Consider the following 219,036-nt stretch of genomic DNA (forward strand, 5'->3'; position numbering starts at 1 on the left):
ACTGTAATCACAGATGGATCAGAAATGTGCTGCACGTTACATAACCCAGACATCGACAACTAATTAATGAGATGCCACAGTAATGGGAAGTTAGAAAAGTTGTCTGTTGTCTTACACACTGACACGCAGACACTTTCACAGAGGAGTCCTTACTTTGGGAAGTGTTGCTGGAGGCTGGGAGCAGGTTGGGAGCGGGCAGCAGAGTTCTGGGCGTCGGGCCATGGATCTGCCTGGTAACACTGCAGCTCCCCACAGATGTAACTGTAACTACAGGCAGCCCTTACAGCATTGATCTAACAGAACAGTAACCTCTGCGGTCTCATAGATGTGGACTTTTATTAGTGTTGATCAAAGTGTTTGGATACTTTATTCTACCACAGCATTTTTTTTAATGTTTATTATTTTAGCAGGAACAATCCTTTATATTTGTATTTTTTATTTTTGTAAGTGCATACTGACATAATTCAGCAAAAAGTTGCAAAGGCCACAAATAATACAACATTACAGCTGATTTTTGGAGATGTTTGTCCAAGATGTTTGGAACTGGAGGCAAAGTTGCACTTAAGGTCCATTTACGCTGCAACTTTGGGCTGTTGAAGAGGACATTTGATATTCTTGAGATGAGTTTGGTGAAATCTTTAGTCATCACTGTAACACCAAACAAACTCCGAAGGTATTACTGTTGTTGAAGGACATCCATTGTGGGTAAATCACCAGCAAGACTCAGCAAAACTGCATCTACTCCTGTTCAGTTTGTCTTGCAGTAAAGGAACGGACCAAACACTGCCACCTACTGGTGAGAGCAATACATGCGTGACTCTGAGGTAAAGAGGTAAATGATGAAATATCACACTAAACAAAGGTCAAGTTGTAAGAATTGTAGTACAAGTGTAAGTATTTGTTTTTGAATATCTATTTTTTTACAGTTTTCAAATCACCCTTATAACACACTGTGAGATCAGAGATGATGTAAGCTTAAGTGTCGACAAGAGGCATTACAAGTATATCAGTCTCAGAATTAAAATACCAAAGCCCCTCAATGTGGTTGTTGTTATACACTTCCCTCGTTTACAAACGAACCAAACAGAATATGACATGAAATGATGCAGAATACACTAATAGCAACAAAAAGCCTCACACGATCAGCTATTGAGTTTTTTTTTATTGCGTATATGTGCAAGCTCCTAGGCCAATTATTTATTTATTTTGCTAAGTTTCCAGATCACGAGACCTACAGGATGACGCACGTTTGTGACATGTCTCAGCTTGCTTTTATTTTCCTTTCCATTGATCTGGCACAGTGTGACGAGCAATGTGCAGAATCCATAGACGCCCTTCTTCCGGACGCAGGCACATTAATTTGGTTTAATGTGTGATACTTTTTGAATGATCATCTAAAACATGTATCAAGTTCTACTGTAAGCTGGCATGAATATTCATCATTTTGTTGCCTTTTGAAACCGTATTATTTCAAATGTCATTGCATCTTTAATGCTATTTCTAGTGTTTGTGATTCAACTCAGGTTTAGAGCGTTTAATTTGTAATTCATGTCTCTCACCAAGCTTGCCATAAAGCACATTGAGTCAAGTATCTTTGTGTTGGCATTCATCACAAGTACAGTGCGTCTCCGAGGACTTCACAGGGATTGAAGACTCCAATTAATCACACAACAGCATTGTATAAGCACCGTTTCCAATGTTATCACATGGGTTGTGTAAAACAGAAATGTAGCAAAACAAAACCAGCAGGAAAACACAAGACACACATTTGCATTAAAAAAACACGTACAAAATACATGACAAGTGAGCAAAACAGGAATCATTCTTCGGCTGGACCATGTTTAATGCATCAAAGCCTGTTCTTGCACAGTGTAAGACAAATGCACAACGTTTACCTGCTAAACCTAGAGTCCTGCATGCTGGCAGAGTTTTCGGCAGCACGACATATTTCAGATGGAAAAATGGCCAATATCTCACAGTATGTTTGGCGTTGAGGTGATTCATACTTTTTTTTAATCTGTCTGGGATAAACTTGCTGGTACTTTTTGCAATGTTGTTCTGTTATTCTACTATAAGCAGAATACTTACTTTTGAAATAGTGTAGAAGACATACAAATGATGAAGTACAAAGACCAAACACAGTGGTTTATCTCTTTTAGTAACCCAGTAGCTGTGAGGCTGAAGTGCAAAGTATAAAGGGCATTAACATGGAGAAGCTGTTTCACTTTAAAGGTGACCTATCATGCAAATTGCACTTTTGTACGTCTTTTATACATGAACATGTGTCCCCGGTGTTCCAGGGAACTCACCAAGTGTCAGAAAACACAACCCTCTCTATTTTCCTCCATACCCAAATCTCTTAAAAAGGGGCTGCAACGGATCTGATACAGACTGATCCAGATTTGAACACTTCTGTGACGTCACAGAAGTGGCGCTACTTTTATTGGGCCAACTCCACCAATCAGGAGGAGACAGCCACGGACATTGCCTTTCCAAAGCGCTGGAGACGCTGTAGTACATATGCCAGGCCTGTAGATGGTGCTGTTCTCACAGAATCAGCCCATGCAAAGACAGTGTTAAATTGAGCGAAATGAGGAATGGCTAAAATGCATGATCTGTTTGGTATTTTGAAAAATAAAAAGTATAAATATGCCTTATATAGGTATGGTCCTACACTATATTATTCAAATATAGCATGATAGGTCCACTTTAAATTGTACATGCAGATAATTTGGGGATCTGAATAGGAAGCTTTGCTCCTTTCTCACGCATCAACCTTTTTAATTCAAACAGACCGCTTCCACTGTTTTAATGAATTTAAATGTGATAATAAAGCTACTCGGCCTCGAGAAGATAAATAATAATAAACCTTGGCTGAATTCACTTCTGACACTCAGGTCTGGCCTGTTAAACAGTCAAAACCTCAGCAAGGGTCGCGGTAAATCATTGATGAGCATCCTTGCAAACAAATAGCCTACAAATTATATTTTTTATAACAGATTTTAAGATATTAAACCACTGACTGAAGATTAAAGAGGCCATTTTATTCTGTTTTGAGTTCTGTCTTTCCTGTAGTGTGTTATATAGTTTTCTGTGCATGTTAATGGTCTGCAAAAGCTAAACTCTCAAGTTCCCCCAGAGGGAGTTTCTCACACTTCTCTCCCCCCCCCCCCCCCCCCCCTGCCTGAAACACCTCAACTATAGTCCTTTGTTTACTCCTGTAACATTGTGACATCAATTTGTAACACTCACACTTCTATTGGCTAGCACATTGTACATGACAGCAAGGGGTGGGACATCTCTAAACAGTTGACCAATCCAAACAGAGCCTGCCAGCTAACCAATCAGAGCAGACTGGGCTCTGGTTTCAGACAGAGGGTGAAAAGAGGTGCTGAAGCACAGGCAGTATGAGAAAAAATAATAATTAAATATGAAACCTGAAAATAAGCCTTATAGGGCCCCTTTGAAGTAATGGCTTTATCTTTATTTCTCATTGCATAGAGAATTTTTTGTACGCTTATGAGAATATTGAAAATGTAGAGCTTAGCCAGGTACTGCTTAGCTTAGCTTAGCCTAAAGAGAGGGTAACAGCAAGCTCTGCATGCTTACAGACTTCCAATTTTATTTTTAAATGAATTGTCACTTCTGCCCTCAGAGATGTGCTTTTCTTATTTCTCTCCTTTATTCCTTGCCTTCGTTTATCTAGGATGAGAATTTTGCCTGCCATACATTGTGTGAATGTAATCCAATTCAGAGGAATGTTTGCAGCTGCAGCCAAGAGTCATTGTTATACATTGAGACACCCTATCTGGAAAAAGCCACCAAACCGCCTTTACAATCACAGCGCGAGGGATAAGTCATGTTTGGTTTTAATCCTCAGAAGCAGCTGCAGTCAGAACACTACAATGCGTTTTACAGCAGAAGGGCCTTTATCATGTGGGAGAAAACGCTGCCTAAGATGAACCCAGGAAAATATTTACAGATGAAAATGTTGTTTATTCAACAGGATTATCAATGGCCAGTTAGAGAAAAGAGCCTTTGAGGTTATATTAACAAAATATACTCCGATTAAGCTACTGTCAGAATGTAAATGTATGTGCTTTTGTGTAGCATTTGCATGCAGCACCCTATAATCATGCAGCGATGTACCCTCATGGACACAAAGATTTTTTTTAAATACCGTTATAGCATGGTCTGAACATTCAAAAAAAGTACATTGAGCTTTCAAGCTTATCTTAATTGCTTTTGCTTGTTATATTCCTCCCCAGTCCATCAAAAGTAAACCGCATTTACAGTTGCAGTTTGGAGGATAACTCAGTTTGTGTTCTTGCCACAGCTGCTCCTGTGAGGATTAAAAACAGCTCAAATGTATTTGGTATACACCAGATAAAACTGCAAACTGTGTGAGACAGTAACCGTAAACCTTGTAATATGTATTCACCTTATATTCATAATAGCAGATACAAACTGAAAAAAATTTGCTTTGGCTTTTGCTGGTCCCCAAAAGGGACTTAAAGAGAGCCTGAGCTCATTGAAGGTAAGCCACATGTGTGTCCTTGAATGTTGCAAAAATAATAAATATATATACAATTATATAAAACCCCAAAATGTTATTCAGCCACAGCTAGTGTGTGTTAGAATCAGAATTAAATATAAAAACAGTATGTAATTTAAAATGGGTTTCTTTATAGAAATCAAAGTGATATGTTTTGGAAATTATTTTTAGTTTAACGTTATTCATTTGCAACGTCTTTACAAATGAATGCCATTATACCCTTCCTCTTTTTCTGATAAAATATCAAACAGTCGATTGCTACTCAAGTCTCTCTCAGATCAGCATATGCCTTGATATTCAGATACATTATTTATTTTGTGTGTTTTGTTTTTGGCTATTGTGTGTTTTCAATCTCTAATTACCCCAGCTGTTCTTTTATCCAGTCTAAATAGAAGCTGGGATATTATGTTCACCAGCTTGTGTTCGGCAATATGCATTGATGGTTAAAAGAAAAAGGTTTCTAATCCAGCCTTAATGCAAGCTCATTAAAAGACGACATCAATGTATGATGCTTCCAGGACAAATTTCCAAACATGCATTTGTAAAAATATCATAACTTTAACAAGTTGTCATCTACCCGAGCATAAGACTGTCCAATATCCTCATTCCTTTTCCTTTGCTATGTGCAGCTTTCTAATACGCACAGTAAAAATACTGTGAAAGACCTGCTTTTTTTTCAATGGATTGAACAATACCACTTTCTTCTCAAATGACTGGAAGCGTTGATGTTTTAAATCTTTGTTTCAATTTCAATTTTGATATATCAAAGTTTAGCTGAGTGGCTGCTAGCTGTAGCTTCATTCTGTATGTACTGTGCAAACATGAGAGTGGTAACAATCTTCTGATCTTCATTGCAAACTATTCCTTTTAAACATACTCTGTGTCATCGTTCCTGAAATGTGAACACTCTGCTAAAAAACACAAAGTTATTTACAGGCTCATAAATGTTTAAAGTCACCCCAGTGAAGCAAACTAATGGTAAATCCAGTAGGTAAAACTAGTGCAATCTGTTTTTTATATCCTCCAAACATACTCTATTTTGAACTTCATTAAATATCATTTCTATGGTAATTGTCTGTTTGTTGTTACTTTCCAAATACATGTTCTGCTGGGAGGAAAAAAAGACTTAAGCTATTTGTTTTGTTGTTCTAATGAGGCGTGTGGCACAGTGGTTAGTGCGTTGCACAGGTTCAAACCCCACTGCAGTCAGCATGTCGTTGTGTCCTTGGGCAAGACACTTCAGCCCAAATTGCTCCTGTAGGGATTGGCCACAGTATTGAGTATGTCGCTTTGAACAAAAGCGTTTAACAAGTCACATGTAATGTAATGAAAGTCATTACGAAGTCCAACTAATTCCAAGACATCTGGAAGGCACAGACAGACACTGAAATCCTAATGAATACCTTAAACTGAGAACTTTGAAACTACATGTAACTTTTGAACCGATGTTGGTTGGAAAGTTCATATGCATATTCCCCCTTTTTTTCTGTTGATGAAGCAAAACAAGCCACACAGGCTAGGACCTGAGAAGGATGGTTTCGTTATTTTGCGGGCTGTACGGTCTTGAATGGAGATTGGGATGGAGTAAACAATGGCAGGGCCGTCTTTCCCATTGACCGAAACCCTCCCTTAATTACTTCCTTGTCTCTCCTTCCCTCTATTCTCATTTGTTACATCTTCTGTGACCTTTATATTGGATGTGGTAGCAGTCAAACGTCAATGTGTGAGGATATCATTGATAGAAGAATGGAGGTCATTACCAGCACTTCTCCTGGAGAGGGCTGTAATCCCGCAGAAAGCTGAGGCCAGTGCGGGGCCGCTGGAGTCGGCTTAATTACTGACCGCGCCTAATTGGCTCCTTGTATGGGCCGAGATGAAAGCGGGATGTGACACTTAAGGCTAGACTTCCTATGCCGTCTGCCCTTTGTGTCAGTCCCATTAACCTTTCTCTTTCACCTTCTCCTCTGCCTTTTTATGTTCAATTAAAGGCACTATGTAAATGAGCTGGAGTAGCAAGACTAAGAGCTTTGTCACGGACCATGTAATAAGCAATAATTGAACCCTAAATTACTTTAAAAGGTGGACTTCGCATCTGAGAAGTAAACATCTTTGCTGCTGATAATTATATGTGGTTGTTTTATGTAAGGTTTAAGCTAATGTGTGGACATGAATAATTTATGTCTCAAATATGTGTGTTTGCTTGTTACCACGTACATGGATAGAGACTTAATTAGTTGCTGTGTGGAAGCATTATGGAAAAAACCTCCCTTAATAACACTGTGCATTCAAAGTGAACAACAATTCAAAAGAAAGCTAAAATCTGCAAAGTAAAGCCACGCTCGGTGTTTGCCCTTTGGGATATTGTAAGCTTTGGCATGTATTGTCAGTACTGTGTAATTAATCATACCACCTAACTGCATTCACAGGGTCCCCTTTGGTTAATTGGACAGCAGCTGCAGAATGGACTAAGCGATGATTTATTCAGCAGGCAGGTGGAAGAACGCTGCCCCCCCCTCCCCTTCCAGGTACCAAGGATGAATGACTCACTCCTGCACTCCTCCATCCCTCAGGCCAATCGACTCTGAGGGCACATTTACAAGACGGGCCTCAGGGTGACAAAATGAGAGGAGGAAAGGTACAGTGGAAGCTATTTCCCTTACTTTTTACTCAAGACTTTTACCGGTACGAGCAGATGGAGCAGAGAAAGATATTGGGAATCCTTTGAAAGTTTGCCAAGTAAACTTCTTCACAGTGCCTTTTTGCAAGTGTAAACAAACACCTGAGTAGACCAAAGGTAAAGCCTCTTAGACATTTGCTGCCACTTCACAGGTCTCTGTTTTATTTACGTGTCGCGCTGTGAGGCAGGCCGGTGGTAACTATATCAATTCAGTCTTGTTGGCACACCGAGCCTCCGTGCCAAGCATTGTTACTCGGTTTTATCTGAGGGCAGGAGTCTTTGGTCCACACCGAGTGTAAAGTAAAGTCTGTGTTACGACTGAGGCGCCCTTTATATGTGGTGTAACCAACTGTGCAGAGACCTAATTGAATCGTTTAGTAAACTAAAAGCAGTAGCCAAACCACTTGACATTACGTTTTAAACACGTTTTAAAGGGATTATATTAGAATAAACTGTGAAATGATTGCTTCTAAAATGCCAGGCATTTATCATAGAATAAATGTTAAAATGACCATGCAATATTTTACATGCTAGATTACATTGTTAGTATGTATTCCCCTGTTCAAGCATATAGCTTTTCACAGATAATCCATCAGTTTGGAAAATAGATCATCTACGGAAGAGGAGCCCATGCATCAACATTAGGATTACACGTGCTCTTGCTGTAGCTTGTTTCAGTGCTGCTGGCGTACCATTACCCTGAGATAACCACACTTAAATAGTTAATGCAGCGGTGGGGCCCCCCCTGCATTACACATGGGGCTATCCGTCTCTCCCAGACCCCCCGAGGAAGGCAGCGCCACAGTCCATCTTCAGCAACTCTAATCATTCATCAATAGGCAGCTATCTGACACCTGCTTCCACAGGACACCCAACACTGCGATGTGGTCAGCGCCAGAGACGGACGTCCTGGTGTCAGAGAGAGGACCTGTCAACTGATATTACTCCAGACACCACTGTGTGGCTCCTCAACTCCAAAAGCTGGACTGCAGGCTCCACATTCAATCTGCTTGTCTAGACATCTGAAAAAGCACAAACTAAATGGTGCGTTTACCGGATAAATGCACAATACGATGTAAGGGGAAATGTATTGATTTCTACATTAAGATGTGTTGACATGTCTTAGGAAGACCTCCTGCATTTGTGAAAAAGATATATATATGTATGTGTGGCCCAGTCGGAGCTGCTGAAAGTCTGATAATTTGACACAGCAGGGGTTGGTGTGGAATACAAGTTTGAAAAGGACAAAGTCTGCAGGTTTGGAGGAAAAAGTTAGTGAACAAGACTTTTGTAACTTTCTCTGCTGCCTCAATTTTGACCATAACTTATTTTAATCAGTCTCTTATGATTCCATAAAAACATTTGAAACACGAGTGAAATACTGAATTGCTAAAGGTAACTATTGTGTAGATTGTATAGACACTGAGGTAAAGTATTCCATTCCACAATGTTTTTGGAGATATTCTCAAGATGTCACTTTCTAGCCGCTGTTTGTTTGAAGATGTTCTGTTTACTCTGGTGGAGAAGCCACAGTGCCCCCTTCTCCAATTTGTCTGACCGGGGAATGTCAGTCTAAATGCAATCGATAAGACTAATGAAGAAGTGAACAACTCTGCAGCTGAGCCTGGCTCATGTTTCTTAGAGTTTGTAAACCTTTTATCCCCCACTGTAAAGCTGGCTCTTATTTGTTGTTGTGGTCATCACATCAGTACCCAGTTCCCATTGGAAATACAAAAAAACAGTGATAAAGCGGAGCCCAGATCCCCTCTCTAACAGCACAGATGCAGCCCGGGCAAGTTGCTTTCTCCCGGGACTGCAGCTGCCAGGCGGGGATTTGACAGGCCCCAAAATGGGCAGGCGGGCCCTTCCCTTTTGATCAATCAGGTAAGACAGAGAAGGGAGAGTGTGAATGTTAAAACTCCAGATGCACCATCACCAAGGTGACTCTCGTCTATTACTCCTCCCGACCGCTCCGAACACATGCTCATCTATCAGGGAGACAGCTCCTTTGCTTTCTCTACTTTAGTTGGATTTAAACCTGATGAGGGTCAGTTGAATTAAGCGGTAACCCAATTCAGCTGCCTGATTGTCATCTATGTAGAGCAGGCTTTAAATCACATTGCAGAATGTGGATAACTTAAGGAAATGGGGGGTTGTTACCTGCTGAAAATAAAACTGTGATCCATGAAAAAGCCTTAATTGTGTAAACCTTTTTAAAGGGTCCTTCTTTAATGTTAAAGTAGGGGAATATATTGTTTTGAGTGGATGGATTGTCTTGAAACCATATTGTCACTGTGCTTTCTGGACAACTGCGTCATTGATTCATGTTACCGCATTGTGTTTATTTTTCAGTGTTGGCAAACCTGATACACCTCAGACTCAGGTGAGGATTCTCAGAGTAAGACTACCCTCTGCTGGACATAGTCATCTGCCAAGAGGAGCTGAGGCTAACCATGTGGAGGGATATAAACATTGTCACACAACAATATTTTACAGGATATGTATGTCTCCAGAGAAAATCCGTACATAGAGGTGAAAGGAGGAGAGGAGGTGCTAATTCCTCTTCTTCTAAAACATATAAATACGCAGTAAGAAACGTTTTAAAGGGAAAGGGGTAACATGTCTCCCACTCAACATGCAATTACTGTTCATGATCAAGTATCGCCACAAGATGGTGGTATTACTCTGAAATGGTGTTGGCTTCAGTGTTATTTAGCAAATGTAATCTCTGTCTGCCACCTATTGGTAAAGACAGCAGACTGCCCTGTATTAAGCAGGATTACAGATATTTACTACAAACCATAATAGTTCATCTTTAGGGCATGAAGACTGCAAAAATAAATAGTGATTGTAATATCTTTACGCTTTATGTTTTAAAAGCTGTTGTAGTAATACAAAATTGTGGTCACACAATTGCTGTCAGCTTGAGAGATGGTGCACTGACGCTGACCCTGACCTCTGACCTCCCTTTAGAGGCACCAAGCAAAGAGAGTTGGCCTTCAGGGATTAATAGATTGTATGGCATTAATGCTAAACAAAGGAGTGACGTGTTATTTCGATATATTGCAAAAGCAATATAATATACATAATATACATATACAATAATATACATTGATTGATTAGACTGTATGTAATGATATAACTGAATTAAAAGAGAAAATTAAGAGAATAACAAAAGTATGTATTTAAAAAAACTCAGAGACTTTGATTGTGATACAATAATAAATACATTAAAAAAAGGTTGGCATGTTAAGGCTGCTGTTCCCAAAGAAAGGTTCAAATATGGGACTGTTTTAACCCGTATAAATTTCACAAGCTTGAGTCACAGTATGACTGATGCACCGCTGGATCTCAGTCCAAATATCTCCGGATGTGGATATGAAAGTATTTGAAAGAGAGAGTGCGTTGACTCAGCGACCGACAGACGGACAGACGGAGGTGAAATTAGGTAGTGTGAGAGCTCCTATTATCCCCCTCCTATAGGAGTATCATATAAATACAGTGCTGTGTTCACTAAACAAGCAGCACGCGCTACTTCCTGTGTTTGTGTGAGTCAGATAGGCCTACTACTCATCAGCCAGGCCCCATCCCCCGCCCTCTAACCTCCATCCGCCCCCTCGCTGAAGTATAAAAGACACCCACACACATATTCCCATCTCCGCCCACCTTGCCTTACAACTGCTCCCACACTTTTCCTCTCCCCTCCCAACAGATTTTCTCTCTCCCTCTCTTGCTCCTTTTTTTCTCTTCATCCCCTCCTACTTTAGAGGGAGGATGTGTGTGTAGTTTGTGTGTGTGTGTGTGTGTGTGTGTGTGTGTGTGTGTGTGTGTGTGTGTGTGTGTGTGTGTGTGTGTGTGTGTGTGTGTGTGTGTGTGTGTGTGTGTGTGTGTGTGTGTGTGTGTGTGTGTGTGTGTGTGTGTGTGTGTGTGTGTGTGTGTGTGTGTGTGTGAGTCATGTTCAGGCTCATCCAGGGCCAACAGCAGCACATGCAGGGGGAAACCCAGGCTCAGGAAGGAATAAGATGTTTTGTCCACATCTGTTAGTTGGTTTGGCTGCACACTCATGTGGTTTACACAGCACCTAAAAATGGATTGTTAGAATGAGCTGGAGAGCGTGGTGGATGTGAAGACGGATGAACATATAGCAGGGGAGGGGGGAACAAAAAGGTCAGGAAGATATAGGTGGGGGGAGGGGTGAGCATGCCAACGTGGGCTAAGACCCCCCTGATGGTTATTAGGATTCTGTCTGCCCTGAGCCGCCCGCTGCAGAGTTCACGAGCCAGGAGACGGCTCTGAAGAGGCCGTCTGATGTGGAAGTGTTTGTCTCTTGGAATTGATTAGCATTTAAATTCAAACTGACTGCCCGGTGTGTTTTGTGGTTTTCTTCAGCCACAGGTTCAAATCTGGTCACCCGGATCTTTGATAATAGGTTGATTTAATGTAACCACAGTTCAAATGCCCTACTATTCGGTGAATAGTAAATCTATTTGATTATCCTGTTGTAAAAAATCTGATTCCTCACAATCCAAGAGCCAAATCTACTGCAGCGAGGAATTGATCAAAACGGTATTTCATGAAAATTCAATTTTAATGTTACCAAAGTCGTGACCCGATATAACACATTTTAGACAGGAGGACCATTATCTAGGACGCTGAATTCCTTCATTCTGTCCTTGAGAGTGACAGACAACAGCGTATTGTATTCAAATTGCTGACATGTCCTTTATCTCCACAGTGATAATACACAGTTATTTGCAGCGTTTGCTTGAGGATAATAAAAAAACAATACACGCAATAAATAGAGCTGCTGCAGGAGGGCATTAGAAAACATGAATTTGCAAAAATTACACTCTCTGGTTTAAAGACCATCCTCTTGATATAGTATAAAACACAGTTAGGCTCTGTTCTCATGTTCAAGTGTGTTTTGATTTTGGAATTTTTAAATGCCAACATTTGTTATGCATCATCTCCAATCCAGTCCAATATTCATCCAGTCCCCGCTTTGGTCTCCAGGTGGTGCCAGTGGTTGAAAAGGACAACATTCCTCACACCAACACTCACACACACACACACACACACACACACACACACACACACACACACACACACACACACACACACACACACACACACACACACACACACACACACACACACACACACACACACACACACACACACACACACACACACACACACACACACACACACACACACACACACACACACACTGGACCTATTTCCCTGTCTCCATCCACAGTGAGGGGGCTGGGTATGGCAGAGATGTGTGAGGGTGTGGGGGATGGGGCTGAAGTAGTTGTGGAAGATAGAGAGAGGAAGGAAGTGAATAGAGTGAGAAATGAGGAGGGAAGGGGGTGGCATGCAAGGCAAGCACATGCTGAGCAGAACATTGGACTCATTGAGAAAAACGCTCGCTCCATTCATTCCCTATCCAATCCCCTTTTCAGCAAAAACTCCCTGTCTTCTTCTCATCAACATACAGTATATTGATATCAGTCTGAGGACAAAAGTTTGTGTCTGACATAATAATTAAAAGTTTTTGTTGCATTATTTTTCTTTTTTTTATAAGTCCTGAGACCACAGATGAAATACTCACAGATAAAGGCAAATTCTCTAATATAACCACTTATTCTCAGTATCTGCTTTCAATTGCATAGTAGAGGAGACATCAGATCCAGATGGGCAGTTCATTTGCATCAGACACCCTTGTGTGAAAGTATCAGTAGTTGGTTAGATAAGAGCACCGTTTGGAGTTTCTCTATAAAATGTTACCGTCTCCTCTTTATCCACCACACCCATGCAATAGACATCCAAAGTTTATCCCTTTCAAATGTAAAATGGCCACATCAACACAGACTGGGAACAACATGAAAGGTTCACCTGTATGAATTAATTAGGTAAGTTGTCAATTTATTGTAGTTATTGGCTTTTTTTATACCCAGAAAATATTCTTTTTAGTCACATCTAGTGTGGGGTAACTAAGTTGAACTGTTTCAACTTAGTTGAACTGTTTGCCATTTAGTTTTTATTTGTTTTATTTATACTGCCTGTAAAGTAACAAGAGTTGTGTTTGAGCAAAGTACATTACAATCTAACCAAGTCATTAAAAAGTGAAACAAATGAAATGTTACTGCTTGTTTTTCAGAGGCATCAGAAATAATGAAAGAAATGTGCAGCCAATTGGATATAACATCTAGCAAAGAAAAGCAGAATGACCTCGGGATTCTAAAATGATCCTTTTTTTCTTTACATTTCATTGCGTAAGGTGTGGCTGATTACTGTTTGAGTTATCCTTTTTATTACTAGTTGATTTGGCTCTTTTTAATGACAGTCAAGGGCAATATAGTTATGCAAAAAAAGCTAAGAGCAAAAATGGGCCACAAATCAGAATCGGAATCGGAATATTGTGCTGTTTATTTGAGTTGTGGCTACCTGTTACTTAACAAATTAAGATAAAACATTACATCACATGATGCTTAGCAGATTACATTATTACCTGATAGAATATGAAGCAGGTTCACCGTGGTCACTACACAATTAAATCAAATGTAATTTAGTGTAACAAATCCATGGCCCATTTTTTCTGCATTCAGTAAACTCACTTTTGATACTTTGATTTACATTTTACAAATAAATAAATTGTTGACAGATTTATGTTGAGGTTTTGCTGTACTTTTACTCACATTAAGGATCTGTCTTTCTGTAGAGGATGATGCTAGGTGGAACTAACGTGAAATTATGCCTCTGTTCTTAAACCGGTTTGTGTTTGCATTGGGGGAGGTCATAGTTCAATCACCATCATTGTTAAGACTGTGGTATGTAGGTTACTATTGACCACATGCATATGATACAGTTATGATACAGTTTATTTATATTTCTTACATTGATAATTTTTTCGGCAACTTTTACACATGCTTTTTGGTGTTTTGATATGAACCCAGGTGAATAAGAGGGATAAAGGGGGGGCGGGGGATCGTCTATTACTGTTGGTGGCCCATTTATTGTCTCCGCCTTCCCATGAGGGCGGCTCTTTAAATTGCTTCAAAACTCCTCCTGCTGGCGCCTTTTTCCCTTATCTGCAGGAGACAAGACACACGTGCTATTTTTAGTAAGTCGAAGGAATAAACTTCTCAACCTGCTGGTAAGAATTTAAAGTCTTATTTCTTGTCTAAATCCTGTTCCTTTCTCATTCATAGCTGGGGTTTTAGTCAACGCTGCATGCTGGGATTTGAAAGGGGCGGGCTGTGTGCTGTCTGACGAATAAAAGCTGTAGCCTATAGATCTGTGCAAGGCTTTTTAACCGGGTACAACCAGCCAGGCTTAAAGGGAACATTTGGGTTAAATTCAGTAAAAGACTATAGCCAACGATAAAGGTGAGTGCAGGAAACGCGACGTTGAAACTTTGCCTGTTTAATCAAACAGAACCATATATTTATGCATTTTAAAAAGCAGGAGCTCCGGCGAGGAGAGACGGCATGCTCGAAATGTGAAGCCGTCTTTTGTTGCTCTATCCGGGATATCGCCTCCGCAAGCGAACCCAACTCAACCTGCATTTCGTATGCGGTTTATTAAAGGGTCCATGCAAGCTCTGTTGAACCTGCACAACACCACAGAGGACACAGCAGCCATTGTGTGTCGGTTAGTATCTCCATGGCACGATACATGCTGTGAGATAGTCCCATGTGCAGGCCCGAATATTGGCCACAACAACTAAGTACAGCACAGGGCCGCCGAACATGGTCGGTACGAGGACGGAGCGTTGGGTTCATGGGACTTTTTCAGATTTATGCCGCTACCGACCGCCTATAATCCCAGCAATACCATGCGAGATGTTTATAGTTAAAAATGTGTTTGTAAGGCACAGTCAGGTGGGTAATAGAGCACGGATGATCCCGAAATAGACCTGGAAATAAGCGCGGATTAATTGAGTTAAACGTGTTACCGGTGTGTGGTCTGCAGGGTTTTTTTTTTGTTGCGGTCGGTGAGTTTCGTAGCCCCTGTATTTACTGTGTTGCATATGCATGTGCATGTGTGAACTTGATGCCTTGTCTTACAGCAAGCCTGAGCGGTGTGGTTTATTTCCTAGGTCCGAAAAGATAAGAAAACATGAGCGACAAGGAGACAGTCTCACCGAAAGAGGAGGCAACAGAGAAGAGGGGGCGTGGAAGACCCCGCAAGCAGCCCAAGGAAAAGACCACTGACGTGAGTAGTGACACTTATTTATGTTTATCCGATTATCATGTGATCATATCCGGGTTGTATTCAATCCTATCACCATCCTAAAACACAACAAAGCGCATGTGCATTAAGAAAAGGAAGTACAGAAACAAGACAAGCGCTTAGAACACATCTGTTGATGCCCAGGTAGATATTACTGTAGATAAGGTGCTCATGCATATCAATAACATACGCCCCTGCTATTCTACTGAGCCTTTAGGTCAATCAAGATATGGCTGCAGCAAGCCACTGACCATTCGCTCACCCCTTATTGATGTAAATGTAGAAGTCTAAAAACTTCCTGTGTGTCTCACCGGTTTGTAAGCAACCTGTAACTCTACACCTTCAAACCAGTATTGACCCACCCATGCTGTCATGTAATGGATGACATAGCTGGGTGGTAGCACAGAATGGCTCGTATAGCTGTCACTCAGTGCTGTGTGTTTTAGTATTGAATTGCTTGGTTGCTATGAGCCATGGTTTACACACACTCGTAATGCAACAGGAGATGGGACCGCAACGACATGTCTTACAACCATAAATTATCACGAGAACAAGATACTGAATTCACCTTGCACTTGAGTTGATGGTACTCGAGCCCCTTCAATGTAAATTATTTCTCATACCACAGTGCCGCTGCTTTCATTCAAGGGTCTTATTAGATGTTTTGTCAGAACTATTTTAAAACAAATGCGTCATTTTGAACATTCCATAAAGAGTTTTTAAGCGAGGCCATGGCAACCTGTGGCTTCGAGCACCTCTCTGTCTTAAAGTTGTTTCCGGTCACATTGACCCTGAAAGGGGAACACTGTATATTTGAGTCTTGCGTGTAGAACATTATTCATTCCTGTATAATACGCCAAATACATGCCGCTCCATCTTTATATACAAAGTGTAAAATGTTATATATTGTGCAAACCATCTTTTGACTTTTGCTTTTTCAGGAAGCAAGTGGGTCTCCTGCTCCAAAGAGGTCCAGAGGACGGCCCAAGGGCAGCACAAACAAGACTGTCATCAAGGCCAAAGTAAGTCAATGCTCTCTGCAAGCAACAAGTCCTGATTTCAGCAACAGCTTGCATGCACCAACCGCCTGGCCTGGTACACATTCATTTAAAAGAAGACAGGCACAGATTCACGACGGAGCGGAACATGGTGTTCACCCACTTCTCTAGCAATCATTTCCTTTTCTAATCCCCGAATTTGGTTGAACGCTTAACGGTAGCTAACCCCATCCTCTTACAAGGACATCCTGCTGTTACTTGTGATATATTTGTTGGCCGCAATTTAGCTTCTCCCCCCCCCCCCCGCCCCCCCCCCCCCCTGGTGTCAGAAATAGCCTGGCGTTGGGTTCCCATTGTAAAGACCTTGGTTTACTGCCTTACATTTTCTTTTTGTTGAGAGATGCTCGCTGTACTTCCTGTCCTCCAGCTTCCTGCAGCTTGTCATGCACAGTGCGGTGCAGGTGCAGAGGCCGCAAGACTGTTTCCAAGCTGACACTAAGCACCCCCCGCCCCCACCCAGTACACAGCCCTAGTTCTTCTCTGCCTGTCGTCTCCATAGCAACAACTGATTTTCTCCCTCGCCCCAACCCTCCAGCTCCCCCGTGTGCTCTGTCTTCACTGCTATGTATGGGAAAGGGAGGAAGAGTAGAATGCACATACATGTATGATGAAGGTTTAGCAGCGAGGGCCGAGCTGCAGAGGGTTTGTGTCCGCTCAGTCCCACCAGCTGTCTCTGAGCCTCAGACCAGGTGGCCAGCGAACTGGAGTGCCCTGTGTGCAGTTCCTGTCGGCCTTCCAGATAATAGCCAATGAACCCAATGCCCCTTTCCATTTGTATCATTACACAGTTAATACTGCCATCTGCAGGCAGCTAGAAGCGGAGCTTTGTGGAGATTTGTATTGTTTATACCCGTTTTTGTTTTCACCAGAAAGACTTGTCTTTTACTGAGCAGGGCAGCAGGTCTCTGAGCCAGAAAATAACGAAATGCATCGCCCCGCCCATAGCTCTGCTAACCTTGTTCTGTTTTCCCTCGCTCACAGAAGGCAGTGGCTGCCGCAGCGGCTGCCGCGGCTGCCCCAGCTACAGGGGCAAAACGCAGGGGAAGACCTAAGAAGGAGGTAAGAGTCCCTTGATAAACCGTGTAACAGTACTCACGTGTGTTTAAACCATTCCTCCCCAAATTGAATTATGATTTGTATGACTGTCTGCAGGGCGCAATTGCATTTTCCTAATTCCCCTGCCTGCCTCCTTCCTCTCGAATTAGTCATTTTTTACTCATCACAGCTATTCATGTCATGCACAGTGTTCATTTAGAGAAGCTTCTTCAGATGCACAAAACTGTTAAAAGGCAACTCTGAACCTGTGTAGCAATTCTCTTAAGGTGTTCCTAATCCACATGTTGAGTAACCGGCAGTTAAACGAGTTATCAGAGCATGCAAAGCGGGTCAAAAATGCATGTTAAATCTAGGGGAAAATTGCGGTCTTATAGTAACATTCTGTCATGTGCATGAGTGGTTAGGGCGTACTCTAGAAAGAAGTCTGGTTTGAATTAGTCACAGAAAGGAATGACCCAACGTTACCCTTCTAACCAGACCTCGTTTTTATGAATGAAAATCTTGGGCAGTAGTGAGTGAGGGGAGGAAAAGAAGTATGCCTCATTGTGACTCACCACTCTTATGAATCACTTCACTACAGATGGCTCACCCTTCCCCTGGGTGTTCTTCATGCCACAGTGATTTATCAAAGACATTTATTATTACATTTTTGTGTAATGTTGGTGTTTGAGCTTATTAGAAGTAGAAACAGTCACGTTGAGACATGAATCACAGGCAGCCAAAAGTTGATGACATTTTCCCTGTGGGTGTAGTCGAGGCTTGACTGGATTTCATTCCCCCTTTCTGTCACAGGAAAAGGAAGAAAAGGAATCATCTGAGGAGGAGGAGGAGGAGGAGGAAGAAGAAGAAGAAAACGACCAGTAATTCACAACGCATGCTACCTCACTCAACATACTGACATACTGTTAACTAGAACTGGGCTGTATCTCCAACACCAGTGCCACCACATGACCACTGTTCACGACAAAGCCCCCCTTTGCCAAAAGGAGGCTTAACACAGTTCAAATATCATGCAACAGCACTGGATAGAACGATGGACCTTGCTCAAGCATAGATCTAAGAATTACATGAAGGGTAACAGCCCTTTTCTTTACACGTCATGTTATCACAAGTCTTTTATACTGGACAAGTGTGCTCTGAGGAGCCTGGATTCCCCTAAAGATGGTTTGTAAGACTCTCCTCCGCTTAATGTTACTTATGTGTTGTACCCGCATCTGAGATGGTAGGGCATATAGATTTTTCTTCATGTTTTGTACTGGACAAAGGTGAATTTTACCTGTACTTACTGGGTTTATTTTTTTCGTTTGTGTGAAGTGGTTAACCTATCCCTTGCAACATATTATAGACGGAGTTGAGCTTTAGTATTTAGGATGAGAATAGGTAAAAGATGGTAGAAGTGTGTTTTTTTTTTTTTTTTTCATTTCTGCAGAACTGATTTTTCCCTTCCCCACCAGTAGAGCAGAATCATCCTTCACCGGTCCTTTAGGAAAGTTTAGATAAGGGTTATGCTTTACAAACTTTGTCGCCGGTCTTTGGCGTGCAGTGGGGAGATGTACTGTTTTGTTCCTTCGGGTTACATACATTTATAAAAAAAACATGAGTGTGCTGCTTTTCATGATATAATACAACTTGTTTTGGTATAATGTGTGTTTTTAAGAATAGGGTTGGCATAGTTCTAGGCAGAGGGCATCAGTGTCATTTCTTCAGGGAGCTTTTACAAATGCTGTTTTCGTTGGCGTCTTTGTCTTCACACGGTCCTCAGTTACTAAGCGCTCACCCAATCACTCAAGGCAAACTGCAATCGGTCAAACGAGGAGTTTGTAATGGAGGATAGTTGGTGGCACTGCTATCCAACAGGGCTGTACATTGTTCATTCCATCTAGCTCTCACTGCTTCGCCTAGCCTGGTCCTTCTGTCATCACTTAGTACAGTAATACACTTTCTTAGTCTTTTGAAGATGTGTGTTGTAATGTTTGTATTTCTAAGTGTCAGGGAACCCGCAGTCACAGTACACTTACCTGGGTTTTTTCCACCTACCTAAGCTGCTACAACCTCAGTTAAAAACCCCGGAAAAACTGCATACAGGTGATACAAGGCCTGGATTTCATACCTCAATCAACAGCTTGCTTAACCATAGAATTGAACTGGTTTCTGTTTTTAAATGTAACCTCTGGCATGAATTGGAAAATGTATTTTTGTTTTTCTTACAAATGGACTGTAATGCGGTATCTTAAGATGTCAAGTTTGTGATTGTGTGCACACACGCAGCACGTCTTGGCTCGTTCATAACCGGAGCTTGCAGACAGGTTGTTTATATTTGTGAAGCAAGTCAGGGAGACCTGTCAGCTTGACAACTGTGTTCGCTGACTGTGGTAGATTAGCAGGTGTGTTTTTATTCTTCTGGTGCACTAAAATGTTGGTTCAAATTTTCATGGACAAATATTTGTGTGTTAGACTAGGCGCTCTTTTCACTTAACCATTCTGTAGGCCAATGTGTGTTTGTCACTAACACACATTGCCACCATCAATAGTACAATGGTCATTACATGTTTTTTTTTTTTTTTTCAAACATCCATCAACTACTTGGGACAATATGGGTATCATTTTACGTACCGACATCTTGCAACTGTTCATTTACATACTGTTAATGCGTTAGGATGGAATTATTCTTTTTAATGTACACCGTATATAAATGTACAATGTCTATATTTCTATGGTGCCCTACAACAATTTGTATCAGAAATGGTCAATAAAGAGAATTTTCTTTGTCACTTTGTTGTCACCTTGTTATGTGTGCACACTGGTTTTCCACCTTAACACTTAACATGCATTTCAATTTCCTTGACACTAAATGTACTGGTAGGCAAATCATAAAAAGACAAATACCACCAATACAAAGTTATATTACTTTATTTCTTAATTCATAGCTTCAATGAATTCACTCAAAACAAACTGGTCCAACAGTCTGAAGATCTAACGGTGTTGTCAAATTCACATTTGGATTTCAGTAGTTCTTTATCATGTGCAACTTACAATCAGAGCCTTCCATTAAAAGTTGACATGGGTTTTACCAGTGCAAATCATAATCGGATATTTATACAGTTTCCTTTGTGATTACCTACCTTTCCACAAATGAGAAACTAATGCATAGAAAGTCAACAGTATTATGAGCAGAGGGGCATGCTCTTGGGTAAAGAAGTCTTAGGGCCTGAAATGACACATTAACATCTATACAAAAGTCTTATTCCAGAGTACCTCAATATTTAGTCGTACCTGTTATCGAGTCCAGACATTATCTTCCCAATACACTTTACTTTATCCACAATGAATGCATGTGCCTCTTTACCGTTCTATTTTACGTATTTTACATCACAAATGAAAGGTCAGGTAAGGTTACAATTCAAGAAAAAAAGACTTCCTGAGTGCTTGATACAGTCAGACCTATGGCATTCATCTTCAGCTGGAGGTACATTTTGTTGGTGCCATGCCTTGTAGAACGGACATATTTAGGGCACTAGTCACCACTCATTTTGGGGATGAGAGGAGGCTGATTTGATTCACTTCCATTTCATGCCATTGATAAGAGTCATAGGAAGGGGCTAAACCACAGAGAGATCTGGGGCAGCTAGTTCTGAGAGATTTAAAACCAACTTTTGACACAAAATGAAACTGAAATGAATGCCACCCAACCTAATTTGAACAGCAAATCTATTTTATAAATCTCTTAGCTATATGAAAATAATTGTTAAAACTGAATTTAAGTCACATTGGAGTGTTTCATGTCAACACATGTAACTAAAAGCCATTATTTAAAGAAGCACTGCAAACAACCTCTTCACAATAACCTAACCAGACAGTGATCTTAAACCCTCTCATATTAATAAATATCTTTATCTGATGCATACTCCTACCACACTGTGAACACTGCCCCTAATCAAATGCCTACTGCAAACCACAGGAACAAAACCACTTGTTGCACAAAACAACATAATTAATGTAAACAACAAAGCAAACCTACAGAAACTTTTTTTCTTAATCTTGTGAGAGGTACCACCTTTCTCAACCATGAATAATGTCAGTGAAAAAAGGTTTTGAATAAATAATTTCAAATAAATAAATGTACGGTACTGCATCTATTAGGCACAAAGGATTGGCATCAGAACAGTCAATCTATATGGACTTTAACAGGGAGATAACGGCAAATGGTAGCAAAGACAAGTAAAACCAAAAGGAAGTCTTGTGCGTGACTTCAAACTGATGACTGATGTGGCTGAAGGTTGTCTCCACACTGATGTCCTATGCCATGGCTCACTATCATCATGCATTGACGTCTTTGGTCAGAAGAGGGCGTCGCTGTTGATAGCTCTTGGCCCAGCCTTGTACAATCTGAGGACATAAAATGCAAAGTGCAAAAACAGTTCGGTTACACACTGTAGTTTTTAAAGGCATAAGTTAAGGAAAATAATGTTTCTGATGAAGATATGTTAAATTGTTGTGAGGGTCAGCTCATTCAAAGCACAGAAAGAACACAGAAAACAGCAAGGTCTCATTTAAACCCATGTTGTTATCAAGCTATAATGAAAAGCAAACAAGGGAGGGGAATGATGTTTCATTTGTACATAAACACATTTTGGAAATTGAAAAGTAACATAATTTTAACAACAGGTCCTGGTTACAGCGGTTACTCTAAAGACACAAGGTCAACAAATATGAGCATTAGTAACAGGGATATTGTTTCTGGTGAAACATTCTGAGTTCTGAACAACACAAATTCAACGTGTATCGGATTACCATCAGCATTTTCCGGGATGGACATAAAACACTAAAAATAATCCTGTGGGAGTGAGTAACAAATGTTGTTTGGATATTTAGGTGAACTTCACCTTTAATCACTTAATATTAGTCTATTTGACAACTACAGAACTTGATTTTATGATTTGGTTTTTCCCAATTTATAGGTTGAGTGGAGTAAGACATGCCTTTTCCCATGGTCAATACTGCCACCTAGTGTTTGTCATGGCTCAGTGCTAAACTGTTCACTGGATTCAACCAGGCCAATAGTTTAATTTCGGTAATTTGTTTCCATCTATTTCTATTTCATCAATTTCTAAACTACAGTACGTTACCACCAGGAGTGTCAAATTAAACTTCATAGAAAGTCATGTTTTGGTTTTCACTTTGAATAACATGAGCCACATGTACACTACAATAGATCTGGTTTGAGGAACTCCCTGTTTTTTTGTTTTTTTTCCCTTGCTTTTGTGAAACATTGGAGGTTTTTAAATAAAACAAGTAGTGCAACTGTTCTACGTTTGAAAACCACCACTACTATGACTGTAGTTTCATGCTTGCATCGTTGTTCTATGAGGGGAAGGAAGTCACTAACGAATTGAGGAACTGCTGTGGTTTAGAGTAAATTGCGCAACCACACAGTTAAAAAGATACAGCAAGAGAAGTCAACAGCAGGCATGTTTTTGTGAAAAATAATTCTGTTGTATTAGAGCTATATTAAACCTCTACATGGAGAAATAATGTATACATTTCTTAATGCAGGATTTGCGGTGAAATCATTTTTTACATATTCATTTCGCTTATAAAAATCTACATAGGTTTTCATCTGATTTCAGAATGACTAGTACCACTTGTAGTTAAAAATGTCCCAGAGAAAATAAAAGTTTGCAAAGCAATGGTGCATCATACCCTTGTGTCCTCTTCTCTCCACAACATGTCTTGCTCAGCTTCATTAAGCTCCTCTGATGGATCATATGTGTAAACTGGTAACAGCTGATGACGAAGTCTGTCAATTCTGAAGCACACACAAAACAGAAAGAAATCAAACTGATATAATGACTAACACCGAAACACAGAAGTGAAGCGATCAATGTTATCACAGTAGCATTGTGCCATTCAATCAATCAGGGTAGATTAAAAACCTACCGCCTTTTCTTACGAATATACATGACCTGAAACAGACAAATGGAAGAGTATCACATGTACTGTGTATATGTAATCAGTCTAAATTCTGAGCTATCGCAATGCCTTTTTAACAGAGTACAACACTTAATTCCCCCTTGTGGGATTAATAAAGTGGCTTCTTATTTTAACGAATGTTTATATATCTACTGAACTTTGCAGCTTGAACACACTATATGTTTTTAGTAAGTAAGTAAGTAAGTAAGTACAACTTTATTTATATAGCACCCTTCTCAACACAAATGTACGAAGTGCTTTACAGTACAGTACACAATTCAAAGTACAACTATAAAATGTAGAATAAAAGGCATAAAACAAAAGTGGGTAACACATAGGATAAAACATAGGCAGTTCAACTTTGTGTATATTGTCTTATGCAGACCCGCCCAACTTACCACAGCTGCAGCAATTCCAATAATAGTGATGAGGAAGAATGGCACCAACACATAGCTGACTGCCACATCCCCATCTATGATGGCAGGGGGCTCAGTAGTGCTGTTCATTGCATATGTTCAGGAGAGAGGGACACAGGGGGCTGCTTGTGCAGGGTGTTTACAAGCAGCAAACCCCCTCCCTATGACACAGTGTGCAGCGGATCTCTCCTCAAGCTGCCCTCTTGTTGTTTACACCTCATCCTTGTCGTTCATGTGACTTCCACATGGTATCACTGCCCTTCCTAATCAGCGAAAAAATCTGCTGGAAAACGGAATGAAAATAATTCGCGCATTGTTATAAGTACATCCAGGAAGTAGTAAGGTCACAAAAGGGCAAAAAGGTTAATTGGTTGGATATCTTCCCCTTACATTTGCAAAAGGCTATGAGGATTTATATGGGCCAACTCAATACATTATAAACATAATATGTCTTGTTAGCAAGTGCCGGAAAAGCCACGTTTTGCTCAGCTGGTTCCTGCTATTTGCTTATGTGTAATAACGGCATGTAGCTGAGTAAAATATAACAGCAGCTGTCAATCAACGTTGCTACGCACAGAGATAACGGCTATTAATGGCTAGCCTGCGTTACTAGCTACATAAACAGCCCTTTACCGTTAGCTGCTCCGGTAGATGACGAGGTGCACCGACAAGTTGTTTTATCTCACAAACAAGCTGAAACAAGCCCTCCACATCACGGCAAGGTTGGTTTATAACCTGCTAGAATAAACCTGTCTAACTTTAATTATAAGTAAATGCTAACTCACTGTGCGATGTGGAAAGCCTCTCTTTTGACTAACGTTTATGTTGTGGTTTCAGGCAGTTGGTCTTCCGTTGACACTTCCTGTGTGAAACTTTCAGAATAAAACAAAAACGAAACAAAACTGCGCTTATTATATTTCAGGTTCTGCCTTCCATGTACTTATTTTGTATGTATATATGTGTGTTGGTTATGCATACACTCCGATTTAGTCCCACTCGTGTGGTATGTTTGATGTTATGTTAGCGTGTTAGCATCTGAAGCTAGCATCACAAAATAACATTATCTGTTAGCATCACAAAATCCCACATTATTTTGTTGACATTGCTTATTATTAATTATTTATATAAGTGTACATGTTATTACATATTATGGCACATTGCAACCACCTGTGTTACTGATTGCCTGTCTGCCCTCTGCAATTTGATTGGATATTTTTGAATGACGCTGCCGCTGACATTAGTTGCTCATAGATGGCAGAAGTTCAGTAGCTGCGGATGAGCTGCGGTCCCGATAAACGAGGTTTAGCAACCATTTGAAAGTACGCTTTATGAGAAAAACTAGAATATCTTGGTGCCCACCAGCCATATGGTCTTGTTATTAACGAAACCTCCTCTCCAAACCATATTTAACCTGGAGTGGTTTAGCCTTGTTTTGCTACAGGTGTAAGCAGCAGGGCAACGCAGTAGGGCAGTAGGGTAGTAGGGTAACATTGGACAAGCTTAGCTACTAGGCTTCCCGAATTTATAATAAAAAAACATACACACAGGGAGGTTAGCATTATAACCTCGCATTGACTAGAACAGGTGTGTGTGCCCAGTCGAATGTCGTGTCAAACTTTGTGAGACATTTGAAAAAGCACATTTAACCATTTTTAAATTGTGTAATTTCAGACAATAGCAGTTGATCCAGCTGATTTTATCTCAAAAATAATGAGAAAGCAGGAGTTTAAGGGCAAACCAGGACCGGAGAGAGAACAACTGAGGTTATAAAACCAGGAACCACTGACTGATGAAAGTGGATTTGCTTTTCCTGACAGAGAGATTTGCAGCAGCAGCACATGGTAAGAAGCACTGACACAACAATTGTACAACAAACATCTGCCTTTAAGAATGTATTGATCAAAGTGAATTTGCTGGTTTGCAAACCTTGTTGAAGGGCAATTCACAAGAGACTGTATTTGAAAGTTAGGTACTAGTTAAGGACTCGGATCTGGTACTTAACCCTCCGGTATCATTCGATTGGACTACGCAAATTAGTCATTCGAGACAAAAATGTCCACTGCAAAATACTTTGATAAAAACATTATATTAAAAGTTTTTTTTCACAACTGTTTTGGGTTCAATCTTTAAAGCAACTTCCGCCTTATTAGAAAATACCAAAAATGTAATAATTTTCAGGATTTTAACCCTTTAAATGCCATTTTGAAAACATGAAACCGCTGTTTTATTTCATGATGAAAACAGAGAAAATTACTTATTTCCCAAAAAATATATATCTGGTTAGTTTTTTCGCACAAAATGAGATTGCACAAAAAAGTTACATATTATTCATTCGGGGCAAAAATGTCCACTTACAAAAACTGCTCTAAAATGACAACAGATTAATATTTTTTAAAACTTTTTGGGGTTAAATCTTTCAATCAACTTCAGTCCTGATCAAAAATACCAAATGTTAAATTATGTTCAGGATTTTAACCCTTGAACTGCCAGTTTGAAAACATGAATTTGCGTTTTCTATGAAAAACATGCAAAAAAAGGCAGTTATTTTCCATATAATGAATGTTGGGTGGGGTCAGCTTTTCTTTTTTTTTTTTTATCACAGTCTTGGATATGTCAAAGATTAGCAACAACATTTATTTTGGTAGATTATTAGTTTTTGCACAGAGTCAGATTAAACAAAAAACTCACACATTAGCTACTCGTGTCCCATCCACTCACATTATAACCACGTCTTTTGATCTCTCTGTCATACCGGTTTAAAATCATGCATTTTGTAATGTCAGGGTTTTATATTGGAGGAAAATAGTTCAATTTGTCCTTTTTATTCTATATCACCAGATGTGACATTTTACCATTGAATTACATGCTTGTCATTTCTTGGTTTCTTTGCCTGTTGTATAAAGGGGCCCTGACAGCCATTGGAATACATGTATGAAACTAATATGATGTAGGTGTGTTGGTATGGATGCGGAAGAGTGGTATCAGCTGAGAAATGTTTGTGTGTGTAGCTAGTTTGAATTCCACATTAAATAAATTGAGTATTTACCGCTGAATTGTAGTAGAAACAAAAACTGAAATCTGAACAAGTATCTCAAACTTAAGTATTATATTTGAGTACATGTACTCAGTTACTTTACACCACTGATGACACAAACAATTACATCATTTTTCAGACCTCGACCAAGAAGCAATTTGTTATGTGTGACTGTAGTATTAAATGTATCTTCTTCTCTCTTTGCATATTTGACAGCTACTTTCAACTACCTGTGAGCTTCCAGGGAGACAATTGAGAACATAAGCTACTGGTTGATGACTCTGTTATTGGGTAATCACGAGAAATACGAGGCCTCAAACTACATTTGAATAGATAAGATTCAACGTTATTGTCATTGCACAGAGTACAAGTGATAAGACAAAGAAAATGTGATGTCTAGTATAATATAAATATACATCTCAACGATACAAACTGAAGTATTTACACTATGAACAGAATAAAGGGGTATACACATTATAAACAGTCGTTTAAAAAATGAATACACTAGATGGTTAATATATTGACAGTATTAATACAGACAGAATAAATATGAATATCCTATAGACTGTTATTGAAATTATTTGAAGTAAATTAAGTATTTATCAAATTTCAGGATAATGATACCATATTCTTAACATTTTGCTAAAACAGGACTTTAAAGCTGCAGCCATAGTATCAGCCCTGTGAATATCAATACTTTTTAAAGCACCAGAAAACAAAATGGTTGGAATAATAGAATGGGGACAGACATAAAAATCTATTTCCAAAATAATTGTCACTACTTTATAATGGTCATTTGACCATAAATGCACCACGAATTGGAATATGAACTGCTGGAAAAATCTAAAACTGAAATGACAGTGTGGCATTCCCCTAAATTTGGCTTGAGAGTTTATCTGTCAGAAAGACCAGCTCTTAGTAAATCACAGTAGAAAGTCTTTATAGACACAAAACAATTTACCAACCGAAATGTATTTCAGTCCTATCTTAAGACTGAAAATGTCCAACCAATAGACATATTTGTAATTTGTGAAACATTTATTGTAAAAAACGGGAGAAAACCGTAGGTCCCGGAGAAAACCCATGCAGACACGGCTCCTGCTCCTCACAGGAAGTGCCGTGCTGCCCATAGAAGTAACTGTGAAGTTTTGCACTGAATCTCCGGAGAGCTTGAAGGAGTTTTAAACAACCAGGTCAGAGTTAAGGGAAATGAAGCTGCTGATGTTGAACTGACTGAGTGAGTTTCATTGGAAAACCTTCAAAGACTACTTCACTCCTCACCCTGCCCAGGCACACAGAAGCAGGAGAAGAAATGTCTCCTCATCCTGGAGAAGAATCCTCTGATTCCCTTCTTCTTTTTCTTCCTGGGCTCGCTGACCACTGAAAATTAAAATTCTAATTAGTTTTTTAATCAAAATACGACAATTCAGAAAATGGTGAGGTAAATATTTCCTACCAGGTGCGGGCAAAGTCTCTTCGCTGCTGGACTTGGGAGCTTCGGAATGGCCTTTTCCAATAACCGATACGATGCTTATTTCCCAATCTTCATCAGTGATTGAATCCAATTTAATTTCATATGCAATTTCAGCCTTCACTGAGCTGGGGGTATCTCCCTGCACAGTCTGGGTCCTACACAAACACACAAACACTTACAGGGTCATTGTTGGTTCATACAAGATCAAAAGGTCTAGATTATATTGAAACTGACATTGTCATATTAAGGGCAACGGTGCATCTTATGTCACCTGCTTCGATTGCATTAACTTTGAACATTATGATCCTTTTATCTCTCCTAACTTTAATGTGTTTTTCTTCTACTCTCAGCTGAGGGATTAGTGGCCTTACCTGATGACACTGCTCTCTTTGGTGGCTTCTTCAACCAGTACGGTCCTCTCATCGGTCTGAACCTCGATGACCCCAGCTGGCAGCTCTTTGAGACTACAGGAGTGTTCAGAGAATCTAAAGGTAAGCAAAGATGCACACGTTTAACAAGTGGTGTTCCCTTAAAATATGTTGTTCGGGTGCATTTAGGAACATTCGGAAGCATGCTGAGTTCAGAGCAAATAAGGATAATTCATTACATTTTTATTAGAGCGCTTTTCCAGGTGAAATGTTTCAAACTGATAGAAAAGTATTATTTCCATTCTACCACAAAACCAAAAGAAACAAATCATTATTTACCCGTCAAGTTGTATCTGTTCTGTTCCTGGCCTCTCGTTGGAACTGTCAGCTTCTACAGTTTCAGTGCTACAAAAGGATAATCACGTTTACAATCATGTTCAAATTGCGTACGGTACACATTACAAAAGCCATTTAAAGTAACCTAAAATGCCTACTGTTGTCAAACAGACGTACTTACCCATACAGACAGTTCTTGCTCAGATTGAGGTAGCTCCTGGTTATGAATGGATGGGCCAGGATTTGTTTTGGAGTAATCCTTTTCTTTTGGTCCATCTGGAGCATGTCCTGCAAAAGCTCCACACAAGCCTTCCTGTCTTCTGCCTGGAAGCTGGTTTTGTTGTGTGTGCTTGACTAAATAAAAAAATATATTGACAAATGAATTGACACGCAGGCAAAAAGATTTCCTGATATTTGGCTATGTTGTTACTGCCTCTACAGGCAGCACCTTCTTGAGAACTTACTGTTTTCAGCTCCTCCAGAGAGGAAAACTTGTATTCCCTGTCATCACTCGTCTTCAGCTTTGTTTCCAGCCGAAACTCCAAGGGTGTCTGGAAGAAGACAAAATATTGTATTGCTTTTTATGCTCATGATCTAATGGAGGATAATGAATGTTTGGCAAAGAAGGTTGTGGTGCTATACCTTGAATTTCCAAACCGTCCGCCTACAGAATCTGCTTTTTCCCTTAAAGAATGACTCTGTGAATAATCCACTATTCAAGAGTTTCCTTGGTGGTTCACCCAGGAGATCGATGATGAAACGGAGCTAGAGACAAAACACAGCAAAATGTCATTTTGACTAATCTATGCATGTTCTCATAGCCATGTATTAAACATGCCTGACCGTAAAGTATTAGTACATATCAAAACAATATTACAAACATTAGGACAAATGTAGAAATGAACCATCAATGTTACTCACCACATCATACACATTATTTCCTGGGAAAAGCGGAACACCAAGGAGCATTACGGCCAATATGGTGCCAAGAGACCAAACATCGATGGCCGCATTGAATGGCTGGCCAAGAATAACTTCAGGGGCTCTGAGTGTGGAAGAACAGCACAATATACAAGGTCATTTTTAAAGAAATAAAAATACAACTCATTCATTTTCTTTAGGCATACTGCTCTTCTCCAAATATTCAATAAGAGACAGCCAGATGGCAGTGAACTTCCTACATCGATTGCGTATCCATGATAAAGGTCTAAAGGTCTTACCTATGCCAGACAGGCTGCACTACAAGTCCTTTCCAGACTTCGGAGGTCTTCACAACTAGGCCAAAGTCGATGAGCTTCACCCTGAACGGCTGTACCTGGTGATCCACTAGCATGACGTTGTCCAACTTCAAGTCTGTATGGATCAGTCCAATACTCTTTAGGGTATCAAATGCTGTGGCCAACTGCAAGTGAAGTCATTTACGTAATGTTTATATGATGAGAATGATTTCCCAAACTGGGATCAATAAAAGTATATCTTATCTAACGGGTGGAAAACTAATAGTTGTTAATTATTTTCTATCTGGCATCCTTACGTCTTTGATCACCCTTCTTATGCCATTGAGAGGTGCAGGCCGCCATCCTCTCTTGTTCATGTAGTCATGGAGGCTCATATCCAGCATTTCAAAAACCATGAAAGTCCGGTTCATCCGTTGAAAGCATTCATGGCATCTGACGATGCTGGACTTATCAGAGTCAAAACATCTGAGCTTTTCCAGCATGCGCATCTGAGGATACATAAAACAGTGAGGTTGTGTACGAGCAAATATTTATTAAGACTCAGGCAATTTCCAATAATGGATCTTTGATTTGTGATCATCCAAAGCTAGCTCACCTCTCTCATGTTGAGTTCATCTGCGTTACTGTTTCTCAAAACCTTGACAGCCACAGTCTCTGCAGTGTCCAGTTTCAAACATTTCAGCACCTGTCCAAAGGAACCCACTCCCAGAACTATTAAAATCTCGTAATTGTCTGAGATTGTGTTGACCAGGGGTTGAGATTCCAAAACTGACGGCATAACTGAAAGCAAAGTTAACAAAGTATTGGTATGTTATTCCAATTTCCACAATTGAATGATTTTCTGCCTTGATTAATGTTTATAACTGTTTTTAAAAGCCCCACAATAATGAGTTATCAAAAGGTCTTAGTGATATAGCCCTACCACCAAAGATTATTTAGATTTAAGATTTACAAGTAAATAATTTAGAAATGATAGAGGAAATGTACAAGTGGCAACCTGCTGTCAGCCACCTCACCCCACAACAATTTACTAATAGAAAAGCAGTACAAATAAATAAACTGTATAAACTCCTCTAAGAAACTAATTTGGTATATTTCACAGTTTTTCTTTGAATAAATGTACAGGTTAACCTAAAAACTAAGCAGTAACTACCTGTATTTGTTACAGAATGCTTCACGTTCAAATACTGTGTGTTTTTGTGCTGTTTGGGTAAAAACTATTGGGGATTTTCAGAGGTTGCTTCTCGTCCGGTCGCCAAAAGTAAATGACCGAATGATCCCACACAGCTCAACCTACACCTGACTTTAGAATGTTCGTGATGTCACAAAGCCCTTTAAGATTTCCAAATGTGTTGTCATAGGAACCACAGAATGTCAAAGTTCTGTATGTTTTGTCTTTGTTTTTTTCTTCTTTACATTTGAACCTTTCTTTTTTCTTTTGTTACTTTGGTGATATTGAAATAATTTAAAGTTCCGTAAGCTTGTTTCTACTACACCCCTTTAATATATGTGCGTGCCTCCCTTTGTGTACAGCTAGTAGGAGAGAAACATTTCTCCAATGCAGTGAAAATGTTGATTTTAAAGGATAAACTGCCACATAAATCTATTAAAGTGGAACAATTGTCGGATAAAAACATGATGTGAATTTTTTTAATTATTACAACAATTCATTAAACCTTGTGTAATATTCTTTTTCTTGATCATCTGAATCAGAACAAATCCTGTGAAGCAATGACTGTATTTTGATTCTACAAATAATACCATACCAATAATTGTATTATACCATAATATTTATTCTCTATTATTCAGAAATATTATATAAATATTCCCAAACACGTTAATATGAGAAAAATGCATCTCAGTCTTATAGCAGGGGTTTCACTAGCAGCCTGCTGCCACTAGAAGTCACTAAACGCCTTTGAGTTAACAACGTGGGGGCAGATGAGGGTACATTTGTGTTTTTCCTATGACTTGGGATATTGGGTGTTCAGTTGAATGTGATTTATAGTTTAAGCCATTGTGGTATAATGTAAACTGATGTTATCCGTCAGATAAATGGGTAAAGTAAAGAGTAGATTGAAATAAACCAGACACAGTGGATCCAAATGGGATCACAATCTAAAGCTCAAAAGTGGAAAAGTACTTTATACTTAAAAGCTACATCAAAATCCTTGTTGCAAGTTAAAGTACTGCATTGAAGTCTTACTTCAGTCAAATTACAAAAGTATTGGCAAACATTGTATTTAAGTACTGTACGTGTGTAAATGTACTTACCGGTAGTCACTTTTCACCACTAATGACACCATCAATAACATAACTTATCAGACCACGACATTTTGAAAACAAGTCATTGACTATGTATGACTTAATTTTATATATACATATATATAATATAATATTTAAAAAAAGAACATTGACAATATTCAATTAATTAAGCTACTGTATACGATCAGGATGCCATTCATGCATCTGGAAAGTATTCATACCCCTTCACTTTTTCCAAATGTTATGTTACAGCCTTATTCCTAAATGGATTCAATTCTTTTTTTCTAAACATTCTGCACACAATAACCCATAATGACAAAGTGAAAAAAGCTTTTTTTAAATGTTTCAGAATTTATGAAAAATATCACACTCAAATATCACATACATTTTCACACCCTTTACTTAAAGGTCTCATGTCATGGCCATTTCTAGTGATCATAATTCCATTGTTGAGGTATACTAGAATAGATTTCTATTGTGCAATTTTCCAAACTCACATTGGTTTCTCATACAGCATCTCTGTATAGTAACTCTCTGTCCTAAACGGCTTGTTGGAGCTCTTGCCCCCCCCTCCCCCTCCCTCTGAGCTCACTGTGCTCTGATTGGTCAGCTCGCCCACTCTGTTCTGATGAGTCCACCACCGTTACAGCAAAACATCAGTTATTATGTGTTACAATGGCGTTGGCAACCCGAAAATGACACCAGCAATGACAAACAGATGAGAATGCTGCGTGGGGTCTGGGTGCCGTGTTTGCGGGACGTTGCAGGGCTCGCTGCTGGAGCGGACAGTGAGCTGGCCAAAGCCGCGGGAAGTAGGGGTGCTGGGGGTGCTGCAGAATCTGGAGAATCACAGAACGACTGGGCCGTTGACTGCCGGCTCGGTTCGCTCAGGGCCGGCACCGCCCTTAATGTGTTTTTTAAACGGCATCATTGAAGCTGCGCTGACAGGCGACAGAGGTCCGCCGTGTCCCCGCAGCGAGGCTACCCCCCCCCCACCCCCACCCCCGTTGACAATTCGCCGCACCCCCTAAGTAAAATTACTTCCCGTGGCTATGGAGCTGGCTTACTGGTGTTGTTTCCTGGTTGCTGCTTGGGGTCTGCAAGACAGCGAGACACAGCGAAATCCAGCCCGAGCAAACACACACCCCCGCAGCCTGGCTGTGAGTCTGTCTGTGTGCTCAGGCCGAGCCTCGTCGCGTCCCGCCGTCTCAGGCTGAGAAATCCGGAGCTGCAGCTGAGAAAAGATTCAGTGTGTGTGTGTGAGGCTAGGCTTTCTGTGTTAGAGTTTTACTCGCTACAGGATGTACTTTGAGGGTTTGTGACTCTCCAGACTGTTTACATGCATAAAAAGCTACATAACACACAAGGGGACGGGTAATAACTGGAAAAGCATGACATGGGACTTTTAAGACTTTGTTGAATCACCTTTGGAATTAACAGCCTCAATTCTTCTTGAGTATGATGCTACAAGCTTGGGACACCTATTTTTGGGCAGTTTCTCCTATTCTTCTTTGCGGATCGTCTCGTGCTCCATCAGGTTAGATGGGGAGCGTTGGTAGTAGCCATTTTCAGATCTCTCCAGAGATGTTCAATCGTGTTTGGGCCTGGGCCCTGGCTCGGTCACTCAAGGACATTCACAGACTTGTCTCGAGGCCACTCCTTTGTTATCTTGGCTGTGTGCTTTGGGTCGTTGTCCTGTTCGAAGTTGAACTTTTGAGTCCTACATCGGGTCGGGTACCCCGCAAAAAAAGTGATTAACGAGTGTTATTTTTTCAAACGCTTTTTTCCGGGTTCGGTTCTGGGTAAAACAAAGATGATGCGGGTCGGGTTGCGGCTGTTGCATAATAAATATATTAAAATAATAATTTAGTTTAATGTTTAAATCCTCAGACCTCTCCCCCGCGGGACCACGCATTATCGTAATCTGCTGCTGAGCCTGCCACTTTCGAAATGGCTGAGGTGAAGGCGGAGCTCGGAGAATACAGCATTTTCAATAACACTTCCTCAAGAGCGAAATCCAACGTCTGGGAGGCTTTTGGTGTCATCCTAGATGGAGAAAATAACCAACATCCCACGCTTTTTGAGCCAAATATGCAACTGCGTATGTTAATAATTGCACGTTTTCACTGCTCATATAGGATATGCGGGTTCTGGTCGGTTTGCGGATATTGTGCCGACGGGTCGGGTCGGTTTGCAGAACTAATTGGCAATATGTGCGGGTGGCGGGGCGGGTTCGGTATTGCACGTCGCGGGTCTTGAAAATCAGACCCGTGCAGGACTGTCTGTGGTCCAGAGCACTCGGGACCAGGTTTTCATCAAGGATCTGTCTTACATTGGTGCATTCATCTTTCCCTTGATCCCTGACTAGTCTCCCAGTTCTTGCTGCTGAAAAAAATCCCATATGTATGACTGCTACGTCCTCACTAAGGTCTAGGGCAGGGGTTCCCAAAGTGGGGGTCGCGAGATGATTTAAAAAATAAAAAATATATAATTTTTCATTATTATCCAGTGTTCCCACATCATTTTATTCTATTTGTAGGGGCACCGCATCGACACCAGCTAATGAGATTGAGTTTTTTGGTATAAGACCCCTTTGTACTTTCACGATTGGTTGCTGATACAAAGGAAATGACCATATTTGGATCCGAAGCTTTCGAACGATACCTCTGATTACATGGTGCAAACAGCGGTCGCGGTACTAAGTTACGTTAGAATGCTAACTTTTGGTGAATTTAGGAGAAATCTACAGACGCAAATAGACAAACTATAGTAAAATACACATGTGTATTTTGTACATTTTCCTTCCAAAAGCCTGAAAGAAAACATGTTGTGGAATCAAAATGGCGCAAAATATCAAAATTGACCAGTGCATGAAAAACAATGTTTTTGCCTGCCGTGTCTCGCCTTAATGAGTGAGACACACCGGAGTTGAGGATCTGCGGGGTTTGTATGTCGATGTATGGGAAACACTGTTATTTGTATTACTATTATTAATAATAACGTGTGCATAGACATTTTTCAGGGGCGGACTGGCGATCTGTAGAATGTCTCCCCCCCCGCTAGTCAGGGGCACTTTCAAAAATACTTGGCAGATTGGATCAATCTGTCCATCACCTTCTATCATGGGCCACTTCTGATTGGTTAACAATGGCTGGTGCATGTGGAGCACAGCACTTCTGATTGGTGTGGATGACTGGCTCACAAGAAAAAAAGTAAAAAAAATCGCAGGCTTTGTGATTTCATAATCGCATCATTTAAAATCGCGATTTCGATTTAAAATCGATTAATCGTTCAGCCCTACAACAACAACAAAATGCTAGGGCAGCTCAAGGCTGGGCATCTGCGTCAGAGGTCGAAAGATGACATGCAGGGGAAATTATTCCCCAACATCAAACATATGTTACCTACATGATGAAATGTAAAAGGTACTCCAAACTTAACTAACTCCTCCACCCCCCCCCCCCCCCCACCACACACACATTCGCAAAGATAAGAAAACAGGGTCCACAGTAGAAATCAGCAACTTAACAAACACTCGTACAGAGGCTCTTCAGTCAGCAGCAGGCCCAGGGTGAGAAAGGGAGAAGGCTTCCTGGGTGCCTCCTCTATGACCGGCCCTGGCTGCTGACAGGCCAGCTGAGGGTGAGAGGAGCTAATCAGCCATCAGTTTCAGGTGCCCGGGCAGGTACTGATCAGCTGCTGATTAGCTGTAGAGGAAAAACAGGGAGAAGAGAAAAGAGCAGGAGGGAAGGAAACAAGTACAGCCTGCCCGGCACGTAACAATGACTATATTCACTCACCTGACTCTTTCTTAGGTACACCTTGCTAGTACTGGGTTGAACTCTATGGTTGAACTCTACAAGGTGCTGGAAACATTCCTCAGAGATTTATGTCCATATTGACATGATAGCATCACGCAGTTGCTGCCGATTTCTCGGCTGCACATCCATGTTGTGAAGTTCCCGTTCCACCACATCCCAAAGGTGTTTTATTGGATTTATATCTGGTAACTGTGGAGGCCATTTGAGTACCTTGAACTCACTGTCATGTTCAAAAAAACTGTTTGATATGATTTGAGCTTTGTGACATGGCGCTTTATCCTGCTGGAAGTAGCCATCAGAAGATGGGTACACTGTGGTTATAAAGGGATGGACATGGTCAGCAACAATACTTAGATGAGCTGTGGCATTTAAACGAGGCTCAATTGGTACTAAGGGATTGGTACTAAGGGGCCCGAAGTATGTCAAGAAAATATCCCCCAGACCTTGTAATACCACCACCAGCCTGAACCATTGATACAAGGCAGGGTGGATCCAAGCTTTCATGTTGTTTACGCCAAATTCTGACCCTGCGGTTTGAATGTCGTGGCAAAAATCAACTCTCATCAGACCAGGCAACATTTTTTCCAAACTTCTATTGTCCAATTTTGGTGAGCCTGTGCAAATTAGCCTCAGTTTCCTATTCTTAGCTGACAGGAGGGGCACTCGGTGTGGTCTTCTGCTGCTGTAGCCCATCAGCTTCAAGGTTCCACATGTTTTGTGTTCAGAGATGGTCTTCTGCATTCCTTGGTTGTAATGAGTGGTTCTTTGAGATACTGTTGCCTTTCTATCATCTTGAACCAGTCTGGCCATTCTCCTCTGGCCTCTGGCATCAAAAAGGCATCTGACACCAACAACCATGCCACGCTCAAAGTCACTTAAATCTCCTTTTCCCCCCGTTCTGATGCTCTGTTGGAACTTCACCAGCTCGTCTTGACCATGTCTACATGCCTAAATGCATTGTGTTGCTGCCATGTGATTGGCCGTTGATATATTTGCGTTATCGAGCAGTGGAACAGTTGTACGTAATAAAGTGGCTGGTGAGTGTTTAACGTAGTATTAAATGTATCTTCACTCTTTGCATAATTGACAGCTACTTTCAACTGCCTTTGAGCATCCAGGGAGATATTTGAGAACATAAGCTACTGGTTGATGACTCTGTTATTGGGTGATCACGATAAATATGAGGGCTCACACACAATTCGATTAGATATGATTCCACTTTATTCTCAATGCACAAAGTACAAGTCATAAGATAAAGATAATGTTGTAATCACGTTACTAGAAGTGCAAAAAAGAAGCAGCAAAGTGATGTCTAGTATAATATAGATACACATCGGAAAGATACAAACTGAAGTATTTAAACTATGAATAGTATAAAGGAGTATAACATTATAAACAGTAGTATACAAAATAAATACTCTATAGATACAGATATATAGACAGTATAATACAGACACAATACAGAATAAATATGAATATCATACAGACCGTAATTGACATGATGGAAGTAAATGAAGTTTGTATCACATTTTGTAGTAATGATACCATATTCTTAACATTTGGCAAAACAAGACTTTAAGTCTGCAGCCATAGTAGCAGCCCTGTGAGAAGCAGTACCTTTTTTAAAGCACCAGAAAACAAAATTGTTGGAAAAATAAAAAGGTGGAGAGAAATGAAAATGTATCTCCAAAACAATTGTCACTATTTGTAACGGCCATTTGACCATAAATGCACCAAAAATTGGAATATGAACTGCTGGAAAAATCTAAAACTGAAATAACAGCGTGGCATCCCCCTAAATATGGCTTGAGAGTTTATCCTCAGAAAGACCTGCTCTTATTAAATCACAGTAGAAAGTCTTCATAGACACAAAACAATTTACCAACCGAAATGTATTTCAGTCCTATCTTTAGACTGATTCGGAGCCCTGGAGGGTTCATAGAGAGAAAAATAAATAAAACCTGGCCACGTTTTACTTTCTTGTTCGCACGAGTTCATAAAGCGTGGCCTCGTTTTATTTAAATTGAGGGATTCCTGTCCGTGACTCACAGTATCTGCTACCCACAGCTGTTTTATAGAAGGAAAACCTCCTTCACTTTATGAAATCTCTGCGGCCCCAGTGGCCTGTACCATAGCCGTGGGAACATGTTTCAAATGGGGGGTGCTGTGGGGATGACACCAGGGCCGGTTTTGACCAATTTGCTGCCCTATAGGCAAGATTTTAGCTGGCAATGAAAAACCTCTACAAAAGCTACAAACAGAGAAACATATTGACATGGTGGACAGCTTATATAAAAAGGCTTCAAATGTATACTATTTAGTATTGCATGAACATTGAACATGTTTTAATTGGGGGGTGGAATTCACATCCTCTAGGGGGTCCGGGGGTGCCCCCCCCGGGGAAGATTGTTTTTAACATTTTAAAGTAAAATGCTTCAATCTGGTGCACTTTGAGCACCCAATTACTAGAGACTGATCTAGGGGATACAACTCTAAACACCCATATGAAAAAGATCGGTTTGCCTTTTAATAATCAAATAAGTATGTGAACATAACCGATAACCTACCATAGCCAATAACAAATAAATGTAGGCTAACTTGTTTTATTTTTGTGGTTCATTTATATCTTATTTTATCAGTTAACATTTATTTATTTATGCATATTTTTAAATCTCTCCAGTTTTAAACGATATTTTTGGTTTACTGTCCTATAGTATACATTGGAATGATTTCAAACCTGTTTTTATTTATCCTAATAATTATAAGGGAGTGCCTTGGAAATATTTGTTTACATAAATTGTGATCAAAACGTTTGAGACCCACTGAGATAACTTAGACTAAAGTGAAATATCTAAACCCTCAGAGTCCTTTACCTCACTGAGCCTCTCAGTCTGACAGGACAGAACTCTCCCTCCACATTATTGTAGAAAGAGCTTCTTATATCCGTTAGCGCAGCAGAAGCTAACAACATTCCCCGCCGGTACAGGTGCACCCCCTCTCTCTATCTATCTATCTCTCTCTCACGCTGGCTGTGAGCTGCGGGCGCCTGATAAGCCAACATCCCCCACTTTCATCACTTACAGCGCCCATCGTACGGGGCAAATGGAAAATGTAACCTGGGTGAAAAGGGTGTTATCTTTACTTAATTATGAATGTTGTTACATCAAAGCTGAAAATTCATTTTTTTTTAAATTATATTTGTATTTAATCTTGTGGAAGTGCAGATCCCCTGTCCTCCACCAGGGGGTGCTGCAGCACCCTCAGCACCCCTACTTCCCACGGCCCTGGCCTGTACTACGAAGCAGGATTTGCTATTTACTATTCATTCATGAAGTATGACGCTGCGCTGTCAGCACGCGTCTCCATGTTTGTGATTGGTCAAATGTTGCTAACCCCGTCCCTTTCACGTGAACGCGCTCTCAGCCGGTCAGAGAAACCCTGGTTGATATACTGAGTTGATAACCAGCTTCGTAGGACCGCTTAGCGACATCGCGTTTGTTAGGGTTAGTTAAGCCGGGTAAATCAAACATATCCAGGGTCTGTTGAACTGGTTTCGTCGTACAGGGCACTGGAGGCAGTAACGTGTAACTCAGCAGAATCTGAGAAGAGCAGCACCAGCTGCAAAGAGCTGTGCCTTTTACTGTTTACTTCACTGTGTTTCCCTTCATTAGAACAGCTGAATAGAGATCGAGGCTGCTACGTTTAACCACACATACCTATACACACATCGAACTACCAGAGTATTCCCCCTCGTTTTATGAAGGAGATGTCCTGTCACCGGGGCGCATGATGTGTGTGTGTGTTTGTGCTCAGCTCCGCTCTGTGTGTGCGTGTTCGGTGTGTTTGTGTGTGTCCGACACCACCGGCATTTGTTTTCAAATGACCACGAACAGTAATTTACACAAATCTGGTTATCCATAGTTATGTGTATTCCCAAGTGAAAGATTTTTTTTTTAATCTTAATCTCAATGTGCTATAGTCCTGCCGGAGTGCACCGGAACAAACGACACTATCATAAACAAATGCCCACACACACATAGGCCTGTCGCGATAATCGATAAATGGACTTATCGTAAGATAAATAAAAATGGCCTCGATAACTTCTCTGAGCTCGATAAATTGCCGTTTACATAAAGATGTGACCAGCATTTTAGCCTGGAGCGCTGTGGCTGCCAGGCGCGCTGTGAGGAGCGGGGCTGACACACAGCCAGGTCAGGACACTCCGCGTGCACGTGCAGCAGCGTAGCAGCCAAATTAATAATATAGCAACAAGCGGGAGACAACGTGTGACTTACTCGCGGGGAATTTAAAGTGAAATGGAATTGGTTACAAAACCTAACGACACATCTCGATTCTCCGGTGTGGCAGTATTTTGGATTCAAACCAAATCAACGAGGCGAACCTACGGACTTGAATGAGCCGGGCGGTGTGTCGCATTGGTTTAAAAAAGGTAGCGACAAAAGCAGGCAATACCACGCGTTTTAAACTACCTAAAACACAACCACCCCATTCCGTTTTTCCATCTGGGAGCAAACACGGCAGCTGGAGATGGAGAGCCCCCGCCCGGCAATGCAAACATGTTGGTGTTCCTTGCTCGAAAACTTAGAAAAACAGATTTGGATATGGCCTGTTGAGGCATCTGGGTCTTTGACAGTGGACTGTACACTTGACTGTTGTTTTAAGGAGTTTTTTTTTGCTTGTGAGATAATGTGTGCTCATAATTATTTATTTATTTATTTATTTATTTATTTATTTATTTATTTATATATATATGAGAGAGAGCGAGAGCTGTGTTTTCCAGCCTGACAATATTTAATTTATTGTTTTGGTTGTGTGTGATTTAATTAATTTATTATAATTTAATTAATTTGTTTTATTTATTAATTTATATATTTTAATATTATTTCACATTTCATTTGCAATGTTGAATGTTCAAAAAAAAAATATGTTTGAAAGGATGTACTTGAATTATTATTATATATTATCATTATGTCTAAAATGGTCTTAAAACGGTGCCGACAATATTATCGTTTATCGCAATAATTTCCAGAAAAATGTATCGTCCAACACAATTAATTATCGTGACAGGCCACGCACACACGCACACGCACACGCACACACACGCCCTGGCGACCGGACATATTCTTCATAAAACTAACCACGCTTTATTAACTCGTGCGCACAAGTTAATAAAGCGTTCGAGAAAGTAAAACCTGGTCACGTTTTATTTATTTGTCTCTCTATGAACCCTCCAGGGCTCCGTAGACTAAAAATGTACAACCAATAGACATATTTGTAATTTGTGAAACATTTATTGTAAAAAACGGGAGAAAACCGGAGGTCCCGGAGAAAACCCATGCAGACACGGCTCCTGCTCCTCACAGGAAGTGCCGTGCTGCCCATAGAAGTAACTGTGAAGTTTTGCACTGAATCTCCGGAGAGCTTGAAGGAGTTTTAAACACCCATGTCAGAGTTAAGGGAAATGAAGCTGCTGATGTTGAACTGACTGAGTGAGTTTCATTGGAAAACCTTCAAAGACTACTTCACTCCTCGCCCTGCCCAGGCACACAGAAGCAGGAGAAGAAATGTCTCCTCATCCTGGAGAAGAATCCTCTGATTCCCTTCTTCTTTTTCTTCCTGGGCTCGCTGACCACTGAAAATTAAAATGATAGTTAGTGTTTTAATCAAAATACGACAATTCAGAAAATGGTGAGGTAAATATTTCCTACCAGGTGCGGGCAAAGTCTCTTCGCTGCTGGACTTGGGAGCTTCGGAATGGCCCTTTCCAATAACCGATACGATGCTTATTTCCCAATCTTCATCAGTGATTGAATCCAGTTTAATTTCATGTGCAATTTCAGCCTTCACTGAGCTGGGGGTATCTCCCTGCACAGTCTGGGTCCTACGCAAACACTTACAGGGTCATTGTTGGTTCATACAAGATCAAAAGGTCTAGATTATATTGAAACTGACATTGTCATATTAAGGGCAACGGTGCATCTTATGTCACCTGCTTCGATTGCATTAACTTTGAACATTATGATCATTTTATCTCTCTTAACTTTAATGTGTTTTTCTTCTACTCTCAGCTGAGGGATTAGTGGCCTTACCTGATGACACTGCTCTCTTTGGTGGCTTCTTCAACCAGTACGGTCCTCTCATCGGTCTGAACCTCGATGACCCCAGCTGGCAGCTCTTTGAGACTACAGGAGTGTTCAGAGAATCTAAAGGTAAGCAAAGATGCACACGTTTAACAAGTGGTGTTCCCTTAAAATATGTTGTTCGGGTGCATTTGGGAACATTCGGAAGCGTGCTGAGTTCAGAGCAAATAAGGATAATTCATTACATTTTTATTAGAGCGCTTTTCCAGGTGAAATGTTTCAAACTGATAGAAAATTATTATTTCCATTCTACCACAAAACCAAAAGAAACAAATCATTATTTACCCGTCAAGTTGTATCTGTTCTGTCCCTGGCCTCTCGCTGGAACTGTCAGCTTCTACAGTTTCAGTGCTACAAAAGGATAATCACGTTTACAATCATGTTCAAATTGCGTACGGTACACATTACAAAAGCCATTTAAAGTAACCTAAAATGCCTACTGTTGTCAAACAGACATACTTACCCATACAGACAGTTCTTGCTCAGATTGAGGTAGCTCCTGGTTATGAATGGATGGGCCAGGATTTGTTTTGGAGTAATCCTTTTCTTTTGGTCCATCTGGAGCATGTCCTGCAAAAGCTCCACACAAGCCTTTCTGTCTTCTGCCTGGAAGCTGGTTTTGTTGTGTGTGCTTGACTAAATAAAAAAAAATATTGACAAATGAATTGACACGCAGGCAAAAAGATTTCCTGATATTTGGCTATGTTGTTACTGCCTCTACAGGCAGCACCTTCTTGAGAACTTACTGTTTTCAGCTCCTCCAGAGAGGAAAACTTGTATTTCCTGTCATCACTCGTCTTCAGCTTTGTTTCCAGCCGAAACTCCAAGGGTGTCTGGAAGAAGACAAAATATTGTATTGCTTTTTATGCTCATGATCTAATGGAGGATAATGAATGTTTGGCAAAGAAGGTTGTGGTGCTATACCTTGAATTTCCAAACCGTCCGCCTACAGAATCTGCTTTTTCCCTTAAAGAATGACTCTGTGAATAATCCACTATTCAAGAGTTTCCTTGGTGGTTCACCCAGGAGATCGATGATGAAACGGAGCTAGAGACAAAACACAGCAAAATGTCATTTTGACTACTCTATGCATGTTCTAATAGCCATGTATTAAACATGCCTGACCGTAAAGTATTAGTACATATCAAAACAATATTACAAACATTAGGACAAATGTAGAAATGAACCATCAATGTTACTCACCACATCATACACATTATTTCCTGGGAAAAGCGGAACACCAAGGAGCATTACGGCCAATATGGTGCCAAGAGACCAAACATCAATGGCCGCATTGAATGGCTGGCCAAGAATAACTTCAGGGGCTCTGAGTGTGGAAGAACAGCACAATATACAAGGTCATTTTTAAAGAAATAAAAATACAACTCATACATTTTCTTTAGGCATACTGCTCTTCTCCAAATATTCAATAAGAGACAGCCAGATGGCAGTGAACTTCCTACATCGATTGCGTATCCATGATAAAGGTCTAAAGGTCTTACCTATGCCAGACAGGCTGCACTACAAGTCCTTTCCAGACTTCGGAGGTCTTCACAACTAGGCCAAAGTCGATGAGCTTCACCCTGAACGGCTGTACCTGGTGATCCACCAGCATGACGTTGTCCAACTTCAAGTCTGTATGGATCAGTCCAATACTCTTTAGGGTATCAAATGCTGTGGCCAACTGCAAGTGAAGTCATTTACGTAATGTTTATATGATGAGAATGATTTCCCAAACTGGGATCAATAAAAGTATATCTTATCTAACGGGTGGAAAACTAATAGTTGTTAATTATTTTCTATCTGGCATCCTTACGTCTTTGATCACCCTTCTTATGCCATTGAGAGGTGCAGGCCGCCATCCTCTCTTGTTCATGTAGTCATGGAGGCTCATATCCAGCATTTCAAAAACCATGAAAGTCCGGTTCATCCGTTGAAAGCATTCATGGCATCTGACGATGCTGGACTTATCAGAGTCAAAACATCTGAGCTTTTCCAGCATGCGCATCTGAGGATACATAAAACAGTGAGGTTGTGTACGAGCAAATATTTATTAAGACTCAGGCAATGTCCAATAATGGATCTTTGACTTGTGATCATCCAAAGCTAGCTCACCTCTCTCATGTTGAGTTCATCCGCGTTACTGTTTCTCAAAACCTTGACAGCCACAGTCTCTGCAGTGTCCAGTTTCAAACATTTCAGCACCTGTCCAAAGGAACCCACTCCCAGAACTATTAAAATCTCGTAATTGTCTGAGATTGTGTTGACCAGGGGTTGAGATTTCAAAGCTGACGCCATAACTGAAAGCAAAGTTAACAAAGTATTGGTATGTTATTCTAATTGCCACAATTGAATGATTTTCTGCCTTGATTAATGTTTATAACTGTTTTTAAAAGCCCCACAATAATGAGTTATCAAAAGGTCTTAGTGATATAGCCCTGCCACCAAAGATTATTTAGATTTAAGATTTACAAGTAAATAAGTTAGAAATTATAGAGGAAATTTACAAGTGGCAACCTGCTGTCAGCCACCTCACCCCACAACAATTTACTAATAGAAAAACAGTACAAATAAATAAAACTGTATAAATATACTCTAAGAAACTAATTTGGTATATTTCACAGTTTTTCTTTGAATAAATGTACAGGTTAACCTAAAAACTAAGCAGTAACTACCTGTATTTGTTACAGAATGCTTCACGTTCAAATACTGTGTTTTTGTGCTGTTTGGGTAAAAACTATTGGGGATTTTCAGAGGTTGCTTCTCGTCCGCTCGCCAAAAGTAAGTGACCGAATGATCCCACACAGCTCAACCTACACCTGACTTTAGAATGTTCGTGATGTCACAAAGCCCTTTAAGATTTCCAAATGTGTTGTCATAGGAACCACAGAATGTCAAAGTTCTGTATGTTTTTTTCTTAGTTTTTTTCTTCTTTACATTTGAAACATTCCTTTTTCTTTTGTTACTTTGGTGATATCGAAATAATTTAAAGTTCCGTAAGCTTGTTTCTACTACACCCCTTTAATATATGCGCGTGCCTCCCTTTGTGTACAGCTAGTAGGAGAAAAACGTTTCTCCAATGCAGTGAAAATGTTGATTTTAAAGGATAAACTGCCACATAAATCTATTAAAGTGGAACAATTGTCGGATAAAAACATGATGTGAATTTTTTTAATTATTACAACAATTCATTAAACCTTGTGTAATATTCTTTTTCTTGATCATCTGAATCAGAACAAATCCTGTGAAGCAATGACTGTATTTTGATTCTACAAATAATACCATATCAATAATTGTATTATACCATAATATTTATTCTCTATTATTCAGATATATTATATAAATATTCCCAAACACGTTAATATGAGAAAAATGCATCTCATAGTCTTATAGCAGGGTTTTCACTAGCAGCCTGCTGCCACTAGAAGTCACTAAACGCCTTTGAGTTAACAACATGGGGGCAGATGAGGGTACATTTGTGTTTTTCCTATGACTTGGGATATTGGGTGTTCAGTTGAATGTGATTTATAATTTAAGCCATTGTGGTATAATGTAAACTGATGTTATCCGTCAGATAAATGGGTAAAGTAAAGAGTAGATTGAAATAAACCAGACACAGTGGATCCAAATGGGATCACAATCTAAAGCTCAAAAGTGGAAAAGTACTTTATACTTAAAAGCTACATCAAAATCCTTGTTGCAAGTTAAAGTACTGCATTGAAGTCTTACTTAAGTGAAATTACAAAAGTATTGGCAAACATTTTATTTAAGTACTGTACGTGTGTAAATGTACTTACCGGTAGTCACTTGTCACCACTAATGACACCATCAATAACATAACTTATCAGACCACGACATTTTGAAAACAAGTCATTGACTATGTATGACTTAATTTTATATATACATATATATATATAATATAATATTTAAAAAAAGAACATTGACAATATTCAATTAATTAAGCTACTATATACGATCAGGATGCCATTCATGCATCTGGAAAGTATTCATACCCCTTCACTTTTTCCAAATGTTATGTTACAGCCTTATTCCTAAATGGATTCAATTCTTTTTTTCTAAACATTCTGCACACAATAACCCATAATGACAAAGTGAAAAAAGCTTTTTTTAAATGTTTCAGAATTTATGAAAAATAACACATTCAAATATCACATACATTTTCACACCCTTTACTTAAAGGTCCCATGTCATGGCCATTTCTAGTGATCATAATTCCATTGTTGAGGTATACTAGAATAGATTTCTATTGTGCAATTTTCCAAACTCACATTGGTTTCTCATACAGCCTCTCTGTATAGTAACTCTCTGTCCTAAATGGCTTGTTGGAGCTCTTGCCCCCCCCCCCCCCCCTCCCTTTGAGCCCACTGTACTCTGATTGGTCAGCTCGCCCACTCTGTTCTGATGAGTCCACCACCGTTACAGCAAAACATCAGTTATTATGTGTTACAATGGCGTTGGCAACCCGGAAATGACACCAGCAATGACAAACAGATGAGAATGCTGCGTGGGATCTGGGTGCCGTGTTGGCGGGATGTTGCAGGGCTCGCTGCTGGAGCGGACAGTGAGCTGGCCATAGCCGCGGGAAGTAGGGGTGCTGGGGTGCTGCAGAATCTGGAGAATCACAGAACGACTGGGCCGTTGACTGCCGGCTCGGTTCGCTCGGGGCCGGCACCGCCCTTGATGAGTTTTTTAAACGGCATCATTGAAGCTGCGCTGACAGGCAACAGAGGTCCACCGTGTCCCCACAGCGAGGCTACCCCCCCCTCACCCCCGTTGACAATTCGCCGCACCCCCTAAGTAAAATGACTTCCCGTGGCTATGGAGCTGGCTTACTGGTGTTGTTTCCTGGTTGCTGCTTGGGGTCTGCGAGACAGCGAAATCCAGCCCGAGCAAACACACAAATCCGCAGCCTGGCTGTGAGTCTGTCTGTGTGCTCAGGCCGAGCCTCGTCGCGTCCCGCCGTCTCAGGCTGAGAAATCCGGAGCTGCAGCTGAGAAAAGATTCAGTGTGTGTGTGTGAGGCTAGGCTTTCTGTGTTAGAGTTTTACTCGCTACAGGGTGTACTTTGAGGGTTTGTGACTCTCTAGACCGTTTACATGCATAAAAAGCTACATAACACACAAGGGGACGGGTAATAACCAGAAAAGCATGACATGGGACTTTTAAGACTTTGTTGAATCACCTTTGGAAATGACAGCCTCAATTCTTCTTGAGTATGATGCTACAAGCTTGGGACACCTATTTTTGGGCAGTTTCTCCTATTCTTCTTTGCGGATCGTCTCGTGCTCCATCAGGTTGGATGGGGAGCGTTGGTAGTAGCCATTTTCAGATCTCTCCAGAGATGTTCAATCGTGTTTGGGCCTGGGCTCTGGCTCGGTCACTCAAGGACATTCACAGACTTGTCTCGAGGCCACTCCTTTGTTATCTTGGCTGTGTGCCTTGGGTCGTTGTCCTGTTCGAAGTTGAACTTTTGAGTCCTACATCGGGTCGGGTACCCCGCAAAAAAAGTGATTAGCGAGTGGTATTTTTTCAAACGCTTTTTTCCGGGTTCGGTTCTGGGTAAAACAAAGATGATGCGGGTTGGGTCGCGGCTGTTGCATAATAAATATATTAAAATAATAATTTAGTTTAATGTTTAAATCCTCAGACCTCTCCCCCGCGGGACCACGCATTATCGTAATCTGCTGCTGAGCTTGCCACTTTCGAAATGGCTGAGGTGAAGGCGGAGCTCGGAGAATAAAGCATTTTCAATAACACTTCCTCAAGAGCGAAATCCAACGTCTGGGAGGCTTTTGGTGTCATCCTAGATGGAGAAAATAACCAACATCCCACGCTTTTTGAGCCAAATATGCAACTGCGTATGTTAATAATTGCACGTTTTCACTGCTCATATAGGATATGCGGGTGCTGGTCGGTTTGCGGATCTTGTGCCGACGGGTCGGGTCGGTTTGCAGAACTAATTGGCAATATGTGCGGGTGGCGGGGCGGGTTCGGTATTGCACGTCGCGGGTCTTGAAAATCAGACTCGTGCAGGACTCTGGTCTGTGGTCCAGAGCGCTCAGGACCAGGTTTTCATCAAGGATCTGTATTACATTGGTGCATTCATCTTTCCCTTGATCCCTGACTAGACTCCCAGTTCTTGCTGCTGAAAAAGATCCCATATGTATGACTGCTATGTCCCCACTCAGGTCTAGGGCAGGGGTTCCCAAAGTGGGGGTCGCGAGATGATTCAAAAATAAAAAATAAATAATTTTTCATTATTATCAGGTGTTCCCACATCATTTTATTCTATTTGTAGGGGCACCGCATCGACACCAGCCAATGGGATTTAGTTTTTTGGTATAAGACCCCTTTGTACTTTCACGATTGGTTGCTGATACAAAGGAAATGACCATATTTGGATCCGAAGCTTTCAAACGATACCTCTGATTACATGTTGCAAACAGCGGTCGCGGTACTAAGTTACGTTAGAATGCTAACTTTTGGTGAATTTAGGAGAAATCTACAGACCCAAATAGATAAACTATAGTAAAATAAACATGTGTATTTTGTACATTTTCCTTCCAAAAGCCTGAAAGAAAACATGTTGTGGAATCAAAATGGCACAAAATATCAAAATTGACCAGTGCATGAAAAACAATGTTTTTGCCTGCAGTGTCTCGCCTTAATGAGTGAGACACACCGGAGTTGAGGATCTGCGGGGTTTGTATGTCGATGTATGGGAAACACTGTTATTTGTATTACTATTATTAATAATAACGTGTGCATAGACATTTTTCAGGGGCGGACTGGCCATCTGTAGAATGTCTCCCCCCGCTAGTCAGGGGCACTTTCAAAAATACTTGGCAGATTGGATCAATCTGTCCATCACCTTCTATCATGGGCCACTTCTGATTGGTTAACAATGGCTGGTGCATGTGGAGCACAGCACTTCTGATTGGTGTGGATGACTGGCTCACGAGAAAAAAAAAGAAAATGTAAAAAAAATCGCAGGCTTTGCGATTTCATAATCGCATCATTTAAAATCGCGATTTCGATTTAAAATCGATTAATCGTTCAGCCCTACAACAACAACAAAATGCTAGGGCAGCTCAAGGCTGGGGATCTGCGTCAGAGCTCGAAAGATGACATGCAGGGGAAATTATTCCCCAACATCAAATATATGTTACCTACATGATGAAATGTAAAAGGTACTCCAAACTTAACTAACTCCTCCACCCCCCCCACCACACACACATTCGCAAAGATAAGAAAACAGGGTCCACAGTAGAAATCAGCAACTTAACAAACACTCGTACAGAGGCTCTTCAGTCAGCAGCAGGCCCAGGGTGAGAGAGGGAGAAGGCTTCCTGGGTGCCTCCTTTATGACCGGCCCTGGCTGCTGACAGGCCAGCTGAGGGTGAGAGGAGCTAATCAGCCGTCAGTTTCAGGTGCCCGGGCAGGTACTGATCAGCTGCTGATTAGCTGTAGAGAAAAACAGGGAGAAGAGAAAAGAGCAGGAGGGAAGGAAACAAGTACAGCCTGCCTAGCACGTAACAATGACTATATTCACTCACCTGACTCTTTCTTAGGTACACCTTGCTAGTACTGGGTTGAACTCTATGGTTGAACTCTACAAGGTGCTGGAAACATTCCTCAGAGATTTATGTCCATATCGACATGATAGCATCACGCAGTTGCTGCCGATTTCTCGGCTGCACATCCATGATGTGAAGTTCCCGTTCCACCACATCCCAAAGGTGTTTTATTGGATTTATATCTGGTAACTGTGGAGGCCATTTGGTCATGTTCAAAAAAACTGTTTGATATGATTTGAGCTTTGTGACATGGCGCTTTATCCTGCTGGAAGTAGCCATCAGAAGATGGGTACACTTTGGTTATAAAGGGATGGACATGGTCAGCAACAATACTTAGGTAAGCTGTTGTATTTAAACGAGGCTCAATTGGTACTAAGGGGCCCGAAGTATGTCAAGAAAATATCCCCCAGACCTTGTAATCCCACCACCAGCCTGAACCATTGATACAAGGCAGGGTGGATCCAAGCTTTCATGTTGTTTACGCCAAATTCTGACCCTGCGGTTTGAATGTCGTGGCAAAAATCAACTCTCATCAGACCAGGCAACATTTTTTCCAAACTTCTATTGTCCAATTTTGGTGAGCCTGTGCAAATTAGCCTCAGTTTCCTATTCTTAGCTGACAGGAGGGGCACTCGGTGTGGTCTTCTGCTGCTGTAGCCCATCAGCTTCAAGGTTCCACATGTTTTGTGTTCAGAGATGGTCTTCTGCATTCCTTGGTTGTAATGAGTGGTTATTTGAGATACTGTTGCCTTTCTATCATCTTGAACCAGTCTGGCCATTCTCCTCTGGCATCAAAAAGGCATCTGACACCAACAACCATGCCACGCTCAAAGTCACTTAAATCTCCTTTTCCCCCCGTTCTGATGCTCTGTTGGAACTTCGCCAGCTCGTCTTGACCATGTCTACATGCCTAAATGCATTGTGTTGCTGCCATGTGATTGGCCGTTGATATATTTGCGTTAACGAACAGTGGAACAGTTGTACGTAATAAAGTGGCTGGTGAGTGTTTAACGTAGTATTAAATGTATCTTCTCTCTTTGCATAATTAACAGCTACTTTCAACTGCCTTTGAGCATCCAGGGAGATATTTGAGAACATAAGCTACTGGTTGATGACTCTGTTATTGGGTGATCACGATAAATATGAGGGCTCACACACAATTCGATTAGATATGATTCCACTTTATTCTCAATGCACAAAGTACAAGTCATAAGATAAAGATAATGTTGTAAGCACGTTACTAGAAGTGCAAAAAAGAAGCAGCAAAGTGATGTCTAGTATAATATAGATACACATCGGAAAGATACAAACTGAAGTATTTAAACTATGAATAGTATAAAGGGTTATAACATTATAAACAGTAGTATACAAAATAAATACTCTGTAGATACAGATATATAGACAGTATAATACAGACACAATACAGAATAAATATGAATATCATACAGACCGTAATTGATATGATGGAAGTAAATGAAGTTTGTATCACATTTTGTAATATTGATACCATATTCTTAACATTTGGCAAAACAAGACTTTAAATCTGCAGCCATAGTAGCAGCCCTGTGAGAAGCAGCACCTTTTTTAAAGCATCAGAAAACAAAATTGTTGGAAAAATAAAAAGGTGGAGAGAAATTAAAATCTATCTGCAAAATAATTGTCACTATTTGTAACGGCCATTTGACCATAAATGCACCAAAAATTGGAATATGAACTGCTGGAAAAATCTAAAACTGAAATAACAGCGTGGCATCCCCCTAAATTTGGCTTGAGAGTTTATCCTCAGAAAGACCTGCTCTTATTAAATCACAGTAGAAAGTCTTCATAGACACAAAACAATTTACCAACCGAAATGTATTTCAGTCCTATCTTTAGACTGATTCGGAGCCCTGGAGGGTTCATAGAGAGAAAAATAAATAAAACCTGGCCACGTTTTACTTTCTTGTTCGCACGAGTTCATAAAGCGTGGCCTCGTTTTATTTAAATTGAGGGATTCCTGTCCGTGACTCACAGTATCTGCTACCCACAGCTGTTTTATAGAAGGAAAACCTCCTTCACTTTATGAAATCTCTGCGGCACCAGTGGCCTGTACTACGAAGCAGTATTTGCTATTTATACTATTCATTCATGAAGTATGACGCTGCGCTGTCAGCACGCGTCTCCATGTTTGTGATTGGTCAAATGTTGCTAACCCCGTCCCTTTCACGTGAACGCGCTCTCAGCCGGTCAGAGAAACCCTGGTTGATATACTGAGTTGATAACCAGCTTCGTAGGACCGCTTAGCGACATCGCGTTTGTTAGGGTTAGTTAAGCCGAGTAAATCAAACATATCCAGGGTCTGTTGAACTGGCTTCGTCGTACAGGGCACTGGAGGCAGTAACGTTTAACTCAGCAGAATCTGAGAAGAGCAGCAGCAGCTGCAAAGAGCTGTGCCTTTTACTGTTTACTTCACTGCGTTTCCCTTCATTAGAACAGCTGAATAGAGATCGAGGCTGCTACGTTTAACCACACACACCTATACACACATCGAACTACCAGAGTATTCCCCCTCGTTTTATGAAGGAGATGTCCTGTCACCGGGGCGCAAGATGTGTGTGTGTGTTTGTGCTCAGCTCCGCTCTGTGTGTGCGTGTTCGGTGTGTTTGTGTGTGTCCGACACCACCGGCATTTGTTTTCAAATGACCACGAACAGTAATTTACACAAATCTGGTTCTCCATAGTTATGTGTATTCCCAAGTGAAAGATTTTTTTTTAATCTTAATCTCAATGTGCTATAGTCCTGCCGGAGTGCACCGGAACAAACGACACTATCATAAACAAATGCCCACACACACACACACACACACACACACACACACACACACACACACACACACACACACACACACACACACACACACACACACACACACACACACACACACACAGACACGCCCTGGCGACCGGACATATTCTTCATAAAACTAACCACGCTTTATTAACTCGTGCGCACAAGTTAATAAAGCGTTCGAGAAAGTAAAACCTGGTCACGTTTTATTTATTTTTCTCTCTATGAACCCTCCAGGGCTCCGTAGACTGAAAATGTACAACCAATAGACCTATTTGTAATTTGTGAACAATTTATTGTAAAAAATGGGAGAAAACCGGAGGTCCCGGAGAAAACCCATGCAGACACGGCTCCTGCTCCTCACAGGAAGTGCCGTGCTGCCCATAGAAGTAACTGTGAAGTTTTGCACTGAGTCTCCGGAGAGCTTGAAGGAGTTTTAAACACCCATGTCAGAGTTAAGGGAAATGAAGCTGCTGATGTTGAACTGACTGAGTGAGTTTCATTGGAAAACCTTCAAAGACTACTTCACTCCTCGCCCTGCCCAGGCACACAGAAGCAGGAGAAGAAATGTCTCCTCATCCTGGAGAAGAATCCTCTGATTCCCTTCTTCTTTTTCTTCCTGGGCTCGCTGACCACTGAAAATTCAAATGATAGTTAGTGTTTTAATCAAAATACGACAATTCAGAAAATGGTGAGGTAAATATTTCCTACCAGGTGCGGGCAAAGTCTCTTCGCTGCTGGACTTGGGAGCTTCGGAATGGCCTTTTCCAATAACCGATACGATGCTTATTTCCCAATCTTCATCAGTGATTGAATCCAGTTTAATTTCATGTGCAATTTCAGCCTTCACTGAGCTGGGGGTATCTCCCTGCACAGTCTGGGTCCTACACAAACACACAAACACTTACAGGGTCATTGTTGGTTCATACAAGATCAAAAGGTCTAGATTATATTGAAACTGACATTGTCATATTAAGGGCAACGGTGCATCTTATGTCACCTGCTTCGATTGCATTAACTTTGAACATTATGATCATTTTATCTCTCTTAACTTTAATGTGTTTTTCTTCTACTCTCAGCTGAGGGATTAGTGGCCTTACCTGATGACACTGCTCTCTTTGGTGGCTTCTTCAACCAGTACGGTCCTCTCATCGGTCTGAACCTCGATGACCCCAGCTGGCAGCTCTTTGAGACTACAGGAGTGTTCAGAGAATCTAAAGGTAAGCAAAGATGCACACGTTTAACAAGTGGTGTTCCAATAAAATAAGTTGTTCGGGCGCATTTAGGAACATTCGGAAGCGTGCTGAGTTCAGAGCAAATAAGGATAATTCATTACATTTTTATTAGAGCGCTTTTCCAGGTGAAATGTTTCAAACTGATAGAAAAGTATTATTTCCATTCTACCACAAAACCAAAAGAAACAAATCATTATTTACCCGTCAAGTTGTATCTGTTCTGTCCCTGGCCTCTCGTTGGAACTGTCAGCTTCTACAGTTTCAGTGCTACAAAAGGATAATCACGTTTACAATCATGTTCAAATTGCGTACGGTACACGTTACAAAAGCCATTTAAAGTAACCTAAAATGCCTACTGTTGTCAAACAGACATACTTACCCATACAGACAGTTCTTGCTCAGATTGAGGTAGCTCCTGGTTATGAATGGATGGGCCAGGATTTGTTTTGGAGTAATCCTTTTCTTTTGGTCCATCTGGAGCATGTCCTGCAAAAGCTCCACACAAGCCTTCCTGTCTTCTGCCTGGAAGCTGGTTTTGTTGTGTGTGCTTGACTAAATAAAAAAGATATTGACAAATGAATTGACACGCAGGCAAAAAGATTTCCTGATATTTGGCTATGTTGTTACTGCCTCTACAGGCAGCACCTTCTTGAGAACTTACTGTTTTCAGCTCCTCCAGAGAGGAAAACTTGTATTCCCTGTCATCACTCGTCTTCAGCTTTGTTTCCAGCCGAAACTCCAAGGGTGTCTGGAAGAAGACAAAATATTGTATTGCTTTTTATGCTCATGATCTAATGGAGGATAATGAATGTTTGGCAAAGAAGGTTGTGGTGCTATACCTTGAATTTCCAAACCGTCCGCCTACAGAATCTGCTTTTTCCCTTAAAGAATGACTCTGTGAATAATCCACTATTCAAGAGTTTCCTTGGTGGTTCACCCAGGAGATCGATGATGAAACGGAGCTAGAGACAAAACACAGCAAAATGTCATTTTGACTACTCTATGCATGTTCTAATAGCCATGTATTAAACATGCCTGACCGTAAAGTATTAGTACATATCAAAACAATATTACAAACATTAGGACAAATGTAGAAATGAACCATCAATGTTACTCACCACATCATACACATTATTTCCTGGGAAAAGCGGAACACCAAGGAGCATTACGGCCAATATGGTGCCAAGAGACCAAACATCGATGGCCGCATTGAATGGCTGGCCAAGAATAACTTCAGGGGCTCTGAGTGTGGAAGAACAGCACAATATACAAGGTCATTTTTAAAGATATAAAAATACAACTCATACATTTTCTTTAGGCATACTGCTCTTCTCCAAATGTTCAATAAGAGACAGCCAGATGGCAGTGAACTTCCTACATCGCGTATCCATGATAAAGGTCTAAAGGTCTTACCTATGCCAGACAGGCTGCACTACAAGTCCTTTCCAGACTTCGGAGGTCTTCACAACTAGGCCAAAGTCGATGAGCTTCACCCTGAACGGCTGTACCTGGTGATCCACCAGCATGACGTTGTCCAACTTCAAGTCTGTATGGATCAGTCCAATACTCTTTAGGGTATCAAATGCTGTGGCCAACTGCAAGTGAAGTCATTTACGTAATGTTTATATGATGAGCATGATTTCCCAAACTGGGATCAATAAAAGTATATCTTATCTAACGGGTGGAAAACTAATAGTTGTTAATTATTTTCTATCTGGCATCCTTACGTCTTTGATCACCCTTCTTATGCCATTGAGAGGTGCAGGCCGCCATCCTCTCTTGTTCATGTAGTCATGGAGGCTCATATCCAGCATTTCAAAAACCATGAAAGTCCGGTTCATCCGTTGAAAGCATTCATGGCATCTGACGATGTTGGACTTATCAGAGTCAAAACATCTGAGCTTTTCCAGCATGCGCATCTGAGGATACATAAAACAGTGAGGTTGTGTACGAGCAAATATTTATTAAGACTCAGGCAATGTCCAATAATGAATCTTTGACTTGTGATCATCTAAGCTAGCTCACCTCTCTCATGTTGAGTTCATCCGCGTTACTGTTTCTCAAAACCTTGACAGCCACAGTCTCTGAAGTGTCCAGTTTCAAACATTTCAGCACCTGTCCAAAGGAACCCACTCCCAGAACTATTAAAATCTCGTAATTGTCTGAGATTGTGTTGACCAGGGGTTGAGATTTCAAAGCTGACGCCATAACTGAAAGCAAAGTTAACAAAGTATTGGTATGTTATTCCAATTGCCACAATTGAATGATTTTCTGCCTTGATTAATGTTTATAACTGTTTTTAAAAGCCCCACAATAATGAGTTATCAAAAGGTCTTAGTGATATAGCCCTGCCACCAAAGATTATTTAGATTTAAGATTTACAAGTAAAAAGTTAGAAATGATAAAGGAAATGTACAAGTGGCAACCTGCTGTCAGCCACCTCACCCCACAACAATTTACTAATAGAAAAACAGTACAAATAAATAAAACTGTATAAATATACTCTAAGAAACTAATTTGGTATATTTCACAGTTTTTCTTTGGATAAATGTACAGGTTAACCTAAAAACTAAGCAGTAACTACCTGTATTTGTTACAGAATGCTTCACGTTCAAATACTGTGTGTTTTTGTGATGTTTGGGTAAAAACTATTGGGGATTTTCAGAGGTTGCTTCTCGTCCGCTCGCCAAAAGTAAGTGACCGAATGATCCCACACAGCTCAACCTACACCTGACTTTAGAATGTTCGTGATGTCACAAAGCCCTTTAAGATTTCCAAATGTGTTGTCATAGGAACCACAGAATGTCAAAGTTCTGTATGTTTTGTCTTGTTTTTTTTCTTTTTTACATTTTAAACATTCCTTTTTCTTTTGTTACTTTGGTGATATTGAAATAATTTAAAGTTCCGTAAGCTTGTTTCTACTACACCCCTTTAATATATGTGCATGCCTCCCTTTGTGTACAGCTAGTAGGAGAGAAACGTTTCTCCAATGCAATAGAATTTTTTTTTTGAAAGGATAAACTGCAACATAAATCGATTAAAGTGGAACAATTGTCAGATAAAAACATGATGTGATTTATTTTCATTATTAAATGTATTCATTTAAAAGAAATATGGACTTGTGGACTCTACAACTTGTGTAATATTTGCTTGGTCTGGATCACATGAATCAGAACAAATCCTGTGCAGCAATGACTGTAAGTTGATTCTATGAATAATTGTATTATTGCATAATATGTGTCCTCAATTTGTGCAGGAATATTAAATAGCTGTTACCAAACACTTTAATAATAAGAGAAAAATGCATCTCATAGTCTTATAGCAGGGTTTTCACTAGCAGCCTGCTGCCACTAGAAGTCACTGAATGCCTTTGAGTTAACAACATGGAGGCAGATGAGGGTACATTTGTGATTTCCTATGACTATGTTGGGTGTTCAGTTAAAGGTGATTTAAAATGTAAGCCATTGTGGTATAATGTAAACTGATGTTATCCGTCAGATAAATGGGTAAAGTAAAGAGTAGATTGAAATAAACCAGACACGGTGGATCCAAATGGGATCACAATCTAAAGCTCAAAAGTGGAAAAGTACTCACATTTTATGCTCAAGTTTCAAAAGTAAAAGTACTTGATAAAGAGACCCATTTCAGAATCTGATATGTGAAATCACTAGATTATGATTATTGATTCAATAATGTTTATCACAGCTGATAAAAGGTGGACTTTATTTTTGTGACTTTACATAAAGCTGCCGTATATCTGTCAATGTTTACTCAATTTGTTTTAAATATTTTGTATTAGCTAATAATCTGTAAATATAAATGTACAGCCGTAGAAGTGCAAAGTAGCATAAAATGAGAATACTATTGTACCATTTTGATGTACTATAGTAACATAAAAATGGTACAATACTTTAGTAAATGAACTTATGCCACTCCTTGAGCCCCTTCCCAGAAATGTTTTAGTTTTCCTGACATTGTGAATTTGTAATGAAATTAATTGTTACAGTAAAATATTTCAAAACAATTTCTACCAGGAGGGTTATTTTTCCCTTAGTAGTAAGTCAAGCAGAGAGAAAGGGGATTATATTCTGAGAGTGCAAAGTAAACATTAAAAGTAAAAAGAAAGGAGCGGAAGAGAAAAGCCTCAAATATTTCATTGTGACAGTCTTCAAATCTTGAAGAACTGCAAGTGTTAAATATAGATTTGAAATAAATCAGTTCCATTCGACAGTTCAATGGTTTAGGTGAGGGGTCAAGGTTATGCATGCAGCAGGGACAATCCCTGCATACACACATGTATTATTTAATAACAGAAAGAGATCACGCATGTGTGTGCATTAAAGCATGCATGCACAGCTCCGATTATGAAGTATTGTGTGACTGTAGCTTTCTAATGACCTCTCCGTGTCATTTATATAATCAGATAAAGTTATTGCTCCTAAAAGTCAGACCCGAGCATCCAGTTAATCTGCTTTAGGGCATTTGCTCCTCCAGAAACCTCATCTCCACAAAACAAACACCTCTTCTCTTCTCCCCGTTTGTCTTGGATGTTGAGAGGCTTTGGCAGGGCGCATTGCTCCACTGAGAGTTTAAAGGATGAGCGCTGCAAAAAACAAAAACGAGAATATTCTTTCCCTTGATTAAATGAGACGTTTGTTTCAATGTTTTCCTTGTAGGAAACTAAATAATTAACACTTTGCCTTTATCAGACTGCAGGCAGATTCTTGCATCCATAAAGAGTGAAGGCAGCCATATTGTGTGTCCATAAATACAAAATGGATATATGAGACATGTTGTCACAACAACCGGAATTGTTTTGAGTTAATAAAAAGACAAATGAAATCAAAATGATATTTATACTCAGAAATGTCCTTTATTTACTTGATTGAAAGAGGGTTGTGTGTTATGATCTGATTATAATTGTTGATGTGATATGTGAGACTATGCAATGTTTTTAGGGTTTGTTGATTATGTGGAAATTAGCTATTAGCTCAAATCTGGCATAAATCATCTCTTCTCTTTTGTAGATGAATGTACTTTTATGCATGGTCCTTCTTCAATAGAGACATGATTATATTCATAAACACAAAAAACCACAATGCTGTTACACTTGGTATTTTTATTGAAACACCCACATAGATGAACCAACCTTACATCATTTATCATGTTTGAGGAAGCTAACAGACAGGAAATCTGATCTTATAAACATAAATCAGTCATACAAAACACAGAGACTGCAATATTTCAATGCTATCCTCCTCTTTGACCTCTCCATGTATCCCCAAATGTGTCCATTATTGTTTTCCCTTTTGGTAGACTATTTTTACAATGGCCCCTTTGAGAATATACAGCACGGTCATATTGTGCCATCTCTGAAAGCACATTTGAATGTTGCAGTTATATCAACAGACATCCCATATTAACCAGTGGATGGAGATTCAGTAGGCCTGTTAGGCAGCTAAAGGACAAAAACACCATCTCCCTCCCCTGCAGTGTAATGCAATGGGGGCGTGACTGACAAGAAGAGCGACCACGCCCACTCCTACCACCCTCTCCCCTTATTGGTTGGAAAGTGGAAGTCAAATTTGGGGCTCTCCCCGATATTGAAACTATCATATTATTTTAGAAATTATTGATATATAAAACAAAACGTATTTCCTACAGACTCTCATATGATCCACATCAAACTTTATTGCTAATAAAACCTTGAAAATGCAAATGACCCTCTCGTCTCCTGCAGATGCTGAAACATCTAGCAAATCTCCCCTAAGCTTATGTTGCTGATATTGGGAGGGCAGTTAGAAAAAGGCCTGTTTCCTAGTTGCATCCGCTTTCCCGCAGCCTATTTCTGTCGTGAAAGGAAATCGCTGGGCCATCCCCCCGACGCGCGTCTGTGCCGTGGAGCTCCCCCTTGCTGCGTGCGTCGTGATCTAGTGTCTTGCAGAGAGAGAACGCAGGGTCACCTTCTGTCACTGCAAGGGGAAATACTGAATATATTGCAGCATAGGCTATTGGGTAGTAGTGCACCTCGGCAGCTGCAGCATCTCTGGTAAGTCAGTGTGTGTGTGTCTGCTCCGTGTTGATGGCGAATTGCTGTAATGGGAAGAGAAGCTGAGCATCCTTTAGGCAGAGGGCGACGCAGGGATAAAGGAATCTCGCATCGTTTCCCGTCGTTTGGATGATGTTCCATCCCCTCTCTGCTGCGTTACCGAACAAGTACTACTGATTCATCAGCAATACCAAAGCAATTGTGAATTATGCATGTGTTGTTTTGATAGTGCGTTTGCATATCCAAGGGTGAAAAGGACCATCTTGAGATTACTCTTGCATGCTTTGCTCGCGTAAGGAACTATATTCTTGAGGCGTTGGGTTTCGTTTTGCACAGATTAGCTGATGTTCTTACTTCCCTTGAAATGACAGCATGATGCAGGGTGTTGTTTTTACCATGCAGCTGTTTCCCTTGCCCTTCGAATTGACAGGAAATTTGACCTCACTGTTCAAATCGTAATAGCAAAACTGTATGTGTATCTGCGTAAATGGAACACGCATACATATCTATGTGACATTAAAGAGTGTTGTCATTTTAAAGACACTATCATAGATGGAGATGGTGGTGAATGCTGGGTAAGGATTGTCATTTTTATGCTCCAATCCATGCGTCAAATGGGTAAACAAGAGTAGGAGCACGTCGATCACACATGTCGTTATGCTCAGCACTTTATGTACATGGTGGGTTTTATCGGTACAAATTCATTACATATGAGTCAGGATTCGCCCGTGTTGTGTATGTGAGTGTTTCTCGGTGAAATGGACGCGAATGTTAATGAGAGCACTCCGCTCTGACGTTATGTAATTGGTTGTCACAGCACAGCGAGGAGCCATCTCAATCGTCATTGTTTCTCCTCTGACAAACCAACAGCACTAGAGGAGGAGCATCCTGTTTTCAATACGGGATTAGGTGCATGTGGTCTTTTAATCATTCATCAAATCTGACCCCGAGCTGAAATGCATCCAGGCTTACAGCTGATTTACACAATCTCAGCCACATTCATGCGTTCAGGAGCAGAAGATGTTATCGTGTTGTTGGTGAACGAAAACATCCAGCCGTTTCTGAAAACGTACGGCTCCTCTCAATGGAGAATGCATTAAAGGCCTGCAATGTGTGTGGTTTTTTTTGTGCCGTAGTTGTGACGTAGCAGATGACTGACAGTTCGCTAGTACACGCCTCCGCTTGTTTTGGAGCTGTCCGCGGTGCTGAATTCACTGTTTGCTGGAGTGCATGTCTGTCAGCAGCCAAGGTGCCCCAGGAGAGGCCGATGAGCTGCAGAGAGATGATGATGCTGCCGGTTGGGTAATCCAATTGCATTGCGGAGAGGAGAGAGAAATAGTACTTGCTATTTATTAACAGACTCCTCACTCTTCACTGGAGACAAGTTAAACGTGCATCACCAGGAACTCCTCTGTACTTTATTCAATGCTAAATGTTCTAGATATACATGGATCTATCTGTGTATGTTGTGTTGTTGTAAACAAAAAACACACAAATGATGGCTGCTTTCTGTTTTGTTTGAAGGGTTTTTTCTTATTTACTTTCTGATCTTTCAAAAATGTGTTGCCCTTTTAGATTGGTGACTCATTTTGGGCCTAGTAATTAGAGCTCATCATAAAACCTCAATACCTTTTTTTGGTACTGATTTAAATTGTATCCATGCAGTAAAACTGTAAAGTACCAAAAGCTGGAATTGAATGTCTGGGGATGTTTTAAAAAAAAATCCTGTGTACTTTTAAATGTTTGCCAATGCTTTACCATTTTATTTTGGAAAGAGAAAAGCTTGGGTTTATGCAAGATTAAAGATGTGTGAAATGTTTTTTGTTAGAAATAGAAACATGTGTCTCCAGCTATCATTGTTGAAAACATCGTTGGTAGGCTATCAATACTGAAACTCAGATACTCTATTGACAGTAGTATCAAATCATTGGTAAGCCTCTCAAGCCCTGTCACAGCTTTCAACTCTATGTACCTGCATGTGTTGTGTCTGAGTCTGTGTGTACACTATGTGCTTGTCTGTGTCTTTGAGAGCCATCTAGCCTTAATTGAGTTACAATATATCCTTTCTTTCACTTTGAAGCTGTGTTTATTCTCTAAAGCCACAACAAATGTGTCCTCCCTGACTTCCTGCAGTGGTTACAGTTTGTCTACGGTACACTTCGTTTTGTGTTTCCATGCTTGACTTGTTTTTGTTTTTGATAATGGCAAATGCCGCTCAGGAGGCTTGTTGTCAGAATGTAATCACAATTTGTAACCACTGGCTCTCTGTTGTTATCTTTTAACCTTTAATGGAAAACAGTAGTTTAGTGTTATCTACCACAGAGATCACAGTTCTAGTGTATGCTAAGCTTAACCCAGGAAGTGAAGATGTAATCGTTTCAGGCAGTTTTGCTAAATGATTTTAGGTTATTTTTGATCCGACTTCATTTTGGTTTTCTTGTCGGCCATGTCCATAATAACTGACTAAGGATTAACAGGAGCGTGGGATTTGTGGGAAGCACTGCAGTTCTTCTATTTAATGTGAGATATCTAAAGTAGGTGCTTCTGACAAATGTGGGTTGCTTTGTCCTCATCACAGTGCAACACTATAATTGATTTTACTTAACACATAACACTAATATCTTTTAGCTTAGATGTTCTGTATCTTGGTTTCTTCTCTTATGTTTCATTGCAATGCACTCTGGGGCTTATAGAGACACTTTGTCAGAATACTGATCCGGGCAAGATTTCAAACCTGCATCCAGGTAGTTCAAAATTAGATGTCACTGAGATCTGATTTTTTCCGCGTCTCTCTATAAATCGCACATGGAGGAATAAGGTGTTTCCTCATGTCGGTGACTTTTGTGTCACCGTGTTACATTGTCAGGCCTTTGCTGTTGTCGATGGTCCTGAGACACCATGTGTGAGGGAGAGGGGACAATGTGTGAAATATTGGGGGTCGTTTTTTTTCTTATCCTCTTTTAATGTGTTTGTTGGTGAAAGGGTTAAAGGCTGCTGTTCCTCCGTGAAAAGAGGAGATAGTGGTGTCTGACAAGGTGTGAAGAAAGAGGCGATGTAAGAAGAAAGAACAGAGAGTCTGAAGGGCAGCCGGAGTGTCTCATTTCTTTGAGTGCTGAGGAGAACACACAGCCACGCTATCTTTGGTGGAAGATTTATGACATTGACGATCAAAAGCCTTTTACACAACAAAAAGGTTTGATTTGACGCTACAGAGATAAACGGAGGCAAGAGGTTAATAATGTTGTAATCATTTTACTGATATAATATCAGCAGGAGGTGATTCTAACCAACACTATGAAGGAAAGTCTTTTAATTGTACGTTTGTCCATAGTAGAGGCCTATCAGTGGATAATGTTTCCCCAGGTGTTTACTCAAACTAGTGTGTTTCCTTTCGAGGAACAGTATGAATGAGGCTCATGTCACCAGGTGGCTCTCATGCAGTTTCACCTCAGCATGTCCCTATTTGTCTTCTCTGAAGTATCATGGTGTGGCTGTGGATGAACCTGAGGCAAAGCAGTGAGTCAGTGTGTGTCGCTGTCTTTTGGGCAACTCAAAATGGAGTCCCAGCGTTAGAGTCGAGCCTTTGAATGATGTGCCGGATCAATACTGGTAGAACATCAACGTCAGTGGCGTTTTGTTTATGCACTGCTTTCTGATCATTGAAAGTACCTGCATGGCGCAGCAGTTTCGGGACATTGAACACTAGAGGGGGCGTTCCTCATGGGCATGTTCACACTGATGACATAATGTTGTCTTCTTGGCTGGAGAGCAAAACAGCTCATCATGGTGTGAGTGTGTGTGTGTTGCTTCTTGATCAGGGAGAAGCTTCAACTAACAATGATTTAACCCTGAATCGTTTGATCTTTAAAGAAACCCAACGATATGTTATTGTTTAAATTGGACCTATCATGCTATATTTGAAATATATATTGTAGGGCCACCTATAAAACATGTCAGTGAAGTTTTTTTTTCAAAATACCAAACAGATCCTGCATTTTAGCCATGCTCTATTTGCTCTTTTCCAGCCCTGTTTTTGCAAGGGCTGATTCTGTGAGAAGTCTTCTTCGCTGCTTTTGTGGCAGACTACAGCGCCACCTACAGGCCTGGCATATGTACTACAGCGTCTCCAGTGCTTTTGAGCGGTCACGTGTGAACGGACACGTTCGTGGCCCAACCCCCCATTCCCCTGATAGGTGGAGAGTTGCCCATATAGGCGGAGCGCCCCTTTTCTGATGTCAGAACAATTAAAATCTGTATCAGATCCGTTGCAGCCCCGTTTTTAGAGATTTGGGTACGGAGGACAAGAAAGAGGGTTGTGTTTTCTGACACTTGGTGAGTTCCCTGACACACCGGGAACACGTATTCATGTATAAAAGACGTACAAAAGTGCATTTTGTATGATGGATTGTTGCTTATATAAATGATCGATTTTCTATTGATAAACTAATCTATGGAGTAATTGCTTCACCTCTGTCAGAAACTGCAGCTAGATGTTGAGAGATTGCTGTATCTTCATCAGGAGACTGCTGACCTCTGTCTCTTTCAGACTGAACGGTCAGATAAAAATCACCAGTGGCATAAAGTGACCATGACTCAGCGTTTTGACGTGGATTTGTGCCAGAATCAGTTCGATGTGGATTTGATTGTCAGTCATTTCGTGGTGGCCACATCTCAGGTTGCTTTGAGTGGGTGGGCTGCTTCCTCGCAGGGTTTGTCAGGCAATCTGTCTGTTTTCTAAACTGCTCCTCGTCTTCCTCAGGAGCAGCAATAGCTCATCTCAGCACACATCCTACGAAGACGTATATAAATAAAATGCACAATGGAGAGTATCTGATATCGCTCACATAACCCTTTTAAAGACAGATTGAGCTGAAATAAAGGTACCAACCTTCTTCACTTAATGTAGAGAGAAAACAAAATGGCTGTATTATTATAAAATGATATGAAGCTAGAGCTGCAGCTAGCAATTGATTTCATTACTGATGAATTTGTCATTGGTTTGGATTGTGTAAATCCTTTCCCCATGGCTCAAAGGGACACCTTCAAATTGTTTAGATATTCCTAGTAACATTCTGAATCAAATATATTCTAGATTTATCAAGAAAAAAGCAGCAAATCCTCCCATTTGAGAATTGTGTTGAAATGGTTTTTCCAGTACATACGGTCCAAGGTGTCGCAGTTGTTTTGCTTGTAGGTTTATTTTCCCTCTTGGATTATTTTATGTAAATTCAACATTTTAAACCAGCAAAAGCCATGGAATGATTCATGTACTGTAGTAAAAGAGGGCTGTGATGCAGTGGGTGAGACGAGTTCAAGTGCATATAAGCATGTCATCAAATAATCATGGTATCAGGGAGCTGCAGGGGGGATTCAATGAAGTAGCTTGAAATAACATCATGTAGTAACTCAAATGATGACAGTAAGTCCAGGACAAATGTGAGCCCTGATTATAAAATGTTTCATCAAGTGATAATTAAAATGAGCTCTTTCAGTCTGGATTTGAATCTTTAGGATGGCATTTCTAGTATCATAATTTATTATAATAATAATAATAATAATAATAATAAGATGATGACAAATGTTGTAGCAGTATTATCTGTTTTGAGTGGGCAGCATACTGGTATAATGTGGTATGTGTTAGTGACAGCAGGAAAAATATATATTCATTTTACAGATGGCTTTGAATTGTTTAAAAAAATCATCCTTACACTCCATTTAGAGCACACGGTGCATGTTACCTTTTAATATGTTTGACCAGCACATGTTACGTTCATGACTTGATCCTTTATAATTCTGCCAACTTCAATTTTGTACATACGTAATATTTTGCAACAAAAAGAAACAGATATTAATACATATTTTACTAGTGTCAGAGTTTTTTCTACTCTCCTCTTGATTGTGACAGTTCAAAAATGAATTTCAACTAATCGCTTAACATCTCTGTTCGGAGAAACGGTGTGTTGACATGTGTTGGACTGATTTCCATTTCGATTCCCATTAGGAGTCATTTAGCAGCACTTTCCCTCACTGTTACCTGCTGCTCAAAAGACTAACCTCAGCATCTCATGTTTTATCTCCACAGGTGATCTCCTGCAGGGGACCAACAGCTCTCTCTAAGGTTTATGGAAACCTGACCTCCCATTGGTGGAGAAGGTGAGGTTTTATCCTGTGTTCGTTTGCTTAATCCTCATTTAGCTTCTTGTTGCACAGTTACTCCAGAGGGAACAGAAAGGGCTATTTAAAGGACCTTTTGTATCATTTATAATGCTAAATACACCACTTCAGGTGATTAATAGCTCTTTGTCAATGGTGTTAATATTTGATGAGGGCGTTCCAGTCTTTCATCGAGTTAACTGGAGGTCACATTTGTTTCCTTTTTGAGACTTTTTATATCAGAATGAGAATCGGAAAGCCTTTATTTGTCCCACAGTGGGGAAATATACAGGGTCAAGGCAAGCAAGGTACAGATAAAAGGAAAACAAATATATGAATATAATACAAAAAAAGTTAGGCACACAACATTAAGAATATAGACAAATAGGTAAAGTACACCGTGGTAAGTGAACATATAAAAGTAATCAAAAGAGCCGGTAATATTGAGGACTTGTGTATGTATTGTAAAATATATACACAATATATATTGAAGGTATGAAATTGTAAATAATGTGTTTTACTCTGTGCATGATTAGCATTACATATAGGAGATCTACTGTAGTGTTTCCATTTCTAGCTACAGTTGGTCATATTCACTCACCTGTAGTCGGTTTCCTCCACAATAACATTTAGACTCTCTTAATAATTTGTGTCAAAATGTTCCTTTATTACCTCGCTAAGAGCAGCTCTCGCTGTCTCGCTGGAGAGAACAACTGCTCAGGAGTGATTATGGATTTCCTTGTTTGATGTCTTTGTTTTGTGCGCATTATGGCAGAACCTCACTGCAGCTGTTTGAGGAGCAGACTGTTGTTTGTATAAGTGAGAAGGCTCATCAGAACATGATGGCCCAGATCAGGGAGGTTTCTCCTGGGATCCGGAGCAGGGTGGACTGGAAAAGAAAGCTAGGCCAAAATAATACTTAGTGTTAACATTTGAGTATGCTCAAGGTAACCTAAGAGCCCAGAAATGAAATGATATCACCAGCAGGAATATTGTCCGACATTATTTATGCTCTCCACCTCTTGCCCACTGATACACTGTTGATATCATGTTGGAAATGTCTCTAATCTTTTGAAGTGGCTCATCAAAGCTCATCGATTCTTAGTTTCTAATTATCTGAGTTTGAAATATTTCAAAAGGGACAAGATGTACTAATTTCTGCTTGATCATAATATCAGCACATATTCTTTGAACAAAGAAGATATCACTTAGTCAGGCAAAGTTGTGATTTTAAAGCCTCACCTGTAAGGGAAACTTCTGCAGCAATGGAGAGTCAGGACTCAGAGAGACACGAGGAGAGTTGGAGCTTTGTTGTCAAACAATGATGTTTATTACAAGTCAAACGGCCGGAGAATTCATATCACAAGTCACAGCAGCAAAAGGTTCTGACTGCACGGGTGGGTTGTCATGTCAATTCTGCCCAGCCTATCTCTCGATAGACCTTTTAACTAGTTTACAGAGGGTCAAATCCACATATTGGGGATGGGCGTAAACATCTGCAGACACAGGAGATGTCTCTCACATCTGTGGAGCTTAGAAAGCCAGCGTTCTCACAGTTGTAAAACCCCCCCTGTGCCCATCAGGATGGCCACAAAACCTAGTATCAACATACAACATACATGATACACGTAAACATGGGTTACCTGCATTAACACATTCCTTACGGGAGATTAGAAGCAGGGGTGGTTGTAAATGTCAACACACAGAATAAGGTTAAATATCTTAGGAGTAAGACAGAAATATTCCCTTACATCACCCAGTCATGATTATTTGTATAGAAAGAAGGTCTTTGACGTGGTGGTACATTACATCTGTATTAAACTGCTATGTTTTACAGAACCACATCTCTATTGGGGACCATAAATCAGAATGAATGTGTTACAATCTTTAGTTGTAGTTGCAGCATAGCCGGTAATAATGTTTAAAGAGCAAGCAATTAAATAAAACCAACCATTACATTTCATTATCTCTTCAGCCACACTTCTCAGCATGGCCTTTAGAAATGTTGAAAGTAGGATAGTGTTATTTGTAATTCTTAAAGTCACACTTTGATCTCTGTGACCTCCTCATGTCAGCTGAAGAGGTCGCGCAGGCTTGGTGGCTTGTTAGCCAATATCTACAGAAACATTTACACACAAGTTATTTATTTAGCTTCTTTCCGTGTTTAACCACCAGCAGCACTTGTTTGGCTCCTGATTATATATATCCATCCTCATTTTCTAAGCCAAATTGGCAATATTTGTATTTAGGGTGAATCATTTATGTACGTGCCAATTCAAAGTAAGTTTCGTCTTCAATTCTAGCTTTTAAGTAATGTTTAATTGCATGTTTTCTGAGAGATGACTCCTGGTGCTGGTCCAACTACGAGTCCAGTCTTGATTTTTTTTAAAGTCAGAATTTAGTTTCAGACTTCAGTCACTGCAGGCAGACACTCAGATTCTATGGCATCTAGATGTACGTTGGGATACACAGGGATGTAAGGTGATAGCAGCCTGGATATTCAGTTGTTGTATCTCCTGGGAAACTGCCTGGTATTTTTGCTTGTCGTCTCCTGTCAGTGTTCCGTTATCGTCATCATATTTCACTTGATCAAGGAGATAATCAAGCAGTAACATGTGTCACATTTACTTTGGAAAGTGAACCAAAGGCTGTTTTTGTAAACTGAAATTATATTTAGAAGTCCTTTACTATTGAGAGCGGTAATACTTCTATTTATTTTCAATATAAACATGTTGGCTTACTTTGTATAAGTATATTTTATATTGTGTACAATCATTTTAGATGCATATCCCTTTTAGTTAAAAATCTCTACCACTTTCCATGAACTCCTCCTCCCACTCTCACCACTTCTTATACACACACACACACACACACGCACGCACGCACGCGCGCGCACACGTACACGTTCAGGCGGTGTGTTTGAAGGCAGCCCATCAGTATTCAGTGCAGCATCAGGCAGCTAAATGGTAAGAAGGCGAAACGCTGGTGTGTTTGGAGAGCAGCATTTCCAGATTCACTTCTGCCTCTCTCTCTCTCTCCCTCCCTCCCTCCCTCCCTCTGCTTCCTCTCCCTGCCTGGACATTGGCAAAATCTGGACTGGACCCTGATCCTCCGTCCTCCCAGCCTCCACTGCTGCATGTCTGCAGTTCATTCCTTCATCAGCAGCCATCACAATGTGTCTGTGCTCCCCTCCTCCACTCTGCCTCTCTTGTCCGTCCCTCTCTGCCCTTCCCCGTCTGTTTGTTAACCCTCTGTTCTCCGCACTTTTCTCCACACTGTTCTCCACACTGTCACCAGGAGCTTGTGGCAAGAGGGAGTTACGTAAGCACTGCAGCAGCGCTCGGGACACTGAGCTAAATCGTGCGTGTGTTCTAGGCAGGTCGTAAAACTTGCTCAACATAGTTTCCTTTCAACAGACTCTTCCTGTCTTTCCACCTGATCATCTTCTATATCTGTCCCTCTGTTTGACTCTAGCCATCTTAGATATCTTACTGTTTACATTTTTGGAGGACACAAGGATCATTTTATAGTCCATGTCTTCAAGATATCTTTTTTTTAATCAGTTTGTCAAAAATACCTGCAAGACTGTCTACAGATATGCTAGTGGCTATGAGAGGCTGTACTTAGGCAAGATGGTGTTTCCAGTTAATGCTAACATTTGCATGCTAACACGTTAATGATAAGAAGGTATACTGTTGCCATGCTTACCATCTTAGTTTAGGATTTTAGCATGCTCACATTTACTGATTAGTGCTAAAAGTACAAAACTAAAATGTTTATTTTTGCAGCAATTTGATTATGGGACAATTTAATTTTGGACCAGATGATGATATTAAAGGAAAGATATTGCAACAGAGATATAGTTATAATTCATCCAGAGGAAAGATTATTGCCTCTTGGGAGTTGTAATTTTGTCTTGACATTATTATGTACTCAATCTAATTTTACAGTGAACTAGATTATCTCTGATGTCTTTTTAAGAAGTTTGTACTGATGATCCAGCAAACTTGAAAGCAGCCGAGTGGTTTTGCTTGTAGTAAATGTTGTAAACAAGGTCAGAGACAGTGAGTCATGTCGTCATGACTATGGCTCATTGATTGATCTGACAGAGGGACTCGGTTCATTCTCAGTGGGAGCTTTAGAGCATCTTGCTGCTAGTCAAAGCAGATGTTACTATTACATTAATTATACTTACATGGTTTTAGCATAGGCCAGGGAGCATAATTACTGCCTACAGCAAAATCTTCCTCCAAGAAGACAATTGAGGTCATGATGAAGGAAAAACAGAAACAGTTTGACGTGAACTGACACTCTCTGTCTCAGGAGTGTTAGAGAGTTGATATGACTCACTTTAGTTTGAGCTGGATATTTGAGTCTTTGGCTATGTTACCGTGCGACTCTAGACATGGCGATGGCTGCAGACTTGTTCTGTGAGAAATACTGAATAAAGATTAAAGGTTGGTTGTTTTTTTCTTCATGTTATTATTTTATAAATTGGATGCAGCTCAGGCCATGCCCAAACAGTTCTTAAGCTCTAAAGCCAATGTTATGATATTCTAGTTCTTTGTAGATGTTCTCTCTCGTTCTCAATGTTTGAATTATTTTACATTATTATAATTATCCTGGTAAATAGTTAATATTCACATGTCCTGGTGGGAGACAACATTTCTCCATTTCTAGGCTTGTGGAAGGTATAAAAAAAAAGGGTTGTGAAAGGTGTTGGTCTTTTCTAGGAGTGATTTACTGAGTGATTAGGCTCATTCTCTTTAAATTACATTTAATTATGATACATTATGTTGATAAAGTGCTTAAGAAAAAAAGCTTGAATAGTTCTAGTTCTATTGTTTTATTAAATCTTTTTTTTTTTTACCAAAACATTGTATATACCCGTTAACCAGTGTTTCCGCCAGACTAGGGCTGAGAGGGCGTCCACCCCGAGAGTGGAGAGGGGGGGGGGGAGGGGGTGGGGTGTTTTGACTTGAGCCGTCCCTTATAGATACTGTATTTTTACATTAGTGAGCCGGATCATTTGGCTCGGCTCTGTTAAAGCGCCGGCTCTTTCGGCTCCCAAACGGCTCTTCATGTTACCACAGTTTACCACGGAGCCTCAGTTTCGCCGCTGCGAGGCTCTGGTGCTCGCAGCTCACGCGCGTGCTCCACTAAAAACCCTCCGCTCAGCACGTCCTAATCGCGCACGTTCCGTGTTGTCCTGGAGCAGGCACCTTCGATGTCGGGGAAACGATCTTCAATACTCCGAAAAGAATCCCACCAGACTCCTTTGCCCCTCCAACAGCGGGATGTCCTTGTCCTTTTTTCCTTTTCGTCATTTCAAGCGATAAAAACTCTCGATCTTCTCTCGAATTATTAATATTTTTTGGACGCTCTCGGCTCGCGTTCAGGGCGTCCCGAGCTGAATAAGGGCGTCAAATGGCGGCAAGACGGCCCCCTGGCGGAAACGCTGCCGTTAACTATCACTTGGCAACATCTTCTACAGTATAAGCCCATTTCATAGTGTCAGGCTATTACCTCGCCACCTGTGACATTGGATAGTCGTATCAAACCATTTATTGGAGATTGAACCAGAGTGAAAACTGTTGTATGGGCTGACTGATGAAAGTAAGCATGTTCAATCCCTTCCAATTGTATATGACCTGAGGCTGACCATGACCTCTGACCTCCCTGTGGGGCAGGCAAACAACACGATAATATTTCCCCACATTTATCAATTCAATAAAATAGCAATGCATGTGTTGTTATTTACTCCCCAGTGTGTGGACTGTTGTTCTGGGAGCTGAGCCACAGCTGACCTGGCTTACTCACAATGTTACACAAAATAGATATTGATTGAAAATGGATAAACCCCCACCCCAGACGGAATCAACAATGATGCACAAACTTGATTCTGGTGCAGCCGCCCTGAACCCCACTGGAGGCATTCATAAACAGATTACTGAGTCATCCTGCACTTGTTTGAGAGAAATCGTGACTCACTGCTCGCCTGCACAGGAAAAGCCATCTTTGGACCCTGTTACCTTATTATAATTCCTGGCCGCTCTTTAGAAAGAGGCATTACAAATCTGAAAGCAATATGTGTTGATCAGTCGCTGTGTTTTGCTATGAAGACGTTAACCTGCAGAATATGTGTGGTATTGGAGGATTGAAATGGACATTGTCACTCACCAGATGTGCTCAAATACATGGAAGTACTTGCACTTTACTTCTTGTTGACATTGAGACATTCACTTTATGTGAAACCAAACGGGCAGCACATTCTTCTTCTTCTAGCTTGTGGAGGAACGAGAGAAGATGAGGGTTGTTATTTTTTCCCTACATTCAGTTTCAGACTCTCCATTTGGATCAACACATCAGTTCAGATTTGACTCTCCCGCTCCATTCCCCAGCGAGCAGCGAAGAGGGCTAACGGCACGCCCCTTCAGCTGATGAAAGACAATCACAATCACTTCCCCTCTATCTCTGCCCCTGCTGCTCAGCCCAGATTGCTGCATCCTTTTTGAATGAGTTCCTCCTCTTCAGTACGTCTCTATTTTTGCACTTCACAAGTCATTTTCCTGTGTGTGTGTGTGTGTGTGTGTGTGTGTGTTGCACATTCTCATGGACGTCCCAGGAGTGGACAGTGGGATGGACAGCTGACACCGCGTCACCTTACAGGCCTTCTTGTTGCTGTGTGAAGCATCGGGTCACATGGGCGGTTTAATGAGCGCGTGTGTGAAGTCTGCACAAGGCAGCTCTGTCTCCTGGCAACATCCAACAGCCTGCGCTGCACCGTGAGATGAATCACATCTCTGTCCTGATGTGTTCGGCTCTCGCCCCGTGGCTCTATCTATCCTCTCAGGGACGGTCTGGCTGAGCGGCTCCATGCTTCCTCCTAAACCTCGCTGCACCTCCTCTTCTCCCTCACCTCTCTCCCGTCACGTCCCTCTCTGCCTCCATCTCAATCTTCATTTCTCCTCCCCCTCGTCTTCTCCTCCATACGGCCGTTGTCTCGCTCGGTTTCTCCCTGTCATTCCCTTTGCTTATATCTCAATGAAAGGCCTCCCTCTGTCTCTCCCCTTGTGTGTCCTCTCCCTCTCAGTCAGTAGAAGAGGAGGACATGCTGTGCTTATCAAACAGAATCCACAGACGAGCATAGTGCATCGTAAATCAAGTCCTTATCAAAACATCAACTGAAGGCTTTTAGTAGAGTTCATTCTCAAAATGTTTGACATGCCACATTCATTTTAAGTGCAGCCTTGGTAGCTTTTTCTGATTGCCTTAAATTACTAGATAGAAAGAAAGCATGTGCTGTCAGGAGATAGAGAGCTTGGAAATGTGCTGGAGTAAAGTTAGTTCATCTCTCTGAAATCTTCTTATGGTAACAAGCTTACATGTTTGTTGTGGTTCCCATTCAGTGCTTTGGAAGGCTTGTCAACACTGGACCTTCTGACTGTGGCTGTGACATGTGTCTCCTCTGGACCATTGTTTGTCTTTAACTCTCTTAAAAGCATTCACGTTTATCAGATACCTGCCGTATGAACTGTCATGCTGCTGTGAACTCAGTGACACAAAGTGCAGGGCTGTTAGTGCCTGCAGTGCATTTGTGATTACTTTCTATCACCACTGCACAGACATGTATCCCCATGCAGAAACAAACATTGCAACGTTTGTGTGCAGCTCTCTTGTTAGCCAGTATATCATATCCTAATTACAGTTTCATATCACATTCTTATCTCCAGGTTTTGTGTGTCGGTCTCCGTTGTCCTATCCGCTTCTTGGCTCTTCTTCCTAGCTAGCACCCTCCCCCACTAAAGCTACTCAAGTGGCACACTGCAGGATTATCCCTCAGCCTCGGAGACACGCCGGGTTGGTCAGACTGATCGTCCTCTCTGCATTCACTTTGGCCACAGAGGTCAATGGTGCAAAAGTAAAACTTGCAACCAAGGACACATCTGGACTACAAATTAATTCAAACATCCACAAGGACTCTTTTCAGGGAGTGGTGTTTGAATTCAAAATCTGGGATTGTTGTGGGGTTTTTTCAAAGATGGAGTCAATCCTGGTAAGTGGATGTGCAGAAGAATGTTGAGTTTCATACAAATGTGCAATAGTTTGAATTGTAGTCATTTGTCAGCTTTGGGCAACAATAACGCCTCTGCAACCGCAACAAAAGGCTTTGAATCACAAAGGAGACCGCTCTGACAGCAACAAGTGTTGTGGTCAGTGAGTGGGTTGTTAACAGTTTCAATGCATCCAGTGAAGAAATGTGTCTTTTAGAGACCAGCTGTAACTTTATTATTTTATATATGCAATGTTTTGCTTGTTTCTTCTCATTATAAAGGCCTATTATTCGCTATTATGTTTTTTTTTTTTTATAATTACTTCCATATCAGTCAATATAATTGGAGGTGTGTTCACAGTCATTGAGGTGGATTGACCTCAATAACTATAAGCCACTCTCCACAATGCTTATTACTCCAACCCCCCACTCTTATCTGTCTCATGGGACACACAGCAATCCCCCGTAACGAAGCTAAACTGAGATGTATGTACTGTGTTTTGTCTGTGTTGTTTAACCCAGTGAGCTAAGGGTGCTGACTTGTCCTCACTGTCAGCTCTCAGGTTTTATATTTTCACTTTTTATGATATCATCCATGATGCATTCTAGTGTGAGATTCAAGAAAATGTGTGGACTGCTGTCTGCGATTTAACGCCTTAATCCAAATGCTTTCTAGAGCTCATCAAGTGTGTGTTGGTTTAAGTGTGAGTTTTGGTTAACCTAAGCCTCTGAATGCATTGGCTTTTGTTATGAGATGGGATTCTGGCATCGGGCCTGAGCTTAACTGGCTTTCATTTCACCAGGTGTTGTAATCGCAGACTCAGAAGCTAATTGGAGGACGGATTGAGGGACAGGCAGCCGGACCAATGGTCTTTGACTTGCTGAGATTAAGACTTGCTACTTTAGGGCTGCTTAGCTGCTTGGGACCTTCTTGCATTATTCAGTCTAATTCTATTTTATGTAGCTTTGAGTGTGATATCTTATTCAAACATTTCTTAAATGCAATATAAACATTTGCTTACCTAATCAGGTATGAATTTAAGGCAGATTGAGTCTTTAACATCTGCTGTTTTTATGATCCTGCCTTTACTGAGAATAGAGCCTCAGACTAATCTCACCAAGTGAAAGCACTTTTTGTTATGGAAGCAAATTAGCTTTTTTGAAATGCTCATGATCATTACATGCAAAGAGAACGCACAGTGTTCCAAAAAGGAGTGAAATAAGTATGATCCAGTTTGTTTCATATATCCACACTTTCACTTATCATCGCAAGTAGGCTTTACTCTAAACAAATATCATTGGTTTCTTTGGTTACACAATGTACCTTAAGTTATGGTACACAAATATTCTTTTGGCAGTGTGATGTTATGAGCAAATCATCTTTAATGTTGAGACTTACTGCGGATTTGTAATGGTTTAACATTTCTAGGATATTTATTGCCTTACTTGCAAGGAGTTAGATGTGAAGATCAATAGCACTTTCTTGTCTGTACGGTCCATAAGAAGCCTCCTCCAGTAACACTTCAGTTTTTACAGTTTAAAAACCAAGATATAGTATGGCAATTAGTGAGCTATAGAGGTGCTGGTTGCCAGATGTTGTTACCTTTAAAAATAGAGAGCCTGTATGTGAGTAATATCTATCTCCTTATATCTATCTCAAATCCTCAAAGCAATAAACATATTCACCCAAAATGTCCAAAAAGAAAACCACAAACATCAAAATAGCATATTTCTCATGGACAGGAGGAAGGGTATTTTGTGGTGCTGTACTTAATGTCTGTTCATTGTCATGACTTGTCACTATTAATGCAAATTAATCTTAAATGAGTTGTAGAGAATATGAGGGTGACTGACAGGCCTCCTCAGTTTGTGTTCCCATTTTCAAGAGGGGGGTTACTTGGGCTTTGTCTTATGATAATATCAAATAAGCAGAATTCAAGATACAGAAAAGGTTCATAGCTGATTTTCTGTAAAAGTATATTCATGTAAACTTTAATATGCATATGTACTGTCTTCTGCATGTAAAGACAGACATTCACAGGTCTGGATTAGGACATTATCTGTACATTTCTGGATTGTAAAAACCTTAAGTATTCCTTTATGTTCAGTAAAAATAATTAGAGAGAAACATTATGTAGTACCTTGTTGTATCAAGCCCTGAGTTTTTCTGAGCTTTTCAGGAAATAATAAGATGAATTGCCAGAAATACACTTTGCAGCTGATCCCTGTGCAACTAAAGAGTTCAAGTTGTCTCTGATTCAGACTCTGATGCCAAATCATAAACTGGTTCTTTGGTATCTTGTGGTGTGCACTCTTGAAATACAGCCAATGTATGAAAGCCTCTACTGTTGGGAGCCCCACGGACTGTGAGGGCTGGAGACAGTAACCGAGGCTTTTGATAAAATACAGCTTGGCTCAATCAGTCGATGTTCTCTGGAAACACTGAGCGAGCAGGAATAGATTGCCTGTTCTGAAACCAGAACCAATCACACCGGGTACGAATGTTCCCCTGATAACATTTTTGATGAGTAGACCCCTTGTGAAAACACAGTGTTGCAGCTACTAAAAATACTGATACTCTCATAAGCTGACCTTGTAGCAGGGCTGTTTATTCTCCTCACAAGGACAATGATGTTGTTATATTATGAATAAGGAAAAGGGAGGTCGGGCTGGTTCAAATTGAGCCTAACGCAGAGAGTCATTCTACATGAGTCATTTCAGGGATGAAGGAATGCTGCAGGAATGAGTTTTCACTTGACTGCGGAGGAAGTTGAAGGATGGAGCACGGAGGGTGCTGGTAATATTTTAAACTTCACATTTATTGTGCTTCAGCCGACCGAAGAGTGCAGACTCAGCTTCTAATCTGAAATGGCCTCGAGTCATCCTTCATCTGCAGTGAACTCTGTCTATTACGCTATTTGATGAACATTAATATGCATGTGGGCCTACTAGGAATCACTAACTGTGATCATAATAACATTTTAAGCAACTCATTATTGTTTTAATTAAAGGTTGCAATAAAGTGTGCACTACGGTACGATATACTTTATTGTCCCCGTAAGGAAATGTGTTCTGGACTCCGTCCTGCAGTTCCCTCATACATGTGCATATACAAACATAGTGGACATTAAGAGACATATACATAACATCAGTCATACACCGTTTGAACAAACACAATACACAGACGCACATACTGACAATGGTGACCTATTGCACAACCCTCATGGCCAACATAAGGATAAAGAGTGCCAGTAGAAGTTTCGCAAGGGTCGTCATTGTTCCAACATACACACACACACAGTCTCTTGATTAAAGCGTGTGGTTTAAATCAAGGACGAAACGTTTAACCAGACATAAATACACAAAAAACTGCAGCACACGACACGAGCCAGGGTCCCATCGTGGGCCACATGCAGAATAATAACCACAATCAACTACATCTTATTAAGACAAAGAGATCTAGTCAGAGGAGAAACATTATCAACAGAAACACATGTAATATTCAGTCATACTGTTGGTTGCAGTGCGATGAAGAGCTCTCCGTCCAGGGAAAGCCATTAGTCATGTGAGCAAAATGGATTCTGCTTCAAACTGAGTTCAACACCGATAAAGCGGCTCGCAGTCTCTTCTGTTTTAACCGCGGTGGTAAGATATCGACCAGACGTCAAACAAATAAATATAAATCACCTTAAACCCTGGAGGAAATCCAGCAGGGACTTTATTCTGTAGGGTTTGCCAGGTAATAGGTGATTAACCCACATCATTAAAGGACATCTATAGGTTTAAAAATAGGTTTGTTGATCTTGTATCCGTATATTTAGGGATGCACAATTATTTTTAGCCCTCAATTTAAATCCAATAAGAAATCGAATGGACTATTTAGTTGTGAGTCTTTCTTTTGGTAATTGGCGTTATACAAACAAAACATGAACTAAAGATTTCATATTAATGGCAACAATAGACAGTGGTCTAATATAAACAGAGGACACTGAAACCTACTGTGAACACCGGCAAAATAGGCTGAACATATAAACAATGGTCAGAGTAATATCACACATGGGTAAACCTAGCGAAACGTGTACAGTGTATTTGTGAGTGGTTGTTATTGAACCATCTCGGATGTAATGTGTCAAAAGAATGAGTATTTGCTCAGTGAAAGCATCCAGGGGCAGAGCAGTGTGATGCATGATGGTCGTGATGCTCCACTCTCTCTGGTATCTTTTCTAGGACACGCCAATATAAGATGCCCTCTCTCATTCCTGAGGGCACGGCGCTGTATGCATGGCGGAGGAGTCTATTTTGATCTCATTATTATAAACGTCTCGAATAGAAACCCTCACACTGAAAAGTTTCCTGTCGTTGCCAGGGAAATGTCCTACACTGCTTCTCCTCAGTGAGGCGCAGAGGCCAGTATGGTCTCCTAATGTCTGCTCATGCACATGCACTGTACTTCTTTGTTACTGTATTTGTGCTATAAAGTCACTGACTGACATTGTTGTTGTTGTTGTTGTTGTTGTTCTCTTTGTGTCTTTCAGTGCATGAGGAACCCAGCTCTGCTGCAGAGGACAGGTTTAGTCATTAGAGTGCTTTGCCACATCCAGGAAAATGTCTGGCTCCTACGATGAATGTGCAGGTGCTGACGACACCATGGACAGCTTCTGGGAGGTAAACAATGTCATGTTTATTCTCAAGAGTTTTACACCTGCATCCCAGGCCCTTACCCTCCCTTTTGTCTTGTGTGTATGTTGCTTCTGAAGGCAAACAGTCACCACAAAAGAACATTGAATGAAATATCTTTCACCAAGTTTTAAAAGCAAAATTGCTTCACTGAATCTCTGAAGTTTGAGCAAAGCTGTTCGATTCCCACTGAGACTCAATGCAGATTGTCACGCTGGAAGCCCATTCAAAGACTTAGGCACGGCCTTATGCTTTAAAGTAAAAGCAATCTTGCTTTAAGATGAGAACATTGATACAATATTCAAATATGCCTTGTTTTTCCACTTTATGCTAAGTAGCTGCTGGCAGACCGTCTGATTGGTATCTATCTTTTCATCCTACCTTTTAGCAAGAGTATCTCCCAAAAGGTCTGGCTATTGCTTTAAACAAAGAGCTTTTTAAAGGTGACCTGATTAGGATTCCCTCCACCTCATTAAGCAGAACTGCAGCTACAAATATTTTGTGCAAAAGGAGAGTTGCAGAGTCTGTATTTTCGTCACAATAATTACAACATTTAAATATATGGACCGCCATATAGCTCATCGTTAGAGCTGGTGACCCACAAAGTTGGGATGCAAGCCTGCGGTCCCTTACGTCCCTCGTAAAGGTTATTCAAATTCAAAAATGTAATACATTTACTGCAATTGCACAACTACATCTTTGGGTTTAACTAGTCTATAGAACATAGTTGCCTGTAGTCAGTAGTGTCCGTACAGGATTTGGCTTTTAAAAGGAATGAGAATGATAAGTAATTAAATGGTATTGTTCAAATTTTTATATCTCCTTTTTTTACCCTGGCATGTACTATTTCTAGGCAATTCACATAATGTATGCTTACAGTGTTTTGGTCAATAAAGCTCATTTCTGTCGGAGGAGAACAAATCATAAAGGTTTGGATGATACAAAGTAAAAATACTTATGGTACATCAACAAAAGTATGAGCTAGTAATTGTGGATTTAGTCTTACTTAGTATTTTTGTTGGTGTATCAGGCCGTTTCCATGGCAGATTTTTAAGCATAAACAAAAGAAAATTAGACAACTGCAAACGTCATTTTTTGGTGCATGATCCCTAATCATTTACGTTTGGAACAGAAAGTAAATGGAATTGATAATAAAGATGTCCTTAAAGATTTGAGACCCTGCTACAGACACTTCTTCAACACAATGATTCCTTATTTGAGCGAACACTACATTTATTTTGTCACTTTAAGTATTGTAAATCATGCTTGTTGTAAATGTCATCACAGGTCACATCACAACGAGTATAAACACAATCTAAGTGCAATCCATCCTCCCTTGTTGTGCTGAGATGCAGCGTGTGGTCTTTTGACCCACCCCAAATGAGCGTTAATGAATTCCCTCAGTACAGAGCCTTCTTTGTGTCAAGGCTCTCAGACAGAGACACAAAGAGCTTCAGTCAGCAGCCGCTCTGAGGGGCCTTTCAGCACATGCACCTGCCTGTAGCATCTGTACTGTATACCAACAACTCAGCAAGGCTCAGCTCATGGTGTGGAAATACCAGGAAACGTTTTTTATTCTTAGATGTTCTCATCAGATACGTTGATATTTGATATACTGAGCCGTGATGGATGAGATCATCACCACACAGTGCAAATACAAGAGCTCAGGCGTGTTTTTATCTGCGGTGCCAGTCCACCTGCATGTTTTTGTTTGCGAGTTGGCAATGTGTCACACAGGCCGAAGCTCACACCGTCACACACCTGTCTCACTGCCTCCCTGCAGCTCCCTCATCTCAAACAGTAGTCACACATGCATGCTCGTGTCAGGACCAATCAGAGCGCAGCGCTGCAGCCAGAGAACACACCGTACAGAATCTACTACATGTGATGATGTATGGATCACTGTTCGTGTTTACAGCACATACATATGCAGTGTGTGGATTCTGTTTATATTTGTCTCTACCTTCGACGTCCATCCCTAAGAATCTGTCTGCCTGCATTACACCACTGAAGAGGATTAAAGCAGACACACACACACACACTCATTCACACACTCATTCACACACACACACACAAACACAAGCCCATGTCATTGCATAACTACACATGCACAGGCACGAGCTTCCCCCCCTCACTACCCTCCCTTCATCATGCACCGTGAGCTCACGCCCCCTGCAGGCACTGAGGAGGCGGAGCCTGGCATGGCTCTTTTAAGGCGGTATCACTTAAGGTGGCGAGATCTAAAAGAAAAGGCAGTAAACCAATCCTGAATGCTGTTATGTCTGCAAATTATGATAATGGGCAAATATTTAGTTTTTATATTTATTTATAGATTTGGTAATTAAATATTGCTGAAAAGCTTTTTAATGTGCATATCATATATTTATTTGACTGTATGTTTCAGGATAAATATTCACTGTTGGTTAACATCCATTATAGGGTATGAAAGATCTGCCTATACCTAGAATCAGGAAACCATTGCCTGTTTTCTTTAAAATATTTATATATTGTACAAATATATGACAGCCTAAACTGTGGTGGTTTATGCACAACCATTCTGTACAGAAAAAACGTTCAAAAACCTAATATCTGATAAGTTATTGAATATTCTTTATATTTTGTAGACTTATTTTGCCCCTGTGATATCATGTTATGAAATATGTGCTTTCTGTTCCTTTAACCTCTTTATCCCTGTGTTCTCAGGTGGGGAACTACAAACGTGCTGTCAAGAGATTTGATGATGGCCATCGGCTCTGCAATGACCTCATGGGCTGCCTGCAGGAGCGTGCCAAGATAGAGAAATCCTACGGGGATCAGCTAACTGCATGGTCCAAGAGGTGGAGACAACTCATTGAGAAAGGTCAGCACATTTTATTTGGGTCAATAAAATAAAAACCTCAACAAATGAATGTACCTTACGCTGATTTTCAATTTGCCAGAGCTCCGTTTACACAGTTTAGTGTAAGCTCTGTGGTAATATTTGACTTCTGCTTATTGCTCTGAATGTTTGATCTGGAATAAATCATTTTGTTCGTCCGCAGGCCCGCAGTACGGCTCTGTGGAGAGAGCCTGGCTGGCTGTGATGACCGAGGCAGAGAAGGTGAGCGAGCTGCACCAAGATGTGAAGAACAACCTGGTGAACGAGGACGTGGAGAAAGTGAAGAACTGGCAGAAGGAGGCCTATCACAAGCAGATGATCGGAGGCTTCAAGGAGGCCAAGGAGGCCGAGGAAGGCTTCAAGAAGGCTCAGAAACCCTGGGCCAAAAAGCTCAAGGAGGTGAGGGCGATGGAAACAAATCCTCAGCATCAATCATCATTTTGTTCTTGGTCTTAGATGTACTCACCTCATTACCAGCTGCTTTCTGGTTCTTCTGTTCATATCTTGTCAAATCAACATCCATTCACTTATAATAATAATATATTAATAAAGCTTTATTTATATAGCACTTTGAGCTGAAAAGTGCTTTACAAAAGGATCACAAGTTAAAAATAAACAACAACACATTCCCCTCAGATTATTTGTTAGGAACGTTACAGGTACATGCAACAAAATATAACATTTTAACAGGTTAACAGACACAAGGAGGTCAAATGTATGATAATAGAAATAAAATAAAATAAATAATGATTTCTCTCCGACAGATAAGACACAAAAAAACTGACTCGACGCAACAATAAAAACCCCATTAAACAAGTGAACATATAGAACAGAAATACAAAATAAAAAGATAATAGTAATAAAAATGCCATAATTCTAATAAAGGTTAAACGATTAAAATATTATCAATCATTATTACATGGCTTAGTTGAATACTCGATTCTGATTGGTCAATTCAGAACACGTGACACGTTGTTAATACCGAACAGACAGACCGCTGTCAAGGACTTATTGACCGTTGTTAAGGACGCTCACATCTGCACAAACAAGTCTATTCGATTTAACTTAATACAGCTTTCTAACTAACAAGACAAGAGCGACAAGAAAGCAGCGGAGAAGTAACGGGCAGGAATCCTCCTTTTTACGCAACGGTCCAGACATAGACATCAAACGGCGACACATATTCAGTTGCAAGTTACTTTGGCATTAGGGCAGGGATATCTAGATACTCTCCAAGGTTTGACATAATGAATTGTGCTACTTTTAAAGCAAGCAGCGATGTTTTCAAATCTGTAATCAAAAAGCTCCTCAAAGCAACCTATTGAAGCAGTCCCTGCCGTTGCTACGTTAGTTCAAACAGTAACAACGGACTATTTTTCTTAGCGGATGCATGTCAATTTAAATCAATACAACTATTTTTTAAATCAATAAAATCATTTTCTAAATCCTTAAAAGCATTTCAATTAATAGTGGGAGTCATGACGTTACTTTGTTGATAATGTGGCCATGTAATATAATAAGCGGGATAATGTGCAGCGAATTGGTCATTATGGGGAAAAGAACACCTTCATGCCGATCTAGATCCCTCCGCTTCGCGTCGGGCCCCTGATCAGTCTGTCGGTGTTCTTTTCCCCATAATGACCGCGTCGCAGCACATTATCCCTTACTTATTCAACTTGACTTTATGGTCATAAATAAAATACAGGGGGAACCATGCCTTTCTTTTTGTTTGGTGACCAAATGTATGTGAGACTCTGACAGTGCCTGTGTTTGGTCATACAGATGGAGGCAGCTAAGAAGACTTACCACATGGCCTGCAAGGAGGAGAAGCTGGCTGCGGCCCGAGAGGCCAACGGCAAGACGGAGGCTTCTGTCACCGCGGACCAGCAGAAGAAACTCCACGAGAAAGTGGACAAATGCAAACAGGATTCGCAGAAGGTACGAAGGGGAAAGATGAAGTATTTTAGTTGGTTTAATTTCAGGCGAGAGGTTTCTGTGTGAGTCTTATGTAGCTGGTCAAGGCTCTTTCTTATGCTTTGTACTAGTTCCCTGGCGGGGTTTTAAATGGCTGTTATTTTTGACACATTCCTATCTATATAAATAATGTAAGGTGTTGTGTAGTGATAGATAAATACAGTGCGAAAGGAAAAGTGGGTTTTCATATTTTTTATGTTAGTATTTTTGGAGAACAGAATATTTTTGGCGCAACATTGCCCGTGCTAGAGGCTCATTTTGATTAATTACATACATTTGGGATCAATGTGCTACCAGAATATCAAGTAACAAATAAGCCAGCTCTTTAAATATAATAAATAATGCAACCATGCTGGGGTTTTCTCCACAGAGGCTTCAGTTTTCTGTGTTCTCTGTTTTCTGTCTCAGGCTAAAGAAAAGTATGAGAAGTCTCTGGAGGAGCTGAATAAGTGCACCGCGCAGTACATGGAGTGCATGGAGCAGGTGTTTGACCAGTGCCAGCAGCATGAAGTCAAGAGGCTGACCTTCCTCAAGGAGGCCCTGCTGGACATCAAACGCCATCTCAACCTCACCGAGAACGCAAGGTTAGCGGGGCGGAAAGAGACCCTTTTATTACGGCTTCATAGAGATGCTGGATAGGTTCACCGACTGTGTTTTCCCTGAGATGTGAGTTAGCTTTTAGTCTTACCGCTGCAGTCAACCTCTCTGTTATTCCCACTCTTTCATATGTATTTTCAGTGAATTCCTATTAAAACTGTAATGTGCAACACGGCTAATAATTCCTTGAGCATGATCGCATACTGTACCTGTACCTTCAATCAGAAATAATCACATTGCAAACACAATTTATAATGGATTATCTTGATTTGTTGTGTCACATCCAGCACAGTTCACTTCAAACTGATTAATCTCAACACACTTCTCAACCAGGCATGCATTTCTCATTAGCGTCGCGTCTCACAGCACTAATTAATTGATTATTCAGTCAATGACGTTTCTGCCAAACTGAATTGTGTTCACAGTGAAAGCCTGTCATACTTTGTGCTGTTTTTAACCTTCAGGCAACAACAAAGCCGACCCAATGTTAATGAGGTTTTTAATGATGCTTTAACAGACGTCCCTTAATTTTTAGTCATGAATCAAGATGGTTAAAGGGATTGCCGGGTACTTAATCCTGACTGGTGTCATTTTTCACGTTAAAATTGTTTCATTAATAACTATTTCATACCGCTCCTTAGCTCTAGTATTGCCCTCCACAACTGAGTATTATTTCTACAAATGCAATAGCCTACTTTGAAATAAGGACTTAAAGTAACACATTACCACTCTTTAGCATTATGAGCAGAAGCCATTATCATTACACTCAAACTCATTCTGATTTCAGTTTGATCACCACAGCTACTCTAGACAATATTAAATTGGCTTGAATGTAATTCAATGAAACCTTAATGAATCATGCTTAAATATTCTTTTAGGATTACTGAATCATTTAAAGTTCTGTTTTTTATTAAATGTTTTGAAAAAAAACGTGGATCATGTTGTGCTCTGAGCTGAATAATACAACAGGCTGTCTGAGGATGAATATATTGTCACTGTATTTTGTAAAGAAACCCAGTCAGATGGTTCATCCCCTAAATACATGAACGTGTCCTTTCAAACTATTATAAGGTTTTGTGGCTACATGAACAAATATATCCTTGTAGGGGATTATTCGGCTGAATCAGGCCAAATACTTCATCTGCTGAGGGCTGCAGCAGAACACTCAGGGAGACACTTCAGTTTTTTCAGGACCCGATGTTGGATCCCTCTCAGCCCTGATTTTGAGCTCCATTGTGGGTTCTGTTGCCAAGTTGGCAGCCCCCCCCCCGCGTCTCTGCTGGCACTTTCATCGTCACTATTTGTTCCACTTTCCTCTCCTCAGCTATGCCGCAACATACAGAGAGCTGGAGCGCACGATCCTGGGTGCAAACACACAAGAGGACCTGAAGTGGTTCAGCAACAACCACGGCCCCGACATGCATATGAACTGGCCTGCATTCGAGGTGAAATATCTATACTGTCATAAACACAAACACTATATACCTCTACTCTAATTTATTACTATTCTTTATTGTGTGTTTACCCCTTTTTTGTATTCTCATCTCCAGGAATACAACCCAGACCAAACCAGCGCTCCTCCAAAGAAGAAGAAGCCAGACGGAGCCCCACCCACTCCGAGCACCGACCATGTGGCTCCACCTGGTGACCGGAGCAGGTCAGTAATACATCCTTATGATCACATTGAAGCACTCTATTTAATTATGAACGTATATCATGCCCACACATTTCATTATTAGATTGAATAAAGTGAAGACATATTTGTTAAAGTTATTTGAAATCATTGAAAGATTGGTAATACGACAAATGAAAATAATTAAAAATACTTTATTGACCCCTGGAGGGAATTTGAGAACTGTTACGGTTTCTCAATTCTAGATAGAAAACCTAGAGAAATTATAAGAACAATAAGAAATTTGAATGTAAAATGTGGATTCTACTCAATACTACTACTAATGTTAAAATATATACATACATGTTACAATAAATATGTTTTACTGAAACAAGAGGTTTACAAATAAGTATGTGAAAATGAAAGAATAACATAAATAAGAATATTGGTTGAAATGTATAGTATAAATAGATTATTGAAAGATTCAAATCAGATATGAACAGAATATTTTGTTGTGGTGCATCTCAGCAGAATAAGTCTCTTATTGTACTGTTCTTTCATGTATTCTGCATCTCATAGTTGCGTTAGTCTTCTATGACTTCCCCTGTCCTGCCCATTGGTTCATAATAAATACATTTAAAAAATGGGTCTCACTGATACACTTTTATTTTATCTTAAGGCAAAAAACACAAAACAAAGACACTCAAACAGGAGTAAATAGTGATTATGTTTGGGACTCATTGTCGGTGCAGGTTTTGCATAATAGTGTGTATTGGCAGCGGCAGGATGATGCTTGTGGGATCAATTCTGAATAAGCTACAGTTCCCATGTTCATCATAACTAGGAGAATGTCTCCCAGTGCAACAGTGGGTTGTATTGATGTGTTTTAAATCAGTTAGATCTGTGGCACAGAGGAACTACGCTGACACTACTTATTACAAGATCAATTCATCACTGGTTGGACCTTTTCATGTGATTTGTTTTCTCTTCAAATAAATCTCTCCCTGCATTTCCTCTATCCTCCAGTGTGAGCAGCTATGAAAAAAACCAAGCTTACTCGACTGAGTGGTCCGATGATGAGCAGCCCGCTTCTTACTCTGGCAACGAAAATGGGGGAAACGGGAATTCTTTCGAAGATGATTCCAGCACTGGGAAAGGGGCCGGGGTCGGGGCTGGGGTTGGGGCCGTGGCTGTGGCCGTGACCGTGGCCGCGGCCGGGGTCCGCGTCCGTGCTCTGTATGATTATGAAGGCCAGGAACAGGATGAGCTCACCTTCAAAGCAGGTAAGTAATATGATGTGGTGTCCTCCATATCACAGTCCACCTATTAATTTATGATCTAATGAAAGTATAGTAAAGAACCCTGGAGACAGGACTTTAAGATAAGATGACACAGAACAGGTGGTCAAAAAGGTTTAAATCTGTCCTATTTTCTATTCTTAAGCTCCCTTCCTCTTTAGAAGATAGCAGTAATTAGTCAATAATTGCCACATGGAAAACAAATTACAGGCACTTTCCACCAATTAAGAAGCTAGTGTGTGGGAAATGGTGTGGAAATAGTGACGCAGTGGCATGAGTAACAACTTTAAAAAAAGCTTTGCACTAAAAAATAACTAGATGCACTTTCTCATTTGCAAAGCTGATTTTTATAATCTTTAGAAGCCTGACAAACAGTCAAACTAGATACAATATGCAAAATCCAAATCATTAAGAGAAAAAATGTTTGGGTCTTTTTTTTCTGGGAATGCGAGAAACCTGTTCCCTGTCTCAATTTTGGATATTTCCGTCCGTGCATTGCCATGTTTTATACTGTCAACACTTGCATAGTGTGACACAGGCTAACTAGCTAGCAACGTTCTTGTTTGCACAAACCAGCAATTACAGCCTGCCCATATCCTCACATACTGATGGCTTTGATCCAATCACAGTATAGTGGTATTAATAGTAAACAGTGAAATAACCCACATGCATAACTTATATTTGTATAGTGCATTGAGCAACCGCTGCTGGTTCCTCCACTTCTGTTACGTAGCCAAGATGGCTATCGTTTATCGTGTGAAGTTTTTACGTTCAAACTTTTTTACTGTTATGAGCGCACAATCTGGGTACTGCATGTTGCCCTACTTCTCTGTGTGACACACTTATGTACTCAAAAAAGCAAGTCTTAGTACAGAGGTGTGCCAATTGAGACTCATTTGGACTCATGCCCTTAGTTTTGCCCTAAGATAAAGTAGAAAAACAGACTGTCTGAAGTGGTATTCACAGATATCATAATTGAGGTTTACATTCACTTTTTGACAGAGGACTGCATGTTGATTACGGAGTGGTGTCTCCTTCACAGGTGATGAACTGACCAAGACTGAGGATGAAGATGAGCAAGGCTGGTGTAGAGGTCGCTTGGACACCGGCCGAGAGGGACTGTACCCGGCCAATTACGTCGAGCCAATCTAGCCGCGTTACTGGACAAGGACACGGCATTGGAAGCAGCTTGAACTGTCCCGTCCAATCGCACCCCGCACATAACCAGAGACTTAAGAGCAACACATCCCTTGCCCAACAGATGCGCCGAGCAGTCTTGCCTAAATAAAAACTTAGTAACCTAAAAGACAGTATATCAGTATAATATATTTTATCCAGCATTTGGGGTGGGTGGACTTTCACATTTAAAAACAGGAGCAGCAGTTATTCCAGTATATACACACTCAACTATACCATCAAGTTAGTGCAGGAACACATTGCTTCTCTGTGTAGCTGTATTTAACGTATAATGCAGCTTATTTAAACTTGCAGTACGCTGCAGTCGTTTCTCTTGTGAAAATGGGAAGATAATATAATCAGTTATACCCATCCGACAAAGACAAGCTTCTCTAACCTGCATTGTGTACATACAGTGTGATGCCATTTCTGTGTAGCATTTTTAATGCTGTGTGTGGTCAGTCGTCATTCTTACATCTGGAATACTGTGTAGTGTTAAAGTACCACAAACAGTATCCTCTATTTTTGTTCTCGTTTTTTTTGTTTTTCTTTGTGATTTGGTCCAACCTCTCTTCCAGTGTGTGCAGTGCTATGTGTTTTAACTGTTTCTGAACTTGCATAGCAGCATGTGCTATGCAAAAAAACTTGCATTCCCTGAATCCTGCAGCCTTCTTACGGCTTCAACTTGATGCAACACTTCTACTGCAAATGCAGAGGTCATTTTTTAGCATCACAATCTTCTGGACATGCTTCTGTTTTCATGAAAGGAAGCTTGTTGATGAACTGATTTTATGTTTGTTTGTTTAGTTTTTGACATGTTTCTTTTCTTAGCATCACAACCTCATTGACAATATCATCTTCATGCAGTCCAAGGAAAGGAAACTGTTTCTCCAGAAGCTTTCATTCTTGGTTCAGTGATTCAGGTCTCATTTTAATTCACTACTGCTTACAAGAAACACGATACATTCCCTCTGAGCGAACCCGGATCAAGTCATCTTCTTGGGGTTTTAGGAGATGGGTTCTGAACAATGCCGGGCACATGTGACCAGAGCAAGAGGCCAATGGAGGCATGTTGTTGTACTGCTGACGGTTGTCTGAAGATCGAAGCCTCTTCAACAGGACATGAATGTATGTTTGGGCTTGAAAGAGGGCATGTTGTCTAAACATGGTTCTCCACCGTCATTTATAGCCCTACCTAGCAAAAAGCACTAGTTATGTGGTCCGTTTCCCTGCTGAGCCAAAGAATGCCCCAATACCATCACCTTTCTGTTTTCTCTCCATGCAATAACTTCACATATCACAACAGCTTCAGTGAGAATCAGCTTGTAGCTGCCTCCCAGTCCACCCAAATCTCATTTGTCCGCAAAACACAGCACAATGACACAGGGAATACATTTGTCACCAGTGTTGCATTGCCTGGAAGATGACTCTTGCACAGTGCATTACATGGTTATTTTTTAAATCTTGCTACATAGAAATTAAATAATAGCAGGAATTTGCATCTGATGTTAAGTGAGTTATCATGCAAGGGTTGCACCTAAATCTCTGATTAGATGGGAGAGATGCTTTTTATAACCTAGTTGTCCTGAAGTTTTCAAATGTCACTGGACCAACAGCAGTCAGATGTGTTTAGCTCTGTGTCTGGAACAGGATTTGACAGGTTTGGGTCTCACACATGAGGAGAAACACATCACCAGCTCACAAGTTGTGTCTTAGGGTAAAGCTGTCCAGCATAGCAAAAAGGACTCCTATCATTAAACTGTCCCACTTCCTTGATGCGCGTATGCACACAAACACACACATACATATTAAATACACATACATTTAATACAAGATATATACAAACACGCAAATTCAAACACATGCTCCACATTACCAGGTTAATATTTTGGGGGAAAACTTCTTCATTGAGTGCGTATGAGTTATGTATGTAATGTAAGGAAAAAAAAAAAAGTTCCCAAAAAAACTGCAAGTGATTGACTATTAAGACAAAATGTTGTGTTATACATGTAAATGTGATTCATTAAAATATCAGCAATGGAAACATGTTAAATAATAGATATATCGTATGAATTTCATTGCAATGGAATTGTCAGTGTATCATAAAAGCGTGACGTTATCCCACGCTGTCAGATTTGTATATGACGATGTAATTTAAAGATTATATTCTATTGTAACTGTACAACTGTGTTGAGTTGAAAAATGAGACCTAACCACGTTGAGGCAGTAAAAAGGTGTACATGTAAATGCTTTTTTATGTTGATGATCTCTTCCTTATGCACACAGGGGACAGCAGCTCATGTTGTGGAAACCCTATATTAGCGGTCTAGAAGATGTATGTTCATAGTTAGTGATGTACTTTTATCTCCTAACTGGTGTAGTGCCTGTTCATCTTGATGTAACAAGAAGTTCATTTAAATATGCATAAAGATGATTATGATCACAGATAATAATGAAAATAGAGATGAGAAACCCGACTCAGATTTGTTGTGATGGTGTCGATATTTTTGCGATATTCGTTTGAAAGTGTCCGTGTGTTTTTTGTATGGACAGCTCGTGTTATGTATAATATTATTATTACTATTACAAGAGACGAAAATTGGTTATACATTGCTTTATTCTGGATCCTGAACATAATCCCAAAGATAGAAATGTAAAAAAGGAATATCCATCAGGGCAGATTTATTTAAATATTCATTTAGTTTGGCAATTGCGCTGCAACTTATGGCGCATTTCCACTGCAGCGCGTGGCACGGTTTAAGTGTGTTTTTTTGCTTTTCCACTACTAGGTGTAGTTAAGGCTCAGGGCTACTTTTTCACCTTTTTTCTGGACCTCCAAAATCGAGGTTCTTACCGGCTGAATATGTTAAACTAGTGAAGTAAACACTCGACTGCTGAATGGTCAGAGAGAATCGCTGGCAAGGGGGCTACAACTACAACAAAATGAACATATTTTACCGCGATTTAATTGTAATACACGTTTAAAAATGATGCCGAAGTAACAACATACTGATACCGGTTAATAAAAACCATGAATTAATGCTGTGACAAGTCTGCAGATAAGACGGCAGGCGAAAAACCTTTTAAAATGCGTTTTTTCTGAATGGAGATCGTTTAAGCTAACGCAATATGCTCCGACCGTCCACACTCACAACGGCCTACAGACATATATAAACCAGCGACTGTATTCACCATGACAGACAGTCGGTGGTTTGTACGTGTTTAACTTTTGTCTAGTTTCTGAATAGATATGAGGAGCTGTGAGTTCTGAGTGCTAACAGCTAACGGCTGATGTTGGTGTTCGCATTGAAGATGACGTCACGGCTCCGCCTACACTGCGTTACTATAGTTACTGCCCCAGCTACTAAACTGTAATGGAAACGCAGCATAAAGTTAGCCTGGCCTACCAAGGCCTAACTATACCGTACTAAGCCGTGCAAGGCCCTGCAGTGGAAATGCGCCATTAGTGTGAATAGGAATAACAAAAAAGTGTCATTGTACAAAGAAAAGGAGAATTTAAAGGATTAGTTTGACAGTTTGGGAATAAATAGCTTTCTTCCTTGGCTGGGGTTTGATGAGAAGACTTAACACCACTCACTTCAATGTATGCATGCTACATTTTTAGCTGAAACAAGCAGCTAGTTAGCTCAGCTAGCCTAGCTATGTCCAATGTACCTAACCTCCAGCACATGTCAAACTCACTAAGAAAACAAGATTCAAGTTTTAAATATTGAGTACTAAAGGTGCTCACAGGCATGTGATGTTTAACCTTGGGCAGAAACAGGCTTGCCATTTCCTGTCTTTGTGCTAATCTAAACTAGCTGACTGCTAGCACCAGCTACACTGTATGAAGAGTGACATAAATATATGTTAGTTCTCTGGAAGAAAGCAAACGAACAATATTTATTTCAAATATAAGTAGTTTTGAGAAACCAAACATCACACCAAAATTACATTTCAACAAGAGTGCTTAAGACAAATTAAATATAATCGGTATAAAGAATAATAAAATAGAGTCATGATAGCAGGGCTCTCAAGTTTTGAACAGAGTTCAGAGTGAGATTTTGGCAGCGGTGTTTGGTACTCCAACTTCTGGCTCCCCTCAAAGTTCCCATGAAGCCCTCTGTACCGCGAATGTCAACGGGGGGGGGGGGGGGGGGGGGTTAGTGGAGTGCACGCTTCTCAAACAAGCCTAGTTTGTTTACAAAATTGCGACGCAACTTGGTGGGCGGTACCCTGGAAATAAATCTCTGCGTGTGAAATACAAGGTGTGGCGTGTGAGCGTGTGAATGGAGTGAAATGCGTGTGTCTAACTTGAGAGCTCTGTAGGCAGGAGTGCATAGTTCAGTAGGCAGTCTTTACAGTTGAAATGAAACATGTTGTACAATGAATGAACCAGCTTCAAGGTTTATGTTACTTCTACTGTATGTCCAGCAAATCTTTGGTTTATCAAACGGGTTTGACGAACTGGTAGACCAGTCTGCGTGAAACATCAGGCTTTCGGATGATGCCCTTCTTGTAGTACTGGCGTATGGAGCGACTAAGTTTGTCATAGTTCATAGCTGGGCGGTTCTTCCTGATGCCCCAAAGCCTGGCCACAAGAGCTGAGTCCTCTATTTTGAAAATCCCTTTGGAAGGAGGAAACAAAAATGTACTCAGTTTAGATTTTGAAGTGGTCTTTTCAGCAGGGTGTGCGTATAGAAACCACTCTGAGAAGGTAGAAGATAGATACCACCCATAAAGCTAAACCAAGGAGACAGTTAGCTTAGACAGACAGCTTAGCTTAAACAATGTAGGAAACAAAGCTAGGGAAAAAGCTAGTCAATCTCATCAGCTAAATAATTAAACAAACAACATGAAAAGTAAGTTATGGTTTATAAGGGGTTAGGCCTACAAACTGAACTATTTATTGGCTGGGCCCGGAGACTTGCATTGAAGAAGAAGATTATTTTCCATCAGAGCCAGACTGGCCGTTTCCTTCTCTTCCAGTCTTTATGTTAAGCTAAAGTTACTTAACATCTATATTTAGCGCACAGGCGTGACAGAGGTAGCCTACCTATTGATCTTCTCATCTAACTCTTGGCAACAAAACAAATGAGCTTATTCTCTCAATGTTTTACTCTTCTTTCATGTCACTTTAGTTTAATTCTCAGTTTTGCATTTATTCTCAAACATTAAATAGATGTTTCATAATGCATTAGCATAGCATCACCTTACCTTTTTCCTTGTTAAGCCAGCGGATGCAGCAGCGGCTGTCGTCGTGAGGCTTTAGGAGCAGCTCTCGGAGGAACTGCCACAGGTGTATGGGCTGGCTGGGGTAGTTCCTTATCAAATCTGACCAGCAGTCATCATCAGCTGCTGGAGAAGAAGAGGTTCTCAGAAAACTTCACCTTGTTTTACCTCAGTATTTGTATTAGAGAAATCATTGCGTTAGTTAGTTAAAAATCTAGTTATAAATGAGGGCGTACCAGATTTTCTGTCTTCAGGTGGGCAGCGCTCCTTCATTGCTGCAGCTAAACAAGCAGAAAATAAAGAGTTGTTTACATCACTCACAGTACTTAAAGTCGAGTCTTAAAGGAGCTCTTTGTCACTTCATTTGCATCATAATTACACTTTCCTTATTTGCATAACTTGAGGTTAATTTCCCCATGTTCCTGTTATTCTTACCAGATCTCCAGATGTCCAGATTAGCATACAACATGTCTCCAAACTGCAAAGTGCGTTGTCTGAAGTCTGCTTCTGACATGGAGCACAGATCCCTCCCGTTCATCTCCTGAAACAAGGTGCTGACCTGCGGCAGCCTGTACAGGTGCTCGGTCCAGAGCAGCCACTTCTGAACGTGCACACAGCTCCATTCCAGCGGGTCTAAAGAGGGAAACACAAAGAGTTTATTTTACACAACTCACCACAAGGTCAGACCACATGGTAAAACAACTTCAGTCCAATAGGGCGTTAACAGATATGTTTTTTTGTTTTGTTTTATAATTGCCTTATTCTTGATTTAAGAGTTAGAACAATTGTTAAACGTTTGATTAACCTTCAATTACAAAATAATTACATTTTAAGAAACAGAGAAACCAGAACAGTGAAACAAACCTAAAACTGCTATTTGAATAATCAAGTTCGTTTTAGAGTCAAGACCACACGACTGGTTTTATTTGTCTTCTGTTTCAGTCAAAGAAGACTCAGCTTTAAAGGAAACAGTTTGTAAGATTCTTCTTCAGGTTAAATGTTTTTACTTTTCATTTTAGGCTCACAAACTACACATTTTAATCATAAAGAAGCAATTAGTTGCACGATGGGAAATGAATGCTTCTGTCTTTCTTAAATCTGACCCCTATAAGGGACAGAAAGTCAAATATCTTGGCATTTGTTGCTTTATTCGTCACCATTTAAAACAACATATCTTTTTATCGATAATGTAATCATGCTACTCTCAATTCACTGGCTAACTATTTCAAATGATGTGAAATGATATGATGACCCTCATGTATGTTTCCTACTTCCTGAGAAGAAGTGTGATGTTTACAGAGCAAATAACCACACATGCACTGTATGTTTTAAAGGTTCCAGATAAAGACCCAGTTCACGAGAAGGGAAGATGATCGTCTGTCAACTGAAACGTTTGCACAAGGTGGGCCGGGTCTTTGATGCTCACTCAGTTGGTGTGAGAGCAACAGACAATGAATGCTTTTACATTTTCATTTTATCAGCACTACAACTTTTGCCAACACTTTCTAACAGCTATTCAAATGCCTCTTTTTGGTTTATTTTAACGACAGTAATTGTATAAGATAAGATAAGACTTGATTTACCCCGAAGAAAATTGTTGTGCCAGAGTTACACAAATAAAATAAACACAGCAGCATAATAGTAAAACTGTACTCTAAAAGTCCAGTAAAAAGAGCAATTAAATATCTACAGGAAACATGAAACATAGACGGTCACATCATTAATGTAAATATTACCTGTATTTAGTAGTGAAAAAAACGAAGTGGCAGATACGTAATTGCACGTTATCATAATACATGATTAATAATAATAATAATATTGCACATGTTATATAGTATCCTGGCCTACCTGGTGCAATATTGAGCAGTTTGCAAGCCGTGTCGACATCCTTCAGCACCTCTGACTCCACCATGGTCTGCACCTGCTCCAGACAGTGCTCCTCCACCTGACCCTCCATCTCATACGAGGGGGTCTGAGTCTGGCCTGGCTTGGCTTGGCTCACCTCGAGTGTCCTGGATGGGGGAGCGGCAGGAGACTCTGTCATCCTCAGCACCCAGGGGTTCTCCTCCATAGCTAATATGTCGTTGCGGGGGAGGTAGACCCCCGTCCAACTGAGCTCAGGAAGCCCCAACAAGCTGCGGGGGGGTTTGATGTCGTCCGCCTCGTCCAGCCAGGCTATCCGGGCGTCAGAGTGTGGGTGGCTGATGTACAGAGGTGAGTATGCAGTGTGTTCACAGCCTGGACTCCCCATGCTCATGTTTGTCAAAAGAACTGTGAGAAAAATAAAGACCTGTCATGACATCTTATCATCAGGGTCTTAAACAATCTACAACCCTAACTGACATTTTCATTATTGACAGAGTTGCACTGATGCTACCCCGCCCAATTGCTCAATATTTAAATAGTAAAAGTCCTAAAAATAAGCTTGATATTTGTTCCAAGGTATTTGCTCAGCTGGGACGTATATTTGAAGTAAGGAATCTGTCCTTCCAGCTTTGCTAAGTGGAGCCAGTGTGTTTGTTAAAATGGAAGCTAAATTCTTTGTTTGACTTTCATTGTGTATCGAAGTAACTCAAAAAAGTACATTCTGATTCACGTTTGAATCTGAAAGAAAATCAAGGCCAAACGAGTTCAGCACGTGTTGAATTCTGACCTCACTTACCGTTAATTTCACCATCAATCAACAATACCACAAAGCAATCTACCCCACCTTTAAGATAATAACTACAGATAAAGACATGAAATCACACCTTTTTTCAAACAACTAATACAAAATAAATGTGTTTGTCTTACTGACCTTTCAAAAAGTCTGGATAGTATCTCAATGTAACACCCAGTGTTTTTTTTTCCTGGAATATTGACAAAAAAATTAATAAAAACTTGATAGAATAGAGGGGTTGGATAAAGGGTGGGACACATCCTTTGTGGATAAGAGATAAGTTGCTAGAGCGTATTCAGCAAAGTATGAGTAAGAGAACAGTTCACTGGGTTGGGAGTGGTGCGGTATGTCAGTATTTGATTTGACAAATAATACACCTGTTTTCATTTCAAGTGATACGCATCTATTTAACCCGTATAGCTTTTTGCCTTTTCTCCTCCATTGCTCTCAGCAGAAAATAAAACAGTATATATAACATCCCAAAAGACAAAAATGCATGACAGGAGATGTGTAAAAAAAGTACCTGCATGATCAGACTCATTTTGCTGAATATAGGTAAACATTGAGAATGAAGTACTGAAAGGTAGACTGATAATGAGGTGACTGGTCTTCGGTCCAAAACAATGGCACATGGAGCGAGGTGGTGTGAAAGTCACATATCAAAAGTTGGATTATTGTTGGAGTTTCTGGTTCAAATGGGGTTAGAAATAACTGATAAAGTTGCTTAAAGTGGACCTATCATGCTATATTTTAATAATATAGTGTAGGACCATCCCTATATAAGGCATATTTATACTTTTTATTTTTCAAAATACCAAACAGATCATGCATTTTAGCCATTCCTCATTTCGCTCAACTTAACACTGTCTTTGCATGGGCTGATTCTGTGAGAACAGCACCATCTACAGGCCTGGCATATGTACTACAGCGTCTCCAGCGCTTTGGAACGGCAATGTCCGTGGCTGTCTCCTCCTGATTGGTGGAGTTGGCCCAATAGCCGTAGCGCCACTTCTGTGACGTCAGAGAAGTGTTCAAATCTGTATCAGTCTGTATCAGATCCGTTGCAGCCCCTTTTTAAGAGATTTGGGTATGGAGGAAAATAGAGAGGGTTGTGTTTTCTGACACTTGGTGAGTTCCCTGGAACACTGGGGACACATGTTCATGTATAAAAGACGTACAAAAGTGCATTTTGCATGATAGGTCCCCTTTAAGTATGTTTGTAGAACAAGGGGAGGCACTGGTGACAATAATGAGCTTAATTACGGGTATTTACTGCCTAGGGATAACCTATTAATTTTCCAAAATGACCAGAAAAGTTATCTTGAGAGTTGTAATGTGGCAGGATTACCAAAACAGGAGATGAATAATTATAAACAAACCAAAATGGTTACTTCTAGATTATCCTTTCTCGTTGGGAAATATATGTCTGTGTTTTCAAAAGAAAGCGTCAGGCTCATTAAAGAAGTCTATTATTTGTTGAATTATATTTTACACCTCTTTAGATAGCAGTCAAACTGATATGAGAGGCATAGAGTCGATATGAAAAGCTGTGGTCATTCATAGTTGCATTCCACTGTTCTTTGGACAAATGTTGTTTGACTACACACCTTTGTGAGTTAATGTGTGTATTTCAGCAAAATGTCTGTGTGTGTGTTGTTCCAGGTTTTTATCTTACAAAATGTGATTATGGCCTTTTATCCAATTATAAATATGCTTTTAAGATAATAAAAGGGGGAAAAACATGTTTTGCCTACAGGAGATTATTGTCCAGTTTTAAAATACATTAATTTAAGTTTGATACATTTTCAATAAATACATGTAATATAACTTCTACATTGGCACTGACTCTGCATTGACCAGATACAAAATCAACATATGAGCAACCAGAAATATAATATAAGTTAATTCATGAATGGTTTAGTCAATTAAACTCTGAAAAGAGGGCTTTTTTTGGCTCTTTTTTCCATAGGTTTGTTCTACAGCAGAATTGTTCAATTTGAAAAATATACGTTTTATTCTAATAACATTAGCAATGGCTTTGTGTTATTGAAATGAATTGTCCCAGTGAGCCATGGCAGTGTAACTATTGAGATTACTATAACTGTTTAAAATAAATTATTGTAATTATTTGAAATAATGTATGTAAAACCGTATAGGGAAAAGCATAACAGAACCAGCACCAACGTTGAAGCAGTTCGTTGGGACTTGGCTTGGTAACACAGGGTCTGCTTCTTAATACTAGTCTGAATTTGGCTGTGCATGTGTGACATTAAAGAGTTGATTTGTGACACTTGAAGCCAAAGATATTTTGTTAATGCCTCTGCCTAGATAGACCTTTAAGGAACACACAGCTCCACAATGAAATATATATTTAGGGAAAACAGCACATGACACAAACTATTTCACAATTTTTTTTAAATGACCATAAAACTAAATGACAAGCGTTCATTCATGACGTCATCCTGCTCCCACTTTAAAACCTCTCATGATCCAATTAAAGCTCTGTGAGAAAGGACGTTCACATGTTGACCCCGTAAAACAGGAAAGAAAGGAAAGGAAGATTTGGGAAAGAGCACCTTACAGTTCCAGAAAGGTTTCCTACTTTTACTTAGCTATTGGTTTGAATGTTTCATTGTCAAAGAAGTGGTAGCAGTGCAAGTGGCAGATACTATCATGTGGTATTAACAGTAGTATAGTAGCAGCAGTAATAACCGATTATTTTGAGTCTTGTTGTGAACTCTCTTACCTTGTTGTGTTGTTTACAGCAGAGTTTTAATTGCAGAGGACTCTTCTCAGCTCTGCCAGGCTCGTCTCCTCACCTGTTCCTAAAGTCACGGTCCTGTGTTTCGGTGTCCCCAGGTGAGGATGTGCAGATGTGTCTCGTATGCAGCACTCACAGCTGGATCTGCTTCACTCTCTCTTCACTCCAACTATCTGAACACTGTTTTTTTTCCCCACCTGGTGTTTGACGTATTACGGACACAGTGCCTTCGTGACATATCAATTCTGAAAGAAAGGGTGTGTCCGGAGGAGGGAGGTAGCTTTAAGTGCCTACTAAATAATGACCTGGGGCCGTAAAGTAGTATTTGCATGGTGATTCCCTTCAGTAGACAGACCTAGAAGTCCTATCAGCCTGGGGGGAGCTATGGGGGCACCAAAAGAGTCTTTAAAAGTATGTTCAAAATGTGTGAACACAAAACTATTTTAGATAAATATATAAAATCTCAATCTGATCCATGGATGTTATGTAAAAGTGCACTGTTGTGTGTAAAAGGTGAGGAGCAGTTTAGACCAATAAAATAAAACGTAATGAAGTGTTACACTCGACGAATACTATCACGTTGCTCCACTGTTTATTTTAGCCAACTTTAAGCAAATAGTAGTGTTATGTTTTCCTGGAAAGGAAATGAAAGTAAATTACCATGGTGAAAAAAAGAGTTATCAGGACCTTTTTGGGGACTCAAAATATGAAAAAAGGATGTGTAAAAATAGCCTAAAGACTAATATTTTGCATAATATGTCACTGAAATACAGATATCTTATTAAGATCTTATTGTGTATTTTCTTACTCTGAACTCATATGACATCAGAAAGGCTGGCTATATAAGGACGTGATATCTAGAGTATTCATAAAATATCAATAAATCATCCACGGGAAAATAACGTTAATAGCTGCTTTGAAAGGTTAAAAAACTATTATCGGAAAGGTTGAATAACTGGTACACAGAGGGAGGAGGTGCAGGAGTGGGAAAGAGAAATCGAGAGTGTAAATGTTTGCTTAAACTAAACAGTAGCATTTGTGCGGTGGTGTTGAAATATTCTAAAGAGGTGTTGCATGTGTTTCCACTCATATGTATCATCTTTAATTAAAGAGCTTTTGGATCAGAATTACAGCTTTAAACACTGACATGGGTTGATAAAGTAGAATAAATAGGTTATTCACTGACTGAAAACAAGACTTTTAGTCCTTTGAATCTTTACAATGAGTCATTCAGCAGCTAATCTTGCGTTTACTTTGCAACATTAGAATGTTTTTTTTGTCCCTTACTCTAAAATCAACATTGAAACTGTGCACGTCAAGTGCATGCTGCTCCTTCAGGCAGTTTGGGCCGTTAATCGACACAATGGACCAGTGTCATTTATGAGACACCTCAGAAGAGTTAGTTTGAAACCTCCAGGCTGACATGTCATCTTACTCTGGGACATACTCACCGTGACCTGTCTCTTGCAGGTTTAACGTTTTCTTCAAATAAGCCCCCAATACAAACTGTTCTCATCTCCCTCATCAGTTTGTGGAGTGCTCTCTGACACCAGAGACAACTGCACTCGTCATAATATAACCCTTTCTGAATATATAGCAGCACAATAGGTCTGAGTTTATGCTTCACTATTAGAAGGCCTGCTCAGTTGAAGAATGATGAGCAGGTTTATTTTATGGTAAAGTTAATTTTGTTATGCAGTGCTGTCTTGTTTCAGGCTTTTAATGTAGATTTCGTGTTTCTTTATCCCCCAAAAAGCCACTGTAAACCCCTTGAAATAAAAATCAAGCCCGTTTATTTCAGAAAAAGCTTTAAAGCAGTGTAAAAGAACATTTTATATCTGCTGCATGTCCTTGTACATCAAACCATTTTAATCTCAATAGCATCACTCGTGAACGAAAACGGAAATCTGCTAACAAGAAAGCATGTCCCACAATACAAAACATGCGGAGGTTTAAAAGTATAGAAATCTAACCATATTTGACCAAGGCCGGATTAACCATATGGGCAACCTGGGCAAGTGCCCAGGGGCCCTTGAGCAAAGAGGGCCCTCAGTGACAAGATAAAAAAAAAAAAGAAATCTTAATCTTTTCTTTTTTCGGGCACAACCTCTCTCATCATACATTGTTTTAAATGACACTCACTCTTCGCCATAAATAACACAGCTTTTCCATAGGGTCAAATTACTGTAGGTGTCTGTACTGTAGGGCTCACTATGTATGCGCTCAACTTTATTACTACGCGGCGGAGGTGTATAGCCGAATCACAGCCCCACACTTGAGCAACCACACAATTTCACTACATATTTTACTTTTGTAACTCTCGGTGTTTGTGACAAATAGAACTCCTCGTGTACTTGTACAGCCAGTCATATTTTGGCATTAAGTGGGGTGCTGTTCTGAGGTTTTGATTGATATTACCTAGGTCTTCTTGAGCCATACACTGTCTTGAGATCTTATCCATTGTATCTTTGTCTTGTGATTTTTGACTGAAAGGGCAAAAGGCTAGACCTACTTTGGTTGAACTATGTGGCTGCGTCCCTGCTTTTGACAAATAGGTGTGCGATTTGACAAGCCAGATTGACTGAAAATTCTAAATATTGGTCATGTTGGTAGGATTGGGTAGGCGTGGTGTTACTTGTTGGTACGTGGGTTGGGGGGTTGGGGGGGGGCATGAGTGCTCAGTGCCCAGGGGCCCCTGGAGGTACTAATCCGGCATTGTATTTGACCATGTGGAAATAAGAAATATTTTTTTGTTTAATCCTCAATTCAGATCTGACGCCTTGAGGTTTATACTCCTGGAACTATAACAAGACACAGAGCACGAGACTTGAGTTTTCAGTGATAATTTAATCATACAAACATTCATCAAACATACAGGGGGAAAAAGCTGTCATCTGTTTGCACTTCCTCACTCTCATCAATGTGCTGTTGTATGAGTCTAATGCCAACTGATTCATTCTGCAATCTGGCCAGCGGAAACCCCAGAGAGACTCAGAACTAAATATCATACTGATGAACTGGCATCGAGAGCCAGGAGGAACATTCATACCGTGAACACGTGGTGTAGTATTGTCCTGTTGTCAGAGGGCAGTAACCCTGGGGCTTAATAACAGAGGGTTTACCTGGAGAGGTGGTCTCGCACTCAGGCCGTAGATGATGAGATAGTCACCGAGTCAAACCCTTCAGGACATAACTGTCTTTGTGGGGCACAGACAGGCCTTAACATGGACACTTAGTGCAAATAGATATGCAGTAACAATGCCAACAGCAGTCTGTCACTGGTGCAGTTCAGTTTGCACCTGAAACCATCAACAAGGATCAGATGTGTTTAATGAGCTCGACTATGAAGTACATTGCAGACTCTAATGTGGCATAATGTAAGCATCGTTTTAACAATAAACAGGGATATTCGGAACGATAATTCTACTCATAAAACGGCCACTTCAATGCAAATATACAATGTTGTATCTTTGGGTAAATGAATGTTTCCAAATAATGATCTTCTACTACATTCATCAAATACATTCAACTTAATATGATAAACTCTACGACAGCTTTTCAAATCGAAATTAAGAATAGGGTGACAAAGAACATTTCTGTTTTTTATGAAGTCGTGTTTTTCCCGCTCTTCATATGGCTTGGATTCAATGTCGTATGTCATAGATGATTTATTCTCTTATCTTGTGTTTTATTTCCAAGCAAAACTAAAAAGCTTAACACAATAAGAGGGATTTTTTTAAAATACTGCATCATATTCTGCAAATATTCTGTATATGAATATATATAAAGTACCTGACTATAGAAGGCATAATCAAAATGGTTGGCTCCAGATCCAGAAGAAAATGTCTGTACAATGAGGCAGAATAAACTTAAGATATACTGTAAATATCTGTTTCTCTTATTTTCTGTTTGATAGAATAATGTCTCGCTCCCCCCCCCAGTGGAGGAAATTGCATCGCATTTCAAAATTGTAGGTACTATGAAAGCATCAAAATGATTGCCCATAATGCACAAGCCATGAAGGACCTTGAGATGTATTTCCAAAGCATGTGGCTGTCCCCCTTACTCTAAAGTGGATATTAAAAGATAAAAAGTAAATAAGGAAATCCAATGGTTGGTTTCAGAGATGTCCACATTTTTTTTGATTTAGTTACAGGTCCAGAAAGAATGAATGAATATATCAAGAGTCAGAGCAGAAACTGGAGAATCAGTTGGCAAAATAAATGGCTTTTCCTCCATAGTCTCTCTTTCAGGTTGCACAATACACACACATGCACACACACACACACACACACGCAAATACGCACGCCCGTCATCATTATTTCATTTGCACTCTGACAACTAAAAATCTGAAAAAAGAAAAAGAAAGAAGTTATCACTCAAAAGACTCATAGCACTCATTTTTAACTTAGCATTCACACGTGCATACAGTGAGTGGTGGGATGTTGTTGAGCTGCACGTCGGAGCGTTGGCCTCTGGTTTCTCAAAGTGTAGCTGGTCTTTGCATAAAGTTTTTTTTTTTGAATCTCCACACTCTTTACCAGCTACTGATAAAGCATCTTCTTTCGTGTATTGGTGTGACAGACTCCAGAGGTTCAGTGCTGCTTCACTGTGACAAGTCCCAAGATTTAAGAGTTCCCGAAAGGAAAAGGCTCCTGTATACCCTGTAAGGAAGAGAAATGATTACAAACAGACAGTAGGATCATAGAAAAGTGGATAAATGACAGCTAACATTTCAACAAAAGCGGCCTCAGTAGTTTTTATTTGCTTCAATCGGCCTTCCAGACCTGCTGTTCTCCACCTGTCCACCAGGTGTCCTCTGACAGTCCAATCATCTCCAGCTGCTGACACACCTGACTCTAATGATCTCATCAGTCAGTCAGTATATAAAACCAGCTCACCAGCTCTTTGCCAGTGAGAAACTTGGAGGAGCTACTCCAGGATCACTGAAACTACTCGCTTTTGTTATTACTTATTGTGATTTTGCCATATTTCAAAAATGTTTGAGACTTCCTCAGTCCTCTGTTAGCGTGGCCTACCAACCGCTCAAGCCTTGACCTCAGTCAATGGAAACACTCTACTGAGCTAAAGCTAATTAGCAGCAAGATGCTCTTCTCAGATGACTACCACAAACCTCTATTAAAGATTGCAGTGCTTGAATAAAAAATGTACCGGTTGGAAGTGAACATGGACGTGAATGGACTATGTGGGAACGACACCACTTCACCAATATTCAAAGAGTGGACAGAGGACACACGGCTAATGAGCAACATCATGACGGCCATGAAACAGGAGGGCCGTGCACCAGGTAATACATCTAATGGCGCGTTTCCACTGCAGGGCCTCGCTCGGCTTAGTACGGTATAGTTAGGCCTTGTTAGGACTGGCTCACTTTATGCTGCTTTTCCATTAGTTTAGTAGCTGGGGCAGTAACTATAGTAACGTATTGTAGGTGAAGGTGAGGTCATCTTCAATGCGAAACACAGAAAACCAACATCAGCTGTTAGCCCTCAGAGCTCACAGCTCCTCATATCTGTTCAGAAACTAGACAAAAGTACAAACCACAGACTGTCTGTGTCATGGCGAATACAGTCACTGGTTTATTTATGTCTGTAGGCCGTTGTTGTGAGTGTGGACGGTCGGAGCATATACTGCGTTAGCTTAGCCGATCTCCATTCAGAAAACACGCATTTCAAAAGGTTTTTCGCCTGCCGTCTGTCTGCAGACTTGTCAAAGCATTAATTCATGGTTTTTACTAACCGGTATCAGTATGTTGTTCCTTCGGCATCATTTTGAAACGTGTGTTACAATTAAATCACGGTCAAATATGTTCATCTTGTTGTATGTAGCCCCCTTGCCAGCGATTCTCTCTAGTTTAGCATACTCAGCCCGACTCAGCCCGGTTGTTGGCCCGCTAAGAACCTCGATGTTATGGGGCCAGAAAAACTGTGAAATAGTACCCGCTAGCCGATACCACACCAAGTGGAAACGCAACCTAAAACGGGCTGGGCACGGCTCGCTTAAACCGCGCTGTAGTGGAAATGCGCCATAAGTGAACCTGCTATCATCTGACCTTTCTGGATTTGTTTCCATTTGTGGACTGGCTTCTTGAGCCTGTCTGTGAACTTCTCTTCAAACATCAGTTCAGTTAAACTTACACTTGAAGAGGTTGTGCTTTAAAAATGACTTCCTTTTAACTAAAGGAGAGAACTGATCCACCTGAGTTTTATGAGCGGTTTAGTTTTAAATGTGGATTTACTAACTATAAATCTTGCTTTGCTAAACTGGGACAAGAACTAAGATAACAATGATTCCTTAGTGGAACGTAGCATTAGTCTTGTTAGTCAAAACATCGGAACATGGGGGGAATAAACCTCTTTGCAGCTTAATATGTTCAAGAGTATAAGCATCCAAATAATTATCTAATGTTGCCACCCCTGAGAATGTTGGATAACTTATTGTTACAGATTTCACCTCAGATTAATAAAAACATCATTTGGTATTCCTTTCACGATTTTAAATGTGTGTTTAACGTGCATTCGAGAAATATCCCGATACTTGACGTTCTATATGTTGCAACCAGGTTCTAGAGCTAGAAATGTAAAGAAATCAACCGCCATTCACATGTCTGGAGAACCCTCCTGCCTTACCTGGTTATAAGATACTACTGATAGATTGCTTTGTAGACTGTTTGCTACTAGATCCACAGAGTTGTGTGAAAGTCCATTCTGATCTTGCTGCAGCTGGTTGGGGTTTCCCTGCCAATGTTCCTCTGGGCCTCTGTGTCCGCTGGCATCGTGCAGGCTGTTGTTGTTGCTGTTGGGGCACTTGCTCTTCTCTGGAGAGGCGAAGGGGTTGTAGTCGCCCTCCAGAGCGCGGTGAGGCTGGGTGTTGAACTCTGCTTGAAAAGAGGAAAGCTGCTGTGTGACGCCGAGGAGGCCTCCAACTTCCACACTCAGGATCACCCAAATGACATCTGTCAAAGGAAGCAAAACGCACGGTATGATACACAAAGCCACTAACAGTCTGCCACTCTCAAAGATTAACCTAAGTGTGTAAAGTTTAAACTAATGACCAATTAATGATGCTAACGAGTCTGAAAATACAAATGATCCTGTAACATGTCAAGTGAAGCTGGACCACACACCCACAATATCCTCCAGGTCTGCAATTCTTCTCTCTGAAAGTCACTAGGAGACTGATGATGTTAAAGTGACAAATGATCTCTATGTGGAGTTAATGAAACATTAAGGCCAAGTATAATGTTTAACTGAGTATCCCTCTATAAATAGGCTTGAGGGACGTCCTGTTGGGATCCATCACACACATTTAAATTTGCAGGAGGACGTAAATCAAGTACATGAATGCATTTATTGTGTGCTGATGGGAAGGCCATTCAATCATTGGTTATAGTTTCCACTAAAGGAAAAGCACACCAAATGATGTCATTTCATTTAATCGTTTATTTGAATAGGGACAATGCACATTAATGAACACTTTAGACAAATAATGCTTCAAGTGTAAATATGCCGGCTTTGACCTAATTTTCATCCGTAGTCGCTGACATACAACATATAAGAACATGACATTTGTAAACATAGCAAAAAATAAATACTTGATATGCAAAAGAGCAAGAGCAGCACACAAGTATTTACCACATGGCAGTACACTATAGCAGCAACGACATATTAAGTGCAAGATGCGAGATGATACCCCTGTGTTACCCCCCTGTGTTACCCCTATCCTCCATGAACTCCACTGGCTCCCCATCAAACACCGCATTGACTTTAAAATATTACTTTTCACTTTCAAAGCCCTCAACAACCTTGCCCCCCCCCTACCTCTGTGACCTTATCCAACGACACAACCCCACCCGTCGCCTCAGGTCTGCTGAAGCTAACCTACTGCAGCCCATCAGGACAAAGCTCCGGACCTGGGGGGACAGGGCCTTGGCAGCAGCCTCCCCCACACTCTGGAACTCCCTCCCCAGCCACGTCAGATCCGCCAATACTCTCACATCATTCAAACAATCCCTCAAAACACACCTTTTCACTCTTGCCTTCAACTCCTAATCAACTAACCTCTTGCCCTTATTCCTCCTACAGTACCTTAGCACTTTTGTTTTACTTGCTTGTAAGCGCTTTGAGCACCAGGAAAAGCGCTTTATAAATGTAATGTATTATTATTATTATTATTATTAAAGTCAAGAACTAACTTTATATATACAGTCTATGGTTAAAGTGCATTTAGCGGTGATTGCACGTCTGGTTGTTTCTCAACCATTCTTTGAGTTGTAGCACTTATTTTAAATAACAACCGTTGTCCCCTGCTGTTAACTACAGTGATTTATGAAATGTTGGCAGCTTAGTTCCAACTACGGACTTTTATTTGTCAACTGCTGTATTCTTGTAGTCTATACAAATGTTTAAAAAGCTCAAGGTGACATAACCAAAAAGCTTAATTTTGTCTGCCTACAAGTCCAGAAACCAAAAATAGTCTGTTTGTAAAAGGGATATAAAAAAGCAATGGCAACAAAACCCACATGGAGAAGCGTATGAATGTTTTGGAAGTGTTGCTATAAAAGGAACTGAATTGCTGAAGACATTATCAAAGTAGGGGCCAATAATATCTCTGTTGATAGACTAACTAATAAATTCCATATTGCAACAATTCAGATTTTCTTTCTAGTGTAAAGCTCTCTGTCCTCACCTCCAAAGTACAGTCCGGTGGCTGTGCACATCCTCCACTGGCCCTGGTACATGCCAGGAGTCGCAGGGCTCTGCATCTGAACACTGACATCAGCCACCTCCTGAGGGTCTAAAGACCGCGCCATCACCATGTTTACGTGACCGAACTGATCTCCTCCGACATACTTCAGGCAAACACCGGGAGGCCAGGACTCTGGACCTGGAACACACACAGAGAATGTGCTGAACTTGGCTTGAAATGTAAGTCTTATTTTTTTTTTTTTAATTCATAAAGCTGGTTTCACCTCTGATCTGTTATCCCAGCAGACTCACCTGTGTTCTGTACTCTCCAGGTCTTCGTGAAAGGTGTGTCTGGTGGAACTGATTCTCCCTCACCAATCGTCACGTCACTCACAAAGGACATGCACGGCGCGCTGATGTTGGGACTCTCAAAGTCATAGTAGGCTCCGATGGCTGCTTGTAAATTCCTGTGACATTAGAAGACAGAAATCCAGGTGATCAGTACAGATATAGATTATCAATGAGTATAACATATGATTTGTGTAGAAGAAACTCCATGATTTGTCTGCAGTATGCACAGATATGACACATTTAGTAGCTAGTTTATTTACGACATTTTCAGCACGATAAAATACGTTATTTAATAAGGATTACATTCCAGCATATCAAGGGTTTTACTGATGCGCCCTTTGTTTGTGAAATGTAGGTCATATCTTTTATTAATCAACTTTTGGTCTATAACTGTCAAACAGTGAAAAATCACAATTTCCTTAAGCCTAGTGTGAATTCTTGATATTGCTTGCTTTGCCCAAACACCTTAAACGCAAATGTATCTACAAACTACAATAACATTAATCCAAATCCTCAGAATATATCCAGCACATGAAGAAGTTTAGTACATTTCTGAACTGAACAATACAGCTATTCAATCTTTAAAAAAAGCATATATTGTACATGTAATGGTATGTTTTTATACAATTATTTACATCTTTTTTTCTGTTCTATAAAAATGTAATTGTCAACATTATTTCTGACATTTAACAAACAATATCAATAAATGGTTTTAGTCCTATAGCCAGGAGTTTTAGCTATATTGGTACAGTTTACTGCTAAACAAAATGGAAGCTGTAGTTATTCAAGTCTAATTTAAACAAATGATTGTCTTCACTCAAATTACTAGTCACTCAAATTGGAAACCACAAGCACGCACGTTATGGTACTATAATACTTTTATATTAAAAATAATTTGGCATTTTTTAGATTAGGTTGGTGCAATATATTGAGGTAAACAGATGCCTGCCGACCCAGAGAGATTGCGAATGGGGGCTTCCCGTGACATGCTGGTCATCCATAAAGCAGCAGTTTTTATTTTTAGAAAGCCCGTTGCAGAGGAGCCATTACCCGGCGTCACGTGTTACTACTACAGCCTGCCCTGAGACAGTTATCTTCCATGGAGCTGCATTAGCTTAACACTGCATCTGCGCAGAGACATTTATCCAAGGCAAGACTTCAATATGACCTTTGCTTCCCTTGCGCATTGTTTTTCACTCGTTTAATTTAATCAGTGTCGCAATGGAAGACGCAGCTTGAGTGTTCGTAGTGTTTTATGAACACATTATAATACATTGTGTCCAGGGTTGCAAAACAACCACTATGAGCACTAGGTGGGAAGGTTACGTAATGAAACAGCAGCGATCTCCACTGTGATTATCGTCGAGTGGCAGACATAACATTTGATCACCATGGCTGCTGATAACGTAAAGGTGTTTAACACAATAAGCAATGCAAAGACTGAGAAAATCAGTTATACACTTTTAATCATCAATTCAGTGACGAGTTCGGTGCCTAGCTTTGCTTAACAGCAGAGGTGGAAGATCTTGTACTTAAGAAAAGTAGAAATACCAGAGAGTAGGAATACTCTGTTGCAAGTCCTGCATTAAAAATGTTCATCCAGTAAAAGTACAGAATCAGCATCAAAATACACTAGTAAGATCGAAGTAGTCATAATGCATATTGGCCAATTTCGAAATGATGTTCTGTATATCATGTTATTATAATTACATTGTATTTACTGCCGAGTGGTTTGTGAATTTAGTCCAGGTGTAACTAAAGTCTTAAGTGTTTATATTGTATATCATTAATCCAAATCTGCATAGTAACTTAAGGTCAGATCAAATGCCTGTAGTGGAGTAAAGAGAAAGCATCAAATGAAGATAGGCATGGTGTTGTAAAGCAATAGTACCTCATACTTGTAAGTACAGTGCTCGAGTAAATATACCTGGTTACTTAACACCACTGCATAATAGTGATGGCCAACCTACAATTCCTGTTAGCAACCACCACATTCACAATAAAACACTTAATTTCCATTCAAACATCCCACCCGCTTTAATGTGAACTCGTTTGTTAGTTAATGTTAATGTTTGGAGTATCATTTTGCGTCACAATACCTGCTAAACTATCTTTTTACCGTCCCTAAAGGCAACCAAAAGTGGCAAACATGGTGACTCAGCTAACGCTAGTTACGTTACTACAGCGTCGTATCCACGTTACAAACCGAACGTAAAGCCACCCCCTCTGTCACAATGAACAAAAACACTACCTTGTGGTTTACTTTAATGTTTTAACCGATGAAATATAAGTTGTACTGTGAAATCCCCTTGTAGAAAGCTAGCTAGTTGACAGTAATATCTAGCATGAAGCGCACAGCAGGCCCCACGAGTCCCCGGGCTCACCAGTTGGTCATGTCCAGAAAGAAGGCGCATCCGGCGGGGTTGAGCTGGAAGCCGAGCAGCCTCTGAAACTCCGTGATTAAGATGTCTTTGTCTGTTGTTCCCATGCAGCTGAATTTCTGCATGAGCTCCTGGTCCAGGTCTATGTCCAGTTCCATGCCCTCCATCTTCCGATTCGCCCGGACAGAAACAGGGGCTTCGCTTCCTAATTTAGTCCGAGGCCTCGACTTGTCATAACAAACTCAACAACAGGGCCGAGTGCGCATGTCACATGATTCAGTTTCGCAGCTCAGCCTATCAGCCAGCAGAGCGGTGATGACCCTCTGGAGCCAGCCTTTAGGAAAGAAACTTTCAGATTAATCATGGTATTATTTTTGGGGTAATTATTACTCTATAATACTATGTTCTGTGTTGATTTATTATTTTTTTCAAAAACTTTAAATCAAATAAATGTAAACCCTTCAATAGTGTTTTAATGTCAGAGTTTATAGATCTACTATAGGCCTATATGTTCTACTTTTTAATGCTGCTTTAATTCTATTTTGAGATGTTTATAATTCTAGTATTGTTTATTTCTACTCTTTAATTTCTACTTATGTGCAATGCCGTGTTTTATTAAGTTATTGCTTTTGTAATGCCTCTTAGGTTGTCTGTTTATCCGATTGTTTATCTTTAAAAAAAACGAAACGTTTTTTCTTCTCACAATGTTCAGTAGAAAGGTGGATTTATGTTTTTTGTAAATTATTCGTGTTCCAAACACAACATATATATTTCAGTGTTGAACTTGTACTTTGAGTCCATCCACTTTATAAACAATAATAACTATATCCATAGTTTAGTTAAGTACTTAATATTGTCTTTACTACTTGTCTTGATTATATTGGTTCCCCTATGTCACGTCTACAATGTTCACTATCATTCTAAAAGGTTTCGGTGTTGCCTTAATGTCACTTATTAGGGTTGAGTTTGATAAACTACAATGAAAAGATGGGAAAAAACGATTATTGGTTGTAAAATATTGTGATAACCCTTTGCAGAATAATGTTTATTTAATAATATGTTTCCAATATAGTATTTTTACAAGTGAAGAATGTGTTGTGTGATATTAGTTCAACCTGTTTAACGTGTTCAATACACCTCTACTACGTACTACATGGCCAGGTAAAATGTTTCAGGTATAGCCAGGTTTCCATCCCAAGGTATTTCACATTTAAACCGAACATTCAGTTGTTTTTTAATTGTAAATCGTACCCTCTGAAAATGTGTTTGATCTAATATGTTTTTCTTGTGTTGCTCTTTCACATAGAACAGAGATGCCATTTGAAAAAAGGTTTTAAATAGATAAATTTTTCACTCAGATTAACTGATTTAATGTAGGTAATAACACACATCCACCACTTTATCATTGCATAATTGCAAGTATTATTAGCTTGGATGCAGAAGTAGTCGTGATTGCTGTGATTGTCTGCTCTGTTCTCCCCGCAATATCCAGCAGGTGGCGTCAATGTGTCGTTAAAGCTCTTGTGTTTTGTTTTTTTGGCGTGTGTGTGTGTGTGTATTTGTCAGACAGAGAGAAGTGGGGGTGAGTGAGTTGCTGTCCGGCGTTTAGCGAGGTAGCAGCGGCTAGAAGGATGCACAGAGCTCGGGCTGTGTATAATAAAGAGGTGTCTGCAGGATAGTGTTTGTTTTATTTACTGCTGTTTCTGCACGACAAGGACGCCAGCAGAAATGGCCGGATTAATCAAAAAGCAGATTCTGAAACATTTGTCACGGTAAGTGTCATTTTTGGCGTTTTGTGTTAGCCAGTTAGCCCGGCTGGATGATGTTTTAACGTTACTGCCCAACACACAGCCAACCACAGTCTGCTAGTATTTACTATCCAACGTGAAGCTAGCTACATTGATTTACACACTGGTTACCAACTAGTTTAACGCTACATGTTACATGAGAATAACGTAATGATGAGTTAACTTGACAGGGACAGTGAACGCAAAAAACCCGTTAAACCTGAACGGGATACAATCAATTACTTTCACAACTGAATGCATGTGTTCTTAATACTGTTATGCTACAGACTGGCTTTACTAAGCTATATAAAATGGGCCTCACATCTGTCATTATTGTACCCCTCTGTTTACTTAGACACATAACGTTTAAGGGTCCAGGGCATCATAATTACTTTACAATAGAAACTTAAATGTCTCTGAAAGGAGCATATTAGATCATCATTATCACTCAACTCCATCCATCTATTTATAAGGTTACTATAGATTTCTTATACACAGTAAAGCTTAACACAATGCCACTTCCTCTAGGAGAAATACACATTTTCTTCCTGGGTAGGTTATTAGAGGAAATATTTTAATAATCTAGCCTATCTAGTGCGAAAATGCTTTAATGTATTCATCCCCAACTCAGAGTAGTCAGTTATGTCCCTGTAGTCCCATCAATGTCATCATTCAGCAACATGTATTCAATCTGGCACCATAATGTACATGGGCATATTTTGTATTCCTGTCACCTTCAGCATCCTCTCCAGAGCTGACTGCTCCCCTTCTCTATACATGCTCTTACTTCCTCTTTCTGTGATGCTGCCAAGACATGTGCATACTATGTTAGCTCCTTTTTAGGTTTTATTGCATCAGAAATGGTGAGCTGCTGTTTAGTTTTTTCTGCTGAAAGTTGTTAAGAAATACATTTGGGATGGAGAGCATAGTCGGTATGAGTTGAAGGTGTGTCTTACTCCAGTTGGATGATCTTCTATTTGACCAACTCTTATTCTCCTTCGCTGTGTTGTCTCTGACACTGGATAATTAAAACAAAATTGTCACAGTAGGTCGGACACACTGGACACAGACTTGGTCAGTAGAAATGCGAGCAAATAGGATTAAAGTTATTGAATTTATAGTCTATGCATAGATTCAGTTGGTCTTCGTGTAGCGTTATTTGTAAAGCAGGTACCCAGGATGTAGACAAGATCACATCCGATTTAACCCAGGCCTTCCTACATGCATTCTTATGGCTATAATGTCTGTCTATAGTACAACGCCACTGTGTTAAACGTACAAACAATGGACTTCTCAAACTAAATTGACAATTTCTATGGATATTTTTTGTGTTAATCGGAAAAAAACAACACAGGCATTGTTTAATTGTGAAACCAAACAGTTTTACTTTAGGCAAAACTTGTAAAACGCACTCCTTCTTGCCTCAGATAAGCTGTGGGGTTTCTGTACTCTTTGAACCATGCTAATCTGAGTTATTAGTTTACATTGCTAGTCTTATTACAAAAATAGCACAACTATTCAGTAGACTTAACTCCAACGTATGTCTTGATAATAAATACCACCAAATCGCTTTTTTAAAATTCTGCCAATCCAAAAGCAAGTGTATTACAATGCATAACGCTGCACGCCAGCTGTTTGGTATGTTGGACCTGTGAACTAGCTCTACACCTCAATGACTCATTAAAGGCCCTTTAAAGTGTGGGAGTTAACGTTAAATGAGAGCAGCGGCCCATGTTTTGTTCACAAAAGAAGTGTTAAGCTCTTATTTTATTGCTGAGTGTCGAAGAGAAGCTTAAGCTTTGACTGGCTTATCAGGCTTATCAAGTACAGCATGGTGTGAAGCCAAACAATGTTAAACGTGTCGACAAATTGGACCACATTTAAATATCATCTCATCAGTTTATTTAATACCGTTAATAAATCTGTGCGCCAAACTCTGTTTAAAAAGCAGTAGGCTAAATGTCAAGCAAGAACAATACAGTGTGTCTCTTGGCTGATGTCTGAAATGTCATGGAGATATGCCAAAAAGGTGTTCAGTCATGTATATGAAATTAAAATACTTGACAAATTGATTTACTTCCATTGATGCTATATTCACCCTGTTTTGAGTCTGAGGCTGTTACCGGCTGTTGGAGCTCGCTGCACTAGCACCCTAAGAGAGGTTAACCAAGACGGGAAATACAGCTGTGGCTCTAGTACGGAGCCTGCTGTGTTTTCTCAGGATGACTCATGCACTTGCACTGCTTTAGAAACATCTTAGCCAAGCTGCATAATTTTTTTTTTTTTATTCCTGTCTCCTCGATCATCAGTGACGCACTGATGATGTCAGGTGTTTCCCTTAGTTAAAAATGAATGAAGCTTTTCCAGATTTAGGCTGTCAATATTGACTCTGGTCTCATTTTCCTTAGATTCACCAAGAATCTGTCCCCTGACAAGATCAACCTGAGCACGCTGAAGGGGGAGGGGCAGCTGTCCAACCTGGAGCTTGATGAAGAGGTTCTGCAGAACATGCTGGACCTGCCAACCTGGCTGGCTGTCACCCGGGTCTACTGCAACAAGGCCGCCATCAGGGTATGTTACTGTTGAGTGGTCTAACCTGATTGTGTAGCTGCTCTAAAAGGTGGGGCTGTCTCTCTTTTGTAAGACACAAAGCTGGTACAGAAAAAGTTCATAATTCATGTTTGTATTTGTCTATGGTTCTTTTTTTAAACTATACAAGGGTTTTCTGTTTATTAATGTCAGGAGCTTTGAGAGTTGTTAGAAAAATATCACTCGTCACCGGCTTAAGCTTCAATATCAGGATACATGTATTTATTAACCTTGCAAGAATGGAAGTAGTCATCACATACAGAGCATATTTGGCACAACTAGTTCCTGAACAGTGTCCTTCACATGCTTATATACACTGTGACACAGTGACAGGATGGAGGAATACCGGTTCAAAGCAGTATACAATGTTTTGTTTAGATTAGCTAAGACCCACGTCAGAAATGATCATGCTTGTCATATGTCTATCCCCATAGAGGCTGAATCATCATGTTAATCGTTGTCACAAAGCTTTCATATGCCTAAAACAGTCCTGGTGCTCTTCTAGGTAATCATACATCCTGTCATGTACGCAGTTACACTTGGGCCTTTGTTATCGTGTGCTACTCTGATATTGGAAGAGTACATTTAGTATTTTCCCAACAAGAGTGGTAGAGGAAATGAGCAGTGTCAGTACCACGGAGTTGAGCCCTGCTAGAGGCACTGCTGCGGACATTATGATGCTTAGACAAGCACTGGTTATCAGTACTGGAGAGGCAAGCCGTGATTCAGAGGGACACAAAAGGCCAGAGGCTGCTGTGATCCTGGGATAAACTGGATGCTGTGCACTGGGCTGTCAGCATTAAGGATGCACGATAAGGAATTTTATTTAGCTGGTACTGTTAAAGCAATTAATACCTGGTTCACATGGCTGATCTAGAAAAAGAAGCCATCATTTAAATTGACGATTAAAAAATAGCACACTTGATTTAAAAGAAAAAGTGGTGTTTCAACCTGTCTATCTGTGTAGGAGTTTTTACCCGGCTGACTCTGGGCAAAAACTCCTTTTTTAAAAATGTATTAATGGAATTCACTTGTTTGTTTTCCTATTCCCATTGCCCCTGGCTAACCTCTCATAAAAAAAGCTACAAAATGTAAGACCTAAATGTTAGCTTGGTCTGTACTTGGCTGTTTATCAGTTCCTTCTTTTTATAAAGTATGATGTTGATTTTAGAAGTCTTGGCTCACCACCAGGTCAACATTTGACTTGTTGTTCCTGATGGATATATTTGAACTTGAATACTTGTCATTGTTAGTGTGTTAGCATGCTTGTCATAATAAAAAATGTGTGTTATTTAAATTTGAACTTGATTTGAAAGCACAGTCAAAAATCTCAGGAATTTCTTTAAACTGCTCCTGATATTCAAGCTAGGTCTTGGACGCAGAGTATAGAGGATTTGTTCAGCTCTCAGTGCTGTTTTTCTATCTATATGTTACTGTTTATCATCTTCAGACATCTTTAGGCACAACATTAGATTTCATTGCTATGCAAGTAACTCTCTGACATAATCACAGTCATTTGGCTGCTTTCATTACTGCTTGGAGACATTCACTGCTTGAAGGCTAACAATGTCCTTTTGAAAGCTCTTGCAAATGTGAACGCAGTAATTACTAACCATTGTGATTCATTAGCCCAACATGTTGTCAAAGACTGCAACAGCTTCTTTGTATTCTTAGATAATTTGGTCAAAACAAGCCCTTTTCTTAAAAGCTTTGGAACATCGTTACAATCCAAACACTCCTGTCTTCAGAAAACATGCAGTCCAGCCATGTGAAGACTGATCTATTAAATGTGATATTATGTTTTTGTAATAGTCAACACTTAAATGTCCATTACTGTCTTTTTTATGTTATTTATTTCCTTCCCTTTTTCTTCTCTTCGTCTAATAATGAATGCTTTATTTCTCTAATGCTGTCATTTGTAGTTTAAGTACATGGTAATAATAACTAAACTGATGATATGTGATTTGTTTAATATACAAACAGTATAACTCTGAATAATACAGTGTGGCAGTTCTTGTCGTCACTCTTCATCACGTTGCAGGAGCTTGATGTCCACAGTGCCCTTGTGCCCTGTGAATGTTAAACAGTGCAGAATGCTGTGGCAAGTGTTTGTGTCTGACTCTGTGGACCTTGCTGTTCTGTCTTTCTAGATACAATGGACAAAGTTGAAAACAAGCCCCATCTGTCTGGTAAGAGCGATGTTATTTTTGTGCTTCTCCAGAGTTCTTGCACATTTCTGCAACACTGGGCCTCTCCCTTTTATCCCAAAATAACTTTGGCATGACCCTGCACAGTTATTTGGCTGTTTGGTTATAGTTCTCAAGAGGCTGTGCTCTCTCTCCTGTTATCATGTTTGAATGTTAGTATTAAATCTGCACAATTAATTTAAATGTTATATCGAAATGGCAGTATGGATTAAGTGGTTCCCAACCTGGGGGGCGCGCCAAAGATCGCAGGGGGGGGCGCCAGGCCTCAGATGATTTGAGGCCAAATATCATATTTAGACTTTTTTTTTTTGGTTATATAATTGTAATGCAATACATGATTGTAATGCAATACATGATTGTCTCCACATTACAATATCATATACAAAATAATTGATTAATGAATTTGAATCAAAATTCAAGTTAGTAGCTATTAAAGGCATAAAAAGACAGAAATGTATAATTCTTTCTTTAATAGAAATGTTTCTTCTGCGCGTAAAGTGTCCAAACCGGGCTTTTCTGGATAAGCGCATTTTTAAAACATAGTCATTGTCCATGCCGGTTTCAGTTGGATTATTTGTCACAGTTGCTCCGATCAGATCGGTCTCCTCCATTTTGTAGATTATTTACAACTTTTGAATCCACATAAACACATCGGCAAAATCCGGTTTACTTTGAGCATGTGTTTTAAACAGTTTAATCCCTTTGTGAATTGTTTCCACTTCCGCGTCGTCCTTTCATTTCTTCATACATCCAAATTAATTAATCCTGAGTCTAATAACCATCAAAGTCACTCCAATAGTGCTCCTTAATTACGCTTTCATCCTCCTTTAACAAAATGCTTCACATTCATGCAGTTTGTGACAGTAGTTGTAGCATTTTTGAGACTTTGAAACTTTAACTTCCAACAGGAGTCATTTGGGGGGGGCTCTTGGGAAAAAAGGTTGGGAACCCCTGGATTAAGCAATATTCAAAACCACAGTAGGCTCCTTTTAGTAAAGGGACATTTGTGATTAATCTCATTTTGAATAAAATATAGTGTTTCCAGGCCTACCGACCTAATGAATAAATGGCAGATACTATTTGCACCCGGGTGTCCGTAGATAACAATGCCATTTGCACCCGGGTGTCCGTAGATAACAATGCCATTTGCACCCGGGTGTCCGTAGATAACAATGTGTTTTGCACCCGGGTGTCTGTAGCTAACAATGGGTTTTGCACCCGGGCTACACTTTAGATGTATAGTCTGGTACAATCTCCTTAAAAAAGTCACACCATGTTCATTTAAATATTTATTTGAATGATAATGTGAATGATGGATGTACAGAAACACTTTTTTGAAAAACTATGAGAATGAAGAAAAGTGATTGAAGATGAGAAATTATTGTATATGTGTGTATAAATGTAAACATATGTAGGAATAACTTGCATAGTGATTTTAAAGGACAATCATTGATAAAGTAAGGGGTAGGAATTAATAAGCATTTTCTTCCTCCTACTCCCTTTCGGACACATATGATTTATTATTATTATTAATATCAAGACTTTTTTTGTTTTTTGTTGAATACAGATATTACCATGAATGTGGATGGATACTGTATTTTAACGATGCGGTATTCTGTTTTTCACATTTTGTTATTTTTTTATTTGTTATTTTTTAATCTTTTCGAAAGAAATAAAGAAATAAATGATGTTTCAAAAATGATATCCCTAATAGTTATTGCAAAATCAGTCAAAAATAATTGCTAAACTAGTTATTTGCCCTAGTAAATGTATGACTTTATTAATATTCAGTCAATTATTTGCGGAGTATTAAAGTTTCATTCTTTTCTTTTATATTATCTGTGCAGTTCTTGGATAAGGTTGAGGTAGAAATGCGGACATGTGAGGAGCCGCGTCCACCAAACGGTCCCTCTCCCATAGCTATCACAGCAGGACAGAGGTAAGCATGCAAATATGTTTATATTAATCAAACGACTAAAACTACATACCATGATGACTATGCCTTTACTCAAAGTTTAATTGTGTATTTCCAGTGAGTACGGCTTTGCAGAGAAAGTGGTGGAGGGCATGTCAGTGAGGATCAACAACATCACCATCAAGGTTCAGGCTCGTGCCTTCCACGCCTCCTTCGAGCTCTGGCAGTTACAAGGAAACAGTCTGAACCCCAAATGGGAGAGCAGTGACCTCCGATACACCCGTGTCACCGACCCGAAGAGAGGAGAGGTACTGCACAGCTATTATCTCCCTCTTCAGCTTTACACAGCTCTGACTGGATTTTGTATGCAAGGCCTAGCTAAACAAAATGTTTCACCACGGAAACGGTGAGTGCTCATTAGGCCTGCAGTGAATCATTTAATCAAGCCACTTCAATTGGATTATTATTAGCTGCAGGGGCCATAAAGAGATAAACAACCTTTCAGAATGAGGTTTTGGAAGCCACTTAAAAGGAAATACGCCTTTTCCTTCTCGTTGGGTCAAATAAAAACCATTAGCCGTGCCACATCAGTAGCGATTTTATATAATGTGTGTTCTTTGTCTCATATACCTCATTCACACCAACGGTGTTTCAGGGCCGGTTCGGAGCTGGAGCTTGAAAAGCACCGGGTTTTCCTCTTCACACCGCAGCGGAGCAGCCTCTTAGCTCCGGAATCCGGTTCATTTCGAGCACCAAAAAATTGTCCGGCCAGAACAAAAGCACCGCATACGTCACGCTTACGTCGAGGCAGAGGCAGGAACAGGGGCAGGGGCAGGGGCGGGATCAACTCCTGAACATTAACAAAAAGCCGGCGTTTTATCCAGTTTGTACACAACGATGGAGAAACTTAACAAGCAGCAGTGGTCCACTGAAGAGACCAGCTACCTACTGGGAATCTGGTCTTCTGAAGAGGAACAGAGGAAGCTGGAGCACAATCGGCCATTGTTGTTGTTGTGGGTGTCAGCTGTGAGGGAAACGGTTACGTCATGACGCAAACGATGACGCAGCACCAGTCGGACTCTGGGCAGGGTGAAAAGAGCCGGAGCTAAACCGAAGAACCGGTTCTGAACCTGAAAAGCTCTAGCACGGAGCTTGAACCGGAGTTGCGTTGGTGTGAATGAGGTAATAGTGGTTTTAAGCAGGATCAAGCTGGAGGGTTTAATATGTTTATTGTTTCAATCAGGTGTTGACATTCAAAGAAATAAACTGGCAGAGTCTGCGTATCGAGGCGGATGCCATTGAGAGTAACGACCAGGACCTTGGTAGCACACCGCTCCGTCTCATCACCAACCAGGGACGCATTCGCATCGCTCTAAAGCGCAGAGTAAGACTGTTTCTAACGTTCATCTATTATTCTGTCATGGAAATCTGAATAGCAAACTATTTGTCACAAGTTTAATTCATCGTTGTTCTGTCTAGATAAAGGACTGTAACGTGCTGGCATCCAAGCTGCTCTTCATTCTGGACGACCTGTTGTGGGTGCTGACGGACTCTCAGCTCAAAGCCATCATACATTACGCCAAGTCTCTGAGCGAGGCCATGGAGAAGTCGGCCCAGCAGAGGAAGAGCAGGACGGCAGAGTCCCTACAGGTCTGCTGATCAATGTTTGAGAGAAAAGTCGATGAGGCATAATAAACCTGCAACATGATATGAGATTAAACAACTAGTGGACATAAAAACTTTAAATGTCTTCCAATGAAAAGGTCTCTTAGAGACAAAGTTAATATTTAAAACCTCATCAACTCAAAAATGTACTCAGCCTCAAAGAAGTATATATCTGTTTCTATTTCCAGCTCTCATTGCTTTCCAAAGCAACCATCAATGTTCAGTTTGGGGATTTTTTTCAGCCTTTTAATGCATTTTTTTGTCTTTGTTTTGCACATTATAGACTGCCCCATCGAACACACATAGAATATATATTTTTAAAGCTCAAACTTGGCTATAAATCTGATTTCTACTGATTTCTACATTTTTCTTAATTCCCAAAACTATAAAGCTGCAAGGAAACCAAAGTACAAGAGAAATTACACATTGACATACAAATGTAGAATCTCTATTGATAAGCACCTTATTGTCTCATTACTTAACAATCCAAGGTTGTTCAAATATTGTCACATTTTTAACTCAAACACAACTATACTGTAAATAACTGACTTTATAAAAGAATATTCTACAGATATAAATACATGTAAAAGCAACAAAAGCCTGGTTCTACATTATACATTCTAAAGTTATAGTACTATAAATAAAAGAAAAACAAAGTGTATTAACAGATAACAGACAGTATTATTATAACAAAACAAAGACTTAAATATAGTTGCTTCAAGCCTATTTCTAGATATGTTAACTATATATTAGTTGTAACTGGTTTGTGTTTCCCTATGATATTTATTTTGCAAGATATTTTTTCCTTATTTTTGTCAATCATCTTGATAATTTAGATGTTTGACCTCCTCTCTGTTTCAGACCGCTCCTCCTTCTCCTGGCCTCCACAACCTGTGGACAGAGACCCCCCCCGCCCCTGCTGGCCCCCCCAGCACCACCAGTCAATACTTCGATCTCTACGATGTTAAGGAGTCTTCTTACCACACCTTCATTTCCCGCTTGGACCTACACATATGCAACGACAGCTCTTCATTAGATGACGGTTAGTTGGAAATAGTCCTTATTGAATTTGAAGTATAACGTCAAGCTGTTTCCTGTCACTTATCATGTGACCTCTCACAGATGAGGCTCCCCCACCAGGCCTGCAAGGTGCCATGCAGCTGACATTCAGGAAGCTGGGCTTTGACTACTATCCCGTCCACAGACCGGGTGAGTGTGAGGCAGCTTTTCAACGCAGTTCACCCAGAGGCCTGTCCTGCTCCCACTTTATCCACAGCATTCATTCAGGACTAGCTTCAGGGAGGATTTTCTACTCAAGCGGACTAATTGCCTGGGAGTGTGTGCCCACTGCCATTATGCTCTGTGGAATTCCTCCAGTGTAGAATGTGGAGCAGCTGAGTCGCCTGTGGAGCCGATTACGGTCAATTAACCACAGACCACAAACCTTTACTAAGCTATTTGTTTGGTTAAGAATTATGGTCTTTGAATATTAAATAAAGATTTATGCATATACCAACCCAGTTCAGTTTTATACACAGTTTGTATACTTATCCAAACATCCAACATTGAAAAATGGCCACGGTTGTTGACAAATACAAAAGAATGCACTCTAATTTACAGGAAGTTGCTGATACAGAAAAAGCTATTCTACTTTCAATTCTTCCGGATACTTTTTAAATATAGTCTTAGTCATGTGTAACATTTCCTTGTCAATTTGTATTAAATATAGTCTTTTTTATCCTGTTTTAGTAGACTAAAAGGCTCAGCATTCTGTTCTTATATTTGTCAAGAAATCAGTTACTATTTTGTTCAAGTTTTACTCAATGAAAACTGTTTAAATTGTCATCAGATTATATGTTATACATTTGACTCATTCTAGTCTACTTTAGTTATGAACTTGTTCCTTTCACCATGACCTTCTTATTGTTGTCGTTAACCCTAATTTAAGTATATGACAGACCCTGGTACATTGTGAACAATAAACAGTGCGTCAGAGGAAATGAGTTTGAAGCCTTGAATGGTGGCTGAATCAAATCCTTGTTGTTTCCTCTCTAAATCAGCTGATGGATGTCGGCACTGGGAGCGCTACAGTGGAGCCATGGAGGCTCAGGCTCAGTGGGCCGGGAAACTCCTGCAGGAGTACCAGAGGAGGGCCCAGGCTGCTGGGATCCCCGGGCCCCACTCTGAGGCCCCCCAGCCCAACAAGGACTCCCCCGCAAAGACAGTACGAGGTATGAGTGCAGAATTATAATATGTCAACGCTTAAAGGACTCAGATAAATTACAGAGATCCACATGATTACTTGTATTTCCTTTATAACACAAGAAGATCCTACCACCTATAGTGTACTCGTATTATATATAGAAAAGTCTATGTACTGGTCTATAGTGTATACATATTTATATTATGTCTATAGTACTGTTTATATTATGAGGTCTATATTATTTCTACCTTCTTTTTATCAAAATGTATACTTCTGTTAATAGTGCTTACACCTTTTAATGCTGATAATACTGTATTTACTTTAGCTGTTATATTTATATACTTATTTTATAAATAGGCTTGCCCTTCTGGTTAGACGCTAACTGCATTTTGAGTCCTACTATTATACTCTGTGCAATAAGAACAAACGTGAATGTAATTGAATCAAATCTAAAAGAAATACCACAAAGTAAACCACTATGGAATTATGCACCCATTTCCCAACAAATCTACAGATGGCTCAGCAACCGCACATTTTTTAATGATAACAAAGAAACAAACCGTAACCAGCAGACTTGCTCTTTGTAAATGAGTCATTTCTGACTGGAAGTGATTTCTCCCCCACTCTCATTCTTCAGATGGTCAGTCCAGCCCTAAGTCGGGACCCTCCCCCTCTGAGCAGGCAGCAGGTAGGACCTGCACCGCTCCTTCAGGGTCCTCGCTGAAGAGGCTGCGCTCCTGCTGCGTGGTGGTCAGGGTGGACGACGTGGACATTCACCAGGCAAGCCTAAATGAATTAACTGATTAGATTGACCTGCTCCAGCACAAGCCTTACTTCAATAAGTGCACTGAGGGGCTTCTGTTCTTCAGACGTAGCAGTCAGGCAGTATCTTTGGGCAAGGCTTGAGCTCGATTTACATTCAGAATATAATTAGTGACGACAAAGCAGTGAGGAATGGTATTAATACTATGGAAACAGGAGTTTACAATCTTACAATTCTTAAAAAGATCCAATCTGCATCATGCCACAGACTGGTGGATCCAACAACAGGGACATATCAGCAACGTCCATCAGCTCTTTAAAATAATTGACGTCACCATACGTTTTACACAGTCAAAGGTCACTGGTTTGCATTCATGACATAACTGCCTACAGTTAACATGGAAAACATGAATAGTTTGTGTGTAAAGCAGGTATTGGTTGATTAATTGATAAAAAAACACTCTTTACAACTCTTTGCAGTGAGCATGCTTAATGTCTGACCACAATCATTATCAAGATGATGCCTAATTGAGGTGCTTTATTCCATCACGATTTGACAAATGATAACTTTTGAAAAAAAATGTGTTTGTATAAAACTGGCTCTTTTCCAAAACTGTAGCTCCATGGTAAGCTAGCTCAGGGGTTCCCAAAGTGGGGGGGTCGCGAGACTCTGAGTGTGGGTCGCGAGATGATTACAAAATAAAAATGGAAAATAAAAAAATAAAAAATAGATTATTTTTTTAAATAATTAAAATTATTATTAATAATAACGTTTGCATGGACATTTTTTTCTTTGACAATCCACTAGCGCAGTATTTCTCAAACTTTTTTTTTTTTTTTTCTGAAAATAATTCACTAGCACAGGGGGTCGCCAGTCTCTGGCACTGTTATTTTGGGGGTCGCGGGCTGAAAAGTTTGGGAATCCCTGATCTAGCTGACTAACACAAGTGTCATGTGCTGCAGTGTACTCATCACTTGCAGTTAGCCCACCTGGGAAAAAACCAGTGCCAGCCTGACAGGCCGTACGGAGGGAACAAAAGTCTCCTCTGTTCTGCCCAGCTATCTAATATCTTTGATCAGATTGCTGCTCTGTTATATTGATGTGATTATGTATAAATGCATCAAATTGCCCCTCTGGGAAACCTTTACAATAGATTGAGCTGTACAAACAACCAGCCTTGATATATTTTCTTAAGTTTTAGCCATGCACCTTTCTTCAGTCAAATACATCAGTAAGAAAAGAGAAAGTCTCTCCACTTGGCTGCTCTGGTGTTTTCATCTGAGACGGAGAAACCCCCAGCCTCTTCAGATTACACTCTCAGTGGTTCTGAGATTTCACTTTTGACATTTTCGACTTTTCATCATGAAAGAACATAACATTTCCAGGTCTATTTAAAGTCATAGACACTTGTAGTTCCCCTTTTTTTTTTAAAGAAGAAGAGACCCCGGGAACATTTTCTATATGCCTTCAGTTTATGACAGGAAGTCACACATGTCCTAACTCAGGAGGTTTAGTTTTGTTATGTGCAACATTACTTTGTTGAGAAATGTAGTTCCTTTTTTCCGTTGTTCTGAATGAAGTAGATTTACCCCAAAACAAATCCCATATTTAGTTCTATTGTTCTAACTTCTACACATCCACATTCAGGTGTCTACAAGAGGCCGTCAAAACAAGAAGACCCGGTCCTTTTTATCCTGCAACCGTAAAGCCCTGCGTTTACCAGACAACGTACCAGCAATTCATCTGCAGTTCACTGAGTACTACTTTCCGGACAACACCAGCTTTACAGGTATTCTGTGTTTGCATGTATTTAGCCAGATTTGTTGTGTTCTCTCTCAAGTTTAGATCTCTTATGAGCATTGTATGTCTGCTGCATTTAAATGTTTGTATCACAGCACAAGCCCCCTGTTATAACAAATACAGTATTACAGACCTGTCTGTTTGACCTTGTACGTAAAGTTTTTTGATTAATTCATCATGTATGTGTGTTCGCAAGTTGACAACATTTTCTGACAGATTGGACTTTATTGCCATTGTTTTTTTCTCTTTTTTCCCTCTTCCAGTGCCCACCTCGAACCTGTATGCCCAGCTGAACGGCCTGCAGCTCTGTGTGGACCCAGCCAGCGTTCTATGGATCAACCTGTTCTCCAGGGGTCTGCTGCACACCCTGGATCAGGTCAAAGCTTTCTACCATTTGCAAGACAGCTGCAGGGCAGAAGAGCATGTAGACGTACGCTTGGATGCAGCTCAGCTCAAGGTGAATACAAACTGCACTGTTGTTTTATATATTGGTCACTCACTGTGGGGAGGTACCCCTGAACAAAAACAGGGCTCACAGGATCTAAACAGTATCTAGCAAAGAAATGCTAGAACAAGCTCCCCATCAATATAAGGACAGCAGAAAGTTTACATATCTTCCGCCACAGAATAAAACCCCAGCTGTATTGCTACTTTGGCCATAAAACACACAAAACAAAACCCACTCAATACAATGAACGTTTCTTGCTGTTCTGAGATGTTTTATTTGATCAATACCACCTACTGTATATTTAGCTAAATGTAATATAATGTAGTGGTTCTTTTTTTCAATTAAAATATTTGTGGAGCCCCTTTTTTCTCTGATGATTCTTTTTTCAATGAAACTTTACTACTTCCTGTAAATTAATGTTTGATATTTTGTAATCCTTCCTATAGTTAATAATCCCCTTGGACTCTTCCATATTGGACCACCCGGAGCGCCCGCAGTCCCTCTCTGTTACCGTCCCCCAGATGGTCCTCAGCAACACCCGCCTCTGCCCTCACGGCTCCAGAGCGGACCTGAACGCCACCTTTGAGAAGTTCTCCAGCTGCCCTTTCTTCCAGCACACGCCTCCCTGCCCTTACCCCAGGGACCAGAGTGCCTTCCACCCCCTCCCCTCCACCTTCCTCCAGCACTCTCAAGACACAGAGCCTCAACCATTTGACAGAAAGCAGCTACGACCCCAAGATGTCTGGTCTCTCAGTCTGTCCCGTGTGACCCTAGGTTTTGACGGCGCCCGGCGATTCCCCAAAGGCAGAACACAACCTTTTGTTGAACCCTTCGCTGTGTCTGTGTGGATGTGTCAGCCCTCTGCCTTACAAAACGGATTATCGTCGTCCTCCTCCAGCCCCAGCCTAGCCCATCAGCCATCATCAGAGCAGGAAGAGGCTTCACTTGCCTCTGTGCACTTCCTGGCCCACACCATCACTCCAGTGAAGATGTGGCTCAACCACTACCAGTATGTCGCCCTGCTGAGGATGAAGGACTCCATGGCTCGTTTGGGGGGGGAGTTAGGCCGGGATCTTCGAGATGTCAAGCAGGCTCAAGGCAAGAAAACAAAACCTGCTACAGTTTGTCTTTCCCTCCTGGTGGACTCAGCAGAATTGGGTCTCCTGTTGCCACCAGCGTGCACAGAGCCCGAGGAAGAAGTCCCCCACACCCCGGAGACAGACAGCGGCAGCATGACAGACTCTGACATCTCCCCCACCCATCACTCCGCGGTGCTGGAGGACAGCGGGTTAGAGAACGGCGTCTCCTCCATCAACACCGGCTCTGCGTTCGATCCGAACGAACAAGACGAGGTGGTGGAGGAGGCGTGTGAGGCCGTAGAGGAGGGGGACGGTTTGACAACAGAGAGGGACATCCACGTCCTCTCACCCGGACACTCCCCCGCACTCTCACGCGAACCGTCCAACTTCAGCCTGGAGGGAGAGCTGTCGAGCGCCATCATCGTCACTAAGGATGCGACCAAAGACGCCCTGAGTGCCTCGCTGGACCTGACCAAAGGCGCCTTTTCAATGACAAAGGACGCCTTCAGCATGCTGAGTCGTGGCACCGGGATGAGTAAATTGTTCAGTCCGCAGGCAAAGTAAGTCTCTCCTGCGGTGCTGTTGGCAACATCATGAGTGTTTGTATTTCTGGAAGCCATACTGTGCGCAGCATGCTTTTACTGGCTGCCCCTTAACGAATGTGTGTGTGTGTGTTTATAGGGAACTAGTCCAGCGCTCAGATGAGTCCTCCCCCTCCCTGGCTGCCAGCCTGCACCGCCAATCCATCAAGCAGTCGCCTTCCCAGCATTCCTTTGATAGTGCTATCTTAGATGGCAGCCTGCCTGACGAAAACCTCTCTGTCGACAGCGATTTCAGCGAGAATTTTGTTGTTCTCATGGACTCAGGTGCTTAAAACACTGCCAGGTTTCCAAAGCAATGTCTCTGAATCACACAGGTCACATCTATTATAAGCTTGTTATCATGTTTCCAGAGTTTGGGACGGAGTCCATGCGTCCCAACAACACAGGCAGCCGAGGCAGCCCGGCCCCGGGCACAGAGGGGGGGTCATCAGCCGACCTCAGCAGCTCTCTGTCCCTTAGCATAGAGGACGTATCTCAGGATATGGTGGGTTACTACGCTCTAATCGCAAAAGTATAATTAATACTTATAACATACAAACATTGATTTGAAGTATAAATCCAAACCGTTTTTAAATGTGACCTCATGTGCTGTTGTTACAGTCCTCAGTGTTGCTGCTGGTGCTGAGTGGAACGGCCTGCACAATGGAAGTAAAGGGAGAAGACCAAGTAGTGGCTGTCGAGGCCCAGAATCTGGTCCCGGTGCAGATGGGTAATAACAGAGTATCTGACCTGCTGGCTGGCCTCGTTCAAGGTAACTGTGCGGTTTGTTTCCTATCTAAGAACTCTTTAAAAAAAGTCTCAAATATTGTCTTTGTTTTTCTGTCTTATGAAACACTTTTTAAATTAAACTAATCAGCGGGTTGCTTAAATAACTCTAGGAAAGCCTATTTTTAGATAAGTATTGTAAATCTTTATATATTATCTCAAAATCCTGATATGATACTAAATATCGTCTCTGATTTTGAATGTTGTCATTTAGCATCATTGTTACTGGTTTTATATGCTGATTTACAGAAAGTGACTTGTTCTAAACTTACTAGACTGTTCTGATGGTTCAATTATTGATTTGACCCAAATAGTCATTAAATCTACTTGATCAAGATGCAATATGAACATCTGGTAAAGTGTCCATGTGGTTAACAAATGCACCGTCTCCTTTGTTTCTGCAGCCCCAGTCTTACCACCCCAGGACCGGCCCGGTGTGAGGGGCTGTCCTGTGGTGTGCCTGCGAGCAGAGATGGGACCCTCTGCAGCCCGACACTCAGGTCAGGCCGAGACTCTGGGCTACATGGAGATGAGAGTGCAGAACTGCAAAGTGGAGCTGTTATCCTCCACAGTGACTAACATCGGTCCTTTCCTGGAAGACGAGTTCAGCGCTGACAGTCCGCCAATGAAGTTACACATGAGCAACATCACAGTCACTCTGAAGGTTCGTTTGGGTTAATGCAGTTTAAGAATATTGCCTCTTTGATTATTTGTGATGATTTTAGTCTCAGTATTTTAAACACATATTAGATGCAAGCAACCTTTTCCCCCCCAAAAAAGAAAATGCTTTTGAAGAAGTGGAGTAGAAGGACTTAGACAGTGTTGTTGTATGTGGTTCATTTTCACTTTTTTATTTCTTATAGGACGATAGCCCTAAAATCTACCCTACAGCGCCTCAGCCCGTCCCAGTCTCTTTCATTGTGGATCAGCTGCTGCTCGAGCGCTGTGAGGACGGCATGATGAGGCTCAAAGGTGAGCTTTCTTTTGTCTTCAGCAGCATCATGAACTGTAAAACCACAAAGCTCACGACATCTGCTGAAAGATCTTCACAGAAACATGAACAGAAATTGATCTTTACCATTTCCTCTTTGCTCGCAGCTGAAGGTTCAGACCCTAAAGCCTCAGCCTGTGTTCCTGTGGCGGCCCCCGACAACCCAAACTGTTCCTACTCTGTTCAACAGCAAAGCGAGGTAGGGGAGACCAAGCAGTTTCATATATGTATAGATTTGCTGTTTATGCTTTGATCTATTGTGTCTGTAGCTAGGGGTGTAGCCTGGTAAGTTTGTTCCCCTAGCTGGTTAGATAAAAAGTTATACTGTTACCTGCACATTTCATAAACAAATTACATCACCAAAAATCAAGCCTCTTAAAAACAATGTTAATGGTGAAATATTGTTTTGTATTTTAATTTATCTATCAAATTTGCCATCTTTGGTCATTTTGTTTCTACACACTGAAAAACACACTCATAGGAGGTTTAGTTGACAATTTGGTCCCTATTTCCACACTCTAGCCCTCATTGGTTGGGTATAGTTTAGGAAGCTCACAAAGCAGGACCTCTGTATTTAGTAGTATCAGTTGTTGTTTTATGAAACTTTAACAGGGTCAGGTGAAGATATTTAAACCTCATCTGAATTACAGTTTCTACTCATGTTTAAATCAGCCATAATCATTCTGTCTGTTACATACATCTGTAATACTGGTGTCCTCTTGCTGGTCAGCTCTAACACAGAGAGGGGTCAGTAAACAGGATAGAGTACTGTTGCCTTAATTACACCTGTTACTGTCTGTCAGAATCTGATATCGGCCCACTTGGCAAGCAGCATGTTGCCAAAATGTTCATGTGTTGAAGTTGAAACTAACTGATCCCATGATCTGTTACAGAGACAAACTCTGGAGTGCCAGCTCTCCGAGGCCCAGGCCGCTCTCACACAGGCCCTCAGCGAGAGAGAACAACTCCTTCTGGAAGTCAGGAAGCATGACCCCGCGTTTACTTTTTGAGCCTCTCTTCTGTCTGTCTGTCTGTCGCCTCTGAGCCAACTGCATCAATGCTCCTGCTGAGGAACAGTGACGGGATGCATCAGACTGAATGTCAGGAACCAGCAAGGCTCATATAAATCTGGATGTTGGACATGTTTGAAAATAAGGTGAAGCCAAGTTGTGGCTTTAGATCACTTCCAGAGGTTAACAAAAGAGCCTGTATGACAAATACTAAAAGGACAACTTAGTGAGCTTACTTATAGGTATATTAATGGTACTATTTTTTAATATGGCAGTTTAAATGAACCTCACTGCTGCACTGAAGACAAATGACCCTGGTTATTTCTCATTCGAGTCAGTGTGGACAGTAAAGTCATTGTGTGGTTTCGGTGTTTGTCACACAGCATGCAAGGGTAAATATCACCAAGCTTTAATTATCTCCAGTTAAGTATTTGTGTTTTGGAAATATTAAGTTGATCACATGCCAAAACCTCCTCCTCTTCACATGCACTGACACTGCCAGACAGCTGCTAGTCCATGAGTCGCTCCCATTTACAAAACACAGCTTAATGTCAAGCATGCTTTTTGAACCGTGCTAATTTACACAGCACATTTACACATAGACTCAATAGACTCAATAGACTTAGTCAATTAGATTACCTCCGTTAGATGTTATGTTATTATGACGATAGTATCAGCTGTTGTACATGTGTTGTGATGGGTAGGGAAAACAATGCACTTTTTCTTTTTTAAGGAAGCAGGTTTAAACTGCTTTCACTGACTCAGAAATGCATCTCTTTCCACCTCGGTTGCTTTTTATAACCAAGATGGCATGGTGAAACGCTCTTATGAAGTGTCACTGTCCTTAATAAGCAGGTTGAACCATTCCCCAGTGTTATTTTTTTTCTTTGAGTTGAGTTTCTTTTGTATTGTGAAGCCTCTGAGCTCTCAGGGCGCACAGTAGCTCCAGTACTGTAACAGGGTTAGTCTTTTTACTCCAACACTCTGGTTTAACTAGGTTATGTATTACAACTACAACTACCAGAGTTATAATACTAATCTACTTATTTTGTAGCTTGCTAGGAAACAACTCCTTTCACCTCTGTGCACATTTGTCATAGTGTAGTGGTCATGAACTAATATGTCTATATTTATTGAGATTTCTCAACAAGTGCTTTTTTGTTATACCAGAGTTACTTTACAGTGTATTGAAGCCATATCAATCTAAGAAAATTGAAGTTTGAATAGAAAACGTTGGTACTAATAATGTATACGTTATGTGAATGACCAAATTCACTACAGGACATATTCTTTTTCGGAATGTAATCCTGATCTGCAGGATTGTATCAGGCCAGTCATCAAATGCTCAAACTTCTTTCCTATGCATAAAATCTGTTATATGCATGGATTCAAACCTTGATGAATGTGTTCATCAAAAAGACTTCCACAGTACGATATCCAGTGTACGAATGCTTTCATGAAAGAAACCTCTCGGCTACAGTTTCTGTTCAAGTGTTCTATTGTTACATCAGTGGTTTAGCATTTTTCCTGTGAAGTTATAATTATCTTTTTTTTATGGTTGCATAGCTGTTAGTCATCTTTCACCATTCATCATTTCCCACTGTGTGCTCGGGAGACCCCTGGTGGCTGAACTGGCCTGAGCATTCCCCATTAAAAACACTTTCCTTTCTTAAACATCAGAGTTGCCTTGCAAGCTATGAATGACAGATGTGCATTTTTACAGAGGAATGCAGAATATGTAAGCAATAGGAAGTGAGCTTTGGTTCAACCAAAAAAAAAATATGACAAGAAACAAACTACACGTTTTATGTGGCATTCTTCACTTGAAAATAAATGATGTACTTACTGTCTGCCAGGTTTAAACTGCATGAGCATATTTTAACTATCAGTGTAAGAAAGCAGAGATACTGCTGTTTATCCTCAGAATAACTTTAGTTGTGATCTTCCCAACTTTTGATTTTTTTCTTGTTTTTGCATGGCCTTAGAAGACAAAGATACAGTGGTATGAAGTTGAACCCGGGCTGGATGTAACGTGTAGCTTTAAGGTTAATCCAGTCTCCTCTGTCAGGCTCTCTGTTGAGAAGCATCTCTTCTCCACTGACAAACTGGTGCTCTGATTCCATCCGCTCATGACCTGTGCTCATAACCATGCAAAAAGGAGAAGGACAAAAAGTGAAGCAGTCACTTCAACCAAGCAAAATGTTGCCAGTGAGGGAAAATGCATGTACTGGGGTGATGTTGCATAGTTTACGCGTTGTGAGTTACTTGCACTTGTGATAAATTCACTGGAAATTGCACTTGTTTTGATGTATATCAGTATTTCTGTCAGTTGTGTAGTTACATTAATTTTGTATTTTCTTTATCACTTAATTGAGACTAATATAAGATTGGTTCTGTGAACCAAAGCTAGTATGTGCAAAATATTTTGAAAGTGTAAGAATAAATGATTAATTTCTGAACACTTTTCAATTGTGCTTTTTAAGTGTTATTAGAACACGCATGTTTCCATGTAAAGAATATCTGTTTTCACTTTTGCGTCGTCATAAAATATTTACCAACTTGTACATTCAAAATCTCACTCCAATGATTTTACTATCTCGATAGTTTCGACTATAACTTAAAAAGAAGTTTAGATATTTCCAAGTAAAACTGGAAGCGTTGTTTTTTCAGTATTGTGAGACCAACTAAATACATTCTGAGATTCACTGAATGATGGAAGTCAACTACTAACAAAACCTTTATTTTCAAATGTCAATTAAAAAAAGCTAAATAAATACCAAATGTGTCCTATAGATATAAAAAGAAAAATACACATTTTTGAAGTTCCAACTAAACATTTATTTGTGAAACTATAAGGAAATTCACTGTTGGCAACACACAACTTTCTCACGAGAAAACCTTTCTCCAAAGATCCGTAGTTATTAAAATAACGAGGCAAAAAACCAAACTGTATAAAACACTGTATTAACAACCATAAACATGAATATAATGCCACACTCGTTGCACTGTTTTGTACGATGTGTCAAGCATTCACCCTGACAATCAGAGGTGAATAGACAAGTCATTTGTATTGACCGTTCTTTAACACTATTGTCTGTCACTGGTTTTAACTCTGGATAGCTAGAAATGCTCAGTGTCTATTTGGCTGCAGTATGCCTACAGCTTTATGACAAGTCTTTCAGAAGCTATGGCACAACCTTTTTAACTCGCACGCATGCTCCCCATACATTGAAAGCAAAGACGCTTCAGTTGAAGGTAATTTTTTTGAACTTGGTGTTGGGAATCTGATCTCGAGTCTTTAGCCTCCTCACGGCTTCTCTCATGTGTTTGGGCTGAAGCGGTGGTGTTTCTCCCCACTTCTCACAAACGTCCAATGCTGCGAGGACAAAAGATAAACTGTTTAACTACATAATAGTCCAATTTAAACTGCAAAGAAATACAAATAAGAGACATTTATTGACATCTTTCAGCCAATTTGCTATGTACTTTTTGAAGTCCATCACTCACCTTCTTCAACAATTTCTCCAGCAAAAACCTTGGAAATACCAGACATGGCAATCACCACATTCTGGGACACTGATGATCCTGTTATGGACTGGATCAGCTAGAAAATAAAAATAAAAATAAAAATATTAAGCCATTTATGAACTAAATTCAGGGATTTAAAAAAAAAAATGGTCAGTGTTTATAAATACCCTCTTAATAGCCGCCTTAGGGAAGGCAGAGCGTCTGTACATCTCATAGCGATTCAGCTGCTCTTCAGAAAAGGATGACACTAAAACTCTGTAAGACAAGAAGAACAGGGGGATTGTGGTGGGGTGAACTGGTATGTGACAATGTGTTACTTATTTTGATCAGAATGATCCGTTAGAAATCCCAGCCTTACTGCATCTTTTGTATTTCATCCTCATCAACCTTTTGGCACTTTTTTTTCTTCTCTGGTTCCACCTTCGGTCTTTTGGAGGAAGGTTCGCCAGAGGTTCCTTCTTCCTCATCTTCCCCAGCTGCCATTTCCTACACAGTGAAAGACAGTATGGTTAGAGCCACTTAAAAAAATTAGACGCTACTTATGAAAGTGAACATTCACTTGTATCACTTACAGATTTAACATCCTGGTTGGACTGATCTTGCGAAGATGAGTCTTTGTTTTCATCTGCAGCTTTCGATGTGGAAGGTCCATCCTCAGTTTCATCTGATTTATCATGCTCCTCCTTACAAGAAGTTATTCTCTCAGATAAAGCCTCAGGTTTGATCCGCGCAGGGTCAGCCATGATCACACCTTACACTGGTTGACAACTTCAGATTCTGTAAAGTAAATAAGGGAGTTTATTTGGTGGAATATAAGTATGTATTGTTTACAGCGACTATACAAACATACAATGTTCTTATATAATGCATACTGTATATGTAACTACTCAACGGTATATTAACTAGTTAAAATGAGCAGAACCATGAACATCTACAGCAGTAGAATTAAACAATTCACATTAATGTACTAGTATCATTCATATAAAAACATCATACAGTGTAAATTGTAAAGCAATGACAGGGACCATTTCACTGCACTGTCACTTAAGTAATGTATGTAATTTAGCTGATTACACTGTATAATAGATTTAAAGGCAGTTATTTTACTTATAGAGGAGCATTCACACAGCCTTAATAGTACTTATATACTCTTTGTACCTCTGTTTATTAGTTGGTTGCCAGTTTGGCTAAAGCTAGATAGCAATCGTTTTGATTTCTATAGCGACTCATCTCAAGTATGGAGCAAGTGCTGCCGCTTGATTAAACACAGTTTTCACGATAACTCAACTGAGAAGCCTAAAAAAAAGAGTACACAGGTATGGTTTAACGAATAAATGTGTGTAAAATAAGGATGAAAACACGAATACAACATGCACCTACCCTCTGTGCAGCTAGGCGTCAACAAAACAGCACCAACAGCAAAGCTAACGTTAGCTTAGCAGCTAACACACAGCAAATTCATTACTGTAGTCACAATGAATTACATTCAAGTAAATCCTTAGTCTTAGAGCAATGATGGCATTAGGATGCAAGTTTTCTCGGAGGTAGCAAATATAGTTGTGTTGATAGCATTGCACCGGGTTTCCGTTTCCGGTTTTGAATGAACTTTAAAGACACCGGCAGCGGTACATAAAAACACTGAGCTAAAATGTCAAACATGCGATGTTTGTTATGTATTTTATTGCCGTAGCTGTTAAGATTTTGTATTGAGTTAAATGATTTAATAAACTATTTTAGAACAGCCAGTTAAATCTTATACAACAATGTTGTCTCTGTGTTTGCTGTCACCTGGTGTTATGTCCCTGTTTACACCGGTTTACACCTTAATAAACAGACTATGGTTCCCACCATGAGGGAATTTTACACGGGTTTTATTTCAACCAAAAGTTCTACCTGTTGTCGAGATTATCATCAGGTTCACAGTAGTTACATCTGGGGTACTATATACTTTAAGAGGAATGCAATTTATAATTGATGTACACCATTTACAATAGGCTACATGAGAGTGACTATTTGTAAATAATGAAAAGGATTGGTTTGGAAATGTGCTCTACACTCTAGATGCGACAGTAGAACAGACATCTCAAACACTGGATGGATATTATCCCTGTGTATGAGCACTAGGGGCGCCATCTTGCTTTAGCCCATCCACCTTCACTATCAATTAGTTAGGGCGGGGGGTGCTAGGAGTTGCATGCCTGTGTGTGTGTGTGTACGTGTGTGTGTGTGAAGCATTTCGGATTGGAGATGCAGAAAGAAAGGGCAGTTTCAAGGAAGTGACGGACGAGGCTCAGGGGACTGGTCAAAGGAAGTTTGCTTGATGGTGGTACCGTGCTGCTGAACGAAACTTTCCCCCCTTGAGGAGCAGCGGCACCGTGGATCGGGACGGACGGATCCAGCGGCGGAGGGAGCTTTTGTTTCCTCGCCACACGAGTAGCACTGAGGAATAACTTGAGATCGGGAGAAGACTGGGATCGCAGAATAATTTTACTCCGGCAACCAAGCCCCCCTTTTTCTTCTCTTCCCCGCGCCTCCTCTGATTTTTTCTGGGATCCGCGATGGGGAAGGAGCAGGAACTTCTGGAAGCGGCGCGCACGGGAAACCTGGCCGCCGTGGAGAAGCTTTTATCCGGGAAGCGACAGTCCGCTGGCACTAGCAGCGGTTCGTCTGGGACCGGGGGAAGCGGCACCAGCAGCGGACACGGAGCCTCCTCTCATACCCTCTCCAGTCTGCTCAGGTAGGCTCTGGAACCGGGAAACACAGTCGGATATAACTGAATGGGAGACAGCCAGTAGTCTCGACCCTGTCAAATAATGCCTGATCAGTTACTATTATAGCCTATATTGAAGTATGTGATTTATCCTTGGGTATTTACGCAGCGTAATGCTTGTTTTGAATTGCCAAACAAACACAACCTAAACCAATCCAGCACAGGAGCAGCGACATGCTTCTTTGTTAGCTCCCAGCCAGCTGTACTATACAGTATTGTGCAAAAAAATACCTCGTAGGTAATGACGCAACTAAAATACAGACATCTGCAACAAAACAGCCCCCTGGTCTACTTAAAAACTAACACACATGCATTATTAATTGCTTACATACAGTCTAGACCTGAGCACTGGTGAAAATGGAGTGGAGAGACTTGTCACAACCACATTTTCAATATCTTAAGCAGCATTGTTTTCATATTTCCATTGTTCTTGACTGAAAACAATTTCCTTTCTACAGCTGTATAGTTTTGACCTTGGTAGATTTAATTAGTAGCCATCAGTGGTCACAGGGGGGAAGCCCTAGTGAGGTAGACCTTTGATGTGGTTTTTCACTAGGGTAGACCTACCAGGCATGCAAGGTCAGGGATATTTAGCTGCTCTGTAAGGGCTTGTGATTTTTACTATGGTTGTTGTCCTGCTCACCCCTTTATTTGATAAAGGGATTTCTGATATAGGAGATTAGGATAAAAACTATTGCCAATATGCAGTGCCTGTCACCTGTGCACAGTCAGTCAGTATGTGCTTCAATGCAAATGCTTCACCTGTTTGGTGGTGCCTTCTAGAAAACAGGACCATTTTCAACAAAATGGAAGACATTTGTGTGGTTTTGGTAATGGATATGAGTCCCTGTTTGTTTTTACAATGAAAGATTGCATAAAATGCCTCGCAGTGTTATTGGGAGGAAGCTTGTTCTGGCCTTTTTAAATGCACCATCCTTTTTAAATGTGTGCAGATGAGAGCTGCTGGGTGATATTAAATAATAGGATGGAATGAAAAGGGTCTGATAAGGTCTGAGTTTCATTTTATTCTGCAGATATTATCTGAATTATAGGCTTACCAAAACAGGATGGTTGTTTTTTCCCTGGACTGAAACACATTTTCTGAAAGTTATATAGTTCCATAATGCATCCATAGTTGAAACGGTAGTGTGTTGTGTGCAAAAACCTTACTTCATAAAGCTACAGAGGCTAATATATATATCTGCCTATAGATACAAATGAAATATAGCTCATTGACTTATGGCCAGGCTTAGTGCTGCATGTCAAAACCGGCTTCTCTGAACCCTTATTTAAATGCTGAGCACATGCAGGTATACATCTGTCAATCATACTATAATATTGCTCCTCTGGGAGCCCGGTGCCAGGCACCTTCATTCACGAGACAAGTGTAATGGCAAAGCTTGAGGTGATGCATCACTGTGTTACTTAGTGCAGACTGCACAATGTACTCAAGGTAATTACATTAAACCCTTCTAATCGGAAATCCAATTCAGGGATGTCATGCAGTCAAGGCTGGCTCTGTTTCTCCCTCACAGATCTGTGGGCGGACTGAAGAGCCCATTGTGTCATCTATTCTGACTTGAGCAATCAATGTTTGGCAATGAGAGCCCCGAGAAATGATTGGCTCGACTTTGCAGGAAATGAACTACGGGTGTGTAGATTTAAAAAGCCTGTTGCCTGCAGATACCTGAGCGTTTACGACATACTCTTAGAATATATCTAGTTGTAAGATTTAGTGACCACAGGACTCCCTGGGGGATTGTTGCTATTGCGTATGACATTTGATTTAGTCTGCATGATAAAAATGTCAATACGTTGCAGGACATCACACTGAAATACTACAGTGGGACAGGCTTTCGGTTGGTGGGTGTGTCTGTTTCTCCTTTACCAGAATCGCTTTGTTACATGTTCATCATCCATTGTTGGAAAAAGGGCCTGTAATCCTGTCAGAGGAGGTTTGATCTGTAGGACCTGTCTTGGCTGTAACACATCAGGTATAAAGGGTTAGGCACTCCACTTTATTACAAGCACTTTAGCATCCATTTCTGCAATAAAACATATTTGTAATCTGTAGCCTAAATAGTCATTTAAGACATGTTGTTTCTTGTGCAGGCATAGTAACATATTAGACTTTATTTGCAGAATATAGCCTAGTTAATTAAACTACCTGTGTTTATTGTGTAGCTCGAACAACATGCCATGACGATGAATAATTGAGCCCTATCAATTTCATTACAATTAATTTGAAGGTGTGTTGTGTATGTTTCCCCTAGATTTTTTGCGTTCCTACTCTGGAATGGGGTGCATGTCAAGACCTGTGTTGTTTTTGTAACCAGGCAGTCGTACAGCTCTGCTCTGAGGAATGTCTACTTTCCCAAGAGGCTGCATCCCAGCGGTTGCCATGGGATAGACACTGACCCCGGCATGTTTAACACCGCCGCCGCCCCAAACATTTGTTCCGTGGGGCTCCATTATCACCAAAATGATCTGGGCGGGGCTCCCTGGAGTGGAAAGGTCACCGTGTGACCTTTATAGTGGCACTGTGTCGTTGAGGCAGAAGTAAAGTTGATGAGTTGAAACTTTTTGTTGGAATTATCTGGGCCATACTGGTATCTGTATCTGATTGAAGTATGTTTGGAGATGCAGACTTAATGAAAAATCCTTGTTTGTCTTAAAAAAAGCACACCATGATAATTTCAATCTATTTTTCAATGATAATGTTTTAAAAATGATCATTCCCTCTAATATTGCAAATCCAATCACAATTGCAATATATGTCAAAATAAGTGCAATTAGTTATCTATTCATAATCATGCAGCGCTACTCCCCATCATAGTTTTTGCTAGGCCCCATTTGATCCAAGTGGTCTACAGGAAGAGTTCTTCTCTAGCACTTCCTGGATAACGTTGTCCAAACACGGATAGCTGCTTCGGTCAGACCGGAGGTAAGACGGGTCCCTGGCAGAGAAAGTGCCGGCCCACTGAGGGGAAATTAACCGAGGAATGCATGGAGTTCTGGACAGACGCTCTGAGAGCTTAGCCAGATGAGGACTCGTCTCCCAGCTCCACAGCCACATCCTTTGTCCCACTGACAAAGCGTGGAATGGTGTCTTTTCATATTCATATCAGTCCCAAAGACCATTCCGGAGCTTTCTGTACCTATTTAGTTTTACAAAGAAAATCGAGCTGTCATTTGCATTGACCTGGACCACCTATTGTGGTCGAGTGTCTTACTTGTCGAGTCTGCTGTGTGGGGCTTTTGCAATATTTGGTGATAAAAATCCGCTTTAGATATTCACATCCTCTTGAAATGTATTTTCTCCCCAACATGCGATTCCTTTCTCTTAATGCTAGCGAGGAAAACATTTCTATCAGTGATGACTTGGTCAGTATTTTAAGAGGCTTAGGCAGAACTCCAGATCATTACATCCCATTACATCCACCATTTCTGGCTCATCCCAGGCAGACCCATGTTGTGTGACTGGTGTCAGCCGAAGGAAATATCCGCTCCACAAAAACAAGCACATCCTGTCCCTATTTTCCTTTGAAACAAAATTTCCCTGGAGATTCTGTTATTGTTCATGTAGAATTCAGTGAGTGTGAAGGTGCACTGCAGGACCTCGGATGGAGTGTCTGCAGATGACAGGCACACAGCGGGAATATGACACCCTCAGTCTGTAGCTGGGTTTTGTAGTAGCTATCAAAGTCATGCAAACTGTGTCACTGCCTGCTGCTCGTGCAGGCAGACAGCGCTAACAAGACACTTTCTATCCCGTTTACAGTAGAGAGCCTCAGATCATTCCTAGTTAGCTTAGGGCTGGGCAAACAGCACGACTGGCAGTGACATTTCATCAACTGTGACCTCTGAACTAAAAGAAACCATAGCTGGTTCAACCCAGGAGGGAGCAGTGATAGCTGGGAAATCTAAACCAGCATGTTAGCATTCCTGGAGCATCTGAGTTTGGGATGCTCTGCTTTGCGCGTTATGTTTACGGCCCATGTTTGTGTTAGGAATCAGGCGGAAACACACATTAGTAGCTGTGATGAATTCCACATATGTGGGTGTGGGGGGGAATTGGCAATAATGGACACATAAAGTGCCCTTAATAGCATGTAGCCGCCTTTAATTGAAGCTAATGATTGTAGGATAAAAAAGGCTTTGTTAATGAGTTTTGTTTCTGAGGAGTTTTTAGAAACTTAAGATATATCCTGGCTGTAATGTCAAACAACAATGATTTTACCAATTATTACTACTCATTTGTATCTCTTGGTTCTCTATTTATTTATAGTCTCCATCTATCTGTGCTTCCTTTGTGAAAATAAACAGACCGTTGCTTATGTATGACCAGCACAGCAACGCAATGACACTCCAACAGTATGTGTTCTTGTTTATGTAAACTCTGGTTCACCCCACTCGCTGAAACCCCTATAATAACAAATGGACAAATGTAAAAGATTGGGCTGCTGTGGTTGTGATGCATCTTTTGGTTTTGTTGTTTGAACCCATTTGTAGGACGAGGTACCACGGTGAGCAGAGACGTCAGGCCCCGCCTCCCTCTCGCCCTGTGCTGCCCTATGTGTGTTAGCTGGTTGTTAGCAGCCACCTACCTAGACACTTTCATCCGTCTGGCCTGCTGGCTGGCGTCGTCCTTTCTCCCCCTCTGCGCTGCTCTCAGCAGTCTTCTTGCCCACCTGCTGGGCCCACACCAACCTCCACTCCACCTTCAGACTTCAAACATGTTGTACTTGGAGCCAGAGTAATGGTTCTGCTGCCCACAAAATGTTCAAACAGGAAACAAATGATCCAACATCCCCTTGCTTTGATATTAGTGCAAAGTCCAGACATGATAGCCTTAGAATGACTAAGCAGATTGACAGCAGACTAACTGGGAAACACACAAACTTTCATAATCGTGCAGCATATCACCAACAGTCATGAACACTTGATCTAAAAAATGTCTTTGTCTAAGAATGATTTTGATAATAAAGTTAAAGAGCAAACTAGTTGTTATTTTTGCCAAAATCTTAAACCTAGCAAACTAGATCAGACAGATGTTGTGTGCTTTTTTAAGAAGTAGGTTGTCAGCATAACAAAAATAAACTGCCCATCCATCCGGCAAGATTTCAGTAGAAAATGCACATCAGCTTGCTCTTTTAAGTAAAATGCTCAGAGCATGCCAGTGAAATCTGTGTCGTTGTGCTGAGGCGTCTGCTGTGAAGTCGGTGTGGGAAATGCCAACTTGTTGTGAAACAGGCTGTGATTGATCCCTTCTTTTCTCGTTCCATCCGATTCTCCCCGATTGCTTTTCTTCTATATTCAACTTTTCAGCCTGCCAGCACTGATTTTCAAGCCCAATCTTTTTGATTCAGCTAGAGCCCATTGGACTGGTCTGATCTGTGGGAATACACAGTTTCTTCACACCTTCTGTTGCCACACATTCGCTCTTTGTGAATCTCCCTATGAAGTGTTATGAGCCATTGAAGACTCAATCAGGCTTTATTAAAGCTTTTAACTGCAATCAAATTGGAAAATGAGCCTCCATATCGCAGTTTTTAATCAAATATGTTCTTTTCCTTTATAACTTGTTAACTAGTAGTAGTCGTAAAGAAGATTATTATGTTTTAGTAGCTTCATGGTATTTTATGGGATTGTTAAATGTGGGGTAGGTAATTTTGGAGAAACCAGCTCGAGTGCGTTAGAATTTGAAAATACACAACCGGAACAAATCTGCCACTTCCTTACAGAGCCCCGCCTCCAACGCACACGAACGCGCACATGACCAATGAGGGCACGAGATAAGTTTGTGCACAGATGGAAGGCTGACAGGCAGGTAGGCCATACAGTTATTTTAGCCGGGCCGGCTCAGATGATTGGTCGTGCTTTTTACAGCGCTACGGCTTCCACAGATGACATTTTGTTATGGATTTTTTGTCAAAGCACTTAAGATATTCATTGCTATCGGGATGTTAAGAGCATTCCATGGAATATAACTAAAAGTGTATCTCAAACCGATTTTTCAAACTTACCTACCCCACCTTTAACTGTAGAAAATGTAATTATTTTCCCAATTGTGAGGGATCATTTCCTCAAAGATTCCTGACTTTTTTTTGCAGTTTTTTAACCACGCTTGCAGCACAGCTCTAAGTATTACAATGACAGTCGCTACTTTGATCCAGACAGAAATATCTTAACAGCTATTGGTCGATTGGCAAGAAACGTTTGTACCCACATTAATGGCCAATGACAAGGATTTATTATTAGGATTTATATAATCTTGTGCTCCTTGAAGTTGACATTTGTTGTTTTGGGTGAAATGTTTTCACAACTATGGATTTACAGTCATTTAAGTCTACCCAGGATGGATTGCTATAACTTAAAATGATAGCAAAAAAAAACAACTTAAAATTGTATAGAGTTCTAGAAAATCATATATACTCATACATCGATAAATAGACATTTTAAAGGCATTCAACGTCAAGAAGAAAGGTACATTCAGCACATTTTAGTGGTATACTTGTTGACGTCTTATTACCATTGTGTCATAGATGTTGATTTTGTTGCGTAATTTGATTTCCTGTGCTGCCTAAACTTGTCAAACTGCTTCAGAACATTACAATATGTGCCACCATTTAATCAGGTCCAGAAGAACCCTTCATAAGGAGTGTGAATTGTTACAGTTGTAGTTCTTAGATCCCAACATGGTCTTTTCACTGATTTGAGCTCATTGAGTGTACCCCTCTGCAGGCCTTTGGGACTATGGCATGGTTCACTCGCTGCTGATGAGGGGGTGCTCTGGTTGGCTGTGGGGCATCTGGTTCCACCACCCGCCAGCGGTGCATAATTAAGCCCAGTTTCCCCGACGGTACAGGTGACATGCGCCAGACACTGCTGGGCTCGGTGCCCTGGGCTAGACTAATCCCCGGTGTGGTCACACTGCTAATAGCTGCAGGGTCAAATCTGTTTATTTGACACCTGGTTCAAACTCACCTGGGTTCTTATTGGCATCATCCTAAAACTGCAATTTGCCTCGCCTGTTCCCCAATAAATAAATATGTAATCGTATATCATGACTTTTTGCTCCACCGGAAATATTGTAGGACATTTGGGAAATAGAAACATTTTAAATACCTGCTGTTGGTAGTTAACCTTTTGACGCATGATGCAAATTGTGCACTAAGTATTTGCTTTGTAAGGCTCTGAAAGTTGTTAATCTGGTTAGTCATAATATTTAGCAAAGATAAGCTATCAATCATTATTATCATATGATGCATTTCTGATTTTCTACATGCTTACCAGTCCATTATCAGTGGATGTGAATCTTCAAATTATCAATAAAGACTTGATTTTATGAAACTGAGAGATCCCTATTTATTAAGCCAATTGAGTTGATAGTTTATTTACGTGGTTTGAGGAATAACAAGGCTGAAAAACTCAGAACAGATTCATCTGTTTGCACATGTAATGACGTCTCCATGACATTTGGACTTCAGAGTAAAACACAGTGGAGATTTATGTTCAAGCCCACATATTTTGGAAATTACTGTCTTTTCCCAATGCCTCCAGTGTGTGTGACTAACACCAGCAGACTAATGCAGAGAACACATAAAAGAGGGGACATGTTATTATCCGTCCTCCTCGTTGCTACCGGCCGGGCTTTGTACAACACAGAATTGCAGCCCCCCAGAATCTTTTTCAAACTCCAGCTTCATCCCGTTGATATTCCCTCAGGGAAATTAAGGATTAGCTGAGCCTTTCAAACCGGAATTCCTCAGTCAGTTAGCATGAATGTGCCCCCTCCCAAACCAAATCAGCTCTGTTTTGCCCGTTGCCCCGCCATGGGCCTAAGCCCTGTCCCTCAGTTAGGTTGGTTGTGAGCCGTAGTAAGAGGATGAAGGATTGTGGAGCACCACTCTGACTCATGCCCTTGGGTGCCATGCTGCTAAAATGCTCAGAGGACATTGCACTTAAAACTGCTCCTACAGGCAGCGGTGCTTATAGCATTCATGACGGTGAATAATTGCAATGAGCAGACATCTTTATTCCCTCTGCATGCAGATGATTGTGATTGCGTTAATTAACATCCATGTCCCAGATTAGAGCTGTGATATTAGAAACCAGAGTGACATCATGCTGTGGCTTGTGAGGCATTACACCCCTGTAGTGTTCATATTTGTTCATGTGGCTCATGTGACACAATGTTTGTGTCTGTGAGTGGCATTTTTAGAACTTCTGAAAGTGATCAGAATCATGACTGCAGAAAAGCATCATACATGTTAACCTTTATTGAAGATTTTCTTTTTAAATTGCTGACTTGCTTGAATGTCAGATATTATCTTGCAACATGTCTCATGATCCATCTGTCTGAAGGGAGTTGTATCTTGTGCAGATACTTTAGTAAGTAGAAGACATAACACAAGATAGGTTGACATTTGTACTGCAATAAAGCACAAAGTAAATGACCTAATTCTGAAACGTAATTATGTTCTCTCACCCATGGCGTGATTTCTTGCATTTCTAGTCGTTACTGCCCGAATTTCTTTAATTCTTCATTCATACTGGCCGCTCTGTTCATGTTTATGTTCACTTGTTTATAGGCTTTTTTGCTGTAAGCCGTTACATAACTCTTTATCTAGGACAGCAACTAGAGGTCTGTTTCTGTCCGAGTTTTTCCTTTTGATGTTTTCAGCGTCCATAGCATACCAAGGCCATACGAGCAGTAGTTATACAGTAACTACAAATGTAGTCACTGGCTCGGCTAGAATGGAGAGGAAGTGTGTTTGTGTCATGCCTTAATATCTGACATAATCGCAACTCACACATTTCCCCCCTCACTGACAGGAATATATCAATTCCCAGCATTTCCTCCATCCACATTTCCCACTCTTGTATTTCCTCCTAGCACGTCTTGCTTTTGATGCCCCATGTCTTCACGGCTGCTGGACTTTTTGAGATGAGACCCAGAAGGCCTGCTGAACGAAATAAACGGCTTAGGTTGTGACTAGTAGAGAGATGCATCCCTTTGTGTCTGTGCTCCTTCAGCGTCATTGTTCTGCAGGCTATGGAGTCCTCCAAGACACTTATTTAATGAGACGGCTCTGACTGTGTAATTGCAGGCTGCTCTGAGAGCTATTATGGGAGATGTATTTTAGGGGGGGAAAACAGCCATTACTGCGACAAAAACGAGCCCAATGTGTGTGAAACACATTCACACAGTAGCACTAAAGCTCACATGAGGAGGCTGAGCATCCTGCTGCCACACCTTTGACACATGGATCAATGTATAGTGTTCATGTGAGTCTGTTTCTCTCCTGGAGTTTTGTTTTCACTCTGAAAGGATTTGCAAATCACCCGCACTGCTGTTCTTTTTCCTCCTAGAGGAATAGAAATAACTTAAAAATCCAAGCCACTCATAATTGATGAAGCTATCCTAATTTTAAATCAGTATTTTGCATTGGATTTGACGCAGCGTTCTATAATATATCCAATGCAATGTAAATCGTAAAATAAGACTTTTTTCATCTTCCCCCCCATTCATGATTGATTCTCTGTGAGGCCCACGGCTTTTACTCCCATTTGCTTTCTGTTTGGTGAATATTAATAATATAATACATATTGGAAGGGATGAAACCCTCTTTAATGGTCACACATGCACAGCACACACAGTGATATTTGTTCTCTGCTTTTAACCCATCCTAGTACCAGGAGTCTAGTATATTATATATATATATATATAGTCAGATATTTGGTTCACTCGTGCTGGGATTTCCGTGTCCCATGATTTATTTAGGATGTGTTGAGGTCTTTCAGAGAGCCTCACATCACAGTCCTGGCACTCTGTCTCACCAGGCATCCTTTAGCCTCTTAAATGACTCCCTCCATCTCCCTCTACCATCCCTTCCATCATCGTTCTCCTTCCTCCTCACCACAGCGCTCTTTGCAAATTAAAAGAAACAAACCTATGTGATCCGACAGCTGAAAGAGACTGCTGGGCTAATGCTAGCCTATTTTACACTTTACCCCTTTAACGCTTGATGTCTCCGTCCAGATGGTTTGTTTGTTGTTGCTTCTACTGCATAACAAAAAGCCTGTTCTGCTTTGCCCAGAATAACTAGGCGGGGTGTCATGCAGTTACTGTAAAAGAGACACAATTAGCTCATCTTAGCTGCTGCTTGGCACTGATAGCTTCTCTTTGACTTCCTGGACTCCTGACGCTGCAGCTGGCTTCTGCTTCTTCATTCCTGTCCTTTCACATGTTTTTATAGAGAGAAAGAAAGGGGGAGAGGTCATGAATGTACGCCCCCACCTGTGTGTTTGGGCTGCTGTGAGAGGACAGGGGCCCTGAGATAGCAATCACAACACAATCAGTCACACCGACAGTAAGACTTTACAGAGGGATAGGCCAGTGTTTATTTGGCATGCGAGTGTGTGTTGTGTTTTGAAAGCCTAACAATCCTTTCTATTCTTAACAGTATCTGGAGAGGCCCCAATGTGAATTGTGTGGACAGCACTGGATACTCCCCTCTCCACCACGCCGCCCTCAACGGACACAGGTATATCAGTGATGTATAACTCTGAAGAAACAGAAACTAGGGCTGGGCAATATATAAATATCATATCAATATCCTGTCATAAGACTAGATATTGTCCTTGATTTATGGATATTTTAAGTGTTGTCTTTTCCAGTTTTTTTCATTTGAAAGTGATTCTGAATTTAACAGACTTATAGCTTTTATAGTATTAACTTTACACACTTCCAAATAACTGCTGGTTCAATATCCAAATGTTCATTGTGTCAATATGTTTAGTCCAAGCATCAATAGTCAACTCTACAACATTGTGGGATTTGGTAAAAAATATTGCCATATTTGATTTTTCTTCATAGCGCCCACTGCTAGTTTCCCCTCCTCTCTTTATGCCCTGCATTATAAGGTATTTGAGACAACTGTCCCACTGGGAAAACTTAAAGCTATTGATTTTCAGTTTGCTAAGGCAGTGTGTATTCATTAGTGTGGTTATAAACCCTTTGCCCTGTCCCTTCATTCGTCTGCAGCGAGGTGGTGGAGACGCTGCTACGAAACGAGGCCTTGACCAACATCGCCGACAATAAGGGCTGCTACCCCCTCCACCTGGCTGCGTGGAAGGGGGATGAACATATTGTCAAGCTGCTCATCCACCAAGGACCTTCACATCCAAAACTCAACGAGCAGGTCTGCCTGCTGCTTTGCTCTGCTGTGTTTGTTTCTCTGTGTTCGTGTGTATTGATCTCTCGGTTTTACTCATAAGGTTCCACTTTTGGTTTGTGCTGATAATATCATGAGTCGTGAAATGATGTCAGTACAACGTTCATTTGCTCTTCCTTTTTTTTAGAGTTTGTTTCAAGATGTTTTAGATCCTGGTTAATAATCCCAGAACACTGCACATTTGTTGGCAGTAGTTTTGTAATTACTGTCAATGATTTAGTCAACCGCTATAGGAAGTTACGAATTTATCAACATTGTAGGGAGATCATTCTTGCTAAAGAAATGCCACATGATAAGAGATATTTCCAGGTGTAATAATAATTCAGCATGGCATGGTCTGTACTGTATTTAAACAAAATGAATGTTGAAAAGTCTGCGAGCAGAGTGCATTAACTTGAATGCATCTTGAGTGTGACTTCTACTGTGATGCTGTGAAACTGTGCTTTGACGCCATGCCAGTGTGAGAAGTGCTTGTTTGCCCCTAACCATTTTAACTGTTTTAACTCATATTCATATTTTGTTTGGTTGCTTACTGCACAAACACCTCTGGCCTTTTTTTAGGATAAGGAGAAATGACACTCAATGAGCTCCACAAATGTTATCTGGATAATTCTATCAAACAAGACACGCTCAAATGATCACATAAGCTAGATTCAAAAATGATATGTGTCTTATTTTGTGTCATTTCTCCCTGCCTGTTCATGACATCTGATTGTGTATTAACTTCACCCTGATTTTTGTTGTCTCTTTATTTAGTTTGACTAATTTGTGATCATTCATTTGTTCATTGAACCAAAACCATTGGCCTATCTTCTCTTCCTCCCTCCCAGAGCTCTGTAGACCATAAAGAGTTCAAACGCTGTGGGCCCTTTGACCCATATATTAATGCCAAGGTGTGTACAGAGTGCTGCGTGAAAACATTTCCTTTTTGAAGTGCTTCTTTGCTTTACTGCTGTGTTGCCTCGCTGTGCTTGGGTTTGGGTTGCTGCTGCTGCTTTCTTTGGCCATTCTGCCGCAGATATATGGGAAAGCTTTTCATTTCATTCTCCATTGGTAGATCCCTGTCCTCTGGCTTTCTACTCCGCTTTATTGTAATGCAACATGTCTGATATGCCCTTCACTACATAATCTATTTTCTTCATGTTACAATACTGTTGTACCAACCTTTTAATCAGGGTCAGGAATTAGGCTTTAGAAAAATAAATGCCCTTTAAAGTTCAGCAGTTGTCTTTGCTCTGAGGGGCAGAGGACAGACAGGGGATGATGTGTGAGGCTAGATGTCCTTTATGCTTGTTGTGTTAAAAATTGAGCTAAGCACATTGTATAATATGCAGCTGAAGTATTACAGTTGTTGGCACCACACAGCATACAGAAGGAGAACATATTGACTAATAGCAGACCACACTATCAATTAAAGCTAGACTGATCATTATGGTATTAAAAAGATAAACAGTGGAAAGTTGACAAATGGAGAAGCTTACAGGAAGTCCTCTGAAGTATCTACTGCGATATAATAATTGATTGTGCATTGCTGCAAATTGAGTGCACGATAGATTTGTGAAGTGCTGCAATTTATAGATTTTTTTCTCAACTTCTAGCTACAAAACCCATTTCTAATATTAAACATTAGAAACATAATGTTAAACACATTACACAAAGTTATAACTAACAAAATGTTTATTTTTATTTTCAGCCATGTTAGCAGCATGGCTCAAGAGAGAGAAAAAACACAAATTATGTTATGGAAACATTCATGGTTTGCTGAGGATGAATCATACTGACCTTTCATTTAGCACCATGAGGTTGAAGTTTTTAAAGAAATATCTGTATACCCATTGGATGTATTATGATGATGTTTGGTACACACACCCTATAATGCAACATCAAGTCTAATACAAATAAATAGTCAAATACTAATATTTCCAACAGGATGGGGGGGCGCAACCTTAACCGTGGCTGGTGTTAAGTTAGCTAGTTAGCATGCTAACCTGCTTTACTAGTAAGATAGTGAACACGGTAACCCTTGCCAAATGTTAGCATGTTAGCATGTTGCATGTAGCATGCTGATGTTAGCATCCTTAAAAAGCACCGTTGATATAGACCAAAACAAATAATAATGTTACCTCTATTGTACCAATGCAGATATTCTCAAGTTTAGGAGTAAAATGAAATGTAGGAAACCCTAGGAAATCAGATTTAGGGAACAAACTTCTACAAAGAAAGAAACGTATGAAGCTACTTACCGTCTAAAGAAAATAGAGAGTTTAGTCCCCCTGGAAACAGACCCAGCTTTTACTGTTTATCTTTTATGTATCTATCTTTTCTGGAGTGCATAGCAAGTTCAGTTTCTTTATATTTCACATGCTCATTGCATTCAAGGAAAGCCCCAATCAAAGTGCGTCTACATGAGAAGAATATCTGTTCAGCAGACACTGCAGAGCTTCACAGCTGGAGCAGTGAATGGTGCTAACATGTTGGTCGCTTCATGTTTTCCTTTCAGCTGGCAGAGCTGGAAACCCACCCCGGCCTGTAGATAAAGCTGAACACTATTTTTGAACATTGTCGCATTTCCCCTGGACTAATCTTCTTAGCGTTTGGATTGGAATACTGGCTTTCTTTAATGCAGCTATATTTTGGAGTATGAATTTCCCTGCAATGGTTGTCTTACTGTCTTTGACATTTTAGTACATTTTATGAATTTAACGTTGAGTCTCGTTATAGTTTGCTGAGATTATAGATGATGTCTTAATGTAAACATTTCAGGATAGTTTGGGGAGCACTACCTGGTCACAAGCCTGAATTATTGAAGCCTTGTTATGAATAAATCAGAAAGATGGATGCAGTGTGAATGCTCTGGTTGTGGCCATGGTTGATCATGTGATTTGTTGGGCGGGGTGCATCCTGCCTCCCCTCTCCTCACACTCCAGTACCAGAGAGCCATGTCAGGAAGAGGAAGAGGAAGAGGAGGAAGATGAAGAGGTTTTCAGTGTACCAGTCTCTTTGCATTAGCATCAAAGAAAGATTTCCACTCCATGCTTGTCTGTGTGTGAGTGTGTAAATGGGTGTGTTTGCTCGTCCCTCTCTTCTCCCCACCTTCCCGGTTTGTGCTTGCGTTGCTGAGGAGAGAAAGAGGTGGGACGTTGTCATAGTAACAGTGTCACGGTACAGTGGTGGTGAGTGGCCCAGTGGAGAGATGTGGTGTTTGTGCAGAGTGAGCCTAGCGCTGTGTGATGAGGCTGAAAGTGGGTCTGGGAGTCATGGATGAGGCTTCAGAGACACCGGAGGAATCAGAGTGGACTTATTATTCCAATTCTCCGTCATCCTGGTCCAGGAAGAAAGCCAGACCAATGTTTATTCATTATGTCTCTGTGCTCTCTCCCTACTAATAGTTTTGGGAGCTGGTTGGCCGCTTTAATCTTTCAAACGCCTCGGTAGAGGAGAAGTATCCACTCAGACTGCAGCCCTGACCCGGACTGGGCCCACCATCTGAACACTGGGTTTATGCAGGTTTAGTTCATACCAAGTTGTAGATACTGAACATTTAATGATTGTTTCTGTAACTGATTAGTCAGTTACAAAAAGGAAAACTAATTCCTGTCGAGATGAACAAAAAAACCGAAATAAAGCAGCAAATTATCACATTTGAAGGACTTGAAAAATGACCAAAATAATCATTAAATTATCAAAATAGTAGATGAGAATTGTGTAGTCGTTCAGTTTAGATTAAATAATAGACTTGTTGTTTAAGCTCTACATAAATTCATCGTTCAAGTAATTTTTCAAGCTTTACGTTTTCTAGATCCAACTCCAATAACATGACAATAAAAAATAGTCCGTAGATTACTCCACAATAAATAATAATCATCAGTTGCAGCTCTAGTTAACTCCCTCTCATGCCATATTGTATTTTTTTCATGAGGAATAATCTCATGTAAGGAATGATGGGTGTATGATGATCTAATCAGTATCATAATCTGTTATCTGGACAGTTGGACTCGATATTTAACATTAACATTTGAAATGGTTGAAACTCATGTAATATGAAACTAAATTGTATAGGAGCTCAGGCTTCTGTGTAGCCTAATGAACATCTTGATTGACCTCTTTTATGTTAATGAACATACAGTCTGTATTACTCCTTAATAAGATATAGCTCCTAGTCTGCCCGGACTCACATCACGCGACCTCTCACCAAGGCTTCATTTTCATATATAGGTCACATGTCTAATGCAATATATGTTTAGATCACTTCCTCTGACCCAGGCTCAGATGTCAGGGGGCTTTGCCCTTAAAGTGAACTTCACCATGTGCTCTAAGTAACCCTGGATACATTCAAATAAAGTTGTGAATAAATCAGAATAAACTGTGTATATACTGCATATATGGTATGCTCATATTGAGACAGGTATTGCATGGTATGTGCTTCTGTCAGGCTTGGTGTGCTGTGTCTCAGAGGGCTGCAGTAGGAAACGTTTCCGATGGCAGCAGCAGAAGTAATTTCTTTAGACTTGGTCACCTCATTATCAGTAGTGCAGTAGAGTTTCCCTCCTTCCTCTGGGAGCATCGCTCGCAGTCTGCCAGCACGCTAATTTATCCCCTCTGTCTGTCACTTCAGTGTCCAGCTCTTCCCTCAACTATACCATCAGCCCCCCCCCCCCCTTTACCTTCTGCTCCCTGCTCGTCCTCTAAGACTCCTTCTTGTCTCTGTCGTGCCAAGAAATGGCTGGAGCCCCTTTTGAGGAGTCCTTCCGGAAGGACCAGGATTTCTCCATTGTCATGCATTCTCATTTGCACATTTCAGGGTGTGTCTTATTCGGCAGTTGGGGCCATTTGTTACTGGAGGAGGAGAGTTTCAGGAGCAGAGATGGTATCTAAGACCCTAAAGGCGTTTTGGTTATTTGTGTTTGGAAAGTCCCATTTAATCAAGGGGAATATAAGGAGGTAAACTAATATTTCCTGTAAAAAAAAAAGAGAAAAAGTCCACTGTACAGAGAATTACAATCTGTGGCAGGAAGCCAGTGAGACATTCATCTCATTAAAGGACTGCAAGGTCTGTTAACTCAGGAATGCGTGACAGCTTCTAAATAAAAATCCTCCATTAGAGTCAGCCTTTATATGATTGTTGCTGTGCATTTAATGAAAAGAACACTTTAGGAATTCACGAGTATTTACTGGGCTTTTAAACCGATGAAAAAGTTATTTGGCTGCAACTGAAAACCATCTCATCATTGATTATTCTGTCTTTTTTTACTTTAAATCTAATTTGATGTCCTTCAGTTTCCTTTTTTGTCCTCCAGGCAAATATATTTAGTTTAAATAAAATTGGCAAGCTGAACCAGCTAATGTTTACAGTGTCTGCTTATTAATCAACTTAAATAAATCACATTTTATAGCTGTAGCTTAATATGTCTGTCAGTTGATAATCATTTGAATAATTAAGAAAAACATTAGAATTAGAAAATATAATTAAAGATGTTAACTGTAACTACTTTACCCCGCCCTATTTAGCATTAGCAGGCAGTATACAAACATTAAATGAAGTGTATATTGTAACAGATACATGGCATTATTAATGGATGCATGCATCAGGATGCCAGATCTGTCAGTGGACATGGGCATGCAGCGAGGATGGGCAGCCCGTTGGCACACTAGCTGCAACAGCTGCTCAGCCCACTCCTCCACCACCTCCTCCCACCACCACTACTACTACACCACCAGGGGCCAGGCTGACGTAACCGCTGCCAGCCCGCACCTCACGTGACGGAGGTCGCTAGTCAAACCGTGTTACTGTCTCTCAGCCCCAGGTTGTGAGAATCACAACATCCTCTGTTCTCCCCGTCACTGTGTGGCTCTTTCCCCGCTCGCTGTATTCTGCAGCATGAACACAATGCAGTTTAATCTCCAGATGTTCCTGGTTAGAGCAGGGTTTACCAATCAGCAGTGCCGATCTTAATCTCTTCTTGTTTGACATGTACTGAGGTCTAAATCAGGATGATGCTGTCTGTAGCGCCACGGCAAAGAGCAGACAGGATTTTTATAAAAACACGTTATGTCCAGGAAGTCTTGGCTGCGCTGTATGAATTCTAATCTCTTTCCCAGGGAGCAAGACTGCAAGTCATTGGTGCCATTTTGTGTAATAGCCTTCAGAGCTCTGTCTTGTTAGTACATGATTGTGTGACTGCTCACAGCGCCTGTAGAGGAGATCAGGCTGATTCAGTTTGTCTATATAGAGTAAGATTATGCTGTAACACAAGTCTTCTTATACAACAAATGTAAAAGTTGCTACACTAAATTGAATTTAGTGTAGCAATGTTTTGAAATTAGATTTTTATTTGCAGCAGGGCTATGCTAAAATCAGCTTTTAAACCAAGCTACCAATGTTTAGTTCCTCTCATTGTGTGTTTTAATAACCGTTTTCTATGTGGACATCATGCATCAAGTAAGCAACCTATTTAGAGAGGATTTGAGTTTTTTCTTTTTAAAGCTGTATATCCAAAAGCAGGTTTTTCAATACAATTATCGTAACTGTTGAAGAAATCTTGCAACTGCAAATGCTACACAGAAAGTGTTGCCTAATTAATGATACTGCCATTATGACGTGGCAGTTTCAAAGCAGTGACACATAATGGGACTCTCCTATTAGTCAAAGTCAACTTAATTGTCAGTCTTTCAGTTTGTGTGTACAGACCTTTAGATAAGACAAACTTTGCGTTGACTTACATCTAAATACGCTCCTGGTCTTCCCCTTTACAATAGTTTTTTTATAACCAGTAGGTGAGCAGATGATGTTTGTCAAAAGAACATTTATTTAATAAAAAAAAAACATACGTCATCCAATAATCAAAACTCAAGTGATGGAGGGGGTCCGGGGGTTGTTTTGGAGTTTCTGTAGAAGCCCAGCATCGGAAGACCCGTGTGAATAAACGTTGTAGCTTAGCTTGCGTCATTGTCGAGGCAAGGCTCGATGTCTCATCACTTCTCATTCCTATCAGTGAGTCAAGTGGCTAGTCATCCATGTTTAATACGATCAGATGCTGGCTGACACATAGCCGTGGAGCACTGACCATAACACTGGCAGGGGAAACACTATCTTAACATGATCATACGCACTGAGCTCAAGAAGGCGCCTTGTGTTGCACTTCTGTCATGCTGTGTGAAAAAGCTTTTTGTTTAGTTTCAGTGTTGGAGTCAATTGTGTTGCTTGCTGTATGTACATCATTGTATCCTAGATGAATGTTGAAGCAGTAGACCTGCATGTTTGAGGAGGTGAATCAGGCTGATGTCATCACAGCGAGTTTGCCCACTGAAGTCATCACAGTAAATGTCTCTAAAAAGCAAATGCTTGATGGTTCGTCACAGATGAAAGATGACATGCTCTTTTACTCCGCAGTGAGGCCATTTCTCTATAACAGTGCTTGCATGTGAGTTTGTTTTGAACCACAGAAAAGCAAATGTACAAATGCATCTAACGAAACCACCCAGGCAGGGAAACTGAATTTGCATTGCTTTAGCTCTCAGAGAAAGGCAGCTTTAAACCCTGTTTTTTCTCATTTGTTTTGTTCAGTTTAGTTCACCCAAGAGGAGAGTATTTTTTTCCAGCCTTTTGATAAGCAGGTGTCGTTTTGTGTCTCTAAGCTCCGCCTCCTCTCTCTCTGCTCAAGCTGTGACCTGCTTTGCCAGTGCAGTACAATACTCAACCTCTCTAAATCCCACTTTCTCTCTGTAACAATGGAGGAGATACCTGCTGATCCCATCTGGCGCCATGTTTTTCAGAGAGTCTGCCGACACCTGTCTTAAACTGCCCCTGTTGCCCCCTCCTCATGATGTCCTGTCTTCAGTGGCACAGCTGGCACGCTCCTGTGGGAGCCGCTCAAACTGGCATCGTGCATGTCCATGTGTGGGGGCCTCTCGTGCCAGCTGTCAGCCCTTTGTAGGTGGCTCTGTGCGTCTGGAATGACCCACTCTCGGAGCATGTGTTTCCACAATAACACTGGCATTATCTGCCACTCCCATCCCTGCATAATGTGTGAATAGAGCTAAAGGTCGGTAGGGTTGAATAGGCTGTCTTTTTAAAGATGGCTGAGCATTTGCAATTGTGTCACACTGAGAGATTCAGAGCAGTGATTGTTGCTGTTTTCCTCATGTTATCTTCTACTATAGGAAGGAGGTTTTTATTTTCTGGACTACGGTTCCCACGTGTCTAGTTACAACCCAGCAGCACAGTCCTAATTATGACTCTGTGTTGTCATTGTGTGTTAGTTTGAGAGAGTATTCCCACGCCATGCCTCAGTTCAGCTCCTGGATTGCAGAGTTTGCCCCCTGCTGGTTGTTCCTGATAGAGAACATCAGCAGTTCTGGAGGGTCACAGTGTCTATTAGACATTGATCTTGTTGCTGCATTCGACTCATTAGATCCAATAAGCACCACTTACTGAGTTTACACTGTAATTACTACTTTTAATTGCTGTTTGCCGGCTAGTCTTTTAGCTTGTTGTTCTTCAATGAAGAGTTTGGAGATGAGATGATTCAGCTTTTATGCATAGATGAACATAATGTGAACCTTTTAACATGAAGGACAACAGTCAATGTCTCGCTCTTTATTTGGTTTTGTATACTACTCTTTACAGAGTTCGCTATTTTCCGCTCAATTCCACTGAGTCAGTGTGTTATACACAGCATTATTGAGTGAACTGTAGTGTCAGGCAATAACCTAGGTCACTTCCTGCATTCCCCAATCCCATCTCTAGAAACTCAACAGTCACACATTTGCAGATGTGGAAAATGCGACCCTCATCTTTTCCCCTTCATCGTCTTGTTTCTGAAACTTCCATGACTGTCGCTTACTGTGTGCTCTGATATACGAGCACAAAAAGTGTACCTTAAAAGTTACAGTCTCTCTTGACAGTGATTTAGTTTTTACAATACAGTTATACAACACATATGTATTGCCCAAGAGGGTGGAAATGTGTCTTCCGGTCACCAAACACACATAAACATGGCATAAAAGCAGTCAAGTAGTGAGTAAAACAAAGTGTCATAATGTATCATGTCTGATGCTTAAATATACTCATTCATCTGAATGTGTTACGAATAATGATGACGATTGGCATGAAGGACTTCTTCTTGTCTTTTGACTAAAAATGTTGAGTCAATGGCTGTTGGGGTTTTGCCTGCAATTTTCTTGCCATTGACAAACTCCTAACATTTTTAATTGTGCCAGGTCTCACTCTTTGTAACTACACAAAGCCAAAGACGTTCTGATACTTAAGAGGCCCGTGTCTCTGTTAATTCCCCACCTGCCTGGGTGCCTCAGCCCCTCCACTAGCCCCCACCCCCGCCCCCCCCCCCCCCCCCGCCCCCCCACTGCCCCTGGCTCTCACTGCCATCCCCAACACCTGTCCTCATTAGTCCATGCATGTCTGCCAGTCCCCCCCCCCCCCCCCCCCCACCCACTCTCCCCACTCTGCCAGATATTCCCCCAGGCCTGTGCTTTATCGTTATCGGTGCTATTTCATGACCTTTTTTAATCTGCTAATGTGACGGGCTCTGTGCGCTGATGGGGTTCACCTCACAACGACTCCGCTGAGTCACCTTTTTTCTTCCTCATTAACAACCATGACAACCCATCTCTCCTGATCTCCTTTATCTATTTGCCACTTTGTTTCTTGTGTGTCCTGTGCTGCTTCTCACCATCGTTCCTACGCCCCCAACAGAACAATGACAACGAGACACCGCTGCACTGTGCCGCTCAGTACGGACACACCCGGGTGGTGCAGATGCTGCTGGAGGAGTTGACGGACCCCACCATGAGGAACAACAAGTTTGAGACCCCACTGGACCTGGCTGCGCTGTACGGCCGTCTGGAGGTGGTGAAGCTGCTGCTCACTGCCCACCCCAACCTGCTCAGCTGTAACACCAAGAAACACACGCCGCTGCACCTGGCCTCCCGTAACGGACACCTGTCTGTGGTGGAGGTGCTGCTGGACGCCGGCATGGACATCAACTATGAGGTGTGTGTTTTTGATCTAGAAGTGTGGGAACTTAAAAGCTTCCGTTTTCAAGTGTGTCTTAATGTACCGTCATGGCTAAAATCATGTTGGGTAACTTGAAGCACTTCCTCTCACTGCTTCCTACTGAAGCGATGAGATTAAATGCAAAACTCTTAAGCTCTCAGTTTGCACAGGAACCGCTGTGGTATCAAAGCAGCGCCGGCCTTGCTCCCCCTGGTGGGCCCCGTGGCTCTCACTCTGTACCAAACTGTGCCATCCATCTGTCTGGAAATACTTTCCCCTTTGCTCTGCCCTCCTTTTCCTCTGAATCAAGGATGCAGAGTATATTCAATGTCCTTCAGGCCTTCCGTCCTGCAGGTTTCAATTATCATGGCCTTCTGAGCTGGAAAATGATCTGCTTTGATTTCTCAACCACATAATTGTTAGTATAGGAGTGGACTGGGTGGTGGGCTTGAATCTGGTACTTGCCATACACTGTTCAGGGTTCAACACTTGGCTATCAACCATGCATTAGCCTTAGGTTGCCGAAAACCTTTACTGTCAAGCCCTTGCTGAAGTTTTGCATTCTGACTCTTCTGAAAATAGCATAAGGAAATAAGCATGTGCCTGAATTTTGAGAATAATCATATTTGTGTCACACATTGGTGTTAATCTCAACTCTCTTTGCCTCTGGCTCTTTTTGCTCCTGTTTTTTTCTGCACAGACAGAGAAAGGCAGTGCCCTCCACGAAGCTGCATTGTTTGGGAAGACAGATGTGGTACAAAGACTTCTCAGTGCAGGTCAGACTTCAGCCAGCAACATCTGCATCACTCTCTGCTCTTAATAAACACAGCATCGATGAAGTAAATTAGATTAAAACCCGCACATAACTCTTCACTGTTCCCGTTGCCATTCGTCAGGTATCGACGTGAACATCACCGACCAGAAGGGCCTGACAGCGCTGGACACTGTCAAGGACATGCCCTCCCAGAAGAGCAGACAGATAGCTGCTCTCATCCTAGGTAAACACCACATGTAAAAAAAGAAACAGAGAACTGTGAAGGGAAGTGAACTACTTATTTCACTTTTAGCTGCTGTGATACAATGTCCTGTTTGTCTGTTGCAGGTCACATGACTGGAAAACCCCCTGACATTGACCTCCCCCCTCCACCAATCCCTCCGCCTCATGAGAGTCCCTGCCCCCGTAAAAAGAGTAAGAATTACCAGATGTTAGAAAAAGCTGAGTGTTGCTAGCTATGATTTAACACAGAACAGGAAACTGAAATATAAGGTTTATCTTTTTTCTGTTCAGCTAAGAACTGAATGTGTCTGTTAACACATTGCCTTGTGTTCTAGGTGATATGGACAAGGTGAGTGAGCTGATCTCTAGGCTGGCCCCGGGGCCCGAGGAGGAGAGTCCGTACGAGGCTCTGTTTGAAGCCACTTCCTGTCACTCTCTGGACAGCCTCACCAGCGGCAAGTCTTCTGACCGGGACTCTGGGCGGCCGGACAGTGAAGCTGGCAAGGTCAGCAATTGTTCAACCAAAACCCACCTTCACACACACAAGCAAACACACACATGCAGGCCACATGGATAGCTTGTAAAAGAGTTTCATATGAGGTGAAGTGCAGAACTCCCACTAGAGGGTGATAGTGGTCTTCTTTCCACTTGACAGGGCCTCAAACCCCTCCAGCATTAAACCTCTCGTGGTACACAGTGAAGATGTAATTCATTGCTTAACTTAGTTCTTGCAATACACTAATGAATAATAATCAATTTGATACTATGTATTTATTAGGTCTTATCATTTGTATCTTTTGCAGAAAGATCGCTTGGGCCACTCGTTACATCCTGGTCCGGGTCATGAAGAAGACGTAAGCTTAAAAGTGGGATATGAGATCATAAAGCCAGTACAAACTTGTTCCCATTTTCAACCACATATTCTAATATGTGCTGTGTGCATGTGAGAGTCATGGCAGGACAGGTTTTCAAAAGGTTAGTTCCTCTAAGAGGTCGGACATGATGAAGAATTACTGCCATGTCATAGTGGCTGTTGCAAAATTACTATCTGCTGAATATCTGCCACAACCCCTTTCTTCACGGTTATTGCTCAAATCAAGCCACTTCTTGATAAATATTCATTTCAGACATTTGTGACAAAAGCAGGGGGCGCATGAAGAAAGTAAAAGTGTGAAATATTTTTAAGAAATCTGAAGTCTGACCTCAACTGTGGCTTCTCATAGACACTGCGCTATTAAAATACCATTAAAGCTGGGGTAGGTAAGTTTGAGAAACCGGCTCGAGATACACTTTTTGTTATATTCCATGGAATGCTCTAAACATCCCGATAGCAATGAATATCTGAAGTGCTTTGACAAAAAATCCATAAAAAAATGTCATCTGTGGAAGCCGTGGTACTGTAAAAAGAACGACCAATCATCTGAGCCGGCCCGGCTAAAATAACTGGATGGCCTACCTGCCTCTCAGCCTTCCATCTGTGCACAAACTTATCTCGTGCCCTCATTGGTCATGTGTCGTGTGTGTTGGAGGAGGGGCTCTGTAAGGAAGTAGCAGATTTCTTCCGGTTGTGTATTTTCAAATTCTAGCGCACTCGAGCTGGTTTCTCCAAAATTACCTACCCCACCTTTAAGGCGTTGTATTTTTAAGGCAAGCCCTATTTTTGACTCCCCGAAGGACGTAGTAGGATCATAAAATATAACAATCTGTCCAAGTTGCATTACATTTTCTTTTCACCTTGTCACTTTCTCCTCACCTCCACTCCCTTGGTGTCTCTTTCTACAGGCCCTGTACACTAACAGCAGTATTGATGAGAGAGGCGAGCCGGTGGAGGAGGATCACACGTATGAGTTGCTGCTGACCGCTCAGACCAAACACGCATCGCCCTGCCACGACTCCCAATCCAATAAAAGTAATTGTGTGTTTAAAGTATAATCCAGCTGAGAAAAACATGTGCACATCCAGAGTATGCATTCCTTTAAATTAGATTTATTTTCCCTGGGTAAACTACATACCCTCACTACTGCTTTGCATACCAATGACGCCTCATTCCTGGCAGGATTAAAGCTGAATTTGCGAAGACCTGGTTCCTTTTAACCCAAATACTTCTTTAATCTCCACTGATGCTGTCAACGGACCCTGAATGCATTCCTCTCCTAATCACAAAGGCCACCTACACACACATGGTCAACCTTTGCCACGACTGTGTTTGCCGTACATGAGCAGACCCTCCTTAGTTGTGTCTGATGAATGGCACTGCATGTAATTGGATTAAATGGGATTTAAATTAGGTGGCCATTTTGATTCATGGCTGTTAATGTAGATGTTTTAAAACCATCCCCTTGGGCCCTCCGGCTTACTCAGCCTCACTAGTCTCTTAAGAAAACGTCACTGAGCTGAAGGGTTGGATTTTAATCGCTGATGTCATCATGCCTCCCCCTATGTGGATAAATGATGGTGTTAGAAACAAAGTGATTCTTCACTGTCCTGCGTCATCTACCCTTGAGTCGTGGAGAAATGTTAAGCGATTAGTTCCTATCTGTTTTAAAGCAGCTTTATCCTGTCAGGATACCCAGCGGTGTTTAAACGGGAAGGAGGAATTCTGTTTGACTGATATGTCGCCATGCATAATAAATGGTTTCATTACATCACTTTCACTTACCCCTAGCATCATGTCTGTCCTGACGATCAGAAGGAGCAACAAACTGTCATATTAACATATTGAGCAATGGGTCAGGACTGCCCAAACTTTGTCCTAACTCATATGTTTTCTCCTCAGATGAGAACACCACTACACAGTCTTCCAACAGTGTCCTACCTCAGGTATTTAACATTCTTCCTTTTATACTTCTCATATGTTTCACTCCTTTAACCCTAAAAATCCTCACTCTCACCTACAGAGCTTTGCACGGTCAGACTCCTGCTTATGTGGCCGATTTAATTCACCCTTATACATCATATAAGGTCTCACAGGACAAAATGTACTGTCTGTCCCACGTACCCACCTTAAGCCCCGCGGTGATCCTAAATTATGGAATGCTCATCCACGGTCTGCGGAGTCTGTTGACTCTTTTAAAACTATTTTAAAGACATTCCTGTTTGGGCAGGCGTTTGGGTAACCGGTGTGCCTGATTTTATTCCATTTAATACGATGTTTTTATTTTGTTTGTTTTAAATTTCATTTGTAAGTTTTGTTTTATTGTGTCTTAATTATGCTCTGGTGCTTTTATGACTTCTTAACATGTGTTTTGTGGGTTCATTGATCATCGTACGCCTCTTATGTTGAAGTCTTATTGTTTTGTCAAGCACTTCGTCTTTGAAAAGAGCCTTATAAATAAACTTCACTTACTTACTTACATCAAAGAGTAATTTTGCGTTTGGCAATACCTCTTGTCTCATCCTTTAATGCCTTCCAGTTGCAAAATCCTTCAGTAAATCCTTCTGCAAGTGCAAGTTTTACAAAACACATATGGATGGAGTTTTAACAGTCAGAACCGTATCCCAGCTGCAACTTGAATTAAATATCTGGAGCATGACCACACGACCGCAGCAGGTTATATAATGAAGATGAAGGTCTCCTCACAGTCACAGATTGAGTCATATGTCAGCAGTAGGCAGAAGTCGTCTTAAACCAGCCCTCATAACTGTGCCTGTGCAAACCCGCCTGTTCTATTTATTCTCCTATTATATCTTATCTTATCACCTTTTCCAAATGTATCAGCCAGTTAGCAGTTTTATTATCGCTGCCTCCCACCCACAACCCCGCCTGCTGCCCACAGTATCTGCTTGCATCTTTTATTTTAAGCTCCTATTGGATTAGCTGTGCTCCCCGGCTGCCTAATCATAATAAATGATAGTGTCCTCTCTGCTCTAATGTACAGCCTGGTGAGCCAAGCTACATTAGGGCTGAGGTGGGCAAACCAGTACTGCCATGACGACAAACAATAGGATATCACTTTATGCTAATCTATTAGAATCAGACTCAGAATACCTTTATTAGTCCCACAAATGAGACATTTACATTGTTACAGCTAAATGTAAGAGGCAAAAATATAAATTTAAGAGGCATGCATTACATATTAGACAGAGAAATTACACAAATTACAATTTACAAAAAGTAGTGAACCAGGTGGACAACAATAAGTACATTAACATTATTAAAACAATTAGAATAAGTGTATCATGTAGAAATAGTGTGATAGCAGCCAGATAACAGTATAAAGTATATATCGCACAGGGATTACACATTGTGTTACAGTAGTTAAATGGTTGAATAACTAAAAGATGGCAGCCAATAGAAATACATTGTTAACCGGTGTGTATATATATATATATATATATATATATATATATATATATATATGTAGGCTAGCTGAACATATAGCCATGGCTTTTAGCGTATTCCCTGCATATGCTTAAATGATTGTGTTTGGGTGTACATTTGGATTGGCAGGTGTAATTAAAAAAAATGTTCTGTTCCTGACCCACTTTAGCGTAAACCCTCGGCCCCAAACGACCTCAGAGCCCAGAGCAAGACGAAAGACACCCTGCAGCCTCCAGGACGGTCGAGCCCACGGACACCAGGAGGTGAGTTTGACGTCTCTGATTTTGTGTAACCTTATAATGAACAACAACTGCTGCTGGCAATACTGTGAGGGGAGAGAAAAGATGGACTGGACACTTCAGACTTGGGGAAACACAACCAAGCATGTCAATGAAATGGGAGAGGAGCGTTGAGTGTGCAGGGTGATGGCAGGCTTGGATTAGCACTGTGAGGAACGCATGATTGGCATTCTGGAGCAGCAGAGCGGATTTGACTTGTCAGGCTGATTGGCATTCCCTGGCAAGCGGTAAAGACTCATTTCATTGCCAATATGAAACCGAATTCTTGATCAGATTGTGATATTCCTATCTCAACATCCCGCTTAAAGCTGGATATGCCACGTCATCCAGTCAAGCGTGGAGTGGAGGTAAGGGGCAATGACTCTGGATTTTGGCAGAAACACATACAGATATCTTCATTGAATAATTCTGAATGTCTGATAAAGAAGCTATTGGATGAATCATGGTAGGTAAGCATATTTGATGGTGCTCTGGAAACTTTTTTCATTATTGTTGTTGAATCATTTCTTTACTGTGGTTGTGAGAAGGAGTCAGAAGTAATTTGGTGCAAAATCATTTATAGATGGGCTGCAGCAACATCGGTTTTAAAGATTTAACTTAACAATCTATTAATCATGTAAACTTTGTTGAACCTTTTTAAGTAGGGACACATGGAACTTGAAAAAGGCTTTTCATCCGTGAGCATGTGGTTTCCTGATTGTACTGCTTTTAGAAAACTGATGATGATTATTAAAGCTGACAGCACAGCATGTACCAGCATTGATTCTCATGCGTGTAGTCTCTGTTTGGTGTCATTACACCTTAATGTTGATACATAGCCATTTCTGATTTGTCTAATAGACTAAATAAATAATTTAAATAGATTTGTATTGTCAATCGCATGCATATTCATGCAGATGTTTTGGCACACGACTCCAGAATAGGAGGGCCAGTATGACAAGTGTTGCTTAACAGCTTGTGTTTTGGGCAGTAAGGGAAATATTAAACACTTATTAAAGCACGGAAAGCCCTTTATTTCCCTTTTCATGAGTGATACCCGAGTTGTACTCTCTTTTCCCTTTTTTAAAGCCACAAAAACCACACGTCTGTTAATATGGAAGTACCACATTGTTATTATGCACGTCAGCAAGTTAAATGCACCGTTCCCACGTTAGTGTTTTACATAAACTTGGACAGCTGCCTGAGTTTAGCTCTTCTCCCGTGGCCGTGGTATTCATTGTGATTGAGGCGATCTGAGCTCTGGTTTCTCCCCCCTGTGAGGACGGTCAGGGACCAGAGCTCAGCACTGTGACAGGTGGAGGAGATATGCACAGTCAGCGATATCACAGTGTTTATAATCTGTCACAAACACATCGCTGTCCTCAGCAGGAATCCAGTGTTTCCCAACAGATTTCCACCTCTGCGTCGTGTTTTCATCGGGTTTCCAAAGGACATTTCCCACAAGGAGTCATGTCCTTTGATTCTCCACAGAAAACAAACATGTGGTTTCCATGGGACAAGGTTATGAACAGTGGTAGTGAGGAATCTAACTTGACTCTTTTCTTCATGCTGGATGTGCAGCTTTTACAGTTTTAAGTTCCCTCTAGTGCTATAAAGCATTTACTGTATGGTTCATCGAAAGCTTGGAATGTTTTTTCCGAAATGTACCGTTGCTTGGATTGCTGTTGTGAAAGGAAATACCACAGATACATGCAGAAAGGCTGTAGATGAAAAGCACCTGTCTCCCAACAAAACCATGTTCAACTTCTTTCATATCTAACCAGATGTATCTGTCGAAGTCTTTTTAAACATTAGTTTCCCTTGGGCACATTTACATAATTTAACAAGATGGTATGTTCTTTCATAATTCTGAGTACGCTGTTGAATGGGATTATGGGTAGTGACTTGTCCTTTATTGACCGGCATTGTCGATATAAGCATTTGTTTACCCACTTTTCTATAAATGTCCAAACATCGATAAGTCAGCTTTTATTTCTTTATTGACTTTCTGCAGTATAAAACCGAGGATAAAAATATCTTCTATCTGCAATATTAACAGAGCAGAGTTTTCACAGGCAGAGCACGCGTTGACTTTGGGGCTGTGTAAACGCTGGATTGACAGCCTGCACTGCAGTGTCTGCAAAACAAACCTGACATCATTATTCAGACATGGAGCCTTCTTGGCCAAATGAAATACAAACACCCCCCCCGACTCTGTGGTGACCTCACCCATCCATGAGCTGCAGTAACATCAGAATCAGCCAGCGCACATTCTCCAACATAGTACTGTATGAGCGGCAGGGGTTAACATCAATGTGAGATTGTTGGAAGCAAGTTGATTTGCTCACAGGGCGTTCACACTCCCCAGCTGCCTCAGAGAGGGTGGGTGGGTGTCTGGCTGTGGTCCTGACATATGTATGCGTACACTCACTCACCCCTTATAACACACACAAACACCCACACAAACACATTTCCTGGATGTTCAAGTGTTGAGAAACTTGTGAAAAGGGGAGTGTTTTGGGCGTTGCACTGCCCCTGCAAGGATAATGGGGCAGTTTGGCGGAGTCGGCGTGAGTTTGCGTGTCTAACAGTCGAGATGTATCCCTTCGATATTACTCCTTCGCAGCCAACTCTTCTGATGTTTTCATTCTTTGAACAGCAGGGTTGAGTGATAGCAGAGCTGAACCACAAATTGCTGGCAGAACATTTTGCTCAAACTCTTCTCTGAAGGACAAACTAAGTGTTGCAACAGGTCAATACTTATCCTGTGGTGTGAGCGTCCCAGATTCGCTGTCACCAAACACCCTGACCCTGTCACCCTGGCAGAGACAGACCACACACACCTTACAGACACACTCCTTCACCATGTGTCGCAGCAGGGCTAATTATCAGGAGTCTGGCTGCGGGAGGATAGGGCGATTCAAATTTCCATTCCTGAGCCACCATTTAGGTCCAGAATTAGAAAACAGAAAACTCAGAGGGCTGCTGGTCACTCACCCGGCAGACAACAACTCGCATCACTTCGGTTCACGGGGAGATGGCTACAGAACCACGCAGACTTGTGTTTTATCTAAATCCAAAGAGGATGTTAAAAGCCACTGGCATTCTGTGGCTGACTTCATAGTGGAAAAGAGGCTTAGGTGGCAGGAATTCCTCAGGGAGAGGGAGGAGGAGGAAAATCCAATTGTTTTTAATTGCTGTGGCTATTAAGGAGTTGTTTTGGTTGAGAAGGCAGCTTTGTGTAAGTTTCATCTTTCTTTTACATATTTGAATGTGTGATTGTGGACACTTATGTGGATGTTTGCATGCAAGTGTATTCTGTAGCTCGTGGGACTTTTCAGTGTCATCTTGGGGAAAATGGAGCAAACAGACGAGGCCTGTGAGGTAAGGCGAGTCACAATGATGACTAGCTTCAATGACAAAATACAGGCAGTCAGGCACCAGCAGACGGCTGCAAGCTGTTTGGAATTCTGTTATTTTCTCCAGCCAACATACGCCTTCTCCTTGCTCCATCTCTCCTTCTTTTTCTCTCCGTCACTCCTGGTAGGAAACAATTACAGATCTGTTTCTTGGCTTGTGTGGGCGGTTTCTTATTAACCCTGCTCCGAGGATCTGCCCTTCAGTTAGAAACCTTCTCTCCAGCCCTCACAAACTACTCTCTTCTCTAACTTTCTTTCCGTTCCTCTCTTCTCCAGATAACTCCCAGCTCAGCGAGGATCCGGAGGCAGGTGTCCTGGAGCAGTTCACTGGCCTCCTGCACGGATCCTCCCCTGTGTTCGACAGCCGCGAGGAGCCCTTCAGACTTCCAGGTGTCGAGCCATCCAACCAGAGCCAGCCAGAATCAAAGAAATCTGCCAAAGTAAAGGGGGAAGTAGCCGCGGCTTCACCGCCACCTAGCCGTCCCAGTATGGCCGCCATCCTGACAGACTGTGACCCCAAAGCAATTTATGCAACTGTGAATAAGGAGCCCAGAGACTTCGGGCCAGGGTCTTCTGTTAGGATGCGCCCCCCCGGGGACCTGAAGCTGGCACGCAGCCTCTCCAAGTCGGACTCGGACCTGCTCGTGTCGCCCCCTAGTGAGGAGGATGGAGGATTGGGAAACCGCAGCGAGTCGGTTTCTAACTGTAGCACTGGCAAAAAGAGGCTCGAGAAATCTCCCTCTTTCACCTCAGAATGGGACGAGGTAAGTGTTAGTGTTACCATTAGTATTTGTACTTTATAGTTCTGTAAAAATAACTATACTTTGGACAAGGTTACAGTTTTTAAAGGTGCTTAATAAGTTCAAAAGCAAAACATATTCAGTAATCGAACTGCAAGATATTTCTTCAGCATAAAGAAAAACTATTGGATAAATGAGATAACTGAAAAACTTGATGCCGTGTAGGAACACAGTCAAAGGACTACGCAGATACGACACAATAATACAATTCATGGATACAGCTTGTATAAAAGTTTTTTATTTAAAATGTAGACTTGCAACATGAATCCAAATATATACAGTATAAGTTGTGTGAGAATATTTTCTAGGATTCCTCTTGTGTACAGTGTGTCCCTTTTTTGACAAAGCCCCACTTGTAAGGCTTGAGTCAGCTTGTTCTAGTGCTGCAGCCACAAGGCATTAAACCACAACAACAAAACTTTTGATGGAGTGAGAACCTCAATACCGACCGTCAACAACTCGCTTGATTTTAGTTAACTTCCACAAACTTCCACTGTGTTCCCATTCTGTCAACTCAAAGCCCACCTGTTGTCTTAAGGACACACACACGTTCAGTAAACACAATGACTGTGATGGAAAAAAAGTGTTCAAGTAAATAGTGAAGGTGTTTCAATTCCATGTCTCCCAAAAAACGTGTTTCGTTGCTTACGTTGTTCCACGAAGCATTTTGCATCACGGTGAATATTTGACTTGGCATTCATTTAGTGAACGTTTATGTTCTCATTCATGGTTTGTGTTTGTGATCACAGTGGGTGTTTATAAGTAAATATACCCCTCCATTCAGCACTTTAATGCTTTGTCTGGGATAAAGAGCTGAGTCGAGCCAGAGAGAGAGGAGATTAGAAGAGACTAGAATATGGGGATAGAAAAGGCTGAGTAAGACAACAGGCAGAGATTTGGAAATTGAGATTCAGAGCGAAAATACAAGCTGCAGATCTGTCTTCCTTTAGCCCCTGTCTACTTGTATTGCGTCGGATCCTAAAACAAACCGGAGCCTCTGCAGAGACAACACATGATACACGCAAAACTGAACAAGTGTCGGATTATTACATATAAAATCCCTGTTTCTAAACACTCTGCTGCAAGCGTAACTCTACCACCCCTTATCGCTACATATGTATCGTCTGTAATGTAAGCTTATATAATAATGAACTAGCAGGAGGTCATACAAGTTAACACATTTTCCTTTTTTAGGCTTTTCCCCCATTTTCCTTCAACAATCCTCCCATTGTGAGTCGTATCAATGATATCCTCCAGGGCTCTGGATTGAGCATTGGCACAAGCTATCCTCTTAGTAATGTTCCCTGACGTTGTTTGTGTTCTGCTCTGTTTCTGCTGCCGACAACATGCCTCTCTCTTACGATGATTGCTACACCGAGGCGCAGCTTAGTCCGAGAGATGTCTGACAAGTTGTGTTTGTGACGCCAGACCATCAGGAGGAAATCATGGGGCTCAGATAGCACCGCTAATGCCTTCTTCTCTCCACCGTGAGGAGATTGTATTGCTGCACAGTGTTTCTTTACACGCTCCTTTCAGAAGTATCCCGCTGAGATAAGAGCAGCGCGGAGGTCGATATCTGTGCTGCTCTGGGCAGTGGTTTGTTCGCTGGTTGTCGGGAATGGTTCTCTTCTTTGATCGCTTAAATAACCTCTTCCGTATTAAAGCGTTCAGAGCAGGGCTGCCTTGTTGTTATATGGGGAAATTAAACAGAATACAAAATATCATTGCAGTAGTATATCTCTGTAGAGCTTCTTCTGACCTGCACAGCAAAACCTGAATGATGTATTATAGCTGTAACGTTTTGCTTCACTGTATAATCTTTATGACTTTATTGTTGGATCTCTTCTCTAATGATCTCATTTACTCAAGTCTACTGTGAGAGTGCAGCTTTATTATTTATTTTGGTTACGTGCAGCCATAAAACTGTGCCAGATGTTGTGTTTATGTTGTGGCTTTAAGGGTGATAGCTGTCATACTAGCCCACTTACAACAAAGCTGTACTTGAGGAGAAGGTCTTTGAGGGGCCTTTTGGCATGACAGCAAAAATAACCCAATGTTTGTTCTGCCTGGAAACAACACTCAGATGGAGAGGGGTGCACAAGGCCCCTTACAGCAGTTTGTCAAATTTCAAACTTGTTTTCTAGACTGAAGGGAAAGATTAACACTTCAGCAGCTTCTATGTAACCTTGTCTTTAGGATCGTCAGGGCCCCAAGAAGGGTTTCAATCGTAATCTACTTCAGCAATATCATTTCATTTTATTGTATTGGCAGAGCCTGCCAAGGAAACACTCACAGAAATTGAAAGTAGTATTTGACTAAAGTTGCGGAAATAACTGACCTTCAGACCTTCTCTATGTGCGGTCAGTTTATTTCATACACAATAACCTCCATTATAGTGGCAATGCCCTAGTTTGACTTGAGTGCTGATTTTTGGGATGAAAGGCAAATGTAGTCATCTCTATGTTTTGGACGACTACTAAAGAAACACAAGCAATGACACAACAGCCAGAGATATGTTGAACAGTGTCACTATAAGTCTATTTCCGCTATAAAATGTCTGCATTTGCTTGTCACAAATGAAAAAGAAAAAAATCCACATATACTTTTAATTATTGATTTTTCTATTAATCTTTCATTTTGGGATTAATTATGTAGTCAACAGATGTCATACATTAAATAGCTGTGCCAATTCTGCATTTGTGTAGCTGATATGGATATCAATATCTGACGGTTTAAATAAGCTTTTATTTTTGTGAGGGTATTTGTTTCTTTAACATAAACTCATATCTTTCTTGAACAACTCCCTTATATTTGTTAATAATAATTAAGATGAATATTGATACTAAGAGGGTACATTTACCGTAATAACACCAACATGTCAGTGCTCTCTGGTGGGCAACCCGAGTCTATCTCTATCACCATTTCAATCAGATGCTGAACCAAAACCTTCACTAAAAATATTAGGACAGTGTTGACACTTCTTCTGTGATGTCATTGTCTCTCTGCAGTGCATTGTGGTCCAGTTGGGAAATGAGGTCAACACAAAAGGGAACATTTAGTTTGCTTGAGTCTTTTAATTTCCACTGTACAGTCTAATGATCAGGTTTAACAGAGCCCTCACCTCCTCAGACTGTCTGAGCGACGTGGTCTCAGAGAGCGTGACATGATTAAGGCGGCCATGACATTGCTTGGTGTTCGAAGATTGCTTCTCTTCCCCCGATGCTCTCAGCAGCCAGCCATAGTGTAGTGTTCTGTTCTCTTCTCTGGGAGCTTTCGCAGAGAGGAACTGAAGAATATTAGCTGAGAAATACAGGCTGCAGAGGAGAAGGTATTGCTGTCCTCCCATGTGGCCGGAGAACAGGCTGCATTATTGACATCTAACCAAAGAGGAGATCTTATCAGGGAAAAGGAGATCCACTCCAGGCAATGGCCTCATTTATGTATGCTTCATACCAGTGTGTGTTACTGAGTGAACCAGCCAGCTTACAGTCCATCGTAATGCCAAAAAGCTTATTTAAAATCCTAAAGTAGGCTGCTGGCAACCAGCATCACAATTCATCCTTAATTATTAATTCATAGCATGGACTGCATTTTATTTACTCTACACACTGCTGGCTTTAAGATGAAATTGTTTGGCTTAATACTAACAATCAAGTTGACCTTGAAATGTAGGATTTTTCTCTGGTCAGCGCAGAATCAAATATATCCCCCGTGTGTGTGTGTGTGTGTGTGTGTGTGTGTGTGTGTGTGTGTGTGTGTGTGTGTGTGTGTGTGTGTGTGTGTGTGTGTGTGTGTGTGTGTGTGTGTGTGTGTGTGTGTGTGTGTGTGTGTGTGTGTGTGTGTGTGTGTGTGTGTGTGTGTGTGTGTGTGTGTGTGTGTGTGTGTGTGTGTGTGTGTGTGTGTGTGTGTGTGTGTGTGTGTGGCAGCCTGTCAGCTAAACCAATACATCTCTCATTCATGCAATGCAGCTAGAATTAATTTATCATGTAGAAACCCAAAGCTGCAATGTGCAAAATATAAGCCACACTGCCTCAGAAATAATGTATAAAGAAGTGGGTTGCAGCAGTGACACCTTTTCTATTTGCGCTGATTGCACAATGCCCAAATCAAAGATTTTGATTCATTTCAAAGCAATACGATGTTTATTAGAATCTTTGGTTGGCATTCTGTTAGTATTTCTTTTGAAAAGGCAACTTCTTTTATCCAATCTCAGAGCCTTAGTAAGTGTTAAATAACTCGGAAGTCTGTTTCTTCTCGATTGAATAGTGATTCGGATGCCTTTGAGCTCAGTGCTGAAAGGAAAAGGCGAGCGGCCCATCTTTCTTCTCCTTCCCCTTTCAGAAAATAAACCTGCATTAGCTTGAAATGGAAATATTCACACTGCCGATATAAAGTGCATTTCGAATGAGAGCAGTGCGCGGGGAGAGTAGTTAAAGTTTGATTGGGTGTAACCTAGCCTGCACTCTCTTTAATGATGTAGGGAGTGTCCCCCTGAAAATGAAAACTCTACTTCTCTCTCTCCCTCTCCTTGGCCCATATGGCTGCTTCTACAGTGTTTTCTTTCCCGTTGCACTATCTGAGATTGGCAGCCATTTTGCCTGTCACAACTCTCCTGTGCTATGTGACACCGTTTGGGGCGAAGGGTCCCAGGACATTACCCTAAAACACAAACCCCTTTCAAAACCATCCTTCTGTTCTTGTAATCTGGTTTGCTAAATACTCCCGTTCTCACACCCTCCTTCCTCTTCTTTCTATATCTGTGATACTCCCTCCCTTTCTTCACACACACTCTTGGATGCCTCTGGTTTCAAGACAAGGGGATTTGACTTGCATGAGGGTCTTGGCCTATGCATCTCTCCATTTGAGGGAGCTCTCTGCATGTGTGTGTGTGTTGAGCTCTACGTGCGGGGTGTGTGCTGTTGTGTATGCTAATGCCGCTTGGTCTTGGTCCTCGGGATCAGACTGGAGATGACAATCCGGGGGGCGCATTGTGTGGGCCAGCTCACTGAGCTCCACAGATGGGAGGAGAGAGAGAGTGGGAGAGCTGTAGACAGAAGGAGAGGGCCGCCATCCACAGCCTCGCTTCACTTTCAACTTCATTCTCCTGTTCGCACTCCACAGATCCACTATGAAACCAACTTTTGTGAGTATTGATTCCCCTTCCAGGCTGCAGGTCTACTGGAGGATCTTGTCTTCCTGCCATGAGTGAACTGAATGGGGAAATAATTGAAGCTTTCTAGCATTTCCTTGGATAATGTATTTCTTGTTAAGCCTGTTCGATTAGCATGCGCTCATGGCTAAATACGGCACAATAGAACAAGAGGTCTCCCTCACGTTGTTCTTTTGAGTGTGTTCTTTGAAATACATTTTTTTTTTAAATCAACAGCCAATTCATGCATTATCTCTTTGTTCTGTTTTTGCCATGTTCTTCAACTCATTATGAATTTGTTCGGATCTTTTATTTTCCGTCAGGAGACAAGTGGCCTTGCTGTTTGTTTCATGGAAGTTTTGTCGATTTGACCTGCAGAGATCAAACCAAACTGTGGGTGTGTGTGTCACGGCCTGGGGCAACCAGCAGGGCCCATCTATTCTCTAATCCCCATCAGGAGAACCACAGGGAGCTGAGACATGCTGCCACTACTTAGTGTTTGTCTGGTCATTGGAACGAAAGAGAGGCTGCCCTCTCTGTTCCAACTTCTATAGAGGATTTCAACTTAATGGAATGTTTTATATATATTTCTACCTCCTTTGGGGGTAATTTCACAAAGTTACAGAAGGGACATGTCCTTGGGCTATTTTAGGAGGATGATGATGATGATGATGATGATGGGACTGCTGACAGAGCTTTGTCCCACTGTGGCATTGAAGTGTTGGCACCCTCTTTAGACGGTGGTGCGCTTGTGTTCCCCTTGATGCACATTCACTAGTCCAGTTTTCATCCAAGCCTTGTTTTGGTGCCAGCTTGCCAATTTGAGGTCGGTGGTCCGGGCACACTCTCTCTGCAGCAGCCTTTTGTTTCACCCCGAACAAGCTCTGCCAGGCGTCCTTTAGCTCTCCCCGTCTCTGAGATTTAGTTTGGCATTGTTCAAGTTTCTCAAGGCTGAGAAAGAAAGAACACTTTTCTTTAAACACAGTCTTTCCTGGAGTAGCTGTCCTGCTGTGAGAAGCATGATAAATGGGTCCATGTGTCTTTAATCTCCCGACCATCTCCCATCACCGCTGGCTCTTCAGCTGTTGGCCTCCGCCCCTCCCCTGACTTCTGACCCTCCTCTTTGTATCTCCCTCCTCATGGCGAGTCCTGCTCACAATGGACGCCTCTCCATTTCAGGTCTCTGTATTGATTCGATCCTGCAGCACAAAAACACATTCCTCTCCCTCTCCTTTATTAATTCTCATGGCATCGAGCTTCTTTGTCCTCGACCATGAAACTCAGAAGCTCTTTCTTGTAGTGGATGTGTTTTACCTTGAGGAAATCATTGTGCAGTGTCCCCTGATAAGGATATATTTACGCAGCTCCAGCAGTATATCACACCTGCCTTCCACACTAGCTGCTTCTGAATCTCGGCGGAGCAGCCAGTATTCCCTTTTTTGTTAAACTTGTTAGATAGGCTGATACACCAAGACTAAAAGCAGCCGGTTGTTTGAAAGGAAAATCTTGGTCCGTTGTCAGATATTATCTTTATTTCTTTATTCGTATACACTGAGGAATTTAGAAAGGTATCCTGAGATTGTTTCAGATTCATCAATAGAACGGAAATTAATATAACAACTTGCTGTTTAAAAGTACATGGTATCCCCTGCGAGCTGAAGAAACAACCTTGGCATTTTGATTGCATGTCCATTTTTTATAGCGCTGTATTCTGCTCGTTGCTGGGAAAGGATGCCACCGACATGAGGATCCTTCTCCCTTCAGTAAAGACCTCGGCCACTTTATGAGATGAGATCACTGCCCCCTGTCCTCATGATCACAGGGGCTACAACTGCTTTGTGTGTGTGTGATTTTACATATTGGACCCCTGATTAATACCAGTGTACATCAACAGCTTTCTAATTGTCCTGCTAAGGCCTTATCATTGAGGTTATTATGGGAGCAACAGTAAAGTGCTGCCCCTGCTCAGCAAAAAAACGACAGAGAGACACCATTTGCGACTCACTGATGAACATAGTGGAGCATTTAGCAGCTAAAGAGCCAGATATTATTCTCAGACAATGATACAGACCAAAGTCAGATTTTAAACAAGGTGACTATTGGATTTATTTTCATCACATGTCGAGCGACACAACTCCAAATAAACAATGTTGTTAGTCTTTAACTGGTGTATGTGTATATATATCATTTTGGGATCTTCTCATCCGACTTTCTGCAAGAATTCAATCTCCCAAAATGTGTTAGGAGGGGGGGAAGAAAAAAAAGAATGAAACACTGCGTACCTCCTACACCCAATGTCAAATAAGGACACTTTATTATTGGCAATTATTCCTCAAATATTAAAGCCAAGCACCCTGTCGTCCAGCTGTTTATACTGTGCATATACCTGGTTTTAAGTGAGGGTATGGCAAGGATATTTTCTGTTTGGTTAAGCACAATGAAACCACTGACCCATGAAGAGACACTCTCTGAAAACAGAACCTTTTTTTTGCTGACTCATCCTTGTTTGCTCAGTCATTCCTCAGGTAGGAGACGAGCTGCCGACTCATCGTCCACTCTTCTGTTTAATGACTGAAGTAGAGACGTGTGGCGATAGGGATGGGTACCGAGAGCCGGTACTAAGTCAATAACGGTACCTGATTGAACGGTATCGGTATACCGTTAAGCCGCTGGACAAACGGTGCTGCTATCGGTATATCTGTTACGTCTACTTCCTTAGTTTAACTTTAAACCATTCTGGTTGGTTGGGAACCCTCATCGCGTGTGATGTATCCGGTTTGAGACCCCTCTGATTGGCCACTGTAAATGCCACTCCTCATCTCTCTCAACAGCGCTCTTATTATTGTTGTGAGACTCCCGCAGGCATGGCGGACAGAGCGATGCGATGCGATGCAAGGTCTGGGTGCACTTTAAAAAAAATGTAGTGGCGATAGTGCAAGGTGCAATCTATGTACTCAATTAGTTGCTTGTAAAGGGGGTGACACAAGCAACTTAAAGAAGCATTTGCAAACAAGACACTCATTGAATTTAAAACGGTGCTAGCAATAGTGCTAGCGGGCTTCAGCCGCGCCGTGTGTAAATGTGACCTGAGCGAAGGCTCGCAGGCAGGTTAGCTGTTGCGCACGGGTAATATGTTTTGTTTACCTGAATGCAGTCTTGCAGGCACATCGCCTTGTCTTTTTTTAGTTTATTAAAACCAAATTATTGAAAGATACCGATAAGCAGTACCGGTATCGATAAAATCCTAACGATACCCATCCCTAGCGATGATAGATCGAGGTTATTTGAGAAGCTTGTGGGACTAATCTACCATCTGGTCATTATGGTGTATTTTAATCAACAGTATGGAGAAGGAACACCCGGCAGATGGATAACGTAAATGTTGTGATCCACTTTGTCTCTCACCTCTTACTAGAATTACAGGTTTTTTTTCTCTGATATGCTTAGGATTCATCGAAAAATAACAGAAGGCAGTGTAAAACATATGTTCAGCATTGTGTGTGATCTTCAGGACGATGGATTCTTCCATTTATTTTTCAATAATTGTATCATAACAAACACATAGCTCATTCACATATATGTCAAATTTTCCCTTTGTGTGTTCAGTTGAATGTTTTCTGTACTCTGTAGGGGATCTTTGTATAAAACAGGCTGATTTCAATCCGTTTTGCCATAGAAAAGCTGGCAGAGTGTAGTAGGTACACGGAAGAAGGGCAAAACAAAACCTTGAGTTCTCTTTTAGCAGAAACCTACGACTTCTTCCACCACCAAACACAGAAGATCTAATTCCGTTGACAGCGTAAGAAATGCATCCTTCATACAAATATCTCGTGGTCCTTTTGGGGGTTTGGCTCTGTCCTCTTCTGGGGCATGCTCTGTAGAGATAGATGGGATCCTTTCAGGTTTCATGAACCCTTTCCAATGATATCATCTCAGTGATTATTCATTTCTTCTTCTAAGCAAGTCTAAAAGCTCTGATTTAACATTTACTGTCCGGTCTAACAGCAGCACAGAAAGACAGATGGATGGTTCTTCCAAGCTGGATTTCTCTCTCTGACATTTCTTTTTCATTTAGATGCTATCTCACTTCTAAGCATCCTTGTACAGATTGATGATTAAATGAAGACTTTTGACGATAGCACTATTGCCTTATTATAATTATAATAATGAGATATATTATTTGTCATGGCTTTAAGTAAAGCAGCCAGGACTTTTGCCTCAGATGAAATATTTCCAAAAGCAATGTTAAAGAGTTGTATACTCAATTTTATTAAAAGTTTTTCAATGACACAGGTTTGACGACAGCCCTGTCAGTCTCTCTCCTTTTTTCTTTCATTTTTCTGCACTCAATGTCTATACATACCGTGGTTATAGTTGAAAGGGGGAGCCATGTTTCTGTGCGGTGACAGGTGTGATATTGCCTCTCAATTGCCCTCTGCTGCTTCGGTGCCCTTATGAACGCATTTCAAGGAAATGTTCTTTTTGTCCTTGACACGTGAATGTCAGGGACCATGCTTGATGGAAACACAGCAGTAATAGATACATGCATTCTGTACAAATGCATGAAACTATTGCAATAAACCATGGGGATCTGGGTATCTTGAAAGTTATAGCTAGTGCCCTTTGTTCTTAGGCTCTCTGTGTATTATTTTAACCCCTTCTTTACTTTGAATTAAGACCCTCAGCTGCCTCAAAATCAACAGTTGTGTAAATGTTATTGAAGCAACCATATGACACAGTCAGAGAACTACTTTCTCTGAGACCTTTGTAAATGAAAGGAAACCATAAATCACCTGTTTCTTTATTGTTTTTTCTTAGACTCGACACCTTTTCTCTTATCTTGATTGCCCTGACAAAACGTTTCCTTTGTGATCCGATTTCTTAGACGTCCTTTGTAAATGGGTTTGTATTTGGATGAACCGCTGCTACCTGCAGCCAAGAGCCGATACACATGAGCGTAATGCTGAGGCCACATTTAATAAATGAGATGAAAAGGAAATCAACCACGTTGCTTCAGATACCCTTCAAATTTTTTATTTTTCTCTCACCATAAAAGCACTTTAAATGACTTCTCTCTCACTTAACGTATCGTCAACGCCGTTATTTGCTTTTTGCCGGGAGACTGTTACGTTTGGTGGTTTACGGCATGGGGCACTTCTCTGGATGTTTTTATGGTGAGAGGTGGAGGCTAGACTACATTTGCTCCTACAGCTTCTTATCTCCCTCTTCTGTTCCTGCCCTCAGATCGAGAAGATCATGACACTGATTGGTGCTGGCATCGATTTTTCCAGGGATCAGCAATATGCTACACCAGGTAGAGTATAATCATTGTCCTTTCATGCTGTTAAATGTTAATCAACACCTAGAAATTGTGTCTATGTTGTGATTTTTTTCCCTCCTCATGCTGATATGTATCTATTTTGACTTTGGCACACTGAGAATCAGTTGCCTGCATTGCCTGCTCAACACATTTAACTACCTTTTTAGTATGTGTCGCACATGTTTTTATTGTCACTGGGTCTTCTTTATCATTGCCATATTAATATTGCACTTTACATGCTTGGATTTGCTTTAATTTGGTCCTCCCGAGTTGTTTGATAGGTGGGCTCATGGGAAATCAAGAGCCTGGGACTAGCAGTCAATGCAGAAGGCGTCCAAGACGTATTGCGATTCAGTTAGCAACAGACAATTAGGTAGATGTGTGTAATGCTGGTAGACAGTTGGTCTGTTTTAATAGAACAGACAAGGAGTGGTATGGACATTAGCAGCCCCTGAGGAAACTAAGAATACTCTTTTGAATAAGGAATAGGGAACACAAAGGACTCTTATTGGATGAATTTGGCTTGTTCTTGTTTCAAAGCAGTGGTCTCTCTCTTATGTGTGATAGAAACCAGGTTGCTTTTAAGTACAGTCTCTAAACCTTACTCTGAAAGTACCAGGAGCATTATAATTTAAAAGACCAAAGTGCCTGAGAGACACTCTATTAAATTGCTTTCTGTAAAATAATGTCTTTGTTTTAAAGGATTGTGTACCTGCTCTCCTGGTATTCTGTAGGCTTTTCAAAAGCCTGTCGTCATATTTGATAGATGTTGCCCTGGGAGCTGCTGCAGTAAACCCAAACAATTGACTCCTAACCTTCAGCTTTCACATTCATCATTCACCTCCAGGTCACACCTTTCCTCAGTCACATTGTACAGTATGTAAGCAATGCAGTGGTTTTACAATTGTGTTTTCTGCCCTGCACTGGAGTGAGCTGTTTAAATATTAACCAGTAAGCTTGTCGGGGGATGAGCTCATTTTGCTTTGTGGACATAAAGAAAACTGAGACCACTGCAGTGAAGTAGTTAGCGCCCCGGCATCTGTGTGGTCTGAACATGTCTGAATCCACTCCTCTGTATATGTGATACTCAATCTTAAAGGTCACCTATTGTGCAAAATCCACTTTTTCATGTCTTTCATACATAAACATGTGTCCCCTCTGTGTAAAGAGATTTGGAAAGTTTCAGGAAAAAAGATTCTCTCACTTTTTGTCCTGATCCATTTTTATAAAAAGCTGTCTGAAAATGAGCTGATCAGATTTTGGCCACTTTTGATGTCATAACGATTTTTTGGCTTGTGTAACCATTAGCCAATCACCAAGGTAACACCCGCCCCCCTTATCACCTGAATCTCCTCCTAGAGCACCATTGTATTTTATTTGACCAAATATCTCTCAGAGGGGCGTGGGGAGGGGCTCCTTATTTTCATCTAAAGTAATAGACACAGAATCAGCACTTTTGAAACAGGGCTGAAACAGAGGGGATTATGGGATGCTCAGAACAAACACGTCAAACACTTCAGGGACATGTTTTGCATCTGAGAACTGTAATATATTGATGAAAAACTGTATAATTAGGGGACCTTTAAATCTTAAAGCCACCGTGTCCAGGAGAAGCTGCTGTCAGGAGGCCATCAAGAGACTGGCTAGAGAAGACCTTCGATGCCCCCCCCCCCCCCACACACTCTGATTCAGACCAGTGTTTGCCTCCTCTCTGTGTTGATTGGAGTGCAGAGAAGTCTCTAGCTGATTGGGTCTGAGCCTGCAGTCTCTGGTACTTTTTTCCTCTCGACTGATTTACTTCCACATCAGAGGGAAAGAGATGATGGAGGAGGGGGAAAAGAGACAGACTTTTTTTATACAATCACAACTGCACGTAATAAGGGAGGTGGGGGGGGGTCTGTAGATGGGAACTGTAGCTTGCACTGACATAGAGCAGCCACCTGCAGTGTTTGAGAGAGAGTATGGTAGGGAGGGAGGGGTGGGGAAGCGTGCAATGAGGGGAGAGAGAGAGAGAGAGAGAGAGGGAGAGAGGGAGTAAGGGAGTAAGGGAGGAAAGAAATATTGCAGGCAGCAGAATTGTGAACAGCAGGACAATAGAAGGATGCTGCCGCGGTGTGTGTGTGTGTGTGTGTGTAGGATGAGGTGTTTCCTTTTCAGCTCAGAGTGAACTACAGATGTTTTTTTAGGAAAGTGGACCTGACCACATCCCACAGACTGTCCCAGACTGAGGAGACAGTTGGAGCACTCTTTCTTTCCGGAGTTCATTCTGGGGGCCGGCTATTTCTTAAGTATGCGTTAAAGTAGCTTGTGGAATCTTTCGTTGGATTTTCATTCATTTTTCTTCCTGACACATTTCCAAGCGTCTGCAGCGACCACAATGGGATCTATGACGTGGGAATCTCCTCTGGAACGGGATTGGTTTTAAGCCAAGTTAAATAGATGATGAGATCACTGAAAAGGGAAAAAGAAGATTTATCTGCATTTCACTAGTAATTTGAGTTTAGCTTTAGACCTTTGCTTGTTTGTTATTGTTATTTGTCAGCTTTTTTTGATGTGTTGTCCTAAAGGGAAAGCAAATAAAGGTAATATATAACTCTTTCTTATCAACAGAAAACACATTTACTCATTTATCAAGTTAAAAGTGAATGGTAATTTAAGGGTGTGATAGCTGAAATCCCACCGCAGAACATGTGTTTTTTCCTTCTGAATTGTACCAGTAATATGTAGAGGCAGTAATCTGTCTTCGTTCAGGGTTAGGCTCCTCTGGGCTGCTGACAGCCGTCAGTGTTGCTTTTGGTCTCAATCCATCTCGGCTCATGACAGACTTGTTGTGCGTCCTGCTGCTTCCCCTGTGAGCGCTGTGATGTTCTCAGGTAGATTCCTGTCTGGACTGCTGGTGGTGCTCAGCAGGCTGGGTCTTTCAGTCAGAGTGCCTGTTTACTAATTAATGACGAGTTTCCAAAGAACTTTCCATGTTGCTAAGACACATCACCCTCTCTGGAGTAAGGTGTGTCTCTCCCTCTGGGTTTCTCTTCATAACAAAACTGGAGCTTCACTAAATCAGCTGCAAGCTTTTACCTTTGGACACAGAATGCTACTTCCTGACCCTGGACATTTTGACTTTTGCCCCAAGTTGGATATGAACGGTTTGTTACGTTTGCAACAGTGAAGTGATGCAGAGTTTTGTTGATGGGGAATGTGTTCTGGGCAGGTCCCCGACTGACTGTCATAGCTAAGATCTATGTTCACATTAGCTGGTAGTCCACCAGCTCAAACCCATTTATCTCCTCCTTCCCCCCTGAGATCAGGGGCACTTTTAGCCATCTTGGGTGACTGTGGTCCAGCCCCCGCTGCCCTGCGGGAGCTGACGCCCTGTCCACAGAGGACACTGTCTCCCCCGCCAGACTCTTGTTGCGGATGCACTCGGCTCTGCTGGCCGAGAATGATGTGGCAATGCCACGTCTCATCCTCAGAGTGCCGCTGCTACCGGCTGAAAGGTTTCTCCCTCCTGAAGCGCTTTCCCCTGTCAGCAGGTGCTGCGGGCCGGCTGCTGGAGCAGCCTGTGGGCGACTGGCTGGAGCACGTGGGGCTGCCGCAGTACGAGAGCAAACTTCTGCTCAATGGCTTCGACGACCTGCACTACATGGTGAGTTCGTTCGTTCTTTTATTAGGTCCAAATGGACCTTTATGCTCTTGACTGTTTAATGTACTTTCTTTCTTTGTCTTTGCTCACTTTCATAATCTTTTTGTTCTTGTCTTTCACTGCTTGCTCCTACTTAACCCCAGTTTGTTTCTTTGTGTATTAATCCAATTGATGCCTCCCCCATGAGCTGTGAGATGATCCCATTAGGTGTGTCTAAAGTTCAATTAGCTGAAATCCTGTAACGACTTCTCTGGTCTTTTTCATGAGTTTTTCTTTTTTAAGCAGCTGCTGCAATATATTGATATGGGAACTGTGTATTCTGGGTGGATTCAGCACATCATTTTATATCTCACCTTACATCACAAACGTTATACATATCTTAATATTCAGTACGTGATTCAATGACATAGCTTTACCTCTCGGCTCTCCGGCAGAGCCTTGACTGATGTTTGCTAGATTTACAAGTTCATTCAACCAGACAATTTGCAGTTTTATCTTTGCTGGCAAATATTTTGTTTACGGGAGCTTTGACATCATTACGCCCTGTTGCGTGTTGAATCAGGTTTATGCTGCACTCTTAGGCTCTCAGACAGTCTGTCTCCATCTCAGGGGCCGGCTGTCCGTGGCCCCTGACCGGAGAAGCAGCTGAAGCCCGGCCAGAATGAAGGAGAGTCTCGGTGAGCAATGGGATGCTGTTGCCAACCCGACAGTTGATGGAGCTCACAGTGTGCGACGCCACTATGAGTTGGCTCTGTGGCTCGTGTCAGTAATGAGGACTGATGGAGGAGAGAATGAGAGACCCAGCTGGTAGGCTGAGCCAGTGGGCATGTTGGAAATGAGACAGACGCTTTGTGGTTCAAGAAGAAAACTCTTTCCTCCGCCATCAGGCCTATCAACACCTTCTCTGTTGCACTGGAAGAGACATTTGTTAGCTGTGTTTCATCCGAATAAAATCATAGATTAGATGGTATGTGAGCCACTAGCTCATTTCTTTGAAGAGACCCTAAAAGTGGAAATCCTATTGTCTCTTCTAAAGAAATGCAGAGCAGCATACCAAATGTAATTGCCCGTGCAGAGACAAGTTATATTCCTTATTTTGTAGGACCAGTGCTCCTGGAAGCCAGACTCTTGACAAAACCTTGGTCTTTGATCTAGCTATTTCATAACTTAAGTTAGATTTCACTTAAGATGTGTGACCTGTATAACTGGCAATATCATTGTGGACTTTTAAGTCACAATCTCAAACAAAGCCACATTTGTAAACTTCTCACTCCTTAAAGGTGGGGTAGGTAGGTTTGAGAAACCGGCTCGAGAAACACTTTTTGTTATATTCCATGGAATGCTCTTAACATCCCGATAGCAATGAATATCTGAAGTGCTTTGACAAAGAATCCATAAAAAGATGTCATCTGTGGAAGCCGTAGTACTGTAAAAAGCACGACCAATCATCTGAGCCGGCCCGGCTAAAATAACTGGATGGCCTACCTGCCTGTCAGCCTTCCATCTGTGCACAAACTTATCTCGTGCCCTCATTGGTCATGTACGCGTTCGTGTGCGTTGGAGGAGGGGCTCTGTAAGGAAGTGGCAGATTTCTTCCGGCTGTGTATTTTCAAATTCTAGCGCACTCGATCTGGTTTCTCCAAAATGAAGTTTTCTTTTAATGTTGTCACATAGTGTTACCTACCTAAACCTTAAATCATACCCTGTTATATTAGGATCAGTTTGTATCAAATATTGTACTTAACTCTTTTTATGATCCAACCGGTGTTTTCTGTGTGTCTGGAAAGATCGAATGTTTTCCAGCGGTGAAATCCATGTTAAAACTCCATATTTCAACGGACTATGAAATTATTAAACCAGGACAACTACCCTTAAAAATCCTGCAGCAGTAATTGAATACAGTACAGAGGAGGGCATAACACGTTATGAAGAAGAGCCATCTTTCGTTCATTAATTACAATGGTGATGAAGTTCCTTTTAGTTCATCAAGAGTAATTGTTCCCCCTTCCCATGAACGGTATGTCACAGTTTAAAGGGTCACGGATGGTTATTTGGTCTCCTCTTGTTTGGAGGGATGTTGTCTCCCTGGTAACACTGAGGTGTGTTCCATGTTTGTGTTTTGCCACATGAAGGTCATTGTGATCATTGTTTTTAATTACAGTGTGTTAATTAGACTTGTAAATTAGGACCTGACTCCAGAGAGCACAAGTTGTCCTTCTAAGCAGCAATGTTGTACTGGTATGGATAGAATAACAACGCGAGAAACATGAATACCAAAATAGATGTGAATGTTTTGTGCTCTTGGACTAAACCTAGCGGTGTCAGACTTGTTTCAGAATACATACACTGATACTTGCATTAATAATCTTTAATCTACTTTACATAACCTGACATAACCAGCATTCCAACATTTATCTGTCCTTTCATTCCCACTGAGCGTCATCAACACCCATGTTTAATTCTGTGCTGAAGCCTCTCGAGGTTTAATCTTCCTACTGTCTTTTAGTCTTTCAGTCTCACACCGTCTTTAGCCTTGAGTATTTCCAAAGAGCCGGCTCGCTTTCTGTCTTTCAACACGGCTTACAGACCACCTGGCTTCCTAAAATCGCTGGAGGATTTGGAAAAAAGCAGTAGGCTTTAAACGGCTTGTGCTTCTCTCAGTAAATGTGGACCTTTTTAAAGAATCACAAATTGGTGAGTGAGAGTTGCCCTCTGAATCACCTTTATCTCTGCCCAACTGGGCTTTTGTGCAGAAGAGTGGAGAGGCATCGTTGGCACAGTTACAAGACAGATTTGTTTTGTCTAATTGTATTAGTAGTTCCAGTCAGAGGCACAGATTTATGGAGCTCAAAACGTCCAATAGTTCATATATAGAAAAAAGGAATTGAGAAATACATTACATTTATCAAATATATTGTGTAAAATATAAAAAAGAACACACTTATTTGATTATATGTTGTATCTATCTGTATTGACCCACCCAACTCAATGAAGTGACAGAATATCTGCAATTATGAGGATGTTTGAAATGATCTCAATGTATTGGTTCATTTATATATACTTGCTTCATACATCCGTGTTTTTTTTTACTTCAAGTTATTTGTATTGATTTATTGAATATAGAAGACTTCCGAGCTAAATTGAAGCCAGCAGATAATGTACATGAACTAAATGCATTCTCGTTATTACCACGCTGATCCAGTGTACCAGCTCTAAATAACACTCAAACTCATATGCTTGGTGTGTAAAGATATACAAAATTACAGAATCATGGCTGAGTAAAGACTAATTATTGAGATAACACAGCCTGATATCTCTGATGTTATCACTTTTTTATGATAGACATCAGGAAGTGAAACTTAGGTGCTAGCAGTAATAGTTGTGTTCATCATTAAATGAAAAAAAGAATCGTCTGAGCAACACACTTTGGAAATCTCTCTCAAATGATATTTAGCTTTCTTTTAATTTGCCCATGGATGTGAGCAGCTTAGAAACAGCATGTTGTTTTTGCTATGTTTGTAAATGTCCTTTTCTTACATGTTTTATGTGAGGGACTGCGGATGGAAAATAGCTCAAAGCTAAATTCATTGTGTTAAGTGTTCATTACATTGTTTTTTTTATATGTCCGCTGTGCAGTGAGATCACTAAGGAAACAGTGTTTACTCTGGCCGTCAGACTGCTGTGATCTCTGTCTGTCCTGCAGGCTCGCTCCAGAAGAGGATCAATAACAGCAGTGATTGTGTTGTGTTCAAGCACCGAAGCAGAGACAAGGCTCTTCTGAAACCAATTAGATGCTTTTTATCGACTCATGGAGCAAAAAAGTACCAATGAAACAAGCCCGTGCTGCACTCCGGCCCTCCATGGTACTCACCAGTAATGGCTGTTGAAACGAAGCAGCTCTTTTTCTCCCTTCTCTTCGTCTGAGCTCAGATTCTGCCGTCAGCTGTGACAGGGTCAGCCAGCGGAGCTCCAAGTTAGTTTGTATTCCAGGCAACTGTGCCACCGATTAAAGTCTGCTGCGACAAGACTTTGGTTTATGCTCATGAAGACGGCTCGAGAAGGAGTCATTTACTTTAGTTTAATGTCAGTAGAGGGGACTCAGAGCTTGATTTCAATCTTTTGGTTTCACAAGAATCAGAGGAGGCAACATTTATTTTTATTTATTTATTTTTTATTTATTTATTTATTTGACAGGGACAGTGCACATTGATTGAGATTTCTGTAAATGCGCCAGAGTTAGCCAACAGGCTATTTTTCATCTGCAGTCCCTGGACAGATGTTGAAAGTCATCCTAAAAAAAAAATTCACTTCAAATAACAGGTAAATACAATCAGTAAAACAACATTCAACATAGATGCTTATATTATGATAAAAGCATCTATAAAAACTAAACTCAAATACAGATAAACATCTGTTTATACTTCAGCATTTTCTACCTCTGTTATTCTGTCCTCGTTGCTATTTTCTACAATCAAATAGATGCAAATGTTGGAGAGAATCAATGCCACCAGAGCCCGCAGACAAATTGGAAACTCAGTAATGGCTTCATGCATTAGAAGCTAAAGGATTGGGAATGGATTCATTGATTTCCCTGCTTGTGTAATGGTGGAGCTGAATAGTTTACCCGTTGGATAAACATTTGTGCAGGAATTGAAAATGAAAATACATGGTTCATTTGAAGACATGTTTTTATTATCTTTGCACATCCGTCAGCTTGTAATAGTCCTGTGTTGTCTTATTACGGCCTGTTAAGGATGACAAAGTACAAGTTTCTCTGCTGCTGGTTAGCTGTCCTTTAGTCAGAATGAGTGATCCGTGCCCTCGAGCCCCTGGCCTTAATTCAAAGTGCTTTTAAACCAGAGGGACTGCTGTGTGGCGCCTCTCTGAGAGCGAGCAGAGAGCAGCATCTTAATGAGAGGAGAGGGGAAGGCAGAGATGGATGAGGCTTACAAACACACACAAAACCACCCAGTTTACGGATCTACTTTTTTCACCCACGTTGTGCTTATGTCAGCTTCCTGTAAACTAATGAATTCTCTCTGTTAGACCACTGTTAGAAAGAGTGGAACCACATTAGTCAGAGTCTTCACACAGATTTGTCAACGCCACGTCTCGCAAGTTTTTGTTTTCAAAGTCTTTGAGTGGGGATGAATGGCTAACGGCCCGTCCACACGGCGGCATGCGTTGAAGCTTCAACTCTTCTGCCCATTCACTTTGAATGGGGTGACGTCACGCTTTGCCAAACTGTATTGTGGGAGCGTCGCTCGCTTCAAAAGTTGACAATGTTCAACTTTTTAGGCTTCGGCGGAAGCGTCAGCCAATCAAATCATATGCCACTACAAGCTCTAGCCAATCAAACCGCGAGCTTGTGTGTCCGGGGCGGGAGATTCATGTGATTGGTTGTTGGTCGAGCTTCAGACACGCCCGCCGTGTGGACGCTTATCAAGATAAAGCAGAGGTGAATGTAATGTTTATGTGGCAGGAGATGGGAGTCTCAAAAACTACCTTTCAAGTTCATTCAGTAGGGGTAGCTTCAGGTAGCAAAATATGGAGGATGGCTATATCAATTTATTCATCAGTAAATGGCTCTCTGAAACCTGATGTACTTATAGATTCTGTTTTCTTCAAGTTTGTATCTTCTTGGTCGGATGCACTTATTGTAAGTCGCTTTGGATAGAAGCGTCAGCTAAATGAAATGTAATAAATAAAATAAATGATTTTCTTTATGACGAAGAAAAGCAGAAAATCCTGATTATGTTGGGCATTTTGCTTGAAAAGGTGATAATAGAAAATGGTTACAGATGTTGATCAAGTATAGGATGAATCAAGCAACCTTTCAAAGGATTAATATCGATTGAAACAAAACTCTCAAATCTTCTCAACTTCCAACATCGTCATGTCTAGCTATGAGAGGATACTGCAGCTACAGATTCAATTCAATTTATGATTAATTATTGAATACCCCGAACACCCATATATTAAATCAACAAAGATACCAAACAGGAGGTGCTAGCAGTTGGGAAATATATGCCTTTTAATTGACTTGACAACAGCCTTAAATAGTAACGTAATTATTCAAATAGTTGGTGATTGATAGTTGTTAAATTAAATAGAACATTAATGAATGGACTCATTTCACCTCTAATGTCTCCAACGTGGCCCAAAAGGTAATTTTCAAAACTGATTTTTTTGTTCTGGGGTTTTCACTTCAAACATTTTCACACACCACAAAATGTGCAGTGCCAAAGCCTATTATGATTTAAATATGTTCTTTCCTGTGCTTACCTCAGTGATGGATTACAAAAACGGCTTTTTAAATTCTCTATGAAGTTCCATAGTCGGAAAACTTTGGGTGCAACAAATCATAAAGCAGGCGCTCACACGGGAAACCAAAGAGCTGCATTAAAACACTTCTACTTAACAGTAAAAAGTGCAGGAAACAACTCGGGGAATGTAAGCAGAGACTGTGGAGTCTCTTCGAACTGCATTTCCCCCACAGAGCCATTTATCAGTTAATCTCCAGTGGGAGAGTAATGCAATGATCCATGCACTCTGAAAGCGCTATCATCCACCCAGCTCCCCAAATAGTCTCAATCCTCAGCTGGAGAGGAATGGATCGGTGTGTTGCTGCTCACAGATAATGGGCTTTAAGCCGTCACTTTAATGCAAGGCATTAGGGAACCAAAAGAGATGCGTCACAATGTATTATGCTGCTCAAAAGGAGCTCTAACTAGGGCCGCGGTTCACCATATATGACATGACATCCTGTCGGAGCTTATGCTCTCATAATGCACCTAACTTTTCATTATTACTGTCTGTCTGTTTCACTGCATCATTTGAATCATCAGTAAATCTGCATTTTATATATAATTTAGTTTAGTTTGGCACATCCAAAAACAGAAAGATATTCGGCTCAATTTCCAACAACAACATGTGTTAGGGCTGCAGCTTCATTCCATTCATCTTTTCTCTCTCTCTCTTTCTCTCTGTTTTCTGTCTTCTTTCTGTGCCTTCTGTTTTCTCTCTCTAATTTTCTGGCCGTTTATTATTATAACCTTTTTCTCAAATCCCCCGTGACATACTCTGAATGTTTTGTCATTGTAGAACAGCGAATCAGGGGCTAAAATTGCACTTAACATTGTGATCTAACAAACGACTTTACACAGATTACTCTGCAGTTCTTACCCTCGCTGACAGCTCCGCCCCTCACCCTTTGTGCCCCTTGTTTGCATCTACAGCGTCTGCATGAAAAACAGGGTGTCAGGTTTGACCTACAGACTGTGTGTGTGTGTGTGTGTGTGTGTGTGTGTGTGTGTGTGTGTGTGTGTGTGTGTGTGTGTGTGTGTGTGTGTGTGTGTGTGTGTGTGTGTGTGTGTGTGTGTGTGTGTGTGTGTGTGTGTGTGTGTGTGTGTGTGTGTGTGTGTGTGTGTGTGTGTGTGTGTGTGTGTGTGTGTGTGTGTGTGTGTGTGTGTGTGTGTGTGTGTGTGTGTGTGTGTGTGTGTGTGTGTGTGTGTGGATATTGAAGAGTCAGCCACATGAGCTGTCACAGTGTGTTCCTGAGGCAGCATCTCCCTCAAAGCATCATGGTACTTTAACATGAGATTTATTTGCTGACCCAAGATTAACTTAAAGCTCTCACTGACTCCTAACTGATCACCCGAGTAGTAATGATTTGTTTGAACTCATTTATTCTGACCCCTAGCAGAGCTAACAGGACAGCACTAATGAGCGGTGCTCTCTGCAGAAATGGAGACTTTCCCTTCACACGTCTGGATGTTTTGATTTTTGTGTTCCCTCTGAGGCCATCAGTTACAGTTAACTATCGATGCTGTGGCATTTTACCTCTGCATCTCATATTGCTGACCACTCTGCTCTTCCGACACTGATTGATCGCTCCGTTCTCCGTTACCTGCCACGCGGTCTTAAAGGTGCTACAGTGTGTAACAAAAGATGGGGGGGACCATTATTCACACACAGCTCCGTCAATCCCCTCCCCCTAACACATACATCTCATTTAGGAGGTTATCAGTGTGGCTCCCCTACCACAGTCACTAGGTCGGGTCCCGGGGAGTAATTGACCGTTTTCTGCAATGGTGGCATTATGTGTGATCAATACTGCAGCACTGGCTATTCTGGAGCATTTATCCATACGTTCCAATACCTTTTGACTAAAATACATCCCTTAATTGATGTTCTCTTGCATGTACTGCACAGTTCAATACTTGTTTTAATACAGGCGCAGTGCCAGTGATATCCTTTAGAAATGTAGGCTTATATATAATGTAACAGAGATGCTGATATGTTTTGTATTTTCTTCCATAGGGGAGCAATGTGATGGAGGACCAAGACTTGAGAGAGATTGGGATCACAGACCCGAGCCACAGGAAGAAGATCCTGCACGCGGCACGGTCATTACCTAAAGTGAGGAGTCATTGATTCTAACTTCAATACTCATCCCAGCATTGCACAACCTGATTTATTCTCATGTGTCTGATTATCACAAGGTGCTAATCTCGCCTGAATACCAATGCAGTACCGCAGTGTATTTACCCAAATACTGTCATTAGTATAATTATGAGAAACTTGCACCTATAGAACTATTTCCATTGTACGTTACATCATACTTCTACTCCGCTACAGACAAGGAAATATTCAACTTTTTACCACTCTATATTTATATATATAATTACTGGTTAGTAAACAATGAGCTTAAACAATACCACGCATTGTTAAAGGTTCAAACCAATGGATTCTAACTTCTCTTGATTGTTATGTCTTACACAAAAACATCGTCATGTCTCCAATTTCATTTATATTGGTTGTCAAGAGTTGCTCTAAAAAGTAATTTCTCCTAAAAACGTTCTGTTATTTTAATTAATTTAACCGTCTGTATTTTTAAGTCCCACATAATTGAAATTATCCAATATTTCTGTAAAGAAAGAGAATTCAAAATCTTTGTTTCCTCTTCTTTATTCTCCCACTTACATATCAATCAAACTTTTTTCAGTAATGTACCCCCTTTGAAACATTTTCTCAGCCAAGTACCCCCTGACCGACCCCGAACATTTTTGATCGAAAAAGCCTATATAAATAATTACAATATAGTCATGTTCCCTCAGTGTGTGATTTATGAACTCCTTCGTGCATGCATTACGACAAACTAAGGATATTTTCATCTTCATGCATGAAAAAAAATAACATAACATAACATTTTTATAAAACAGATTTTTCCAAGGAGTTTTTCAATTTAAGTAATATGTTTAACAAACCAATGAACAAAATGATATATTGTGAAAAACTATAAAATGCAATACACACACTCCCTTGGTGGTTTTAGGAATATTTTATATAAAATTGTGTTTTCTATTTAACTTATTTTACTAAGATTATTTTTTTAATCATGCATGGTATTTTTTTAATTAACCTTTTTTTTTTTGTTGAAATCTCACGTACCCCCCAACGTACCCCCAGGGGTCCGCGTACCCCCATTTGAGAATCACTGAGATAAACTATTGTCACTTCACCTATACTAGCCACAACAATAAAATGATGCCTTGATGCATCAATACTACAAAACTAATAATGAATTAAGTTAAAACACATCTTAACATACCTTACTTTTGATACTTAAAGTACGTTTTAGTTGATAATAAATCTGTAATTGTACTTATTTGGACTGTAAAAGCAGGACTGTTAAATATGTTAAAAAGCAGCATTAGTGACTGTGTGGTTGTCCTGCAGGTGAAAGCTCTGGGCTGTGACGGCAGCGGCTCCATCTCCTCCTGGCTGGAGAACATGGGTCTGCACGAGTACTTACACAACTTCCTGACCAGCGGCTACCGCACTCTGGACTGTGTCAAAAACCTGTGGGAGCTGGAGATCGTCAATGTGAGTCACAGTGACGCACGCAGACTGCGAGGAGTATCAGAGGGTGAAATTAGTTTTAGGGAAACTTCAGAGAAAGGGATGAGTTGGGCAGTTTACGTTTTAGTTTGGGGCGGCAGGAAACTGAAAATCTGGATTTGAATACACAGAATGTTGCTGTTTGGTGAAGTTTACAAGGATCTTAAATATAAATCAGTAATATTGAAGGTAGTCCCATGACGAATGAATGCCTATTTTTTAGAGACGGAACTTCATTTTCACTCGTTAATTTTCTAAGCTGTGAACAAGGATGCATTTGTGAAAGTTATAAAAAAAAAACACATTTAGGTTTGGATTTAAGGGTTAATGTGTTTTATGACTAGTTTATTATCAGTGTCAGATGTGTCTTGGTCTTCTTCCAACTTTCATGGTCACATGATATTGTCCTCTGTCCTCTAGGTGCTAAAGATCTCCCTACTTGGTCACAGAAAACGCATCATTGCTTCGTTAGCGGAGAGGCCGTACGAGGAGCCTCCAGTCAAGCCTCCCCGTTTGTCTCAGATCAGGGTAAGACCCCCCACACTGTTTTACCAACAACTTTCTAAAGGTTAAATGACAGTTTAATAGTTTACCTTCCTCCCAGACTTGGTTTGCTTTGAGTCTAGGAATCTTGCAAAGCATGTGTTTTAGGAAAAATGACCATCACTGTTGATCATGGGACAACTAATGGTGTCGGATTCTGTCTCTCCAGTGCCAAGACCTGCCCGGATCCTCCTCCCCCCTCAGTCAGACGGACCCCTACACAGGACGCTCGATGGACCCTCTGCTGCCAGTAGGAGAGCCTGGGAGGAAAAAAGTGCCAGAAAGTGACTACGACGCCCAAAGATATCAGAGCGATCGACACCGATCACATGTATGTTTACGTCTTTCCCTTCAGCACTACTTTCTCTCCTACAGTATCTTCATGTCGTGATAAAAGTGGGCCACTGCCAGACTTATAATTACACTTCCTTCTTCCAGGATCGGTATGACGAGCGGCTTCGAGAGCCCCGTCTGACCCTGCGGCCGCCGAGCCTGGCCACCCCGTACGCCCCGGTGCAGAACTGGCACCATCAACCTGAGAAACTCATCTTTGAGTCCTGCGCTTACGAAGCCAGTGTATGTATATCACTCATCGTCCTTCCTATATGATACCGTTTTTATTCAATATAGTCACCAACCTCTTCTCTCTCTCATTCTCCCTCGCAGTACCTCGGCTCCATGCTTATTAAGGAGCTACGGGGTACAGAGTCCACGCAGGATGCCTGTGCCAAAATGCGGGTACATTACTTCTCCAAGCTCATGTGACAAACAATGCATATTTCTTTCTTTATGAGTGAGCACTAATTCACCTTAATGTCCACTCTTTATACGTCCTTTTTTCCTCCAGAGGTCGACAGAACAAATGAGAAAAGTCCCCACCATCGTCCTGTCCATCACTTATAAGGGTGTGAAGTTCATTGATGCAGCCAATAAGGTAACTACTACATCCCATCCTGCTCAGTGCAGCAAAACTCAATATCTTGACCCTTCCTGCCTCGTGCAAATAACAAGCATTTTTTGTAATATTTTGAGTGTCACAGCCGTAAATCCCTCTGCGGCTTTAAATGTCATGCCTGCAAGTTTAGGTCACATGTGTTCCTGTTTGACTGGAAGCAAGTGTGCTTGTATTGACATTTATTTTTTAACATTGAAAGGTTGTTTTAGAAGCACAGCCTGATTTTTAATGTGTATGCTTACACTTTCCTGCATATTGGGATGTTATGTTGTATGTCTGGGAGGCGTGTGGCGCAGTGGATAGAGCGTTGGTGTTAGGATCAGGGGGTCACAGGTTCAAACCCTACTGCAGTCTGCATGTCGTTGTGTCCCTGGGCAAGACACTTCACCCCAAATAGCTCCTGTGGGGATTGCCCACAGTATTGAGTATGTAAGTCGCTTTGGATGAAAGTGTCTAACATGTAATGTAATGTAATATGAAGTCTTTATAGAGTGAGTCTTATGCCAACTCTCTCCTCGGTGCAGAACATCATCGCAGAGCATGAGATCCGGAATATTTCATGTGCAGCCCAGGACCCTGAGGACTTGTGCACATTTGCCTACATCACCAAGGACCTGCAGACCAACCACCACTACTGCCATGTGTTCAGCACAGTCGACGTGGTAAGGATGCTCCTATTGTCCTATCAGCATAATCTCACATAGTTTAAAGTGACCCCGATATCAAAGCATACACATTATACTTCTACCTGTAGTGCTGTTAACCAATCTAGATTGTTTTGTGTGGGTGGCCCAGAGGGAAAACTGCTGCTACCCTTGTAACATAAACAAGGTGAAAATAATAAAAGGAGAATTGAAAAGTGTTGAAAAAACGTCCTCACTGGTGAATTTAAATTCCTCCAACATCATGCCCCAGACTTGAACTGAGGAGAAGTGACAGCGCGCATCGTCAACACTGTTATCTGGAGACTGAATTTTCTCAAGGTGTCTCGCTTCAGCTGCTGCGGATTGCCACCTAGTAGACACAGTGCTACTCTGGCCATGATGACTGTCCCTCCTTAAAGTACTCTGTCCCCCCCTGACACCGGATGATTATCCTGCTAATCTTTCCCATAATGCACCAAGGGGCTTTCCAGGCTGAAGTCAGTTAAACTAGGCTCATTTTCCTCTTCGGGGCTTAAACGAGGGGCTTTGTCTCAAGCAGTAATGCAGTCGGATAGCAGCTGCTGTGAGATGTGATTGGTTATTCTAAACTGTATTGACCAGAGAGCTGCAACAATTAGACAACGTAATCGATAAGTTGATCTTTGAGAGTTGATTGAAAGCTTAAGTGGCTTCTAATGCAAAAAGCAAGAACGTTCAGCCATTTCAATGATGGAGATTTCTATCTTTACTGTGTTTTGAATCATATTAAACTAAATATCTTTGCGTTTTGGACAGACAAAACAACATTTGAAGACATCACCTCAGTATTTTCTGACATCTTATAGACCAAACAACTTATTCATTAAGAAAATAAATAATTGTTAGTTGCATCAATTTTTGCCCATTCTGCTGCTACCATCCCCAGAGAGGGATCACAGAGCTGAACACATCTGTCTGGTGCAGAAGGCACGAGATGAATCAGGACATTAACTAAACAAGTTGAATAACAATATGCAGATTATTGCGTAACTCTGCGTCCCTTTTGTGTCTGTGTTCCTACCATGATTGCTTATCCCACTTTCCAAGGTATGCCGTGTGAAGCTTGAATGCTCCGTCGGAAGTCTGAGGTGCTTGATCACACTTGGAAGCTGTCAGTGTTTAACAATAGTTTGCTTTTGCACAATGCTCTCGAGATTAAAGCCACTTCTCCTTGTTACAAAGACGTTTTATGGAATATGTACTTCATGCGTACTGCAAACCAAATATTGTTGTTCAAAGCCGAGAATACCTAAAAAGGCTGCCTGCTTTTCGTCTTTCTCCCTCTCTGTGTAGAATCTGACCTATGAGATCATCCTGACGCTGGGCCAGGCGTTCGAGGTGGCCTATCAGCTGGCTCTGCAGGCCCAGAGGACCAAACAGCCCCAGAGCCTCCCCGTGTGCCCCGGCTCAGAGCTCATCGAGACCAAGTCCAGCCGACCTGTACCAAAACCACGAGGCAACGCACGGAAGTCAGGGGTAAGTGGACCTTGAACATTAATATAGCACAAGACACCATATAAACATTTTAGGAGATAGTTTATTGGACATGATTAAATAGAGCAACTCATTTAAGTTCTCCTCCTGTGGTGGAAGTATCTTTGTCTGACCCTTAAATTCACCTTTCCTGTTCATTTGGCAGTGATTTCAGGCTCTGTGTAGAACGCATGGTGCAAATGTGGGAGGAGAGGTGAGGGGTGCAGTCATTTCAATTTTATCTATAGGGGGTCTGCAGTATCATACTTTTAAAAATCAGCCACATTCAATATCCAGAGAGAAAAAGAACACCTGCTGTGTTTTCTAATGATAGACTCAAGCAGCAGGAGGTCAAAACTCAAGCAACACTTATTAAAGTATGAAGAACAACTTTATTGTGTACTGCAAATGTTGTTGGAGCTTTTTTTTCTTCTCCGGGCAAAATTAGGTCAAGTTGTGCCAGAAATATTTTTCCTCTATGTTCAACTGCAGCATATCCTACATAACGGACTTCTGATCATTTTTTAAGAAACATTATTCCAGGCTTTTTGAAACGAACCCTCAAAACACATTAGTAAAACATTTGTAACAGCTTCTCCCTTCATTATGATTACACTGTTCCGATGACTTTCTTTGCCATTAGCATAAAACCATTAAGAAGTGAAGCTTGTGCTGAATATAAATGAGATAAACATCGCACATCTCCAGCTGCTTAATGAAGTCGACAGAATCATGTTAAGAAAGTTTACTTACTCCTGTGATTCCCCTCACCTTTTGTATTTGTATAAATGCCTCACACTCCCTCAGTGACACACCCACACCCTGTTGATCTGCTTCTGTCTCGTGCTGCTCAAATCTGTCACACCCTTTTTTATTCTCACTTCCTGTCTGTGCTGCTTGTCTTTCCTTCTTCCTCTCCGCTCTCTTGCTGGCCGTGTTGATCTCTCCCAGGACTCTCCTCCTCTGGACAGTCGCTGCTGTTACTGTCACACCTGCACCACCCATTGCCCCTCCTACGCCCCGCTGCACTATGCCAGCCCTGCCGCCCAGGTGCTGCCTCATCTCCATCCTCTCGCTCTTTGCTCCTCTCTCTCTACCTCCCTACTTTATTTCACCTTCTCGCTGCCTTACAATCCCCCAGTATGCTCCATTTGTGTCTTTACCCCATGATTGTCTTTGTGAATGTTTGTTGCTGTTATTGTATGTCGAAGTGTAGTTTTTAAAATAAATAAATGTGTTGGTCTTTTCCACACTTGGCCACATGTGGACTGATGAATGTTACTTTTGACTCTGGCGTCCTCTAGTGGCTTTGTGCTAGTAACACATGCAGAACATTTACTGAGACAGAGGAGCCCATTCAGTTCCTCAGTGGATAGTTAATGTGCCAAAGTTATTTCAGTTCAAGTAAAGGAACTTGTATGAAAATCATTACAAATTCTATAAAATAGACTAATGAAAAAGGTTTTAGATTGACTCTACAGACATAATTGACAACGGCGCTGAATACATTATATTAGAGTGTATTCCAGACTCGGGTAAATCTGCATGCATCATTGAAACTGATTTTGACGCCGTGATCTAGTCCGAATGCCACTGGCCAAACATATATTTAAGTGATTTACTTAATTTCTGCAGATGTTGAGATTTGGTGCATTCTCTTCATGTCTACAGGGGGACATCGCAGAGCAGGAGGGGGATTCTCACTCCCAGGGCAGCGCCACGTGGCTCGTGGACCCCAAGGAATCCAAGCGCACTATCAGCACTAAGTACGAGACCACCATATTCTGATTGGACCCCTCTTCCTCCTGACCTCTGACCTCTGTTCCTGGTCTCACCCCTCTTCCTCCCCCTCGTTCTGTGTGCCTTTTCGCTGTGACTCTGCCTCTCCCTCTCTGGGCTGGACCCCTGCCCCCCCCCGTCTCCCGTCTCCCTCTGGCCAACACTCACCTAACACCGACACAGTCTGCGTGCTTTGCTCCTTCTGCTAATCCACCACCACTTCTTCACTTTTCAATGATTATTACCCTTCTGCTGTATCGACCCTCCTGTAGCTCCTGTCACTCAAACTTCCTGTCTGCCACTCGCCTTCACTGTAACTCCTCTCCGTTTTAACCCTGTATGCTTCCCGAACTCCCCCTGAATTTCTGCACCCTTCAACATCCCACTTTTGGCTCTTGGGTGATCTTCTTTTATTGGTGCTTTTCCTGCTCTACTAGGCGACGGCCGCTCTGAGGCTTTTCTCTCTGATCTTTCAACTCCTGACTTCTCCGAGTGCTGAGCAAATCTGCTTCACCACGACACAGAGTGAGCCCCTGCACACACCCTGTACCTGGAGGGACATGTTTCCCGAAGAAAAACTGAAACACCGGTCGTAAAATTCTATGAGTGTTGATGTTATGGAGCTTACACAGGATTTGCTATGGGGGACATTTTCACTGTCAGCGGTCTGCTTGAAGCCAAAGGAGGCCGAGATCCTAGCACTGTGATAAGGTCCATTCAGAGCTGAGAATGGTAGCATTTTGGGGGGAAAAGGGGAACAGAATAGGGCATAAAAGCTGATAAGGACCCGCATGTAAGTGTTCCTTGTTGCTCCAGGAAATAGACAGTCCCAACTGTCTTAAGACAGGCATGCCCTGCCTCTGTCCGTCAATCAGAGCTCCAGGTTTGAAACCGGATGTTTCTGGAGAGGACTTACTATGACTCAGCACTTTTGCCAAATCTACAAGTTCATCTTCTCCGTCTCCTCTTTTTTTCCTTCTTCTTTTCACGACTAATGCCTTCTATGCTCATCCTGTCAGCATTGCCTTTTGTTTTGCCAATCACTACCTGGTTAATATTTCACGCCTGCTTGTGAAAAGAGTTAATCATTATATGGGAGGGGGGGGGGTAATCCATCATCTACCCGCTGTTTATTTGACTTTATTTAACCTCATTCCTTTGTGTTCATGTTTCCTCTTCCTTATAGCTGAACACTGTGGCCACTCCCAGCCAATAAGAAAGGACAGGCATGAGCCCTGTTGCATTGTGGGTAGGATGTTTTGGTGGAAAAAATGACCCACTCCCCATGCGGCAAAATCACATCACCACTTGGAATCGAGCTCAGCACTGTAACACACGGCCTGGAGACACACAGACGTAAACACTGCAGATCAGCTGACATCCCCGACTTCATCACACACACACACACACACACACACACACACACACACACACACACACACACACACACACACACACACACACACACACACCATTTATCTCAATCGGAGAGTGATGGAGTCAGATGTTAGTGTTGCTTTTTGCATTACCTGAGAGATTAATTGAGGGTTGATGTTCTCTCTTTGAGGAAATGTACCTGCTGCGATGTCACAATGCAGAACTGGTTGTAAAAGGGGAAGTGGCAGAGATCGGGAACATTGTCCTGTGTTGTGAAAGAAAGGTACTAACTACCAGACAGACACCTCACTCTGACGGAACACAGTCCTTCCTGGGTAATTTGTCCACACATTGTAGCGTCTTTTTATGACTGTCATCCACACATACATGTATAACTGTGATAAACAATGTAATCTTGCACGGGAGGAACTCTAACCAAACTCAAAGGGCAGAGGAACTGACACTACAAAGACTGTTTTATAATAATAATAATATAACGGGGTGGCTTTTATATGATTTGAACGTTTTTCTGTATGTTTTAATTGTTTTAGAGGACTATAATATGTCCTAATGCTGGAACTGGATCGGCTGTGGTTCACTGCTGCTCCCTCTCTCCTTCCCTGCTCCTTTGTTCAGTTAATCCAGACAAGATTAATCACCAAACCTGCCATGCAGCCTGGTATGTCTTCAGTTTTAAGATGCAGAAAAGAACAATAGGGAACAGCATGTTTCTCCTAGCTCTCTCCCAGTGTGTTGACTGTTAATCGTACTTTTTGTTCAGCAGATAAATATATGGGTACATGGTCTGGTCCTTCTTGATTTAACTGTTGTATATGTGGTACGTTGTCAGGCCAGTACGATAACTCTATGGTACTCTACTGTCTTCAGCTCGCTGGTGTCGGCACCTTCGGCCATCAGCCTGGTCCCGTTCTGCTTTTGCACATTGTTTAGGATCAGGAGAGATATTTCGGGACTAATCTGATGACAACAATGATGAGAATGATATTGTAAATGAGTTCTAGCGGTCTGTATTTTGATACTTGAATGATTTTTGCTTTTATAGATATCTATATATATGTGTATATGTATGTATGTAATTTTTGACGTTTGTCAAAAGAGAGAAAAGGACTATGTCTTATAAAGTTAAACATATCGTGAATAAATACCCTGTGATTTAAGAAAAAAAAAGGCTGAGAAAACAAAGACTCAGAAGAGGGACCTCACTTCAGAAAAAAAAGATTGTAAATAATCTCGGGCTTCCAGTCTTTTTTATGATTATTTTTCATAATTGTACAACTAATAAATGGCGAAATTAGAAAAAGCTGACTTCTGAATCTTTATTTGTCCAATTACTGATCTTATGTTATGTTACCATGGAATGTTTTGCATTATTGTTTTTATTTTTGGTCGAATTTTGAACACCTAGTTCTTCTGCCTTTCTGATTTTTTGGGTTGTTTATTTACTAGTTTAGCTTAATTAATATGTATTTAGTACATTTTTTCAAAATTGCCCTCAGGTTGTGTATTGACATTATTATTTTTAAATATTTGTATCCTTCTGTTGCCTGACAATTTTAAAGGCCAACTTCTGTTATTTTGTCTAAATCAACTCATTCACCTAGAAAATTAAAACTAAGTTTGTAACTGTATGAATACGGGAAATTAATCAGCTGCATACAGTTAACCAAATAGTTAAATAAATCATGTTATGTTATCTAATTTCACTTTTTTTTTTGTTCAAAATTCAGTAGTTATTCAGTACTGGGGCTGATGGCCAAAACACTTTATACTCTCTTTGACTCTGAAACAGGAAGATGTTATTTCATCGAAAAACTGGAAAGACGTTCCTTATTATCTATAAAAGTGTTAATCTTCAGGTTACAAATTACACTGTTATACATCAAGTCAAATGGCATTAAACCAACAACTGCAGCCTGCGTCAAACAGCCACACGTCTCAGAACCCTAAAGCTGCGTTATTTGTTAAAATGTTATGACTGCTGGTCTGGAAAACATTTGTGTTATGTTGCCTCGTTGGCCAACACAAAAACATCAACAGAACAGATGATAGTTCCTCTGGCAGATATGAACATGGATTTACACATCTGCTCATTTTCATAGATATGCGACAGACGTCACAGGAACTGCTGTTCCTGGGGAACAGATCGGCTCGCTGCGTGCTGATTGTGCGGCTGATATCTGCAGACAGGCCTGCTTTGTTCACAAACACAAGACTGTTCACAGCGTGCACCCTGTAAACAAAGAGAACAACTGGGGAAACAAGCAAGAGGGATTTGAATTTTTAGGATACAAAAGAATAAACAGGACAGAATTTCATTGTGCAACTTTCCATGAAGGGAATGGATTTAGAAATAGTCACTTTATTAACTATAAGATGTATAGATGTGTTATTACAAGGCATTAATACGATTATATTAGATCAAATTGTTATGAAGAATCCAATAGTAATCTAATTATTCTGTTAAATGTTGTTACTAAAGGGTCATCCATCCACAAAGCAATCGTAAATGTTCAGGTTCTTGACCAATAACAACATAAAAAGACAAAACAAACGCTGATTTGGACAGTCAAGGGCCTAGTTTGTTTATTTGGTTTATGTAACTGTCAACAAGATGTGTTTTTCTTCAAAGATAAAATAACGCTTTGATAAATGCAACTTGTGACAAAATACTGCTCTTTCAAAACTAACTGCATTATAATTGATTAACAGAAACATGCTTCCATCATTATCATGAGTGTTAGAAGGCTGCTAATAATATATATCTCAAAGCATATCTTTGTCTCAGTACAGACAATTTCACTTATCTGTTCTTGTCGAATTGATAAGTAGGTCACAACAAGTTCACTTTTCAAAATGCAAACAAAAACAAAAAGCTTATTGTTAAGTTAAAAAAAACTTTTGTGACTTTCATATTTAGTATAAAATGTTTCTACTTATGCTTTGGAGAATAAAAATACTTTCCATTGGCTGCTGCTATTCCATTGGCTCTTCCTCGATCAGACGCTCGCTTATTGGCCGCCCACACCAACCTGTCCGGAAGCTAATTGGCTCACCTGCTGCAGGTTTCTCCACCTGTTCCGTCTTCTCTTCGTGTAGTTCTACTTCCAAGAACAGTGCAGCTGTCAGAGGGGACTGAGGTGCACCGACATGGACTAAACACAGCTCGTTTCTTTTTATACACACAGCTGTACGGGTTTACATCTGTTCTCTTTACATCGTTGGTGAGTTATCAAGAAATCCCTCTGTTTGAAGTGAGTGCGATCTTTGGTTCTGCTTTATTCATGCATACGACAGCGTTATGAGGAAAGAGTACTTCGCATATTTTTTTTTGAAAACGTGCTTTTACAAAAATATAATCAACCTTAAAGCATGGTATGAGTGTGCAATTCGTTTAGACCCCTAGTTATATTTTATAAAGCTTTGCCTTGATTATTTACTGTATTTGAGGAGGTTTCAGGACTCTTTGCACAAATAGCCTCATCATCTGTCACTAGGCAGTTTGGGTTGGAGGGAAGTTGAGGGTGATGAAGAAATATTCCCACTATAAATCAATAAATATACGACATTGCTAATCCATTTCATGCTCTTAAAAACCTGTAACTCCTTTCAAAGATTGATCATTAATGTGGCATCATTGAATATAAGTTGGCTTAATGGTTATAGGTTGAGTCAAAGTGCAAATATTTGAAGATAAATGTCAATAACACAGAATTCAGTGGAACATGTGCCAAGCTAAACATTAATGAAGAAAATGGTGTTCACTCGAGCGGGTAGAGAGTTACACAACCTGCTGATGTTCACCATGAACTTGTGTTTACTGACAATCATTAAACCAGCTCCGAGGCTGCCCTTGAACACATACTTCACATTTTTGGATCCTTTAAAGACTTTTTTTTTGGCACAATTACTATAATGTATCCTCATAAAGTGTAGATAATGATTCCTTGGATTGTAATTAAGCCTGGGAAGCTGAAACTTCTCACAGTAAACATTTAAAATACCTGTAGCTGATCCTCCCCCTTTTATAGTTTATAGTTTTGTTATATGCTGAGTTATAATTCAAGTGGAACACCAAGTAACATCAGAGCAGTTTAATTTAAAGTAGGAGTAAGCAAGGTGACATTCCTTTCACTATTAGATCCTGACTCAGCTGTGGGTGCAGTGACTATGGTTTGTTGTTCAGGTATGAGGTGTTGGCTGCTCTGCCTCGGACACTTCCCTCGCTCTGCTGGTCTGAATGAGCTGATGGGAGGACCGATAATTGGCTCCTATTAAAGCTTTGACTAAGAGGCCACTTCATGCTTCGTCAGCCAGCCTTTGTTGCCAGAAAACACGAGTTAGTTATGTGGGTGTTGGTGATCAGGTTTTAACCCAACTGTCCTTTGCTATGTCTTCATGTCAACAAGATATTGCTCATCAGTGGCTTCCTACCAGGCTCTAACAATATCTATTTTTTACCAAGTAACTTTTCTTGTAACTTGTGCTTTAAAACTTGTATTGTTATGATCCAGTTTCTAAATCAGTTTGTTAATATTAGTTCAAGTATTTTCTCAAGCTTACTTTTATTTTTCATCCTAGTGAAGCATCCTGCATTACATTTTGTTATCCTTCATTTGTCAGAGAAAAGTCATATCTGTTGTACTGTCTCTCTATAAATGCGCTCTTGTGCTCAGGGATTAATCAAAACGTTAAAAATGTGTTATTAAAATGAGACCATAATACAAATTAATCAATTCTACCCTGTATACATTTTCTCTCTATGGTATATCCTTAGTTCAAACAAAGACAGGGTCAAAGGGGAATTCTATTGTATCTTTTTAGAAAACACAAATATTTGAGTCCAAATCCGAGTGGTTCAAGTGTTTTAATCATTAACCAGTTACATTTTCTATATATTTGTATTTTACTTAAGCCTCTTTTAAAGTCCTATCGTCATACCATAGATAACATATTGATTTTCAAACTGAAACGCAAAGTACTGAAGATAAATACTGAGGAGTCACTATTCTCGCTGTAGCAATGAAGTGATCTCAGTCATTAATCATTCATCTTTTTTAGGCTGCTGTCATAAAATGCCGTTCCAAGAAACATCCCTGAAGCTAGGGCTGCTCGATTATGGCAAAAATCATAATCTCGATTATTTGGGTCAATAATTGATATCACGATTATTAAAAACGTTTAACCCTTTACTTTGAAAACATCCATTTATCGAAAAAAAAAAACAACAGTATGTTTTGAACAGTTGATTACCCTGAACTTTAAGTATAATTCAACTGAAAAACCAATAAAAATAAAAATAAATAATCGTTTTATTTCGATGATGTTGTTTACGTAATCGTTGCAAGCTAAAATCATAATTGCGATTAAAATACGATTAATTGAGCAGCCCTACAAGAAGCGGCTCCTATTTTCCTTGAAGCATTTCTTGCATCACAAATTATTTAAATTTGGCAGAGCAGACATATTGTTTATGGGTAAGGTGCGTTAATGGAAACTCATGCCAAATCATAAAACTATGATAACTGCCAGCCTTCATGCAGTATCATGACCTTTATGCCGTTTTTGGGACTAAAACCAACATTGACTCATAACGGTCAACACTTAATTTCCTTACTCTTATTTGTTCAATCATATGTTCTCTGAGATAAGAGAACAATGCCGTTGGCTTTGCTCTGTTTCCACGAACACACCTGAACCTGATTGTGCAGCTAGGCCTACGTGATGAGTAAGCCATATTACAGGTTGTAAAGCCTTTGTCACTATTATACATCTGTGTGACCTATTTAGACACAAATCCACTGAAGAGCCATAACCCAAGTTAAATAAATATTATCCCTTTGTGAGTCAATCATGATACATTGTTGGATGTAAGTGCTTCCCAGACTTGCTAGTGCACGTTAAGCCCTTCTAATGGAAAGTGAAGAACTTTGCTTCATGTGGCCTCGTCTTTATTGCCTTATTAATTCATTTACTCCCCTATGTGTTTCTAATTATACCCTCCATTATTGAGGCTTTGGAAAATCTTTTTCCTAGTATTGTATTGTATAAGTAGATGTAATAATCGCTCTACTTATTTTGGCTGGCACACTTTCCTCATTCCTGAGCTGTCAATGGTAATATACACAAGGTAATATGCAGGAAATACATGTAATGTTATGTAACATAACACTGCAGATCAACTGTCTACTCAAATTGTACATGATGTGAAGAACGTCATGCTCATGCACGAACAAAGATGAGACGTCTGGCTTCATGGCTGAATCATCGTGACTGGAATTCTTATTAACAAACCACTTAAAGCATCGCCGCATAACCTGAAAGCTAAAATGCCGACATTCTTCTTTGTACTATCTGTCGCTGCAATCTTTTCGCAAACAATTCTCACTACTGAAGTTAATATAATAAACCATTACAAGTCTTTGTTCACTTTTGAAATCACTTTAGTCTGTTTACCATCCCTCCACTATAGCTCAATACTGAATCACAAGGGAACCTCGTACCAGACGTCGAACACTTTAGAAAGTATCTGAACAGACAGTTGAAGCATCACATGAGCTTCAGAAACATTTTGAAATCCCTTTTTGCAGAAACGAAGACTGCGGATGTCTCCCGTCACTTACATTGAAAACTCATTAGGAAATCTTCTTTTACTGGCCCATCTGAACATGAACGATAACGGCAATATAACAAGCTTTATTGCCGTTATGATTACCTGACCATTATCCAAAGACAGACAGGAAAAATTGTGAGCCCATCCTAAAAGAACAATAATGTCTAATTTATCAAAAATAATAACTAGTTTATTCATTCATTTAAATAATGAAGCAATTGCACATAGCTAGTTATGTTTAATATATCTCAGTGACAGTGAGAGCACATTTAACATCTTAACTACAAGAGCCATTACATTATGAGGATAATGTAGCTATCAGTTGTAATTTGTGGCCTTCATTTATCACGCTAATGGAAAAATTTACATTAATAGTTGTTGCTTGGATGTTTGCAAACCAATTTTGTGAATGATTAAAGCTTTATCTCATCTTTACCAGCTGTAGGACATCAGTATTCGTATTTGAATCATTATAAAGAAGGGACAGCGGTAACACACACATTTCATCATTTTGTCCCATTCTTAAATGTTCTCCTTTACTTTTCAGGTTCTACCTCAGCCTGAGTCTCTGTGAAAGTTACCGGTCACAAGGGGACTGTGAGACCCAGGTACCGCCCTCGTCCTCGTCCTCTTCCTCATGCCATGCCGAAGAGTGACACTTGGCCAGGCGGCGTTGCCATGGATGCCTCGAGTAATTTAGACAGTGCTGGGAGCCGCGACAGTGTAATCAGCATGAACTCTGGCTATGTGAGTTCTGCAGTACATCTCATCCCAGCCTTCTGTCCCAATGACCTTGTCTCTTATCTGCTCTTTGTGTAACACATGGACACACTTTACTGCGACACGTCTCCTCTCGTCCATCTGAATAAACATTACATTTATACACGCTTCTGCAATTTATTGGAGTGGTGAAATACGGAACTGGGACTTTTTTCAATTAATTTGTTCAAACAGTTTAAAAATACAAATACAATCATCAGACATAATGGAAAAATGTGGCGCAGTACACCCAGAAAAAGCTGTACAAACCTTGAGAGTCAGGTGCCAAGACATTAAAGGGCCCTATTGTGCTTATTTAAGGCTGATATTTGAATATTGTGCCTCTACTGTGACATGTTCAAATGCTTTAATGGTCATTACATGTCTTTAATTATCTCATACTGCCTGCTGCAGCACCTCTTTTCACCCTCTTTCTGAAACCAGAGCCCAGTCTGCTCTGATTGATTAGCTGGCCAGCTCTGTAATGATTTGTCAACTGCTTAGAGATGTCTATGTATATATATATATATATATATATATATATATAATATTAATAGAATTGGAGAGAGTTAAAGGTGGGGTAGGTAATTTTGGAGAAACCAACTCGAGTGCGCTAGAATTTGAAAATACACAACCAGAACAAATCTGCCACTTCCTTACAGAGCCCCTCCTCCAACACACACAAACGCGCACATGACCAATCAGGGCACGAGATAAGTTTGTGCACAGATGGAAGGCTGACAGGCAGGTAGGCCATCCAGTTACTTTAGCCGGGCCGGCTCAGATGATTAGTCGTGCTTTTTACAGTACTACGGCTTCCACAGATGAGATTTCGGTATGGAGCACTTCAGATATTCATTGCTATCGGGATGTTAAGAGCATCCCATGGAATATAACTAAAAGTGTATCTCGAGCCGGTTTCTCAAACGTACCTACCCCACCTTTAATGTATTACACAGCAACATTAAATTGTGCATCAGGCTCTAATAACTTCTGCATGGTTTATTACAGTATCTATGAGAAGGTCAAATAAGAGGAAGTTAATGTTTTGGAGGTGATGTCCACTCATGTTGGTTCAGGCAGGGTGTCATTGAGAGTTTCTCTCTCGATGCCTCGACGGGAGTTTTTTTTTTAATGCCGTTCACAAGCACCTACTGTCACCTGAAATGAATTCCCCTGACAGGCCAATATGAAACAAAAGATGGCCAAGTACAGAACAGGATAAAAGTGGTGCAATTAGTCATCCCTCTGCAGCAGCTTGACCACTAAACCACTTTGACCTTTTGTTCCTGTCCTGTCTCTCATGGCGGTGGTAAGGGTTGAAGGGAGGACAGAGGTTGCTGAACATTTGAGAAACTGCTCCGAGTTTAAATGCGTTTATTTTGTCTGCAGAGTGAAGACAGTATGGAGCACTTAACAGCAGAAGAAAGAGCGTGTATCATGTATCTGGAGGAGACAATTGAAGCGTTGGAGGTGCAGGAGGACAGCGGCTTTTCAAACGATGAACCTGAAGCTGGATTACAGGCAGATAAAACAAGTCACATGAGAGTAAATGGTATGTTCATATCAAGAAAAAAACTATATTTGGACAAAATGCTAATTGAAAGCTAATGAACTTGTTAATTTTGTAATAATTTGTTTGTATCTTGATGTTTGATTACACTGGAAGTTGCTTTGGATAAAAGCGCCAGCTAAATGAAATATAATGTGAACACTGAATTACAATCAATAACTGCAGTATGTGTGTGTTTCTTACTTAGACATTTCCAGTTTCAACACTGATGAGTCTGGAGGAGCTTTAACCAACGGAGACAAAGCGGGGCATCACATTTTACAAACTCCAGAACCAGCGTCCTCTCCTGCATTCGACAGGAAAGATCTGAACACATCCATGAACCTCATGACTCAACTCAACCCTCCAGACTCAGAATCAGTCACTGATGGCAACATTCACAGTGAGTTGTGCATATCCACGGATGAGGATGGTACACTAAAGATTGTCCCAAGTGACAGTCTTTCCCCCGGTCCGTCCACTGGGGCCCCTGACACAGATGTGGGTGTGATCCCTCCTCCCTCAGCCTTCATGGATGAGCCCTTTAAGCCTCCACAGCCACAGAAAGTGAACTACCTTCCTCCACCTCCAGGAATACACAACCACCAGCCAGGAGGAACTGTTGACTTGGAGGCGCTACGTCGAAGATCCACTGAGAAGAGGTCTTCACAGAGGTCGCCTGTGAACAAGGAGCCTCCAAACAGTCCTCCAGAGCTGAGTCTACCAGCCGTCAGCTCGGGTCCCCCGTCAAGTCTTCCCCCGTCAAGTCTTCCCCCGTCCAGTCTTCCCCCGTCAAGCCTTCCCCCGTTAAGTCTTCGCCGGTCAAGTCTTCCCCCGTCAAGTCTTCCCCCGTCAAGTCTTCCCCCGTCAAGTCTTCCCCCGTCAAGTCTTCCCCCGTTAAGTCTTCCCCCGTTAAATCTTCCCCCGTCAAGTCTTCCCCCGTCAAGTCTTCCCCCGTTAAGTCTTCCCCCGTTAAGTCTTCCCCCGGCAAGTCTTCCCCCGTCAAGTCTTCCCCCGTCAAGTCTTCCCCCGTTAAGTCTTCCCCCGTCAAGTCCTCCCCCGTCAAGTCCTCCCCCTGAGGCCGCTGAGCCCAGAAGTCCCCCTGCTGTGGCCCCTAGGCCCAAGAAGCTTCCTTCCAACATTATTCTCAAATCACACAAAACTGGCTATGACGGCAGCTCTGGAGCTTCGGTGTCCACTAGCAGTGACTGGCATTTGTCCGACCCCCAGAGGGTCCGCATTGAGGCCCTACGGAAGCTCGGCCTGCTGCCTGCTGAGGCAGATTCAGGCCCTGCCCAGAGTCCTTCACTTTCTCCCCGAACCAGAAAGTCATGGGCAGCTCCTCCTTCTCCAAGCAGCTCAGCAGCTCCAAATACACCACCCTTGACTCCATCTTACATCCGAGTCCACAGCCCACCTCCTGCCTCCGCTCCTCCCCAGTCTCCTGCAGCTGAGCCGACAGCAGCTCCTTCTACAGCTGCTGAGGTCCTCCTAGTGCCTGCTGCTTTCAGTGATTCACTCGAGCCTCCTCCGTCGGATAATATACTCTCTGCTGTCAACACGCCCCCTCGTACCCCTCCTGCCCTGGTAAAGCATCTAACCCCACCAAAAGCCTTCAAATCCGCCTCCCTGGAGCGTTCTTTACCTGGCCTAAGCAGCTATATGGCGAGCCAAGAATCCAACAAGGCGGGAGGTGATCAGAGCCCCAGTCAGCTACGTAACAATCGTCCTCGTCCCGCCTCTCTGGGGAGTGGGAAAGAGTTCATTGCTGCTCAGAGAAATGGTTTGCATCCAGGCCGTGTCATCAGCAAAGAGCCGGACTTACGGAAGTCCCTGCAGGCCCACAATGCCTTTCAGCACACCGGAAGCTCTCAGAAGCTTCCTCGATCGCAAGGCATCAGCGTGCTGATCTGCCCGAGGTCAGATAACGAAGAAGACCGCCGTGACGCTCTGAAGAAGCTGGGGCTGATCAGGGACTGAGGCATCCATTTTCACACTTACTTACTAACTGCCATGGTATCCCTCAGATCATATATTTAAAGGAACACACCAGAGATTCATACATGATTGATAAAGGCATTGAAAAGACTTTCGGGAAGCATCTTAACCACATATTTATGCTCTTTCCTTTTTACTTCATCATGCACGAGACTGACTCGCATGTCTTGCATTCATTGGCCGCGCTTGCATCTACTATTATTGGACAGCCTTATGTACAGTGTTTTATTTCTCATAAAACTGCCAATCAAGACGTTTTTTAATACACACTGACTTACTGTAGCTGTGGTTGTGTAAATTAAAAATACTGTTAATTTTAAAAAGGGATTGAGTTATCTGAAATTGTAATATGTTTCTTGTAGTCTACATGTATAAACATTGGTGTACGTCTGTCACATGTTTTTCTTTACAGTGACACCACTGTTAGAGGTTAGTTCCTCTCTTTGTTTTCCTTTTTAAATACTCTCAAATGTCACCTTTCTTCACTTTCACTTCCTAAAATTCTTCAGATTGTTGCTTTGTTGGCTACAGGAACTAGCTAATATTTAGGTGTTTGTGTGTTTAACATGAGCTGCATTGACCCTGTATGGCTCAGTGCAGCATGTCAAAGCAAAGGATTTTACATTATAATTGAAGGGTGTTGACTAAATGAATAAAAAAAAGTAGAAAGCATGTATAGCTAGAACATACCTTGGCGTAACTCAAAGCACGTAATAGGCCGGCGGCCACTAGGTGATAAGAATTTGAAACACGCCGCTTTTGTGGTTGCTTAGTGACACACATGGAAAAACGTATGAGCTTGTTACACAGCGGATTTATGTGGTGTCAATTGTTGACCCCAAAACTTTTATTAGGTGCACATGTTATATATTTTTCGAACATACACTGTCCTTTCATTGCTTTCAAGTCACAAATGTACTTTATTTACATTTCTAACATATAATTTTCCTCTGGTGGCATGTAAAGAATTGGCCCTCATAAGTCATGTGAAATCTCAAAACAGACAGATGTTCTCTGGCTCAGCATTAGCACCTTTTATCTGATGTGATAGAGAGAGAACTGGTACAACCTGTTCCCGCCTCCAAGTTTAGACTTATGCAACACCTTTGCTGCTCTTGGTGGCACATTTACAAGCACGCAGTACCTCTGGAAATCATTTTATCACTGCTGCAGGTCTTTCAGAGATAAATAGATTTGCTCTATTCTCTAACACGGTGTTAAGGTCACCCACTGCTGTGAAAATTAAGCTCAATTTAAAAGTCAACTCTTAATAGGTATTCACATCATGAGACAACTGCACTATTGAGTGTGTAGAGAAACCGGCAAAAGTGTTTGAATCAACACATTTTGTCCCTATAGGACCATAATATTGACCTTTCGGACATTGTTGAAGGCCTGCCACATCAAAATGATACCAGTATTTTGCCAGTGCAGCAGTGAAGTGCTCTTATCTTTCTAGTTGGTGCCATTCAAGCTACTACACTTAACTAGGTGTGGTGTCTTAGTGCCAAGTGCACAGTCTTTGTTGTCTTAACCACACCCTGGATTTCTTCCCAACATGTATTTTATTAAGTTTGCATAATCTATAAACAGAATATTTTCATTAATGTATCTGTTTATTTTTTTGTTTATACAGTTTTGCTAAGGAAGATAAAACCTGAACTTCCAGAGGAAACTTTTAACAAGAGCCACGTGAAAAGGGATTTGAATACTGTTTTCAATATTTTCCAATGAGCATATTTTTGCAATAAAGATGAATGAAACACTATGAAGACAACTTAAACTAGAATAAAAATGTGTGTGTATGATTTGTATTTGTTTAAGTTAGCAAGGATCTCTTTCACTGTGAAGAGGAAGCAGTTGCGTGCTATCGAACCAACACAGGCTGCTTTGTGCTGCTGCTCTGAGGCCTGCAAGCTATCTTCACTTTCCACCTGCGCTCTGTTGTCCCGCTGCCAGCAGACCTGACTGACAAGGACTCAGTGGAAGTTCCTGTCACTTTCACTGTTACCCTCATTGACATCATAGATCAGCTGCTTTGAATAACATACCAGATATCACTTTGCATACCAACGTGTAAAAAAGTTATGATGGGATCTGAGATTAGGGAATAAAGTTACTCATAAGCCTTAAATACACACGATGCAAAAGTGATATATTATAGCCAGGGTTGGGTAGAATTGGATTACATGTTATCAGGATTAAATATTAAGATTAGAAAAAAAATAAGTAACTTTAATCAACCTGAATGCCATTAATACAAATGTGCATGCAGATCATGGTGACAATGCCAAGGATTATTTGATGACATTTTAGGAAGTGTCTAAAAAATAACAGAAATGTTCTCCATGTAGTCGTCTGGAGAAACAAATTACACATAAAAAAACAGCATGCCACATGTTGTAGAATACACAATAGGCCTAACCCTTAAATGTGTACCAATACTGTTTTGGTAAGTAACTGTACATTCTGCTATGTGCAAAATGCTTTTTATTTCTATTGTAATATGTTTGGAGGTAATTATAAAGAAAATAAGTTGTTTTCGTATGAGGTAAATCTATATTAAGTGCAATATTAGATTGTTTTAATGTTCAGTTTAAAAAAATTAAATTCTTGAAATCCAATTAAGTACATTACTCACAAATGTGCTTCGTAACTGACTGCATTGTAAAGTAATCTGACCCAACCCTGATTATATCAAACAACCTGCTAACAACTGGTAGATTAAGTAGAGTAGAGCTTTTTAGTTTGAATGCCTTTTACAAATAGCATTGGCTACGTGTTAATGTTTCTAATCCTGCAGTGAGAGGTGCAGGATTTATTATTCCAGGTCGTCACACGGGGGCCGCAGAGGGAAAGACCACCATGAGGTGAGAGGGACAGGTGCGTGCTGCTGCTCTATCGAACTCTTTCCCCTGTCAATATGTGCCCTAACCTTCTCCATAACCTTAGCCAATTATTTATTCTACTTCCATCGATAATCTAATCTGAACCCTAACCGGGGAAAGGGGACACTACCTGAAGGAGAATGTCACTGCAACACACGTGTTGGTTAAAAGCAGGAAGTTACCTGTAGTAGTTTGGCCCACTAAATTGGCCTGCTGATAAACACGCGTAGCTGTGGGATAAACAGCAAAGGATGTGAAACACAGGTCATTGATTGCATATAAGGTATATATTCTGTTTCCTAATCCTACACGAATCTGAACACACATATTTCATGGTGACTTTCTACATTCTATCATTACTGCTATAAACTCCCCATAAAAAGACGCTCCAGGCCTCCTTTGAGAATCATCAGGTTCTTCATTTCATCATTTATTTGAACAGGGACAATGCACGTTGATGACAAATAATGCTTCAAATGTAAATATGCCGGATTTTTGCTTTGATATTTATATACATAGCAACAATAAATATATGATATGCAGAAATAGCATGAGCAGCATGTATTTACAACATGGTAAGTATCAGTATCTAAGTATTACAGTGATAGTTGTTAGAACAGCAATGGATGCATTTAAACAAGAAACAGCTAATTGTCGCTTCGGCATGTATTCTATTCTGCCAATTTCCTAAAAAACGTAAACAATTGCGTATTTAAATAATTGGGCTCAAGTCGTTGCCCATTGCCAATACACTGAACGCATGGCATCATACTACCTGTTGACAGGCCTGAAATAATTCGGTCTGGTCCAAAATGTTGTAACCCACTCCAAATGAAGCACGGCAAAGAGTAATATTACGAGTTATAGAAATTCCTTGTCCATTGATATACTGTAGGTTTGCAGTATCCAGTTTTTAAATCCACAGTTCTACAGAAACAGCTCGACCACTAGAGGGCAGTCTAGATTCATGTGTCCATAGCAGAAAAAAAACACAAATGCTGGAACCAGATTTCCCCACATGTGATGAGAGAGTTCATATGATGAGCAGCATTCAATAATGTGCATTCAAGACAATTCTCACATCACATGCTGATGAGAAGACTGCCTTTAGATTCAACTGCTAACATTGAGAAAACTGATGAATTTAAACACCTCTAGCCTACTTCTGCATATCACCACACAAAGGGATCCAAAAATAGTGGAAAGTGAAACTAGAACAGTGGAAATCAGTGCACTGCCATCACATGACGCTGTGATTTTACATTCTACAGTTTAGTTAAAATCTTTTAAATGTGATTCTCTATATGGTCTTGGGAGTCTTTTATCACACTCATTTGTATCATTTTTTAATGTTGTATGAAGTCATAACAGCTGATTATTTGTTGTAAATTTGCACGTTTTTAAATTCAGTTATTCATTATAAACTGTTATGGTAATCGTATCTTCGTCCCGTTACTTGAAAAGCGTAACAAATTTAGCTTTCCCCTTCAAATTGTTAAAGGGAATAATTTTGGCGTTTCTTTTACTGCCAAACAAGCCACGATAAAAAAAAAAGCCAAAGCAATGACTTTAACTCCATATTCATTGTATTTACGTCATATTTACAAGTCTGCTTTATCCTCAGTCATTCATTCAATAGTTAAATTGAATTTAGTTCAGCTGTTGATTCTTAAAAACGTCTCATTAAATGGGTTTCTTTTTGGAGAAATAGGATTTGTAGCATTTACGACTTTTCTTATTTTCTTTACAGACCTACTCCGTTATTTTTTACAGTTATTTTCTCTACTACTTATAAGGATAAACAATGGTATATGTCAATGTCCCCTGTCAATATGTGCCCTAACCTTCTCCATAACCTTAGCCAATTATTTATTCTACTTCCATCGATATTTGAATCTAAACCCTAACCACGGGGAAAGGAGAAGCTACCTGAAGGAGAGTGTCACTGCGACACATGTGTTGTTTCAAAACAGGAAGTTACCTGTACAGGAAGTTCTTTTCTCTACTACTTATAAGGTTAAACAATGGTCGAACCATTGTGGCTGAGTGCTCAGTTTTGTCCACAGCTGCAGTTTTTCAGAAGAAAATCGCTGTGTCTTGTTCCCTTCAGAGGAAATTATTCAGGGCAGAGTATTAGCAAAGAGGCCATTTGGGCGATTTAAAAGTTTTTACTCATCAAAGTGTCACAATGACCCCTAAACACAATCGTCACTTGTGTGGAGTTTAAAGCGCCTGACATGGGTTGAATGGGATCTAAAGTTTGGTGTTTGACTTGTTAAACACGTAATATTTGGTCTTTTATGACACACATAGGCTGAACCTCCACAATGGAGACACTCCCTGGGTATTGGAGCAGGTGGGTGTAGCTGCTGCACTATCAGGCTAGACAGTGAGCTCATGGGACTTCCCCAGCGCCCTGGTCCTGTTCTGTACTTACCTACCTACATGATGTGTGTGTCTGAAAGAGGCCGCCAGGAGCCTTGTCCTTTTCTTCACATATGCGTTGATCATAGGGGATTAGTGGAGACAAAGTGGCGCAGAGCCACTGCTGAGTGCGCTGGGGTTTAAGCATGCCCGGCCCAGTTCTGTGTCATCCAAAAAGTTTACTTAAAATATAGGGGTATTATCTCTCGTGTGTGTGTGTGTGTGTGTGTGTGTGTGTGTGTGTGTGTGTGTGTGTGTGTGTGTGTGTGTGTGTGTGTGTGTGTGTGTGTGTGTGTGTGTGTGTGTGTGTGTGTGTGTGTGTGTGTGTGTGTGTGTGTGTGTGTGTGTGTGTGTGTGTGTGTGTGTGTGTGTGTGTGTGTGTGTGTGTGTGTGTTAGGCGGTAGGCGCTGTTGTACAATTAAGTTGGATGATGATTGATACTTTGAATAATTCGGGCGCATCACAAAGGATTAAACGTATCACAATGTCTCCCTTTCTGCTTCATCTTATCTTGATGAGTCCACTTGATTACAGATGTACAGTACGCACACACACCAAATAGAGTATTCGCACAGGCCTGTATCCCCTCCAGCACCCACATGCTCACTCATGCAGCTAACAATCCTGTCCGTATCTTGTCTTCCTCCCTGCTGCAGCAGCATTAAGTCTCAGGTAAGATGAATTGGAGCGTAGAAAAATAAGCCCTCATAACCCATAGCCCGAGGGTGCTGCGGTGATAACGCTCATTAGAAGGTTTCAACTCTTCTGACATTTCCAGTGCTGTGATGATACAAATACAACTTGAAAAGCCTCTCGAGATGGTGCTGTTGTGTTTATCCAAGAGGCTGCAAAAGTAGTCTTTGAAAAAAGCCTTTCAGTTGGTTAGAGTGTGTGTGACACCTTCATTTCTTCCGACTTGATAACTTTGTTTCCTTTTTCCTTCCCTCTCTCTCTCTTGCTCCCTGTTAGTGCCAGTGACTAAGGCTGTGGTCAGAAGGCATTCCTGGGGCAAGCCCACAGCGTTCGCCTGGATGCTTGTACTAAAGTGTGGAACTCAGCAAGCCACTCTTCTCCCCTGTGGTGCTGGCATGGTGAGTACCAAGAGATCCTGCTGAGCCTGCGGTGGTGTTGGTAACCTCGCATATGAGGCCCCTGCAGAGAGGAAAAAGACGGGAAGAAAGAGAAAAATCCTCTGAGCTGTGAGCCTTGGCATTTTCACACATAACTCTTTTAGACAATTGGGGAGCATAGATGTCGAACTGGTAGTAGTAAATGAGGTTCTTAGGTGATGTGTCCCCGTGTATGACCATCTGGAAGAGAGCATTAGGCTCTCTGCAGGGCTTCTACTCCTCAGTTCATTAGCATGCAGGGTAGTGCAGTGATGGCTCTCACAGACGCCTCCCAACATGCATCCATCTTAAATTTATCTTGCAGCAACAGCTGTTAAAGCATCGTGTGAGCCAAAGCAAAAAAGTGGGTTGTCTAAAACAACTGGGTACCACATATATTTTGCCTCTTGATGGCTAAAAAAGGGGAAATTAGGAAGTTTGGAACCATTGAGGCAGTTGTTAAATGTGCTCCAACAATCATAAAAGTTTTTTTATAGATCCAAATAGTGTCGTGCTTCAACTCTTTTGAAAGACAAAGTTATGAACTAATACTGCCTAAAAATCTAAAAAGTACTATTCGTAACCAGTCAGGTTGCGGTCGGTTACTCAAATCTTATACAACATGTTGCATAAAAACGTTGTCTCCCTCTAAAAAAATGGTCTCCATTGGACTTAATCTACAAAAGCTCTTTCTCGACACCTTCCACACTCTTTACCCTGTGCTGAAGTCCTGTTCATGACGAGCATCATACATTAAACATTTCCTCGGCTTCCCTTGTGTGTCTGTAAGTGTAAAAATAGCTTTGTTTTGTGCACAGTGTGATGCCCGTGCACAGCCCCCTGTATTTAATGAAGTGTTGCCATGAAAAGTGTACTGATCCTGCAGCGTGACTTTGGTGGCAAACTGTGTTCTGACTTTTTCAAACTCCCCGAGTGACTGAGCTCATTTGGTTATACAAGTGCTCCCAATTACCAAGAGATTTAGATACAGGGACAGGGGATATTTCCATATCCCTGACGGATGTTATTTTAATTACACTGAATTGCTTGACTTTGTGCTCAAGATTTACATTATTCTTCTTCTTCAGTGGAATCAAAGAGGGATTCTCGGAAGGTAATTCTGTTGTCCTGAATCTCCTTTTTAGTGAGGCCCCTAATCTTTGTCAAAACATGGGGTAGCATTGGAATCCGTATTGAATTACTTAGTTTATAAAATATCTTACTTTACATCGGAGGTTACGTCTTGACACCTTTTCTTAGAAGTAATGGTAATTTTAAAAAGTGGCAGAATGGCGGATAATGAAATATAATACTCTTTATCAGCCATAGAACTTTTTCCATCTGAAGAAAGTAGAGCTGTTATCTCCAATCAACCTCATTGTGAGGCCCTAATTATATCTGATTGGAGAAACAAATTACACATGGAAGCCAGCGAGATAATTATAGTTTCGAATCCGCCCGTCCTTTGAAATGACAACATAAAGGCATCAACACAGCTGATTCATTAAGGTGATAATGCAGGCAGAGGTACCAGGTGTGGGGATTCAGATGCAGTTCCTCTGTGGGGCGCTTCCTGAAAACAAATGATTCTGATGTGATTTTTTGGTGAAATGCGGTAGAGTAGATCAGTGGGCTGTGCGTCTGGTAATGTGAGCGTGGAGCTTTTTGATTCATGAACCCCTCATGCCTCATTCCTCAGGTCTTGGGGGTAATGATTGCAAACCTGTGATCAGTGTTTTGCAGGGATGGCTGATGCCAGAGATTGAAAAGCAAACTAATCCATTGAACTACAAAACCCTTCATATCCTTATTTTGTTTATGAAAAATTGTATTTTTGTTCCATGCACACCTAAATGACTCTCGATTTTTGACACCAGACAAGGCTTTACTTATTCAAAGCCAGGAGAAAAATCAATATGGCTGAATCTTCTACAGAGAAAAAGTCAATACTGACGAGCGGATAATGTGGTGTTGGTTATGGTATTTAAAACCAGATGACACAAAATGTATTTTGAATTCTTGTTTGTTTTTAATTCTTTTGGGTGGTCCCTATACCAGATGATAATGCTTTAATCAATGTTCCTGTAAACAATTACTGCTTATTATTTATCATACCTGAGGAATTGATTCATGTTGAAGGGCATTTGAAACAGCTGGTATAGTTTATTCATCTCAAATAACTAAATATGGACATGTTTTTTTATTAAATAAATAAATTCTTCATGTTTTTTTAATTACAGGTTCTCTTGGAGGTTAGTTCTTCATGCAGGTCCAGCTGCAGCTATAACAGGAATATTAAATTGCTTAGGGCCCCCAATTGACCTCAGAATAATGATGACATGCAGAAACTGGGGAAGTGTTTTCATCTTCCAGTTTTAAATAAGTTTTGCAATTTAGTGCTTAGCTCTAGTTGAACTTTTAAATCAGTTCAGTAAGCATGGAGGAGAAAGATTAATTTAATCATATTTCTCCCCTTTAGTTCAATACATTTGTTAAGAATTTCCTCAAACATCCTTTAATATTTGGGGCTTGATTGGCCTTTTTCTAAATGACTAACTGTTTTAATGAACACATTCATCTTCTATCAGTGAGATAGCAGACATCATACACTTCAACACTGAACCCACGACCCGAGGAAAATTGGTGCTTATTGGTTGCTGAATGAGCTGAACAAAATGCAATCTCCAAGCTATTACTTTTCCCATCCAAGTCATTTATAAATCCATCCGCCTTCTAGCACCCTTTCAGCCAAGCTTTTACGCCGACGGGACAC

The 219,036-nt window shown here is 40.9% G+C and overlaps 13 protein-coding genes across 29 annotated transcripts; 6 read left to right on the forward strand and 7 right to left on the reverse strand.

Moving 5' to 3' along the window:
• Nucleotides 1–14,274: 14,274 nt before the first annotated feature.
• Nucleotides 14,275–20,358, forward strand: hmga1a (high mobility group AT-hook 1a). Of its 2 annotated transcripts, none has more exons than XM_079674043.1 (5): nt 14,275–14,394; nt 15,340–15,455; nt 16,415–16,495; nt 17,513–17,590; nt 18,380–20,358. In XM_079674043.1, the coding sequence occupies exons 2-5, from the start codon at nt 15,360–15,362 to the stop codon at nt 18,449–18,451; spliced, it is 327 nt and encodes a 108-aa protein (XP_079530169.1). In that variant the 5' UTR covers nt 14,275–14,394; nt 15,340–15,359; the 3' UTR covers nt 18,452–20,358. The 2 variants fall into 2 exon arrangements, with proteins under 2 accessions (XP_079530169.1, XP_079530170.1); XM_079674044.1 differs by lacking the exon at nt 14,275–14,394 and adding an exon at nt 14,472–14,626.
• A 123-nt stretch (nt 20,359–20,481) lies between these two features.
• Nucleotides 20,482–24,886, reverse strand: smim29 (small integral membrane protein 29). Of its 4 annotated transcripts, none has more exons than XM_079674046.1 (5): nt 24,759–24,886; nt 23,956–24,256; nt 23,525–23,550; nt 23,288–23,393; nt 20,482–21,973 (listed from the first exon to the last, which is right to left on the reverse strand). In XM_079674046.1, exons 2-5 carry the CDS (start codon nt 24,061–24,063, stop codon nt 21,905–21,907), a joined length of 309 nt encoding a protein of 102 aa, XP_079530172.1. In that variant the 5' UTR covers nt 24,064–24,256; nt 24,759–24,886; the 3' UTR covers nt 20,482–21,904. The 4 variants fall into 4 exon arrangements, with proteins under 4 accessions (XP_079530172.1, XP_079530174.1, XP_079530173.1 ...); XM_079674048.1 differs by having other exon boundaries at nt 23,956–24,253; nt 24,759–24,813; XM_079674047.1 differs by having other exon boundaries at nt 23,956–24,253; nt 24,607–24,812.
• Nucleotides 24,887–25,219: 333 nt separating this feature from the next.
• LOC307035068 (uncharacterized protein) lies at nt 25,220–45,685 on the forward strand. The gene is made up of 5 exons (XM_079674042.1): nt 25,220–25,557; nt 25,645–25,814; nt 28,832–28,972; nt 42,599–42,739; nt 45,425–45,685. Exons 2-5 carry the CDS (start codon nt 25,763–25,765, stop codon nt 45,457–45,459), a joined length of 369 nt encoding a protein of 122 aa, XP_079530168.1. The 5' UTR covers nt 25,220–25,557; nt 25,645–25,762; the 3' UTR covers nt 45,460–45,685.
• On the reverse strand, nt 29,185–30,527 carry LOC307037198 (homeodomain-interacting protein kinase 4-like; the record flags this gene model as incomplete). The annotated part of the gene is made up of 6 exons (XM_079677975.1): nt 30,406–30,527; nt 30,107–30,230; nt 29,828–29,950; nt 29,650–29,736; nt 29,367–29,539; nt 29,185–29,254 (listed from the first exon to the last, which is right to left on the reverse strand). Exons 1-6 carry the CDS (start codon nt 30,516–30,518, stop codon nt 29,185–29,187), a joined length of 690 nt encoding a protein of 229 aa, XP_079534101.1. The 5' UTR covers nt 30,519–30,527.
• LOC307037199 (homeodomain-interacting protein kinase 1-like) lies at nt 42,952–45,332 on the reverse strand (the record flags this gene model as incomplete). The annotated part of the gene is made up of 7 exons (XM_079677976.1): nt 44,786–45,332; nt 44,487–44,678; nt 44,173–44,354; nt 43,874–43,997; nt 43,417–43,503; nt 43,134–43,306; nt 42,952–43,021 (listed from the first exon to the last, which is right to left on the reverse strand). The coding sequence occupies exons 1-7, from the start codon at nt 44,966–44,968 to the stop codon at nt 42,952–42,954; spliced, it is 1,011 nt and encodes a 336-aa protein (XP_079534102.1). The 5' UTR covers nt 44,969–45,332.
• Nucleotides 45,686–54,384: 8,699 nt separating the features above from the next.
• Nucleotides 54,385–55,551, reverse strand: LOC307035066 (homeodomain-interacting protein kinase 4-like). Its single transcript, XM_079674040.1, has 5 exons — nt 55,448–55,551; nt 55,169–55,291; nt 54,991–55,077; nt 54,709–54,881; nt 54,385–54,596 (listed from the first exon to the last, which is right to left on the reverse strand). Exons 1-5 carry the CDS (start codon nt 55,493–55,495, stop codon nt 54,527–54,529), a joined length of 501 nt encoding a protein of 166 aa, XP_079530166.1. The 5' UTR covers nt 55,496–55,551; the 3' UTR covers nt 54,385–54,526.
• A 4,676-nt stretch (nt 55,552–60,227) lies between these two features.
• pacsin1a (protein kinase C and casein kinase substrate in neurons 1a) lies at nt 60,228–91,279 on the forward strand. Of its 3 annotated transcripts, none has more exons than XM_079674020.1 (11): nt 60,228–60,378; nt 66,461–66,531; nt 79,120–79,249; nt 81,965–82,121; nt 82,303–82,538; nt 83,922–84,077; nt 84,522–84,697; nt 86,035–86,155; nt 86,261–86,367; nt 87,349–87,605; nt 88,663–91,279. In XM_079674020.1, exons 3-11 carry the CDS (start codon nt 79,190–79,192, stop codon nt 88,770–88,772), a joined length of 1,380 nt encoding a protein of 459 aa, XP_079530146.1. In that variant the 5' UTR covers nt 60,228–60,378; nt 66,461–66,531; nt 79,120–79,189; the 3' UTR covers nt 88,773–91,279. The 3 variants fall into 3 exon arrangements, with proteins under 3 accessions (XP_079530146.1, XP_079530147.1, XP_079530148.1); XM_079674021.1 differs by lacking the exon at nt 60,228–60,378 and adding an exon at nt 60,410–60,545; XM_079674022.1 differs by lacking the exons at nt 60,228–60,378; nt 66,461–66,531 and adding an exon at nt 74,373–74,587.
• Nucleotides 91,280–93,038: 1,759 nt separating this feature from the next.
• LOC307035061 (SAM pointed domain-containing Ets transcription factor-like) lies at nt 93,039–99,604 on the reverse strand. The gene is made up of 6 exons (XM_079674035.1): nt 99,434–99,604; nt 95,877–96,299; nt 94,464–94,661; nt 94,265–94,309; nt 94,014–94,154; nt 93,039–93,424 (listed from the first exon to the last, which is right to left on the reverse strand). Exons 2-6 carry the CDS (start codon nt 96,283–96,285, stop codon nt 93,246–93,248), a joined length of 972 nt encoding a protein of 323 aa, XP_079530161.1. The 5' UTR covers nt 96,286–96,299; nt 99,434–99,604; the 3' UTR covers nt 93,039–93,245.
• A 2,671-nt stretch (nt 99,605–102,275) lies between these two features.
• LOC307035062 (protein ILRUN-like) lies at nt 102,276–111,204 on the reverse strand. The gene is made up of 5 exons (XM_079674036.1): nt 110,892–111,204; nt 108,469–108,623; nt 108,158–108,355; nt 106,099–106,424; nt 102,276–104,112 (listed from the first exon to the last, which is right to left on the reverse strand). Exons 1-5 carry the CDS (start codon nt 111,053–111,055, stop codon nt 104,077–104,079), a joined length of 879 nt encoding a protein of 292 aa, XP_079530162.1. The 5' UTR covers nt 111,056–111,204; the 3' UTR covers nt 102,276–104,076.
• Nucleotides 111,205–112,448: 1,244 nt separating this feature from the next.
• On the forward strand, nt 112,449–133,171 carry bltp3a (bridge-like lipid transfer protein family member 3A). Its single transcript, XM_079673983.1, has 21 exons — nt 112,449–112,660; nt 115,084–115,246; nt 117,415–117,453; nt 119,319–119,410; nt 119,505–119,694; nt 120,630–120,770; nt 120,866–121,036; nt 121,913–122,093; nt 122,174–122,260; nt 123,112–123,282; nt 123,892–124,034; nt 125,665–125,806; nt 126,081–126,274; nt 126,712–127,904; nt 128,026–128,210; nt 128,297–128,430; nt 128,547–128,697; nt 129,116–129,375; nt 129,575–129,683; nt 129,810–129,901; nt 130,596–133,171. Exons 1-21 carry the CDS (start codon nt 112,617–112,619, stop codon nt 130,710–130,712), a joined length of 3,999 nt encoding a protein of 1,332 aa, XP_079530109.1. The 5' UTR covers nt 112,449–112,616; the 3' UTR covers nt 130,713–133,171.
• A 488-nt stretch (nt 133,172–133,659) lies between these two features.
• taf11 (TAF11 RNA polymerase II, TATA box binding protein (TBP)-associated factor) lies at nt 133,660–135,817 on the reverse strand. Its single transcript, XM_079674039.1, has 6 exons — nt 135,621–135,817; nt 134,813–135,017; nt 134,599–134,726; nt 134,408–134,495; nt 134,220–134,316; nt 133,660–134,088 (listed from the first exon to the last, which is right to left on the reverse strand). Exons 2-6 carry the CDS (start codon nt 134,981–134,983, stop codon nt 133,958–133,960), a joined length of 615 nt encoding a protein of 204 aa, XP_079530165.1. The 5' UTR covers nt 134,984–135,017; nt 135,621–135,817; the 3' UTR covers nt 133,660–133,957.
• A 169-nt stretch (nt 135,818–135,986) lies between these two features.
• On the forward strand, nt 135,987–200,223 carry LOC307035042 (ankyrin repeat and SAM domain-containing protein 1A). 10 transcript variants are annotated; one of them, XM_079673991.1, is made up of 28 exons: nt 135,987–136,977; nt 147,480–147,560; nt 148,061–148,217; nt 149,081–149,143; nt 157,963–158,259; nt 158,963–159,038; nt 159,159–159,260; nt 159,365–159,451; nt 159,595–159,764; nt 160,063–160,125; nt 161,042–161,168; nt 162,036–162,079; nt 163,750–163,843; nt 167,554–168,041; nt 176,969–177,025; nt 178,471–178,540; nt 182,077–182,192; nt 190,512–190,610; nt 191,931–192,077; nt 192,513–192,620; nt 192,805–192,966; nt 193,074–193,211; nt 193,302–193,373; nt 193,483–193,569; nt 194,115–194,252; nt 195,567–195,749; nt 197,418–197,512; nt 198,712–200,223. In XM_079673991.1, exons 1-28 carry the CDS (start codon nt 136,799–136,801, stop codon nt 198,713–198,715), a joined length of 3,504 nt encoding a protein of 1,167 aa, XP_079530117.1. In that variant the 5' UTR covers nt 135,987–136,798; the 3' UTR covers nt 198,716–200,223. The 10 variants fall into 10 exon arrangements, with proteins under 10 accessions (XP_079530117.1, XP_079530111.1, XP_079530113.1 ...); XM_079673985.1 differs by lacking the exon at nt 198,712–200,223 and having other exon boundaries at nt 197,418–198,625; XM_079673987.1 differs by lacking the exon at nt 198,712–200,223 and having other exon boundaries at nt 182,080–182,192; nt 197,418–198,625.
• Nucleotides 200,224–201,953: 1,730 nt separating this feature from the next.
• On the forward strand, nt 201,954–211,610 carry LOC307035048 (specifically androgen-regulated gene protein). Of its 2 annotated transcripts, none has more exons than XM_079674011.1 (4): nt 201,954–202,174; nt 206,081–206,280; nt 207,685–207,847; nt 208,053–211,610. In XM_079674011.1, the coding sequence occupies exons 2-4, from the start codon at nt 206,176–206,178 to the stop codon at nt 209,822–209,824; spliced, it is 2,040 nt and encodes a 679-aa protein (XP_079530137.1). In that variant the 5' UTR covers nt 201,954–202,174; nt 206,081–206,175; the 3' UTR covers nt 209,825–211,610. The 2 variants fall into 2 exon arrangements, with proteins under 2 accessions (XP_079530137.1, XP_079530136.1); XM_079674010.1 differs by having other exon boundaries at nt 201,955–202,144.
• Nucleotides 211,611–219,036: the final 7,426 nt, after the last annotated feature.

This window comes from Notothenia rossii (genome assembly GCF_949606895.1).
Source record: "Notothenia rossii genome assembly, chromosome: 4".
NCBI lineage: Eukaryota > Metazoa > Chordata > Actinopteri > Perciformes > Nototheniidae > Notothenia > Notothenia rossii.

What these genes read in the sequence shown, in the direction of transcription:
- hmga1a (XM_079674043.1), top strand. Translation starts at nt 15,360, where the DNA reads ATGAGCGACAAGGAGACAGTCTCACCGAAAGAGGAGGCAACAGAGAAG. An exon ending in AGACTGTCATCAAGGCCAAA is followed by an intron (nt 16,496 to 17,512) that starts GTAAGTCAATGC and finishes CCTCGCTCACAG; the next exon opens with AAGGCAGTGGCTGCCGCAGC. An exon ending in GGGGAAGACCTAAGAAGGAG is followed by an intron (nt 17,591 to 18,379) that starts GTAAGAGTCCCT and finishes TTTCTGTCACAG; the next exon opens with GAAAAGGAAGAAAAGGAATC.
- smim29 (XM_079674046.1), bottom strand. Translation starts at nt 24,063, where the DNA reads ATGAACAGCACTACTGAGCCCCCTGCCATCATAGATGGGGATGTGGCA. An exon ending in TTGGAATTGCTGCAGCTGTG is followed by an intron (nt 23,551 to 23,955) that starts GTAAGTTGGGCG and finishes TGTCTGTTTCAG; the next exon opens with GTCATGTATATTCGTAAGAA. An exon ending in TATATTCGTAAGAAAAGGCG is followed by an intron (nt 23,394 to 23,524) that starts GTAGGTTTTTAA and finishes TGTGTGCTTCAG; the next exon opens with AATTGACAGACTTCGTCATC.
- LOC307035068 (XM_079674042.1), top strand. Translation starts at nt 25,763, where the DNA reads ATGAAAGTGGATTTGCTTTTCCTGACAGAGAGATTTGCAGCAGCAGCA. An exon ending in ATTTGCAGCAGCAGCACATG is followed by an intron (nt 25,815 to 28,831) that starts GTAAGAAGCACT and finishes TTCTACTCTCAG; the next exon opens with CTGAGGGATTAGTGGCCTTA. An exon ending in AGTGTTCAGAGAATCTAAAG is followed by an intron (nt 42,740 to 45,424) that starts GTAAGCAAAGAT and finishes GGGGATTTTCAG; the next exon opens with AGGTTGCTTCTCGTCCGCTC.
- LOC307035066 (XM_079674040.1), bottom strand. Translation starts at nt 55,495, where the DNA reads ATGCTCCTTGGTGTTCCGCTTTTCCCAGGAAATAATGTGTATGATGTG. An exon ending in GAAATAATGTGTATGATGTG is followed by an intron (nt 55,292 to 55,447) that starts GTGAGTAACATT and finishes TTTTGTCTCTAG; the next exon opens with CTCCGTTTCATCATCGATCT. An exon ending in GGACGGTTTGGAAATTCAAG is followed by an intron (nt 55,078 to 55,168) that starts GTATAGCACCAC and finishes GTCTTCTTCCAG; the next exon opens with ACACCCTTGGAGTTTCGGCT.
- pacsin1a (XM_079674020.1), top strand. Translation starts at nt 79,190, where the DNA reads ATGTCTGGCTCCTACGATGAATGTGCAGGTGCTGACGACACCATGGAC. An exon ending in GCAAACAGGATTCGCAGAAG is followed by an intron (nt 84,078 to 84,521) that starts GTACGAAGGGGA and finishes TTTCTGTCTCAG; the next exon opens with GCTAAAGAAAAGTATGAGAA. An exon ending in TGAACTGGCCTGCATTCGAG is followed by an intron (nt 86,156 to 86,260) that starts GTGAAATATCTA and finishes TCTCATCTCCAG; the next exon opens with GAATACAACCCAGACCAAAC.
- LOC307035061 (XM_079674035.1), bottom strand. Translation starts at nt 96,285, where the DNA reads ATGAGCATGGGGAGTCCAGGCTGTGAACACACTGCATACTCACCTCTG. An exon ending in TCTGGACATCTGGAGATCTG is followed by an intron (nt 94,310 to 94,463) that starts GTAAGAATAACA and finishes CTGCTTGTTTAG; the next exon opens with CTGCAGCAATGAAGGAGCGC. An exon ending in CTGGCTTAACAAGGAAAAAG is followed by an intron (nt 93,425 to 94,013) that starts GTAAGGTGATGC and finishes CTCCTTCCAAAG; the next exon opens with GGATTTTCAAAATAGAGGAC.
- LOC307035062 (XM_079674036.1), bottom strand. Translation starts at nt 111,055, where the DNA reads ATGGAGGGCATGGAACTGGACATAGACCTGGACCAGGAGCTCATGCAG. An exon ending in CTGGAGAGTACAGAACACAG is followed by an intron (nt 108,356 to 108,468) that starts GTGAGTCTGCTG and finishes TGTGTGTTCCAG; the next exon opens with GTCCAGAGTCCTGGCCTCCC. An exon ending in CAGTAGTATCTTATAACCAG is followed by an intron (nt 104,113 to 106,098) that starts GTAAGGCAGGAG and finishes TCTTCCTTACAG; the next exon opens with GGTATACAGGAGCCTTTTCC.
- bltp3a (XM_079673983.1), top strand. Translation starts at nt 112,617, where the DNA reads ATGGCCGGATTAATCAAAAAGCAGATTCTGAAACATTTGTCACG. An exon ending in ATTCTGAAACATTTGTCACG is followed by an intron (nt 112,661 to 115,083) that starts GTAAGTGTCATT and finishes CATTTTCCTTAG; the next exon opens with ATTCACCAAGAATCTGTCCC. An exon ending in AGGACGTATCTCAGGATATG is followed by an intron (nt 128,431 to 128,546) that starts GTGGGTTACTAC and finishes CTGTTGTTACAG; the next exon opens with TCCTCAGTGTTGCTGCTGGT.
- taf11 (XM_079674039.1), bottom strand. Translation starts at nt 134,983, where the DNA reads ATGGCTGACCCTGCGCGGATCAAACCTGAGGCTTTATCTGAGAGAATA. An exon ending in CCAACCAGGATGTTAAATCT is followed by an intron (nt 134,727 to 134,812) that starts GTAAGTGATACA and finishes TTCACTGTGTAG; the next exon opens with GAAATGGCAGCTGGGGAAGA. An exon ending in CTAAGGCGGCTATTAAGAGG is followed by an intron (nt 134,317 to 134,407) that starts GTATTTATAAAC and finishes TTTATTTTCTAG; the next exon opens with CTGATCCAGTCCATAACAGG.
- LOC307035042 (XM_079673985.1), top strand. Translation starts at nt 136,799, where the DNA reads ATGGGGAAGGAGCAGGAACTTCTGGAAGCGGCGCGCACGGGAAACCTG. An exon ending in GCATGGACATCAACTATGAG is followed by an intron (nt 158,260 to 158,962) that starts GTGTGTGTTTTT and finishes TTTTCTGCACAG; the next exon opens with ACAGAGAAAGGCAGTGCCCT. An exon ending in ACAAAGACTTCTCAGTGCAG is followed by an intron (nt 159,039 to 159,158) that starts GTCAGACTTCAG and finishes GCCATTCGTCAG; the next exon opens with GTATCGACGTGAACATCACC.
- LOC307035048 (XM_079674011.1), top strand. Translation starts at nt 206,176, where the DNA reads ATGCCGAAGAGTGACACTTGGCCAGGCGGCGTTGCCATGGATGCCTCG. An exon ending in TCAGCATGAACTCTGGCTAT is followed by an intron (nt 206,281 to 207,684) that starts GTGAGTTCTGCA and finishes TTTTGTCTGCAG; the next exon opens with AGTGAAGACAGTATGGAGCA. An exon ending in AAGTCACATGAGAGTAAATG is followed by an intron (nt 207,848 to 208,052) that starts GTATGTTCATAT and finishes TTTCTTACTTAG; the next exon opens with ACATTTCCAGTTTCAACACT.